General features: G+C 37.4%; 11 protein-coding genes and 3 long non-coding RNA genes across 20 annotated transcripts; 10 read left to right on the top strand and 4 right to left on the bottom strand.

Annotated features, from left to right (window-relative positions):
* Positions 1-15,616: 15,616 nt before the first annotated feature.
* Positions 15,617-22,679, top strand: LOC129749509 (uncharacterized). The gene is made up of 3 exons (XM_055744483.1): positions 15,617-15,754; positions 15,845-16,219; positions 22,138-22,679. The coding sequence occupies exons 1-3, from the start codon at positions 15,709-15,711 to the stop codon at positions 22,326-22,328; spliced, it is 612 nt and encodes a 203-aa protein (XP_055600458.1). The 5' UTR covers positions 15,617-15,708; the 3' UTR covers positions 22,329-22,679.
* Positions 22,680-35,940: 13,261 nt separating this feature from the next.
* LOC129748611 (mucin-2-like) lies at positions 35,941-61,492 on the top strand. Its single transcript, XM_055743272.1, has 4 exons — positions 35,941-36,034; positions 36,094-36,828; positions 44,582-45,328; positions 61,117-61,492. The coding sequence occupies exons 1-4, from the start codon at positions 35,986-35,988 to the stop codon at positions 61,248-61,250; spliced, it is 1,665 nt and encodes a 554-aa protein (XP_055599247.1). The 5' UTR covers positions 35,941-35,985; the 3' UTR covers positions 61,251-61,492.
* Positions 61,493-75,985: 14,493 nt separating this feature from the next.
* On the top strand, positions 75,986-77,400 carry LOC129749591 (uncharacterized). Its single transcript, XM_055744613.1, has 3 exons — positions 75,986-76,127; positions 76,431-76,901; positions 76,977-77,400. The coding sequence occupies exons 1-3, from the start codon at positions 76,079-76,081 to the stop codon at positions 77,105-77,107; spliced, it is 651 nt and encodes a 216-aa protein (XP_055600588.1). The 5' UTR covers positions 75,986-76,078; the 3' UTR covers positions 77,108-77,400.
* A 14,128-nt stretch (positions 77,401-91,528) lies between these two features.
* LOC129740901 (protein diaphanous homolog 1-like) lies at positions 91,529-92,588 on the top strand. Its single transcript, XM_055732549.1, has 3 exons — positions 91,529-91,641; positions 91,702-92,280; positions 92,346-92,588. The coding sequence occupies exons 1-3, from the start codon at positions 91,596-91,598 to the stop codon at positions 92,480-92,482; spliced, it is 762 nt and encodes a 253-aa protein (XP_055588524.1). The 5' UTR covers positions 91,529-91,595; the 3' UTR covers positions 92,483-92,588.
* A 1,381-nt stretch (positions 92,589-93,969) lies between these two features.
* LOC129744583 (uncharacterized) lies at positions 93,970-94,593 on the top strand. The gene is made up of 3 exons (XR_008736948.1): positions 93,970-94,080; positions 94,145-94,311; positions 94,381-94,593. It is a non-coding gene; the product is annotated as an uncharacterized LOC129744583 (long non-coding RNA).
* Positions 94,594-105,925: 11,332 nt separating this feature from the next.
* On the top strand, positions 105,926-110,939 carry LOC129743645 (uncharacterized). Its single transcript, XM_055735724.1, has 3 exons — positions 105,926-106,062; positions 110,193-110,636; positions 110,710-110,939. Exons 1-3 carry the CDS (start codon positions 106,017-106,019, stop codon positions 110,847-110,849), a joined length of 630 nt encoding a protein of 209 aa, XP_055591699.1. The 5' UTR covers positions 105,926-106,016; the 3' UTR covers positions 110,850-110,939.
* Positions 110,940-117,815: 6,876 nt separating this feature from the next.
* LOC129748203 (uncharacterized) lies at positions 117,816-149,206 on the top strand. The gene is made up of 13 exons (XM_055742717.1): positions 117,816-118,050; positions 118,111-118,305; positions 127,039-127,251; positions 127,323-127,427; positions 127,487-127,585; positions 127,824-128,477; positions 128,547-128,765; positions 141,388-141,603; positions 141,843-142,142; positions 142,203-142,790; positions 145,394-146,818; positions 146,877-147,110; positions 147,511-149,206. The coding sequence occupies exons 1-13, from the start codon at positions 117,897-117,899 to the stop codon at positions 149,160-149,162; spliced, it is 6,054 nt and encodes a 2,017-aa protein (XP_055598692.1). The 5' UTR covers positions 117,816-117,896; the 3' UTR covers positions 149,163-149,206.
* A 2,320-nt stretch (positions 149,207-151,526) lies between these two features.
* LOC129744612 (uncharacterized) lies at positions 151,527-152,218 on the bottom strand. Its single transcript, XR_008736956.1, has 3 exons — positions 151,947-152,218; positions 151,705-151,864; positions 151,527-151,637 (listed from the first exon to the last, which is right to left on the bottom strand). It is a non-coding gene; the product is annotated as an uncharacterized LOC129744612 (long non-coding RNA).
* A 915-nt stretch (positions 152,219-153,133) lies between these two features.
* On the bottom strand, positions 153,134-178,584 carry LOC129742826 (serine/threonine-protein kinase grp). Of its 2 annotated transcripts, none has more exons than XM_055734765.1 (7): positions 178,083-178,584; positions 169,795-170,901; positions 168,038-168,261; positions 166,289-166,466; positions 166,047-166,189; positions 155,028-155,237; positions 153,134-154,117 (listed from the first exon to the last, which is right to left on the bottom strand). In XM_055734765.1, the coding sequence occupies exons 2-7, from the start codon at positions 169,872-169,874 to the stop codon at positions 153,477-153,479; spliced, it is 1,476 nt and encodes a 491-aa protein (XP_055590740.1). In that variant the 5' UTR covers positions 169,875-170,901; positions 178,083-178,584; the 3' UTR covers positions 153,134-153,476. The 2 variants fall into 2 exon arrangements, with proteins under 2 accessions (XP_055590740.1, XP_055590741.1); XM_055734766.1 differs by lacking the exon at positions 178,083-178,584 and adding an exon at positions 176,243-176,815.
* Positions 178,585-179,920: 1,336 nt separating this feature from the next.
* On the bottom strand, positions 179,921-181,034 carry LOC129742021 (uncharacterized). 2 transcript variants are annotated; one of them, XR_008736502.1, is made up of 4 exons: positions 180,559-181,034; positions 180,315-180,486; positions 180,107-180,256; positions 179,921-180,042 (listed from the first exon to the last, which is right to left on the bottom strand). It is a non-coding gene; the product is annotated as an uncharacterized LOC129742021 (long non-coding RNA). The 2 variants fall into 2 exon arrangements; XR_008736503.1 differs by having other exon boundaries at positions 180,337-180,486.
* Positions 181,035-188,311: 7,277 nt separating this feature from the next.
* Positions 188,312-188,949, top strand: LOC129748449 (U6 snRNA-associated Sm-like protein LSm7). The gene is made up of 2 exons (XM_055743080.1): positions 188,312-188,437; positions 188,507-188,949. Exons 1-2 carry the CDS (start codon positions 188,423-188,425, stop codon positions 188,882-188,884), a joined length of 393 nt encoding a protein of 130 aa, XP_055599055.1. The 5' UTR covers positions 188,312-188,422; the 3' UTR covers positions 188,885-188,949.
* A 357-nt stretch (positions 188,950-189,306) lies between these two features.
* Positions 189,307-256,567, bottom strand: LOC129745755 (chitin deacetylase 1). Of its 4 annotated transcripts, none has more exons than XM_055739078.1 (6): positions 256,314-256,567; positions 237,325-237,728; positions 206,672-206,744; positions 206,382-206,554; positions 205,327-206,321; positions 189,307-189,987 (listed from the first exon to the last, which is right to left on the bottom strand). In XM_055739078.1, the coding sequence occupies exons 2-6, from the start codon at positions 237,407-237,409 to the stop codon at positions 189,709-189,711; spliced, it is 1,605 nt and encodes a 534-aa protein (XP_055595053.1). In that variant the 5' UTR covers positions 237,410-237,728; positions 256,314-256,567; the 3' UTR covers positions 189,307-189,708. The 4 variants fall into 4 exon arrangements, with proteins under 4 accessions (XP_055595053.1, XP_055595056.1, XP_055595054.1 ...); XM_055739081.1 differs by having other exon boundaries at positions 237,325-237,718; XM_055739079.1 differs by having other exon boundaries at positions 256,338-256,567.
* Positions 196,541-197,867, top strand: LOC129745756 (uncharacterized). The gene is made up of 2 exons (XM_055739082.1): positions 196,541-197,400; positions 197,492-197,867. Exons 1-2 carry the CDS (start codon positions 196,618-196,620, stop codon positions 197,612-197,614), a joined length of 906 nt encoding a protein of 301 aa, XP_055595057.1. The 5' UTR covers positions 196,541-196,617; the 3' UTR covers positions 197,615-197,867.
* Positions 256,568-257,218: 651 nt separating the features above from the next.
* Positions 257,219-258,037, top strand: LOC129743722 (uncharacterized). Of its 2 annotated transcripts, XR_008736663.1 has the most exons (4): positions 257,219-257,336; positions 257,433-257,651; positions 257,716-257,884; positions 257,924-258,037. XR_008736663.1 is itself a non-coding variant. In XM_055735843.1 (3 exons), the coding sequence occupies exons 1-3, from the start codon at positions 257,249-257,251 to the stop codon at positions 257,817-257,819; spliced, it is 411 nt and encodes a 136-aa protein (XP_055591818.1). In that variant the 5' UTR covers positions 257,219-257,248; the 3' UTR covers positions 257,820-258,024. The 2 variants fall into 2 exon arrangements, 1 of the variants encoding a protein (XP_055591818.1); XM_055735843.1 differs by having other exon boundaries at positions 257,716-258,024.
* Positions 258,038-274,528: the final 16,491 nt, after the last annotated feature.

Genomic DNA, 274,528 nt, shown 5'->3' with positions numbered 1-274,528 from the left:
ACGATCGAGGTACACATCATCAGTACCCAATAAAGAGGAAAAAAAATCAGTGAAAAACAAGTACCAATAAAATGCACTTTTACCAGAAACCAAAAACAAACAGAAGAAAAAAAACCAACCGGTTCAAATATTTACTGATTTTGCTACTGACTTGCTCGAGTCGAGTTATCGAGTTTCGATAGCGTTTATCACAATCCCTGAGTCGTTATCGCGTGGTGATTACCGGGGGCAACTGTTTAGTTTTTTTTCCTCGACTTTGGGACTTCATTAAAATTTTGCGCCAAAGATAAACTTCCAAAATTACAAAGTGTTGCCTGGAAATAGAATGGGGTTTCGAGCATTTGCTTCGCTGATTTTGTACCTTGTACAGCTGTCAATTTGTTTCGATGAGAATACAGGTTGTGAAATTTTATGAGGAACTCGCATTTGAATGATTCATTACTGCTGCTCTAGTAGCCCTTTAAACGTTTTTGTTGATTCATTGTTAAGTTTCCAGGAAACCGAACTGAAAAAGAGCCCCATTAAAAGAATCGATCAAAGTTCATAATGTCTCAATTTTTGCCTGGAGAACCCGATAACTGTAGGGATTAACATTGTGGCTACATACTGTGAAATGCCTGTGAATTTACTGGGGGTACGACATGCCTACTGCGTTAATGCGTTGCGCTGATATGAGCTACCGAACTGATTGATATAATTTGTGAGACGATGTTATCGACGATTTTTTTTCCAGATTCAAAATAGTTCCATGACTCATCCATTCAGAAGTCACAAGTTATATTGTTGTACGAATGCTACTGAGCACAACGTTTTCCTATCAAACAGTAAACAATTTCTTCGTTTGAAAATTTTGGAAGGTTGAAGTAGCTGCAGGAAAAGATACCTAAGTAACCATTAGGCCGTTAAAAATGACCCTAAGTCAGCCTTATAGTCGAATATAGAACTACTTCACAAAGCTTGAAAGCTCTATATTCGACTTAAGGGCTGCCCAGAGGCCACTTTTGGCGTGTATTTCGGCCGATATACGGCCAACATTCGGAAATGTCAAAATATTTCCCAGTGGATACAACCCACTGGTTAAAAAAAAACAAAAAAATACAAATCTGTATGTTTTGTCTTTTTCCCAAGGTTTTTCTGTCTTCCTCATCCCTCTTTTCCCAGATGTTGATTTTTTTTGTCGCTTGGAATACTGCTGCTGTATGTATGTATGTATTTCTACCACCCAGGTAGCAAGGCACAGCCAGTAGCAGCGAGCAACTTTTACTTTGAAACTTGATCAAGATTCATCAACTGGATAAGTTCGAAATGAATGGACTGTTTCAAAGGATAAGAGATGTAAGCAGAGGCACTTACACATCTAATTAGGGATAGGATCGAATTGTCTCCATCGAAAGAACAAATCAAACTTATCGAGCGTCTGAGTCGAGCCATTACAACGCAAAGCGCTCAGCTGGGTGGGGAGACGGACCCGTCCTCAATTCACGATCCCTTGCTGGTGAGGCAGCCCAATGCTCTCCTCAAGAATCGCTTCAATCGGATGCCCGGATGGCCCAACCCAAAACCCCGAACAATGATTATAAACAAGATATGGTAATAAAATTAAAGCTTTTTTATTTCCATTTGAGTTTATTTGTGCTTTTCAATTATCGATGATAACTAAACTTCTTCTATTTTAACTTGAAATATAATTTTAACTTGAGGAAACTTTAATTAATATAGTTTTTTGCATCTTAACTCAAATGAAAAGAAAAGATACAATAAAATAAGGTAGAAAAAAAAAGGGAACATCCTCACCAGATTTGATGTTCCGACGTCGATGGTACCATGATGTGCCTAAATCAGCACTTTACCCCATATTGTATCGCTTTGCGCGATATTTTTTCACCGCTCGCCAACCTACACTCAACACTACCATGTTTCCACTCGTCATCGACACATTTCGGAGATGCTTTACTCTCGTAGATGAGAAATGTAATTAGTTCTCTCTCCCTCCAAATTAACGATAATATCCCGAAATCCTGACCATTCCGACACTTCAAAGCTCTCTCTCTCGCTCACTACTTAACACTAACACATTTGGCTGATAGCCAGAGCTTTTCTTATTTTCAAACGAGATTTTTACATTTCTTCGTCAACCCATTATCGTTAACTCACGCACACACGTACTTCCACTAGCCCAAGCCTTGCTCATACAAGCGCCCAGGATGCCAGAGCAGAATAAAAATTTGATTTTTTCGGGATGGGGAAACCCTGACGATGATATCAATATTTCACATTTTAAAACATTTCCCAAACACTTTCTATACACCGCTTAGAAAAACTTCACGTTATTCTCCTTGAAGACCGCACACGGAGCAAGCACACTTGACAACCCTTCTTGCTTGATTTCAATTTAAGCTAGACGCCATTTTTTCAATCACTTTTTCGTACGGCAATTTTTGAAAATCTCTGCCCAATTTACGATTCACTAATCATTCACACATATTACGCACGTGGCAGATATATTTCCAAATATTTCGGACGTGTTAAAGTCGTAATTTCTATTTTTCGCCCAAACCGATGGACTAAAACGAGGCGCATGAAAACAGCGAACCGTACTACACGGCTACACGCACGCAACTCAACGTCGCTTGGAATACTGCTGCTGAAGCAGGAATCGAACTCTTAACCTACCTTGACTTTCATGGACAGTCGTATTATTTGCAGTGCCCTTGCTCCATGAACTATCACATCCTTGCATCAAGATTGGGAAATAAGGCATATTTAAATTCAAATTTACAACTGAATTGTTAATGTGATACCAATCCATTAATCATTCATGCTTTATCAACGATAAATAAAGATATTAATACAATGCTGATTCAACAGAGGATGAAAAACAAAACTAGAAGTTGTTGTTTGAATTTTTAATTTATTTACATAATTTTTTTTTGCTGGCATAACAAAATTTTCACAAACACGGAATTCACTATTGAGGCAGAAAACAATTATGCATTTGTTGATAATTTTAGGACTATTTCTCTCCAACTTGAATAAGGAGGTCAATCGGTTGGTATCCCACGAAGACAGGTTCCTGCAAGTTATTTTTCCAGCTGATCCTTTTGTGCGATTGCCTCGGTTTGTCTGTTTCCGAATCTTCCACAGCCGAAGATGATTTCCCGGCCAACGGGTTTCTCAGTAGCTTTGATGGACACCCAAATATCGTTCACCGGCTTGGTAATGCAGCTTCTAAAACCACCTGATAATTTTCTTCATACTTTATGAAATGAAATGGCAGCTGGACTTGAGACTGTTATTTTTTGTTGCTATTATCATTTGTTGTTTTTGAACGAAAATGTCAACCACAAAGCCCGTTATAAGCATTGACTTTCCTCTTCTGAGCTCATATAGGGCTTATTTGACGTTCAAGTTCTACAGGGCTTATTGGCTTTTGAAAACATTGTATACGGCTAATAGGCACTGGAATGCTGTTTTAGTGCCCAAATGCGGCTTATAACAGTGCTTAATGGTTTACTGGGTAGTTATTAAAAGGTTATCGGATCAAAAAGTGTAGAGATTTGTCTCATCGTAGCAATCGGTGGGACAAATAACAAATCACACATAATTAATAAACAATTAGATATGTTACGAAAGGGATGATTCTACTAAGGGCAAACATATTATAATCAACATTGGTAACTCTAAGCATGCTTCATATACTTCAGCAAGGACATGTACATCAGCACCACCTCCTGGAGAAAGTTCTTACTAGAAAGAAATTTCAAGCATTGAATAGCTGAGGCAACTCTGAACACTCGGTGGTCGAGTGGTTAGCGTGGTAAGACGATAATCGCTGGTCCACTGATGGCATGGGTTTGATTCCCATCTCGGTACTGGGTGTTAAATGTTAATCTTAAGTTGTCCACGTCATTTATTCAGTCTGTAAAGCCTAAGTCGGCTAAGACGGTGTATGTCTTTTCAAACATTTTTTTCATCAACCGTAGGTTCGCGTCTTAACTACAAAAGTTCGTGTTTGAACTAGCATTTCTATGATCAAGCAGAAAATTTTGTTTATGTTTTATTTTCAACATAGGAATTTCAGCCTACTTCAACTTTTCTCCGTGTTGCAAATTATGTTGCTATGGTTCTCAATTTATGTTGTTTTTTGCCGAAAGGAAAAAAAAGGTCCCGATCAACGGAGTATGCTAAAATGTCTTCAATTTGAGATTCTACATGTTATTTAAATATTCAATTTGGAGCAATCGTTGATGGAAATGTCACTATTTGGACTATTCTGAATATTGCCTAAAAGAAATAAAAAAGGCAACAATTTTTCTAGGTAAATACTTTAAAACGATTGCTCTTAAAATCTACTCTGCAATAAGATTTTCGATTCATTGATTATCACAAAACACAACTCAATTGCTCTGGAGCACGTTGGGTAAATGGAAATCAGCATTTCTCTAGAAAATGAATGAGTTGGTAAAGAAAAAAAATCTTCTCGTAGACTTTGTTTTTCCAATAACTTTCATTTAGATACATCTGATTTTTTAAAACTTTAAAACATGGTGAACCGATAAATCAAAATCATATTTCGAGAGTTCAATTTATTTACGAAGTCAACTAATTTTTCATGAAAATGTGATGAAAAAAATGGTACACTTATGATATGGTTTACTTGTCAGATCGGGACACAAAGTATCGGTCATAATCAGCTTAACAGTTTTCGCCAGAAGCTTTCGGAGAAAAAAAATCTTCTAAGGCAACTTAGGTCTTCCCAATAGCATTTATTCATGTTTGTAAGAAAGAACTTTCCTCTCATAGAGGCGCGTTTCATGTGTCTTTCAAGTTTTTGGAGAGTGAGGAATATTCCTACTATTATTATATTTGCTAAGGGTGTCCACTATGAAATTGCTTTAAATTTTTACCCGTGAGGTAGAATTTATTGAGAATTTGGGTGGATTTAGTTGATAGTGCATTGTTGTGCATCCTGCAAATTTTAAAGTCCTGTGATCAAAACTCCTGGAAATGGAATCGAAAGAACAGCTCGTGCGTGATAAAATCTTGCGCATTCATCACGAGAACAAGGATCTCTCGCATTGTTCCATCGCTAAAACGTTGGGAATCGCGAATTTCACGGTGTCGCGAGTGATTAAGCGGTTCGAGGAACGATTGACCCCCGATCGGAAGCCCAGCAGTGGAGGAAAAAGTATTCTGTACAACACCAAAAATCACAACCATGTAGTTGTGACCTTCAACCGAAACCCGAACGCCTCCGTTCGGAATGTGGCTAAGAAGCTGCACCTAAGCCGAAGCTCTGTCTAGAAGGCCAAAGCTATGGCTGGGCTTTGAACATTCAAGGTACAAAAGGCCCCTAATCGCGACGAGAAGCAAAACAAGTCCGCCAAAACCCGTTGTACCCAACATGCTGACGAAAGTTGAATGCTGCATCATGGACGACGAAACATATGTGAAGGCCGACTTCAAACAGATCCCCGGCAACCTGTTTTTCACGGCCAAGCAGAAGATGTCCAAATTTGCGAATAAATTCCTAGTTTGGCAAGCCATCTGCACCTTTCGTGACCCAGGACATTTGGGCCAGATCGGATCACGGAAAGGGGTCGCTCAACGAGCCTGAAGTTTGTATGGGATTTCGAAACATTTTGTTCGGGAGGAACATGAAAATACAGTTTTTCATGAATAACTTTGGTTTCCTTCGGCCGATTTCTTTTGAAAACGGATTTTCTTGAAATTACTATGACCACTATGACCACTATAACGGATTGGCTCAAAGATATCGCATACAAACTTGTTTCTGGTTTTATCATTCTATACCAACACTGTTGGTGTAAAAATGTTCTTCGGGAAATCCCCAATTCTGCATCACGCGTTTGTCAACATTAAAATTTCATTCATCCAAACATTAATTTTAATGATTTAAAATATTACATTTTTGTAGCATTTTTTTACCCTTAAATGTATGCAGCATCCTTATGTTCAGAAAAATGTTTTTTTAAGTAATGGCCTTTATGGCAACACAAATTTATCAAAAACAACAAATATCAATGCGTTTTAACTAGATTTTTCAATTAAAAAAAACTATTTTGTTGCGAGTTAACCCTTTTTTAAAATAAAGTGAAAATGTTTTTACTGGTAACACCAATAACTTTTCTGATTACGTCAAATTGATGTCTAATGAACCATAAAACTTTTGATGCATAAGGGATAGGATTATCTGTAGATTTAAGTTTTTTAAAAGCCATTGATGTTGAAAAGTGTTGAATGTTGGTTGACTGGACTTTATGCAAAATTATTGTTAGGTTTGCAAGCATTATTAAAAATTGCGTAGGTTTAAACACTCTACATCCTTTTTCCAATACGTAATTAATTTTGAAAAATTAAGCATTGAAAAACTATAGTAGAAAAATCGGCAGTACTCAATTGAGTTGCCATTTCAATTTCAATCTGTGAAGCTCTAAATAAAATTTTCCAACCAATTTAACACGAGTTTTATATTTTGGATTCTAATGCAATTTCAGCATATTATTGTTTAGTTTACCAATCTGAAATTATTTTTGATCATAAAAACACACTCATAGTTTAGCTGCGAATTTCTGTGTTTTGAACGTTTTGTCTCATTTAGAAGAACTATTTGACAAAAGTTTCTATTATTTAATACTTGATATGATAAGAATCAAATGCTTTATACAAAATTGCAAATATTCCGGAAATTTTTTTTCAATATCAAACACATTGCATGAAAACGATTTTTTTTTGTTTTTTAATGATATGAGATTGAAATAAATCATGATTTATATTATGAATTTTGAAATTCTTGCTTTGCCTCTGATTGCAACTTTGTTTTTCAATTTTGAATGAAAAGTGTATTTGTTATCTGTTTCTCAAACCTTGATTTGAAATTATGATTTTGAATTCAGCATGAATTGTGGTTTTGAATAGATCCGATTTTAGGTTTCGAATTTTAATCTTGAATTCTTATACTTGTATCTCAAAGGATTTGAATTTATTTCTACTGTTTTTTTTTTCTAATTTTTAATTTTGAGTTCAAGATCTTAATGTTTTTTTTTCAATTGTCATGATGGAAATGTTTATTCTGCTTTCGATCCTTCTGATCTACTTTTGATGATCTGCAACTTGTCATGAAAAAAAAAATTTTCCAATATCGATCTATGATGTTTTATAAATCGGAGATTTTTGGTTATGATAGAGTAATTAAATAAATTGGAATTAATTTAGCATTTAACCTAACATATACATATACTATTATTATATTTGATTTAACAGCTTTATCGGAGTTTTAAGAAATATTAACTCTTATGCTATATTTGCACGTGATGTATTAATAACTATTGTTTGAAGACACCAGATAATTTTTATTTCATTGCAATATACTAAGATTTCCGTTTGCCACAAAAATAAAAAAAATATAATACTTAACTCAATTCCAGTTTTTTGTCTGGTTTTGTAAGTAATGTGAATAAATCTACCACATTATTACTGCACTTAATTTTGCACTTTCGGATCGAACTAAGAAGCACGGATTGACTGAGAGTAACAATTTATTTATGTCTTCAATGTTTGGTCATTTTATTATTAAACTTAAACAACGGAACTTAAACGTTTTGACTTTAACTTTATTTGCTGGATGGAGCTATGTCCGATTGCTTCTGTGGTTGCTAAAGACTGATCTTTTCGTCAGCTGATTGGCGGTCTACTGTTTCGATGAAGAGCGTGAGAAAATGAGAGCACATTTCAACCGATATCGAAATTGACTGGTTGCTCTTTTTATGCTGCATCATTTTGGGGCTCATTAAGGTGGTTCGGGTTTGTAACTAAACAACCACCATAACTGCAAAGGCTGATGCAATGCTTGGTTACAGTTCATTTCAACGAAGTATAGGGTAAATGTACCCAATCTTGGCCCCTAAGGCATGGTTGACTAGATTTCCCATGATTGTAGTCTTCCTGTAATGAAGTCCTTCGACAAATATGACGCGACTTTTAAATAATATGATTGCTTACTAGCCTGAAAGGCAGTAAAAATATGTCCTTGCTTGAAAGCGGTTGATAATTTGAGATAAACCTGATCAAACTATTGATTGAAATGCTCCTTATATTAGCCCCCACGCCGAATTTTGGCCCTTTATGAGTTCCTTAAATTGGTCGTCTCTAGAAAAAACTTGCCTCACTAATACAACAGCCCCACGAATTCATCGAAAATATCCCGGAAGGAAGCACAACAATGTTCTGTATTGTTTTCAAAAAGTCGGAAGTACGAAATGTCAATCAACATTTAGTTCCAAATTATTGCACTGGATAACATAAATATGTTTTTTAATGAAGCAAACAAATCGTTCGCTTAGTTCTTAACATGCAATCATGATAGATCTGTTTCCATTGAAGTTAACAGGTTAACATAAGATAGTAAAAGTTCATATTTCTTTTTCATTCCACTCCCTTAAAAGGAGGACCGACATTTTTAAAACCATTATGACCGAGGCAAGAAGCAAACTAAAGCTTAAACTAAAGTAAGTGAACGATTATTTGAATCATAAATGTTTAAAATGTCGCCCTTAGGAATTTTCTAGCAATCGTATGCGTAAACTCGGATAGCAGAACAAGACAAACTTTTTCTCCAGCCAGCCTGATAGAAATAGATTGCATCTCACTAGTTCGTTTTTGAACTTTAGGCAATGGAAATGAACAGCAAATTCAAAAGCTGGGTGAAATAAGGGCTGCATCCCACTCGCACTCATGCAAAATCATTACCCGAACTAGGCAGCGCTTCCCTCGCATATTCTATTCCTACAGAGAACAAACGACATCATGCACAGTGATGTATGATAAAAAACAAACTTGGTCAAAACATTATTTTTGATTTCACATGAATTTGAAAACAATAAAAATTCAAGCTCGTTACAGCATAGTATTTCAACATTGCAGTGCAATTATTTTTTTAATAAACATAACATTTAGAGTGTCATAATTTGAACTTTATAACAATTCCTTTCAAAGCGACACGTATGCAGCAAATGTTCATCTTCAAGACAAATCAAATGAAATCAAAATACGTTAAACCTTATTTCCAAATGTTGAATTTTTGGGTATGGATATACAGTGTCGGAAAATAGAAAAGGACCGCTCTAATGCAAAATATTCAAATCACCTTTAAACTGCCAATTCAAATATAATAATATGCGACACCTAGCGGCAAGCACTTATTGTAGTATGCCAACTTTGTATACTGCAGGTTTGTTGCAATCAAAGCAACCCGTTTGTTCTAAAGCTTAGTTCTTTTAGAAATGGGACACTTTCTTTTGCTAATAGCTCGTTTACTAGTAATCGGACATTCAAAATTTTGACAGCATTTTGTTGCCTGTGAAAAGTACTATCGGACCTATTTTTTTCAAAATTTAAAATTTACGCGTTTTTGAGATATTTACGATGCAAGCGAAAAAGGAAAAAATAATTTTGCACAGTTTCATTCAAATCCCAGCATTATCAAATTGATAGCCGAAAAAACTGTTAATTATTCAAAGAACTACTGTGTGTGAGTGGTGGAAAAGTATGGAAATACTGTCAAAAATGTCCACAAAGTTCAAATCAACCATTGGAGTGAAGCATATGATCGGTAACTTCGGCTAAGGGTCATCAGGGAAGTCAAGTCTCATACCAGCATTTTTAATTTTCAATAAGCGAAAAACTAAGGGTAGATCGCTGAAATATATATAAAAAAAATTTCCGATACACTGAAAGTGTTGCCTCTTAATGAGTCATTCAAACCTAACCTCAAACAATTTTTTTTACTAGATCCGCAGCTCGTATGCTGTATATCTGGTTCCGAGGCTATGGGACAGATGATTTCTGATGAACGACAAAACTTATGAAATACCCTATTTTAAACAAATTCCAGCGTTCGAATCCTATACCACGTCTGCTCGTGCGAAGGTCCCGAGTATATTAAAGTATGTATTTGCTTATTATTTTGTATAATATATAATGATTTGCCAAAATTCTGCTCCTGTGAAAAAAAAAACAACAATTCTCAAAACGAAAACTATGGTTTTCACTTTTTTCAAAAGCCTAAAAAGAGTAATCTTTTATGTACCCTTCGCAACCTATGATCTATACTAACCGATTATACTTTAAGTTCAATCTCCTCATGGTTTTACTTCATTATTGCCAGATTTTGCCAGCAGAAATTCCATTAAAAACGCTCAAAAAGTGACTCAAAAATAATCAAATGTGTTAATTTCGAAACAGCTGTATCCACTAAAGTAGCCTCAGTTTCTTTTAAAAGAGAAGTATTGGTCCAAAAAGTATCAGAGATTGAAGGAGGGGGATGTAGCCACCTAAAATACAGATTAGACGAAGTATTAGTTTGAAAAAGTGATCATTATCATGACTGAAAAAAGTGTGCGCTGGCCGATGGGAGGTACCAAGAATAAAGTAGAAGTTATTCTAACAAAAAAACGATAAATATTTTTTTTCAAATTTTTTCATGAATTATCATAAAGTTACCTTCATTTCCTTCATAGAAAGTATTTAGATCAAACGAAAGGTTTTTGAGATACACGCATTCGTAACTGTCCCATTTCTAAAAGAACTAAGCTTTACTCGACCAGAAAGCTGTCAGAGGGTGAAAAAAGTCGCGTTATAAAATAAGACCAGCTCATCGGTTCGGCTGTTTCGGCATTTTCAGCGCTCTAGATTTGAAGAAAAGATGTTGTTTTCGGTGTTGTTTGTCCATTTTCGTGTCTTGGTAAGTATTTCCAAGTATTTCCAAAATTAATCAAGTAAATCATGAAAACAAACAAAAAATAAAGATTTCCTTCCTCCTACTCTGTTTTCAGCGAAAAAGCGATGGGTCTGGCACAGCACTGCACGGAGGTCCAGCGAGCGATCATCCGGAATCTGTACAAGGCTGGCAAAAGAAAACGCGAGATTGTCGACTACTTAGGAAGGTCGAAAACTTTCGTTTTCAACGCGCTTCACAGCACCGGCAAACGGGAACTGACCGGCCGCCCCCGCAAAACGACGCCGAGGGACGATTCGGCAATCAAGCGGGCCTCGCAAAAGAACCCTTTCAAAGCGTCTAAGCAGATCAGAGACGAGCTGAACGTATCTGTGAGTTCCCGGACGGTTCAGCGACGGTTGGCGGAGAAGGAACTAGGAGGAAAAAGTCCCCGGAAGGTGCCGATGCTGACGCCGAAGCACTTGAAGGCGCGGCTGAAGTATGCGAAGGACCACTTCGATTGGGTCGGTCCGGAGAAGGAGAAACTATTGAGAAATATGCTGTGGTCGGATGAGACCAAAGTGAACCTCATCGGCTCGGACGAAAGAGTTGTGTCCATCGCCCACTCGGCTGTGCGTATATGCCCCAGTATACAAATAAAACATTCAAACATGGAGCAGGTAGCATCATGGTGTGGGGGTGCTTTTCTTGGTACGGGGTCGGTCCCTTGTACTGGATCGACCGGATTATGGACCAGCATCTCTACGCCCAGATACTTCGGGAAGTAATGCTGCCACACGCCGAGTGGGAGATGCCCCTAAAGTGGCAGTTCCAGCAGGATAACGACCCCAAACATACCGCTAAAACGGTTAAAAAGTGGTTCCAGGATAATAAGGTAGACGTTATGGAGTGGCCAGCACAGTCCCCTGATCTCAATTCCATAGAGAACCTATGGGAAATAGTTAAACGTAAGGTGTACACCGAAAAATCAAAAAACAAGCAGCAGCTGTGGGAGAGAATCAAGGCGGTGTGGTACGCTATCCCGGTGAGAACGTGCCAAAAGCTGGTGGAGTCGATGCCGAACCGGGTGCGAGAAGTGATGCGTAATAAGGGTTATACCGCCAAGTACTAACCCTGCAAACCGATCACGGTATGAATTTCCTTTTTTTTTTTTTACCATGAATTCTAAAGCGGTCCTATTTTATGTCGCGTTATTTTAGTCAGTAAGTATGCTTAAAACGCATTATTAAATAAAGGACAATTGGGTTAACAACGGATGATTTTAATTCCTTCGAAGAATGGAATTTACAATTTGTAAATGGTTTGATGCACTTAAATGGAATTTTTTTTCCTCAAAGTTTTGTCACTCTCTGTTTTGGATTGAGCTGTGGTCCTATTCTATAGTCCGACACTGTAGTAACAACATTGAGATCCAAGATATCAATTCGGATCCGGAACCGGTAAATTAATTTATTGAAAGGTAAATTTTATTGAGAAGAAAAGTTCTCAAAATCTATATATATAAAAAGCAATTTCTGTGGGTGTGTTTGTTTGTTTGTTTGTTTGTCCTCTATAGACTCAGCCGTCTTGAGAGCTAGAGGTTTGAAATTTGGCATGGATGTTCATTACGACCAGGAATGATGAAAAATGTTTTCAGATTTTCGGATGACCCCTTCTAAAGGGGGTCGTCCATATAAGACAAATATTGTTTTCGCGTTTTTCACGTCATTTTTCGTCGGGTCGTGATGAAAATTTGCACATGGGGGTTTGGAGTGATGGCCAATGGGGTCGTCCATATTAACTTTTCAATATTTTTGTGATCTTGACGTTAGTGTAAATCGGATTGAGATAAAAATTTGTGCTCGGATGGTATTAGAGACTGGAAATCGATTTGAGGTATCAAATTTTGTGTAAGGGGTCAGCCAAAGGGGGCGTCCATATTCACTGTTCGCTATTTTTGTTAGACTGACATTATCATACATCGGACTCAGATGAAAATTGGTACACGAGAGTTTTGAATGATGAGCAATCGATTCCAAGTATCGAATTCAGTGTAAGGGGTCGGCAAAAGGGGTCATCCATATCAACTTTTCAATATTTTTGTGATACTGACGTTATTATTCATCGGATTGAGAAGAAAATTCGAAAAATCGATTGCTGGTATCTAATTTTGTATAAGGGGCAAGTCAAAGGGGTCGTCCATATTAACTGTTCGCTATTTTTGCGATATTGACGTGATTATACATCGGATTTAGATGAAAATAAGTACACGAGAATATTAACTATTGACTGTTTTTTTTGGCGATATTGACTTTATTATGCAATGGATTGGTTTGAAAATTTGCACACGGCAGTTTTTAAGGAAGGGCAATCGATTTCAAAGATCAAAAGTCAGAAAAGAAGCCACTGGTCTGCAACAATCGAGTCGAAATGTTTTACACGGTTTATTAGGGTTGGGACGGTCAATTGATTTCTGATTTCAATATTTGTATCAAACGACAAAAAAGGGGGTCTATTAACTGTCAAATGTGCTTTGCAATAATTACGTAAGTTTGTATCGCATCGAAACGAAAATTCATAAACTGGGATGTTTTGGCACGGTCAATTGATTCCTGATTAAAAATTAAGTAGAATACGACAATACAAAAAGTGAACGTACATACAACGTGTTCAACATTTTTGCAATTATTTTTTTTTAAAAAGCATTCGGAATTGCATCTGGAGAATGCCTGTAAATTGCCATTCATTCAAACTGTTCATGACATATTCTAAATTGAAAGCGAAACGGAGTTCGTATGGGATCAGCTAGTTTACCATAAAAGAGCAGCTTAAATTATAGCATTATAATTCCAACTAAGACGCTTGAGTCGGCTTGAGAGATAAATAAATTGATTATAGTCCAAAATACACGAACGACCGCCGGCTGCCGACTGCCTGTTGATGTCTTTTTCACGCACACATGCATTCTTCTATTTGTGGAATTGCATGACAAGATTAGGCGAAAAAATGTTTAAATTTGTTCAATTCTATATAGAAAATGTACGTTGTTGGAAGTAAGTTATAATTTTATATTTTTTGCCATGTTTTGCTGTAACCAACGGTTATTTTTAGTGATTTTTTCATAATGAAGTGTGTTTCGAAAATCAATCCGAAGATGGCAGATGCACTAGCAAGGTAGGTTCATTTTAGATTTTTTCCGAAGCTCATAGTTTTATTTGCAGTTTGTCCAGCGAAAAAAAAATATTACGCAGTTATTTGGATTCAATAGTGGACAAATGCTATGCAGAATGTTGCCATATGCGATTATCTTTCAGGTTTGATTTTTTTTTTTTTTCATTTTTAGGCGTATGTTTGACATGAAAATCATCAAAATGCATTTTGGCATGCCAAGATAAGGAACATGCCAAGTTAAGGCTCACTTACCCTACACCCACAAAACGCTTTATTGCTCGATTGTCAGAAGCATTCTTGAGTACGCAGCTCCTGTTTGGGCCCTGTACCAATCGACAGTAAGTCAATCCATTGAAGGTGTTCAACGAGCCTTTATCCGCTTCGCTCTTCGGAAACTTAGATGGAATCCTGAAATCGCTACTCTATACGAACATCGCTGCAACCTTATACATTTAGATACGCTTGCCCGGAGAAGAAAATTTTTACAGTATTTATTTACATACGACATATTGAGCGGAAACATCGACAATGACGAACTCTTAACAAAAGGTTAGTTTGTCCGCCTCTACACGGTCACTCCGACATCAGCAGTTCCTCTGGATTCCCGGTCATCGGACTATTTACGGTTTCTACAACTCTTTGGACACGTGCAACCGCTACTTCAATCAACGTGCCAGCATCTTTGATTTTGGAATCTCAAAACAGGTGTACAAAAATAGATCAGGCAACTTTTATTATAATAAGTCTGTGCGAAACATTTGTTCTCGAAAATAATAAATAAATAAAAAATAAAAACCTGGCAAAAACTGGACTGTCTTCTAAGATTTTTGGTTAACCGGACCGGATCGCAACTTTCCTAAATATTTAAATTGAATATTTGAACATGCCCGTATGAAACCGATAATATAATGAACTCGTTTCCAATTCCTTGATATGTTTAAAATATTATGTTTACTGGGACGGCACATGATAAAAAAAAATATAAATAGGGGTTCCCCGGCCCCCCCGATGACTTAATCCGACCCTTAGAATACACCTTTATCACCGTGCCCTTGTTAATTTGCTGCAGTTTTGCCAGTTAATTTGTAGGATAATACTATAAACTTTTATTGTTATTTCTCTAATTTGTTGAAAAAATGTGTATTTTCTAATTCTTGCATAAAATTTTGAATAAACATAATTTTTATCAAAAATTATTATCTCATCTGAGCTTAAAAATGTAAAATTTGAAGTTTTTACGAAAAATTATTAGCCGAAATTTAAAAGTTTTGCTGGTGTATTTGGTTCCCAAATCTTAAAAAAAAAGGAAGTTGTAGATCCCTGACTTTTTTTTCCTGAATTTGGTATTGAAATTGTTTAAAAAAGACACTATAGTTATTTATTTATGTTGTACTGTTAGGTTTCCCGTTTTTTTTTATTAAAATAAGTTCGAAATTGTTCGAAAGTTGTCAATTTCCAGCAATCCTCTACCATTCACCTCAGTGTGAATTTTTACACTCGATTATTCATGAATCATTCTTCGGGTGCAATGGGTAGTGCCAGTGCGTTATCGCAGAACTAAGAACGTAATCACAGTTTTTCGGCAGTGACGATTCTCCAAATCAGTATGCAAAGGTTTTTATCAATGTACTCTGGAGCGGCTTCCAAGAAAAAATAACATATCGAAAATATTTAAAGCCTGGATATCACTATCGGCCCCACATCAGTCGTAATTCGGATACCGAAGAATCAACACCGTCAGCAGTCGAAGATCTAGGGTAAACTAAGTGGATTAAGTGATTTTAGAAAATAAATTTGTGACCATGAAGCTCTGGATTGGGCTTCTTCTAGTGGGGCTGGCCATTGAAGGTGTGTGATTTTGTGAACTGTTGATGGACAAGATCAAACTGTTGATTGACAAAGTGTGATACTAATGTATTTCGTAATTGTTTTGTTAAGGCCGCGCCCAGCTTACCTGCTTCGTGTGCGAGAACTGTCCGGATCCGTTCAATCAGAACCTTTTCCTGCAGGAACAGTGTCCTCCACCAGTGCCAACGATCGTAACGCCCCCCAATGAGGGAACAACGCTTCCACCCGCGCCAACCCCTTCGGATCCAAATGCACCCACCATGATCCCACCGCCGGTGCTTCCGCCGCTAAATCCTGGCCCTGGCCCTGCTCCGGCACCTCCAGGACCTGGCCCGGTACCGCAGCCTCCAGAGGGACCCATCATTACGCCCCCGCCGGTTGGACGCAAACGACGCGATACGGAAGCCGCCGTCGCCGACATCGAGGAGCGCCAGGTTGGCCACCGCTGCTTTGTCCTGACCCACAGTAAGTTTTGGTGATATTTTCCCACAGCTGGAGATTTTGATGATCCATGTTCTTTGAAAAAAGATGACTATCCTTTTCTCTTTGGGATAGCGTTTGAAACTTTTAAGTCAACGATCATGAAATCGAATCTCGGTCCCGGTTTACAAAGTACATCCTCTCTGTGATCATTTTTAACATGCTAGCCATCATATCTTGAAAAAAGTAAATTTTTCTTGAAAATTTTCATAGATGTGTTCTAACAAAGCTATCATTAATATAAAATTATGGTTCTATAGTGCACGGTGATTGGTATTACAAGCATCTGTTTTAGATAATATACTAAATCAAACCGAAAAAATTTAAAAATTCATGAACTTCCAACTTGTACAGAAAATTTACTTACAAGTTGAGAGCTAAAAATCAGCAGTAAATTGACATAAATTATTTTCGATAAAATCTTTTCTTAAAAAGATAACCTTAAAATTAAACTATCAATAAAATATAAAAAGGAACGGGCTCACCAAATTTACAGCAGCAACAAGGGCACTTCCCCTGTGTTACCCATGATCCAGACCAGCAGATGATGTTACTGTTAACAAGACAGTTCGTTCTGCTCTTATTGAATTTTGCATTTGAGGTGATGCGTTATTGACACTTTATTTTTAACTAACACTCAGAATTTCACTAAAAATATAATTTATTTTGCTTCACAACACCACAGCCTGGAGCGCAATTTACAGGAGGATTCCTGATTTTCAGCCTTTTAAACACAATCTAACATATGCTGGTGCCCAGTTGGAACACGCAATTTTTTCAAAACGACCTCCTATACGAACTTCAGACTATGGAACTGCATTTGATTATATGTTACATATAAAATATATAATTTTTTGTCAAAAATTTTTGATAAAATTTTTCAGCCGGAAAAACGCGTGTTGGCGTTTCAACACACGCCTACTTTTCTTTGCCCGGGCTCCTTCACGTTGTTCGCTAAACTTAACCAAAAACTGTATTCAGTTTTGATAAGCTTTGATTTATGTATGGAAAAACGATTTCATTAAAGCTCGTTTTGTAGAAATAAATTTAAAAATGCGTTTGGATAGGACTTAGGATATAGTTCAAGTTCCAAAAAAATGAAATCGGTTGAAGCTGCGCACCCACTTTTGAATTTGGCAAGCTGCCTTTTCTTTCTCGGTTGATATTTTTTCGTGAAATTTTCACACAATCTAGTTCAACTACCCAACCAACGTTCTACAAACCTTGAAGTCTTTACAATGACTGGAAACAAAGATACAGGTTTTCTCGCTAAAATGGGAAATTTGCAATTGCTTCACTAAATTTGCTGTATCTTTGACAATTTTCATTGAAAAATCTTGAAATTTGGTCCAAAGATGTTAAAATGCTTGATTTTACAAAATGAAAATTTACCACAAAGAATGTTTTGAATTTATAAATTAGAACTTCATTCGTGCTTTGTTTGGGAATAGAAAATGTTTCAACAGAGCTCAAATAAGAAAAACAGAGTTTCAGAAATGACCACTAAATATACTGATAAAAAAAATTTGATACACAATTAAAGCGAGTATTATATTTGCTTTTGTGTTTAAATTCCAGTACTGTTTACAATTTTTTGTTCTAAACACAGCACGAATGTATCAATTTGCAAGATTCTTCTTTGTGATGAACTTTGATTTAGTGAAAGAAAAAAACGAGAATACATGGATTACGATTTTTTTCCATACAAACATCCGTCCAAAAAAGAATGAAATCGTCTGCTGAGCGATAATGTAACTTATTTTCTACCCAGCCCCAGTTTTGATTGCGTTAATCGTCGAAATTTGGCCAGCTACTATATCAAACATTTTTACGTCTTAAGACCAAATTTCAAGATTTTTCAATGAAAATTGTCAAAGACACAGCAAATTTAGTGAAGCAATTCCAAATTTCCCTTTTTTACGGGAATAGCTGTATATTCGTTTCCAGTCACTATGAAGACTTCACATTTTGTAGAACGTTAGTTGGATAGTTGAACTAGATTGTGTGGAAATTTCATGAAAAAATATCAACCAAGAAAGTAATGGCAGTTTGTCAAAGTTGGAAGTGGGTGCGCAACTTCACGCGATTTCATTCTTTTTTGAACGCAACTGAACATGGACGAAAAATTTAAGTTTCAAATTATTTTCTCCAACTTAACTTATTTATATTTGAAAAAAAAACTGGGTTTTGATCTAATCTGCCTGGTTTAGTTTTTTAATTAAAAATTTTAAATGAAGCTCCCGGTTTTTGTCAGGTTGTTAAAAAATTGTCTGAAATTACCCGACTACATGCAGGAGAAAATCGGAATGTCTAAGCTGGCACTAATCAGAGAAATTAGAAGATGTTTCAAAAAGAATTTAGAGTTTTCAGACATCAGTAGAAAATTTTACTTCTAAACCGTTAATTCAATCTCTTTGCAGTCTTCGACATACTTATTCAAAGTACAATTTAATTTAACTTTGTCTTGAACGTCGAGTTTTTAAAACATTCTTCAGTTTTTTAGTCATAACTATTTTCTTGCTCTTTATTTTTAATTTTCGAAACTTTCTCTCAAGCTGTATAACAAAACACATATTTTTGTTGAACTTTATAAGCATTTAAAATGGAAGCTCTTAGACCTATATTGAGAAAATGCTTTAAAATATTTCTATTTCAGCCTTTATTTTACGAACGTTTTACAATTTTCGGAAGCTCGAGCTGTATTCAGAAAATTGATGCTCAACTTTATATATTTTCTCTATATAACTCTAAGAGCAAACATTTTACATGCTTATAATGTTCAACAAAAATATGCATTTTGTTTGTTTAAACAACATGAAAAAAAAGTTGTTTTGAACATTAAAAACCACGATGAAAAAGTTATGATTAAAAAACTGATTTTTACGGGTTATTATCATAATTTACCTGGTAACTTGGAAGATTAATGTTTTGAAACTCAACGTTCAACAAAAAGTTTCATTCAATTATATTTTGAAATTACAACTCATTTATAAAAGTGCTCAGTTTTTTTTCTGTCGAAAAGGATTAAAAATGCTGCAAAAATACTGCAGCGAACTTATGATTCCTCACATGGAAAACAACCAGTTTTTCTCAACAGCACAAATTTTTGCAAAACCAACAAAATTATCTGTTCAATTTTTTTAAAATATTCCTGACAACAAAAAGAAAAGAGATCTAAATTAAACGTTATGAATAAATAATCAACTCTCTCGAAGAACGCGATTGAATTTGACTTCTGCGCAAAATGTAATAAGTTTTATTTTTGTTATATTTACCTTTCGATAAAATATAAATTTTTTATTTTTTTTTTCGTTTTTCAGGTTACACAAAATTTCAGCTTTGTCAGTTCCATATGTAATAATCTATGTTTTTTAGAACAAGTTCGATGGTGTAGGGAAAAAGTGGTAGAAATTTTGACATTTTGAAAATTTTACCATGCAAAAATGTTTTCAAGATCTTTGGGCGTTGTATTTTTTTTACAGCACTGTTTCTATTTCAGCCGTATGTGATAGAAATATTGCTATTTTTGCATCACAGCATGCGAAACTACATCACGTGTTGTTAAAAACTTGAATGACACAGATCTTGAATTTTTGCATGGCAAAATTTTCAAAATGTGCAAAAATTTGAATAAATGTTTTCCCAACTTTTTCCTAACACCAGTGAACTTCCTCTTAGATCTCAATTTTTCCGTTTTTTTTCTTTTTTTTAAACTTCGGTATCAAGCTTTTAGCAAAAAATTAAACACGAGATCCTCTTTCACGCGATTTTTAAAAAAACAGTCACCGCCTACTGGGGTGGTGCCATTATTAAAAAAAAAAAGACTAACAACGAAACGTCAAATTGAAGAAAAGAGGCAAATTGAGGCCCGCATACACAATCCTATAACTTGGCAACCTTTGGCAGTTTAGCTGAAAGAACAGCTGGCCATAAAGAGGATAAGAAGAAGAAGAGGAAATTATCCTCTTCCAGATGCATCTTATTTTTTTTCCTATTACATCAGTTTATAAAAATATTTCCGGTTAAAACCACGAGTTTCTTAACTTCTGAAAACAAAGAGAGAAGTATCATTTTTGTTTTCATTTCCCGTTCGGTAAAATGATTGAATTTTAAGGAACACTGAAAACACTGAATACTGAAATGTCCTCCAGTGATGCAAGAAATAATAATAATTTTTTATATTTATAGAATTGTATTATTTTCTAGTGTTATATGTCTTTTACAAGAATATCTAGGGAAAATATGAATCCTGCTTAGATTAAAGATAAAGAAATGATTATAAATTGATTTCTTACAGATCTCACGAAAAATTAAATTTAAGAAAACAAAATTCTTCCAAGATTAGTTATCGAAACATCGCTTCGAAAACAATGTTCTTCTGTGTTGTCTTCGACTAATTACATTATAATTAAAATCAAAAGAAAATTTGATCGAGCTCCTGAATATTCGAAAAAGAATTCCTTCGAATTTCAGGAGAAATGAAGTGGTACAAGAATCGTTCAGCAATCTCCCCGTGCCTCAAGAAAACCTCTTGTTTTTGACAATTCAAGATTCATTATGAGCTTTTTTCCTGTAATTCAGAGGATGATGATCCCGAGCGGGATAATTTCAATCTTTGTGTGTGAATTTGTTCGACTTCAGAACACTCAAAAGAGAATTTCTCTGAATTTCAGGATCAAGTGATAGTCATGAAATTCGGTTTGCTATCTCCCTGACGCCAGGCAAACTTTTGTTTTTGATAATTTAAGTGTCATTTTTAGCTGTTTCCCTATAATTCAGAGGATCGCGGTTTCGAGCAGAATAATTGCTTTGCCGATTTTTTCACATTTTGTAAGGTGGTAAGAAAACCGAATGATCACTAAAATATTCAGATTATCGGCTTAAATTACCGAGCTTTCAGTAAAAATAACAAAACTTTCAGCAGTTAAAACGTTGAATTGTAAACCTTTCTACAGTTTTTTCGGTAAATATTGCGGTACTCCGAATGCAAAGATACAATTTTCAGCGAAGCGGCCTGGTAATGTTTACATGTGTAAATTTATGCGATGGTTTTTAAGATAGCGTCCAATGAAAAAGTTTTTCGACTTTAATTTTTGGGCAGCACGTGCGCCATCTATAAGGTATACTGTAAACCACCCTTTTTCCAAAACTAGGCTATTTTTGATTATTTTTCCAGTTTCTTCAGCTTGACCTTAAGTCGAAATTATGACATATTTAGCCGAGTGTCCTCCTTCGGCACAAAAACAACATAGGTATTTGGCTTTTTTAACACTCCACCACAGTTTTCGCGTAGTGACAATTGTAGATCCAACAAAAACAGAGTATAAACTGAGTCTTCCTTATGTATGTATTTATAAGCCATTCATCGTGTCAATCGATCAGATCCTCAGCCTCCTCAAGTACCATACATCTAGTTTTTTTCATTTTTTGTCCTTGTTTATCTAAGGCGAGACTTTTCAACGAAAAGTTTCAGGCTGGAAACCTGCCAGGTGCCCGCTGAAGAGTTCGTTTTGATGTCCATTACAATTTTTTTCAAAATATATCCCCACTAAATAGTGGTCTAACGATTTTGCGCACGATTTGACCACCGTTTTTTTTTTTTATTTTTTTTTACTGGTGAGCAGCTTTTCTAACTTGTAGAAATGCAGTTAGGCCTGTTTATTAATCAGCTGAACTATCCAGTCAGAAAAATTTATCTGAAATCTGAAATTTTTCGGATTACGCTTGATTCCTCAACTTCATAGAGTCTTTCAACTTCACTTTTTTTTCAAATTTAAGCTCACTGTTAGGTCCTCAAGGACTTATTAAACGATCTACCATAAGAACTTTGGTTGAATAGTTGATTTATTCAATACTATACAGTGAAATTAACAATCTTTTTTTTATTTTTTATTTTCCTTCAGATGGCGTAACACGTCGTGGTTGCACCACCCATGGCAACGATCACCTGCTGACCTGTCGAAACCTGAACGGAGGAATCCAGCCGGCCGAATGCCGGGTTTGCGACTGGGCCGGATGTAACAACGGCAACGGACTGACCGTTTCGATTGCCGCCCTGATGGCAGCACTGCTCGTTGCGTTGAGATTATTCTAAAAAATAGAAATCATTCACCAGAAAAACCAAAATAAATCGTTCACCGATCATCCCAAATCTCCATCACCGTTCATAAAAAAAAAACATTCTCTCTTTGTCAAACTTAAATCGAACTTCATCATGAATGTGTGTGTGCGTGAACTTGCGTGTGCGTAGCTGAGTGATCACCAGCAACCAACATACCGAAATCGAGAATGCTCAACAACAACACTGGTCAGGAGCATCCCGCTCAGGGAGGGATGCTTTCCGAAGAATCGAGACGGCAACACTGGAACGAGAAACGAGGTCGCTGAAAATTTTTAACGAATTGTGTAATTATCGCTAAGCTAGTCATAATAAATCGAAACTCATACACAAATCAATCTTTCATTTCTTCGATTTTTTTTCTGAGTTAACATTAATCAACTTGACAAGTACGCCCCCACCCTATCTAAATCAATTACACCTGTCCGATTTTATCAAACAAAAATAAACACAGATCGCACACCTTTCGTACAAAATTATCACAATTTTTTCTCCCCTTATCGAGTGAGGGTGGTGGCTCCGATGACGGATCGCTAGCTGGCGTGTTTGTTCATTTTCATCGACTTTTATTGACGAATTAGGAAGCATGATAGCCGCGGGCTCCAAGCTAATCAATCACAGTGGAATTTGGAAAAAAAATGATCGACCGGTTGTCAAAAACTGGATTACCAGAGTCTTATCGGGGCGGTGTGCCTTAATTTAACAGGGAAGGTCGCTACGCTTTGACACCCGATTATCTGGAGCTCTGATTTGCAGTAAATCTGCGGGCTTCTTATCGCGAAAAAAGAAGGGGCTTAACTTCTGCGAATGAAACTGAAAATCCGGCATTAGAAATCCTACAAGATAAAAATGAAACAATTTGCGCTTTGGTATGAGAAAAGCTGTGTTCGGCATCGCTAACTGAAAAGTTAGCGGCGCTAATTAGATCGCTATTTCGGTCAAAGTTAGCGATCGCTAATTAAAACCGCTAAATGTTGCGTTAAAGTTATCGATCTATAATAAACCGCTAATCGCTAATCGATAGTAAAAAGTTTTGAAAAAGACAGCAAAACACAAATTTTGCAGTCATCATTAATTATAATATTGACTAGAAAAGTTGTTAAATGATCTCAATAGGGGCCGTTTTCGAAATTATTTTGTAATATTTCTGTTATGGACAGTTGCTAAAAAAAAAAAAAATTAACCAAATTTTTCTAAATATTCACCCGTTATTTTTTTTTTTTCATCAGTCAATGCAAAGATTCTCTTAAGGTAGATGTTTTGTTTGGTCCGAAATAGATTTTCATTGATTTTCAAAATTAATGCTCAAAAGGTTGATGGATTTATTGACTTATTTTGTTCTGGAAATTTTAATTTTTCACAACTTTTTCATCTCTTTTATATTCAAAAAAGGCTTATGCTTAAGACATAAATTCAAGTAAAGACAATTCAAAAAGACGCTTATTCCTATGATTCCAGTCAAAATCGAGATCGAATAGCTTCTGAAATCAATCTTTAACGAAAATTTAAATACCTGATCGGATTAATAATTTTAAATCTAAATGATGCTGATTTTTTTTTATCTATAAGTCTATGGCCAAATTAACACTTCAAAGAGATAGCGTTCTTCAGTTAGCGGAACTAGAAATTAGCGGAACTTTCTAATCCGCTAGCTGAAGAAAAATATAGCGAGAAAATTAATTCGCTAACCGAAAGTTAGCGGACTAGTTAGCGATTAGCGGATTAGCGTTTTTGTGCCGGACACTGGAGAAAAGGTTTTTATGCAATTCAGTGCTACTTTTTGATACTGTTTTCAGAGTCGAAATGTACAGTCCACGACCTTCCTTGATCAGAAATTTCCATTCATTTGGCAAGGTCGTCAACAGGGTGTTCAATAAGTTCGAATAAAAATTAAAATAACGGTAATTCAAAATCAACTGGACAGATTTTTTTACTCAAATGGAAAGGTAATTCAATAATGGTCAATCACACCTTTTGTTTAGGAAATTTTTTACCTTAAATCAATTACATATATGAGCATCAGCGGCTCCTCGAGTCTACTGTACGCGGCACGCTCCTCTATTGTTGAAATTTCGTTCCCCATAAGAATGCTGACGAATTTTATAGAGAGTCAAAACAGGTTTCCTGCATTTGTTTATTCTCGACCACATGTATGATATAATTAACCAATCCAAGAGAGCTATATTTGAAGGGCAAGTCACTTTTCATTTTGAGCCAATATTTTTAAAAACCTGTATTATTCTGCGTAAAATGACCTTTTAAAATAAACACTGCATGCAAAATTAGACAAAAATCCATTAATGATCAATGTAAACTTAATACAAAGTTACACAAGCACATATTTAATGGTTTTCATCTATTTATGATGAGCAGTTATTCTATGTTCCATCACGTTGATAAGCTTTTTGATGAAAATCAGCTAGCACGTAGCTACTTTTTCGACATTTCACACATAATTTGAAGAAAAAAAAAGGATGCTATATGAGACAAAATTAGGATTTCTGTACTTGTTCTATCTTGACATTATCAATGATCATGAGAAACCAAAGAAGGCAGATTAGGTGACCTGTAAACTATTTATTTTGGTCAATAAATTGGATTTTTTGCCTGTACCAGTACTTGTGGTGTGAAAAGGATGATAAAAACCGAACACTTAATGAAAATTAATTCTTCGACACCAGGAATATTTTGTCTGATGATAGCACAAAATTACTCTAAAAAAAATTAGATGTATCTATATGTTACGGCTTTACCACACCTTATGGTTTAAAACTGTATTCGAACTTATTGAACACCCTCCTGTACACGCGATTCATTGTTGAGATATGCTTTTTGTAGGTTAATTAACACATTAAGGACCGTGAAGAAATCTAAGCCGAGAAACATCTATATCAAAGATTCTTTTTCTTGAAAACAAAGGGACCAAATGCCAAATTCTACAAATTTTATTTTTTGGAGTAGCTGAATGTGTTTTACTTAATTTTGTAGAATATAGTTTTATGGTCGGTACCTACAATTTATGCCATTCGAGTTATGCTTCTGAGGGTAGAGCATTCGCGGCATAAAAAAAAACGAGATTTCTCGTATTTGGTCCGCTATATGTTAATATATTTTCAAGGGAATTATTCGAATTTGCTTACAATTGTGTATGTAACTCGTTGCAAAACTCATTTTTAGCACACAACATAATTATCCAACTCGACAAGCCTCATTGAATAAATTTACGACTCGAGTTTTGCAAAGAAAATTTAAAAATCGAGCAAAAAACATACTTTTTTTTTTATTTGTCGATGCCGTCAAAAACTTTACCCAGTATGACGGATTGGCTTAATGATATCACCTAAAAACTTTATATTGGTTTTTTTATCATATACCACCAACTTTTAGCTTAGCTTAGCTTGAAGGACTACTCACATGCACCTTGAATCATTGAACCCGAAATGCTCCTTAAGATTTCTGGATGGAGAATTTAAAAGTATTTATTTATTGCAAATCAACCAAGCACATATTGGTCCAAATGATGACTTAAAATGAATATAAAAAGAGTACTTAGTCTAATTACAGGGTTTTTAATACACTTAAATTTTACTACGGAAATCATCTCCCGAAACGTCGAAGTCGAAGTGCTCAGAAAAACGGTTCAATGTTTTCATAACACCGATGATAGTGCTATTAGCTCCATAATTGTTCAATCGAATGGGATCATACAATCGAAGACCTTTTTTCTAAGTCCACGGGGTCGCACACTTAGAGGAATGGTTTCCAGGAGTGTAGGGCAGTCAATTCAAGATGTCAAGAGATCGGCGACGAAGGAAGCTCATGCTGCGTTTCTGCGAGCTTGAAGAGCATCTATGTTTATGAGACGGCATCGATGTTCATAGCTTGGCAAGTGAAACGGGTCTTGCCAATGCAGGTGTCTTAGGGCGAATCGCAAGAAGCGCATGCTGTATAGCCTCGATCCGTTCGGCCGCATTCTAGTTGTAGGGACACCAATCAGCTGATTCATATTCAATACTGCAATACAAACTTCTCAGGCACAGGCACACATCCTTGAAGTCCTTAGACACTCAAAATAAGAATCCAAGTCTTCTCGAAGCTTTGTCGACAACGTAGTTTGTATGTGTCCTGAATTCCAGCTTCCGGTCTAGAATTACGCCCAGATCATTGATGTGCTCTACGCGTGCAATTGGCTCATCTCCGAGGAAGTACTCAGCGGAAAAGTACTTTTTGAAAAGCTGATGACTGCACATTTACTGTGATTCAAAGGCAGACAGTTTATGTCACACCAGTGTGCGAAGAGGTTAAATTGATTTTGTAGGAAATCAAAATCGTCCTATTCAGGTCGTCAGCATAGCATAGCTTTGGACCGTCGATGAGTGAGAGTGCATCGTTGAAGTAGATTAAGAAGATAATCGGCCCTAAATGGCCTCCCTGAGGCACACTAGAAGAAACAGAGAATTGTCTGGAGAAAGAAAGGTCCAAATAGGTAGCTCTGGAACCAGCCAAGAAGAGTTCCACAGAAACCCAGGCGTTCGAGCTTTCCAATGGCAATATCGGGGTGGAATGCCGCAGACAAATCGGTGTAAATAGCATCGGTTTGAGACCTCGCAGTAAAACTTTCATGCACGTAAGAAGTAAACGTCAGAAGGCTAGTTGACGTGGAGCGCTTGGGCATGAAGCCGCGTTGATCGTCAGACCACCAGTTCAAATAGTTTGGATACTACGCATAATGTCGAGATTCCCCGGAAGTTGTTGACACCTCTCTTGTTACCTTTTTTATACACCGGAAACATGAAAGCCTCCTTCCACAGTTAGGAGAAGGTAGCTCTGTCAAGTGTAGCTTGGAAATTAAGCCTAACAGGAGTCAGCAAAACGTTTAAAAAAAGTAGCAGATATTCCGTCCGGACCCGTAGAGAAAAAATTTTTGAGCTTAGCTGCTGCTTTTGAGATGGCTGCATCCTCAACCACAATGTTGTTTATAGAGAAGCCCAGTGGCGCAATATTCCTGACTGAACCATTCTAATATTCAGGGGATTTTGACGCTGTATTATAGATAGACGCGAATTTTTCGATAAAGAGGTCACAGACTCCACGATCAGAGTTGGTCGTATTGTCATCCAGAAACATTTGGGTTGGCTGACCAGGTTCATCCCGCTGTCTTTTTTTTTTTTTTTTTACAAGATGGAAATTTGACTTCAAACCATAACAGCCGGGTGTTTGCTGCCGTGTGTGGGTTCGTCCCACTAAAACCACCTTGGGCTTCGTGTGCCAGATGTGCCCCTTGGTTTCACCCTATGATACTACATCAAGGGGTAGGCTGTGCTCATGCACTTATACATCTCACCCTTTTCCTCTTTCTCAATTTTTCCTCTATTTCTCTTTGATCCTCGTTCTGCTATATCCTTTTTCTCCTTTTTTCTCCTTCTTCTTCTTCTCTCTCGCCAACTTCAGACTGGTACGGAAGACCCCGAAACGTGTGCCGGTTAGGTAACGCTTTCATAATAACTCACGCCCGTCACAGCATCCACTATCCCGGGGACCTCGAAACGTGTGCCGGTTAGGTAACGCTTTCAAAGTAACTCGCGCCCGTCACAGCAACCACTTCCGCAGGATTTCTAACCACCAAGGCATGGCCGATTGAGAAACTACCAAGCTAGAATCCCGACACGACCACCCCGAATGGTATCTACGCTTCCTTTTGCTGCAGGAAAGATCGTAGCTGAGTACGTGTGACCTTTTAAGTCCCACCACACGTATGAGTCCAGATTAGGGTTATACCGCGCCCTAAGATCGCGTTGCTTTTGAATTGAAGTGTCATACGAGGCCCAAGACCTTTCATTAGCTTGTCAAATTTGGTTGACTATCTAGCTCTCTCCGTTCATCATCTTTCCTGATCCTTATCAGATCACGCATGATTTGCGAGATTTCGTCGACTATAGCACGCCATGACTGTTCGTCGCGACACATTTCACTCACTATGTTTTCAGCGTTCAAATTTTGAAGTTGTTGACGCCTTGAATTGAACCTGGGGCAGACAAAGATAGCATGTTCTGCCGATTCCTCCATCTCTACGCATTCCGGGCAATAAGGCGAGCTGATAAGCTTAAATCGATGAAGGTATTGCTTAAAGCACCCATGACCCGAAAGGAACTGCGTCAGGTAGAAGTTGACCTCTCCATACTTCCGATTTACCCAGTCTGAAAGTCTCGGGATTAGCCTATGCGTCCATCTTGCGTTGTTCGATGCGTCCCATTGCTCCTGCCACTTGAGCATTGACGCTGCTCGTTGAATATTACGCACTCCTCTAACAGCTCTTGCTTTGTAACATTCCATATCCTCCGCCAGAGTTATGTCGATGGGAACCATGCCCGCGATAACAAAAGCTGCATCTGCTGATATGGTCCTGTACGCACAGGAAACTCGCATGGCTATCAACCGATGTGTGCTCCGTAATTTGGATCTTTTGCGCTCTACCTCTATCGCGGAGCTCCAGACCGCTCCTCCGTATCGTAGTTTCGACAGTGCTACGCTCGCAAGGAGACGTCTCTTGCTACTCTTTGGACCATGGCAGTTCGGCATAATCCAGGCCAATGAATCTATGACTTTCGATGCACTTTCGCAACAGTATTTGACATGCGCAGCAAAACTTAAGCGATGGTCGACCATTACTCCAAGGTATTTCAGCTGCTGTTTCGAAGATGTCGTGTGCCCTCCAACAGTAATCTCCATGTGCGGCACAACTCTTTTATTGGTCACGAGCAGAACTTCAGTTTTATGGTGAGCTATCTGAAGCTTAACTCCCTCCATCCAGATGCCAACCCTTTCTACGGACACCGTTGCAAGGTCTTCTACCTCCTCGATAGTTTCGCCGGTAATCATGAGCACGATATCGTCAGCAAATCCGACTATCTGCACGCCTGCTGGCAGTTTCAGCGTTAACACCTCATTATACATGGCATTCCAAAGCACAGGTCCGAGTATGGAACCCTGTGGAACACCCGCTGTTAGGGCAGTAGATCGTATCCCAGTTTCGGTTTCGTACGTCAGGATTCGATTTTCGAAGAAGCTTCCTATTATCCTGCAGAGAGTATTGGGAACAAGCATCCTGTGAAGCGCTTTGGCAATCGCTTCCCAGCTGGCATTGTTGAAGGCATTCTTAACGTCGATCGTCACAATGGCGCAGAGACGAACACCTGTCCGCTTCATTTTATATGCGCGCTTCGCGTACTCTGTCACCATACGGATGGCGTCCACCGTAGATCTCCCTTTCCGAAAACCGAACTGTCTGTCCGACAGTCCACTTCCGCCTTCTGTGTAGATAATAAGTCTGTTTAATATTATCCTCTCCAGTAGCTTACCAAGGGTGTCCAGCAGACAAATGGGTCTATATGATGATGGATGCCCAGGGGGTTTCCCAGGTTTCGGTAGTAGCACCAACTTCGCCGTTTTCCACGAATTGGGAAAAGATCCCTCGTCGAGACACTTTTGTAGCACCACTCTGAAGGTATCCGGAATGGTCTGTACCGCCACCTTCAGCACTGCATTTGGGATTCCGTCCGGACCAGGGGCCTTATTCACCGCAAGTTTCTTAGCGATAGCCACGAGTTCTTCGTTCGTTACTGGCTCGATGTCGTGGGCACCCGCGTCGTACGGGGTAAGTGGCCACTGCGTCGGGCCATGCTGCGGGAAAAGATGTGCAACGATCTCTCTCAGTTTTTCCGGACACTTTTCGGTCGGCGACCTTGGGCCACCTAATCTCGCCAGTGCAACTCTATAGGCTTGGCCCCATGGGTTATCATCTACGCTCTGGCATAACGCTCTGTAGCAGTTTTCTTTGCTTGTTTTAATAGCTCGCTTAAGTGCCACCCTGGCTGCTCGGTAAACGGCACCTCTCGTTTCTCTGTCGGCTTCATTTCTCGCCCGTTGAGCTCGTCGTCTCGCTTTTAGACAGCTAGTACGAAGCTCAGCTATTTCTGAAGTCCACCAGTAAGCCGGTCGTCGCCACCACTTCGGTGTATTTCTTCTGGGCATGGTCATATCGCACACCGCTACCATCATTTTCGTCAGCTGCTCAGCATTATGGACCTGGGATGAGTCCTGCATGTATACAGCTTCGGTGCACACTTCTTTGTCGAAAACTTTAGTCTTCCATCTCCGCTCGTGCACTGGCAGCTGCCTTACCGCCACCGGATTTGGGTTTCCTACGCTATAGCGTATCGCCTGGTGATCGCTGTGTGTATAATCGTCACACACTCTCCAATTCATATCGGCTTTTAATGATGGACTCGCAAAGGTGATATCGATCACTGACGTTCTATCTGGTATTCCATGCTTGCGATAGGTGCTGATGGATCCAGTGTTGCACAACTCAACTTCCAGTCTTGCGAAAGACTCTAGTAGACTGTGGCCCCTAGGGTTGTTGCACCTACTACCCCAGTTTACCGCCCAGGCGTTGAAGTCTCCTCCTATTACAACAGGGACCTTTCCTGTCAGTTCGTGAGTGAGTTCGTCTAACATTGTGTTGAATTCCACGATCGTCCATCTTGGTGGAGCGTAGCAGCTACAGAAAAAGATGCCGTTAATTTTGGCAATCACGAATCCGTCCCGAGAATCTACCACTATCTCCTGGATAGGAAAACGTCCCGTGGCGTAGACAGCAGCTGAGCCAGACCTGTCCGCTGCCCAATTACCGTTTCCAGACGGGATTCTGTATGGTTCTGATAAAAGAGCCACGTCGCACTTTCTTTCGCCTACCGTTTGCTCCAACAGAAGCTGTGCGACCTCGCTATGGTTGAGGTTTAGCTGGATTACATCCAATTTTACTGGCTTGCCTTTGCCTTTTTGTATGCCTGGCAGTCTAAGCCACCAGTTTCGTGAGCATTGTCATCCGCCTGCTTGACCGGAAACTCTGAAGACGCTGGCGGGAAACAGCGCGACTGAGTCGAAGGGCAAAAGGGTCTCCGTTAGACTTGATACGTTGCATCCCGGTGCTTGAGGCCTTGTACAAGTTGCTACATTTTCGAGGTTCGGAAAAGAGCGTGCCGAAGAACTAGTGAGTGTAACACGTTGATAGGCTCGCAGTGCACTGGAAATGGAGATTCCATCACGAAGAGGAAGGCCAACATAAAATGGATACTTGACTGTAGTTGCAGGCTGGAGAACCCCGTCGCCAAAATCGAACTCAGGGCCGGGACGACTGATGACGCAGGCGAGAATCAGCGCGACTGAGTCGATGGACTCAAAGGTCTCATAAGTGTCTTGGTCGTTGCGTCCCGATGAAAAAGCCCATGAAGAAGCTGTAGTACGAGCGTACTTGAAGGCAGGTAGCAGGTGATTCAGGTCAGAGAATGCCATGTCTGAGCAGCAGGAAACTAAAATTTCGTCACGCAATGGGAAGGTTCTTGAACAACGTTTGTACTTACTTGCCTGAGGATGCAGGCAGGAGAGCCTCATTACAACAATCGAACTCAGGGCCGGGACGACTGATGATACCATTGAAGAACCATTGTCGGTGCAAGGAAGAGCAGATGTAGGGTCATTGTCATCGTGTCGAAGCGGGGTTGAGTAAACTAACGTCCATCGCGAACAGAAGCTGGGGTTAGAACCCCGGAGTACCGGTTCCCACAGTAGGAGTAAATCGACACTGGGTGCAGCTGTCGGTGTAGCTTGGCTTGTGGGAACCTTTTTGTAAATGGCGGACTTGGAAAGATTGCCTGAACAGGTTTTTTGAGTCAGAATCCTCGAATTCTCGGAATAGCACTCCAGCAGGCCATCTGCTAGCGTCTAATACCACGGGTTTTAGGCTTAATTCAACACCGACTTTAGAAGTGACTGACTTGAGTTGGGATAATTCGGAGTCTTTTTTTACCAAAAGGTGTGCCTCAGCAGCATCGCAGGATAGGCATTTCTTGACAAGGTCCTCGATATCAGCTTCCGTCACGGAATTTTGAACTTTCTCTAAGTCGATCCAAAACTTTTTTTTCCGGAGGTGCAACAGTCGCGATGCTTTTGGACGTTGTTACCCTTGTACTTACTGCTGGAGTCATAATTGGCTCGTAAGGGTTTTTAGAGGGTAATCAATGCGACGGCGTTTAATCGATTGGCTATCAAGCTACAGCCATGGGCTAACTTTGGTCGAAGAAATTCTAAATCATATTTTTGTTAGAATTTCAAAATGTATAAATTGTGTAAAAGTTCAATTTTTTTAAAGAAAAAAATTAGAAATAATCAGAACATCTAAATTTCCATTTCAGTGGAAAAAAGTTAAGGTAATTCCAATCCCCAAAAAAGTCAATAATCATAGTATTTCAAACTTAAGACCAATAAGCTTACTGAGTTCGGTTTCAAAAGTATTTGCAAAATTAATAAAGTAAAAAATTTCGAACTTCATTAATCAACATAACCTTCTTAGTAATAATCAATCCGGCTTTAGAACTTACCATAGTACCGAAACTACCTTAAGGGGGGGGTAGGGTCTAACGGGTATAAAAAAAACACCATTTTCACGATTTTTTTCTAGAGCTATCGTTCAAACAAATGTATTCATATTTTTTGCATTATACAAAGCATTGTTAAAAGAACATTTAGTAATTTTTTCGAAGAAAAATATTGAAAAATGAGTCGGTGACAAAGCATTTTCGAGGATGCCTTTTAGAAAACAGGATTTGCGGTGGACACTGTATCTCAGCACAGAATCATCTGAAGTCAAAAAATCAGAGCAAAATATTTTTAATAGATGTTTTTCTGGACCCCAACGTTTTTATTTAACTTAAAAATATTTTTATGAAATTTTTGTGGCTGTTGGAAGTAAAAACTACGATTTTTCACTTAAAAATCCGCCATTTTTCACCTGTAAAATCTCCCCAAAGTAAAAAAAAAACAAAAAAGAAAAACGTTGGGGTCTGGCATTTTATATGTAGAAAATATGTTCCAAGTTTGAAAAGAATCGGATAAGTAGTTTTCAAATGACGATGTCCACGGACTTTAAAAATGTGCTTTCGAGAAAAACGCGTTTGAAGTTTCTGCTCTTGCTTTCTTGCAGTATAAGATAGGAGGAGATAAAGGCCTATAACTTCTACAGTTTTGCTTCAATTGACTTGAAAATTTGACACAACATTCTTGAAATGTTTTACAATAAGAAAATAAAAAAATAAAAAAATCGATTTTTTGAAAGTGTTAGACCCTACCCCCCCCTTAATGAAAGTCCACAATGACATCGCCATAACTCTTGATAAAAAAGGACGTGCCATTCATTTGCTCATAGACTTTGCTAAAGCCTTTGATAGGGTGTCCCACAAAAAGCTAGTTCAAAAATTAATATCTCACTTTTCTTTTTCTGGACCTGCTGCTGAAATGATAAAATCATATCTCCTAGGACGTTCCCAGGCAGTTTTTACAGATGGATGCTTTTTGGAACTAACGCCTATTGAATCAGGAGTACCTCAAGGCTCAATTTTAGGCGCTATTCTATTTTCCATATTTATAAACGACTTACCATCAGTTTTAAAATACTGTAGCGTTCAGATGTTTGCAGACGATGTACAAGTTTATTTCTGCTCTGATAATTTGATGCCAATGAATGTTGTGGGGGAAATGGACACTCTACTAAAAACTTCAAATCAAAATCAAATTTTGATAATCCGTTTCCCACAAAAGATGGTCAAAATGCTTATCTAAAATCTTGCCAAACATATTTTTGGCCATTGAAACCCTGAAAAGATATATCTAACGAAAAAACTGTTTTTTGTAAAATTCAAATCTTACGGAAACAAATTGCCATAAAACTTTTATTTCAAGAGATAGATGTTTTATGTCTTCGACAAAGTTTCATGAATTACTAGGTGCTTCAATATTGTAGAGTTATGTATCATAGTAAGAAAATAATTTCCATATCTCAGAAACTTCATGAACCACCCAAAAATTATTTTATACAAAATGACTGTTGTTGTAAAAATTTGTAATGAGTAATGCATCAAACTTAAGGGAAAGACAAAAATAATTGTTTCCCACTAAATTTCCTTTCTGGACCACTGTGCATTGAAGTTGAAGAGTGTTGCATGTTACTCCAGTTGACGGTACCTGTGATGTTATTTGCCAATAAAATAAGAGTTGGGGTCGCTTACCAACAATTGCTGTTTGAATTTGAACAGAACGTTGTTTATTCAATCTAACGACTCTCTGGAGCCACCACATGTGTCGGTGTGCCGATCAGCTTTTTACTTACTTTGTTAACTTCAAAGACAATTAAGGATTACTAAGTAACGTTATTATCAGAATTACCGTATTGGTTTACAATTCTATATTAATAAAAATTGCTGAGAAAAATTTCCCATTCTAATTTATTGAGGCTTTCATGAATTAACATGAAATCGTAATTTTTTTCCACATGAACAGCACGTCAAAACAATGCAGAATTGAATCATCTACAAACGTTGGTTTTCTCAAGTTACACTTGAGCTTACGAAAAATGTTTATCGCAAAGCTTTGCACAACACCCCAAAGTTTATAACAAATGGAAAGCTGACAGGAAAGTTCGAATCATGCATGGCTCCATCTGTTTGTGAAAAACAACACTGATAAGTTCAGCAAACATCACATAGGTATACCTACCTGAATTTTTCTTTGGGAGGAGCTAACACTTTCGTTATCAGTTCAAGCTGGCCAAAGGTGATTTATCAAATCGTCAACGGAAGCACTGAAGCGTAAAACGCTCTATCACAACTGTACAGTACCCTTCTTAATTACCGGATGATTCATAGCCCAATAATAATTTACTAATACGTATTTATGCAGCATAAATCAACTGTCTAATCAAATAAAAATCGAATCTATCATAGAACACTGATTGTGGGAGGTTGATCAAAGCTGTTGTTAATCAACTTGAAACGTACAATTGAACTTGTGTTCTGAATCTATGCCAAACAAATTTATCAATTAGAGTTAAGGAATTTTCTCAATTATACCAGTTTTGTTATTGGTAAATCTAAGAAAAATTTGTATTCCAGGCCCACATTTTTTTTCCTTTCAGCACCTTTCAACTCATCACACGACAAATTACCATTTCGCTCAAAATAGATAATCAGTCACAGGAAGGAAGGTCGTACCTGAACTTTTTTTTATCTCTGCAAAAAAAAAATCGACCACTCAAAACGATTGACAGTTTTGGAAGCAGCAGTGCTTATCAGTGCCGAGTTCAATGAAGAAGGTGAATGCCTCGTTCGTTGAGAATTATCTGTTGTTTGTTTGAAAAGAAGGTGCTCGTTTTTCTCAGAATTATTACTGGTACCTTCCATGGTGTTGTTCGAATTTTATGACTTAAAACTTATTTTTGATGGTAAGGATATCATTAAAAAATACTTTAAAATTTATTCCGAAAACAACCGGTGTAAGTCACGTTTTCGTACGTGATGAGTCAAAACGACACTTCTTTCAACTGATAACGCTCTCATTTGAATAGGGATTGACCCATCAATGTTCCGTATCGTATCTTTTGGCAATTTGATAACAAGTGATGCTGGTGTTCAAAACTCATCGCACTAAATATAAAACCGATACGCAATTCACTGGACGGGTTATTTGCTCAAAAACAAGTGAACGCGTTTCTCGAACCTATGAAGAGTAGAGTGCAATCAAAATGTGGAACAGCATCACGTTACTGTTTTTTGTTTTAGGGATCCAGTTCGGTAAATTGAAGTATGTTTGTATCTGAAAGAACTTTTTTTTGTGATTCTTGGATTTTCAGGAACCTCACAGCTGGTGTGTTATCAGTGCACGGATTGTGAACTCAATCCTACAACTGTTGTGATTTGTGAAGATGTTGTTACAGAACAGCCCACTCTACCGACAACTGCTGGAACAACTCCAAGTTTGTCAACTAGTCCTGACCCGCCTTGCCCCACGTGTTCTCCAGAAAATACCATTACACTACCAACGAGTCCACCAACAACTACAAGCTCAACTTGTCCAACGTGTGCTCCAGAAACATCTCCAGAACCTACACCTACTTTGCCAACTAGCCCTCCTCCGACGTGTCCAACGTGTGCTCCAGAAACTACACCCCAGCCAACGCCAACCTTACCCACTAGCCCAGAACCTACGTGTCCTACATGTGCTCCAGAAACTTCTCCAGAACCAACACCAACTTTACCGACGAGCCCGCAACCAACTTGTCCAACATGCGCTCCAGAAACATCCCCAGAACCTACTCCTATTCTGCCGACAAGTCCACCTCCAACCTGCCCCACATGCGCTCCAGAAACATCGACACAACCAACGCCTACTCTACCGACTAGCCCGGCTCCAACGTGCCCAACGTGTGCTCCAGAAACATCTCCTGAACCAACGCCTACTTTACCGACAAGTCCTCAGCCAACTTGTCCAACCTGTGCACCAGAAACTTCCCCGGAGCCAACGCCTACTTTGCCAACTTTGCCGACAAGCCCTGCACCCACGTGCGCTACGTGTCCTGCGGCATCAGGTACTGTAAAATTCGCACTTGTAACGTAATTTGATAACATCAAAACTACTTTATTGGTGTACGCATTACGGCCGTTAAGAAGCACGTCGGGTCATCGTGTCACAAGTCACAGAACCTGTTTTTTTGAACCACCCTTCCCCAACTGCAGTAAAAAAGATTAGAATTTACAGCCCATAAACTTAACTGAAAGTTCACGGTTCAGTGTTGAGTGTCGCATTCGTATGCGACCTACTTTCAAGTTCTGCTACGTAAAAGGTGGAGCATACCTCTGAAGCCTCAATCGTATTATCTGATGCACTGTACCCAGATATTTAGTCACCAATGTTGGAGTCTTCATTCAAGGTCTGCTGAAATACAAAATTCTTGAAACGCTCCTACGTTCTCTGATGATCGTAACCGGGTGAACCTGTTGAGTGACGCATGACTACCATTCTTCTGAGTAAAAATGTCCCCACTAGGTAAAGATTAAACATTCAGTACTTTCACCCCTACTAAAATAAGCAAGATTGTTGATTGTTGACTTTTGATTGTTGTCATACGTCTATTACGCCGTGTTCTGCCTGGCAACTCTGCTGGGCCTCTTACAGAACGCTCATGAGACAAATCCAATTGAATTTCAACAATGGCCTAACTTTCCAGTGGGAAATGCCCTCCCGATTCCGTGGTGCGATGATGAATGTGATTGGTAGCTGGATGAAAAGCCTCGAGGTGACCCTGGAATTTGACGATTCGGAGGAACGACGAACGTTGACGATTTTTGAGGCGACGTGCCAATCGATGATGCTAGAACCTAGAACCCCTTCCGAGAAGGATGAGTTTCCCCAGTCCATGGCTGGAGAGCATAATTCTACTGTGATCACTTCCCAGTTCCTGCGAGCATGTCGGAAGCACAGGATTCTTGATCCCGAGCCGGTTATCCGACGCTGACAGACGAATCAATTCGAAAAAATAGCACACTCTAATGGTAGTTGAAAGCAGATTTCAGGGGATGATTCAGTTGAAATACACGAGTGGTTAAGTTGACGTGGGACAGTGGAATTAATTTAATTTTCTTATTCTACGACACGGATTACTTAGATCCTAAATTTATTCAACGCCTTCTACACTCCTCCCTAATCCGTAGCGGCTACGAGTTTACAAAACTGCTGCTGCTCTGAACGGCCAAAGGCATCGTAAAACCATCAGCCGGTTTATCCGTCGTCGGAATATATTTCACCTTCACCGCTCCTTCCTTAAGACTCTCGCGCACGGAGTGGTAACAAATGTTCACGTCCTCGTTTAGGTAGGGGTTGTACGTTTCGTTTCCAGCGATGCTGATTGCTCTCTGGTTGTCGCAATGAATCAGCACTGGTTCCTTCTCAAAAATCTGCAACCGCGAGTTCATCCACCACATGACCTCTTGGATGATTCGAGACAGAGCCATGTACCTCGCCTCACAAGATGACAGGGCGACACTCGGCTGCTTCTTGACGTTCCACGAAATGGCTCTTCTCTGAATCTTGAACACGTAGCCAGTCGTCGACCTTCGGTTGTCCGGATCTCCTCCCCAGTCGGCTTCGCTAAAACAGACCAGCTCAGATTATCCGCGCTTGCTGTACTCCAGCTTCTTCGTTGTAGTACCCTTCAAGAAGCGGGTGCCTGCTTCCCATTGCTGTCGTCCTTGATTCGAACAGAACTGGCTCACCACATTAACCGCATAGGAAATATCTGGACGAGTTACTTGAGCTGCGAACGACAGATATCCCGCCGCTTTATCTTCTTCATTTCAGTTTCTTCTTCCAAACCGTTGGGACCCATGAACTTGCCCAACCTCACGCTCGGATCTGCTGGAATGGACACCGGTTTCGCATCTACCATACCAAACCGCTGGATAATTTCCTCGACATACGCTTGTTTATCGAGCCCGATCTTTCCTTTTTCTCGATCCCTCGTGATTCGGACACCTAGACAGTACTTGGCCTCACCGAGATCCTTTATCTTAAACTGCTCGCACAAGTACGCCTTCAACTTCTGCTTCAACTTCCGGTCGTTGGTGAAACTCAAGAGATCGTCAACGTAGATAGTGACGAACATCAAGTTTTCCTCACTCACCATCCAGTACAGGCAAGGATCAACTGAAAAATGGTTCAGTCCGAAGCTCTGCAGTACATCATCCAGCTGAGCATTCCAAACGTGACTTGACTGCTTCACCTTACCGCTCCGGTTCTCCACACCCTGCGGCTGCACCATGTATATTTCCTCGTCCTTCAGCTCACCCTATACGTCACGGCGTCTATCTGATCGATGTCTAGATCATAACGCACCGCCAGCTCCATGAGGTATCGGACCGTCGCGTACCGCACGACGGGGGAATACACCTCATCGTAATCCAGACCTGGCCTCTGGGAACAGCCCAGACTGGGAACAACTCCATCGGGTCCACGCTTTGTTGGAATACCCACTTGTTCCGTATAGCTTTCCGCTCCTCGGGCAGATCGGTCAGCACCCACGTCTTGTTTCATCTCAACGACTGCAGCTCTTTTTTCATGGCTCGAACTCAATGCTCTCTGTCAGACCGACACAGAACCTCGTCGTAGTAGTTGGTAGTCGAATTTAAGTTCGAAGAATTCAACAGGTTTCACATCACATGCTGCGCGTGCGTTCGCCTTTCCCTTAGCCAAAACCACAACAGCCGAGATGATCTGGAACTCGTTGCGCTCGGGGTCATACACATCTTCGAAATAACCAACAAAAATGCCGTTCTTTCCCTTGGGATCAAACTTCTTGCGCTTCGCTTTTGGGATGTGTGTCGTCACTCTTGAACCAAACACTTTCAAGTGACAAAGATTCGGTTCCTTGCCAGACCACGCCTCTCCCGGCGTTTCGTTGTCCAAACACCTTGTCGGACATCGGTTGACGAGATAAGTGGCCGTCGCGACTGCTTCTGCCCAATACTCCTTACCAAGCTTTGCATCGTTCAGCATGCACCGTTCTTTCTCCACCAGTGTACGGTTCATCCTCTCCGCGACGCCGTTTTGCTGCGGCGTGTATGGACAAGTCGTTTGATGCCCAATACCCTCTCGTTTCAGAACCTTTCGGAAGCTTCGGTTTGCGTACTCCGTCCTGTTGTCGGTACGCAGGATCTTCAACTTCTTGCCACTTCGCCGCTCAGCATTGGCCTTGAACTTATTGAAAGCCTCAAGCACCTGGTCCTTGTGCTCGAGAAAATAGACGACGACCGTCTTGCTCGCATCGTCGACAAAATAACAGCTGCCTCCAAACGATGACACCTCGATGGGCCCACAGAGATAAGAGTGTATCAACTCCAACAGCTCAGTGGCTCTTGATTCGCTGCTCGGAAACGAAAATCGTGCCTGCTTTCCTTTGAGACACGATTCACAATCGACAATCGCTTCGTTTTGGAAGTCTATACCGTTGGCCATTCACTTCAGTTTCTTCAAGCTGCTCTCATTCAAATGGTCTAGACGTCGCATTGTTCGACCTTCTTGGCCATGAAAATCACTTTGTTACCGGTCACCGATAACAAGTTGGTTGCTAGGTCAGGAATCTTCAACACGTTGGCAACGTCAACTCGTCCTTCACCAGTTTCCATGTGAACCGTTGTTCCCTTAGCGACAGCTTTCATGTTACCGTTGTTTGCTGTACCAACATCGTGCTCCATGGTAACCGCATCAACAAATGGTTGATCCGCGCGAGTCATGGTAATGGTGGCTCCGGAATCCAGATACCATTCATCCGCTTTGACGTCTCCGATGGCAAAAATGCTGCAGAATCCCTTGGGCTTGCTTTCTTTCGTCCCCTTGAGTGGACACTTTACGGCAAAATGTCCCGGCTACTCGCAATTGTTGCTAAGTTTCTAGTGTTTGCCACCCTCGTTCGATTCACTTGATTTCTTCCGGTTCATTCTGCTGTACAGAGCAAAGTCCGTGCTGCTGCCAACCGGACCACGTTCCAGCTTCACGTCTTGGAGGATTGTCGTCTTTACTGCATCCGGTGTCAACGCCGTTCCGGAAGCTTCGAGCCCCATTATCATAGGCTCGTATTGATCGGGAAAGCCCATCAGCATAATCGCCGCTAGCCAGGAATCGTTCACCTCGAATCCCACGTTTTTGAGCTTGTGACTGGTATTCATCACCTCGTCCACGTATGCCTCAACGTTGGATCAATTGACGAGCCGCACCAACGTAAATTTTCTCAGCAATCCTATTTTCCAAGGCAGTTTTCAATTTCGCCCACGCGTCCTCGGCACTAACCGCATCCTGCACCAAGCTGTAGTTGTAGCTTTCTATGCACAGGTTGATGGTGGCCAAAGCTTGCAGCTTCAAATCTTCCGACACACTATCATCACCTTCTTCCACAGCAGACCAGCTATCCTCGCGGATCAAAATCATCCGCATCGCAAACGCTCACGACATGTAATTGTCCCTTCCACGCGGCTTCTGAGGGGTCAACGCAACGAAACTCCTGCCGACTCGAACGCTTCCTGCTCTGATCGTACCGCTTCCGCCAGGTGCTTCATTTCTTGAAGACTGCTGATGAGGACCGTTTCCTTGGACTTGATTTGTCCTTCCCGCTTGCCGTGTTCGAGTGACCATGTATTGATGTAACCAAAGAAAATTACTGACTTCCGGTTTGGCTATCTGGGTACATAACCAATTGAAATACACGTGTGGTTACGTTAACGTGTGACAGTGGAATAAATTTTATTTTCTTATTTTACGACACGGATTACTTAGATCCTAAATTATTTCAACGCCTTCTATAGATTCCTCGGGACGAACGACCGTCTTACCCGACTCTTAAATCGCCCGCACAATAGCCCGTCGGACGTCGCGTCGCGTCAGCGTCGCGTTGACATTTAATTTTGGGGAATACCGTTTTCCGTTTGAGCCACCACAATGGAGCGTCGCCTCAGTGACAGCATTGTACTAAAACGCTAAACTTGTTCTAAATAAACATCAGCGTTCTCCAGCGTCGACGTTTTTGTTTTGAAATGAATCAAAATTCCAGCGCGTCAGTAGGGTTTTGAGTATTCCTTTTTTATGCTTTTTTGTCAAAGTTGGACACAAATATACACAAAATTAAAATTACCGTAATTTTTCTGTGTTTCGTGATGTTTGGCACCCCGAGTTTTGTCCCAAAAATTCCAGAAAGCCTTGTCAGTGGACGCTGTATTGTGCTGCAAAAAATTTCCAGTGCGTCGCGTCAGCGTTTTAGAACTCAACGTTAACAGCTGACGCGACGCGACGTCCGACGTCCTATTGTACGGGCGCCTTTACGAAGTAGTAATCACGGAAGTCGTGCGGAACAGAAAATTCGTGGTCAGTAACGGCTAATTTTGCATGAAGCCCTGCTTACAATTTCTCGACCCCTGCTGAAACTGCTTGTATCCGCCGTGTTTTTAACCGGAATCGATGTTGGCCCGGCAATAGGGCTTTTCCTCAGCCTTACCTGAATCAATTTGCCTTTTATGTTCTTGGGCAAGAGCTTGGTCCTGGACACGAACTGCTTCCCCGGTAGCAAACTGACTTCTAACTTTTCCTTTTTTCGAAAACGCAATTTGACAACGACACTGATGCCAATTTTCTTGATTATTTTTGTAATCAAACATCAGTCCAATTTTGTGCTGAAGTGAGCAGATGACTGGCTGAAAAATCTTGGCGAGATTTTCGATTTTCAAAGTTCACTCTGTTCCGAATTTCCGTTTGTTGATGTTTTAAAAGAGGTTTTTTTTCGTTTTTTTTTCAGCACGCTAAATACTTATTTTGAAGGATGGGTAAAAATTATTTGGTTGCTTAAAGTTTTATACCGTTTTGAAAAATATGAACAAAAATATTCAAATGTAAAAAACTTTATCAGTCATTTCTATAACAGAACAGTAGAGAAACAACTTCTTCAAGATCCCTTTTTCATGTTTTATGCTACGTCTAAAGACCACCTTTGACGACTTTCCATCAAAGAACGTGCTACTAAATGTGGCATTAATCCATTCTTGTGATAGTTCGGTATTGATTTTTAGTACCTAAGATAGCCAAATTCACATTAGACCTTCCCTAATGTTCCAGTGAACCTTATTTTCTTGAGTTCATTGGACCGCTACCCCTATCGTTAATAACCTTGCTACTTCCATCAGGATGTTCCTCGACTGGCTTATCCCTCATCGAGCCAAATCTCATCGAAAATTACCATAATGGTACTTACAGACAACAAGAAAGCTAACGAAGCACTCTTTTTTCAATTTTTAACTGATAAATATGTTTTACAAATTGGCTCAGCTTACTTATTATAGATACTCTTAATCCATGTATTTACTTAGATTTTTTTTCATTATTAGTTGGTTACCCAGGTGGTGAATCCACATTAATGAATTGCGTTCCAAGGCAAGGTGGGCCACCGCGTCTCCCCAGTTTACTACTTTGAATCCAAGGGCGCTATGCTCCTTCTCCATAAACTCCAACCGGGGCCTTTGACCTTGGTTCTCACCTCGAACTGTCATTAAACTACTCTTTAACGGTGAGAGATAGTATTCGCGCTAGTTATCAAATCTCGACTCAAGACCTCGCCTCGCCTTTGTCGACTTCAAGTCCGACCTCAGGTCGACACCCTGCCTGCACTTTCATCCTCTGTCGACACCAAGACACTTAAAGGTTCTACGGTCGAACTTCCTTATCAATTATATCAATGGAGGTAGTTCGGCACATCACCCATTCCCGAACTAATTCACCCATTTTGAAGAATATTATAGGCGTTCACTGGCAGCTGTACAAGTGTCACTTGTTTGTGCAGACCGACTCTAAGTCGACTAATGACTTCATTACTACGGGTTCCATATTGGAATACTAACGCAGATCTTTCTCATCAAGATAGTTGACTTTCCTGCCCAGTATATCCGACCAGGCTTCACCATCTTTGGATACTGGGTTCGCCGTACAGTCGCGCGAGCTCGTGGTTCATCCTTCGCCTCCACACTCCGTTCTCCTGCAGGCCGACAAAGGTGGTTCTTAACGCACTACTCGAGCAATATACACATCTCATTCCCGTAGAGGACGAACGGTCTGATGAGCGTCTTGTACAAGTTACACTTCCTGCGAGGGCAAAGTCTTCTCGACCGCAGTTACACATGCTCGATGACGCTCTCGACAACGCTGTTGATGGCCTTCTTGATGATATCCCAACCCAACAGTCCTTCGTCAATTTCGATCTTTGCTGGCAGCGCTGCTTCGAGCGATTGCGCGTAGTCTGCTGCTAACTCATGTTGGTTCAGTCGTGTGAAATTTAACCGAGTTAGGTGTCAGTTTACGGAGAGTTTTTGGCGCCTCTTCACCATCATCAGATGATGTCCGAAAAGTACCGGCTGTCTATCAAAACGTTGTCAATCTGAGATTGCCTTCGGTATTTAAGTGGTAGTGATCTCATCAAATCAACTCCTTTTCGAGATTTCGATTTCTCCAATTGCTCTGCTATTTTTTGGTTTGAATAACTTGTGCAATAAGGATCCCAACTCAAGGGAAAGATCCTGCATCGGTAGGTGTGATCGTCTTTATGGTCCCAAAGTTATTCCTTTCGGAACCTGGGACAAAGTTGGCTTACGAGGCCCAGGCTCAAAAACAGGTCAGCTTAATTCGGAAGATGCATCCGATACCCACGCCGATGATCCACCCTCTTAACTACTGACTGATTCAGCAAGATTACACTTAAAAAATCAATAGTGATTTGAGTAGATGTTGTAATAAAATAAACATTTCCTTTGTAGAAACCAGCTACGGTCCCACATCGCCCCACTTCACAACGTATTGGCCTACGGATCCTCCAACTCTGACACCAAGTATCGGACCAACCTCTCCTCCGTTCACAACCTTTTGGCCTACACCATCGCTGACAACGGCTTCGATTGGGCCAACTACACCACAATTCACAACCCAATGGCCTACGATTTCCCCCTCCACCCAACCTACAACGCCATCGCTGACTACGGTCCCTCCCTCTGCAACGACACCCCCATTTACGACCATTTGGCCATCCCCACCGTTAACGACAGGCTCAGTTGGACCAACTACGCCACAGTTTACTACCCAATGGCCAACGATACCCACCACCAGCCAACCAACGACACCAACGCTAACCACGGTTCCTCCATCGGCAACGACACCCCCGTTCACTACAGTCTGGCCAACATGGCCCTGGGACACCTGGCCAACTCCATCGCTCACTACCGGCACCCCAATTTGGTCAACCCCGTCACTTACGACCGCTAACCCATCGTTCCCAACAACTCCACTTACGACAGCCTATCCTACCTGGGTAACGCCACCCCTGACCACCGTTCTGCCCACCTGGACATCGATAGAGTTGACCACAGCAGCCCCAACATGGCCCACAGTGGTTCTCACGACTGCCGGATCCGGAACGCTTTGGCCACCGCTGATTACACCAATCAGGCCACAGGCTAGGAAGCACCTGCCTACACCGGTCAACATTTGCTACACCACCGAGCGAATTGGTGAGTGTTTGTATCACTTTCTTAGTTTAATTCAGAGCCTATATTTATACTTCTTGTATTCACATTCCTTGAAAAAGTCTTGAGACTATGTCGAAACGTCGGATGTAGAAAATAACCATCAGGGTGACAAGGGATCCAAACAGGGCATAATTACCAAAAATGACAAAAATGACAAAAATGACAAAAATGACAAAAATGACAAAAATGACAAAAATGACAAAAATGACAAAAATGACAACAAAAATGACAAAAATGACAAAAATGACAAAAATGACAAAAATGACAAAAATGACAAAAATGACAAAAATGACAAAAATGACAAAAATGACAAAAATGACAAAAATGACAAAAATGGCAAAAATGACAAAAATGACAAAAATGACAAAAATGACAAAAATGACAAAAATGACAAAAATGACAAAAATGACAAAAATGACAAAAATGACAAAAATGACAAAAATGACAAAAATGACAAAAATGACAAAAATGACAAAAATGACAAAAATGACAAAAATGACAAAAATGACAAAAATGACAAAAATGACAAAAATGACAAAAATGACAAAAATGACAAAAATGACAAAAATGACAAAAATGGCAAAAATGACAAAAATGACAAAAATGACAAAAATGACAAAAATGACAAAAATGACAAAAATGACAAAAATGACAAAAATGACAAAAATGACAAAAATGACAAAAATGACAGAAATGACAAAAATGACAAAAATGACAAAAATGACAATAATGACAAAAATGACAAAAATGACAAAAATGACAAAAATGACAAAAATGACAAAAATGACAAAAATGACAAAAATGACAAAAATGACAAAAATGACAAAAATGACAAAAATGACAAAAATGACAAAAATGACAAAAATGACAAAAATGACAAAAATGACAAAAATGACAAAAAATGACAAAAATGACAAAAATGACAAAAATGACAAAAATGACAAAAATGACAAAAATGACAAAAATGACAAAAATGACAAAAATGGCAAAAATGACAAAAATGACAAAAATGACAAAAATGACAAAAATGACAAAAATTACAAAAATTACAAAAATGACAAAAATGACAAAAATGACAAAAATGACAAAAATGACAAAAATGACAAAAATGACAAAAATGACAAAAATGACAAAAATGACAAAAATGACAAAAATGACAAAAATGACAAAAATGACAAAAATGACAAAAATGACAAAAATGACAAAAATGACAAAAATGACAAAAATGACAAAAATGACAAAAATGACAAAAATGACAAAAATGACAAAAATGACAAAAATGACAAAAATGATAAAAATGACAAAAATGACAAAAATAACAAAAATGACAAAAATGACAAAAATGACAAAAATGACAAAAATGACAAAAATGACAAAAATGACAAAAATGACAAAAATGACAAAAATGACAAAAATGACAAAAATGACAAAAATGACAAAAATGACAAAAATGACAAAAATGACAAAAATGACAAAAATGACAAAAATGACAAAAATGACAAAAATGACAAAAATGACAAAAATGACAAAAATGACAAAAATGACAAAAATGACAAAAATGACAAAAATGACAAAAATGACAAAAATGACAAAAATGACAAAAATGACAAAAATGACAAAAATGACAAAAATGACAAAAATGACAAAAATGACAAAAATGACAAAAATGACAAAAATGACAAAAATGACAAAAATGACAAAAATGACAAAAATGACAGAAATGACAAAAATGACAAAAATGACAAAAATGACAAAAATGACAAAAATGACAAAAATGACAAAAATGACAAAAATGACAAAAATGACAAAAATGACAAAAATGACAAAAATGACAAAAATGACAAAAATGGCAAAAATGACAAAAATGACAAAAATGACAGAAATGACAAAAATGACAAAAATGACAAAAATGACAGAAATGACAAAAATGACAAAAATGACAAAAATGACAATAATGACAAAAATGACAAAAATGACAAAAATGACAAAAATGACAAAAATGACAAAAATGACAAAAATGACAAAAATGACAAAAATGACAAAAATGACAAAAATGACAAAAATGACAAAAATGACAAAAATGACAAAAATGACAAAAATGACAAAAATGACAAAAATGACAAAAATGACAAAAATGACAAAAATGACAAAAATGACAAAAAATGACAAAAATGACAAAAATGACAAAAATGACAAAAATGACAAAAATGACAAAAATGACAAAAATGACAAAAATGACAAAAATGACAAAAATGGCAAAAATGACAAAAATGACAAAAATGACAAAAATGACAAAAATGACAAAAATGACAAAAATGACAAAAATGACAAAAATGACAAAAATGACAATAATGACAAAAATGACAAAAATGACAAAAATGACAAAAATGACAAAAATGACAAAAATGACAAAAATGACAAAAATGACAAAAATGACAAAAATGACAAAAATGACAAAAATGACAAAAATGACAATAATGACAAAAATGACAAAAATGACAAAAATGACAAAAATGACAAAAATGACAAAAATGACAAAAATGACAAAAATGACAAAAATGACAAAAATGACAAAAATGACAAAAATGACAAAAATGAAAAAAATGACATAATAGACGAAAATGATAGAATTGACAAAAAATATAGCTTAATTTTTTATTTTATGTTTAGGTTTGGTTTTATATGTGACCATTTTCGCTACTTCCTAAGTAAATATCGTGTTAAGAGAAGACACTTATTTAAAATGGAAAAAAGTTGTTGTAGTAATTTCTCAAAATTGCTCTTATTGATTTGTAAGCCTGATAGCTCAAGAATCACCCCCTCGTGTCATGCGTAGATATGGGCTGATTAGGTATATTCACTAGGCCATGACAGACTATCGAGGACCGAGGACAGCTGAATGCAAATTGAAATCGGAACCAGAAAAAAAGACCCACAGATAACGCACCACACTGTCTTTCCTACGGATTTTGGCACTGGGTAATGGCGCCGGCAGCTTATATTGAACACTGATAATGGAAGACAGAGGGGGAAAAATCAAAAATCAAGCTAGAAGTGAGCAAATTTGTCATGTGCTGGTTTCGTATGTTTTGAAGTAAAAATACTGGACCGAAAAAAGTCAAACCAAGCCAGCTTTTGACGTCTGTAGGTTCCCTACACTTCAAATGCGTCTGGTAGAGCTACATAATTTTACCTTGTCATAAATAAAGGCTCGCTTGCTGAAACCAATCGCGATAAGAAGCTTTTTCTGGAGAAGGGTGATTATCATTGATTGTGCTCTGATTCATTGTGGGTTGTAAATCATAATTCGTAGATTAAAATGCGTTTGAGCGATCAAAAATACAAACAAAAATACTGCAACTCAGTTCGTCATACTTTAGGTTTCAGGTTCTGAAAATGTGTGGAATAGACAGACTTTCAAAATAACGACCATCACCTGTACCTCTGGCTTCAAGTGGCTTCAAGTGCAAAGTACTTACATATCTTACGATTAAAAAAACCCTCGTTTACGTCTGAGACGGTACCGTAGATTATACAGGATTTAGAACCACTAACTGGTTAAGCGCCATAAAGATACTATAGTTATTATTTTAATCGCAAGAATATCGTAAATGGTTGTTATTGTTTTGATTTGAAGAAACTGACAGAACTTGATTTGAAGCTGGATATTTTGGAATTTTATCTTATGTTCTACTTTGTTTCAATATCATGATTGTTTATATTTTTCGTTCTATCCTCTGACATCCGAGAATTATGAACTTGGAACCAGTTACATTAGATTCATTAGTTCTTTCAAGCGAAATAGTCAAAAGCTCGTATACAGTTTTTAAATGAGGTCTCACGTTTCAAATAGTTGTTGAAATGCCAACGGTTTTCTCATGTCATTATAATCACATTAAACATATGACACGTGAGGCCTTTTTTCATTCCTTCTTACAATTTAAAAAGTTTATCATTGATAATCTTTTACAGATTGTGTCACATACTCTTACATTGATGACTCAATACTAAAAACAACGGTCGCCTTATGTTTAAACAGTTTTTTTTTATAAATTCATGACTTGAAACATTGTTTTCCTTGCATGTATAGTTTTTGTGCGAAATTAAGACTTTTTAACTTTTAAAATTAAAATATTTTCATTAGAATATCACAACAGTTATTTTGAATCTTATACACTCGAAACAATGGAAATTTCAACACAAATATATTTTTTAAATTTAATTTTATGGTCAATCACAATCAAATTCATTAAGCTTACCTCACTTGTATTCAAGTTCCAGAGGTGTTTTCTCGAATGTTTACCGTTATCATGATCCATTCCCAGTTTGACTTGACGAATCAATTTGCAATGAATTTGTTCTTAAATTTTATTTTCTAACCCTCTTGAATTAAATCGATGAGATCTTGACTCGACTGTCGGCTGTCCTCTCGACTCAGAATTTAAAACAATCAATCCAACTAGTTCTCTCGATTTCGTCACTGTTTAATCTCATCAAACTATCCGCTACATTGGTCATCGATTTTTTTTTAAACTGAAGCTGTTCTCTTAACTATGTTTTAATGATATTCTCTTAACGGTTTTCATTTGATTTGCTTTTCTTCAAATACAGCCCTTGATGCATTTGAATTTGAAGACAGTTTGTTCAAGCTATCCTATCGTGCTCACTCGCTTTATTGTACTCTCTTATATCCAACTTTCTCTCAAATTAATTAGAAGAGCTGCTTTCTCAAAACGCTTTAAAATTCCAAGTTGTCTTTTGACTCACTTGAATTATGAACAATTCATTCACACTCTCCTCTCGCAATGACCCAAAGAATGTTCTTTTATCAAGCTGTTCTTTCAATCCGTTTAATTTCCAATTTGATTAGTAACCTAGGCTATCCTCTGAACTCGTCTTTAAATTTCAAGCTATTCTTTCAATTTGCTTGGAATACTTATCAGTAACTTAGGCTGTCTCCTCTGAATTCAATTTTCGATTTCAAGCTGTCCTCTTGACTCGTATGTTTTATCATCAATAATTCAGGCTGTCCTCTCAACTCGCCTTTCGATTTCAAGCTGTCTACACTACTCGCTTGAATTCTTATTAATTACTCAGGCTGTCCTCTCAACTCGCCTTTCGATGTCAAGCTGTCCTCTCAACTCGCTTGTTTTTTTCATCATCAACTCAGGCTGTCCTCTCAACTTGCCTTCAAATTTAATGCTGTCCTCCCAACTCGCATAATTGTTTCTAAAACGTTCAGGCTGTCCTCTCAAATCGCCTTCCAATTTCAAGCTGTCCTCTCAACTCGAATCCTGTTATTTATCACATATGGCACTACATTTTTACTTCAACTACTTCTCGCTTAAGGAGTATTTGAATTACTCATTTTACTATGATTTTCGCTTAATGGGTAATTAATGAAGTGTTTGATTTTTAAGTAACTTTGATTATAATTTTCTCAACGTGAACCAGGGTTTGTTTTCCTTTTTCGGTTCGATTTTTCTTTATAATTTCTCTTTTAACTAAGATAACGAGAAATAACCTGCCACGGTCGCCAAATGTGCAGACCTGTCCAGAGTTCCGAAGCTAAGACGCAAAACTGGTGAACCGCTGGATTACGAACTACCAGGAGAACACACACTGATTGACTCACTCGCTTGATCGCCGACTGACTCATGATGAATCTAGATATGGTGGTCTCACTTTGGCAAAAAGTAGACGAGGGTTGGATGCGGAGGAGAGGGCGAAACGCAGCCGAAATTTGACAGCTGGCTGTTTGGCTGGCTGATGGCTGGCTGGGATGCCAGATGCTTTGGTTTTTTGTAAAACACGAAGTTTTGCCAATCCAAATATTGTCAATCCAAATATTGCTAAGACAAAGATTTCGCCTTGATTTTTGCAAATATAATTCATAAAATCGAAAAAAAATCTTCCGGCTGAGCTCCGGGCTGGTAAGCAAAGCTGGAAGACGTTGGACCTATAAACGACGGTGCCAGCATTATCGATAGCGGCGAGTAACATTAATTATGCGTTACTTATGACAAATTTATGATTATTCAACACTTTTTTCATCCAAGAGCTGTCTAGAAGCAGCAGAAAGTCATCGAATCGGATGGAAACATGGCGAGGCATTACATTCCATCGTCCGAGAAGCGGCTGGCCCTCCTGCAGGAACATCCGATCTTCATCGACATGAAGAAGCTGCTTCAGGAAGACCCCTGTATGTTGCCATCGCTGCTCCAGAAGATCCAATCGAGTAATCTGGATCTGATGGGTATCATTTGGAAAAACCAGATGAAGTTTTTGGTACTTTTGAACGAGGGAACCGATGAGCTAAAGGGTGATGGAAGGGGCGGCGTCAGCGGTGGCAGTGACGTAGCGCATGATGTAGCCTCGATTGCCGCTTCGATGGTGAACACCCTGAGTCCGACCTTGATGTCAAGGATCGGACAAGCAACATCCGGTTCAGGATTTTGGTTGTTTGGTCCACCCATAAACACCTGGCATTCCTGGACCCCCTTTTTCGTAAACACTTCAGCCAGCTGTCAAAACTTTTTTCAATATGGCTGAACGTGTAATTGGGCATGTGAGACCACCATACTAGGTTCATCATGGACTGACTGACTCCCTGCACGCTGAAGACGATTGCCGCGATGTCGGTTCTAACCCAAGCAACCAAATGTCTCATAAAACAGGTACAAAAAAGCTTACACAGCCCCATCATTGATATGAAGTACGTTCTATGCAGCTCAAAATTTAAGTTCTTATTGATACTTTCAAGTTCCAAAACAAGTTTTATGATCTTCTATTCAGCTTTCAGCGGCCTCTTAATTCAGCTTCCAAAAAAATCGCAAAATGAGCAAAAAAATTTCTCTCTTTCTCAACTGAACCGTTGGCTTCGGTTGGTTCATATCACCTTCTCTTGATTATTTACTGTGTTCTGTACCGGTGCCGCCATGATGCCACGCACCGGATTTCAAACTCGACAAATTGCTCAATTGCTTTTTTCCTACATTTCCTACATATATCGCATCAGAATGGTCACTCACGTACAAAATTACTTATTGAAAAAAAACTTGCCCGGCTTGGGGATCGAACCCCGACCTTCGTGGTGAGAATCGAACACGCTACCACGAGACCACGCCTAGATGTTGTTCTAACTGAAACTAAAACTCGAAGAGGTGATTGGATTTTGAAAGCACATCAATGCACTTTTTGTGACTTATCAAATCCCGTTTGAGCACTTTTGTGCCCTTTATGTGAATGATCAAATCCCGTATTGGGCACTTTTGTGCCCTTTATGTGACTTAAGTCCCGTACAACGTACGTATAGATCACTTTTGCAGCTTTCAAGTTCGTTAATGAGCACATATAGTTCACTAATGGGAATTGGGCAAAACGAGTCACATACAACGTACATATTAATCACTTTTGCAACTTTCAAGTTCATTAATGAGTACATAAAGTTCACTAAAGGGAATTGGGCAGTTGATTCACTTTGTCAGCCAGTATGTAACTTTCAATGTCTTCATTCAAGTAAATATGTGACTTTTGGTTGCTTGGGAATCCATCCACACATATTCCATCGTATATTTCTTACCTTTAGGCAATGTTGTTCCTTAGGCCTCGTTTTCACAGAATTTCTAATTGATGCGTGCATAAATAAAATGTTGCGCATATTATAACAGTCGAAAAATCGAGCAGTTCGAGCTTTTGTCTGCCTATGTCTCCCTTGCCTAAATTCACATATGGTGGAAAGAAAAGCATATTGTTTGCCAGATTTGACAGCTCATTTGAAAGCTCCAGCAGAGCCTTCCACTGTTATACAGACATCAAAAGTCTACATGTAGGGGTTTTTTTCTATTGATGAGTGCAAGAATTGCACTTAAATTACTTTTTAAAAACCATTGAATATAGTGTTTTAAAACTTCTATGCAAAAACAAGTTAACATCAGTTTAAAAAAAATATTCTGATATTTTGAAACTCAAAAGAACTTCAAAAGTTTGTATATTACGTATAAAATTTTAAAGATGAATGCATCAATTACGTATACATGAATAACGAGTTTTGTGAAATCGCCGCCTTACGCTCGTTCCTGCTGGCTACGGCTCTGCGATGCGAACGAATTACGGGCTTCTTATTGCTGGTGGAAGAATTGCGAAAATGCAATGAGATTTATTAAGCAAACACTAGCAACAGTCCTCCATAGAAAAGTTTAGATTAGTTAGGAAGCTTTCGGAGAGTTTTTGAAAACGGCCATACATTTGTCCTAACTAAAAACGTCAAACATTTACCCAATGTTCCTAAAATCAATCACTGAGCCACGCTTGACTACATTCTGAGCCAAAAAATCAAAGCAGTCAATTTTTCCTTCTTCAACCAAGTCATATAAACAATCAAGCATGACATCGACGCTTCTGAATTTGAAACACATTTGCGAAACATGATGTGATAAAGAGGGACGCAGCTATCAGCTATCGAACCTCTCAATGGTAATTTCCTCCTTGCTGACTTTCAACCTTTTAGGATCACAACTGATATGTATCAGTTTTGAACAATCTATGTAGGTTATCAGATTTTTTTTTATTTTTCGCTTTGCGTAGAAGGACAAGGTCATGACTAGGTAACCGCAATTAACTGTCCAGCATGTGCTAAGGCGTTTTCAAACATCTGGTCCTGGTATTTCTTCAGATTTTTCCTTCTGAAACATTCATGATCGTCTATCAATAACGATCATTATAAACAATGATGCGACGATAGACGTTCGGGAATGATTGAGGGAGTGACGTTCAAAATGTATCACCAAGTATGTCGATCTCCGTCGATAAGCCACGTGACGAATAGCAAAGGTAGCCCCCGATGAGGCATGGTATATTTTCTTGTATCAAGTTAGTGTTGATTTTCGACATATACCCAACGGGTTATTTTACCACGTGCTTATCACAGCACTCGGAAGTATCAGTATTCTAGCTTGAAACGATTCCTGATTGCTTTTCTTGAGCGATTTTCTGAACATTGCATTTACCTGGCATCGCGGATGGCGAACAAAATCACTCAATACATTTTCGACGAAGCTGTTTTGTTTTCACTTTTTCTTGTTTACATTTTTGTCCCGCGTGTGCGTTTGACATTTACACTGTAAACTATTTAAGAAGAGAAATCACCGTGATTTTGTTTTTATGAAATTAATTTGCGGCTTTATACTTACTTACTACTTACTTAATGATCCCGCGCCGATCCTCCGGTGCATAGGGCCGTGGTAAAAGACCTCCACTGTTGACGATCCGGAGCCAGCGTCTTCACCTGGTCCCAGTCAAGATTCTCGTCGACAGTTCGGATTTCAGCGGCTAGGCTTCGCCGCCACGAATTTCTGGGTCTGCCTCTTCTTCGATGACCTTCTGGATTCCAATCTAGCGCCTCTCTGCAAATCTCGTTTTCATCTCTTCGCAGCGTGTGCCCAATCCATCTCCACTTACGTTCCCGAATCTCGATTTCTAGCGCCTTTTGATGACACCGGCGATGTAGTTCCTCATTCGAGATCCAGTTGCCAGGCCACCAAGCGCGGATGATATTCCGCAGGCAGCGGTTTACAAATACTTGCAGTTTTCGCGTCGTTACCGCATATGTGCACCAAGTTTCGCACCCGTACAGCAATACGGATTTGACGTTTGAGTTGAAGATTCGGATTTTTGTTCGTAGAGAGATATGGCGTGACCGCCAGATATTTCGGAGACTCGCAAACGCAAATCGGGCCTTTCTGATCCGTGTTTCGATGTCTTTTCTGGTACCAATATCAGGCGTAATCTGGCTACCAAGATACTGGAAGCACTCCACTTTCTCAACTTGTTGCCCAGCTACCATGAAACTGGAGGGATTTCCTGTGTTGATCTCCATCGACTTGGTCTTTCCGACATTGACTTTGAGACCTGCTGCCTTGGAACTTTCGGTGAGGTCGTCGAGTTTGCTCTGCATATCTGGTTGTGTTTGGGCGAGCAAAACAATATCGTCAGCCAGGTCAAGGTCGTTCAGTTGCTCTATTGTTGAAGGATTCCACGGCAATCCTCGGTTCGGTGCACAGTCAATCGATCCAATCAGAATCTCATCCATTACGATTAGAAAAAGTAGCGGTGATAGAATACATCCTTGTCTCACTCCAGCAGTTACCGGGATTGGTTCGGACAAGACACCGTCGTGCAAGACCTTGCACGAAAATGCCTCATACTGTGCTTCGATGAGATGGACTAGTTTCTCTGGGACCCCTCGTCGCCTTAGAGCCGCCCAGATGTTTTCATGGTTAAGTCGGTCGAATGCTTTTTCGAAATCAACGAACACCAGCAGAAGAGAGTCCTGGAATTCGTTGATTTGTTCCAGTATGATTCGTAGCGTTGTGATGTGGTCCACACATGATCGTCGAGATCGGAATCCAGCTTGTTGCCGTCGGAGTGTAGCGTCTATTTTCTCCTGCACAGCAAAAAAAAATGTAACGTAGGCCGATGTAATTTCAGTTGATGTTAGCCAAACAAAGCATTATTCATGTTGTTTGATGTAATAATACACATCTTTCAACTTTAAGGCATTTACGTAAGAAATTAAAAATATTACATATGTTGGATACATTTTATTACATCCAAACGATGTAAGGAATCTGAACACGCCGTCTTGTGTAATATAATATCATCCGTTGTAATATTACAGCGTAGTAGTCCGCGGTTGTCGAAAATTTAATTTGTTTTTCTCCGCGCTTCAAAACAAGAACTTAGGATTTTGCGGCCAAGAAGGATTTGTTCGGCGGGTAAGTTACATAAAAATTAACAGAATCCCTGAGCAAATCTTCAACTGGAAGGTTGATTTGAGTTTTTTTTTATTTTTAGGGAATTTACCGAGAATCAAATCATTCTATTTGATTTCCTTCGGAATAAGATTCGTCCGAAGCTGAAGGTAAGTTATTTTCTGTATTTCCTTTACAAAATTTGGAAAAAAATGTTTAAAAAAAACAGTTTAACAAAGCGTTTTTTCACAAAACTTTCCGGTTGTTTATCAAAATTTTAGACTTTTTTCGATTCATATCGAATTTTGGCTTTTCCCGCAGATTAACGATTAACGTTGATGATAAAAATCTTATGGTTGGTGATGGAAGTGGCAGTCTGGCTGAGAAATTTAAAAACCACGCGACATACCTTCGGCGACCGCAAAGTTCTGGCCAGCATGTGTGGAAACCTTTGCTAAATGGTGATAAGGTGACCCTGAGTATTTGGAGGCCATGTCTCGAAACGAATGAATGGCCCAACAAGCAGTTATTTAGGCAACGGCAGGCTACATTCGATTTAAAGTCCACAAATTGCATATACAATATCTTCTGAATGAATTTTCTGTAGTCAGACAAAAATTTTTGCTCGATCATCATTTTCAAGAATCTACAGGAGTTAGTTCCGGAACTTTTGAATAATATTTCAACATCAACAAACAACGAATAGTTCAAACAAAATCCAGTGATTGTGAGAATAGGTTTTAAATCAAATTATTTGTTTTGTGTTTCAAAATTACTAATATTTTTTTCTCTTTTTTAGATTGCGTTTTTCAACAAAAATACTACGTTTTTGCTAAAGGCTGTTTTTTAACCGAACGTTGTGATACCATTTCTGTGGCGTTTGAGAACTATTTTCAAACTTTTTTCTTCTACTTTTTCAAATATCCGATGTGCGCATCCAAAACTCTGGAATTTCTTCAAAAATTAATATTGAAAATCAAACCCGATACAGGAACTCGTTCGCAACAATTGTGGGTAGCGCACAACGACTAGTATGATCCCTTATTATATGAATTTGTAAATAATTGATTAATAATCTTGATTTTTTGACAGATTAAGTTTTAAGTTTAGAAAAAGTAAAAATAAATATTAAAAAAATCATTAGAAGTTTCGTTGTTTGATTTCATAAGAAACGACCTTCGTTGGGGAAAGATATGAAAAGCTCTTTAGGGGTTTTAGAAGACTCTTTACCAACTACTTCAAACCAAACTAGGTTAGTGGAGCGAAGCTTTTTGAGTCGAGTTCTTCTTTGAAAGCGTTCAATTTTTTGCAATTCAAGCATATGTTTCTGATTTTTATATTTTTCTTAATCTGGTTACATGAGCATAGTTATACAGAAGATAAAAAAAATCGAATTTCAATTTTAGTTTTATCAAATTTGTTCACATGCGGTTCAAAATTTTAAGTAAATTGACATGTGGAAATTTCGACCAAACCATAAATTGTTTTAAAAAATCCGATTGAACAAAAAAAAAAACATAAAAACAAAGCTACATTCTATATTATCTCAATAAAATATCGACCAACTTGAATCACAACCATTTCATCAAAAAATTGAACCAATGCTTATAAAAAACACAACATAATTTAATATATTTAGTGGCAAATGCTCACGCTCAAAACCAATTCAAAACTTAAATTTTTAAATCAGAACTTGAAAAAAAATTCAGCATCAGGATTCATAACTGAAAATGGTATTCTAAAATGGAGCCAGAGAGCAAGCAATAGGATATTTCACTATCAGGATTCGATTGCACGTGCTAATTCCACTTATACGATATATAAAATTGAATTTACATATTCATATTTCATATCTTTATTATTTTTAAATTAATAATGAACTGGAAATGACTGAAAATGTTAGGAGCTTCGCACATTCTTAATGTTTGACGTTTTATACTTTGATACATACATTTACTGATCTTTTTACATCCGTTCTACGTACTAGATTGTACAAAAAAAAGATGTAATATTAGGTCGCCTTTACAACTCAAGTTATGTGCACGTTTTCGATGTAATATCGCAACACTTTTTTTGCTGTGTGGATCCTGTTCAGAATCACTTTGCAGAGTACTTTGAGGGTTGTACAGATCAAAGTTATGCCTCGCCAGTTATCGCACTCTGCCAGGTCTCCTTTCTTCGGGACCTTTACGAGGATACCCTGCATCCAGTCGGCCGGGAATGTTGCAGTATCCCAGATGTCAGCGAAAAGGCGGTGCAACATTTGTGCTGACAGGGCAGGGTCGGCTTTCAGCATTTCAGCAGGGATGCAATCGATCCCAGGTGCTTTGTTGGATTTCATGTTTTTGATTGCCGCTTCTATTTCAGCCAGCGAAGGCGCTTCCGAGTTGACGCCATTTATGCGACTTACTGTTGGCGCTTCGAGCTGCAGATTCTGTTGGCCATCGCTATTCGTGACTCGGAAGAGTTGTTCGAAGTGCGCAGTCCATCGTTTGAGCTGATCTGTTCGATCGGTCAATAACTGACCTGCTCGGTCTTTTAGCGGCATTCTTGCATTAGTCCTTGCACCACTGAGTCGGCGAGAAATGTCATAAAGTAATCGGATATCTCCATTGGCGGCGGCTCTTTCTCCCTCTTCGGCTAGGGAGTTTGTCCAGGCTCTCTTGTCTCGTCTACAAGCTCGTTTAACTGCCTTTTCCAGCTCCGCATATCGTAAGCGGGCGGCTGCTTTGGCTGACCCGGTACATGCCTGCTCAATTCCGACTTTCGCCTTTCTCCGATCATCGACCATCCTCCAAGTTTCATCCGACATCCATTCACTCCTTCTTCCACAAACTTTACCGAGAGTACCATGACTCGTCGTGATAAAGGCATTCTTGATTCCACACCACTGTTCTTCGACTGTTCCGTCTGTAGGCAGCTCCGAGGCTCGGGATTCTAGCTGTTCAACGTATGCCCTTTTCACCTCTGGATTCTCCAACCGGCGGACGTCGTATCGACACCCGACTTTCTCCTCGCGCCGTTGGACACGTGCAACTCTCAGTCGTATCTCGCCAAGGACGAGGTGATGGTCAGATGCAATGTCTGCGCTTCGCTTGTTGCGGACATCAAGAAGGCTCCTTCTCCATTTTCGGCTGATGCAGATGTGGTCAATTTGATTTTCTGTTCGGCCATCTCGGGATACCCAAGTGACCTTATGTGCTGGTCGATGGGGGAAGAGCGATCCACCGATCACCATGTTGTTGTTGCCACAAAATTCTACAAACAGCTCTCCGTTTTCGCTCATCTGTCCTAGCCCATGGCGCCCCATGATGCGCTCAAGGTCCTGATTGTCGGAGCCAATCTTTGCGTTGAAGTCGCCCAAATGGATTTGAATGTCACCCTTCGCAATTCTCTCAACCACGCTGTTCAGTTGACTGTAAAACTGCTCTTTCTCCTGCAAGTCGGCAACGTTAGTTGGCGCATAACACTGGACCATTGTAAGGTTTCTAACCCGTGTTCTAAACCTGGCTACGATTATTCGGTTCCCATCTAATGAGGGCCGCGTAGGCCTGCGGGCTTAACAGGAAACCAACTCCTCGTTCCCGAGTAGCATGTTCTCCTCGTATGCCAGAGTAAAGCAGGACTTGCCCGGATTGTGTCTTGTGTTCTCCAGTATTAGGCCAACGGACTTCGCTCAGTCCCAGAATTTCAAGCTTGAGGCGGCTAGCCTCTCTAGCAAGTTGTTCCATTTTGCCTTGTTGGGCAAGGGTTAAAACATTCCAAGTTCCAATTCGTGTCCGTGTTTTCATGCTAAAAGTCGTCGCCAAAGTTCCAGGTCGGTCATTTCTTTCGGATTCCGTAACAATTTCAAATCGGGAGCAGTAGGTTGTTAGCCTAAAGTCCCTATCCCGCGATGGGGCTGCCATCTTGGACTTAGCTGGCGGGAGCCGCATTTCATATATTCAGCCGCCCCTGACCTGCGGAACAGACGCGTGCGGCCACCTTCTCAGTCTGCATGCGACCAAAGCATCCACCGGGGTTGGGTACCCGATCTCCGCTTAGGTTACTCGCACCCCAGCCGGCACCGCGGGGAGGTAGAGATAGGAGTTGTGAATAAGAGGTGATATGATCACTATGGGGTCTCGTGTTGCACATTATCCACCGTTTACCAGCCTTATTGGTGAGGGTTAAAGAGTTGAAATGAAAGACGGATAGAATATCAGAAAAATACTAAATAACACATACTAAATTCTTTGTCCCGCACCAATTAACTGTATTGAAGAAGTCGTACCTAATAGAGGAGGCACTACATTTTTCGATACAATTAATTATGGACGGTTCGACCGCCATGTGAGTGCACATGTGCCGAACGGACAAAAAATTTTAGCTTGTGGTTGCTCTCTGTTAAGTCTTCTATTGTGCGAATATCGTTCGATCGATGGCTAGGTAGATTTCTTATTTTCGGTTTTGTGCGCAAGTTCCAACTGGATTGAGTTGTCTACGGTCAACGGTCCGAAATCTTGGCCTAACTATTTTCGATTATTTTTGAACGATGTTTTGTAATTGATTTTTTATAGCCAAATTATTTTTGAGTATGTGGTCAAGATTCTATTCCAAATGCGCTTCGCTCTTTTCACCACCTTAGAATTTTCTTCTGATCTTCTATCCGTCTTTCATTTCAACTCTTTGACCCTCTACGATAAAGCCGCAGATTAATTTCATACAAACTGTATACTATTATCACTCGTTCTTTGTTTAACTGTTTACTCTAATGGTAGCACACGCTCAGAACAAAATAGCTACACGAACATAATTATAAATCTGCCTGATCTATAAAGAACCTCATATTTATTATGACCCTCATGAATCTTTCGATTGCTTTGAATCAGTAGAATTATTCATCCAAGTAGGCTCACAACACATGTTAGAATGACCATAGTGAGAATCATTATCATGTTCAAATCATTAAATCAAATCTTTTTTCTAAATAAATTCAAGTCGACTACATTACTAAAAGATTTTTTTTCTTCGTTTTAGTGAATCAACGAGTTGTCACGGATCGAGGATGCCAAAAACGCTCCCAATCGGTGGAGGAAACATGCGCATTTATCACCAACAACCAAAGCTATCAACGGTGTTCCCTTTGCTCCTGGAGTTTGTGCAACCGATAAATTGTCGATTTAATTACTAATCTTAACTAATTGAGCATCGAATCAGCCATTTTAGTGTGATAGTTTTGTACTCGTACCTTCACTGAATAAGTTTCAACTCAGATCTTTACTAGATAGTCAGAGAAATTCTTGATATCCTAATGTTGTTTAGAATATTTAAGAGATTATTAAATTTCTCAACATACTCAATGGAAAATTACAAGTTTCTATCACAAGATAGAAAACACTGATAAGACATAACATGCAGAACAAATTTTCAAGGAATTATTTCATAAGAAATAAATAAACCGAATCATCTACGGGCAAAATCTGCAATCGATTAGCAGATAACACACAAAAAATCAAATATTACATGCTGAACATTGTACAGTGCTTTAGTCAGAATCAATTACATACAAGCTGGATTTCTGTTTGCGGCGATAAGTCGTAATTGTCAATGTCGAACATATTATTGTATAGATAAGAATACGACACGGATTGGATACGACCAGGAACCACAAAAATGCCAAATCGTCAAATAATCGCTGACCTTTGTACCTAGTTTTTTGGCAACCGTATCGATGACATTTATTTCCGTGGAACGATTAGCGTAGTCGATCCCATTTTTATTCATGTGGATACCCTACCAAGTGAATCAGACTGCATTCCACTTTTTGAGGTGTGTCTCTAGTGCAACTTTGAATTGAAAATAGAAACGGATTCATTGATGACTCTTCATAAAGGAGATTTTGAGAAAATGACAGTAAGAGCAATACTTTGTATCTTTTTCACATGCGTTATTTCTTATGATTAAAAAGGTCCCATATCTCTCTTATCCCCGAGTAACCAAAAGTCCCATAAAACAGGTACAAAAACGCTTACTCAGCCCCATCATTGATATGAAGTACGTTCTTACAGCACAAAATTTAAATTCTTATTGATACTTCCAAGTTCCAAAACAAGTCTTATTGATTCTATTCAGCTTCCAGAGGCCTTTTAATTCAGCTTCCGAAAAATCGTAAAATGAGCCAAAAATTTCTCTCGATATCAACTGCACCCTTAGAATCGGTTCATATCATCTTCTCTTGATTATTTATTATGTTCTATACATGGTGCCGCCATGATGCCACGCGCCGGATTCCAATTCGACAAATTGCTCAATTGATTCTTTCCAACATTTCCTACTTATATCGGATCAGAATGGTCTCTCAATTACCAAATTACTTTTTGAAAAAAAAACTTGCTCGGCTTGGGGATCGAACCCTGACATTCGTGGTGAGAATCGAACACGCTACCACTAGACCACACCTAGATGTTGTTCTAACTGAAACTAAAACTGGATGTGGTATTTTGAAAGCACCTCAATGCACTTTTTGTGAATTGCCAAATCCCGTTTTGAGCACTTTTGTACCCTTTATGCGACTTAAGTCCCGTATCACGTACGTAAAAATCACTTTTACAGCTTTCAAGTTCGTTAATGAGTACATGTAGTTCACACATGGGATTTCGGCAAAACAAGTCACCTACAACGCATATATTAATCACTTTTGTAACTTTCAAATTCATCAATGAGTTCATAAAGTTCACTAAAGGGAATTGTGCAGTTGATTCTCTTTGGCACCAAATATGTAACTTTCAATGCCAGTAAATATGTGACTTTTGGTTGCTTGGGGCAAGTTTACTCGTGTTGGAAAAAAGTGGTAGAAATTTTGACACTTGTAGCACATTTCTAGATCTGCGGCCGTCAAGATGCTTAAAACACTTGTTCTATTTTCGTATGCTGTGATGCAAGAATAGTGGGATTTCAATCACATACTGCTGAAATATAAACAGTGTTGTTAAAAAAAATCGACGGTCAACACCGAGAAAAAAGATGAATGATGTGCCAATTATTTCAGCTAGTTATACCAATCATCAAAGTGTAGTTGATTTTCTCACATTCATCTATAGTTATAATAGATTCGACTACAAACTGCTGATTGATCTCACCCAATAAACTATGAATACAATAGATTCAACTATAAATATGATAGGTTCAACTACTATTGTATGATTGATTTTATGCATTCAACTATAAATATAATAGATTCAATTACTAACTGCTGATTGATCTCAGGCGATCAACTATGAATATCATAGATTCGACAGTAGTGGTGTAATTAATTCAACTGTAAATATGATGGATTCATCTACAATTGTATGATTGATATTAGGCATTTAACAAAAATATGATAGATTCAACTATCGTTCACAATTAACTATGAATATGATAGATTGAACAACAAATTTCTGCTTGTATTCAAAGAGAAGGTTTGAAGAAACTGATAGCTGAATGAAACTTTGATTTCAAAGAAGTCGTTGATTCCTTTGCATTCAGCCATAGCATTGAAAAACCCAAATACTTGTATTTCACTAGCTACTTGCTAGAAAAGCTCAGTGGATTATTGACTTAGTCGACCAGACTAGTTTGAAATCATATTTATAAAATTATGTTTGTTCCAACTATTAATATAATTCATTCGACTACACTTGCATGATAGAATGTAGGCATTGAACTATAAATATAGTTAATTCCAATGTCCCTGCAGCGATCGTTGTGTTGTTTTTGGGGCTCAGCCGGCATTTCCTGAAAACGGTAAAATTGTAGTTCAGACGCACAATTTTCTGGGGAGAGGGAGATTTGTTGCATCGAGATGTTAAAAAAAAGAACAATAGTGTAGAAATTAGGACGTGGATATCGGGATATCCGGTCAGCTTTTCTAGCATCGTGGCGGCTAAAAAGAACTAGAGGCGAAATGCTGAAATAATAAATTAAAAGAAAATTAAGCGTAAGAGTGCTAAATTTTTCTGAAATTTTTTTTTTAAGGTATAATAAATTCCAATAGAAACAGAATTTAAATTTACAATATTTATAGTTGACCTCATTGAGTCAATCACTGAATTAAATTTGAATATATTAAATTCATAATTAAATCAGTCGTATATTTATAGTTCAATCTACCATATATAAAATCAAATCAATCACATTATTACAGTTGAATCCACTACATTATTTTATTTACATAGTATTCCGTCTTACGACATAACTTCACGAACATAATTCCTAAAATTCACTCGGTCCATGGCAACCGTTCTCCAATTTCTCGGGCACCCCACGTTCGCCAGATCACGCTCCACTTGGTCTAACCACCTCGCTCGTTGCGCCCCCGCTCGTCTTGTTCCTACCGGATTCGTGGCGAACACTTGTTTTGCAGAACAGTCATCCGGCATTCTCGCAACATGTCCCGCCCAGCGTATCCGGCCAGCCTTCACCACCTTCTGGATACTGGGTTCGCCGTAGAGTCGCGCGAGCTCGTGGTTCATCCTTCGCCTCTACATTCCGTTCTCCTGTACGCCGCCAGAGATGGTTCTTAACACTCGTCGCTCGAATACTCCGAGTGTACGCAGGTCCTCCTCGAGCAATATCCATGTCTCGTGCTCGTAGAGGACAACCGGTCTAATAAGCGTCGTATACAGGTTACACTTCGTGCGAGGGCAAAGTCTTCTCGACCGCAGTTGCTTGTGGAGTCCATAGTAGGCACGACTTCCGCTGATAATTCGCCTCCGGATCTCACGGCTGGTGTCATTGTCTGCGGTCACCAGTGAGCCGGGATAGACAAAGTCTTCGACTATCTCCAGCTCGTCGCCCTCGATCGTGACCTTGTTATTACTGGACAAGCGGGTTCGGTCGGTCTCGGATCCGCAGGCCAGCATGTACTTCGTCTTGGACGTATTAATCATCAACCCAATCCTTCCTGCTTCGCGTTTCAGTTTGCGGTAGATCTCCTCCACCGCCGCAGATGATCTGCCGACTATATCAATCCACTACAATTATTGTTGAATGTATGACACTAATCGTACATTATAGTTGAATCTATCATATTTATTATTGAATGCACAAAATAGAATTCCACACTTTTTTCTCCGTGAAGATTCTTGAAAATATTTTCGATTGGCAAAATTTTCAAAATGTGCTACAGGTGTCAAAATGTTTACCACTTTTTCCCAACACGAGTAAACGCTCTAAGTTAATGATTTTTTTTACAAAATTTGTAGCAGCCAATTGACAATCGAAGATAACATCTTCCCCTATGTTTATTGACCAGAATAGCAATGACTTGAAACTTAGATTTACAAACCGAGTTTACAAACAAACATGAACTCAACTTTTCAAAAATTCAACTGTAATCAAAATATGTATGGAAACGGCTTCTTGATTCAGTTAAGAATCTCAAACACCAGCAAGGAGTTTTTCGGGTTCTTGAACATTGGATATATTTTGGACCACGTTTATTGTAGGTACAAGTCAATCAACTTATTTTTTTATCTTAATTTAACCCGAGAAACGTTAAAATCTAGGTTAATAGAAATCCTCTTGTCGTATCATCCGGATTACCTATATTATTGCACGCTTTTCGATTTGGTTACATGCTTATCTATAATCCATTAAGTAGCAGTAAGTAAAGTAAGTTCAGAAGTCATACGGGTAAACTACCTAAAGCCATATGAAAACATTTTCGACTATCCAAATCCGTGAATCACAAGTCTCATATCGTCAACGCGAAGGGGGCTTTTCATGGATTTCCGTGGCTCAGTGAATCATCGGCCCGGTAGGTAGCATCTATTTCGAGTGTTATGGATGTGTTTGATTCTGAATGAATGAAAGAATTAAAACCAGCACCTTGCAATTACAATGTGATGAATAACATATTATGACACTCTGCCAATAGGTTGATAAGACAGCTTCTCTACAAGGAGATTATAGAGACAAAATTGTAGTTTTTTTTCGTTTCGAAATAAGAAACATTTTGTTTAAAGCTTAAATACATTTAGAATTGGAACAAACTTTTGCTCATATTGTAGCGCTCCTGATGGATGGATTTGGAAGTTTTTGGCACTCACGTGTCGGGAATTTTGTGTACTTTGTTTTGTGTATTTTTTACAATCCGCAAATCGACTACTTTGCAAACAATCAACATGGAAACCGAAAGAATGGGGAAAAATTCTGCACAGCTTTTTTTTTGGAAAATCCATTGTGGTCTACATCTAGGCTATGCTAACCAGCTGAAAATGCTCAAAAATACCGTATGGCCCAGAAATAGAGAACATCATCCAAAAAACCCTTGATTTGGAAAAGGGAAGGTTCATAATGCAAAAATGGAGCACGTGTCGCTCTAAAATAAAAGTGATGCTCTTCTTCGTTAGACCCTATCTCAAAAACCACCACCAGTCACCAAACTTTGCACATGTAAACATTACGTTGCTTTTTCATTTCATCAATTTTCATCCATGCATTCAAAAGTTATTCACAAAACAATGTGTTGCATTTTTTCAAATACACTCCTTAATTTAGTATTCGTAGGATGTTAAAATATCTCAAATTATATTTAAAAAAAACATGCAATAGAGCTAAATTATATCACCCTTTTATAGCTTCATAACAAGATCACATCAATCAGATAGGATGAGATGAGATATTTGATAATCAATTTTTTCTTATCATGCGATATAATTTAGTACTCGTAGAAAGTTAGAATATCTTAAATTATATCAAAAAGTTCATGCAAGAATTTTTAAATTAGATATTTAGTTAAGCATTATAACAAGATCATATCTATATCAAAGAAGATATTGACAATGAAAAAACAAAAACAAACTTTCATGCAATGTTTACCTTATACTCAGAACACCTGCAACGGTTCAGGTCTAAATATTGGTTTTAGGTATACCAGTTTTAGCAAAATTTTAAAGGTTGGAATCGGCTAAAACACGCGCTCCCCACCGGTGTGATAGCAAATTTAAAACGGGTGCACTTTTATTGCAGACACTCAATAATTGAGAAGAAAAAACTCATTTTAATTGAAAAATTGCTAAGTTTTGAGTTTTACACCGTCATTTTTCTACCAGGATTTCATTATCTTAAAGTCTTTTTAATGAAGTTTGTTCGAAACAAGTAGAAATGGATTGACGATTGAATACCATTTCTTTTTCCAATTGACTTCGACCGATTCTTCCAAGCCGTAACGAAACCCCCTGTCGAGCTGGATCGGTTTTGACTATTTCAAGGCCGGATTAAAGGGGGGGCAAAAGGGGCAATTGCCCCGGGCCCCCCGGCTCAGGGGGGCCCCCCGAGGGAAAAAAAAGTTTTAACATTACTTTAATCATACTACCACAAATCCATTAAAAGGTATCAAAACTAGAAAATCGGAATGAAAACTTGAAATATAAAAACTAAAGGGCCCACGTGAAAAAATATCTAGATTAGCTTTTGTCTTAAAAAGTTAAGGGGCCCCCTAGAGTAAGCAGTGAAGGAGCTCTCCCACATTTTGCGAGCTGATCAAATTCTTCTGAACAAAACTGAATTCGAAAAAAAAATTAAGACGAATATGAGGCAAAACCCCTCAAATTTTCATTTTTTTTATCGAAACATATCAGTTACGATATTCTGTACAGAACCGGTAAAATTTTACACATTTTCATTACATTCAAACGTCTTACACAAAAATAATGTTTGTTGTTACGTTAAATAAAAAAAAAAAAAAAGTGATGCTCTTCTTCGTTAGACCCTATCTCAAAAACCACCACCAGTCACCAAACTTTGCACATGTAAACATTACGTTGCTTTTTCATTTCATCAATTTTCATCCATGCATTCAAAAGTTATTCACAAAACAATGTGTTGCATTTTTTCAAATACACTCCTTAATTTAGTATTCGTAGGATGTTAAAATATCTCAAATTATATTTAAAAAAAACATGCAATAGAGCTAAATTATATCACCCTTTTATAGCTTCATAACAAGATCACATCAATCAGATAGGATGAGATGAGATATTTGATAATCAATTTTTTCTTATCATGCGATATAATTTAGTACTCGTAAAAAGTTAGAATATCTTAAATTATATCAAAAAGTTCATGCAAGAATTTTTAAATTAGATATTTAGTTAAGCATTATAACAAGATCATATCTATATCAAAGAAGATATTGACAATGAAAAAACAAAAACAAACTTTCATGCAATGTTTACCTTATACTCAGAACACCTGCAACGGTTCAGGTCTAAATATTGGTTTTAGGTATACCAGTTTTAGCAAAATTTTAAAGGTTGGAATCGGCTAAAACACGCGCTCCCCACCGGTGTGATAGCAAATTTAAAACGGGTGCACTTTTATTGCAGACACTCAATAATTGAGAAGAAAAAACTCATTTTAATTGAAAAATTGCTAAGTTTTGAGTTTTACACCGTCATTTTTCTACCAGGATTTCATTATCTTAAAGTCTTTTTAATGAAGTTTGTTCGAAACAAGTAGAAATGGATTGACGATTGAATACCATTTCTTTTTCCAATTGACTTCGACCGATTCTTCCAAGCCGTAACGAAACCCCCTGTCGAGCTGGATCGGTTTTGACTATTTCAAGGCCGGATTAAAGGGGGGGCAAAAGGGGCAATTGCCCCGGGCCCCCCGGCTCAGGGGGGCCCCCCGAGGGAAAAAAAAGTTTTAACATTACTTTAATCATACTACCACAAATCCATTAAAAGGTATCAAAACTAGAAAATCGGAATGAAAACTTGAAATATAAAAACTAAAGGGCCCACGTGAAAAAATATCTAGATTAGCTTTTGTCTTAAAAAGTTAAGGGGCCCCCTAGAGTAAGCAGTGAAGGAGCTCTCCCACATTTTGCGAGCTGATCAAATTCTTCTGAACAAAACTGAATTCGAAAAAAAAATTAAGACGAATATGAGGCAAAACCCCTCAAATTTTCATTTTTTTTATCGAAACATATCAGTTACGATATTCTGTACAGAACCGGTAAAATTTTACACATTTTCATTACATTCAAACGTCTTACACAAAAATAATGTTTGTTGTTACGTTAAGCTCATTTTGCTTTATGATAAACTTTTCAGAATTTTACCCGGGCAGTATCCAGGTTAATATCGCGTATTATAATAACTTAAACTTCCACCTTTCAATCATTATTATTGAAATTTTCATTGGTTTATAAATTCTTAACCCTTTTCCTTCCCTATTTTTGAAAGTAAAATCTTTTTAAATCTTTGTAGTTGCTTAATTTGGCCCAATCGACAGTACAGGGTTTCTTTATTGAATTTTCATATCAGTTTCTGTCTTAGACTTGAAATTTGTACTGGAACATTTTCAACTGATTTAACCGAAATTTTATCATCTATTGAAGTGAATATCCCGAATTCAGCAGATCATTTTTCAAATTATCATTCTCAAATTGTTTTTTTCATCAGCAATTTCTAAATCGTATTTAAGCTTTCAAAAAAAAACTTTTCATTATTAATTTTATAAAATATGCTCAAAAAATTCCGTTTGGGTTGATTGATTGACAACACAACATAATACGATTTTCTCTGTTTGCTTTGGCAAATAATGTGAATGAAATCCGGACAATCGGGCGGGACCGGACTTTTGTAAAAATTTTTGTTAAATTTCCGGGCAAACCCGAAAAATACCGGGCATTCTGGCAACCTAAGTTTAGCGTACTAAACTCATTTGGATTCCGTATCTGATTTTTTTTTTCAATATTAACTGATTGTGTGTTTTAAACATTTAATCTTTATTCTCATTTTTTTTTTTCAACCGATCATTTTTGCACTAATACCCATTTGGCTTTGAGGGCATCGAATGAAACTTTCGTCACATTTAGAATAACCATTTGATAAAAAAAATTATCTGATGAGAATCATATCAAAAAACATATCATGAAAAGATTTTTTTTTGTGTTTCAAAGACATAAAATTGAAATTCAAATTTGGAGCAATTTCTGATTTTGCTCTGATAGTAACTTAGTATCTCTTTTTTTTTTTTAATTTAATTCATATTTTGTTTCTTAAAACTTGATTTGAAATTATGATTTAGATTCGGGACACTGTATTTGGTTCTGAATATAACGTGATTTTAAGTTTTGAATTCCCAAACTCTTATATCTGTCTCTCGATGGAATATGGATTTAATTATTTTGTTTATTTTTTTTTTAAATTTTATTTTCTATTTTTCAAATCTTCAAGATTCTTCCTTATTGAAACTAGGTGAATATTTCTCGAATTAGCACAAACCAAACGATCAATGATTATATGAAAATCATTTAAAATATCTATCCGGTCATTTTTTTAAATTAGAGAATTTTAGTTAATGATAAGGATTAAAAAAGAAGAATTAAATTTAGCATTTTGCAGCTAAAATTATAGTTTTCATCTCTAAGAAATTTCTGAACTCTTCCGCAATGTTTGCACGTGATTGATTAACAATTTTTATTTGAAGGTACTAGAAGCTATTTTCTACGCAGACAACATGGCTATTTGAAGATAGTATACTGAACTCATCTCCAGTTTTTTAACACGTTTAAAAGCTTTTGTATTTTCTGGGTAGCATTTGAAAAAAAATCGAATTATAGGGGCCCCCCGAGATAAATTGCCCCGGGCCCCCCGATGGCTTAATCCGGCCCTGGACTATTTTAATTAGTTTCAACTTGCTTCATTGACAACGACCTGACTAGTTTCGCCGCTGTTTCGAAGCTGCGCTGCTGCCCTCTGGGATAGTACGATGTTGCGTGAGCAACATTCCGGGTGAACGATAAATTATAGACGACTTTACATTGCTTCGAGTTAAGTTTTCATAAATCCAAATGATTATGAAAAAAACTCTCCTTTGAAAAATTGGAGTTTGTTTTCAATTAAATTTGAATAAATTAGCCTGGTAGGAGAGTCAATTCGATCTGATAGTTTCATTTTAAAATAGTCAGTCGGTCAGAGAAAACTAAAATGGGGCCGTTCAGATACCACCTTGACAACTTAGGGGGGAGGAGGGGTTATGGAAATGTCCACGGAGAGGGGGGTAGGGGTTTGGGTAATGTCCACGGGGACATACTTACTTTCAAAATATTTTCTAATGGTGAATAAATATTAAAATGTTTCAATCAAAATCTTAAAATTTCAAAGCTTTCCAGTTTAAGTTCAAGCAGCTAGTAGCCACTTGAACGCAAGCTATAAATATGATAATTTAGAAATTAATAATAATTATAATTATTACAAATTAGATTTAGCAAAAAAAAATTCAAATCTGTCCACGTGGACATCCGGGGAGGGAGGTAGGTGTTTGCCAAATGTCCACGCTTGGCCACGAAAGGGGAGGAGGGGGTCAAAAATCTCATTATTCTGTCCACGTGGTATCTGAACGGCCCCCATGTGAATCAATCTTTTCGTCCATTTTCTTAGCTTTTTATTTTTTTCCAATAATCTATATTTTTTTATCATATCTTTATATTAAACTTTATGCGCTTCTCGTTGGTCTGTCTAAAAGAAGGATTTTCTCGTTGTTACTTTAAACTATAACTATTGGATTTGGTTTAGTTGTTACATTTAATAAAAACGTTATATAAAAATTCAAATAGTTTCAGCCTAAGACAGTATAAAATGTTAAGTTTTAATTTAAAATTTTCTACGGCTAGTGGTTGTATAAATATAACTTTCAATAAAATTTCCCAAAAAAATGAGATCATGAGGTCCGATAAAAATACAAAACATGTTATAACCATTGAACGATGGCAATTGAAAAGCATTTAATAAACTTGAATTGTGTAGTAATCCAAGGATTTAATTTTTTTTTTCATTTCAACCACCATCAAATATCCAAATCCGCCTTCCAGCTTTAAAATTATTACGCCTGATTGTATGCAGCTGCAGAAGGAAACCTAATAGAAAATAACAAAAATTTAAGTTTTTTCGAATAAAAAATTCTAGCTTACCAATTGTTGGGTCTTTCCCAAATTTTAAAGAAACGTCAATTGACTACTCTTTTAACAAACTGCAATTGAAAATATGCATTTGGCTCGAGTTTTCATTCAAAAATATGTGAAATACTCAGAATAGTTTTTGGAGTAGTAAAAAATTTACCTTTTTTGTTGTCGATTTGCGATGCTTCACGGCACATACACATTTTTTCCTATATCTCACAATAATCTCTGAACCTTCTACTTCAAATTTGTATCCTTCATTTTCTGAAAATCCTAATCAAATCAAAGAAAATAATGATTTATTAGAAGCTAGTATTTGCAACCGTTTGTTTACATTCACTTGCACACACACGACCTGTCAAAAATTAGCTGAAGTAACTTAATTAAATAGTAGCCTGATATGGTGTTAGAAATATGGTAATTTAATCAGAAAAGGTAAACCAATGATAGGCATCTTAAGCTTTTGCCTTGTAGTGAGGAGAAGCTCGCCTAAACTTTGCATTTGTATTGTGGTCTGTTTTTTTCGGCTTGTAAAATTGGAATTGCACATGAACGACATCGTTGATTGGTTATTTTTCGACTATATTAGATATAAGATAAAAAACGAAATTGGGATAATTTGAAAAAAATGCGATTTTTCTATGACCGGACACCAAATTGTTGTCTATGACCGATAGATTATAGATAATTTCAACTTGAAACTGTAATTTTTTCATCTCTATAACACCCTCAAATGGTTAGCAGAAGATAAGGACTCAATAATGAAACTTTTTATGGTCCTCTGAGAAACTTTAAATTTTGCTGTCCGGTCATAGACAATTTTTCTCTTGTTTTTTCGAAAGAAATGTTTCATTCTGGTTTAAAAAAAAAAAACTTTTAAGACTGGCTTCATAGAACGTTCAGTATTGGAAAACACATACTCACAAGTCCTGTGCAAAAGATTTCTGTAATTTTGCTACGTTTTTGTGCCATTGGTGACAACTTTCGTGAAGTAAAACTAACATGAAATGATTTCTCTTACCACATGAAGGGGAACTGGGGGGAAGACGCCCACGTTAAGACGAATCTTTCATTACTCGTAAATGAAGAATGCAATCCATTAAATTCGACAATAGTTTTGAAAAGGGGACTGTTCTTCACCAGAAATATACAAACAGGAACACCTATACCAATTATTTACGTCTTAAATGTTGAAATTTTGAAAGGCTTTCTAAAGTATGATTTCCATTTCGTTTGGGACAAAGTGCTCATATGTGTGTAGAGGAACATGCCCTATTATGCGCCACCTAAGCGAATCGATGTTTTTCTATGCATTCCACGTACAAATTGTGTTGAAAATGGGTGAAATCGTTGAAGAAAATTGTTTTCTACAAATGCCTATGATTTTTTATTACTCAAATTGCTATAGTTGCTTCAAAAACTTGATTTTTACAAACCATATTCAAAGCCACAAAACAAAGCTGTGTTGCAAATACGCGCCGCTGTGTATTCAATACGCGCCTAGCAGCCGAACACACCCGAAAGCAGCCGAAGACCGAAAACACACCAATACCTACAGACACTTTGAATGAAAAGATAATCAAAATGGACTCACAAAATTAAAAAAAAAATTAAAAGAAGATTTTTTGGGCTGAATTCACGCTCCAAATTTTGTTTTAGACTTTTTGTGCATTTTCGAAGAAAATTGGCCTTTTTGAAAAATTAATGCTATTTCTTGCCTATTACGATTGGCGCGTTATAACGAGCGCATGGGCCATGATAGAACATACCCATAAAAAGCATACCTTAGCGAGTTCGATATGATTTCATAGCATTAAATCATAGTTGAGATTCTCCTCTATCAATGTGTCAGAAAATATTGTCTTATTCGTTTTTCTCTGCTTGGTGACACCTTATTGAAAGTGTTTTAAAATTTAGATCGAAATTAAGAAAAACCTAAATTGTAAAATTATTACGACACAGGGGCATTTTAAGGAAAAAATCAAACTTGCCATGACGAATCACAGCATTCAAAACAAATTGGTAATATTTTGCAAGCTTAAAATGTTACAGATTCTTCAAAACAAGGGTGGCGCGTATTAGCCACATGGGGCGTTATATGAACTTTTCCCCTACCCAAACGCGCCGTTTAACGATTAATAAGTGTTTATTAATTCAAAGGCCACCGAAAGTTTTTGCCAGGCAAAAACATTTCTTTTCTACTTCACAGCTCCTAAAAAATATTGTTTTCGTTTTTCGTCAAATTTACGCAATATAGAAAACTCAGAAGGTCCACAAGTGTTTATAAACGCATAAAAGTGTAAATAGAACAAACTGGCATTTTCAAAAATGTTGAACAATGTTTGTTTAGTGAAATACTGCTGGTGGCGCATCTTGTCTCGACTGCGCATTCTACACCCAGTTCCCCAATATGTTGTAAATTAATTTTTTTCTAATATAGTTAAGTGATCATATTATTGATACTCTTCAAATCAGTAGCAGAACCAATATTTAAAAAAATCTATTTTTAAAGTTATTGCTTAAAAACCTTAAGTATCCGGTAGTAGACAACTTCTCCCTACAGCTTTCTTTTTTTTTTAAATTTTTACAAAGAAAACTCTTGGATTTTAGTTATGGGTTTAAAAACGAGAATTTATTCAAACTAATTTGAAAATTTTTGTTTGCAGAATGAACGTTCATTTTTCAGAGCTCGGCTGCCTAGAATAATCAGGCAGTATAGAGTATTGAGATCGCTTTATAGAAGCAAATTTTATATTTTTAGAGGAAAGGCTCATTGAAATTTCACGGTGTACTCCAAATAGACAAAAAAAAAAATAAACAAACAAAATCACAGGAGCTCCATAGAATCGTGCCTATGGATGTTTTAGACTATGCAGCACAAATGAAATTAGGGCAGCTTGATAAACGAATGCTTCAAAAATAATCAAAAAATTTCTAAGGCACCTGCAAAGCGACTGAATTGCAGAATGTTTTCAAAGCCCATTACATAGAAAAGCTACAATAATTTGTTGATGCGAATCTGAATAGAAATCAGTTCATCGAGTGGTAAGAAAATAAGAGGATTTTCCTTAGAATAATTTAATGATATTTGCATTATTTATCCGAAAGATAATATTATAAGTATCAAGTGGATTCGATACTGATATCGAATTTTTATTATCAGAAAGCTTCACAGGTAGGTGATTGAATTAGCTAAAAATTACTTTTTTAAACTCTAGTCATATTTTATTGTTCTTATTCCAACACATTCAAACATATGACTGACTATAAACATCAAAAACACTTTTGGACAACTTTTTGTTCTATATACTCCTCTGTGCATCGCTCAACAATTATTTAGAAAACCTTACCGTAATTGTTGTCAACTGTTCAAATTCTAATTCCAAATAATGGTGAGCTGTTAAATTTTGGTGGCTCGTTGCCATAAAATTCCCATACTTATTGACAGCTCGTTTTTCGAGGTGATTCTTCAAACTGGTATCTAAAATGGGGGAGCGACCCGCGTCGTAATTAACTGGTTCCAGAATTTACAGTTCTGTATTTTCAAAACCCAAACTAATGATGACTGATTCAATCACACAGCTGGTAAAACTGAACAGATAAATCAGCACGAGTTTGATGATTTTATCCATTAGCGCCGAGTTTCTTTTTTCTTCGCGATTATTAAAAAAAATTAATTTTAATCAGAGAAAAACTTAACAAGATGCTACACTTTTCACGTTAACTAAAAAGATCATTTTATGTTTCCCAGTTTTTTCTTCATATCACAATCGTTGGACGCTCATGGCTATTTCTATCCTCGACGTTCTGGAATTGGATGAATCTGGTACTGGTGGGCTGACTGGTTCCAAAATTTTATCGCTATACCGATAAGCGCGATTATCTGATCGATCCCAGAAAGTGTACAAAAGCGCATCGAGACCAGCTCGTGCCATGTAGTATTAACAGATAAATCCCACCAGAAACATCGAGTCCTTACCGGCCGTTATTAGAGTGCAAATACCGAAATCGAAATTTGAAGATAGTTTTACGAGGACATTAACCATGAAGTCAGGTCAAGTCGTTTGGATCGGAGTGCTGCTGTTTGCAGCAAGTGAGTGATAGTTTGTACTTGATCATGCCGTGAAATTTCTTATGACATTGTTATTGGCGTTATTTTAAGAAGTTTGTGAACCAAATTTGAGATTCAAATTTTTATTACTAACTTAAAAGAGAAATTGAGAGCACTGTTATGTGGAAACTCGTATTTTTGTGCTTATTTTGTCAACAGTGCACAAAAATTTGTGAAGATATTAAAATGCGTTCTTTTAAGTTCCATATTAGCTGAATAAGGGTTTCCTAGTCAAATTTCTCGAATCACCACTGAAACAAGCGCTTAATTTCTTTCCAATTTCAGCTGCCAATGCTCAGCTGCTGTGCTATCATTGTGAGGATTGTGGCATGGGAACTGCACCTGTGGTAATGCCCTGTGGGATGGAAAACGTTCCACCAGCAGCGCCAACTCCGCAACCTCCCGTTACGCCTCCAACGTTGCCAACAGAAGGGCCAACTGCGGCACCACCTCAACCGGGACCGGAACCTACACCTCAGCCCACCATTCCACCGGAAATCACACCTCCTCAACCTACCTCTCAACCGGAACCTCAGCCTTCCCCGCAACCGGAACCAACTGGAGATCCGATTCTGACTCCTCCACCATTGCCCACCACAATCGCTCCTACCATGGCTCCTCCCCCACCCCAGGGAAATCCCGGGGATCTGGTCACCCCGCCCATCACGCCGATGCCGGGTTTCGACTCCCGATTGATCATCCCCTTGGATCCCGCTCCTCAACAGCCATTTGTCTGCACCACCGTCCGGACCAATAGTACGTTTCAAATAACTAAATAAACCCAAAACTCTAAGTTCTAAATGCAAAACCTCTTCATCAAAATAATTTCAGACGGTATGCGGGACATCGTCCGGCGTGGTTGCGCTCGCCTTGGCCAGAATCATGATCACACCTGTAGCAGCCTTTCCGGAGGTCAACACCAGCAGTGCTCCGTTTGCATGACCCATCTGTGTAACGTTTAGTTTTAGTACTTACACGAGCATAGCAGATGAATTTACTCATGATTACATGTGATTTCGAATCGAATCCTAACTACTAGTTGTTATTTGCCGCCAAGGCACAGTTATGAACCGGTTAGTTGCGCTAATCGGATATCTATGAATATTTATTTAGACTTTTAAGGAAAGTAATCGATAAGCGTAGTGAAATTATTTTTTACCTGATGTTTCGGAGCAATTATCGTTACAATATATGAAAAAATTAAAAACCAAAGGAAATCCCAATAAACATTACAATTGTACTCACAATTCATCAACACATTCGGAGTATCAAGAGGGAATGCGCTGACCATTCCTGCAAACGTCATGATTCGAAAGCCCTAGTCTAGTCCATAGATCATTGAAAGTGAGGTTACCCTAACACTAAAAAGTTGCACCTATTGAGGTTTCGTTTCAGTTTTTTTAAGTCACTTCCACGTGTTGAAAAACTAGGTTAACTGTTCGTAAATCACAGGCTAAAATTTAAGCGATGACATTGGAATGTTAGTACTGTATGCAATGGTGATGATGAACTTGTAATCATGTTCAGTAGTTCAAAACGATTCTGAAGGGTGCTCGGACCAAAAAGTGGTCAGCTAAAACTTCGCCCAATCGAAAAATATTAGGAGATAGTTAAGCAGATCCAAAAACTATTAGCAGCGAGAAGCAGTTCAATCAAAGTTCAATCGTCTTTTACACATATTTAATTTCAAATTGAAAGATACTTTGATTTTTTTTAATCAACACGCAAATTAGTTTGACCACATTTCAATCCGAACAGCCTTTAGTTACCCTGTGCTTCTCTCTAGTGGACCTTATCATTACCATCAACCTTATTTATTACACATAGATGTCACTAGTTGTGGATAATTCCAATCAGCATCGACTAAGGCAGATGAGACACTCGATTCCAGTTTTTGTCATTTTTGCCATTTTAGTCATTTTTGTCATTTTTGTCATTTTTGTATTTATGTCATTTTTGTAATTTCTATAATTTTTGTAATTTTTGTAATTTTTGTCATTTTTTGTCATTTTTGTCATTTTTGTCATTTTTGTCATTTTTGTCATTTTTGTCATTTTTGTCATTTTTGTCATTTTTGTCATTTTTGTCATTTTTGTCATTTTTGTCATTTTTGTCATTTTTGTCATTTTTGTCATTTTTGTCATTTTTGTCATTTTTGCCATTTTTGTCATTTTTGTCATTTTTGTCATTTTTGTCATTTTTGTCATTTTTGTCATTTTTGTCATTTTTGTCATTTTTGTCATTTTTGTCATTTTTGCCATTTTTGTCATTTTTGTCATTTTTGTCATTTTTGTCATTTTTGTCATTTTTGTCATTTTTGTCATTTTTGTCATTTTTGTCATTTTTGTCATTTTTGTCATTTTTGTCATTTTTGTCATTTTTGTCATTTTTGTCATTTTTGTCATTTTTGTCATTTTTGTCATTTTTGTCATTTTTGTCATTTTTGTCATTTTTGTCATTTTTGTCATTTTTGTCATTTTTGTCATTTTTGTCATTTTTGTCATTTTTGTCATTTTTGTCATTTTTGTCATTTTTGTCATTTTTGTCATTTTTGTCATTTTTGTCATTTTTGTCATTTTTGTCATTTTTGTCATTTTTGTCATTTTTGTCATTTTTGTCATTTTTGTCATTTTTGTCATTTTTGTCATTTTTGTCATTTTTGTCATTTTTGTCATTTTTGTCATTTTTGTCATTTTTGTCATTTTTGTCATTTTTGTCATTTTTGTCATTTTTGTCATTTTTGTCATTTTTGTCATTTTTGTCATTTTTGTCATTTTTGTCATTTTTGTCATTTTTGTCATTTTTGTCATTTTTGTCATTTTTGTCATTTTTGTCATTTTTGTCATTTTTGTCATTTTTGTCATTTTTGTCATTTTTGTCATTTTTGTCATTTTTGTCATTTTTGTCATTTTTGTCATTTTTGTCATTTTTGTCATTTTTGTCATTTTTGTCATTTTTGTCATTTTTGTCATTTTTGTCATTTTTGTCATTTTTATCATTTTTGTCATTTTTGTCATTTTTGTCATTTTTGTCATTTTTGTCATTTTTGTCATTTTTGTCATTTTTGTCATTTTTGTCATTTTTGTCATTTTTGTCATTTTTGTCATTTTTGTCATTTTTGTCATTTTTTTTTTTTTTTTTTAACAGAGCAGGGAAAAGCCCCCGGGAGTTGGTCACCATTCAAGACCATTCTCCCGAAGGCATAAAACCTCCTCACTTTTTTATTCATTTGTTTTTTCAATATTTTTCGTACAATTTTTGTGATTACACAGAATTTTTGTTTTATAAACGCTTCAATTATTCGGGCTCATTGTTTGAGAGCTGTATTTTCTTCAAATTGTGACTGTTGTAGGTGGCGGTGGTGGGTGGCGTTGGTGGGCGGTGGTGGGCGGTGGCGGTGGCTGGCGGAGAGGGATAAAAACAAAATTTTATGGAGGCAATTAGTGGCAGGCAGATATGTTTGAAGTGAGGAACTGGACTTCTTTCAAGTCTCCAGTGAGATTACTCTCTGTTAAGGAGACTTTGAAAAAACTGGTTTACGGCAGGTTCAACGATCTAGTTTGTTTTACTGTTGTTTCATACTAAGAAGTTCTCCAAGTGGTTTTTTATATGAACTTTGAGTTGACGTTTGAAACTGGCTTTGTTCCTTATGATTTTTAAGTGCGCTGGTAGACTGTTATACTTCATTTTACTGAAGTATTCAAGGGATCTTTTCATCTTTTCTGTGTTTGGTCTTCTTTGTATTAGGTTTTCTCTCGATCTTGTGGGGAATCTATGACTCTGTTGCTGGACATGTTGATTGTGGTGACAGAGTGGATTATACAGTACGTTGTGAATCCGCACAATACTCTGTAGTTCTCTTAGTGCATTTTTGTCATTTTTGTCATTTTTGTCATTTTTGTCATTTTTGTCATTTTTGTCATTTTTGTCATTTTTGTCATTTTTGTCATTTTTGCCATTTTTGTCATTTTTGTCATTTTTGCCATTTTTGTCATTTTTGTCATTTTTGTCATTTATGTCATTTTTGCCATTTTTGTCATTTTTGTCATTTTTTGTCATTTTTGTCATTTTTGTCATTTTTGTCATTTTTGTCATTTTTGTCATTTTTGTCATTTTTGTCATTTTTGTCATTTTTGTCATTTTTGTCATTTTTGTCATTTTTGTCATTTTTGTCATTTTTGTCATTTTTGTCATTTTTGTCATTTTTGTCATTTTTGTCATTTTTGTCATTTTTGTCATTTTTGTCATTTTTGTCATTTTTGTCATTTTTGTCATTTTTGTCATTTTTGTCATTTTTGTCATTTTTGTCATTTTTGTCATTTTTGTCATTTTTGTCATTTTTGTCATTTTTGTCATTTTTTTCATTTTTGTCATTTTTTTCATTTTTGTCATTTTTGTCATTTTTGTCATTTTTGTCATTTTTGTCATTTTTGTCATTTTTGTCATTTTTGTCATTTTTGTCATTTTTGTCATTTTTGTCATTTTTGTCATTTTTGTCATTTTTGTCATTTTTGTCATTTTTGTCATTTTTGTCATTTTTGTCATTTTTGTCATTTTTGTCATTTTTGTCATTTTTGTCATTTTTGTCATTTTTGTCATTTTTGTCATTTTTGTCATTTTTGTCATTTTTGTCATTTTTGTCATTTTTGTCATTTTTGTCATTTTTGTCATTTTTGTCATTTTTGTCATTTTTGTCATTTTTGTCATTTTTGTCATTTTTGTCATTTTTGTCATTTTTGTCACTTTTGTCATTTTTGTCATTTTTGTCATTTTTGTCATTTTTGTCATTTTTGTCATTTTTGTCATTTTTGTCATTTTTGTAATTTTTGTCATTTTTGTCATTTTTGTCATTTTTGTCATTTTTGTCATTTTTGTCATTTTTGTCATTTTTGTCATTTTTGCCATTTTTGTCATTTTTGTCATTTTTGTCATTTTTGTCATTTTTGTCATTTTTGTCATTTTTGCCATTTTTGCCATTTTTGTCATTTTTGTCATTTTTGTCATTTTTGTCATTTTTGTCATTTTTGTCATTTTTGTCATTTTTGTCATTTTTGTCATTTTTGTCATTTTTGTCATTTTTGTCATTTTTGTCATTTTTGTCATTTTTGTCATTTTTGTCATTTTTGTCATTTTTGTCATTTTTGTCATTTTTGTCATTTTTGTCATTTTTGTCATTTTTGTCATTTTTGTCATTTTTGTCATTTTTGTCATTTTTGTCATTTTTGTCATTTTTGTCATTTTTGTCATTTTTGTCATTTTTGTCATTTTTGTCATTTTTGTCATTTTTGTCATTTTTGTCATTTTTGTCATTTTTGTCATTTTTGTCATTTTTGTCATTTTTGTCATTTTTGTCATTTTTGTCATTTTTGTCATTTTTGTCATTTTTGTCATTTTTGTCATTTTTGTCATTTTTGTCATTTTTGTCATTTTTGTCATTTTTGTCATTTTTGTCATTTTTGTCATTTTTGTCATTTTTGTCATTTTTGTCATTTTTGTCATTTTTGTCATTTTTGTCATTTTTTTTCATTTTTGTCATTTTTGTCATTTTTGTCATTTTTGTCATTTTTGTCATTTTTGTCATTTTTGTCATTTTTGTCATTTTTGTCATTTTTGTCATTTTTGTCATTTTTGTCATTTTTGTCATTTTTGTCATTTTTGTCATTTTTGTCATTTTTGTCATTTTTGTCATTTTTGTCATTTTTGTCATTTTTGTCATTTTTGTCATTTTTGTCATTTTTGTCATTTTTGTCATTTTTGTCATTTTTGTCATTTTTGTCATTTTTGTCATTTTTGTCATTTTTGTCATTTTTGTCATTTTTGTCATTTTTGTCATTTTTGTCATTTTTGTCATTTTTGTCATTTTTGTCATTTTTGTCATTTTTGCCATTTTTGTCATTTTTGTCATTTTTGTCATTTTTGTCATTTTTGCCATTTTTGTCATTTTTGTCATTTTTGCCATTTTTGTCATTTTTGTCATTTTTGTCATTTTTGCCATTTTTGTCATTTTTGTCATTTTTGTCATTTTTGTCATTTTTGTCATTTTTGTCATTTTTTTCATTTTTGTCATTTTTGTCATTTTTGTCATTTTTGTCATTTTTGTCATTTTTGTCATTTTTGTCATTTTTGTCATTTTTGTCATTTTTGTCATTTTTGTCATTTTTGTCATTTTTGTCATTTTTGTCATTTTTGTCATTTTTGTCATTTTTGTCATTTTTGTCATTTTTGTCATTTTTGTCATTTTTGTCATTTTTGTCATTTTTGTCGTTTTTGTCAAATTTTCAAAGCCTTCCAGTGTTCGATAACTTGATTGGCTCAGAAGCCCACAATATAGATTTACGACCAAATGCAAACCCGAGTCCTACTTTCTTGAGCGTCATACATTGCCGCAAAAATTTATTAAATAAAAAAATATCTTGATACCGCGTGTTTGTAATCACAACACCTTCAGCCCGAATTTCTAACAGATAGATAGCGAAAGAATGTTAAGTGGTTGCAAGTTGCAGCTTCCAGTTCTTGAGGGATTTCCCAGCCACATTCCACTGCTATCAGATATCTCTTCCAGACAACATTCCACTGTCAAGACGGTTTGACAGGTGATGAAATTGGAATCAGTTCATTATTTTTTTCTTGAGGAAAACTCTATGGACTTCATACAGCTATCTTCAAATTATAATTATCCAAATCAAGGACTTGCAAAAAAAAAAAATTCAATAGAAACTTTTCTCGGGCCCGGGTTAACTAACATCCGATAAGGATGTTTTTGCGATTTTATATTGCAAATTAAATCTATTTAAAAAAATTATTCAAGTTGTTATCTTAGATTCCCTTTGGTTAAAAATTCTTACAACTTCGTCAAAAATATTTTCAGATTATCCATTTTTAAGGAACACAAACACTGTTGGCGATATTCGGAATAATATTAATATGAATTTTTTGAAGAGCGGGAAATCGATTTCAGGTTTCTAATTTTGTTTCCTGGGTCAGCAAAATGGGTCCTCCATATTTAATTCCAAAAAAATCGAAAGCGTGTAGGCTGCCGTCGGATTTGACTGGAGATATCCAAATCTAGTATGAATTGCCCATCAATACCCAGAAAAAAACAATTCGTGAAAACAAACCTAACCGAACTTTTACGAAACCGAACTTCGTGAAACTGAATTGGACCAAAAAATTTTCAGCAAAAATGTTCTTAAGAAACATAACAGTGTGATGCGAAAGTTTCAAGAAGATTAATGAGATGTTACATTATATTAATAATCCCACTTTCACATACAGTAAGGTGTGTTCCCCTTTTTTCGAATTCCAAAACACCTGTTGTCAAAAACAGTTCAAATACAAATTGAAATCTTTCGAAACGTTTTGATGAAAAAAAATCAAATTCAAATTCAAATTTTTGTTGAGTAATTTCTGAGGTTTTTTTTTATAAAATTGACCGGATTTCTCCACTGAAAAAAAAACTGGCAACATTATTCTAGCAACACTCAGTCCCATTTTCAAAAAAATTAATTTAAGTTATTGTTTCAACAGTCTTGAAATGTTCCAATTAAAGGAGGAAAAAGAAGGAAATTTTCTTCAAAATATTACACAATGTCGCCGTTGTCAAGCTTTTTGTCACGGCACTAAAAATTGTAGAATGAATGCCAAATGCATGCTTTGCGGCTCATTCGATCATGAAAAATCTAAATGCCTTTTCGGTAATGATAAACCACAAACAGAATTCTTCAAGTGTGCGAATTGCGCAGGTAATCATTCCTCCAATTCCATAGACTGTCCCGTTAAGGCAAGAATTATTGCTTCATTAATATTTTTTTAGTACGTAGTTAACTATAGGGCTCTGAGCAGTTCATTATGGAGCTGAACATCTAATTGAATCTAATGATGTAACATAAATGTAATGATGAATTGGTATAAATAGAGACCCTAAAAAATCATAGCTGACTTTTTTCAAAAAAACTCCTAAACGACTCTGTATACATCCCGAGCAGACTTTTATAGCAAAATTATAGCAAATTCGTGCCTATTCGTGCCTGCCCCTATTCTTTTTTTTTTTTTGTTTCGATTATAATCGTTTTACCATCATTATGGCATTCGCGACTTTATCAACGTTGCAGTTGGCGGATCGTTATTGAAAAACTTATCCGGTACAACTGTGTTCAAGCCGATGGGCTTGAATAATCTCTGTCAATTTCCAGCGTAATAAAACTTATAAGAAAGATCTAGAAGGTTCTCAAATATACGTTATAATTTTATTACATTTTACTTGGAAGGTTCTAGAAATTTCTGCCGTTTTATCCATGCACACGCACGGAAGATTCCACAACTATCCCGGCGCGCGAAGCATCGTCTATATGGAGATGTTCCAGAATATTCTATTGGATTTAAATAGAAGCGCGCGTCGTGATGTGAGTTAGTTGTTATTCTGATCCGCGTGTTTTTACGTCGTCCTTCGTGAAGTAACCTACCAACAAGTGAACCTTACAAGTGAATGTCAGAGAAAGGGTTGAGAATAATAAAGAGTAATATTGTAGTGCTAAATAAACGAGTATTTTCATTAGTTTGCCAAAAATACAGTCCACTGCCAAGACAAACTGTGTTCGATGTTTTCTCTCGGGCTCGAACTCGCGGACATCTGCTCAGGAGGCAACAGACTTGCCAACTGAGCTATATCGCAAGCCCACCTATTCGTATAGCAGTCCTATATTGTAAGCGTTTCCAATCCATATGGGACTGTTATGCGAGTAATGGCAGTAAATGTACTGTAAGCAAATGAACAAAATCTTTTATTGATAAACAGCGAATGAATAAAAACTTCTCTTAAATTTCATAACATTTATAATAGAAGAAATGTAGCTAGGGCATATAGTCTAAGTCACTGGCCCTTACACCCCCTGGACTGCAGCCCAAACAGCCACAGGCCAGAAGTAGAAAGAAGAAGAAGAAGAAGAAGAAGAAGAAGAAGAAGAAGATGATGATGATGATGATGATGATGATGATGATGATGATGATGATGATGATGATGATGATGAAGAAGAAGAAGAAGAAGAAGAAGAAGAAGAAGAAGAAGAAGAAGATTTTCACCGTAGTAACAAAAAACTATTTGATCTTAAAATGTATTTGGAAATAAGTGTTAATAAGCAAGTCAGAAATTTTTCTTTCGGTCTTAAAACACCTTTGGCTTGATACATTTCAATCTACGAGACTTTTCGACGTTCACGAATTGAAACCAACATTGATTCTAAATTTCAATTCGCAATTTAATTAATCTTTTTATTGGAACTCAAAACTTGACATTAAAAAACCCAACCTCGTATTCAGAACGTGACTAAATAAGAACAGAGTTTGAAACGAACATTTTTTTTTATTGAAAAAATCGTATATGTCATTATAAATGTTATGCTGATATGCAATATTCTTCAAGAAACCAATTTCAGACTCAATTTTATTTGAGATTTTTTGTTTTTCTAAATGATCAACAAAAAAGGATTTATTAATTTTCACAAGGCTACAAAATTTACATTTTTCTGAGGTGACATGCATTTGAAAGGTAATTTCGACTAATTGGGATACCCTGAATCTAAATATGCAATATATCTATCAGCTTTTGTTATTGAAATGACTTTTGAAAATAAATAAAAAGCATTAGAGAAATTACTGCACTTTTATTTATAAATTAGAAACATATTATTTAAAAATAAAAGTTTTAAATAAATTATCAACTTTCCTCAAGACTTCAAGTAATTTTGAGTTCTGCGAAAAAGGTGATAGAGGTTCTATGCTTTTTTACTTGTTCTCATCTATCAAGTTTTTTAGAAACTGAATTATATATATTTTATGCAAAAATGTTATCTTTTCTCAGGTTTTTACAAATATGTTTACTTAAATCAAGTTTTATTAAACTTTCTGCAGTTATGTCAAAAAATTATTTGTAATATCCTTTTTTTTTCAACTGTCGAATTTAACTTTTTTAGATCATGCATCATTTGTATCATGACATTATTCCTTAATTGGATGGAGTATAATAAACAGAATCGTAATCATATTTTTCAAAAATGAAGGTTTTTTAGTAATCAGTTATCAATGATTGATTTCACTTAAAACTGAAACATTTTAAATTTCTTTATCTCCAAAACTAAATGTGTGCGACCAAATTTGACTACAGATTCGAGTTCAGGACGCATAAATCTGCCAAATCAATCATTAAAAAATAAGCACCAAAATGCTGTTGTCTTAAGTTATCAGTTAAATTCTGTAAATGTTATGATGAAACGTGTTTATTAAAAAAAACCTTCTTAAACGTTTTAAAAAACTTATATTGTTCATGTTTTTATTTTGTTTTTATTTTTAAATAAATTTACCGAAGTTAAAGTGCAGTTTTTTCAATTTTCCAAAAAATTTGCCGAATTTCATAGTCAAACTATTCAAATTTTAGAAATATTTTTAACAAATCTGCCTTTGTTTTTAATTCTGAATTTTTGTGTTCTTGACACATAAGCACTCAAATCTAAATTTTTAATAAGAAAAACATAGTTTAAAACTATTGTTTTTCTATGACCCAATATTTCGATCGAAAGTGGCAAATTACTCAAAGCTTGTAGTTTTAAACTTTGGAACCTGCGATTGAAAATTAAAAAACTTTTCATTATTTTTCTTTTATATAAAATCATGGTTTATGAATCGACTAATCATTATAAGTTTTGCACCTGATTGGACATTTATTTTGGAATTCAAATTTGTTTGAAACTCTGTATTTTGTAAATGTTAATTTCATAATTGCTCGGAAAATTTTTGAAACAAGTTTCTAGTTCAGAATAATCAATAATTCAGAACATCATTTTGAACAAAATTATCAATGACTTACCATAAATTTAAAGCTTTCAGTGTGATATGTTGTGAAAATTGAGGTTTTTTTCTATCAGTCAAATTTTTTTTTTCGTTTGTGGGGTAATCATGAGTGAGAAACGGTGCTAGAAACCCCTATCTTTTTTTTATTGTTTTTTTTTACTATTTTAAGCTGAATTTTAATTTCGAACCCCCCCCCCCCCCCCCCTTTTGGTCCTTCTCTGGCCTGAACATAGAAGCATCTACTCATGCGCAAACGACGCAATTTTCATAGTAAAAACAACGAAATTCTGCAGGGATAGTCAAAAAAAAGTTTGAAAAAAGGTTTTTTGAAAGTTTATCTACATATAATAACTAATGAATCTTAAATATTTTCAATGAAAATATTGTAACTTTTGTTATGTTTTGCCATATTTTCAACAGTGTCAGTTTTAATCCAGTTTCTCTCCAGCTGCTGGCGGTAAATTTAATTTTGAATTAAATCATGATTTTTTAGGCAAAATGAACTCGAAATCCTTGAATTTTGCACTTATAGGCCACTTGACTACCAACTTAATTATTTATACAAACCATTTATCAACAATTTTTATATTCTAAAAAATTTTGAATACTTTAAAAGTTGACTTTAGAAAAATTTGAATCAGAGAAGCTTACCTTTGCAATCGAATGCTTTAAAATATGGTTCGAAAATGCAGGAGGCAGTTAACAAGTTAGATAACTAATTAAATTCAATTCAATTATCTAAACTTAAAAAGTTTATCCCAACTATGCGTTTGAAAAACTTAACTACTTTAGTTGTAAATGTAAGTATTATTTTACACATTGCTGTATGTAACGTTAATGCAATACTTTCCGTTGTTCGTACTATTTCCTTTCCTTAGGTAACCAAAATGTAGAGAAATATTTCTGATACCGCACACTGTAACGCCTTAATGTATGTCATCATGTAAACCGAGATTTTTAACGGATAAATAATATTACATCAAGTACAAAGATTTTTATTCTTCAAGAATTACTTTAAATCAAATACACAAAAAAACTAGATTAAACCAAATCTAAAAACTTCACATAGTTTCATTTAGTCTTCAAATAAATTACCGTATAGAAATTATCAAAGATTGAAATGTTTAGTTACTTGCCACTTATAAAAAAACAAGAGAAAATCGAAATGCCATCTGGTTTTCGTTAATGGGATTATTATTAATTCACCTTAAGTCCAATCCAAATTGGACAATGTGTACACAATGTTGATTGTTACGAGTCGCAGTTCTCCCAGAGAGAGTTTCTCCCGAGAAACTTAAAGCATATATCGAGGCTTTCGAACGATGTGATAGACTTGTGACTCGCAACGGGCCAATATTCTGAATTGAAAGGTTCATATTAGAAAGTGTTATTTTCCGGCTGATGATTTGTTTATTTGAAAAAAACATATAATTTTTATCACATAGAAGAAAATCAGTAAAAGTTGAACATGTTGATAATAGTATAGTAATTAAATTAAAAATAGTTTTTTTAAATTTTAAATTATTAAAAAAAAAAGTTTGTAATTTTTGTAAAACACATTCATTTTTTTTATCTAGATTTTACATTTTCAATGCCAAATATAAGTGCTGGGATATGTCGCCAAAATAGAAATGGGTCTGTAATTTTTTTTTTCAAAAATCACAAAAAAAGCTAGCTGAATGTGCTGTGACTTTTTATTATTAATTTACTTCATAGTTTTTCCATAATTTCAAATTCTTTTATTTTTGCACTATAAACATTTCGTTGGGTATTTGAATTTAAATATAAGAATAAAGGTTTTTAGCATTATTATTCATAACACTTTTTGAATTAATTGTAGAAAACGATACATTTATGATGCCTAAATTCGTTGTTTATTTTCAGTTCGATTTGAGTTTAAATACATTGTTATCTAATCATGCTATCATTTTGATCTTCTTTTTTTTGCTCTATGGAAACAAATAAAAACTAATTGATGCCATATTTAGCTTTCGTAGATAAATCAACACCTTACAGTGCTTTCATTTAGCTATCAATTCTATACTTTGGAGTTGTTTTGCCACCATCTCACTATTTACTTTTATGAAACCTAGTTTTGCCATTAGGAAAAATACGACACTAATAAATGCTATAATTTTGGCATTGATATCACCCGCGGGGTGCGCCCTCTGCTGTTTTATGGTTCTGAAATCACCGTGTCTAATCAAGTTAAATATTTGGGTGTCATTCTTGACTCCAAATTAAACTGGTCTGATCACATCGAATTCAGAATCAAAAAAGCATGCATGGCCTTCGGACAATGCCGACGTGCAATCGGGAAAAACTGGGGACTCAAACCCAAACATATTCACTGGATTTACTCCACAATAGTAAGACCAATTTTGGCCTATGGTTGTCTAGTGTGGTGGCAGAAAGGAGAAGTTGCAAAAGTTCGGACAAAACTAAATCACCTTCAAAGAATGTGTCTTTTGGGGATGTCCGGATCGTTCACAACAACTCCTACTGCAGCACTAGAAGCTCTGTTTTCTATCAAACCTCTACACTTGTTCCTAAAACAGGAAGCCTTTTCATGTGCTTTTCGTCTACAGGCAGTTGGTCTCTGGCTGTCAGGAAATATCGAAAGATCATCGAGTCACACAAATGTGTGGCCTGAATTAGTTAGATTAAACAAGTTTAATTTAGCGCCAAACGATTTAACACTCTCGAGTAGTTTTCCCTATATGGGGTTTAAAGTCAAATTTCCTTCTCCTCAAGAATGGTTATCAGGTTTCGTAGAGGACCAAATGTCCTCTCATATTGTATTCTATACTGACGGTTCATTATCAAACGGCCGTGCAGGTGCAGGAATTTACTGTCACGAGTTGAACATAGAACATGCTCAACCTCTAGGTAAATATTGTACAGTCTTTCAGGCTGAGCTATATGCTATTATGTATGGAGTGCAAATTGCACTTCAAAAGAAAATTATGTTCAGAACAATTTATTTCTGTTCAGATAGCCAAGCAGCTATCAAATCACTTAGTGCTTCCAGTTCTAGATCAAAACTGGTAATCGCATGCCGGAAAGCAATCGAAGAACTTGCTGAAGGCAATGGATTAAATCTTCTATGGGTACCCGGACATAAGGGAATTTTTGGAAACGAATGCGCCGACGAACTCGCTAGAGCTGGGTCGGAAAAGGAATTTTACGGACCAGAGCCGGCTGTCCCAATATCGCCATGTTGGTTCAGAAACCAAATTCAAACTTGGTCCTCTAACCAGCATAAACGTTACTGGGAAGAGTTGGACACTTGCCGCCAAACTAAATTATTTTTAGAAAAACCATCTCCAATCATATCGAGTTACTTGTTAACTTTAAGTAAATCTCATTGCAGCATCCTGACCAGAGCACTCTCCGGTCATTGTAAACTCAACTATCACATGCACAACATTCAGCGTGCTGAATCTCCAGTATGTGGTAGTTGTGAATCAGATGTGGAAGATCCCTTCCATCTTATATGTAACTGTCCCTCATTTGCCAGACTACGTTTTCGTACTCTGGGATCTTACGCTTTAAGCGAATCTGAGTTTAAGAAATTAAACTTAAAAAACATTCTATCATTCCTTACCGAATGTAGAAAAGAGCTTTAATGCTAATAATCCCTAGTGGAAAGGCTTTATGCCATCTTAAATAGATTGAATTTATTTCTTCCTTTTATAGGTTTTTCAGGTTTCTCAGGTAAATGATGAAATCTTGGATAAAAAAAGGCTAGGCACAATTTTCCCGTATGTTTGGATAACGTGCCGCTATTAAGCCTACCCCCATTCTGATACCTGATACCTGATAGCTTTCGTAGATAAATCAACACCTTACAGTGCTTTCATTTAGCTATCAATTCTATACTTTGGAGTTGTTTTGCCACCATCTCACTATTTACTTTTATGAAACCTAGTTTTGCCATTAGGAAAAATACGACACTAATAAATGCTATAATTTTGGCATTGATGGCTCATTTTCGTGCTATCGATTTGGGCACCAAAGAGTAGGCCTTAATCATGGCTAGTTTTGCTGTCAAATTTAATTCTACTCCAAATTTCGCTCACTGTTGGCTATTAATACCTAAATGTGGTCTCAGCTTGCTGTCAAATAAAAAATTATGATTCCTATATTATGCCTAATTTTGCTCTAGTACAAAAATTAACAGCAAAAAATGCTATCAGTTTGCTGTTGACAGCAAATTATGATATTATTGTGCTATCAATTTGGGCATCAAATTCTGCTCGGGATTACACTTAATTTTTCGATTAACTGATTGCATTAGATTAGAAATCAGTGTGACTTTCTCTTGAGCAGATTAGTTCAATTATTCGAGACAAAAATCATGTTGAAAGGTCGTGCCCTTTAGCAATTCTCCGGCTGATGAGCTGGCGGCAGTGGTCATAGATAATTTGAATACCAGAATCCTCCTGACAGTGATGATAAGAAATATGCCGATAAGTTTACATCTCGAGAGCTATAAAACGGAGCCTTTCTATGATTTTGGGCATAGTATAAATAGGCAAATGTTTACGAATTGAATCATCAGTTCTCATTGAGTTCCCTTGTAACGGAAGATATTCCAGAATAAAAATGAAACTAAAAAGTGTGTGTTTCTTTTTAACCTTTTTAGTGGCTGGTAAGATTATCGAATGTGAATTCTAAACACAAATTTAAAAAAAGTGTTTTTCATCAACAGCATCCGCACAGCAGCTGGTGTGCTACACGTGTGAAGACTGCAACAACCAAATTCCACTTCTTCAACCATGTGGTGGATCTTTTCCGGCCCTGGAACCCATCGTGGGTCAGAGTCCGGTCATGAGTATGGACGATCCCCTACTGACTCCTCCTCCACTGCCGGGTGGCGGTAACTCGGGTGGCAACCCAATTAATCCCGGGGACCCCATTTTGACACCACCTCCAGTCGTGGGAGGCGGAAGTGGTGGCACCAATGTTGGCAATGGTGGTGGTAATCCTTGGGATCCGATCCTCACTCCGCCTCCTCTTCCGGGAAATGGAGGAGTAACCAGTAATCCTTGGGATCCCATCATCACACCTGCTCCAGGTCAGATTGGCGGCGATAACGTAAACCAGGGACTCCCCGGAAATCCAGTTCTAACTCCACCGACATTCCCACCAGCCATGAACAATAACAACAACGGTGGGTTGCCGGGAATTTTCACGCCCCCTCCATTGATCCCGGCTTGGCCAGCTCAGAAAGCCATGAAGGCCCAGACTATCGGCCGTCAGTTCGGATGTGTCGTGGTTAGGACGCAAGGTGAGTGACATTTTTCAATTTTTTTAAACGTAGTAAAACAAAAAAAAAACAATTATGATTCACAGTAAACAATCGGGAAGTAGTTCGGCGAGGCTGTGCGGTTCTGGAGTCGACCCAGGCCGAATCTTGTCAGCGAGTGACCGGGGGGCGTTATCTCCAGTGCACTGTCTGCAGCACTTCGTTGTGTAATGGACAGTTCTAATCTTGCCCATCCATCATCCTCCAACCAAGTGGCATCAGTTGTAGTGGCACCAGAGTGGCAACCGAGTTATCTTTTCGTTATGCTAAGTAAGGTATAAGCTTTAAGGTTATAGTTAAATTTTATCTGCTCAAGTGGCTTCACTTATGTATGCTAAATGTGATATAAAATAAATTTAATTGAAATCAATACTTTTTTCCATCTTTTGAGAAAGATTCATCCCTTCACAATGCTAAATATTTGAATGTTTCTATGGTATGTAGAGTAGGGTGGTCCACTTGGCCTGCCGGAAGGTCTCATTCAAAATTTAAGCTCATTTGGTTAATTTTAAGTGGTTGCTCAACGACCCTCAAGTTTGAATGGAAATTCGACATCGTTTGTTTCATACCGAAACTGCAATTTCCACCTGTTTTGATTCTACCTTCCAGGCCCATGCAACGGTTGCTATACAAAGTCAGTATTTTTAATCTAGAAGTTATTTCACACGTTATTTTTGAAATCCATCAGTCAAGGCCGTTCGAACGGGGGAGGGGTTTAAGGGTTTAACATCCCCCTCCCATGATGATTTTTTTTCAAGTAGAATTTTATGTCCAAGAAATGAATTTACCTTAGTGAAAAAAATTACTTGATACCAAAAAGTGTATAAAAATAAGTGTTCATTACCATGTTGAAAATTTAGTTCGCCTCTGGCAGAATTTTATCCTCAATCACTCAAGGCCAAGAACATTTCATTTGAAGACACTATATGACGTTTCTACGTTGATACTTATTGGATCGATGGAAAAAGCTAATTTTCCGAGTGGAGTCGCTACTAGTGCTCAGAGCTGTCAAACATCATGATCTAAGTAGCATAGAAAACACAGAAATATCAACAAAACATGACACTGTGTTGCACTATGAGAGATCACGTGAACAAAAATCGAAAAAAAAATCATCTAGATATTTCATGAAAGTAGATACTTTGTTGAGGAAAAGCCCAAATTTCAGAACTTTCCCATTCTTAATATATTGAAAAATGAAGGAAAACTTCACTATGTTAACAAAAAAAGGACTAAATAGCAAATTTTGATCACCGATAACAAAGATCTTCTGCGAATGCGGACTTAAATTATCTCGCCTGAAAACTTTCTGATTTCCTCATTTTCTCACGCTTTCCCTTCTTATTAGTGACTCTGAAGCCACTTTATAGAGATTAACATTTACAACAAATTTATCTCTATAAAGTGGCTTCAGAGTCACTAATAAGGAGGTAAAGCGTGAGAAAATGAGGAAATTAGAAAGTTTTCAGACGAGATCATTTAAGTCCGACTGATTTTTCTCAAGTTTTGCGTGGATATTCTAACAAGTTCTAAAGAGTTCAGTTACGATCTGAAGATTTGGAGCTTTTTGAGAATTTCACCGTTGTCAGTTTTTGAACCTAGACTCTATTGGCGATTTGCAGCTAAAAACGACACTCAGAGGGCCTTGCGATCAAAATGATGATGTTGTGGACGCAAGTGTCAAAACGCGTAGTAGTTTTCCAAAACACAAGACAGTTTTGAAAATTTCGCAGTTTAGCAAAGTATTTAGTCAGTTTGGATTGAATAATATGATAAGAAAAAGTGAATTCTTGAATCGCCTATACTTTTTGAAACGTGTTCATCAGTTTATCTTCATTATTTTTAGTTCTCCGGAAAAACATGAAAAGTGCTTGGAGCTGCTTAGAAGGCCTACACGCAGAAAGAATGTTTAATGTGCCGTTTTTTTAAGCAAAGGTCGATAAAGGGCGATATGTCAAAAAACGTCTTGGAAGGATTTTTTATTTGCAGCATCTTTGAGACGAAGATTTCTTTGTTCGTAATATTTTTATTTATTTTTAACAAGTTCTTTTTCATAAAATATTTCTCAAAAATTTCTTTTAGATACGTTTTATGTTTTGAAAAAGAAACCAGTTCAGGATGAAAAAATAACTTGAACCTCTTTCGGATAACAAGTGCCAAAGAACGTTACGGAACTGATTAGGAACTGCCTTGGCAAGGGATGATTTGTTTTTCTACGGTACCTAAATATTTAAAAAAAATATTCGCATCGGCCTGACGAAACCACACACCAATGACAGAATTTTGCGAACCGCTTGCGACCCAGCATGAACATTTTTTAATCTAAATAATTATGCATAGCAATAAAAATAGGCAGTGTAGTTTTGAGTCATTTAGAATTTAACAGTTATCACTTGTATTTTGATTAAAAATAAGTTAATAAACGAACAAATATACCGTTCATTGTTCTTTACTGTTACATCGGTTCAATTTTCAAGGCAATTATCAGGACGTATCTTTTTTGCTGGTTTGTGTCTGCGATCCTTTAAATTAGAAAAAGTATTTACGAAGCCCGGACATCGCTCAACTCTTATTGAGCAACCCATTCACCCCTTAAGTTTAACATGTGCTTTTTGTGGATTGAATTTGAAAATTCAAAATTGAATTTGACGGAAAATTCATGCGAAATTATATTTACTCATGAAAAAAGCATTGAAACCAGTAAAATAATGATTTTCTTACAAGATTGAACCATTATAATGGTTTGAAACTTGATAGTTTCCACAAAAAACTTAGTTTTAAAATCAATTTGTATTCGTTGCCATGTTGAAAAACTGCTATCATCACCCTTTCGTTAATTCTATTAACGACAACCAGTTGGCGTTGCATGTGAAATAGCTTTGCTGCAAATCGCCAATAAAAAGTAATTATAAAACGAACTGATCAGTTTTTCAGGTCACCCGTCTTTGACTTTGAAATTTGGGACCTTAATGGGTTATCTTTATTGTCCTAACTATTCAAACATGTTTTTTTTTCACAAATCAGATCTGGCTAGGAGTGTTTATGAAATAAAAAGGCAGCAACCGAAAGGATAGTGATCTGAGTTCTGCACAAATACTTGCAAGATTTTTACCCTTTTTAATAAACATATAGGACACATTCAAATTGATATTTGAAATGTTAACTTATAACAAAAAAACGACAGTCAAATTGTTGCAAATATTTTGAATATATTTTTGTCCGCTTGCTTGTATGACAATCTCTCATGGTGCGTTACCACAGTTACCATAGTTACCGCAAGATTTGTTTTATTTTCATAATAAACAAGAATGAACGCAAAGGATAAGCATGAAGTAAACATGAAAAGATAGGATGGCAGATTTTATAAAGTTTTAATTTATGTTGAAGTTCGTTTTTTTCTCAACAAATTAAAAATAACTATATGATCGAGCGATTCTATGTGCGTGCTCGTCTGAGTGGATTGGGTGTAAGCGGAGCAAAAAACGATGGAATTCTAGTCAGTCTAGTCTAGTCATTTTTTTAAACCGGGGAAAACCGTGCATTCCATCTCAAAAATCGACCCGGACAAATCTGAGCAAAGTAATCCAATATTTAAACAAGATAATAAAAATAGGAATAATTCTCGTGAACCTTTACTTTATCTTCGAAGCACATCAAATTGTGTTGAATTAATTCTAATTTTTTTTTATTATTTTTGATGAACATAATTATAAAAAATCGTTTTTGGATCCAAATTCAAACCTTATCTTTACTCAATTTGATTTTTTTTTTTTTTGGTAAATTTAGCAAATTTTGTGAATACATCCGTACTTTTTTTTTAATGAACCGGGCATCCGGGCGGATTCGGACTCGCCTCGGTATTTTCCTTGAATATCTGGATACGCCCGGATAAAACCGGGAAATCTGGAATGCTTGTTCTATAAGTTCTAAGAATCGTTGACGCTATTGAAAAAAAAACTAATCTTATTCATTCCATTGAAGTAATTCAAACGTTCTTTTTATTCAACAGTCGTGGAATAAAATTTTCAGGCCATTTATTAGTTGATTATTTTATTAAAAATCTAAATGATTCCATGTCACCCTAACCTGATTTTGCCTTAGCACCGCCATCTGTTAAAAATAAAAAGGTTTTATATTAAAATGATAGATGGCAGATTTTATCTCTCTAGCGGAAAACTACGCAGAAGGCGCTTAAATCGATCCATTATCAATTTCTAATTGCAATTCAATGAACCTTTTGTAATGAAACTTATATCATGATACCTTAACTTTAGAATGGGTTTTTATTAAGAAGTGTAACTAATCAAATTCAGAATTTGAAGCCAACGATTAGGTACAACAAATTATAAATTTTCATTACAAATTTTCTGCTTGTATGACATATTATTCAAAAAACGACTAGATTTAAAAAAAAAAACAATAAAATAAAGGTTTTGAATTAATTATCAACTTTTCTGAAACCTTAATTATCAACTACCTAATTACAAAGACTGCAGTAAATTATAACTTCTGCGAAAAAAAAAGAAATTTTATGTTTTTCAATTTCTTTCGTTCTAAATTCGTGGAATTTCAAGGATTTTTAAATACGTTTCAAATTTCGATATTTTTGAAAGCAATTCGAATCATTTCACAGGCTGCGACAAATGCATTAAATGGAATAAATCCTTTTTAAAACTTTCTTCAGTAATGCCAGATATACTTTTTATGATATCTTAATAATTTTTACAAACTGTGTGATTAAACTTTTTCAAAACATTCATCATCATGATAAAAAAAAGTCTTATTCAACGAAGTATAATAAACAAATTCAGAATCAGGCTTTTTTTTTCATGTAGATTAGTTAATTCATCAGTTATTAATGATTGATTTATAGGTACGAAAATGCTTTTTTCTTGACTTATCAGTTTAAATCATTAAATAAGTTTTTATTAATTTTTTTTTTAATAATGAAAAACTTAATTTGTTTAACTTAATTTTTTGTTTGTATCTATATCTTTATACATAAAAAGCTATTTCTGTATGTTTGCTTGTTGTTTGTCATCTTAAGCCAACTTAAGAGCTAGAGGTCTGAAATTTGGCATGGATGCTCATTAGGACCAGGAATGATGAAAAATGTTTTTAGATTTTTATTATGACGTTTCATGCAAGACAAATATTGTTTTCGGGATGTTGTCGTTACTTGTCATCGGATTGTGATAAAAATTTGCACATGAGTGTTTTGAAAGACAAGCAATCGCTTTCAGATGTCAAATTTTGTTTAAGGGATTAGCCAAAGGGGTCGTCCATATTAACTGTTCGCTTTTTTTGTCATATTGACGTTATTATACATCATATTCAGATGAAAATTGGTACACGAGAGTTTTGAAGAGCGGGCAATCGATTTCAGATATCAAGATTCAAACAGACATTGAAAGAGGTTTCACTTTTTGGCAATAATAACGTTGTTATGCAACGATCGAGTCAAAACTTATATACGGGGATTTTTTGGCCCGGTAAATTGATTCCTGGTTTCAAATTTAGTAGTAGACGACAAAAAAGTGATCGTTCAAAATTTTTGCAATTATTAAATAACCATGAACTCGGAAGTGCATCTGGAAAATGCTTCGAAATTGAATTTCATGATAACTGTTCATGACATATTCAAAATTGATAGCGAAACGGAGTTCGTATGGTATCAACTAGTTTGTTCATAAATTCAACTAGTTCTATTGTAAAGTTTTTGAAATTTTTTCAAATAAATCAAATGTTTGTTGTATATCTATTTTTTTAAATTATTCGTTTCTTCTACCCAAAGCGCTCTAGCTTTGACCTTTTCACCTATCAATTTTCATTTCGGTCTTAATTGCTCTCTAAACTAGATTTTCAATTTGCCGATATGCCATAAACTTAGATAAGAATAGACAAATCCTGTAACGTTGCCGCCCCCTGAGTCGACGCCGAAACAACGCAAAGCCAAAACCAAAGCCGAAGCAGTTGACGGTGCCCACTGATTACCATGAGACAGGCCCGTGCGAAGGACTCGTCCATGGGGGGGTTTTTCGAAATTCAAATTTAGCTAGAAATAATAACAATACCAAAAATGCACAATATACAAGGAAATTGACTTCCAGAACCATTTTCTTAATCATGAGTCTCATGACCATCTCACAACCTCGTAAAAATAATCAGTTTAACTAATTAGATACAAAATCAGAATTTGAAACTTTTTTGAAATCAATTCTTATTTCCGGTATATAATCAATCAATTATTCAAAGTGATGATCCATGCATTGAACAAGAAATTCTAAGTTAATATTTTCAAAACACCAAAACTAATGCGAATTAGAAATTCAAATAATACAAGAATTTAAAGCTTTGGATATCAGTGCACAGAAGTATTGAATACACAAAATATAACACCAGATTAAAAAAATCTAAATTCAATTACCCATGGTTAAAAATTGTTGAGCAAATTATTAACAAGAATTAATAATAAATATCATTAATTTACATTTCTGTCCTTCATTTTCAATCGAACATTGATTGAAAAATTCCTCTGTAATATCTTCAATTTTATATTATACTTAATAACGATTTGAAATGCGAATTTAAGATAAGCAAAACAATATCCATTTGAAGTAACGAAAATTCAATTAAAAGTGGACGATTGAATTTTATTTGATAAAAAAAAATTGTTTTCAAAAGTGCCAGTAATCAAAGTCAAAGAAAAAAAAATCTCTCTGACTTTGATTGGCGCTCCTAAACAAATGAAATATTAGTTGAAGATTTAATCTTTTTTAATAATCAAGTTCTTCCAGATTTCACAATAAAAGACTTAAAAAGTTTATGTTTGATTGGATTTTACAAAATATTTTCGGAATTTTAATTAAAACATGTAAATAAATCACCACTGACAAAAACAGGTTGGAATATGGGTGGTTTCTTGAATGACCAAAATGCGAAACTAATAATAATAAAAATAAGGATACTTTCTAATTGCTACATCGAATAATTTTTCGAAGTTTTTATAGATTATAAGTTTCAAAAAAAATGTAATCCTATAAAATTATTTCATATAATAAAATAAGTGAATCATTTATAAATTTTCATGCGCAGTTATAACCTGAAATTTTTAGCTCTGAATATTTTGTCGTCATCAATTGAAATATTGGATTTTGAAATGGACAAAAGCAGAAAAACTAAGGTTTTCTTATGTAAACTATAAAAATCTTCTAGGAAGATATTGTTTTCAGAAAATAAATTTTTTTAAATTAAAAAAATAAGATTATGAAAATGAAAATGAGGAACAAATTGAAAACTTTTTTATAAAATTATTCTAACTTTCTAGCCATCTAAAGTTTTCATAATCCTGAAAAGTTATTGCTAAGGAACATAGCTTTAACAGATAAGCTTTTAGCTTTCACCGATTTAGATGTTAAAAAATCTAAATTAAAAGGTTTTACCATTTGAAAATTACCAATAGAATTTAATGGATAATTCAAATGACAGAATTTTGATGCCTATATGTTTAATGATTGATTTGATAGATCTTGGCGTCTTGAGCTTGAATCATTTGCCAGACTTTGTCTATCATCTCTAGTTTTGGGAATATGGTGTTTATAAGTCACTAGCTGACTCGGTGTGCTTTGCTACACCCCCAAAAATTATTGAAATTTGTGTTAACTTGTTATTTAAATTTTCTTTTATTTGCAAAAATATTTTAATTCAATTTTAGAATCATTCAAATGTTTTTTCCAAAATAAAATTGCAACCTTTTTTTTATTTTGAAATCATAATTATTTTTTTTAAAATCCGTGTTCGAATCTTTTTTATGACTCTGGGTTTCTTTGCTTCAAAAGTTTATAACTTATGCCAACATATTTTTCATATATGGAATCTTCATTGTCCCGTCACGGGACACCTATTTGACTTATTCGGCCTCGAATTAATATACAAATTGTGAGAGTGACTCCCTTCCCCATTCCTTTATCTTTAATGGAAAGAAAGGGGGGTCTTGTAACATCAAAACGTACCCTCTCATGACACTACCTTCATGAGTTGTTCGTTTGCTTCATTAGTTGTCGAGTTATGCTATAAAACTTGTATCGGAGTCCCACTTCCTATCTATCTTCTACCTGGAAGGAGGGGATCAAGATCAAACATTCCGTGTATTTGAATACACTCCCAAGCCAAATTCTGTTCCATTTGATCGATTGTATGATTGTTTCCATGTCATATTTGGTTTTATTTGTTAGATAAGTTCTTGGTTTATGCAAAACAATCGTATGTGAGTTCTCTTCTTACCGAACTGTATCCCCAATTGAAGGAGAAAAAAGCCTACAATAAGCATATAACCATTTTATGTAACCAAATGCTTTCCCATGTTAAAGTTGTTTCTATTTGCTCGATTAGTTCTCGAGTTATGCGAAAAATTGTAAAGGAGCTCTCCTCTCTCCTTCCTATCACCCAACTGGAAGGAGGCAGTAGTACCAAATATTCACAGAAATATAACTTGAGCTTAAATACTCTCCCAAGCCAAATTTCGTTGCATCTGCTGGGTAAGTGATGTAAGTGATGAAAGAAATTGTATGGGTGCACTCTCCTCCCTTAAGATTTTCCTACTTAAAGAACGGAGGGTTCTAAAAATATTATAGAAACATTTTTCGTAATCAAATACCTTCCCACGCCAAATATGATTCCATTTGCTTGATTATTTGCCCAATAATGCTGAAAATTGGAAAGAACCCCGCTCCCCACTTTCTATCTTCTCACTGGAAGTAAAGAGGGGTACCAAATATTCATAGAACTATTTGTCGTACCTAAATACCTTTACTAGCCGAATTTGATGCCATTTGCTCGAAAAGTTTTCAAGTTATGCAGTGATAAAGAGGTTAAAGCCCCCCCCCCCTTTTTCTGTATCTCCATTGGATGGAGAAAGGGGTCCGAAATAATCATAGAACCATTCCTCGTATTCCACTACCCTCCCATGCCAAATTTGGTTCCATTAGCTTGATTAGTTTTCCAGTTATGTTAAAAATTATAAGGTTGGGCCCCTCCCTCCTTCGTATCTTACCAGTGGAAAGAGGGAGGGGTACCAACTATTCATAGAAACATTCTCCGTACCCAAGTACCCACCCATGCCAAGTTTGGTATGATTTGCTTGATCGGTTCTCGAGTTATGAAGACTTATTACTTTTATATGAGAGACCCCCTCCCCCCTTCCAGAAAGAGGGAGGGATCCCACACTATTATAGAAACCTTCCCCGGCATCCAATACCCTCATATGCCAAGTTTCATGTAAATCTGTTCAGTAGTTTTCGAGTCTATAGGGAACAGACAGACAGACAGAAATTCATTTTTATATACATACTAGCTGATCCTGTACGAACTTCGTTTCGCTTTAAATCATTGGTACGTCAAAATGAATTTAGAAAATGAATTCGAAACATTCTTTCGACAATTTTGGGGAAAAAATTCAACAGTGTTTAAAGTCGCTACTATTACTATTACTTGAAATTCAAATTAAACAGTTGATTAGGTTTTATTAAAATTTATGTGAGAGTGTTTTCTTCTCGATCGGTTGCAAAATCTAGACATTATGGCAGAAACATGTACTATTTGTTTGTGAGCACGACTCTTTTGCTTGACCTTCACACTTAAATTGGTATCAATTAACTGCCTCCAACAAAATTATTGCACAAAACACTGAACATTCAATGAAACCCTCTTTTTCTGTCCCATGGCCCGAAATTCGATAATTGAAACCAATTTTACGTTCCTTACTCCCTTGTGCCATTTTTTCTTTTCAAATTATATGTAAAATAACGTCAGGAACTTGAAAACAGTGAACAGTGAATATAGACGCCCCTTTCGCCGACCCTTGACACGGAACATGCTACCTGGAGTCAATTGCTCATAGTTTATAACCCTCATCTGAACATTTTCATCTCAATCCGATGCATGATCACGACAATATCGCAAAAACAGTGAGTAACTAACATGGACGGCCTTTTTTTGACCACGATTCAAAACTTGACACCTGAAATCAATTATCTTTTCTGTTGAACTCCCATGTGCCAATTTTCATTACAATTCTATGCTCAATCAAGAGAATATCGTAAAAACAGTGAACAGATAATAACCCCTTTTGCCGACCCCTGAGTCAAGATTTGAAACCTGAAAGCAAAAGAGCGTCCCTCAAAACTCCTATGCGGAAATTTTCATCTCAATCCAATGTAGAATAACGTCAAAATCGCCAAAACATTAAAGTTGGATACGGACGACTCCTTTAGCCGACTTCTGATCAGCAATTCGAAACTTGAAATCGATTGTTCGTCTTTCAAAACACTCATGTGCAAATTTTCATCACAATCCGGTGTATAATAACACCAATATCGCATAAACATTAATCAGTGAATATGGACGACCCCTTTGGCCAACCCCTGCCCCTAAATTTGATAACTGTAATCGATTGCTCGTCTTTCAAAACACTCATGTGCAAATTTTCATCACAATCCGACGGAAAATAACGTCAATAACGTGAAAACAATATTTGTCTTGTATGGACGACCCCCTTCAGAAGGGGTCGTCCAAAAATCTAAAAACATTTTTCATCATTCCTGGTCCTAGTGAGCATCCATGCCAAATTTCAGATCTCTAGCTCTTAAGACGGCTGAGTCTATAGAGGACAAACAAACAAACAAACAAACAAACAAACATACAGATAATTGCTTTTTATATATATAGATATAGATATATAGATATAAAATTTATCAGTTGAGTAAAATCAATCATTGATAACTGATGAACTAAAAAATCTTGATTAAAAAATGAAGATATATATGTTTATTTTACTTTCTTCAATTAAGGAATAATATTTTGATGATAATGATGAATGATCTTAACCAATTGAATTCTACACTTTTTAAAAATTGGTATAGAAATATTTTTCTACTATTACTATTACTGAGGTAAGTTAAAAAAAATGTTTCAATCTCCTGAAAGAATTCATTGAAGTCTGCAAAACTATTTGATTTTAGCATTAAAACATAACTTGAATTAATAATGATTCTTTTAAAAATCGTTAAAAATCTTTTGTTTCACTGAATTATTAAAGGAAACTCTTTGGAAAGTTTAATGAAAAATGGAGAAAAAAATAGTGGATGAAAACCTTTATTTTAGTCAGAAAAGTGAAGAAATTTCTAAATTAATTTATACCTGGTTTCTAAAATCATAGGGCACCAAAGTTAATCAAAATAAGCTTTAAAATTCTTTAATATTAATTATGCGGTCTTGTGTAATTTATCTAAACCCTTTTTAATGCAAAGGTAAGCATTAAGACGGTCAAGAAACTCTAAATAAAATAGAAATTGAAAATGGTTTCTTTAAAACGGGTTTTATTTAATTATATAACGATTTTTTTATAACTGAATTTATCAGTAATAAAGAGAAGGATGAACTTGTTTGGATGTACTTTTTAATAAAAATGCAATTTTAAAGACGAGATTGGGTTTTTGTGTGTCAATATTTGAGTTTCAAAACAAAAAGAGAGCGTCATATAGTGTACTCGTAAAATAAAATGTCTTTAGCCTTGAGTGATGTAGATTCAAATACCGTCGGAGGCGACATGCTTGTTTACACTTATTTTTAAACAGCTTTTTGGATCAAGTGAATTTACTTCTTCAAATGAAAATTTTTCTTGAGAAAAATCTCCATGGGGGGGTTAAAACCCTAGAAACCCCCCATATGGTTAAAGCTTATTTCGAATGAGGGTTTGTTTTCTCAATTTTGAAATAGTAAAGCATATTCAATTCTGCTTCAAACTCCTCCGAGATTTCATCCATGGCACAAAGACTGGACAGAAAGGTGTACAAATGTTCCTTTCGCTTCGATGGATCTGCTGAATGCCATTGCTCAAAACATAGGGCATTTTCAACAGTAAAAACATCATCAAGAAAAACGTAAATATCAGTAAAACGGGCAATTTCGGGCAGCTGAAACCACTTTGAGCTTTTAAAGGATACTATAAACGATAACTGGAGAAAAAATCAGAGAGGTATTTTGATATATTTTTGTAATGTCCAATTAAAGTTTGAATGTCATTTTTTTTTTAATATAAAGGACGCTTATCAATAACACCTTCATATTTGTATATATGGAAATAAATCACAGAGATAACCCCTCAAATGTCTTCTACTTACTTGCTTCTTCAGTTTCCATTGCGGTTAACACATTAAAAGTCACCAACAAATTAGTGAAAAATTAGTAAAATTGAGTATTAATTTCTGAAAAATACTGTGCACGTGTTGCGTGGAAACTATCTGACAATATAAGCCTAATACAGGCATATAAGTGCTCCCACGTGATTACTTATACACACGCAGCACGCTTCAAATATATATATATATATATATATATATATATATATATATATATATATATATATATATATATATATATATATATATATATATATATATATATATATATATATATATATATATATATATATATATATATATATATATATATATATATATATATATATATATATATATATATATATATATATATATATATATATATATATATATATATATATATATATATATATATATATATATATATATATATATATATATATATATATATATATATATATATATATATATATATATATATATATATATATATATATATATATATATATATATATATATATATATATATGAAAAGCACCGCCTTCTTGGTTTGGTGAAATAAAAATTTCGATTTTTTTATTTTTGTCTATGGGACGCTGCACTGTGCGGCACGGCCCTATGCACCGGAGGATCGGCGCGGGAACATTAAGTTAGTAAGTTTGTCAGCATCTCCGAGGTTTGAGATTTAAACCACAGAGAATTTAAACTCTTGCTGTACACAAATTACAAATATAACAAAAAAAAATATTCTTATTATTTGGCTAAATAATAATAATTGACAAGTAACAAGACAAACATATAAATACTTATGCCAAATTTTTAGAACACGAAAATTACAAACATTAAAAAACCAAAAACTAAAATGACAGAAATTCCAAAAATGTTAAAAATTACCGATTTGAAGAGCTCAAGCAGGTTGTTGAAATACTTAAGCCGGGTTCTTTTACATTTCCACTTTTGCGCCTTACTGTGATTTAAAATCAAATATGTCTGGATTTCAAGGTCTTGAAATTGGTTTGGTTTCTTACCTCGTTGTTTGATTTAGGATATGAGTTAATTTCTTAATGGTTCTTTATGGTGGAACGCATTAACTTATGACTCATATGTTTGTAATGTTGATGCGTAATCTTTGGTATTCACCCCAAGCTTTTGTTTCCAGAAAGTCTTAACTTATTTTACAAACAAAGTCCTGTTTCGATTAGAAAAGAGACATCATTGTGGCGATTATGTTGATCGAATGGAATTGAGATATGTTTATTTTTTTTCTAGTGACAAAGCTCGACTGTAGTAGCAAGAAAATAGTTGGAACGTTCAAGCCATTTCGAAAGTTTGTCACCAATCGAATGGAATTCCAAAACCAACAGATAACCGACGGAGATTGATTAGATGTCGCCGTCTTGGGTAACCATATTAAATTAGCGGTATGCAAATTACGATTTTCAGTTGCAAATTTACCTTTGAAAGAAAAGCCCGGTTATAAACTCAACCAGTGATCGTTAAGTTAAGCTTGTACAAATTACCTGAATAAGTGTTCCAAAAATGGTCAAACAAGTGGCATCCGTCTTTTTGGCAATCCTTGCTGCAAGTAAGAAAGAAACCATGCTTTGAAATCAATCTTGAAGACGGTGGTTTTACTTGGAAAGATAGTGAAATCTAGTGTTGTTGAAGAAAACAAATTAGAAGAACATCTATGAAGACGAATGAATAAATCTATTTTCGGATTGCTCAAAGCAACAGAAAGTAACGAATGAAATGTTGAAACCGTGTGCATATCTTCTGAATACATAATGAGAATAAAACTAACTGGATTGAGAATCCAGAAATCTGTGATATGAAGTTTGGATTCGACAATCCAAATGTTAAATTTAGAGCTCTAAATTCAGAATTCTTTACCCGTACGAAACTCAAAATTGGATCATCGGATAAGAATAACAATTATGTTTCATGTAGATCAATCTTAATTTTGGAATTTTGTTTAAAAGCAGTTCAGTTTTTTTTTATGAAAATTTCTATCAAACTGGTGGCAAACTCAAGTCCTAATTTCTATTTTTTTGATCATAATATCAATATCGCCTGTAATTTTTTGATAAATTCAATATGACACATGAGTTATGGTAAAACTCCCTTTATTTTTTTATGCCAAAACCAGGGGAAATCAATTAGTTTAAAGTCTGCAAATGTTGTCCGAATGTTAAAAATTTTGTGATCAAAAGTTAAATCTTCGAGTTTTTGAATATGACAAATTCTGTCAGTAATTGTTAGATTTAAAATCTCTTTATATAAAAGAGATAATTCCCTTTTTTATATCTGTGCCATCCAGTTTTTTACTAACAGTTTTCATCAAGCAAGTTAAAAAAAAAGTCTAGCTAAAATAGTGAACCTATTGCAATTTCTGTCTTTTTAGACGTCAAACAAAGCAAAGTATTTCGTCCTATTTTGTTTAATTTTTTCTACTTTTGTGTTGTCCACTATGGAAAGGAGGAATCTGGAAAAATACAATCATGTTTGCTTTTTTTAAAGGTTTTATTAATGACACTTTACCATCCTTGTGGCATTCGTGTCTTAATCATGTTTACGATAATACTAGTAGAAACTGAGACATCTTCTGGGATAAACCTAAATAGAATTTTTAACCTGATGAAAAAGTACCCCGTATCTGTTATCTTCAAGCCAAAAAAAAACTTAGCGCCCTTAAGTCAGTTCACGAATCTAAAATATATTTGGCGATTAAATCAATCCCAAAAGCAATAAAATGAACTAACAACGAACGATTAGTAGGTTTTTCACGGACTACACCAAAAAATCAAAACCGAAAAAGGGGCAAAGCCGTATCAGAAATCAAAATATTTTAAGTTTCAACTTCAACGCGAATAATTTGAATAAGATTTCACAATCAAATTTTCAAGTAAAGACATAGAATTTTCTCATGATTTGAAGTAAAATATTTAAAAAAAAAACAAAAATCCAAAGAAGGAAAGTTGATATTGAAAATCCAAAACATTTTTCAGTAATAATAGGGAAAAAATATACACACAGGTTTTCAATTTAATAACTATTGACAAATTTAGTACTTCCCATCAATATTGCAAATGTTATTAAATCAATTTAATTTTATCATTTTTTTTATTTTCTAGATTTTATGAAATTTTGTCAATTTTCTCAATTTTGTCAATTTTGTCAATTTTGTCAATTTTGTCAATTTTGTCAATTTTGTCAATTTTGTCAATGTTGTCAATTTTGTCAATTTTGTCAATTTTGTCCATTTTGTCAATTTTGTCAATTTTGTCAATTTTGTCAATTTTGTCAATTTTGTCAATTTTGTCAATTTTGTCAATTTTGTCAATTTTGTCAATTTGTCAATTTTGTCAATTTTGTCATTTTTGTCAATTTTGTCAATTTTGTCAATTTTGTCAACTTTGTCAATTTTGTCAGCTTTGTCAATTTTGTCAATTTTGTCAATTTTGTCAATTTTGTCAATTTTGTCAATTTTGTCAATTTTGTCAATTTTGTCAATTTTGTCAATTTTGTCGATTTTGTCAATTTTGTCAATTATGTCAATTATGTCAATTTTGTCAATTTTTGTCAATTTTGTCAATTTTGTCAATTTTGTCAATTTTGTCAATTTTGTCAATTTTGTCAATTTTGTCAATTTTGTCAATTTTGTCAATTTTGTCAATTTTGTCAATTTGGCATTTTTTTTTATTTTATTTCAATTTTGTCAATTTTGTCAATTTTGTCAATTTTGTCAATTTTGTCAATTTTGTCAATTTTGTCAATTTTGTCAATTTTGTCAATTTAATCAATTTTGTCAATTTTGTCAATTTTGTCTATTTTGTCAATTTTGTCAATTTTGTCAATTTTTTCGATTTTGTCAATTTTGTCCATTTTGTCAATTTTGTCCATTTTGTCAATTTTGTCCATTATGTCAATTTTGTCAATTTTTTCGATTTTGTCAATTTTGTCCATTTTGTCAATTTTGTCCATTTTGTCAATTTTGTCCATTATGTCAATTTTGTCCATTTGGTCAATTTTGTCAATTTTGTCAATTTTGTCAATTTTGTCAATTTTGTCAATTTTGTCAATTTTGTCAATTTTGTCAATTTTTAAAATTTTCTCAATTTTGTAAATTTTGTAAGCTTTTAAATTTTGTCAATTTTGTCAATTTTGTCAATTTAGTCAATTTTGTCAATTTTGTCAATTTTGTCAATGCAAAAAAGACCAATTTTTCGAACAACGCAACTAAACAGCTTTGAAACCATTATTTTGAACTTTTGAGAATTGTTTGAGACAGTGATGAAAAATAATTTTTGAAATTGTTAATTTATTTAGATATGATTTTGCAAATTTCTTCCAAACATTGTTTATCAGGTCAATTAGGTGCAGAAAGATGTTTTTGATTGATTGAAATTTCAACAATGTGAGAATTTCCAAATTTAAAGAAATAACAGCGATTTTTCAGAAACTACTTTTTTCCTAAAAATAAATAAATTTGATTTTTGCAATTTTTCTGCATGCTTTCTTTGATATCTCTCGTAAACATCAAAATATCGTAATACAGATTTCATGAGCTAAATTTTTTTATTCTCAAAATAGTTTTTTTTAATAAAAAAACTCAAAAATTTTATGCGTCTCCGAGATTTTTGGGTTTTAATTAGTGTGTGGGTGGAAAACGGAAAAAAAACAAAATTGATCTGATTAAATCACCGACCAGTGAGCAGGTATCGAATTTTGTTCCATTAAAATGATCATTCTTAAAACATTTTTTAAGTCGTTGAGAGAGTTTTGCATTGGTTAAGTTTTCAAGTTGAAACAATAGCTTTGTTGATTTTTTTTGGTTCCGGCACGAATTTTTATCATAAACGATTACAAATCTTTTCCAAAAGCGCTCATTTTTCTGTAGAAAAGTAAAAAAAAAAGCTACAAAAATGCTGCAGCGAATTTCGATTTGCCTGACCTAGCTATGCATTAAATTAAAGGGTTAAAACTTTTGATGTCCAAGGGATACGATTAAATATCTATGGACGTAAGTTTTTAGAAACCATTGAAGTTGAAAAGTGTTGCATGTTGCCCCAGTTGACGGTATGGATATTTATTAAGACATTTTAGTTGCAATCGGAATTGCACCATAACAATAACCATAGCTATAACTATATTTTGTCACCGATTTTAGATTTTTTATAACTAGCCTAAATCTTTAATTCTTTAGCTATTTTTTTTTTTTGGTTTCGAAGTTTTTTGTTCACTTCTAGATAATGTTGAAATTTTAAATGATCAATTTCAGCTTTACTTTATCAAGAAATTAATGATTTTCGTCGGTTTATTTAATTTTGCTATATTTGTTCTGAGTTTTGCATATTGTTATATTCCTAATTTTGCATATGGTCATCGGCTCGAAAATAGAAGATTCCATTCGAAACAGAATTTGACAGAAAACTAAATTTGGAAGAAATAATCAAAGATGTTCTTTTTATTGTTCATGGCAATTTTTGGGTGATTTCTTGAAAAAAAAAATGGATAAAAACCCTTCTTATTTACAATATCACTTCATTGAAACTATCGTCCGAAAAATTTAAAAAAAAATCGGATCAAAAATTTCTTCTAATTAGTTTGAAGAACTTTTCATTACTGACTTCTAATGGTATTTACGCTTCAAAAAATCTTTCGAACATTTCTCATATCTAGTTTTTATTTGAAAAACTTTTCCTTTTTCCATAGCCAACGCCCAACTTTACTGCTATTACTGCAACGATTGCACCACCCAGCAACCAATAGTAGCGGCCTGTCAAACGACATCGGTCAACAATCCGATCCTGACGCCACCCCCGGTGGTCACAAGCAATCCTTGGAATCCGATCAACCCCTGGGATCCGATCATAACACCGCCCGGAAGTGGTGGCATCATCGGAGGCAACCCTTGGGATCCTATCATCACGCCCACCCCTCCCGGATCGGGTGTTATCGGAGGCGGAGGAATAGGACCCACCAGTCCCCCGTTTACTACTTGGTATCCATGGCCGTTGGTTAGAGCTAATCTAGTTGAGGCTGAACCATCCGAAGATGATCACGAGCCGGAAGCTCAGGCCAGTCAGCTTGACGTGAACGAACAGGAGAGACCATCCGCGCGAAACACTTTTGCCTGTCTAGCTGTCAGATCTTACGGTAACTTTCGGAACTATTTTTTTTTATTTTAAATATAAATTTATAAATATAAATTTTATATTTTAATTTCCAGCTACCGGTCGGGAAGTAGTTCGTCGAGGTTGCGTCCAAATGCTTACCAGTGACACCGATCTTTGCTATCGGGCTGCTGGAGGGGTCTATGCGAGCTGTTCCATCTGTACCAACTATCTTTGCAACGCGGGAATCCTTTAATCGGTACCCACCATCATAATGTTATTCCCTTAAGGTCATCTGTTACGACAAGTCTGATTACACTGTTTGGCTCTTCAACTCACTACTTATTGCTGGAATTTTTCAATTTTATTTATAAAATAAACAAAATTCTTCTATTCAAATAGTTTATTTATTCCTGTTTTGATGACTACGTACATATGAATGAAGCATAGTTTTCTAAATCCTGATACAAGTTCCTAAAAGCATCGAAAAGAACCATGCATTGTTTCAAAATCCACAAATTAGGGCTCTATAAAAACTATATTTGAATAGTTTTACCAGACATCCCACGTACTCTCCAACAAATTGAAGAGCCGAAATTTTGACAGCGTAACGCTGCAGGTGGTATGCTGGAAGAGCTCCACGGTACGTGCATTCCGAGATGGTCATACTATCTACCAGAGATGCGACAACACACACGAGCTTGAAACAACTTTAATAGTGATGGGCGGGGGAGATGCAGAAATGCGTGATCTGGTGGCGGCCGATCGACCCGCGAATGTGCCGATTGCGAATCAAGGGTCGGTTCTTCAACATCAGCATCATCAACGTGCACAGCCCTTACCTTGGAAGTAACGGGGACGACAAATTCTATGCGCAGCTGAACCGTGAACACGACCGCTGCCCAAAATATGACATCAAGATCGTCATCTGGGATTTCAACGCTGTAACCTATGAATTGAGTCTCTCGCCAGCACAGCTCGAGACTTTATCCCCAGACAGTTGTAAAAGGAACCTTCTACCTCAGTCGTCTGCTTCCCAGTCCTCTCTCCCTGCACACACCTCCTCTTTGCGTGGTACCGAGAATCCCGTAACTCCTGCGTATTGAGACTACTATGCGGTTTTGGTGGATTCGAACGCCTCCGTAGCACGTAGCGCGTTGTCATTGCCTCACGACTCCGAAGTACAGGGTGCCACCTGCTGTACCGGATGGTCTCGTTGGATGGTAAGAGGCCCTCACACTTCCACAGGCTTTGACGGTAGTTGAAGACGCCCTTGGTTCCAGTCTCGTCGCGGGTTGGAGACAGGATCGACGCTCAGGAAAGATGCTTTGGTCACTCTTACCGGACTACAAAAGGGTCAAATAGGGGGATAGAGGGAATAAAATGGGTCTAAGGTCACCGTAACTCCGCCGGTTTTTTTTTAAAGGAACATGGCCTTTGGAACAAAGTATACTTTGGCGCTTTACTTGCCGTAGTATTTGCTCAGAGTTGCGACGAAAAATTACCTTATTATTTAAGGTCCTTGACTCCCGTACCGAACCATTTACCTTTCATGCCCCTCTATCTCTTCTTCCGGTTTCCCCTAAGCAACTCAGCGTCCATTTTCTACTGCCATATCCAGCCTTGAACTCAGAAACTTATCAGGTACTGCCATCTGTTGAAGCGTTCCAACATCTCCAGATGTTTATATTGGTTGGGTGCGTCCGAGGTTTTCTTTCGGGGTTCTAAGGCAGGTCCGATTCACTCTACACTTAATCACCAGCACTTCCTTGACATTTATAGGGTGACAAAAAAGTCCGGTCACACTTTTTTGGGGTCGCCTGTAGCCTATACGTTGCATCTCTCTGGTGCCATCTATATGTCAAATGAAAGGGCTAACTTTGCTGCCCACAGTGGCAGAGTTTCGTTTCTGTGCAGTTTGTGTACATTCCGTTGTGATTGGCAGAGTTGAGAGCAGCTGTTATCGCTGAATATGTGAGAAGGTACAAACCCGGACACATATTCAACATATTCAAACACCTAAAACCGCTCGTAATCAACCGGAAATTCGTGTACCAGACCATAAATCGATACCTAGAGACCAAAGGCACCGAGGACAAGACACGATCTGAACGACCAAGGTCTGTGAGAACTCCAAGGTTGAAAAAGATTATACGAGACCGGACGTGCGCGCCGCTTGCGACGACTTTCCGAGACGTCTGAGGCTGGTTCGATCAGAGAAAGATGGTGTAATTCCGAAATATCGTCTGTGAAGTATCTTGATGAGTTACTGAATAAAGCTATGAAATTCAGATTCTGATTTTCTTCTTATTCTTTGAAATATTGAGATTTTTCTGTGTGACCGGACTTTTTTGTCACCCTGTAAGTCGTAGATGTTTTAACCCTTATTCGCATTAGATTTCATTACTCTAATCTGCACTAGAAGTGTCAATTTGACACTACAAGCTAAAATCGTTATAACTTTTGACGTGATCAACTGATTTGAACAAAACTTATATCAATAGAAACCTTGTAATGTAAGTAGAATATGTTTAGAACATTATATATAGCTAAAGTTACTAGTTTTCTCGTTATTCAGCATGAAAGAAAAAAAAAATCCGAAAAAACATGCCTCACGAAAACTGCTGTAGTTCATATATTACACGTCCAAAAAAATATTTGTCTTATGCATATGACAGCTGAAGTTAATGCCTACATCATGAAGACCAGAAATATTTTTTTAAATTTTTTTTAATAAATGTCACAAAAAGTTAAAAAAAAGTGGCCTAAAAAACCAACTTTTCATTCGATTGCTAGTAAATACTGTTTGAACGATGGTAGGTTTTTAGAAAAAATATGACTACAAACTTTATCAAAATTCTAACATTTTGCTGTCTTCAGATTTTTGATGCAACAAAAATTGAAATTACTGAATTGTTCACTACTTTGCGCAATTTTTTTACAAATTGAAATTTCATCTCTTTTTGTGGTCCACCGTCAGGTTGTACCCGGATTTTCAGTGCTTTCACTTTGTTTGAACCAATCTATTGAATTTGTTGGTTCTTCAGTAACAAGGAAAAATTTATTTCCAATTTCGTAAACGCTCCTTTATTCGTACGAAGTTGATGGACACGTTTTAAAATTCTACAAAAACAATAAATTGTAATAGAAAAACTATAAGGTTTGTTTGTTTTGCTTACGTTTAGTAGCTTTTTCCTATATGGTTGCCTTCTGTCTGAATTTCAGCTATTTGCCTCCGTTAGCCACCTTTAATATTTATTATGCTAGGTTAAATGTGAATTCAGCTATTTCTCAATTAATTTCTCACCTATACTCGACAAAGCTCTCGGATGACGTGATAGTTTGGGAACTACGTACTTCTGTAGTGTTTCCGTATAGCCTAGATTCAGAAGTTACGAGTTATTCAAACCACTTAAACATTACACGTACGCCTACCTGCACTCGAGCGATTACACCTTTTCCACCTTCGTGCCACTAGTTTAAGTAAGAACTTTAACACTATTTAGCCCTGAGCTCAAAGATTAGATACAAATAAGGAGCTTTGCTGATGCAACCTTTACACTAAGCGCGAATTACTTCTTGTTGTTTTGTTTTCTTGTTTATCTTTTCATTCCCTTCCTTTCCGCTTAATTAGCCAAATTCACTTCTCACGTACGTGTGAACTCATCTTCTCATTGTAGAACTGTCAATTGAGATTGGGTGCGTTCAATAACGTTTTCGGTATCGAACGTCAGTTCAGTGACACAATCAAAAGTATATTCATTGGAAAGCAAATTTAATCTACATTCTAGTGAGGTGCAACAAATCACGCTGTGAGATTTCACAAAAATATGAAAATTATAACGTAAAATCATTCCTGAATTTCTAGAACTACAAGCAGCGCGTCCAGCAAAATGTGTTTGTTTGCTCTGATTGCTGTGATTCGGGCAGAGAGCGAAGCCGACAGACGAAATAATGATGCGTGTCGTGTATTTCTTGGTTGTAAATATTCTATTGATAGTAGTTTGCATTTGCTAGTCACGACACGCATCATCATTTCGTCTGTCGGCTTCGCTCTCTGCCCAAATCACCACCCATCACTTTTTTGAACTTTTTGTGACCATTTCATTAAAAAAAATTTAAAAAATATTTCTTGTCTTCATGATGTAGGCATTAACTTCAGCTTTCATATGCATAAGGCAAGTATTTTTTTGGACGTGTTATATATGAACTATAGCAGTTTTAGTGAGGCATGTTTTTTCGGATTTTTTTTTCTTTCATGCTGAATAACGAGAAAAACTAGTAACTTTAGCTATATATAATGTTCTAAACATATTTTACTGACATTACAAGGTTTCTATTGATATAAGTTTTATATGAAGTTCATAATAATTCAAACGACTTAAATAAATTTTACTTTTGGAGTTTCAAAATATATAAAGTAAAGATAAAGTAAAGATGCAATATTGAAGAACTTTTGAATTCATTTAGGGTCCCCGAAGAAATTTTTGTATTTTGAAGCTCCTGAAAAAAGTTACAAGCCTTCAAACTTGCAATTGTGTATGAGGGTTAAAGTAACCGACTCTTTTCGATATCTATTCAAATTCATTCAAATAATAATTTAGTGCATCATTGAAAATATGATATACATACATACATATCATATGATGATTTGCTTTAGTGTTTCTCGGCTACACTGACGATTATGCAACCTATCAGCAGAGCTGCCAAATTACGGTTGTCAAATTTTGGGTCTAACTACCGTTGCGTAAATCCAATTTTTCTCTGAATACGCAATAATAAGGTAACGATCGACAGCGACGAGCTGGAGCAAGGTGGGTATATATTCAGGAGGTGTTCCCGAATAACGAATTCCCGATTCAGCCATTTTGGCTATGTAGGCTATGCAACTATGCGGAAGTCATAAAGTTTGTTTACCAACAAACCACAGAAAAGCTGTGCAAAAAATAAACAAACTCATTGAGAGCCCCGCTCACTCCTCGCCTACTTACTGTGAAAGTCGGAGAACCTAGTGTATCTAAGAACCTTGAGCTGGAGATCCGCGGTGCCAGGTAAATGTTTGACGTTTTGTAGTTAGGGAAAAAGGTAAACAAAAAGGAGTAAATTTTCGATGAAACTCATTTTAACGATGGCTTTTTACTTCAGAGATCTCTTAAAAAGTAAATAGAATCAACTTTTAGGTCTTCTTCTAGTGTTTTAAATATTTATTGAAAAAATATTGATAGTTACTAAGCGATAAAATGAGTTTCAAAAAACTGGTGTTTTTCTTGCGATTGAAAATACACCTGAGTATTTTAAAAGTTTTTGAATAAAAAAGTGATATTTTCACAAAAATATTCATTCAAAATTTTTTTTGGAGATATTTATAAGCTAAATTTACGAAATTTTTCATTTTTGAAGGGCATTCTAACATGGAAAAACCCTGGTTGAAAAAAACTGGAATTTTAACCCTTTTTTCTATTAACAAAAGTAACAAATGTGATGTTTTTTTTCTAGAATTAACGGAGTGTTTGAGTTGTTTTTTTGTACTGGAAGAAGATTCAAAATGATTAAGATTTTTTATAGGCAATTATGGGTCATCAATCGACCAGCGATGGCGGAGCGAACAATAGGCCGAAACGAGACGAACTTTCGGTAGCAGAAAAAACACGACCGTTGCGCGCGATTAGGTTTTCAAAGTGATCTTTATTGAAGTATAAATAAATACATGTCACTTAAATTCTAGCGCGTTTGAGTTCACGTATCACTTTCTCGTCAGATGTTTCTCACTTCTTATATCTATGTATGAGTGTGCTGTGTTGGAAATTCATTTAATGTGTTTTGTGTTGTGTTCTGTCGTGTGAAATTATGTTGGGTGAAATTTATGATTGTGTATGCTATTTACAGATCATTTCTTCCCTTATGATTATTTCACTTTACATTCGTAATTAAATATTTTTTCATTCGATTTGTATTTCATTGATGTTTCTTCGTTTTCGATCGTGATTCGTTGCTCGTTGTGACTGCGTCGGAACAAGTTGTATTTCAATTATGAAAATTGCACTTCTGAAATGTCTGCTCTTATGTGAGAGCTGTTGCACATTTTCCGAAATTTTTTGTTAAAAAAATGAAATGTATTTCTATCGGCGTGTCTTGCAAGTACCTTCTCATGACAAAATTTTGCCCAATAATTATTAAAAAATAACATTATAAGCTAATTTCCCTTTTAATTATATGGCTGTTCCTTAAAAGCTCCCAAATTTCTCTAAACTCTTGTTTGGAGCACTTTGTGGCGCTACTGTTTGGTTAATATCTCCCATAATTGAAGACTTTGGCTATCTTGGCTCACTGGTTACCGCAGACAATGACACCCTGTCGTGAGATCCGGCAGCGAATGATTAGCGGAAGTCGTGTCTACTATGGACTCCACAAGCAACTGCAGTCGAGAAGATTTAGCCCAAAGTGTAACCTGTATATGACGCTCATTAGACCGGTTGTTCTCTACGGGGCACGAGACATGGATATTGCTCGAGGAGGACCTGCGCACACTCTGAGTATTTGAGAGACAAGTTTTAAGAACCATCTTTGGCGATGTGTAGGAGAACGGAGTGTGGAGGCGAAGGATGAACCACAAGCTCGCGCGGCTCTATGGCGAACCCAATATCCAGAAGATGGCGAAGCCAGGATGTCGGATGTCGGACAACTGTCCTATAAAACACGTGTCGTGACACGTAAAACCATGTGAATAAAATAAATAAATAAATAGGTGAATTATGTATTTTTTCAGAACCAAAAAACAAATACTGGTTCAAAATGATCGTTGGAATTTTTACACAAGTTTCATGGTCTAGTTTGTTCGTCTATTCTCTGTGGAAAAAGTTCAAACCAACGGACGGGAATCCGGAACTGCAAGCTCTGCTTAAAAGAATGGTCGATCATCTTTAGCCTTTGTTTCAGTATCAAGCAAACCACTTTCCGATTCTACAATCAAAACAGACCAAAGCGGATTCGATTTGACAAACAATCTTTCGGAATATTTGAGCAGAAATACCTACACATCCCTCCCGTAGGCTTATCTTCTTATCGTACCCATATTAGCTCCAGTTTCCGTTAAGCCACGGGCTATTCATTCATCATAAAAACTTACTTGTTGATAAAGAGCAATTCGGCGATATTTCGATAAGCAATTCGAGCTAGAGGAGATTAAAAATTCAATATAAAGCTACACCTGTGGAGATTCGCATGTTTCAGTTCTTTTAAGCCGTGAAAAATCAAAAAGTGCGGAGCATCCGGGTCGGGCTAATGTGAAAATCGAAGTGCTAAAATGTTTTTAAAACTTAAATTAAGCTGCCTGGTGGCGCTCTTCATAGTTGGCGGTGCCAACTGTCTCCAGTGTTTGCAGTGTGAAAATTGTTTCGATATAGGAAATGCAAATCCCAGCTTGGAGAATTGTGGTGATAAATGTGGAATATGGAAATGTAATTCATTTAAAAACCATTGAAAGGTATACGGAAAAAATAAGTTTTCTTCGTTTTTAGTGGAACAAGAGAAAAGTGTAAACCGTGGCTGCTTGCCGGAAACGATCGACCCAAGTGATATTCTGAAGCAATGCGATGATGCTGATGGTTGCAACAACGATAAAGCCCTCATGTGCCAGAAGTGTGAGCCCGGAGCTGAATCGTGCGTGGAACAAATTTGCGACTTAGGAGATGTTTGTTTCGCTGATATAACAGGTAAGAAGGAATATGAAAAACTGGGAAACTAGTATTTCAGGGAAAAAAGTCCTTCTTCACTTTTTCAGTTCAGTAATATTTTGCACAGAAAACAAGTCACTAATTATTAGACAGTCGAAATGTTAACACTTTATACATCGTGGAAGATTTGAAATGGTGAAATGGCAAGCCCAAGATCAGGATCAGATACGGATGTTGATCAGGATCGTAATCGGGATCTGAATATGGATCTCGATCGAGGGAAAGCCCATCATTGATATGAAATCCTTTCTATGCAGCTCAAAATTTAAGTTCTTATGGATACTTGCAAGTTCCAAAATAAGTCTTAATGATCTTCAGCTTCCAAAAAATCGTAAAATGAGCAAAAAATCTCTCTCTTTTTCAACTGCACCCTTGGCATCGGTTCATATCACCTTCTCTCGATTATTTACTATGTTCTATACATGGTGCCACGCACCGGATTCCAAACTCGACAAATTGCTCAATTGCTTCTTTCCTACATTTCCTACATATATCGCATCAGAATGGTCAGGTATCAGAAAAGGAGAAACTTGCCCGGCTTGAGGATCGAACCCCGACCTTCGTGGTGAGAATCGAGCACGCTACCACAAGACCACGCCTAGATGTTGTTCAAACTGAAACTAAAACTCAATGTGGTGATTTTGATTTTGAATACACCTCAATGCACTTTTTGTGACTTAGTGAATCCCGCTTTGAGCACTTTTGTGCCCTTTATGTGACTTAGGGAATCCCGTTTTAAGCACTTAAGTCCCATACAACGTACATATAAATCACTTTTGCAGCTTTCAAATTCATTAATGAGTACATATATTTCACTCATGGGGATTGGGCAAAATAAGTCACATACAACGTACATATTAATCACTATTGTAGCTTTCAAGTTCATTAATGAGTACATAAAGTTCACTTAAGCGAATTGGGCAGTTGATTCTCTTTGTCAGTAGGCTTACCAGACGTCCTACTTTGGTAGGACATGTCCTACTTTTTCGACCCTTGTCCTACCGTCCTACTTTGGACCCAAAATGTCCTACTTTTGTTTAGTTAGGATCATTATCTTGTTTATCGAGCTTTTTACTTTGTGTTTTTTTATTATTTCGATCCATTTTTCACGAAATCCTCATTGGCGTGTGATTTTGTGGATGTACATTATCAACCACTGCTAAGCCATTCAAAAATCTTGTACGTCTTTTGGAAAATCATCTTCGCAAACGGTTTCTGCCAATGAAAGTTAAGGCCTTTCTGGAAAAAATTAATAACCCATAGGAAACGGAAAAAGTGATAGAAGAGTTCTGCCAAGTCTACAAGTATTTCTCGGATTACATTCGCAAGTGGTTTGGCACATTGAGTGATTTTGAGCCCTGGTGCCCTTGGTTGCCCTTTTAGCGAACAAAGGTATTGAAATCAACGATGTCAAACTGTATGACCAATTTTGTCACCTAAATTCGTTCATCGAGCAGAAACAAGATAGTTTCAAGATCAAACTAACTCATGGAAAATGGAAATTATTTTTCCAATCAAATCTATTACCCAATCATCACTCCGAACTCCGAGCTGCTGACGATTGCTGAATATTTCTTCGCAATATCGGCGCACAACGCCAATGTAGAGAGGATTTTTTCTATCATCAATACCCAGTGGACACGGAAAACTCTTATTGACGCAGTGAGAGCGATTATCTTACTGCAATACAACAACAGGCAAATTCCATTTTCAGAGTTCCATACCTATTTGTTAAAAAAAGAAGAGTTACTATCAAAAATCGGCTCTTCAGAGAAGTATGCTCCAGAACAAAAATAACTTCCTTTTTAAAAAAATCAATACTAACTCTAAACTATTGAATTTAAAAAAAAAAGAATTAGGCATAAAAATGTGAAAAAATGTTTTTGATCTTAATTTGTTGTAATATCATCTTATCTTATTAAAAAATTGTGTGAAAACTTTTTTTCTAATAAAAATCATAAAATAAAGCGTCCTACTTTTCGTCCTACTTCAAATCGAAAAACGTCTTACTTTTCCATAGTATATTGAGCTAAATGGCATACTTCCCGAATTTTTATTCTGGTAAGCCTATTTGTCAGCCAATATGTAACTTTCAAAACCTTCATTCAATTAAATATGTAACTTTTGGTTGCTTGGGGTTGCTTTAAAATTCTACAAAAGAACATGGGAGTTCAAAACAAACCCGAAGTTTTTGAGACCCCAAAGTTTGAGAAATTCAAGAATGCCCGACTCAGTCTGATGCGGCATTCCAAATTTGGCCAAAAGAAAGATTAAAGGACAAAAACAGGCTGCGCCTAGGGAAAGATTACGATAACGTTCAAATCTACAACTGTTCCGCTTAAGATAGGAATAACTTTCTCAACACACATAGGCCTCAACAGGCTTATCAAAGTTTGAAATTGACCCAATGGTAAGCTAATCAGTTACAATAGAACGCCAGAAATAGCCGTCTGTACGCATTAACGTGCGATTAAGCCGATCAAAGCTCACTTTCGAGCTCAGCACGTGGCAATCCATCAAATCGATCGGTCAGAATCTTGAGACAGATTGCTAAAGCAACACTCAAGATAAGCACTTTTTAGCATTTCACATTTTTGTGCGCGCTCGATGTTAGTTTGCAGAAAACAGGTGCGTAAATGAGCTGCAATTAAATCTTTTAAAATGCAGCTTGCTTTATGTCAGTTTTATCGTTTGAAACACTTGTTTCGTTATTTACTTTCTGTATGGAGCTCCACCATTTTAATAGGGGAAGGTGGGGATACTTGATCCCCTTTTCTTATTTTCACCATATTTTTTTGGAAAAATTTAGCAACTCGCACCCTTATACGTTTTCTGACAGCGTGTAACTTCAAGTCTCCAAAAATTAGAACGATAGGGGAGAATGAGGATACTTGATCCCTGGGGATACTTGATTCCTTTGCTATATCTCGAAACTGGAATGTCTTACAAAGATCAAATAATCTAGAAAAATGTGCCAAAATGAGCAAAATAACAATGCTTGTAGTTTAAAAATTTTTAACAAAATAATTGTTTGAGTAATTGAACTTTGTTTGAAAATTTTTACAAAATGTAACTTGAAGATCTTTTTTCATCACTTTAGAATGTTCCGTACATGGGAAAATTATGAAAAAAATATTTGTTCCAATGTATCAATCGTTCGAGCGTAAAATGACCTTCATAATGCCATATTTTCAAAGCAATGGAAAACTCTCAACTTTTTTCAGAAAAAGTTTTCTAAAATGTTGATTATGGGTACAATTGATCCCCTAGAGTTGGGTACAATTGATCCCCCTTTCCAAACGGCACATTCTTCTTCTGAATTGATCGTTATGATTGCTGATTACGAAATTACTAATATTTATCCAAAAACTAATATTTATCAAACAATTGTCTGAAGAAAAGAGCAAAAATAATTCATTTTCTCTTAATTATAAAAAATAGCGCCTTTAAGTATGCAATGTTATTAGCGTTGAGACAAAGTTTTAGAATTTTCTTCTTATGTCTGCTATAAATTGTAAAATGAGAACAAACATGACCAAAATGGTCAATTAACATTCTATCTTGGGGTTTTGTTTGATATTCATACAAGGATTAGGGCTTCCTGAATAAAAGATCAAGTCTCCTTCAATAGGGGATCAAGTCTCCCCTAACTTCAGAAAAGTCGCAATTTTTTTACTCCCACGAAAATGCTTCTAGTTCATCAACGGGTTCAAGTATCGTTCTAATTTTTGGAGCATAGAAACTTGAAGTTACAAGCTGTCAGAAATTGTCAAAGACGGCGAGTTGCTAAATTGTTCCAAAAAGATATGGTGAAAATAAGAAAAGGGGATCAAGTATCCCCACTCTCCCCTACTAGAACCCGTAGATGAACTAGAAGCATTTGCGTGGGAGTAAAAAAATTGCGATATTTTTGAAGTTAAGGGAGACTTGATCCTCTACTGAAGGATACTTCATCCTTTATTCAGGAAGCCCTAATCCTTGGGAAAAAATCAAACAAAACCCCAAGATAGAATATCAAGTGACTATTTTGGTCATGTTTGTTCACATTTCACAATTCATAACTGACAGAACAAGAAAATTCTAAAACAATGCCTCAACGCTAATGACATTGCATACTTAAAGGCGCTATTTTCTATAATGGCCCAAGCAACCAAAATTCTCATATCTACTTAAACTCGTGCCTCCAAAGTTCGAATTTCGCTGAACAAAGGTTCCAAAGGGAATTGGTACCGAATTACCCGAATGTGAGCATGAAAGTTCCAAAAAGTTCCTCAAATAGCTTTTTTTGTGACATCCCAAGCAACCAAAAGTCATATATTTACTTGAATGAAAGCATTGAAAGTTACATATTGGCTGACAAAGAGAATCAACTGTCCCATTCCCTTTAGTGAACTTTATGTACTCATTTATGAACTTGAAAGTTGCAAAAGTCATTAATATGTACGTTGTATGTGACTTGTTTTGCCCAATTCCTAGAGTGAACTATATGTACTCATTAATGAACTTTAAAGTTGCAAAAGTAATTTATACGTACGTTTTACGGGACTTAAGTCACATAAAGGGAACAAAAGTGCTCAAAACGGGATTGGGCAAGTCACATAAAGGGCACAAAAGTGCTCAGAACGGGATTCACTAAATCACAAAAAGTGCATGTATGTGCTTTCAAAATCAAATCACCACTTCGAGTTTTAGTTTCAGTTGAATATTTGAACTATTACTTCCATTTCATGTAACTAGGGCCTGAGAATGCAAATCATCAGAATGGATCGATGGAAAAAGCTAATTTTCCGAGTGGAGTCGCCACCAGCGCTCAGAGCTGTCAAACCTCATGATCAAAGTAGCAGAGAAAACACAGAAAAAACAACAAAACATGGCACTGTGTTGTACTAATAGAACTCATGTGGACAAAAATCGGAAAAAAATTCAGTTAAATTTTTATTAGGAAGAAGACACTATGTTTAAAAAAATCTCGTATTTCAGAACTCTCCCGTTCTTAAGATATTGAAAAATGAGGAAAAATTTCAAAGATATATATATATATATATATATATATATATATATATATATATATATATATATATATATATATATATATATATATATATATATATATATATATATATATATATATATATATATATATATATATATATATATATATATGTGTGTGATAAAAAGGTAACAAGACAAATTTATGATCACTGATTGCTTGTCTTAATGAATCAAGTGCGAGTGGTGCGAAAAACAATGGAATTTTATGTTATGCTTTCCAGAATTTTTCAGCATGTTTTCGACCCTGGCAAATTTTTTTTTTCAAAAACGGGTGAAAAACCATGCATTCCATTTGAAATTTTCAAATACAAATCCGGGTATTATCCGGTCGAATCAGAGCAAAATTTTTCCATTATTCAAACAAAATCAGGAAAAGATAGAAGAAACTTGTACCTTTATTTTTTCGTCGAAGCACATCAAATGTGTTCAATGCTTCAAAAAATTTCTTATTAATTTTGATGAAAATAATTATGAAATATCCGATTTCGGATCAGAAATTAAAACAAATCATTACAGAATTTAATTATATTTTTGGTAAATTCAACAAATTATGTGAATACATGCGTACACAAACCGGACCATTGTTAAAAAATCTGGGAATCCAGGCTGATACGGACACGCCTCGACATTTTCCTTGAATATTTTGGCACGCCCTGATAAAACCGGGAAATCTAAAATGCTACACGTTCTATACTGTAAACTTTCTACGCTACGCTATACGCTGTCAGTTGGAACATCTGCAAAGTTTTTAATATTATTAAAAATAATCTTTTTCATTCCATTGAAGTAATTCAAAGGTTTTTGGCAGTTTTCAACAGTTGAAGAATGAAAATGTTATGGCTAGTCATTTGATCAATTTACAAGCATTCAATTTACAGTTGAATTTATCTTAAATCCAAATGATTTCATGTCACCCTAACCTGATTCGCTTCAGTACCGTCATCTGATTAAAATAAAAAGGTTTTTAAAAAATACGACAGATGGCAGATTTGTATCTCACTAGCGGATAATTACGCAGGAGGTGCTTAAAAAGACCCATTTAGAGAAAATTATTTATATTAGCTCTTTTCTTCAGACAATTGTTGGATAAATATTAGTTATTAGATAAATATTACACGGAAAATAATAAAAAGGTAAAATTTACCGAGTTAGCAAAGGTGAACGCTCGTGAAAGCCAAAAAGGTAACTTCTACCTCTTCGAGGTGAAACTCACCTCACATTGAGGTAAAATTTACCTGAATCGAGGTTGGAAAAAAGGTACAATTCACTGAGAAAAAAAGGTGAATCCAAAAAAGCTAAATCTTACCTCGTAGCGAGGTGAAGTTCACCTGAATTGAGCTCGATAAAAAAAGTATAATTCACCTAGAAAAAAGGTAAATCCAAATAAGGTAAAACTTACCTCGTAGCGAGGTGTAATTGACCTGGATTGAGCTAAACAAAACGGTACAATTCTTCTAAAAAAAAAGTAACTATTCACCGAACCCGTTCATTGAGGTTAAGCTGTTTTGTCATTCTAGGAACATGTTTTGTTTTGTGCCTAACATGTGAAAATCGGAATAGAAAGGTAAGTGTTCTTAAATATCATTTAGTTGTGCTGGTTCTCGTCATAATACTATTGATTTTGTTTCAGATCGGCCCAGAGAGCTTTGAGGTGTATTCCACGTCATCCTCCAGCCGGAAAAGCCGAACCTGACCGGATTAGTCGAACGGAGGAGGCCATGAATGTACGCAACGCAGGTGGATTCAACGGCCATAGCGGCTCAGAAGCACGCGAAGCCGATTTACCAGTCTCTATTTATCTCCAATAAATATCATTTTTGAAAGAATTTTGTATTTTTTTAATTCTTATTGAAGAAAACAATCAAACCAACCAGCATTTACCTTTTAAATCAGTAAATGGGAAAACGGTATTATTTACTATTTTGCTAGGTGAATGCGAAAAAGGTAAAATTTACCTTTTTGCTAGGTAAATTGAAAAAAGGTAAAATTTACCTTTTTGCTAGGTGAATGAAAACAAGGTAAAATTTACCTCGAAAGAGGGGTGGAAAAAATTCACCTCGCAAAAAGGTAAATTTTACCTTTTTTTTATTTTCCGTGTTAGCAATCTCGTAATCAGCCATGATCACGATCAATTCAGAAGAAGTAGGGGAGATGGGGGCATAACGAGCACCCAGGGCATAATGAACACTACGCTTTTCTACGAAAGTACGTATTTTCTTAAATAAATTTTCATGAGGATTTGTTTCGTACTTCCTATAGTATTAATTTTTCACAAAAAAAGGAATCTTCTTATTATCTTTACAGAGATATTTAAAAAAAAAACTAGCTTGGTTCTCAAGTTACGAAAATATTATAATTTTTGAGCACCACGAAATAAGCTCTTATGATCTTAAAATAACCTTGATCTATAATGTACGCACTGCAACATGATGTACACATTGTTCCTCAATTTTTAGCATCATAAAATTTTTGATTTTTCACTTTTAGGAATTTTAAAACACGTTTTTACTTAAATTTTTTGACTAGGGGCATATAGAGCACCATATTATCGAGGCATAATGAGCATTTTCTGCCGTAGAATCTAGCAGCGAATTAAAATTGATTTATAGCGCCATACCTTGACTAGTTTTCATCCGACGATTTAGCCTATTGGTAAGGTGTCGGAGAGGTAATCAAAAGACTAGAGTTACATTTCTGTTCGAGGTGATTTGTTTCCATTCACAATTCATGATCGATTTTTTTATTGTTACATTATACGGCTAGTAGCATCATCCTCCGAACAAAGCACTTAATGTATGAGCGTGCGTGAATTGTTTGTATTCTACAAACAGATCTAGATTATTTTGTTATTGCTTTGTTTGATGAATCTACGACTCACCTGACTTCATCGAATTGAATTCGCTGCTAGATTCCCCGGCAAAAACGCACATCTTGCTCTGATTAATGGTGCTCATACTGCCTCAGGGGGGGTTCTCATTATGCCTCCACAGTGGCTGGTTTTCAGCTTTTGGCAAAATTTTTTAAAATGCATTTTTTAACGTTTTCATCTAGTTTTTCACGTTTCAGCCCGTTAGGGAATAGGCTTTTCAAGTGTCTGAACATGAAACAATAATGTAACCTCCATATTATAGCTATTTTCTATGGTTAAATAACCGTTTTCCTTAAGGTGACCATTATGCCTCCATCTCCCCTATATACCGTTTTTAACTCTAGGGATCAATTGAACCCATAATCAACATTTTAGAAAACTTTTTCGGAAAAAATGTTGAAAGTTTTCCATTGCTTTGAAAATATGGTATTATGAAGTTCATATTACGCTCGAACGATTGATAGGTACATATATTGGAACAAATATTTTGGTTATAATTTTTCCATGTAAGGAACAGATTGAAGTGATGAAAAAAGATCTTGAAATCACATTTCGTGAAATTTTTCAAACAAAGTTCAATTATTCAAACAATTATTTTGTTAAAATTTTTTGAGCTTTAAGCATTGTTGTTTTGCTCCATTTGGCACATTTTTCTAGAACATTTGATCTTTCCAGTTTCGATATATGGCTAAGGAATCAAGTATCCTCAGGGATCAAGTATCCTCATTCTCCCTTAAAGACAGAAAAATTTGGTCAATAATTTGATCATGAATTTATGCCGTATTTCACAGACGACACCAGAGGTTGCATCACCAGTGACACAACAGACGATAATCGACCCACCTGCGATAATGTCAACGAATGTAACGCAATTCCGCAATGTGCCAAGTGCGATCCAACGGCGGCCGGAAGCAACTGTCCCGATGATTCTAAGATAGAAAAATGCTTCAACCATGGAATCCAGCCAGACCAGCAGAACTGTTACCGCATTGAAGATGATGAAAGTGCGTGCTTTTTTAAATTATGAGCATTTACGTGAGTAGTGGTGATTTTTTATTTTATTTTCAAATTCCAGAGAAGCTTTTTCAAATGGGATGTACTAGCGACTCCGGTTTTGAATTGTCAGACTGTAAAGGCTTCATCTGTAAAACATGCAATGGAGATTCTTGTAACGCGCAAGGTATTGTATCCTACGGTTTTGATTAATAAACTGAATTAAACGATTTACCATTGCTTTAGAGTTTCAAAGATGCAACATATGTGTGGATACGGAGTGTACCGAAGTAGCTTCAGAAGTGTGTAAATTGTATGATTCGAAATGTTACTCCAGCTATGATTGTAAGTGCATTTTAGTTTAATCAATTCAATGTTTAGTTTTCCATGTTTTCTTCACATATTAACCATTAAATGTACTGTCCCAGCATAGAAAAACCCAAACCGTTTGTTTTGTGAACCATGTATATTGTTGATATTTTTGTCCTTTTATGAAACTTATTTGGCCTTAAGAAGCATTTGTTCCTCAGCTGTTGTATGTTAAAATCAATTCCGCGGGTTTTTTTCATTCTTTTTTTTTCAGATTCCACAGACCAAAGGGACCTTGGATGTTTAGAGGACTTGGACAACACTGAAGAGGTTTATGATATCGTGAAAATATGTCCAGAAAATTTGTGTAACGAATTGCCTTTCCTCACACACCTCAAATGTGCGCAATGCGATCGCGTCTGCCAAGAACCTGTAGCAGGACGAGTTTGTAGGGATCAGAAAGCTGAAGCTTGTTACATTGCACAAATAGGAGATAAAGAGGTTCGGGGCTGCACCTCGGATTCGAGAAATTTTGATGAATGTATTGAATTTGAAAATTGTTACGTATGCAAAGGTGATAATTGCAATTCCGAAAAACAAACAACTCTCAGTTGCGTAAAGTGTGACGGAACCGAGGAATGCGGACTCAAAACGCGGGGAGAACAATGTTTTGGAACGGTTAATTTCTACAGCGGATGTTACGCGTTCCAAAACGGAGATAATTTTGAGAAAGGATGTTTGAGCGAGTATGACGATAGTACAAAGTGTATTGCGGATGACGAAAATTGTAACAAATGTTTTGGTTCAGACTGTAACATCAGACATTGTATGAGCTGCACTTCACAGGAAGATAGCCGATGTGTAGAAGGAACCATGCCTAGATATGATCTCTGTTCACCGGACGATGAATGTCAGGTTTTTGTGAATGGTAAACTATGATAACAGTAAAGTAAATTTGTTTTTAGTACTTCCTAAAATGTTGCTCTTTTTCGAACAGGTGAAGGATACACTGTCCGTGGTTGTGCCAAGAAGTTCCCGGATTACGACTGCACGGAGGAGAATAATTGCAAATCTTCTCCTGATCCAAATCCGGATCCATATCCTGAGAATGCCCTAAAATGCTTCACGTGCAATGGCAAAGACGATTGTGAAACTGAACGGGAACCGGTTTACTGCAACCGAAACAATGGACAAGGTTGTTATGTCATAATGGAAGGTTCGTATGTTTAAACACCTTAACAACATTTTAGCCTTCAATTTAATGAAGGTACACGAATCAAAATATATTTTTAGAAATAACAAAAAAACGTGATCGCTTCAAAACAATTCGGATTGAAAATAAAAGGTTTTAGATATCGAATTTAAGATTCAGATCTAACATTTCTATATACTAAACATTTGGCTGAAATCTTCTAGCTACCCGATCAGAAGATGATAACAAAAGTATATCAAGATGAGATATTTTGATATTAAATTTTTCCAATCAAAATGAGATATAATTTGGTACTCGTAGGATGTTATAACAAATTATAACAAAAAGTTCATGCAAGCCTAATCCGCTGACCATACTGACTGGACACTCGATTTCGTTTTCTGGATAATTTTTCCAGAAAAAAAAACAAAAAAAAATCATTTTTCCAACAGTACGCAATGACGATTCCAGAGTGCGCATCGATCGATTTGAAGAAATGCTATCCCAGTTAGGAAATGCCCAACTTTAAAAATAAAACACGCAATTTCTACGATAAAATCGGGCTAAACAGGACCATTTTTCCTACAGGGCATTTTTTGTCAAATTTTTCAGGTTCGCCACCTGCCGTCGGTATTGCGAACCTGCAAAAGCTGACAACAAAAAATTAGACAGAAAATGGTTGAATTTTTGTTCTAAGAGTCAAGTCAGTGTGGTCAGTGCCTAATCTATCACCCCTAGGTAGCATTGTATCGCAGACACCAAATACCTAGACTGACCACTGAAGGCTGATTTTGGCGCTTGTTGCGCAGCGCTATCTACGGGTTATCGTGAAACTAACGACCACATACACAAAAGGAAAAATCTCGATATATCACACACACATTTGCTGTTTTTTTTTTACATCTAGCGATGAACACGGTCGTTTTTGATTACCTACTTTTGATAGGAAAAAAATAACACGATATATTTCGAAAACCACTAAAAAACCATTTTTGAATTGGAGCGCATTAACCATATGTGGCTAGAATTCAACCTTAAAGCGTATAAAAAAATACATCGACATCGACAGAAATGAAAATTGAATGAAAACTTGGGGTTTTATGCTTATTGCGTTGTGGTTGAAAAATAACCATTTTATGACATCTTTGGCTTCATTTGTGAGGATCACTGTCAACTGCAAGATTTCGTTAATCCCGTCAAGGGTAAGTTCAAGTTTGCCGAGTAGAAAAATATCGTGACGACACTATTATTTGTAAAACGATCTAGGACTTGTTGAGAAAACGACAAATGAAATCGTACAAATATTCCACTGATTTTATATTGCAAAACTACAGTATATATGAATGTGTGAATCAGCTGAATGGACGAGATTCTTACAAAAAAATTTTTTTTAACAATCTGTTTAAGCTAAAGTTTCTCAAAACCCTTCACCTATTCGAATTTATAGAGGTTTACAAAAACTGAATAAAACAAAAGTAGAAGTGATATTTACAAAATCTGTAAAGCAATGTTTTGTTAACAGAAGAAACTAACAAAAATCGCAACAACGAAATATACCATAAAGTTCCCATCTACAACAAAAAACCGGTGGCAGATTTTTATTCACTTTTTTCTCCAATAAATCCTAAAACTTCCCTTTCTATGAATAATTTAGTCACATTCGAGAAATGTCTTCTTTTCAAAATATCTAACTTAACTTGGATATCAAACTAGCCCTTTTACCGCCCACTGGAAGAGGCAGTTGTAGAAACAATATTTTGAGCTTCGAGATGATGCATTTTCCCGCAAATTTCTAACAAAGTGCGTTGGTTGACATAATGATGATTCTTGACAAACAATCTCAATCATCCGAGTCTGTTTAGTAAGAATAGCTTAGCTTTTCCTGTTCTGTTGTTAAGTTATTTTTTCATTTTTTTAATTTAATTTCGAACCATTTTTTGAATATCGCACGTGTAATTGATTTTGTCCATGGGTAAAATAAAACAAACGTGAATTCGTCACATCAAAATCAAAACATTAAATGAATTCACTCACACAGACATACGATATTTGACATTCCATGCAACGGCAAAAAAATAAAATTGACCTTCGTTTGCATCAAGATGGAACTGTTCTTTTACCATTCCAAATTCGTTTTGATGGTGTGGAAAAGCATTGAAATCGATATATAAGTTTAGTTACAACGAAATTATTACTTATTTTCTGGGCAGCGGTTAAGGAACATTATAAAATGACCCTTATTCAAAATTATAGTTTTTTGAAGAATGGATTCATTTTGTAAACTGATTACTTCCGAAATATGGTTTTAACAAAACTTTGAATCAAAGAAATTAGTTGAATGTCAAAGGTGAAAAAAAATCGGAAGCAAAGAGAAATGGATTCGAAAAATACATTTTGAAATATTCCAAATTCAGTGCAGTTTTTCAAAAAAAATTTTTTTTTGAATAAAAGATTTTTAAGTGAACATTTCTCACGCGCACTTGCTCTCGTGTACGGATTAAGATGGGGAAAAAAGTCTTAAAAAGTGGCCGCTTTTAAGGTTAATTTTCTAGTCCAGTCCAGAATTATGCCAAAATGGTCATTAAAGTTGTTTTTTGACATTTCTCACGCACATTTGAGCAGGGAAAAATAACCGGTCGACAAACAAAGTCGTTTCTGAGGTTATTTTCAAATTATTCATTTTTTTTTATATTGTCCGAACATGTTCCAATCAACCCAACGAGAATTTCAATAACTTATTTCACTCCTTACCTATCTAGGTAAGAGCCAAGAAACAGTTAAGATAAATAAGAATTCAGTTTTCCAGGGAGTTATATTCTCTGTGGTTCTATGTAGTTTGTCTTTTTGGTCGCAGTCAACAATTCAGATTAAGACAAACAATTCCGAACTCAATGAATTATTTATAACAGACAATATAATTTTCATAGTGTCACTCAGCCGGATAAATTACTTTTGAAATCAAAACTGAATCTTAAAATTAATTGGCTCCGAACTAAGGACAGCTACAGTTAGCGAAATAAGAATAGCACCATTGTCGCTATTTCACAAACGCTTGACGCCATCGACTGGAATTCTGAACTCGAATCTTGCGATCCAAACGCCGCTGCTATGAAGTTCTCCCATATCATCAACTACATTATCGATCGTCACGTACCAAAACGCTCAGCAGCCCCCGACCTACGTGCTCCCTGGGTCACGAAAGAGTTGCGACAGATGAAAGCACTCAAGAACAAAGCCCTCCGCTACTACTTGAGGCACAAGTCTCTCCACGCCAAAAACCAATATCGCAAACTTAACGCAGCTTATAAAAAAGTATGCACGCGTTGTTACCAGGGCTACCTTATCCGGATTCAGAGTGGTTTTAAAACTAGACCTAAATCGTTTTGGCAGTACATTAAGGACCAACGGAAAGAATCGGGCTTACCGTCCTGCATGTTTTTGGAAGACAAGTCGGCGACCTCGGACCTTGATATTTGTAACCTCTTCGCTGACAAATTCCGTAGTACCTTCGATTCTGGTTCAATATCTACGGACCAGTTGACTGTGGCGGCTAATAACGTCCCACGTCAGAGCACTTCATTCCATCACATCGTAATCGATGATGATACCATCTTGAAGGCAACTGCTAAGCTGAAATCCAGTGTTTCTGCAGGTCCGGATGGCATTCCAGCGACTTTTCTAAAACGCTATATATCACATATGCTGACTCCTATAAAACGAATCTTCCAATTATCGCTCACGGAATCCACGTTCCCTTTAATTTGGAAAGAGGCTTACATGTTTCCGGTCTACAAAAAAGGTGACAGGAGGAACGTTAACAATTATCGCGGTATTTCTGCCCTATGTGCGATCGCCAAACTGTTTGAGCTGGTTGTATTAGATCCATTTTTCTCGTATTGCAATTTTTACTTCTCTAACGAACAACATGGATTCATGCCTAAACGTTCTACGACTACGTTGACGTTTACATCTTTCGTGCAAGACAGTTTTGCCAAGGGATCTCAAACCGACGTAATCTACACCGACCTGACCGCAGCTTTCGACAAGGTAAACCACAAAATAGCCATAGCCAAACTAGATCGTATCGGTATTTGCGGCTCCTTACTGGAATGGTTCCATAGCTACCTGGTAGGACGGAAACTTATTGTACGATCAGGTGAATCATTTTCCAATCAATTCCCTGCCTCTTCTGGAGTACCTCAAGGGAGCCACCTAGGACCCATCATATTCCTGATCTACTTCAACGACGTGCTGCTGCTTCTCGATGGACCAAAACTGGCGTACGCCGACGACTTGAAATTGTTTCAATCTATCAACAGCCCCGAAGATGTCAACGTCTTGCAGAGCCAGTTTAACATCTTCACCGCCTGGTGTGATGTTAATTGCCTTCCCTTGAACCGCAACAAATGTTCGGTAATTTCGTTTTCACGCAAGCGGCTACCGCTATCGGCTGATTATTTTCTGGGAAATGACGCAGTTGCACGAGTTGAGCATGTGAAAGACCTTGGTGTGATCCTGGACAAACGACTGGATTTCAAGATCCACACAAACTACATCGTCGATAAAGCTTCCAGATGCCTGGGTCTTTTATTCCGCATGACAAAAGACTTTAAGGACATTTATTGTCTTAAAAGTCTCTACTGCAGCTTGGTTCGATCGACCCTCGAATATGCCTCGGCTGTATGGTGCCCCTACTACCAAAATGGCTCGGAGCGTATCGAGGCCATCCAGAGGCGTTTTTTGCGCTTTGCTCTCCGGAACCTGAACTGGCAAGACCCGTTCCGACTTCCCAGCTACGAAAGCCGCTGCCGCCTTATCGACATCGACACGCTGCAGGCCCGCCGGACCGCAACACGGGCCTCTATTGTTGCCGATCTGCTTTCGTCGAGAACCGACTGCCCTGCACTGCTAGAAACACTCCAACTCAGCGTACGATCCCGAGGCTTGAGGAATCGTAATCTTCAGCTCTTTGCTCCTCTCCGACAGAATAATTACGGAGCTAATACAGCGGTAATTGGTGCAATAAGGACGTTTAACCGCTTCTCCGATCATTTTGATTTTGACGTTTCGAGGGAATTATTCCGAAGAAGAATCCTCAGTGCTTTAAGAATAGTATAGGGTAAATTCCGTGTAATTGTAGTTTGTCTTTAATTTTTAACCTATCATTTGGATCAATATGTGATCTGTTGATGAAAATAAATAAACAATAAACAATAAACAATAAAACCACTATGTGTTTTGCTTGTTAAAATATGAATTCTTGAAAAATACGAAAATTTTCTTCCACAGTTTTTTTCTGAATTGTTTAACGGATAAATCAAGCATAAGTTTACTTTTTTTGGACGTAGCAATTGGCGTTGAGGACCAAAAATGTGAAAAAGGGGTGCGAAATAAGAATAGCACCAGTTGAGTTTTTCAACAAAAACAAGATTATTTTTAAAATTTACTGTGTTAAAGTGAATAATAATGCTTCTACGAATTATTTGAAAAATGAATTTGAATAACTGCATTTTAAGAAGTTTTTTAGAATCCCAAAGGATTTCAACTGTTTTAAAAGGAGGTTTTAAGAGATGCTCCTCTAGCGTTAAGGAATTTGATATTTGAGCTATAAAACTTTATCAAACTGCTTGATTTCTTCATTAACATTCAAAAGTATGATGCAAAATGATGAAACATAGATTTGAGGCTGAGTTTGAATCCAAAAAGCAGGTTGGAATTCAAAAATACTAATATTTGTTTAATAGTCAAACACTATTTCTCTAGTTTTAAGTCATAGATGGCAGCACTATCTTGCCATTTAACCAACTCCAGGCCCATTTTTGAATATCCGGGATTAATTAGGGAGTGCTGGATTATTTTGGTCAAGAAATTAGGGTAAGTGAGCCCTATTTTGGCATGGTCCTTTTCTTGGCATGCCAATATGTCTTTTCATGTTTTCCAGGTCCAAATTGAGCTTAAAAAATTTTGAATATATTTTCATTGCGAAGAGACTAATTTGTTTCAAATCTCTGCATACCGAATTTTTTAATTGTTTGTACTTTAATAAAAAAAAGTTAATTTTTTTCGATCTGCATCCGAGGAAATTATGTTGGAAATCACCGTATGAAAATCAGATGAACTAACCTTTCTAGTGCAACTGTTAAATTCACATGCGATTTCAAACGCGGACATTCATTTGAAAAATTTGCAATAAATACTCATGCTTACAGTTAAACTCGGCAAAAATTAAAAAAATACTAGAAAGACTAAAGAGAGAATATTTATTTAGGTTTTGAATAAAAATTTAAAACTAATTTTGTTCCTTTTCTTGGCATGCAACTTCAATCGAAATACACCACCAGTGTTGGAAGTTGGAAAAAATACATGTTCATTAAAGAGGTATTTTTGGGCTGATGTTTTCCCTAAAACTTCATTTAAAACTACGCACAAATGTTTTCATACTAATTGGGTTGTATGATAAGATCGTTTCTATCAACTTTAGTTTCGAAATAAGTTGGAGAACATAAGTGAACGACTAACTTAAAGTCATATCCGAGCATTGAAAATGCAAAAATCGCTATTTGGGAACCATGAATCGAAGATACATTGGTATGCGTGCGAACAGCATTTGCATTGCAGTTTGCCGAGCAAAACCACGTGGTCTCCTACAGAACACAGTGGTTCGAAATATTTAAAAAAAAACTAAATTAAATTAAGCAAAACTAAATTAAATCAGCATCTCAAAAATTGTTAGATCGATGGCAATTTATGACTTTAGTATATAAAATTCATAATTAATTGAGTTTTGGAATCGTTTTCTATTGCTTGGGACCATATACCTACTCAGATTTAATTTTTTGGATTTTTGTTCTAATTTTGTTCATGGAAACAGAAGTTGGAAGTTCAGGAAAATTTCGTTTGGTTTCCAATTATTCCTTAAAATATTTTATGTGAGTCGAATTAAAAAAAATGTTTTAGCAAGGTTTACATTCTAACATCTATTTGGCGTGTCAAACCACTGCGCAACGCCCCGGCATTCGAGATGGCTCTTGCTAGAAGCTCATAATCTCAGCTATCAAATTCAAAAGGGCAAATTTTTAAAATACCATTCAAGGAATTTCTCAATTTCTTACTTTATGAAGCCAAACTCCACAATATGAAGACAGTTGTTTGGTAGTGAAAATAACCCTATGTGTCGCAATCAAGTTGCAGAATTTCTGGACTTCCGACTTTTTGAAATGAAAGCTTATTTTGTGCTTCCCTTTCAACCAAATTTCATCAATGTTTCCAAATGCTTTTTTGTTGTATGAGTGGCGCCCGGTGTTCCATCGTCGCATAGAACTTTACGCTCAGCTGACGTCATTCTGTCAGTGGCCTTATATTCAGAATAGCCAACGATTCTGTTAACTGTCAATTGAGCATTGTTGGTAAAGATCTATTGCACTTTGCTGGAGGCCAAGAATCGGATCATCGAAACGGCAAACAATTGGTACGGCGGCCAAGTAATTGGAGCACCGCAGTGAGTACTTTGCATGCATTTTACTCACATTTATGAAAGTTCCATGGAGAAAACATATTTTTGTTGAACTCTAAGCAAGTTAGCAAGTAAATTCTTCAAAGGATGTTATATGGTGCACTCAACAGGAAGGTTGGAATGTTGAAAAAAAGGGTAAACCATGCCTTAGGTGCCAAGGTCGGGTACATTTACCCTAATACATGTACCGTGTGAACGCTTTGGAAATTCAAAGATCACTAAATCAAAAAAAAAATTAGAATTGCATCAAGGTCACTAAAAGTGAATTTTTTGGACCGATTATCAGAATAAAGATATACTTTGCGATGGAGCTTGATGGAGCAGACGGCTAGCAGTATTATTGGTATGCTTGCAATTGAATCGGAAGTTGAGATGAGCAGGAATTTTATCGGTTGTACATTTTTGTGCTGGTGATTCTTTTACAAATCCGGAAAAGCTTTCTACAGTGTGAACTTCCTCAAAACTGTGATGGAAAAATACCTCAAAATGATGAATATGGGCCTAAATAAACCTGGAAAATCAATATTAAGTCTTAATTTGGTTTTAACTGCAAGATAGTGCTGCCATCTACGACTTGAAACTGGAAAAGTGTTGTTTACTGAACAAAATCAAAGTTTTTGATTTCCAACCTATTTTTTCTGATTCAAAATTAATCCCGAATGTTTGTTTTCTTCATTTCACGTCATTTTTATGAAAAAAAAGTAAGTAGTTTGATAAAGAATTACAGCTCAAATATCAAATTCCTTAACGCTAGAGGAGCATCTCTTAAAACCCCCTTTGAAAACCTTTGGAATTCTGGAAAACTCTTTAAACTGCAGTAATGTATTCAAATCATTCGTAGAAGCATCATTCTTCACTTTTACACAGTAAATTTTGAAAAATAATCTTGCTTTTGTTGAAAAACTCAAGTGGTGCTATTCTTATTTCGCACCCTTTTTTTCACATTTTTGGTCCTCAACGCCAATTGCTACGTCCAAAAAAAGGAAACTTATGCTTGATTTATCCGTTAAGCAATTCAGAACAAACTGTGGAAGAAAATTTTCGCATTTTTCAAGCATTGATATTTTAACAAGCAAAACACATAGTGGTGCTATTCTTATTTCGCTCACTGTATAACGTTGCGTTTGTTTTTTTTTTTCATCTCAATCGATCAACACTCATTGTTTGTATAACATTCATCTCTTATTATGATACAATAAATTAAAGTAAAAAATTAACATTGAAGACAAAAACGAAAATGAAAATGTTTTAGATAGAAGCTCAAATACTAATAGGTGATTCAATCAAGACAGATTTCATTTGGCTTGTTAATTATCAAGTGTAATTTTTTTTCTTGATGAAGCACAGTAGTTTCACGATGCCCCGAAAGATGGCGTATGATTCTGGGCGACTTGTAGCTGTATGGACTCAAGCGCCTCTTATCAGTCTGGGTATCTGGTGCCTGCAATTGTATCAACATTATCTCTCAATCAGAGCGGATTTAGACCCTCAAAAATGCAAAGATATCAGTATTGCATAAAATGCTTGTATTGCATACAAGCTTGTATACAATGTTTGATTTATACACATTGGACTATCTTCTGAATTGTACTCAAACTTGCATGCCTTGTTTCCGACTTGAACGATTCTTGAAAAGTTTGGGTCACAGCCAGGAGATTCGAACCTCGACCTGCAGGTTGAGAGGCGCGCATGCTATCCCAAAACCATGCCTGGTGCATTTGAATGAGAGATTCAAATTTTCAATAAAAGTTTTTGAAGCATTTACTTGCCCTGCAGAAAAATAAACTGATTGCATCAGAAGAGATATAATCATTTTTTTCGAAACGACCAAAGCGAAGGTTTTAACTTATTTATTATTTTATTTATTTACATAGTATTCCGTCTCACGACATAACTTGACGAACATTATTCCTAAAATTAACTCGTTCCATGGCAACCGTTCTCCAATTTCTCGGGCACCCCACGTTCGCCAGATCACGCTCCACTTGGTCTAACCACCTCGCTCGTTGCGCCCCCGCTCGTCTTGCTCCTACCGGATTCGTAGCGAACACCTGTTTTGCAGGACAGTCGTCGGGCATTCTCGCAACATGGCCCGCCCAGCGTATCCGGCCAGCCTTAACCACCTTCTGGATACTGGGTTCGCCGTAAAGTCGCGCGAGCTCGTGGTTCATCCTTCGCCTCCACACTCCGTTCTCCTGTACGCCGCCAAAGATGGTTCTTAACACTCGTCGCTCGAATATCCCGAGTGTACGCAGGTCCTCCTCAAGCAATATCCATGTCTCGTGCCCGTAGAGAACAACCGGTCTAATGAGCGTCATAAACAGGTTACACTTCGTGCGAGGGCTAAGTCTTCTCGACCGCAGTTGCTTGTGGAGTCCATAGTAGGCACGACTTCCGCTGATAATTCGCCTTCGGATCTCACGGTTGGTGTCATTGTCTGCGGTCACCACTGAGCCGAGATAGACAAAGTCTTCGACTATCTCCAGCTCGTCTCCGTCGATCGTGACCTTGTTATTACTGGACAAGCGGGTTCGGTCGGTCTCGGATCCGCAGGCCAGCATGTACTTCGTCTTGGACGTATTAATCATCAACCCAATCCTTCCTGCTTCGCGTTTCAGTTTGCGGTAGATGTCTTCCACCGCCGCAGATGATCTGCCGACTATATCAATGTCATCGGCAATGCAGATAAGTTGACTGGATCTGTTGAAAATCGTGCCCCGCCTTTCGCCACCGCTCGTCGAATAACACCTTCTAGCGCCACGTTGAACATCATGCCATGCGGGATAGACCATCACCTTGTCGAAGCCCTCTGCGCGATTCGAATGAAATCGACAATTCACCCGAAATCCGCACACAGCACTGCGTTCCATCCATCGTCGCCTTGATCAGTCTGGTCAGCTTCCCGGAAAAGCCGTTCTCGTCCATGATTTTCCATAGCTCGTTACGGTCGATCGTGTCGTATACGGCTTTGAAGTCGATGAATAGATGGTGCGTAAGGACTTGGTGTTTGCGGCATTTTTGGAGGATTTGCCGTAATGTGAATATCTGGTCCGTCGTGGACCGTCCCTCCATGAAGCCGGCCTGATGACTTCCCACGAATCTGTTTGCTTGTGGCGTTAGGCGGCGGAGTAGGATTCGGGACAACACTTTGTAGGCGGCATTGAGGACAGTGATCGCTCGGTAGTTCTCACAGTCCAATTTGTCGCCCTTCTTGTAGATGGGGCATATTACCCCCTCCTTCCACTCCTCCGGTAGCTGTTCTATGTCCCAGATCCGGACTATCAACCGGTGCAGGCAATCGGCCAACTTGTCCGGGCCCATTTTGATGAGTTCAGCTGCGATGCCATCCTTCCCAGCCGACTTGTTTCTATTCAGCTGGCGAATGGCTTCCTTAACTTCACTTATCGTTGGGAGTGGCTCCTCTTCGTCGTTGGCTACGCCGGCGATGTACTTTCCCCCACCGTCTTGATCTCCTGCATGTGCGCCGTTCAGGTGTTCATCGAAGTGCTGCTTCCACCTTTTGATCACCTCACGATTGTCCGTCAGGATACCCCCGTCCTTATCCCGGCACATTTCGGCTTGCGGCACGAAGCCTTTGCGGGATGCGTTGAGTTTCTGATAGAACTTTCGTGTTTCTTGGGAACGATGCAGCTGCTCTAGCTCCTCGAGCTCCTCCTCCTCCAGGCGGCGCTTTTTCTCCTGGAAAAGTCGGACTCGCTGCCTCTTCCGCTGTCGGTGATTTTCTACATTTCTACGGGTGCCTCTTTACACTACTTGATGGCTGTCTTGATGGTATCCCAACAGTCTTCGAGAGAAGCTTCGTCAAGCTCGCCCTCTGCCGGCAGCGCTGCTTCGACCGATTGCGCGTAGTCTGCCGCGACCTCAGGTTGCTTCAGTCGTGCGATGTTTAACCGAGGCAGGCGCCGGTTTCGTGTGTTGTTCACTACGGATAGTTTTGGGCGCATCTTCACCATCACCAGATAATGGTCTGACTCGATGTTGGCCCCTCGACATGATCTGACGTCGATGATGTTCGAGAAGCGCCGGCTGTCAATCAAAACGTGGTCGATCTGTGATTGCGTTTGGTACGGTGATCTCCAGGTGTACTTGTGTGGAATGCGGTGAACCTTAAAATTGTCGGTTTGAATTCCTCATCCTGGCCGACCTGAGCATTAAAATCCCCGATTACGATCTTGATATCATGTTTTGGGCAAGGTCGTATTCATGCTCCAGCTGCGCGTAGAATTCGTTCTCGTCGTCACCGGTACTTCCAAGGTGAGGGCTTTGCACGTTGATGATGCTGATGTTGAAGAACCGGCCCTTGATTCTCAACCGGCACATTCGTAAGTTGATGGGCCACCACCCGATAACGCGCTTTTGCATCTTTCCCATCACTATAAAAGCTGTTCCAAGGTCGTGTGTGTTGCCGCAGCTCTGGTAGATGGCACGACCATCTGGGTACGTTCGTACCGTGGAGCCCTTCCAGCATACCTCCTGCAGCGTTACGATGTCGAATTTGCAGCTCTTCAATTCGTTGGAGAGCACGTGGGTACTGCCCACAAAATTTAGAGATCGGCAGTTCCATGTTCCAAGTTTCCAATCGCTAGCCCCTTTTCGTCGCGTGGGTCTTTGCCGATTTCCATCCGAAATTTGTTGTTCGTTGTTCGTTGCTTATGTTTTTTGTAGTCACGAGCTCGCAAGGCCCGCAGCTAACCCCACTATCTCGCAGGAGGACCGTCGTGATGTAGCTGTTTTGGGTCCCGAGCACCACCAGGACGTTGTTGCACTCCGCACGCCGCCCCTGACATGGAGAACAGACGCGTACGAAACCCCCTAACTCAGTCTGCATGCGACCAAAGCATCCACCGCGGTTGGGTACCCGATCTCCGCTTAGGTTGCTTGCACCCCAGCTAGCACCATGGGGAGGTAGAGAATCGGAGTTGCAGACAAGAGGTGATATGACCACTACCCGAAGGTTGGGTGTATGGGGTCTCGAGTTGCACATTGTCTACCGTTCACTAACCCCGTTGCCAACGTATCATGCTTTTTACATAAAAAATATCAATCTGAAAATTTTTCGGTGCAATAATGTAAACAAAACAAACGTCCCTAAAATTTTATTCTTCTCTCTAGGTTCTGACATTATTGAAAGTGGCTGCTTGGCGGATGCCGAACCCGGAAAAAACTGTGCGGAGAATGAGAACTGCTACGAATGCGAAGATTCAAACTGCAAGCCAATTCGCTGCCATTCGTGTTCGTTCTCGGGTGCCGACAACGCAGACTGTGTCGATAATCCGGATGAGAGCAACCAATGTCTGACCAGCGTCGGGTGTGTTGTGAGGAATAAAGGTACCTTCAACTTAGCTTATTACAATAACTCGGGATCGTAATCTCATTTTTAAGCTTTTTAATCTGACAATACGCTTGTATTCGGGTTGCTGTGATGTGCAAACACATAACTCTCTGAGCTTTGCTTCAGTTTGACTCGATCTCCTTAAACTTTCCCAAACTTTTCTTCGCCATTATGAACATACAATATTTACTCCTTAAAAATCTATTAATCTACGTCGAAATTCCTCCTCCCAAAGGCACGAGTATTGTGCGCGGCTGTTATGACAAGATCGAGGAGTGTAAAAATCCAAAGGATTGCCCGGTACCTTGTAAAGAGGACTGGTGCAATAATGACGACGTGTGTTTCCGTCAGACTACGACTACAAGGTTCTCCCAAGTTTGTGAAGGTCATCGCCAAGGGGACAAATGCTTCCGATATCAGAAACAAAATACTTTGGAGCTGGGCTGCAACGATGCAACCACATATGAGGATTCTTTATGCCAAAAAGAGCCGGAATCTTGCAAATTTTGCGACTCCAACTTTTGCAACACAAGAGGTATACAATTGGTAGGCTATGGGTCAAATGATTTTATTTAAATAAACTCTTCTATTACAGCTTTCGCTGAGTGCTACAGTTGTACTGATTGTACAACCGTTGAAGGACTGTCAACTAAGCTTTGCGACGATACAAGGGACAGGTGTTTCACGCACCAAGACATGGCAACTAAGAAAATCACCCGAGGATGTCGAGCAGAAATGCAAGCATCCAGTGAATGTTACGAAGGAGTGAACTGTGCCTTTTGCGGACCACTGGGGGGATGCAACAAAGCTGTTCCGTTGACCAAAAATGAAGCATTTTGGTGTACATCATGCCGAAATTCCTCAGAATGTGCTGAATATAGACCGGCAGAACTCTGCTCCTCCAGTGAGGGTTGGCTGTATGAACGCTGCATCGGTTTTGCGATAGGCGATGAACATTTCTATAAAGGATGTCTTAGCGACGGTTTCCCATTGGCGGGCATCAAAAACGATTGTCTCGGATCCCGAGTGTTCTGCAGTATTTGCGATCAAAACTATTGCAATGCCGACCCGTTGAAGTGCCACGAATGTTCGACCGATAAGGATGGCTTTGGGTGTTTGCTGATGGCGCAGGACAACCCGATGGCTGAATGTGGCATAAATGACCACTGCGTAGCATTGATCGGTGAGTAACTTTTTTTTTAATTTTAGGATTTCATCTTCAAATTTGACTAAGATTTTAAAACCAGATTCCGATTTCTTATTTTAAAAACACATTCTTGATTTAAATGTCAATTGCGAAAAACCATGCTAATTCCGGAGCACTGAAAATTGAGACAATCAGACATGTACAGTAGTCTGAGTCGATTTATGGTCATTTACGAAGTTGTCAAACCCTGAGGCAAAGATAGTATAAAGATATAAAGATACCCAGCTCTTTACATTTTTCATATAAATTCCAACAGACATTCCTTCTACAAACATCAGCACCACCTACTGACGGAAAAGGTCAACATTTCTCACAAATTGTGTTTGATGATCGTAGCGTGCAAATCATGATGCACTCTGATATGTTTTCAATCATTTAAAATTATTCAAAATGCACTCTGGCGTAATTTGAGGAAATTTTGCAGAAACAAATGCTACTGACTCAGTAAAAATAAGCTAACCGCATTCAGATTCATGGATTGTGAAAAAAACTTAAACTAATTATCAGTTAATATAATAATGAAAACATTAACGTTCACAATGTTTTCAATTTGATTATTTATCTCAACAATGAATAAAAAAAAAGAGTATAAAAAGCCAGTCTCAGTTTATAAAATATCTGAAGATTTTATTTTTTGATTCCCTCAATGTGATAACATTTCTACGGTAAAATCAGGGGAATCGAAATTGAAACATCTTAGGAAATTTTAAATTCTGAGACCAGTTCAAAATTCATCTTTCAACTATTTTTAGCTACTGGCTAGAGAAGATTTTTCATTTTCACCTGAGGTGTACCGCGACCTTTATTTACTCTATTAAATTTATACATAGCATTTCGAAACGTTGAACTAAAATTAAGAACTAAATTTAGTTAAATGGCCAAACAAAGTGCTATCAAAACATTCCAGACCCGACCACTAGGAGCGCTGTGGTATTGGTTTGTTATTGGTTCATTTAAAAATAAGAGATTCTCAAAACTGTACAGTAGACTGGCCCAAATTTGTATGGGATGATTTTTACAACATTGTTTTCAACGCGGCACCCCCTAGATTGGTGCCTTTAGGTTAAAAAAAGACTTTCTGAAAGTTTCAGGTCATTTGGCAGAGGCACGAGCTGGAAAGGACTTGAAATTTGTATGGAGATTTTCAGCAAAATGTATGGAAAATCGAAATACCTTCACCCTTTGTTTTCTAAAATATGTTTCCAGTATGCTAGAAAGCTCAGAATTTCAGGAATTGTAGTTCAAATAATGACAAACAAGTTTGTAGAACATTGCGACGCGATACGAGTTGACTGTGATGAGTTATTTGAAAATTAATATGTGATTTTTTTCGCATTTCATCGATATATCGTGGATTATTAGTACTAACTTGGTCGCATTGTCACACAATGAGATAACAGATAGAAAGTTTGTGTCCTCGGCGGCACAATGTCCGGCGGCAATCTTCTACAAACTTGTTTGTCATTATTTGAACTAAAATTCCTGAAATTCTGAGCTTTCTAGCATACTGGGAACATATTTTAGATCACAAAGAGTGAAGGAATGGCGATTTTTCATACATTTTTCCGAAAATCTTCATACAAATTTCAAGTCCTTTGCGCCAGCTCGTGCTTCTGCCAAATGACCTGAAACTTTCAGAAAGTCATTTTTTCACCTAAAGGCACCAACCTAGGGGGTGCCGCGTGGAATATAAGGATTTTTTTTGTTATGGGCCAGTCTACTGTACAGTGATGCTTGAGATGCTTGTTCCCAGCAATCTTTCGTTTGGTTCATAGTGCAATGTTGATTATTTCGAGCCAATCACAGAGTGAAACCATTATGCCATTGTCCAGGAATGGCCGTAGGTAGACCGTAGTTGATAGCAACCTCAAGCTCAAGCTACAGCATGAGACCTGAAACCTGAGACTTGAGACATGAGACCTTAGTTCTAAGATCCGAGGCCTGAAACCTGTCTCATCAGAGTTTTGACATGCGACTTGAGACCTAAGCAAGACCTGAGACATGGGAAATAAAACATGAGACATAAGACATGCAACGTTAAACGAGAGACGTTACGCCTGAAACCTGAGTTCTGAGACATAAGGCACGAGATCTTTAGAGCTGAGACATGAGAAAAGAGATATGAAACAGGACACATGGGACATAAAAAATGGGACCTTTGCCCTGAAATCCATAGGACATGAAACCTAGGAGTCATATAAGTCTCAAGTTGTATGAATTGGGTTTAATGTTTCATGCCTTGTTTCAGATCTCCTCAGGTTTCGTATTTCAGATTAAATGTATTAAGTCAGTCCCATTTTTAATGTCTCATTGTCACCTGTCCCAGGTCTCCAGTCTCATGTCTTAGGTCTTAAGTTTCATTTTATATGATCCATCTCTTACTTAGGTCACGGATCTCAAGTTTCAGGTCTCAAATCTACATAAGTCTCATGACTCAGATCTCAGGTCGAAAACCGTGTGGGAAAATCGTGTTAAAACGACCTGGGGCTGTGTATCTAAATTTACTTTAGTTTATCAATCATAAATCTTATAATAAATTTCCAAATTCCACTGATGGTTAATCATATCTATTGGTTTAGATATGGTCGGTCATCTGACGCGAGGATGTGCCTCCAAACTCAAGATTGGCTGTCCCGGCGAGAGTTGCTGCAATGATCGATTCGGGTGTAACTCCGGCGATCCACGGAAAGACGAGCGTCTCAGTTGCTACCAGTGTGAAGGCGAAAGCTGTTTGTCCGGTGCGTTACAAACTGGTGACCATCTAAAGTCCTGTTTGGTTTACAGCGAAACGGATCAATGTTATACACACGTAGTGGACGAAACAACGGTCAAACGTGGTTGCGTATCGGATGATCCGGAGTTCTGCTCCAAGAATAGCTGTATTACCTGTTCGGGTGAAGCAGGTTGTAACAATCTAGGTCCTTTGGTAGATAATAGCCTTACTTGTATTAAATGCACCAATGTGGGGAGTTGCAGCAGTGTAAATGTTGGTTCAAAGTGTGAAAATGATGTACTTTTGGGAGAGTCAGATTATTGTTATACGTTCATGTTCGAAAACCAAATTACTGTTGGAAAGGGTTGTTTGTCAGATTTAATCAAAGGCGATACTTTCTACACCGAATGCAATTCGGATGATTCACAATGTATTCTTTGCCCTGGAAACAACTGTAACCGTGACCAGTTCCGTTGTTATCGGTGTAGCTCTCGAACCAATGCTGACTGTGCTGATATAAGAAGTAATAATATCGATCGAGTAGATTGTTACGGAGAATGCGTTTTGTTCCTGGATGAAGAGGGGTACATTATCCGAGATTGTCTAGAAAACATCGATGAAGACGAATGCAACGATTCCATTGATTGTGAGACATGCCTGGGTAGCGAATGCAATAAAAACATGCTACCAGAAACACGACTGAGCTGCTATCAATGTGAAGGATCTGAGGAGGATTGCCTTAAAGCCACTGCTGAGATATTCAACAAAGCTTGTTCCAAACATAAAGACGACGACCAATGTTATACGAGATTCGAACGAGAAGACTACGTGACTCGAGGTTGTGTTTCAGATTTACCAGAGGACCAAAAATGTACAGAACCCTGTATAACGTGCGATGGAGACGACTGCAACGAGCAATACGCTCTGCAAGATAATACTCTCCACTGTATCAAATGCGTAGGAGAAAGTTGCGAGGGAAATGTTAAAGGAACGCCGTGTACGAAACAAATACTGTTCGGATCCCGGGACTTCTGCTACGAATACGCTGACAAAGACACTATTCAAAAAGGGTGTCTGAGCGATTTGAGCGAAGATGGAGATGAAACCATCAAAAACGCTTGTGACCAAGGAAACTGCATATTATGTAGCGAAGATAATTGCAATCGAGATATGTTCTATTGCGTAACTTGCGATTCTGAAACCGACTCAAGCTGCGCAGACCCATTGCGAGTAATCGTTGCAGGCAAACGAGAAGTCTGTGAACAGGAACGCTGTTTCTCTTTGATCGACGGTAAGTTAGAGAAAACCCCCTTCCAAGTTTCGTATTTCACCATTTCGTATTATTGCAGGACAAGGTATAACCCGAAAGGGATGTGCCGGAAAGGAATCAATTTGTGAAGATTCGGAAGCACCTTGCAGCCTATGTGAGGGTTCTTCGCTGTGCAACAATGTGCTTTTCCCAGCAGATCGCATCTTGTGTTACCAGTGCGCAGATTGTGATACTGTTTCAACTGAAGATGTAGTGGTTCCCACGGCCTGCCAGAAATATGACGCCGAAGATTACTGTTTCAGTAATCTAGAAGGTAAGTTATTGAGTTATTAATTTGAGTGGTTCTGTTCTATTCTACTTTGTTTATTTTGAAACTATTTTTACCAACTTGGTCATTTGTGCTCTTATTGCATTATCTGCATTATTTTTGCCTTTTCGTAGATATCCTCTACTTTTTTAAAAAAAATTGGCTAAAATTTTGAATATGCCTCGGATTTTGCTCTTGTATCGCGTTATAATATTAAATTTTGAATCTACAACATATAGAATAGATAAGCAAGGCCAGACACGACACTTAACGTTCTTACAAACGGAAAAAGGAACTAAAATTACCTTTTTTGTCGACTGGTTTCGGGCTCGATGTTGCCCTTTTACAGGACGATGTCCGACTATTGTTACCCTGTATATAACAATTTATCTTTCTCTCGCTTCAGAAAACTCCGTGCAACGAGGCTGTGGTACCGAGATTTCCGGTGCACCTTGCTCCGATCCGACTGTTTGTTTCCGGTGCAGCACCAATGGCTGTAACGATCATCCGATAACGTGGAACAGTGCTCTATCGTGCGTCAAGTGTTCGGGACCGGAATGCGCAAATGCAGAAACTTCCGTTCCGTGCGAGGGAAAAGTCACACTAGGATCGATTAAGGATCAATGCTACAGCTTCAGTTTTCTTGGGGAGATTATATTGAAGGGATGCACGGTGGAGGACCCATCGAGATGCGCCCTGGAAGGGTCTTGTGAATTGTGTAGTTGTAATGGCTGCAACAGTTTGGACCAAAACAACTCATTCGAGTGTTTCGAGTGTTCGGGTCCTGAATGCGGAGAGATTGATCCTTCCAAGGCCGAAACATGCAGTGGAATGGCGTGCATAACCTACCTGTCTAAGGACGGTTTTGTTTCACGTGGATGTGTGGCTGATTTCCAAGATGATTGTATGGTGTTTGGTAGTAGTCATGAACTTTGCAACGCTGATCACTGCAATGCGCAAATATATCCAGCAAATCGTCTCAGATGTCACAGATGTGAAAACTGCGCCACTGACGTACCTGATGACCCTGAACTTTGTGATCGGTATGTCGAAGACGACACCTGTTACACGTTATCTCTGGAAGGTGGAAAAAACATTGCGAGAGGCTGTTCATCTGAACTATTTGCATCTTGCGCTGCGCCTGATTGTAAAGAATGTTACACTAGTGGTTGCAATGATGAACCTTTTGAAGGAGGCGTCGATCCAACTGAAGAGCCAACGGAAAATCCTACAGATGAACCAACGGATAGTCCAACTGAGGAACCAACAGAAAGTCCAACTGAGGAACCAACAGAAAGTCCAACTGAGGAACCAACAGAAAGTCCAACTGAGGAACCAACGGATAGTCCAACTGAGGAACCAACGGATAGTCCAACTGAGGAACCAACGGATAGTCCAACTGAGGAACCAACAGAAAGTCCAACCGATGACCCGCCTAATACGACTACAGGAGAAAACACAGAAGAACCTGGTAAAACCACAACAGAAGACAATCCAACGAATCCGGGAGATAACACTTTGAAATGTATTCAATGCGTGGAGACCGTCGAAAATCCATCTTGCGCCTGGGGCCACCGACCGGAATCAGCGAACGATTGTGAAAATCCTAGCGACGGATGTTTCAGTTGCATCGAAAATGGTTTAACAGTGCGTGGTTGTTCTTCGGACCTAACCCAATACTCATGCTCACCGGCAACCATTGACGAATGCGACGACGAAGACGGTTGCAATGCTGAAAACATCAAACGACAAAGCTGTGCCATCTGCAGCACCAATTGCCACTTGGGCAAGCAATATAATCCGGTGGAAGATTGTTCCGGGGTTATCAGCTACGATCAACGGGGTTGCTACACGATGCGAAACGAGCGGAAGCTGGTCGTTGAGCGAGGATGCATTGCTTCATTAACTGACGGCGAACGAGATTATTGTCGCAACCGAGGAGATTTGTGCGAAATTTGCTTTGCAGATGGGTGCAACAACGGTACACTTGCAAGAGTTTTGAACGGATTACTGCTATCTGGTTTCGTGTGGTTTGTCCTCAGATGGATACAGTTTTAAACATATGCATTTATCAAAATATATACAATCAAAAATTGAGCCATTTGTAACAATCATTTCATTGACTCTATTCGCATGACTGTCCCATATGTATTTTCATCATTTTTCAGTTTATCTCAAAAATCGGGACACGTTTTAAATTCCTACGATTTCAACATTGATTAAATATAGGAAAAATCTGTAGTACATTTCTCAATCTTACGTTTAGTAAACTCACTACGTTTCCTCTGTCTCGATTTTCAGTAATAGGCCTCCGCTATTCACCTACGCCTTTGATAATTCTAGATTAGAAATTGACTTAAACGTTTCTCTAAAAATTTCTCACCTCTGCTCCAGTTGGATACTATCGCACTATCACGAATTCAAAACCGCGCACTTGTGTGGTATTGTAGCCTAAATTAAAGTAGTTAAACGTTAGAATATCACTTCCCATTCTAAGCGTAAACCATAGCTGTGCTTGACTTCCTGAGGAGGTTCTCAATTTGCACCTTCCGTGCCTTGAATTAGTTGCAGGTGTCTAGATTTAAGCAAATTTAAGTTAGATTTATTTATTAGTTAGATATTCCAACTAAAGGGTGTCCACGATGAAATTGCAACACACAAAATTGATTCGCAAAATTCGAGTTTTCATCCGATTGCCACCAAATTTTCAGGGATTGAAAAATAGCTATTAAACTTTATTTTAAAAATTTACTCGTATTTTATTCACAGTCCATACGCAAATGCCGGACCTTGGCCTTAATTCCGGCCATACAATTCTGCACAACCTGTGAATCAACCGTTTTTTGCATGTAAACCCATACTTTCTTCAGTTTCTCAGCTGTCTTCACTACCTTAGGTCGTTTAAGATGGTGCTGCTTTATAATCACCCAGTTCAACAAGGCCGAAACTAAGGCTGGGCTTCGAACGTTCAAGGTACAAAAGGCCCCTGATCGCGACGAGAAGCAGAACAAGTCCGCCAAACGAGGAATTTCTTCGCAAATTTGGACAACTTCTGAGGGCGGAACATGCTCCGGAACGCTGATCTTATCCTTGGCCGTGAAAAATAGGTTACCGCTATCTTTTTGAAGTCGGCCTTCATATATCTTTCGTCTCCCATGATGCAGCATTCAACTTTCGTCAGCATATTGAAGTACAACTTCCTGGCACGGGTTTTGGCGGACTTGTTCTGTTTCTCGTCGCGATCTCGTTCGAAGCCCAGCCTTAGTTTTGGCCTTGTTGAACGGACTTTAAAAGAAATGATGAAACTTTGTTTTGATGGGATAATTCAAAGGAGAAGTTAGAATACTTTACTGAAATCTTCAAAACACACATTTCACAGGAAGGAAAAGTATGTATAGGGTAGTAAAGTAGAAGTAAATTTTTGGCAAATTAAATTTATCAATTCGGACTAAGTAGTAGGTACAATTACATAAATAGTACAATGGGCGAAGGAATTTAAAAGTTATTCTTTCTCTCCTGAAGAAAAACTCGTAAGATCTGCCAAAAGTTGGGTGAAATTATGATTTTTTTTTTTACAGATGGATAGAAGGTTAGATGAAATGAAAGATGGTGAAAATTTTTGTTCCTCAAGGGCCTACTACTATGAATTTGATATGTGATGATAATGCTCCTAAATAAATTCTACCCGCTCATTTTCACCATCTTTCATTTTATCTAACCTTCTATCCATCTATAAAAAAAAACATAATCTTAGATGTCCCTACTAAAAAGGACATCACTTTTCACCGCTAAGGCCGATCAATCAAAGTAACAAACATAAATTACGGTGGTTAATCTCTTCATAAAAGTTGGGTGAAATTTTAGCTGCATCCCACTTGCACTAGTGGAAAACCATAACCCAAATTCGGCAACGCTTCTATCGCCTATCAAACTGTCGGCGGAATCCGAATTTATGCGAAAAACTGAAAATATTGTATAAATTTCAATCGCATTTTTGTCGATTGCACGTTTTTTAACATGGGACAATCTTGCTTGGAGTGGCAGTTCAGATAAAGTATACACACAAAAAAAAAGCATAGTAAAATTACTAAATCCGTGGTTTAAACGAACAACACGCAACCATATTTTTGAGTCAATAATGTTTTCTTCTTGATATTACCATGCGCATATTAGTTTTACTTTGTGTTGATTTTGGCTGCGCATAGTAATTTCAACTACGTTCATGGTAAAATTGTAAATGAAATCATGGGTTTGTTTTTCATTGTGCATAGTAAAATTGATACGTTTCATGATAAAGCTATGATATGTTATGCTATAAATGAGTACATGTTGCTTGATATGATAACAAAATTACCATGCACCATGGTATAACTAGAATGAAGTACGATAGAATTAACACTCTTTTTGGTTTTTTCTAGATCCAGAAATAATTTATTTTGAAACGATTAACATTTTTATTTTTCACAACACTTCACTTTATAATTGAAGCACGATACAATAGTCTGCTTCTACTTTGATAATTTATTGTATGCCCTAAAAAAGTAATAAACAAAAAAAAACCATTAATGAGCAGATCAAATTTGATAATTTTTTTACTTACGCTGGAATCGATTTGGATGTGTTGGCATAGTCATCTTGAGGCCAACGATTCAGAAAGGCACAAGGATAACCTTCTGGAAACTTCAATTCCCCCGTCAATTTTCAGTGGCTGGTCAAGAGGGAGCAGGTTCTCACGACCGGGGGATTTCGGGATGCAACAGCTTCAAATTAAATCAAAAGAAAGATCGGAAAAACGGATCGGAGTATGTTTATAAGTAAAAAAAAAAACACAATTTTACTCACCTGAGAGACTGCGTTTTCCGACCCGACAAAAGTGCTGATTCTATTTTTCACTCCCAGTGGGCTGGTCACCTAGTTAGCCGAAACAGCCGCATTCACCTCAGCGAAGTACCCGCCCAACATTTTGGTCCGCATTCCGAATTCGCGACCGACTGACCAGAAAAAAAACAAACACTCAAACGATGCACATTGGTAAAATTACTATGAATTTATATTGAGCATAGTATTTTCGACAACACGAATGACGATGTTTCAACATTACTATGGGCATAGTAATTTCAAGAACACGAATTGTGTAATATAACAATATCATGCGCATGGTAATTTTGACATGAGGTAATTACTATGAGCTGTCAAAGTTCGCATAGTAAAAATACTATGTCGTAGTATTATCGCCTAGATTTTTGGTAGAAAATACTAAATCATGGTCGAAAATACTAAATGATGGATATAGTAAAATTATCATGACTCTGTATTTGAAAAAACCCATGTAACTTTTTCCGTGTACTTGTTGTGTATTGGTGTTTTATTCTAAAGTTTACACTGAAAGATGCCCTTTCCAGCAAAACAAGAGTGAAAATGACTCAAAAGTCACATGCATGGGAACTCTTGCGTAGAACGGCAGTGAGGTTATACAAGAAGCTTAACCGTTGGCGCAGAAGCGAAACTATGTCTAATGAAAATTACAAAGCGTGGTATTCCGTTAAGTAGGTTCTAAGGATCGATAAAATTAAAAATATTCACCTGGTCGAAAAGATTTTTTATGTTACTTCTTCAATCTTCTATGTTTATGACAATTAATGATAAGTGTAGGAATTAACAACTACAAACTTACCCCTCATAGGAACACGCCGCACCTCCTCGATGTCCTCTAGAGTTTGAAACAGGGCTTTTTTCAATTCTTCACGTAATACTTCTGCTATCGAAAGGTCTTCAAAATGTCAAAATGCTGTATAGAGCCTTATCAGAGTTGTCCCGTGGAGCAAGGCATTCGTTCGTAAGGGTTGTTCCTGAGACAGTTTATCTTTGAACCAAATTCTTTTCTGACCACGACGGAGAAGCTACCACTTATATTTAAACTAAGAATCTGAACAAACAAGGATACAATTGAATTGGACAAAAGAAATTGAATGTTACCTATCGAATCTGTAAGGGACGTGATATCTAACACAAGAATACATGCGAAACAGTTTCAATAGAAAATCGATTATCATTTATGGCTAACGTATAATTCATTTCATAAGTCAACATTCTCCGTGAGATTTCTGCTTGATTACAAATTCTAGAAAAGGACTGTGTGCTCTAACGGCAAAATGATTCCCTGAATTTGTCAATTCCTTTCCATAATTAGGTACTGTTGTGAAAAACCGTATACTACTTTTCGAAAATCTAGTTAAGGGTAGAGTGAACACCAAAACGCACTTTAGTTTCTTATCACCCGACGGCAGCTACTAGGTAAAAAGCAAAAACAAGAACACTTCGGAACGGTTTCATAATAAACTCCGCGCGGCTTTTCGAAAAGCGCTATGACGTCTAAGGCACCGAATTGGTTGCAATGGCGATGGGCCACGTTACCGGGCCTTTCATCACAATGTCCCCCAAACTTTGTTTGATCCGAATGAAACGTCGCTTGAACTCCAATCCACAACCCTTGGATAGGCGGAAATCACACAAAATTTTACCATCCATCTCAATTATGTTAGCCTTGAAGATCAGCTGTAGCTTTCGCCGATCGATGGTAGAAATGGTAATGACGCCTTCGTCGTTGGATTTCCAGCTGTACCCCAACTTCTCCAGGGCAGTAGACAACCGTTTGAGAGCTTCGTCACATTTTGCTGCCACGAAAAATCGAGTCATCCGTCTAACTAGCCGCTGGAACGGATTTGACTGGGTGGCCCCCACCGATTGGGTCGGATTCAACTGGGTACACAGAATCAAATCATCGAGCATCGTCGGCTGAGAGAAGCAAAAGCCGTTACGCGCTTCGATTGCCTCCTCCATACCGTGCACCTCCATATGGGTGATTGTAGGCACCGGCTGTGATTGGCAAAGCCGCGATGTGGAATCATCCAGCGGCGTCGATAGGTCCTGGTTCGAGCAGAGACGTTTGGCCCGCGGAGATATCATTCCATCCACCGCGTCCCGTCCATTGCCGCTGGAGTCCGAAATGCCACCTAAAACAGAACAACGAGTCAGATCAGTTGAACATTTGAGGAAAAGATTTTTTTTCTAGGAGAAAAAACACTTTCATTGCAATTGTTCTACAAATAAAAACACACTAAGAAACTTAAGAATAAAAAACAAAAATCACAGCTCATTGGATTTTTGGTAATAAAGCTTTACGCAATCATAGAACGGTCCAGCATACAGCTAAAATCACCAAAGACCCAATAAACGTGTCAAACCAAGCGGGCAAGGCAGCAAGCAGATGGGCGTGCAATTGCATTAATAACAACTGATAATTGAAAACAATAAAAATGCTAAAAACTTAAAAACATAATGCCTCAAAATACTAGAAACTAAACTTTCAGCACAATTGTTTCACCATGTTCACTGCTTTTCGTTGATGAGCCCCAAGCATGTTCCATGCTTTGGTAATCTAGCTTTATGAAATCATTAGCTTCTATCATACAGCTAAAGCGCCAAAGCACGGACCAAAGGGGTGTTGTTGATTGGGGAGGTGGGAAGCCGGAAGCACTAATTAATCCGTGTTTGATCTCAACCGCGTGTGTGGTGGATGAAAGCAACGTTGGCCAAGGTACAAAGTTACTCTCAGGATTTTTTACCATTAGTATGAACGGACGGCTGAGAGTCACTCAGTACCTGAACCAAAACTTGCACCTATGCGATTGATTGCAGTATCCGGCCAAGTTGCACTTTCACTCTTCTTTTTAACACGTTTTGTGTATTATTTATTGAACAGATTAGTTAGCTATCTTTGACCTAACGTACTTAGTATTATTACTCACTCAATCACACAATCTTTATTGATCGACTTTTGCAACGTCGACTAAAAATATTGAGAACTTAACTGAAATAAAACTCGAGTGAAATAAAATCCACTCTCAAAGCAACAGCACTCACCCTGATTTCCATTGAACTGCAAACGGCACCACTTGTGCTCCTGGATTTTGTCCAGGGTGAGCCGCTGGGACGCGCTCGGGACCAGAATCTTCCGCAGCAGCGACAACGTCAGGGTGTCCAGCTTGCACCAGGGAGTCGCGGTGGTGTACTTGTTCTCTTTCCAGCAGAGGTACTCGGCACAGGACGTCGACGGTTGATCCCAGGGCAGTTCTGTGGTGGTGAGGAGTTAATTCCGATGATCAAGACGAGCACGTTCATAGCAGTAGCGCAGAAAATCCCGGATTGCATGGAACAGGCAAAGGGATGAAAAAAAAAAACCGGCAAAAGAAAGAATAAAGATAAAGAAAATGAATGAAAAAAAACATAAATGTTTCCGATATCAGTATCGAACGGAGTACAAGCGCGACGCAGTTTTTTTCGTCACCGGCTTATGGCAGTACACAACTTTTGATTTTGGAAATAGGCATTCTACAAATAGGTTTGTTATCGGGAATCACTCGTCAGTAGAGTGCTTGTTGTACACCGAAGAAAGAGGACGAATGAGTGTTTAATGGCAGCAAGTCGTCGCCCTTTCTAAACGTAACTTAGCATCTACATGGGGAACGATAAATGCATTTTGGATTGTCAGCCATCTTGGGAAAACCCCCCAAGTAAAGAACTGTCCGGAAATTTAGACATTATATTGCACATTTAGGTCCAATTTTCCTAGCCCCAAAAAATACAGAAATCAGGCAAAATTAGACTTCTTTTGAAAAATAAGGAAAGAACTGAGACTTATCTGATCATCGAAAAACCCATCAAACACATATGGCGTATTTTTTTTTTTGATTCCGGATTTGGCTCTGGAACCGTCAGAATAAAAAAGCAAGTTTCGGGTTTCGAGTTATTCCATACGTAGGTGTGCGTGAGAACGAGCGCAAAGTTTACATGCAGCTGTCATTTTGTCCTCCTTTCTGGATTCCTTCATTCGGTTCTTCACATCCGGATTGCAGTTTTTCTTGTCCGGATTGCACTGGACTGCAGATAGTACGATTTTGCTTGGCTGAGAGGTTCAAAATCGCGGCAATAATCATTTGCCCGTTCATTATTTCAACTGTTTTGTTTTCAGCCAAAAACAGCTGTTTAATGTTTTGACAACAACGTTGAGAGTATTGGTGAACTTCTCGCAAAACTGACTTTTTTCTCAGGGCGACTCCGTCCCTTTTTCGAGCGAACCTAGGTTGCCTCTCGAGCAATAAATGAGCACGATGACAGCAGTTAGAGCGAACCTAGGTTGCCTCTAGTTTGCCTCCAGGTGAAAAAAAATACGGTAATAGACAAATCCTGGAAAACCAGGAACATTGGCATCTTTTGTAATGAAATCACACTAAAGACAGGTTGGTTTTAAGGCATAAGCTTCGAAATGTTTGAAGCTGACAAAGTTCCAGTAGGCGTCAAAATTTTCGCTACGTAAAAAAAGTTTTTCAGAAGTACGAAAATAGTATAAAAAGATTAAAAGAACATCGAATCCAGCTGAGTATAACCCGGAAGATGAACATTATTGTGAGGTAAAGGGTGATACGGTCAAAATTTGGTCAATATCAACTTGACGTATTTCTTTCAATTTTGCATTTAAAAAACCTGAACACCCCTCATTTTGAAGGTGTGTGTGTGTAGAATGTTGCTCCTATTTTGATTTTGGAATTCACTCTTCAGTTGTCAAAATGCCGTCCAAGGAAGAAGAGCAGCGTATCAGAATTTTGCTCGCGCATCGCGAAAATCCGAGCTACTCGCACGCAAAGCTGGCAAAATCGCTAAAAGTTGCCAAATCAACCGTTACAAATGTAATTAAAGTGTTTGGGGAACGTTTGTCGACAGCCAGGAAGTCTAGATCGGGGGGAAATCGAAAACCGGAAGCCGCTGAGACGACAGAGAGTTGTCTGTAGTTTCAAGCGAAAGCCTCGCTCTTCGAGATGCCGCAAATAAGCTGGGTGTATCGTCTACAACCGTGCATCAAGCCGAAAAACGAGCCGGTCTATCGACTTACAAGAAGGTAGTGACTCCAAATCGCGATGATAAACAAAATACGACGGCCAAAGCGCGATCCCGGAGTCTGTACACGACGATGCTGACGAAGTTTGACTGCGTGGTAATGGACGACGAAACCTACGTCAAAGCCGACTACAAGCAGCTTCCGGGACAGGAGTTTTATACGGCAAAAGGAAGGGGAAAGGTAGCAGATATTTTCAAGCACATGAAATTGTCAAAGTTCTCGAAGAAATATCTGGTTTGGCAAGCACGCTGTGGATTGATGGGAAAATCACGTGAACATTTCTTACACAAGAAAGATATGAGAAGAGGCTTCAGAAGTTTCGTTTGCCAACGTTGCGAAAGTTTTCAGTACCGAAAACGCATCTGTCCTATACTCCTGCCAACTGAAGACCCACGGATCCGGATCAGTTAAATACAGTGAGGGGCAAAATAAAGTGTCCAAATTGTTTTTTTTTCAATTTCTTTTATTTTTCTGGTTAAAATTCAACTAAAACGCATCGTAATCATTTTTTTAATATTGTTTATTAAGTTCTTTTCAATTTTTGTTAATGTTGCGTTGTTGAAAAAAAAAGTTTTTCTGATAGAAAAAAAAACAGTTAATATTCCAAAAAAAAACAGGGGCAAAATAAAGTATCCAGATCGGTACAGCTTCAAATTGATTCAAACTGAAGGCAAACAAGAACGATTTAATAATGGGAATGGCCTCCTTCGGCCTTCAACACCTCCTACAAGTGCTTCGGTATACTTTCAACAAGGTTGTGCAAGTGTTGTGGGTTGAGTTCCTCCCACGCATGCTCCATGGCATCAAAATAAGTATTTTTAATTTGTCACACCAGTCTTATCAATCAGAGCATCGAGAATGGCCCACAGATTTTCGATGGGGTTCAGATCAAGACTTTGTGGGGGCCATTCAAGGGGTTTGATGCGGCAGAAACGGGAAAATGACTTCATCAGATTGGCCGTATGCTTCGGATCGTTATTCTGCTGTAAAACGAAGCGCTCTTCGAGGCCCGTCTTGATGAGAGATACCTCGAGGTTTTCCCGCAGGATATTGGAATATGACTCAGCTGTCATGATTCCGTCATTTTTTACCAAATTGCCCACCCCACCCCAAGAAAAGCACCCTCACACCATCACGTTACCTCCACCGTGCTTGACTGTTCCTTGGATATGGCGATCTTGGAGCTCCTCACCCGACTTGCTCCACATATGATCCCGCTTCTTCCGGTTGAATAGCTCGAATTTGGATTCATCGGGCCACAACAATGTTTTCCAGTACTCGAGCCGTTTATCGGCGTGTTCCTTGACGAACTTGAACCGTTTAGCCTTGTTCACCTGGCTGATGAAAGGCCTTCTCACTGCGATCTTTCTATGGTACTCCTTTGCATGGATGCGGCGACGGACAGTACAACGCAATACCGAAAATTGGAGATCTTCCTGTATCTGTCGGATCGTTATTATTGCGTTTTTCTTCACTTCAAGAATGATTTTCTTGTCCGTTCTGGCATCTGTCTTGGGCTTCAGTCCTCTTCCTGGACGATCCATCACCGATTCGAACGTTTTCATCTTCTTCATGATTTTTGATACCGCTGTCTGGCTGATTTCGTAGTGCTTGGCCACTTCCCGGTGCGTTTGACCGTTATTCACATCACGAACATTCAGTTTCCGGATGGACAACGGAATGAAACCAGAAATTTAAGCGTTCTCCATATTTTACAATTTATTCGAATGTAGACACCTGTTTGAATACTCCAGAGCCAAGCCAGTTGTTTATGAAACGTCAAAATACACAAAACAAACAAATTCGAGGGACCTTCGATGGAAACTTATTGAAATTATATTGATTTTTGAGTTGGACACTTTATTTTGCCCATGTTTTTTTGGAATGCAAATTGTTTTTTTTTTTCTATCAGAAAAACTTTCTTTTTTTTACCAGCGTAACATAAACAAAAATTAAAAAGAACATAATAAACAATATTTTAAAAATGATTACGATGTGTTTTCGGTGAATTTAACCAGAAAAATAAATGAAATGATAAAAAAATAATTTGGACACTTTATTTTGCCCCTCACTGTATGTATCCTCTCGATGAAAACGTATTTGATGAGATCTAACCTTTTTACAGATTTACAGATTACTTTTACGTTGCATTATTTTTATAACAACTCATATGAAGCGTTTGGCAGGAAAATGCACGCTTCATTACTCCTCTTGTTCCGGTATCTTTTGCGATATTCAGCACATGGTTGGCTCGGTCGTAGTGATCTCTGCAATGCTTAAATGTTTACAGGTAACTTAAGTCACATTGAAAAGAAAAATGAAGAACGCAAGGCTTTCATTTTCCAGGATGCTTACATGTTTTGGCTATGTTGGTACAAGAAGAAGTATAAGCTTCGAAATGTATAACGAAATTCTGTGTCCACTGGAGGCTTAACGAAAACCTCTTTGGCAGAATCGCCGATGTAGAGTATCACTAATGGACCCGTTTGAGGTTCACTATACACCGCTGATTTGATCGATATAGCTTTGTAGATAATGAAGAGGTTGATTGTGCTTCCAGGAGCGCAGTACGAGATGAACCAAATACTCTATGTAATTAAGGTCACAGCTTGTGTACCAGGAAGGTCGATATTGAGTCGTGACAAAGAGAAAGACCAGACAACGGTCGGAGCAGACTGAAACCAACTGTGCAGGGCTGTCTAGTAGTGTACATCCGATCTCACGATTCGTATCTTATGTTCTGGTGTTAAGAAGGTGGACCTCGAGTCATTGAAGGTCTTCAAGAGAGAGGTTTGCGTGTTTAGCCCCGAGGAGAGAACAGGCCTTAAGTCAAAAAGAAGAGGGGTATTAGAGTTAACTTTGAACCGTTACGAGAAAAGGTCATATCTCGAGACGTTAGAGGAGAGTTATGTGTTCATTAACCTCGAGTTATTGTAAGGAGAGGTCGTTAGTTTACCGTTGAGTGTAGTGAGAATCTTAGTTTAAACAACGAAACACACCATCATGATTCAAGGAGGTGCTTTAGGGAGGAACGGAGAATGACCACTCCAAGATACCGAACGCGTAGAGGCACCGTGACCAGGTCAACAGAGCGCTAGTCGACACCAGGTGGAGCTGAAGGACGCGTTATGATGACGGTAACGCTAACGCATCGAAGCGTAACAGGACATGATGGGAGGAATTACTGGACGGACCTAAAATGTCTATGACCGGAGTACGGGGTCAATAGCCTAGCTAAGAAACAGGCTCATTTGGATCCATAAGCTCGAGACGTCGACTTCACCAAACCACACAAAGCCAGTAGGCAACCCAGCAAGTTATCTGGGCCACAGTTTTAACCAGATAACCGCCATTTTGAACCCCGTACCCGGCGTCCGACTAATCCATTTCCGTATCATATCATGTGCCTTAGGACCCCGTAATTTTTGGCTGGAAACCGGTCGATCCACCGAAGATCTACCTCCAGGAAACCAGGAACCAGCTCCACCCAACATTGCGCGTACCGTGAACCAGCCGATACCCAGCGTGCCTCTTCCGAATTCGACATCCAATTCGTCGTTGTTCGACCTTCGCCACCCACCAAGAGATTCTTGGATCCCTGTCAGCAATCGTCGGGAAGCCGCTAGGAGTATTTAGCCAACGCCAACCCGCAACACCGTCACGGCACCGCGCCGCAACACAAGGTAGGACAAAATGGTTTCCTTGGGAATAATTGTCTGGGGAAAAGCGAATTGCCATAACCAACCCCATTTGACCAGTGCCACGATTTTCAGAACGTTTTTTTCGGAAAAACAAAGTGGGAGTTTTCTTGACCGAACTAAAGTGTTTCCTTGAGTCCGCGATTCCCTTTTTTACGAGTGCCGACCCTGAGGCTAGAGGGGGGTGCTTGCTCCACTGAGCAGTAGATTAGCCCGTTGGTTACAAGATCTTTAGTCGATCCATAGATCAGGCATCCAGTTGCCAAGAGGACAGGTTTTTTCGGGAACCTAAAAAACCTTTACGTGGAGATGTTGATTCTCGAGTCGTGAGAGGAGTTTTCAGGCTTTTAGTCGTAATGAGGAGAGTTATTTTTTTGTCAATACCGTGGGAACGACTTTTTGTAAGGTGTGTAATCATTGGGAAGTCGTTGAGCCGGAGAAACTGTGAAAGAACGGCGAGCCGGGAGCCAGATAGAAGATCGTCGCGCCATTATTGACGAGGCGTCGGACCAAACACAGAACGTCGAGCCGAAGCCATAGGGAGGACGTCGAATCGAGACTTTTGAAGGTCATCGAGCCGCAGCAAGGGAGTCGAGAAGAGAAATTAACTGAAGATCTTCAGATCTTAGCAAGGTCGTCGGACCAGGAATCATGGAAGGTCGTTGTTGAGATTTGTTTCATCGTAACAATCGATGGGACAGATAACAAAATACACATAATTAATAAAGTAACCATGGAGATGGTTTTTGTATTAAAGACAGTTGGGTGAGGTGAAATAAAGTATTCCAGTTTCTACCACCAAGAACAGGACAAGTCTCTCCTCTCCACTGCCTAAGTTCTTCCTTCAACAGGTTATGGGACCAGCACTGGTGAAAGGAGGAGAAATGGAATCAAGAGTGGAAAATCATCCAGCCAGGAAGCCGGTGGAACAACAACGAGCCGGAGTCAAGGAAGGTCAACGAGCACGGAACGGTGGAAGGTTGTCGGACCAGAAGCCAACTGGAAGGTCGTCGGACCGGGAAATCAGGTGGAGGTCGACAAGCCAGGCAACACGGGAGGTCGTCGGACAGGTGCTTTGGAAGGTCGTTGAGTCGGATCCATTAGAAGCGGACCAGAATCCATTGGAAGGTCGATGGGCCGGAAGCCATGGAAGGTTGGCGGGCCGGTATCGTGGAAGATCGTCAAGTCAGGAATCAGGAGGTGGTCGTCGGGCAATGAGCCACTGAAAGACTTACGAGCAGGGTACCACGGAAGGCCGGTGCCATGGAAAGTCGTCGGACTGGAAAGCCAAAAGAAGGTCGTCGAGCTGGACCACTAAAAGCGTCAGACCTCAGGAAAGACGTCGAGGCGTAGGGAAAGCTTCGAGCCGCAGGAAGAGCTTCGAGACAAGCGCATGGATCGGATGGTGATCGGATCAGAGCCATTGGGAAGCCATCGGACCGGAAGCCATTGGAAGGTCGTCGGACCCGGTGCCTTGGTAGGTCGTCGAGGATCCCGTCGTCCACCAGGATTTGGGTGGAGGTCGTTGAACTGGTGCCATGAAAGGTCGTAGTTGCAACAGGGACAAGAGCGTCATGCTATGAAGAAGACGAATAAGTTCCGGTGCGTGCGTTCAAGAGGAGCAGCAAACATACAAAAGACAGTTGGGTGAAGTGAAATAAAGCATTCCAAGTTCTACCACCAACTAGACAATTCCTTCCTTTCCACCGGCCACGTGCTACCGCAACAGTCGTCGGACTAGGAGCCAACTGAGAGATATTGGGACCTGGATTCCAATTTACCGGCGCCATGGTAGGTCGTCGAGTCAGATCCCGATGGTGGGCGTCGAACTAGTGCCACTGATCACACTGACATGACACTTAGAACAAAAATTTAACCAATTTCTGTCTAATTTTTTTTGTCAGATTTTGCAGGTACACAATACCGACGGTAGGTGGCGAACCGAAAAAATTTGAAAAAATGCCCTGTAGGAAAAATGTACCTGCTTAGCCCGATTTTATTGTAGAAATTGTCTGTTTTTTTAAAGTTGGTTGGCATTTCCTAACCGGGGTAGCATTTTTTCAAATCGATCGATGCGCACTCTGGAATCGACATTGCGTACTGTTGGAAAAATTATCCAGAAAACAAAATCGAGTGGCTAGTCAGTATGGTCAGTGCTAGTGCCATAGAAGGTCGTCAAGCCGCAGCAAAAGGAGTCGATATCAAAAGTCAACTGAAAGGTAATCGAATCGTAGCTAGATAAAGGTTGAATTACCTGGCATTATGGAAAGTCGTCGAACCATGAGCCAACTGGAAGAACGTCAGACCTTAAAACCAATTAGAGGTCGTCGCGCCAGGAATCTTGTTAAGAATGTCGAGTCGAAAGCGACATGAAAGCTACAATAGAGGCGAGAGCGTGGTGCAAAAATGAAAGCGACAATTGAGGAGCAGTCCTATCTTTGAAGAAGTCAGGAGACTGCACAAGGGCAGTCCCCGAATGGGATGCAGGTCAGTGGCGTCAAAAAGATTCTAGGATGCAGGAGGGAATACTGTGACAGCCGTCTGCTGTTACAGGTACGTGTCTAGGTTAAGCAATCTAGAGTTGCCAGCTCAAGAAACACGCAAAATTGAACCACGTTAAGAGTATACTATGACCATCATGGTACGTTATTGTGTTCAATAGAAATTTGTCTAGAGCAGCTACATGACATCATTCATAATTGACTGCGCGATGGAAGTATTGTCAGCTTCATTGGCTCTACAGTTAACTGGTGGGGGACAAATGTCTGATATGAGATTTTCAATCTTCTTTTCATAATTCATTTTCAATTCAAACATTCCTACTACAAGAATAATTCTCTTCAAGTTGGTAAGCCTTACATCGTGCCCATATCGATTGGGGGTGTAATTTTCGTTCTCTCTGATGTCCGTTCACTCCTGGCCGGGTGTTGCGATGCAATTGATAATAATTGCCATCGCAAGCGAGACTTCGCAGAGCAACACATACGAGGAAAAAAATATCAAATTAAAAAAAAAATCAACCCATTTTGTAGGCTAAGCCTCTATGCAAATGAATTTTGAACCATTGATCACAAAACAAATGCATCGTGCCGTGAGAAACGCGATACAGTGTTCTCATCTCGTAAGCTAGAATTGTGGTGGCCGATAGTGTGTTATAATGGTTTGGCGAATATGTCCTAGAATACCGCTCTGAGCGAACGGCCACACGGGTGTGGGAGAACATGCGCATTGTGGGCCAACAAATAAATACAGTACGGGAAGTAACGTATAGGCATAAATTCTTTAAAACAACGTGTCGCTCCTGCTCCGGGAAGGGAGCGAAAAAAGCTACCGAAAGGACGAGCAAAAACACACATTTCTGTGAATGAGCTGCTGTTGCGAGGATTCTGGGTTACGCAGTCATTTGGGATTTCAATACGGCTTGATTCAATCTTCTGAACTAAAGAAAGTATTCATTGACTCATTATTTTTTATGGGATGAAAATGTTCGTAAAAAAAAGAAGTTTGGTTGTTATAAAAAAAATTGCCTTTTTCAAATCTTAAAATGTCCTCCTTTCAGCCGGACAGTTAGTCTGATGGAATTTATTAATTCATGTTAAAAATGTACGTCTCGGTGATCGAGTGGTTAGCGTGGTAAGACGGTAGTCGCTGGTCTACTGATGGCATGGGTTCCCCAAGTAACACTGATTGATTTATGAGACACTTCAGGCCTCTTATGAAACTTAAACTTGGTCTTGTACCCGGTTATAAAACCTGAAATGTTATTTGTGTTTGATTCCCATCTCGGTACTGGGTGTTAAATGTTAATCTTAACTTGTCCACGTCATTTATTCAGTCTGTAAAGCCTAAATCGGCTAAGGCGGTGTATGTCTTTTACAAAATGTCATAAACTACCTTCTTATCATCCATAAATAACCAATGTAAGATGTGCTCCCAAATAATATTAAAGAAAGAAGAACTCTACCAATACCTAATAATGACAGTCATTACGATGTTTCTTGAATAAAAATAAGTAATTCAGCAATAGTTTATGGTACTGTTTCCCATACTTTTTCTTCCATGGAATATTTCCGAAGGTCATCCTCACAAAAACAACAAGCACATTTCGGATAAGCTTACACTCGAAAAAAAAAACACCTTCATTACACTTCGGATTAGTATCACAGCAATGTCTAGCAACAGCAAGCTTAGCATACGGATTTTATCTTAACTTACATCACACACTCACAAGCTGGTATTTATGAAGAGCAAAACACGCACGAAATAAATAAATAAAAAACAGCGAATTAAAAAAAACATAGAACGATTGTTTTGGCGGTTGGATTTCATCGTTTCTTCAGGCCGAACAACAGCTCATCAAAGCGCGCGCAACTTAAAACCGAAAGAGTAAAACAACCGTACAATACAAGAAAAAAAAATGGCACAGCTTCGATTGCCTTACATAAATACATGAATACAACATATGATCATCACGGGTGATTTTGAGAGCGCTTTGGATTTGTTTTGATTTTTTTTTTGGAGTGATATGGTTGTTAATTGATTGGTTGTGCAGCAAGCAGTTCCCAGTTGGACCTCTGGTACTAAAGCTTTAGAAGATACGTGATGGTGTGGCAACTCAACATTCTACAGCTAGAATACCAAAGATACAGCCGGAAACGGAAATCATACAAACGAAAAAACGAGAACAAGTGTTCAAAGGCATGTCAACTGAAGATGGTTCACAACACTCACAGAAAAATTAAAAACTCAATCACATTACAAAGTGCAGCAGAGCAGTTTTTTGGTTTGGTTTTTGGAGGCAATTAGGTGAATGTTCATTAGTTGCTTTTTCTATTATGTTCTTCTGATCAGCAACGTTCTGTTCTGTCGATGATTGGCATATTTGCACATTTAAGGAGTTTAAAGCCAAGACATTGATACAGCAGCAGCAGCATTTTCTTACACGAACAGCTATGATTTGGAGCAACGAGCAACTTTTTTCCATACTGATAGATAGCGGTGAATTCGTGATTCAGTTCGTCGATTCAATTCGCTTATGGTGCTTATTAGGGAGATTTGTAATGTTTAAGCTTACGCCAGTTGTGTGGGGTATTGGTTTGCAAACAACAAAAGGAAAGTTTTGTTAGAAAGTGCACAAGACAAGGTAAAGAGGCAAGTAGTACTACTTTTTTGGATTCGGGGTAATGAGATGAAAAGTATTACGGCAATACGCATAGCATTCGAAAGCATTAGGATGAGTTAAAAAGATATTCATAAGCTCGTTTTCAAAAAAATCAAAAGTGTACTAACCTCCTGCCAGCATTGTGACTAGAATGATTCCACAAGACCACAGATCGGCGGGTGTTGCGTGGTATGGTTTGACTAGCACTTCCGGCGCCACGTACGGTAGGGTTCCGCATTTTTTGTCCAGCAAACGCTCGCGGCCCTTCATTCTAAAGAGAGACAGAGAGCGAAATAAAACACAATCAAAATAAATAAGGAACAAAGCGTTTTATCCAGCTACAGGAGGATACTTGGTTTGTACCTACTACCTAAACATGGTCGCCATGCCAAAGTCGGAGATTTTCACATTGTCATGCTCGTCCAGAAGCAAATTTTCCGGCTTCAGGTCCCGGTGGGCTACGCCCCGAGTGTGCAGATACTCCACACCGGCCATCAGCTGGTTGAAGTACCGCTGGGCTTCCGGGATCGGCATTCCGACGTCCGGTTCTGAAAGATGTAGGGAAGAAGTTATTAGAAGGTAAGTTGTAAATGGCTATTGCTATTTTATTCTTTGAAAATTTAAAGCCCAGGATAAAAATAAAGTCGTTAAGATTTCGTACCTTGTGTCTAATTTGTTTTTTTCTGGTTCTAACTGTTATAGTCTAATGTATCCTTGAATCGATTGAGTTTGAAAAATCCCTTTGTTGCCCGCACAATTTTCGTCATCAGAACAGGGGTAGGCTTAATTCGGCACGTTATCCAAACATACGGGAAATTTGTGCCTAGTGTGTGACGGTTATTCAGACTGTTAAGCCGACAGGACGTATTGGGTATTAGGCCGAATGGTCATCAGGCCGAAGAGTCGTTAGGCCGAATGACCTGATTTAGGCATATCGGCCTAGTAGGTGCTTTTTTCCCTTAACATTCAACTCTTATGTTATCGTGAGGAGACAGTACGTTGTGACGTCACGATTTGTGAAATACGTGGGGGAAGGGGGCCAAAAAAGTACAATTTTAGCGTAACGTAATTTACGGATACCGCCTTAAAAAAATTGAAATTTTAAAGAAACCTGCTTCTGATACATTTTCCACCGTCAATGAGTACAGTATTAGCAACATTCAGCAGTGTTTTTATTCAAAAAAGCACACTAACATCCTTTGAAATGATGATTTAATTCAAAATATAAAAAATGGGGTTGTCGTAATCCAAATATGCAATTCTCTGACAAATTCTACTTTTCAGATTAAGCAAAATAACAAAAGGAATCTGAGTTGAATGCAAGCTTCTGAAAGCTACAAGTGACGTGAAGAAGCTCATGCTGTAGGTCACTGCAGATCCTCTTTCTTAAGATATGATTTTATCTTTATCTATAAATAATAAATTATTCCTACAAGAGCGAGTTGATATCAAAACAGTATTTAACTCGATAGTATTTAAGATGTTCTAGAAAAAATGACTTTGGTGAGAAACGAAAAGGAAACATTACATTTTCGCTTTACAGTAGGTAGTTTAAAATTTATCTACAAGAATTGGGTATTGGAAGTAAAAGTTGCGTTACTTCGATTCAAATGTCCTTGCAATTGAAGGCTGCAATTTCTGAAATCGGGATCAAACCGATAAGATAATGCATCCCTCTCCTCTCAACTAGGGAAATTCTAAGTTCCTAATTGTTCTACCAGAACGGAAAAAAATTTCATCACGTGTTCCCACTCCCTAACACTACGATGTTAATATCATGGAACCGAATTGATTTCGATTGGATGTTTAAAGGTGGACCTGAACTGACTACTGAGCTGAAATCTTCATTTATGCTGAATTTTCTTCGCCAGACATATCACAGACATTCGATTCGGTGGTAAACTTGGTGGTTTTCCATTTTTCCTCCCACATCAATTTTGGGCTTTCTGAGTCAGTCGAGTGTCGTCGGGTTCCCCCCATCCATTAAGAGAGAAAAGAAAAATTCTCCATCGAAAGTTTTTCGCCTATTCCTGGGGTTGGGTACTTCAAACAACCCTTAATTGCTGATTGCACTATTTTCTCAACGTTCCGGAACTATTTTAACAACAATCTCACTTACCGATTCGATCGAACAGCTCCCCGCCGGAGGCGTATTCCAGAAAGATGTACTCGATGTCGCCCTGGGTGCGTTTGCCGAAAAATTTCAAAATGTTGGGATGCTGCAGGATTTTCTGGATGCAGACCTCCTTTTTGACCGAGCTTTCCGCGTCCGGGTGCTTCTTCAGGTCGACCATCTTCATTGCTACGGCCTCACCCGACTGGCGGTTGATGAGCAGTTTCACTCTGGAATGGTCCCGTCGATTCCGACCGGTTTGTGTTGCGGTGAGATAATAAGAGAGCACACGAGAAACAGCAACACATACAGTTGCGTGAGAACAAGAGAGCACCAGGAGGCCAGGTATGGAATCACGGACATCACATCAGGCAGGATATCGCAGCAGCAGCATCCGTTTCCCACGTGGAGTGCGGGCGCAGGATCGGTTCGTTTCGAGCAAGCCACCGGAGAGACAGAGAGTGAGCAAGTTTATGGAAAGGAGAGAAAATAGGACAAAGGATAAAACACATGGTGATTAATGAATGTTGTTACAATGTACGGAAGCAGAACACTTTGAAAGTTATACATATTTCTGTTAATTTTTTTTAAAGTGATTTGAGAAAAACTATTTTTATTTACTTAATGGTTAAACATGTTTTATATCTAACTGTTTTTTCCTGAATTCGGAAATCAATATTTCATTCTGAAATATATCTGGTTTTTGACTTATGAAAAATTCGGTTAAAAAACATTTTAATAATTCGTATAAATACGATAAAATTTATTCCTTACACTTCAAGTGAATAGTGTAGTTTAGTTGATTTTATTCACTTCATGGCCTTTTAAAATTTATTGGGGACACTTTACCATCCTTCTGCATTGATGCCATCCATAATTGTGATCAATTTTTTTAATAATTTTTCAACCTTGTTTTTTCTACACGACTTCAAGGTTCTACAAGGTTGTCGGCAGTTAACACTGTATTTAAAAGATAACATTTTATAGTCCAGTTTTTAACCACAACTCACAATAGTTTTTGAAGGTGGGAATGAATTTAGCACTAAAGCTTGAGCGATCTAAGACATGTGTAATGACTTGATAACTGATACCTGAGTGAGATCTGAAACCGAGATTTGGGATTCGAGACATGAGACTCGATATTTGAGATTTCAGAACTGAGACATGCGACATAAGCCTTACCTAAGATCTTTGGTCCTGGTCTCATGTCTCGACCTTCAACTCTCAAGTTTAACTTTCAAATTCAAAAGTCTCAAATCCCAAATCTGAATTCTTAAATCTCAAATGCCAAATCTTAAGTCGTCATTCTCGATCTCAATTCTTAGGTTTCAGGTTACAAATCTCATGTCTCAAATTTCTGGTCTCAGTATCAAGTCTCAAATCTTGTGTCTCAGATCTCATCTTTTTAATGCTGAACTTATCCCATCTTCAAAAATTTCTGAATTTTTCGAAAAAAAAAACTGCAGAATATTTTCTTTGAGAAACCGTGTTAATTTGAATTGTAATTTCACTAGACTAGAGCTATCCAAAGCGAAACAAAAATTCGTAAATGCACCTTCACATTATCTTTTCTCTTCTACGAATTTCATCCTTTAAGAACGTCTAAGGATTGTCCGTCCTTTTTTCCTCACTAAATTTTGTAAATTAAATTTCTGTGTATGGGTTGAATTCGCTGCACATTCTAATCAAACTCTACCCCTTAATCCAAACAATATCTTCAAGTGTTCCAAAAGGTAAGAGTTATCGAAAAAAAGCTAGCTTACTCGCCATAGGCACCTTCTCCGAGGGTCTGTGCCAGTGTCCATCCATCGACGAATTCTCGATTCGGCTGTGTCGCAGTCATCGTTGTTAGGCTTTTTTTCACACTCCCTTACAAGCCAATCGAATGTTCCCGCGATATCCACGTTGTCCCAACAGAGACAAACTAGGTAACACAAAACAGTTTTGCAGTTCCAAAGAGTATTAGATCTAGTATCACTCGGTAATTTTCTTCCTTTTTTTGTTCACCGTCTCCGATCTGGCTTTTTAGCTATAACTGAGAGTGGAGGGGCACAACACTGTACTTAGAGATGCCCTAGATTGAATTTTGATTCCAATCCAAATGATATTTGCCGCTACAGAACCTAGTCTGGTTGTGATTCCTTGCACTCTTCATATATGGTAGGTTTTTATGATATTTCACCGCAGCTGCTCCGGGAGTGGAGCGTGAATTTGCTCGAGAGGACACAGGTTGGAAGTCCCTTTTCGTTTGGTAATGTTCCGGACTGCAATGGTTTTCTCGCGTTGTACGTGTGTTTGTTTACTCTAGGTTCCGAAATCGAGGAATCAGATCCCACACGATAACAAAAAATGAATATATATTTCTAACCTAAAAAGGACACACACGTTAGTGTCGTCCCTCAGATAGAGGGTGGTAGCTTGGAGCTATTAATGTTTTTTGGTATTCAGCCAAATTTTTAACACTGCTGGAAGGCGCCCCCTCTTAGAGAAAGGTGCTGCAGGAAGCAGAGGGTGGACGCTTTTGTATCTCTGTGACAAGAGTTATGGATCTGACCACCACGCCGCAGCCAAGCTGGTCGTCGGTCAGCTGCAATGTCGTACGGAATTGATGATGCTGGTTGCAGGACAACTAGGAGTTTGGTTCCACTTGCACTACTACTTTTGTTGCTTCTGCCTCTGCCGCCAACGCCGCCAGGGAGATTGTTCGTGTCCCGTATTGATTGGGACAGTTTTTCCCACTTCGGAGAAGAACTACTGCTGCTGCTGCCGTTGGTCGTTGTCGTCGTTGTTAGTGGCCCCAAAAGTGTTGCCATGTCCTTTCGGAACGCATACCAGAGACAAAAATGTCATAGGAACGATTGCGTTCGAATCTGGAAGTAGAAACCAGAGAATGATGTCAATAATGGTAAAATTGATAAATGATTATTTTGGAATGAATACCAACAGTATGTTAATTTTTTTTTTTCAAAACAATCTTTTATCTACAAATTTTACTGTTGGACTGATTTGGTATTAACTGAGATCAACATGAAATTTCAACTCTACCATCAACAAATTCCTGACTCAATATTTTTAATCTTACGATTCTTTATCCAGCACTTTTAGTGTCCAGAAATCGTATGCACACGACAACGTATCATCCTGTTCCTGTACACCGGGAGAGAAACAGAGCGTATGTGTATGTGTTAGGGTAGAGGTTTTCCAACCTGAGCCTCTACCCGTACCCACTAGTTTCATCTTTCAGGATTCGACTAGGGAGAGCTCATCTCATCCAGTGGTTGGTGATGTTCGGTCGGTTCCCCGAGTATCGATTCTCGACCTGCCCCAGCCCAAACGAGCTATGGGTAAGTTACGCAGCATATTTGCGCTAGAAATTATTGGCCTTATCATGCCCCTGTGCTGGGGAATGAATGTGTTGCGGGAGATCCGTTGGTTGCGGTGAACTAAAAAAAAAACACAACTTTCCATGGATTTTGTAAGGAAATTGTGGCTCGGATAAGCAGGATTCTACTATAAAAACAGCGACAAAAGAATTTTATTTGTAATTCTACCGTAAACCCTTCAACTTATTTTTAATGAAATACTTATCTTCTTCACAGGTCAGCCAACAAAAATGAAGCTTAAAAATAGACAAACACGATTTCAAGCTTATTTGAATTTTCTGGAATTTTCCATACAAATGTTTTTTTTTTGTGGAGTTTGAATAGCTGTGTGAAGCTGATTTTTTTCCATACAAATGTCCATACAAAATTGAAACGGAAATTCAGGAATCAGCCAAACATCTCCAATTTCGCACTTATGCTTGGTGACCAAAAAGGCATCGAAAAAAAAACATATGGGAGCAAAGAGTCAGTTTTTGCAGAGGCCTTAGAAATTTATTCTACGGATTTCTTACCTAAGCTAAGTCATCATTGCCTTTACCGAAACCTGGCTCAACAACCGGACCCTCTCTAAAGGGCGAACACGAAATTATTGCGACACATTCAATAGGGCATAACTTTTTTTGCCATTGCGTAAAAATCAACCAAATCTGCACACTTTCTCATTGATGTGTATTGTTTATATGCTGTCAAACTCGAAGTCGAAAATGGAGGTGAACCAAAGCGAGTCGAGAGAACAAATTCTTTCCAAACACCTGGAACTTCCAGACCTGTCGCTCCGGCAGTTGGGAAAAATGTTGAACATTCACCATTCAACCGTCTCCAGAGTGTTGAAGCGGCTCCAGGAGCGGTTGACGTTCGATCACGATAAAGGAGCTGGAAGAAAACCGGAACCGGAGAACAAAAAGACGTAGGGAAAGGTGAAGCGGATGATTCAAGCAAACCACAAAGTTTCTGTGTAGCCGATTATCGCTTGTGCGATTGCCCACCCCTAACAAACAGCATCGTCGGCTCTCACAGCCTTACTGAAGTGAACTTACAACGCCCAACGCGTAAACACACACTTGTGATATGCGGCAGTACGTTAACGGTCTCCCGTTCAGCCAGCGTAGAACGAAACCTTAAGTTACACAGTTTCAAGCCGTGATTTGGCAGAAAAGATCGGCATGTCGCACAGCTACGTCCAGAATGCAAAAAAGAGAGCTGAACCACATACATACGAGGCACAGAACTTCCCAAATCGCCGGCTAAAACTCGGGCACGGAAGCTCTATGAGAGAATGCTGACAAAATGTGGCTGCTGTGTGATGGACGACGAAACGTACACAAAAGCCGATTCCAAGCCAATTCCGGAGTTGGAGTTTTTTTTTTACTGGCAAAGGCAAGTTCGATGTGGACAACAAATTAAAGAATCATAAAATGTGGAAGTTCGCTTTGTTTCGCAGGCTCTCTGCTCTTGCGGAGGAGTGAGCGTTTCGTGACAAAAAGCACAGTAAATGGCGAGATCTACAAATCTGATTGCCTCGAGAAGCGCCTTTTGTCGTTCTTGCAGCAGCACGACGATGCTCCGCTAATTTGACCAGATTTGGTATCATGCCACTATTCTAAAAGTGTCCTGGAGTGGTGTGAGGCCAATTCTGTCCATTTTGTTCCAAATGACATGAACTCGCCAAACTGTCCGGAGCTGAGTCCGGTGGAGCAGTACTGGACAATAGTGTAGCGAGAAATTCGGAAGAGCAAGAAGACAGTCTAAGGCCAGAAGGACATGTTAAGAAAATGGAAAAAAAAACTTAGAAACTGGTACTGGATGATACTGTAAAGACTTCTAAAATGCGTTTAATTTTACACTCAAGGCTCCATCGATTAACTTTTCTTTTGATTGTTGAAGTAAAGTATAAACATCCTTAATTATATCATCGATCGCCATGTGCCGACACGCAGATCTGCTACCAATCTACGAACCACCTGGGTTACTGAAATCCTACGGCGTCTTAAGACGGCTAAACAGCGCGCACTACGTAACTACAACAAGCACAAGTCCTTCCACACTAGGGACAAATATCGCAAATTGAATGCTGCCTATAAGAAAGCCAGTAAGCGTTGCTACCAGAATTATATTAATTGGCTACAACGGAATTTCAAGAGTAGTCCGAAAGCATTGCGGAAGCACGTGGAAATTCAGCCGAAAAAATCAGGGTTTCCGCCTCGCGTGTTCCTGAACAGCGATACAGTGAATTCTGATCCCGAAACTTGTGATTTATCGAGAAGTTCTCTAGCATTTTTATAACTGGATCCATTTCTCCTGAGCATGAAATTGCTACACACAACATTTATTCGCAAAATTCGAGTTTTCATCCGATTTCCATCAAATTTTCAGAGATTGAAAAATAACTATTAATCTTCATTTTACCATTTTACTCATATTTTATTTACAGTCCCTACGTCCATAAGATTCTGCACAACCTGTGAATCAACCGTTTTTGCACGTAAACCCATACTTTCTTCAGTTCCTCGAATGTCCTCACTACCTTAGGTCGTTTAAGAAGGTGCTGCTTCATAATTGCCCAGTACTGCTCGATGGGGCGGAGTTGTGGAGTGTTGGGTGGTTGAACATTTTCGGCACGAAATTGACCTTATGTCCGCATACCACTTCAGCACGTCCTTGAAGGAGAGGAAGCAGTCGCTTCTGGAGGCACTCTTTCATGTACACCTGTCCGTTCATCGTGTCCTGGGTCACGAAAGGTGCACTCCGCTTCCCGCACGTGCAGATGGCTTGCCAAACCAGGAATTTATTCGCAAATTTGGACATCTTCTGAGTGCGGACATGCTTCGGAACGCTGAACTTATGATTGACCGTGGAAAACCGGTTGCCGGGAATCTGTTTGAAGTCGGCCTTCACATAGGTTTCGTCGTCCATGATGCAGCATTCAACTTTCGTCAGCATGTTGAGGTACAACGAGTTTTGGCGGACTCGTTTTGCTTCTCGTCACGATTGGGGGCCTTTTGTACCTTGAACGTTCGGAGCCCAGCCTTTGTTTTAGCCTTCTAGACAAAACTTCGGCTAAGGTGCAGGCTTCTTAGGGATCGGTGGTCTATCGTTCCTCGAACCGCTTAATTACTCGCGGCATCGTGGAATTCGCGAATCCCAACGTTTTAGCGATGGAACGATGCGAGAGATCCTTGTTCTCGTGATGAATGTGCAAGATTTTATCACGCATGAGCTGTTCTTTCGACTCCATTTCCGCGAGTTTTGATCACAGGACTTTAAAACTTGCAGGATGTAAACAATGCACTATGAACTAAATCCACCCAAATTTTCAATTAATTTTACCCAACAGTCAAAAAGTTAGAGCAATTTCATAGTGTGGCAATTTCATCGTGGACACCCTTTAATTCGTTATTCAAGCTCCAACTTTCCAACGCTCAGCACGGGTTCATGCCTAAACGATCCACGACTACAAACTTACTCACCTTTACATCTATGTGCAAGACAGCTTTGCTATGAAAACCCAAACTGACGCCATTCATACTGTTCGTTCTGCTGCATTCGACAAGTTGAACCACGATATCGCTATCGAAAAGCTCGAACGTTTGGGTTTCTGTGGATCCCTTCTGCACTGGTTCCGTAGTTAGTTAACGGGTCGAAAGTTATCCGTTCGTATTGGTGACTCCTTTTCAAATCAGTTTCTTGCCTCCTCTGGTGTGCCTCAAGGAAGTCAATTAGGACCATTCATTTTCGTGATAAATTTGAATGATGTTTTCTCGCTCCTTGACTCCAATAGCAATTCAATGGTTTTTTTCCAAATGGTGTGACCACGTGTGACTTCAATTGTCTAATAACTTTTTTATCATAAGTCGAATTGAAATGCAGTCTTCGGATGAATATTTGTCATAGTTTAGGCTTTAAGAAAAACCGTTTTCAAAAGAAATCGGCCGAAGGGGACCAAAGTTATTAGAAAAAAAACTAGATTTTCATGTTCCTCTGAAAAAAATGTCTCAAAATCCCTTACAAATTTTAGGCTCGTTGAGCGACCCCTTTCCGTGATCCGATCTGGCACAAATTTGGCATGAGACCTTGTACTGTTGCAATAAAAAATATTGCGAAAAACAAATTAAATGGAATAAATTGCACAGAGGCTTGTATGCAACAAAATTGCATACTATATCGTTGCACAAAACCTATAAACCAAGTTATTTTTTATCGAATAATTCAATCAAAACAAGAAAGCAAAAGGTGAAATAACTCCCATCTTCTCAGATTTGTTTTTTGGAACACTCGGTAATACGAATACCGAATCGTTGAACTTTTCAGTTTATTCGGTAAATATTGGCGGTGTTCTTGTATTTTTTTACCGAGTAACATTCATCAAACGGACCTAATAAAAAATGATCGAACTGATCAACGAACTCCACAAGTCAAAAGTTCGGTAAAAAAAAATCCCGCTTACTGTGTGGGTGATAGTTTTGACTTAGTGCAAGTGGGAAACAGCAAAAAATTACGGGGTTTTTAAGGACAGAAGGAATAACTTATCGCTTCCAATGCCAATATTGTGTCATGTTTCGAAATTGAAAGAATATTTATATGAAAGAAACACGTGCACCAAATCGCAAACCATAATTGAACAAGATGGTATTCAACAAATCGACAAGAATTTTCCGAAACAATTCTTTGAGTATTCTCCAGGATCACTCCCTTGGAGGAAGACAAACGCAACGATTCACTTCTTGAAATGATGAATCGAATTTTTAATCCATTTTCTTCGTAGCCTTTCGAAGGATTTCATTCTAAAAACTTGTAACTGCAGCTTTAAAAAAAGACTTAATCTACCAACCTGGTAGTGTCGACACCAGTTTGGCGTTTTCTGTCCACTCAGCAAATTCCTCGCCGATCAAACATCCGTTCTTTGAACTTGCGACTTATCGCTAGGACTCGTGCAATGCAGCGATTCACATTTTTCACAGCAAACCCATTCACAGCAGCACTTCACTTGTGCTTGGTTTAAAGCTTCTAATGGCGCTCTTTCGCCGGTCAGCCTCGGAACTGACCACCGGGAACCGGTCACCAAAATCAACTGCTGCTGCGACTACCTTCTTTCCTTCATGTCTTTTGTTGCACTTGAGTTTTTTTGTCTGATTTTGTGCTCTTCGCACTGTGTCTGTGTGTGTCCACGCCTCGAGAACAACCACCGATGGTCAGTCCGTTCAATCGGTTCGAGATGGATAGCACACAGCAGCGGCAACAATAATCAATGTGTGAAATCGCCGAAGAAATCTTTACGGAAAACAAAAAAAAAAGATGAAAAGCACCGAGCGGCGAGCAAATCGAAGAATGTTCTGGCAGGAGAACTCGACAGAATGGAATGAGCAAGGACAGTGTAAAAATCTGCGCTCCACGACGGAAGATGATGACTCCTGGACTGGCTGGATGGTATTCTGTCTTCTTTGTAGGCATCTTGTGCCGGGAGAAGGCAACGATATCGCACGCACACAACGATTCGATCTTTTCGATGTATGGTACCGTGGCCTTTGCGCATTCACCGAAAAGGTAACAGCAGAAGCGGCAAGATTGAAGACCTTTGCGACTTTTTTTCCTGTGTCTGCTCTCCGTTTCCATCATATATACCTTTGTCGTCTCTTTCGGGAGGCCAATTCCTCGTGCCCAGAGTTGCCGTTGTCATTATTCTGACTCGATCGTCGTAGGCACAGGGTCGTTTTCATTAAGCTGGCTTTACATGAAGTGCTAAATTGCAAATTTCATTGTCGAATATGATCTTTGCTTTCTAGCAGATCTCTGATTTAATCTTCATTGACTGAATTTAAGGATCACCAAACTTCCGAGTTCATTAGATCCAAAGGCTTTGTAGAATGCTTGTTTCTTTCGGCAGGGGCCATACATTTTTTTTCTCAAGAGCTCGTCCAGCGCGCGTCTTTAAGCCGATTCTAACATCCCGACTTCAGTCACGAAAAATCATCTTGCAAAGTTAGAAAATGATTTTTTCTCCCTTGCGAACCGAACGTCGAACGTGTAAAAGTCAGCCGTGCGATAAAATCCTTTGACTGCACGTGCTGAACAGTTCAAACGATTCTCCGAAGTTAAGATCACTTGCATGCAAGTCCTTGCAAGTTGCTTGCTTCGCGGTGATGCGATGTACATTTGCAAACTTGAATGTTAAGCGGGGCCTAGGGGGCCTAAACTTCACAACACCACATTTGTACAAATGCGATCAAATTCTGTCGCTGTATATACGATTTGCATCGTGCGTGTCACTTCTTGAATGAATGCGCAAACGGTTTGAGTAAAATCGATCGGCATCGAAATTTTTTGTACAAACTTTTGTTTTGTACAAACCTCTGTGGCATGGTGTATGGTGCTGTTTGTACTGTTTGTACAAGTTTGTCGAATTTGCACACGCCATTTGTGTAATGTATGGTCCGCTTAAACCGGCTGTTTGGACCAGGGATGCTATCGCAATTTCAATTCATAAGAGTAATTAAAGTTTAAGGTATTTCATTGAACAATTTGATAAATTCCTCCAAAATTCATTCGAAACAGTTGAAAGATCGAAAGTTAAACCACAGGGAATTTAACTGTTGAAGATGAGAAAAAAATGTATCATGTTGGAAACTTGAGATTTTTACGAATTTTCAATTTAAAATAACAGTCACACTTACCCTTCTGGCAGCACTGATACCGGATCGAAGATTTTGAACCTTTTTCCCGGTCGTCTTCACACTTCGGGAGGGCTCTATCTCACACAAACTAACCAAAAATCGCTTCTCCACGGACGGAGCCTTATTTTTTCGCCTGTTTCAATTTTCGGGAATGAGGGTGCTCTTTGTGGTTCTCCCACGGTCGGTAATCTGACAAGTTTTCTTCTTAGTGAGCTGGTTTCGTTAATTACTTGTGAATCAATGAAGGCAAAAAAAAAATCGTTCCTAGCCAATCCCTGACAAGACCGAAATGGCTACATGGCACAGATAGCACTTTTCGATTAGGCGGATGATTTTGAACAATTTTCGGCAACCAAGAAGCGAACGCACCTCGTGCGCAAGGCACAAAATCACAAAACTTGGTAATTTTTCTACGGTTAAACACCCCGCACTTTCTGGATTTTACGAACAATCCGAAAATTTCTGCACGCGGCGCTGGTTTTCTGCGAACTGACAGACTCGCGTCGCGGCGATGATGAAAAAGGACGGAAATTTTGCCGGCTTTCGCACAGCCGCCGTTATGCGCAACCTCATGCAGCCGCCCGTTGCTGTCAGAAATTAAAGGCATGTGACACGCTTAAGAATATATAGGCGCATCGTATGTTTCAAAACCCAAAAACACGGAGAAAAATACATTGTTTATTCGGTCAAATGTTGAACAAGTTCAACATCGGAAGGATCAAACGTTCCAGTTGGCGAACATTTATTGAGGTTCCAAACACATTCATGTTTCATCATGATGAATGAAATTTTGGTAGACTTTTGATAAGTTTGGTTTTCCATATGCTATTCGGATAAACTAATTTTTCACTCCCCTTTTTCATGATTGGTAAATTTAAAAGACATGTCAAACATTTCTTGTGAGCGTATTTAACGAAAATCATTAAAAAAAATAATTTAAGTAAAATTTGGCAAAATAAACAATGAAAATCGATCTTTTCCATTGCATTGAAATAGTTAGTATTTTCGTGCAATGTTTAGCTGCTGCGCACTTTATGCCGAGGAATTTTACGACAAGCACTGCAATAACGGCGCGTTCGTAAATTGATTTTTTGGAGTCGATCGATCTGTTTGGTAGATGTAAAATCACTTTCCAATGCTTTTGCATACGTTCGTTATAATCTAAGAACGCCAGCATCGATAAAAATACACTTTGGAAAAAAAAATCAATTTACGAACACGTCAAAGGTCATCTCGCTAACTTCCAGCTACTCAGTTCAGAGTGACGGTTACTCAGTTGTCGCCAAAACCGCACCTACTCAGTTCTGACTAAACGGCTTTTACTCAGAACTGACTAACAGCCCTTTTCGCGACAACACGGAGAAAAAAGTATAGTTTTCCCAACTATATTCCGCCTATATTCAATTATATTTCTGATTGCTTCTCGGCTAACTATAAATATGAAATTTTCAACTATATATATAATATATCATCTGATTAATATTTTGCGTTTAACAGTACATATAATAGATCTTACGATAGTTGTATGATTGATTTTACCCATTCAACTATAAACATGATAGATTGAACTGTAATCGTATAATTAATGTTGCGCATTCAACAATAAATATAGTAAGTTCAACTGTACTGGTATAGTTGATTTAACTTTAAATATAATAGATTCAATTATATAACTATGATTAATTTTATGAGATTAACTATAGATATTGTAGATTCAAAAAATGTTTATTTCAGAGGTCATCATGTTTATTGTTGCTTTCTAGTCGGTTCTAGCTTTTATTCCATTTATATGACATTTTGTTATTTATTTGATTTCACAATTATACATTTTTATTTCTGACTCGTTCACCCTCCGAACAGGAAAACAATAACACTTCGATCCATTTATACTGCTGCTGCTGAACACTGCCCAGCCGGAAAACCCACCGATCTCAGCGACAAGAGGTAGGACGAAAGAAAGCTGCCAGGGAAAAAAGTATATTGTATTGTAATAACTTAGAATAAACAAAACTTGTAAATATTACCTGCGCATTTTTTTTTGTTATACGGCGAACGGGCATCTAATGTTTCCTGTTGTTCGGTGGGCAGCGGCTCTTTTCGCAGGGGGACCATATAGGAATCCGCTGTGGTCTGCTGTCAATCGATCCCAGTGGCAAAACTCCGGGTTCCGGCAGCTGAAATTAAAAAAAGAAAAAGTGATTCGATCATCTTTTTTTAAAACCTCTTCCTAACCAGCACAATTGTCGTCACTGACCGCTAACTAGCAACGTTCCTGATGAAATTGTGTAATAGCTACGGAGAACTTGCTTCGATCCGAAAACGGTTCTTCCTGCTCGCAAACTGCTGATATCTGCCTTGCCGGAAAGTCCACCAGTCTCAGCGGCAGAATCAAAAAGCTCATGGCCTAGACATAAAGGGGAAAACTAGATTAAAATTCGCTGAGAACAAACAAAAATTGTAAATTTTCAAAGATTACCCGTTGCCTTTTTTGATGAGTAGGCAAGCAATACTTTCCGATGTTCGACGAGCCGAATTTCGTTTCCTCCGGGTAACAGAAAAAAATCTTGATGATGCCTATTCTTGCTGGGAATGATAAGGAAGGAGGTGGCCTCGGGGTAAGACGGCAGCCCCGAGTAGAACCGACGTTTTCTTTTCCATTGGGGGCACCGGCCGTTTGCTGTGGCCTTTTTTCTTGGATGGTTTCATCTCGATTTTGGGTGAGTGAGTATCGAAACGGCTTTGCGGGCAGCCGGAGAGTGGTAACACACACCGGGATAACGTTCCCCTGGTCGGATTCGCTTATTGACACAGTTGAGACGGCCTCGGATAACTTGTTCCCGCGCGCTGGAATCGCAATTCCCGATCAAGGCTGGTTTTTTAGAAATTTGCGGCGATTTTTTTTGCTGAGGGCGCACTTCTTCTTCTTCTTCAGATCTGCGTGCAGTATTTTCTACACTGTCAGGCTAGAAAACTCAAATGCGTGATAAAATCCACCTAATTCGAAAAAAATCAACTATACAGATATTTAAATTTTTCGTAGTTCCAATTAACTTAAATACACTTTTATAATTGGATTTACCAGCCGAAAAAATTGTTTTAACTTTACGTTTTATTCTCCGTGAACTGAGTCATGCTTACTCAGAATGCGCGAATAATTCTGAAGCGGTTTCTGGCCGCTTTTTTCATGCTAGGACAGTTAAAATCTGTATTATTATTCAGACAAATGATGGATTTGTCGATTTTTTTTTTTTTTTTTTATTTACAACTAGTTTATTAAAGGCCTTTTACTTTTACAAAGTTTAAATGTGCCGAGGGTCTTTGTATCACTGGTTAGTAGGGAGGGGGGCCGTAATAGTCGCGGCGACTCAACAGTTAAAAAAAAAAACAAAATTTTAATAAGGGAAAAGGAAGGGGTTTGTAGGGTTTATTCTTCGATATCAGTGTTCCATTAGGGTCCGGTGGTGGCCTCCTGTAGCTGTGGTTTCGGTAGCTACGGTTTGGTATCGGTTTCCGATCTTCTGGCCAGCCTTCTTCATGAATGTGTCGAACCCGTTGGATGAGAGGTGGTACTAATAAATAAACAAAACAGACATTAAATGGAGAACACACAAGGGGAGAGTTTACGTGGGTAAGCGGACTAAACGACCGAGTCAGACAGCTTGAGATATTTGTAAATTGGGAACAAATATCCAAAATCTAAGTTTGCCAAAATGTCTCGAATTGGAACACCAGGTAATCTACCTCGGGCCCTAAGGGTATCCAGTAGCCAAGCCCTCGTTTGATCATACCTTTCACACGTCCATACAACATGATCGATGTCGTGGTAGCCATCCCCACAAACGCAAACATTGGTTGCAGCGAGATTAATACGAAACAAGTGCGCGTCAAGCCGGCAGTGACTTGACATGAGCCGAGAAATCACGCGAATGAAGTCGCGACTCAAGTTAAAATGCTTGAACCATGCCTTCGTCGGAACCTTAGGGATAATCGTATGGAGCCAACGTCCCTTTGTGCCATTATCCCAGCTAGACTGCCAAGCGTTAATCGCTAAAGTGCGAGGTATTGAAAAATATTCATTGTAAGTTATTATCCTCTCAAAGATTTCACCTCGTAACGCGCCCACCTTAGCCAATGAGTCCGCCTTCTCATTGCCTTGTATAAGACAATGAGACGGGATCCAAGCTAAGGTAATCCTATACGAATTTTCGATCAAAGCGCCCAATATCCCTGAAATTTCCAGCAAAAAATGGGAAGAGCGCTTCATCAGTTTCATCGATCGAATCGCCTCAACGGAGCTGAGACTATCCGAATAGATGAAATAGTGGTCTACGGGCAGTGTGCGAATGTGTTCCAAGGTGCAGTAAATAGCGGCTAGCTCAGCAGTGTAAACGGAGCATGGCTCTCGAAGCTTGAACGAAGCTTCAAAGCCCTCATTGTACACTGCGAAGCCAGTCGCGTTGTCGATTCTAGAACCATCAGTAAAGAACATTTTCATAGGATCAATTTCACGTACTTTTGAAGCAAAGATTGAAGGAATGATGTTGGGTCGGACATGATCTGGTATTCCACGGATGTCAGCGGTCATGGACAGATCGAATTTTATCAAGGAACTGCTAATTGGGTAAAAGTGACTCGTGTCCGAATTTAATAAAGAAGGATTTATTTCTAATTGACTTAAAGTTTTATAATTATTTACATATTTTACTTGCGGATTAATATTCATAAGCCTTTCCAAATTTTCTATCACCAAAGGATTCATAGTTTCACTTCGAATTAGGAAACGTAGCGATAAATCGAAGAACCGATTTTTCAACGGCATTATTCCCGCCAGTACTTCGAGACACATCGTATGTGTCGACTGCATACTACCCATGGCAATACGCAAACAACGATACTGTATTCGTTCTAGTTTAATCAAGTGGGTATCCGCGGCTGACCCAAAGCAAAAGCTTCCGTATTCTATGACCGACAGTATCGTTGTTTGGTATAACCTGATGAGGTCCTGTGGATGAGCACCCCACCAGGTTCCAGTAATCGTTCGAAGAAAATTGATTCTCTTTTGGCATTTTTGTGTCAAGTACCTAATATGTTTTCCCCAGAGGCATTTAGAGTCGAACCAGACACCCAAATATTTAAAACTAAGAGATTGAGTTAGAGTTCTACCCATCATAAGGAGCTCTATTTGAGGAGGGGAATGCTTCCTTGAAAAAACTACTAACTCGGTTTTACTAGGCGAAAACTCGATGCCTAGATTCCTGGCCCAATGTGATAGATTATTTAGAGTTTCTTGTAGCGGAGGTTTTATTTGAGTGTCTGTTTTACCTGTGATATGAACAACACAGTCATCCGCAAGCTGTCTTAGCGTACAATTTTGTGCCATACAAGCATCGATTTCTCGGACATAAAAGTTGTATAGCAGGGGGCTTAAACATGAGCCTTGGGGTAGACCCATGTAACTAATTCGTTTAACGTTGGTTTCTCCATGGCTAAAATGCATGATTTTTTCAGACAACAGGTTATATAGAAAATTGTTCAAAATTGGTGAAAGTCCGCAAGAGTTAAGATTACTAGATAGCACTTCTATGGACACCGAATCGAATGCCCCTTTGATGTCCAGAAATACTGCCCCCATCTGCTCTTTTTGGGCAAACGCCAATTGAATGTCTGATGAAAGTAATGCTAGACAGTCGTTCGTACCCTTGCCTCTACGGAATCCAAATTGTGTACTTGACAACAGATTGTTCGATTCAACCCATTTATCCAGCCGAAAGAGAATCATTTTTTCGAGCAATTTCCGGAGACACGAGAGCATTGCAATCGGCCTATACGAATTGTATTCAGAAGCTGGTTTTCCCGGTTTTTGGACAGCGATGACTTTCACTTGTCTCCAGTCATGCGGGACAATGTTCAGCTCCAAACACTTATTGAATAAATTCAACAAGCGTTTCTTAGCGGTATCTGGCAGATTCTTCAACAAGTTGAATTTGATTCTGTCCAGTCCGGGAGCTGAATTGTTGCAAGACCAGAGCGCAAGTGAAAGTTCGACCATCGAGAATTGATCCTCTGTTTCAGAACTATTCTCTGTATTCCGATAGTGTTTCTGAGCTGGTGCTGCGTCCGGGCAGACCTTTTTCGCGAACTGTGTCAGCCATCGACTCGAGCTTTCCTCATTTTCGTTCGAAGGAGTGTGATTTCGCATGTTTCGTGCCGTTCTCCAAAGCGTGTGCAAAGACGTTTCTCGAGATAGCCCATCCACGAATCGCCGCCAGTACCCCCGTTTCTTGCCCCTGATCAAGTTTTTGAACTTGCGTTCCAAGGCCAAGTAACGTTGAAATTTCTCTGGCAATCCGGTTCTGCGAAACTCAACAAACGCCTTACACTTTTCACCTCGCGCGCGTGAGCAATCTCCATCCCACCACGGAGTGGGAGGCCGTTTCTGTATCGTCGAGCTTTCATTCCGTCTGACCTGTGCTCCGATTGCACAGTCCACAATTGTCCCGGAAATAAAACTGTACTCTGCCTCCGGAGGCAGTTCGTCTGTTGAGTCGATGGCTTCAATGACATCCGATGCGTACTTTTTCCAATCTATATTCCTTGTGAGGTCATAAGGAATATTGATTTCTTCGGGTGGACTACGACCACTGATGATAGAAATATTGATAGGCAAATGATCGCTTCCCTGAGGGTCTTGGATTACCTTCCACGTACAATCCAAGCTCAGAGAGGAAGAAGCTAAAGAAAGGTCTAGAATGCTATGCTGTGATTGGGATCCATTAATTCGAGTCACTTCCCCATTGTTTAAGACAGTCATGTTGAAGTCGTCGCACAGCTCATAAATAATGTTAGCACGATCATCATCACGTGAGCTACCCCAGCCCACGCCATGGGAGTTAAAATCTCCTAGAACTAGCCGGGGTTCTGGGAGAAGTGAAATAATATTCGCCAATTGGTTCCGGCTAACGCTTGAAGATGGCGGAATATAAACCGAGGCTAGACAAAGGTCTTGACCTTTTATTCTAGCTTGGCAACTGACGACTTCAATACCTGGAGATGGTTGTAGTGGAATACGATAGAAAGAGTGGCATTTCTTGATCCCCAAAAGAACGCCACCCCCTCTTTGACCATCGCGATCCAGGCGAATTATGTTGTGGCTATGGAAGGTGAAATCTACGTTTGGAGAGAGCCAAGTTTCGCATAAGGCGAACACATCACAATTCAAATTGTGTACCAATATTTTAAATGGGTCTAATTTTGGTAAAATACTTCTGCAGTTCCATTGCAATACAGAAACAATTTCTCTCCCCTCATTGGATGAATTATCCATCGAAAGAAATTGCTTCTGCGATGAGGGTCATAGTGAGAGCTTTCTTTTTCAAGAACTCTCTCAAAAGGGGAACAAACATATTAATCATTGTCCTCCATCCTGCTGGTACACTGAAAAAGTCTAGGATGAACGCAACAATTTCCGAGAATTTCATCTTACCATCAGCCGAAAAGCTGGGAAAACCATTTGACGATGGATGAGATGCAGTTTCTCTGGGAATTGTTGCATTCCTGTTAGCTACTGATGGGCCTGGATCTTGAAGGAAAGCCTGGGGTTTCGACTTCCCAGAAAGTGGAGGAAAATCCTTCGGGGACGGATTAAAACCCGGAGGACTTTGAATAGGAGGGTTAGAATTACTATTTCCACTCTGAGGACTTCTTTTAGTATTAAGTTTGCTGGCAGCTACTCTGGTTTGTGTTTTAGTGATGCGTTTCCTTTTTGGAGCCTGTGAAACATTATTTTTTGAAAATGGCCCAGTTGATGTTCCTTCACATGGATCCTCCCCTTCGGATTCATAGTCACTTAGAAGGTCAAACTGGTTCTCTGAGACGATTGGCAAAGACTTCAGAACCATGTCTCTATAGGACATTTTAACACGATTTTTCAAAGAAGTCTTGATTTTTTCCCGGCGCGATATGTACTTCGGACACGCCGAGAGAGCATGAGAGGCTTCACCAGTGCAATACAAGCACCTGCTTGCTGCTTGTATTGTACACGAAGCTTCCTCATGCTTCTCCCCGCACTTAGAGCAGCGTGCCTGATTGCAGCAGTAGGCGGCCGTATGATCCAACTGCTTGCAATTCTGGCAGAACATGACCGAAGGCACATAAAGTCTCACAGGTAGACGAACCTTCCCGATCGCAACGTAATCAGGAAGTGCAGTGCCGGAAAAGGTAACCCGAAAAGAGCTCGACAGGGAAAATGTCCGTTCTTCCCCCTCGCCAGATGCTGATTTTAGTTGACGTGCGTCCAACACCTTGACCGTTGGAAGAGCAGGATCCTTGAATCGGCCAACCCCTGATTCCATTAGGTCATCGACGGTCAAGCCCTTTTCGGTTACCACTCCGTCGATTTCCACGTCACGAGCGGGAACGTAAACGCGGTACTCGATCGTAAACCTCTCGTCACAAGCAATGGCGTTTGCTTCCTTCAAGCTACCAACAACAACGCGCATTTTGTTCCGACTCATCGGCTGGTAGCTGACTACGGAAGAGTACGATCGGTCGAGGGTTCGGGAAATTGAAATTGTGTTTAGAGGTTTCGATTTGGACCGGAAGTACACTACCCAGGGTCCCGTCGATTCATTTTGGTAAACCCGACGGCGAGGAGCAGATTTCGGCAACATTGAATCATTTTCTAAGGAGGGATTAGCCTGGTTTGATTTTTGGGAAAGAGTTTCAGACGTTGAGAGGGAATTGCCGAATCTAAAGGGTTGTTGAATTGGATTGGGAGCGGGGGAGGGGGAATCTTCCGTGTCCGATAAGTACATCGGTTGGATGGGGGTATTTTTAGACTCCTCGGAAGGGATTTCTTCCCGATGTGGGCTCTCATCGTCCTCGCCGTCGTCATCCGATAGTCGGTTGCTTTCCGACATACCGGGCTAACGTGGAGAACAATACCTTAATAGTGTTGAATAAAATAGTAAAAAAAACTCAAAGAAGAAAGAAAAAAAAAATATGTATATAGGTATATATGTACAATAAAAAAGAATAATAAAAACTTATGTCTAGATGATAGTCATGGTTTAAAAGTAGCGAAACAGACGGAGGAAGAGAAAAAAAAAAAAATTGTTTTGGAAAAAATAAAACCAAAAAATAATTAAATGGGATACACCCTATACCAAACCGGCGATCCAGCAATGCGGTCGTTTGTGTTGACCTTGCTGTCTGTGAACAAAAGCAGCGTCTCTATTGTCCTTCTGCAGACGATGGTCTATCGGCTGAAATGCCACGCACTCAAAAAAGCACTTTTACGTGAACACTATATGTTACTCTGTAACAGATTACACGTAACAAACCGTCCTTCACGGTGCACAACACCGAATTTGTTGGGCAAATAAAATAGCCTTTCTCACACACTTTTTTTCCACGATTCACTTGCGAGAGAAAAAAAAACGTCCGTCAGTGGCGAGTGATACGATACGAATGTCAATGAGTTTTTAGAAATAGTAAATGCACTTGCTATTGCAGAAGGAATTTCGGAACCAGAACTATTTGCTTCTGCGGTCCATCTCTTCGAAGGTTCTGCTCTCAAAATGATTTGTCGATTTGATTAACAACAAAAGTCGAAATATATGCATAAACCTTTATTTAAAAAAAAATTATATGAATTTTTGGTTTTTGTTTTCGCCCGTCGGGTTTCGTCTCCCGGGCCAACACTTCGGTGGATGTTTTCTTTTGAACTTCGACTAAGTATCCTGAAATATGAAGAAAATTGAATTGTTATCTGAATCTGAAGAGAATTAAAATGAATATTTACCATGTAAATTTTCCTGTTTTTGTTGCATGAAAACAAACGAAGTCCGACCGCCTCGCACAAACTGATCAACATTTACTCAGTTGTCGCCTTCAAGCACTCGAGTTCTCTGAGTGCCGAATTTCCTGTCGTCTGAGTAATCTTTCCGCTGATTTTTGAGTTCATTAAGATCAGCCGTCGGCTGCTTCATACATGTGGCGACGTCTGAGTAAAAGGTAGCCGGGCTCTGAGTATTTCAAATTTAGCGAGATAAAAACGGGCTAATTATGTATATGTATATATATATGTATATATGTATATATTACGTAAGTAACATTTTTTTTGGTGGCTTTGTAGAAGGCGTACTCAAATTCAAGTTTATTTTTTTCATCCGATAAGCAGATGGGTTTTTAAAAACCAAAAAGCTCTTTTCCGCTATTCTTCGTGTGGGCGGCTCGATTTCAAACAAAAGATTGTTTTGTAAACAAAATAGAAACCGGTGCGAAACGTTTGTGTTTTGCGTAGCTTGAATCCGCATTTTTTTCAGATCATAAACAGGCCAATGGCGGATAAAAAAGTAAATCACTCAATTGTTTATATCTCTATTTAAAAAAACTAACAAAACCTCTGTTTTCTTAACGGCCAGTCTGGACCAGGAATCGGAGCCGGAGGTGGCGATCGTGGTGAACGATCCGGTGGAGGAGGTGGTGGTGGCGGCGGTGACAACAAGGAAAAACGCCGAAAGGAATCAATTTTGGACCTCAGCAAATACCTGGAGAAAACTATACGGGTCAAGTTTTCCGGTGGACGAGAGGCGGCTGGCATCCTGAAAGGGTACGATCCTCTGCTTAACCTGGTACTGGACAATACCGTTGAGTTTCAGCGGGATCCGGACGATTACAAACTCGCCGAAGATACCCGGCATCTGGGCCTGGTTGTGTGTCGGGGGACATCGGTTGTACTAATTTGTCCTCAAGAGGGCATGGAATCGATTCAAAATCCATTCATTACGCAGGAGGGTTAACTCGCGGTTTTTGGTTTGCATTTCCTTATTTCTAAGATAAAACAATAAAGCCTATGCTGAAATAATTTCGTCGATTAGTGATTCGAAATAAGGGTGAAATTATCGATTCAGATTTTAATAATGTAAGCGTTTTGAAAGAAGTTTTCATAGTTTAATTCCTTGCAACATCATTAAACATGTTTTCTCTACATAAAGTTAGTTCCAGAAAAGCTTGTTTTCAATTTGTAATTAACTTTAACAGACTGTTACAATCAACTTTAAGTTCATGTTTAGGAAAACTATGGATTTCGGATTTGGCATTTTAAAAACTGACATTACAAAATTAAAAAGCACCTTGAAATATTTTTTATGAGCTGATATTGTTTTTCAAATTTATTTTTGTTCAAAATGCCTTTTGAAATTTTCATGCCATCAAATTAATCTATTGTTTAATTTTGTGTAATTATCACCTTTTGCTATTCAAAATGTTGCCAAAAAAATCTATTTCGTTTGTACAATGGTTTTCACAATTTAAATGATCAATTTCTGTTGCAACAACTACATATGCTAAACTGATCAACTTCTGTATACGCATTCACAGCTTTCTGGGAGGTTCGAAAGATTTTTGGCACCTAAAAATACACATCTAATGAACAGAACTATTCATCTATTCTCCTAAAAAGTATTATAAATTAAATATTGCAACAAGTCATGTCAACAAATTAAGAAGCTTACACGCTATTTAAAACAAAAAAGACAGACAAATAACGAGACTTTTTCCTGTCCAGATTGCTCGCAAAAAAGCGAGAATAATTGGGTAGTATGAGGCACCCTCCCCATCGCTTCTAATCTAAGCCAAACTCGTTCCGGATCCAAGGATACTGTGCCGGACATTCGTTACAGGTGAACAGGTATCGGTCCTGCTGCAGTACCCGACTGTGCAGTTTGCAAGTGCGCGGCAAATTGCACGCCACCTCGTTTGGGTCCAGCTGTTTCGGTTTGCACTTCCAGGGGTCGAAATGAGCGAGCTGATTGAGCGGGGTCGGATTGCGGATCCACTCGATCGCCTGGTGGTTAGTGACGAAGTACACGTCCGGCTGTTTGTGCATGTCGTCCAGAAAGCGCTGAAATGAGGTTAAATTGGTCGTTAGTTAAATTGTTTTAAACGTTTGGCCACGTTGCATTTTATGGCACAATTCAAATTTCAAATAGTGTACTAAAATTTGAAAAATGGTGGGAAATTAGTACTAAACTATGTACTAAATCAAGTTATCAAGAGCTCAGGGCGACTACAGCTACAGGTGTGTCAAAATGACAAAACACGGAATCGACCATCTTGTGACAGATAACCGTAATGGTAGGCATGGTAGGCGAACAACTGGCTGTCAAAAAGTGCTGTCTCCACCCTCTACCACTGAGAAACTTTTGGTACCCCTTGCCCATAGTACATGGAAAATAACAGGTAGGCCATTGCGCTGAACCTCACTCGAAAGCTCCGTGTATGTACACAGCATGCTTGCATACTTCTTCTTCTTCTTCTTCTTCTTCTTCTTCTTCTTCTAACACCAACATGGCCAAAACTTGTATGCATCCTGGAAAATGAAAAACTTGCGTTTCACATTTTTCTTTTCAACATGGTATCTGATACATAGAACATGCATTGCAGATGTATGTACACAGCATGCTTGCATACCAACAAAAACAGTTATGAAAATATGGCAGTTTAATATGAAATATCAATCAAAATTATTAAATTCTCCGTCGATAGCCATTCGATTCTTTTGAAAAGGGCTTCAGATTTAAGATTGATTCTTCAGGCTCATTGGCAACTATTTTTTGCATTGGATTTTCGGATCTGAACCATAAATAATAAGCATTCAAAAGTAATTTTCATCGTCGTCTCTCTTTTTTTGAGAGCAAGCAATGTAATATTTTTTTTCTATCTATGTTAAACTATCTAAAATACTTCGTATTTCTGTGATGGAAAGTCAATTTGTTTGAATTTTTATCCAAATAACAAAAGAAAAAGGCCACACAAGACATAAATATCACCAAATTTTAGCTTTAAATCGAGAAAAAGCCCAATGCATATTTCAATTAGCGGTGTTGAAAAGCTAAATATTCTTTGTTGCATTAAAATGCATCAGTGCATATTTTTCTCATAATTTTATTTCTTGTCAATTTTAAGAAAAATGTGATTTTTTGAAAAATTCCATACATTTGCCAGTTGTTTTCCATAACTAACCGATAAAAACGTTGAAAGAGAGCGGAATGGCCTACCTTATATATTTCAAAGTATCATGCCCCTTGCCTACTTTTTCTCAAACTGCCTTCACACGTAGCTGTATAGTCCCCCTGCCCGAGCTGATTTGTATTGCGAAGAGCTGAAACACGAGGTTTGTTCGCGACATCAAAAAGAGTACATTAAAATTATTTATGCAGCAAGTCAGGAGAAACGATAAACAGTAGAACCCTGCTTATCCGAATTCTAGTGTTTCTGGGCTCCAGAAATATCCCAGCTATCAGGTTGACACGCAAGGTCCATATTTTAATCGAGCTTTGCGCCCGGATGGTATGCAACCGGATGTTCCATAGAAACCCGCGTGAGTGCGATGCGATGCGAACCGGCGAATGCGATTCAATGCGGCGAACCACATTTGATGAAAATGTATTTGAATCGCTTAAACCTGACATACTCAACGCGGCGAAGCAGATGTCAATTTGTTCCGCTGCTCGAGTTCGCATTGGCCGCGTTCGCCTATTCGCATCGCATCGCTCTCACTATGTCATCGGCCTAAGTGAAACGTCGGATTAAACGAAATACATTGACAAACCCTATCCTTTTGCTCTGGTATTGCAGGCGCATAGCTCGGTTTTTATATTGATTTTATTTCTCTATTTAATCGACATTTTTTCGCAAGTTTAGACTTTAAACTTGACAAAAATGTGGATTTAATAACTCAACAATATATCTAGAATGATTCGTCTAGTATTACTTGTGCAACACAGTCGTGTTTTGAAGCGCTCCATGAAAAAAAAAAATAAAACCTGCGTGTATCCTTCGGTCGTTAAATACGGGTTTTGAGTTCCGTGGGGCCGGCTACCCGGCTAGTTCCGGATTTTTGTGCCGTGTTCGGGTAGTGGAAATCGTTTTGACTTTCTTGGTGATAATTCCGAAACCATTTCCAACTCAATCGCTCAAGCTGAACGGTTGTGTTCTCCCAACGTTTCGATCGGAGTGTGTTTTATTATAACTCGCTGCTTTTGTGAAATCGGACAGTGCAGTTAGTCCGAACGTGGTGGTTTGTTTTTCTACCGACCAAATCGTTTGCCGAATTCCAGAGACACGAAATTGAAATTGGCGTGAGTTTTATCTGGCCATCATCATCGGTGCGAGTGTTGTCGCCATCGGGGAAGTGTTAATTGTTCCCCCGACAAACCCGAGTGTGGATAACGTGGGAGCTGTTACCGTTGGTTCCGGTGCTGTTTGCCGTGGGTAGCAGGATACAGGACGTCTCGGTGGATCGGTCGTTTGCGTTCAAGAGCGTCATCAGCAGCAAAGACTCAACTTGGTCGCCATCTTCTTCCAAGGACCACGTGGTTGCTGAACAAAAGAAGATACATGCAATTGAAAAGTGCAAGAACCTTTGTAAGTCTCTTTTTTCATTTTTTCACTATTCTCTCGTCTATTTATTTCCCTGTACATATTTTGAATTTTGGTTGCTTCGGTCATATTTTAAACACGGGCGACATTCGTGTTCCCGTGCAAAAATATGAACGAAGGCGGGGGGTTAAACTCGTCATCGGTGGACGAAAAGGAAGCCATGTACGAGAATGAAGAGCATTTGGAGGATTCAGACGATGCTGGTCCCTCAAGTGCTAATCATTCTCGTACGTCCAATAATTCTTCATCACCCACAGATGACAGTGTAGCTCCTCGACTCCGAACCTACACAGATGGTTCGTCTTTTTCTGGGCCATGGGTGGTTTTCATCCGGCCCAAAGCTAACGGCAAACAGCTAAACGTAGTGCAGATCACTAAAGATCTGGCGAGGTGGCCCTCCGTAACCTGCGTTACTAAGGTGCGACCAAACAAGTTGCGCGTTGTCGTGGACAATCATAAATCCGCTAATGAAATTGTTGCCAGCAAATTCATTAATTTAGAGTACCACGTCTACATTCCGTCTCGAAACGTAGAGATAGAGGGCGTGATCTCAGAAATGAGTCTGGAGGCTGGGTACGTTAAATCCCACGGCGTTGGTAAATTTAAGAGCCTTGATTCGACTTCGGTCGAAATCTTGGATTGCCGCCAACTCAATACTACCACCGTCGTAGAAGGAGTTAAAAAGTACTCGCCTTCAGCTTCATTTCGAGTGACCTTTGCGGGTACCGCCTTCCCTCACTACGTCTTGATTGACGGAGTTTTGAGGCTTCCTGTGCGGCTCTTCGTGCCTCGCCCGATGGAATGCAAAAATTGCATTAAATTGGGGCATACAGCTTCCCATTGTTGTAGCAAGAAGCGTTGCCCCAAATGCGGGGAGGTTCATGGGGATGGAGCATGCTCAGCAATAGAACAGAAATGTATCTATTGCGGGGGCTCACCTCATGACATCTCCTTGTGCGAGGCGTTTAAGAGCCGCTGGGATAGTCAAAGGCGCTCTTTGAAGGAACGGTCAAAACGTTCCTATGCCGCCATAGTAAAGGGCGCGGCGCCTCCGATCCAACCGCAGTCCAGTAACATTTTCACAGTGCTGCCAGTTGACAACGAGGACACAACAGATGAGGAGAACCCGTTTATTTTTGTAGCGAACTCGCGAAAACGTTCAAAACCAACTACTAAGACCCCTAAGATTCCGAATAAAATCCCGACAATCAGCCCTCCAATCAACATCACCAAAAAAGTGATTGCTACAGACAAGAAAAAACAAGTTCCTCCTGGATTCCGCGCGACCTTTTCTCCACAGAATAATTCAACAGCAGCTGGGACTTCAAAAGCTCCCGTTACTAATGCGGATTTGTCAGAATCAACTCATCAACCGGGACTTTTCAAGTTTTCTGACATACTTAATGGAATTTTCACGTTTTTTAACGTTTCTGAATCCATAAGAAGTATTGTTGGTGCAATGCTTCCTATGGTTAAGACATTTTTGAAGCAATTGATGCAAACTTGGCCCCTTCTTTCAGTGTTTATCTCTCTCGATGGCTAATTTACGCCGAGAGGTCGGAGATATCACTGTTTTACAGTGGAATTGTCGTAGTCTCGTCCCTAAACTGGACCCGTTCAAATTTTTACTTCATGAAACTAGTTGCGATATTTTTGCGTTGTCCGAAACTTGGCTTTCTTCACAATCTAACATCTCATTCCACGATTTTAATGTCATACGTCTAGACCGCGACGATTCTTATGGAGGGGTGCTTTTGGGGATCAATAAGCACCACTCCTTCTATAGAATCCACCTCCCTTTATCAGGAGGAATTGAAGCTGTTGCATGTCATACAACTATAAGAGGTAAGGACTTATGCGTTGTCAGTTTGTACTGGCCTCATAGAGTTGCAGTGGATCGACGTCACCTAGAGGACCTGTGCTCAGTGCTCCCTGAGCCAAGGTTGATCCTGGGTGACTTTAATTCGCATGGAACTGTCTGGGGAGAACAAATTGACGATAGTCGTTCTACTCTTATTTATGACATTTGCGACAGTTTCAATTTAACAATTTTGAACACGGGTGAAAAAACACGAGTACCTAAACCTCCTGCAAGACAAAGTGCAATTGACCTCTCACTCTGCTCAAACTCACTATCATTGGATTGCCAGTGGAAGGTAATCCCTGATCTCAATGGTAGTGATCACTTGCCAATCAAAATTACAATCGCCAATGGGGTTAGCTCTTCAAACACAATAAATATGACATATGACCTTACAAGACACATCGACTGGAAAAAATACTCGGACGAAATAACATCAGCAATCGGTTCTACGAATGTTTTACCTCCTGCAGAGGAGTACCACTTTCTTTCACGTTTAATACATGAAAGTGCACTTTGCGCTCAAACAAAACCCATCCCAGATTCATCAGTTCCCCGAAGGCCTCCAAACCCGTGGTGGGACCAGCAGTGTTCCAAGCTTTATAAGGACAAATCAAAAGCATTCAAAGATTTTCGGAAATATGGAACTCTCGCCCTTTTTGAAGTATATGTTTCCCTTGAAAATCAGTTTAAAAAATTGGTCAAGGGGAAGAAAAAGGCGTATTGGAGGAATTTTGTGGGTGGCTTATCAAGAGAAACATCCTTGAGTACCTTGTGGAGAGTGGCACGAAGCATGCGTAATAGATCATCTACGAATGAAAGTGAGGAATATTCACATAGATGGATATTTAACTTCGCACGGAAAGTCTGTCCAGATTCTACGCCTGTACAAAAAATAATCCGGGATGTGCTTCCTGAAAGGTGTGGTCTGGATTCCAGTTTTTCGATGGTCGAATTCTCACTTGCCCTCCTCTCTTGCAACAATTCAGCTCCGGGTATTGATAAAATTAGATTTAACTTGTTGAAAAACCTTCCGGACGCCGCCAAATTTCGCTTGTTAAATTTATTTAATCAATTCATGGAGCATAACATTGTTCCCCAAGAGTGGAGACAAGTGAGAGTTATCGCTATCCAAAAGCCCGGGAAACCAGCGTCCGATGCGAATTCGTACCGTCCAATAGCGATGTTGTCTTGTATACGTAAATTGATGGAGAAAATGATTTTGTTTCGTTTGGATAAATGGGTAGAAACAAATGGTCTCCTTTCAGATACTCAATTTGGGTTTCGAAGGGGCAAAGGAACAAACGATTGTCTTGCTTTGCTGTCTTCAGAGATACAAATGGCGTACGCAAAACGTGAGCAAATGGCTTCAGTGTTTCTAGACATAAAGGGAGCTTTTGATGCAGTCTCAATAGAGGTGTTGTCAGACAAGTTGCACTCCCGGGGTCTGCCTCCACTATTGAACAACATCTTATACAGCTTGCTTTGTGAGAAACATCTGAACTTTGCTCACGGAGATATTGCAATTAGAAGAACCTCCTACATGGGCCTCCCACAGGGTTCATGTTTAAGTCCACTTTTGTACAACTTTTACGTAAGTGACATCGATAGTTGTCTCTCTGAAGGCTGCACTCTAAGACAACTTGCAGATGACGGCGTGGTGTCTGTCACAGGATCTTCCGAGTCTCATCTGCACAGACCTTTACAAGATACTTTAGACAGATTGTCTTCCTGGGCGTTGGGGCTTGGGATTGAGTTTTCCCCTCAGAAAACGGAGATGGTTGTTTTCTCTAAGAAACATAGACCTGCTCAACCGAAGCTTCAACTCCTAGGCAGAACGATCACTCAATCGAGGTGTTTTAAGTATCTTGGGGTTTGGTTTGACTCCAAGTGTACCTGGAGAGCCCACATTGAGTATCTGAAAGGAAAATGCCAACAAAGAATAAATTTTCTCCGATCAATCACAGGCACCTGGTGGGGAGCCCACCCAGAAGATCTTTTAAAATTGTATCGAACAACCATTCTTTCAGTGATGGAATATGGTAGCTTCTGTTTCCAGTCAGCTGCCAAATCTCACCTCATCAAACTCGAGCGTATCCAATACCGTTGTCTCCGCATCGCAATGGGCTCTCAACGCACAACATGAGTCTTGAAGTTTTGGCAGGAATACTCCCTTTGAAAGATCGATACAATCTACTATCACTTCGGTTCCTCATCAGGTGTGAGGTCATGAACCCATTGGTGATCGTTAATTTTGAAAGGTTACTTGAGCAAAATTTTCGAACAAGATTTATGTCTGTATACTATGTCCTCATGTCAATGCAGGTAAACCCTTCTTCGTATTCTCCAACTCGTGTTTTCAGCCCACACTACGATAATTCTTCTGCCCAGTTTGATTTGTCTATGCAGCAGGAAATTCGTGGAATCCCGGATTCGCATCGCCCACTTCTGATTCCAAGAATTTTCGAAGCTAAATATAGACACGTCGATGCTGACAAAATGTACTTTACCGATGGGTCTCTAATTGAGGAATCAACGGGATTCGGAGTGTTCAACGAAACAACTAGCGCCTCTTATAACCTCCAGTCTCCATGCTCTGTGTATATAGCAGAGTTAGCAGCTATTCACTGGGCCTTGGACAGCATCGCCTCACGGCCTGTTGGGCACTACTACATTGTAACGGATAGTCTAAGCTCAGTTGACGCAATACGATCAATACGACCGGGAAAGCACTCGCCGTTCTTCCTAGAGAAGATACGGGATACTTTGAGTGCTTTAACAAGACGTCGCTTTCCCATTACCTTTGTTTGGGTTCCCTCTCATTGCTCGATAGTGGGCAATGAGAAGGCAGACTCTCTGGCAAAGGTGGGGGCGACGGAAGGCGACACGTATCCACGTGAAATCGTCTTCAACGAATTCTACTTCTTGGTACGAGGGAACTCTCTTGTCAACTGGCAGCGCAAATGGGACGAGGATGAGGATGGTCGGTGGCTCCACTCGATTATCCCAAAGGTAAGCCTTAAACCATGGTTCAATAGATTGAACTTGAGTCGGGATTTTATTCGTATATTTTCCCGTCTCATGTCCAATCATTGTTCCTTAGACGCGGTACTCTATCGTTTTGACATTGCTGGCAGCAATTTGTGTAGTTGCGGCCAAGGTTACCATGACATCGAGCATATTGTTTGGTCGTGTGAGGTCCATCTTGTCGCCAGAACGAATTTAATAGACTCCCTTAGGGCCCGAGGAAAACCACCTAATGTTCCAGTTAGAGATGTACTAGCTGTGCTAGATTTGGACTACATGTTCGAAATCTACCTTTTTCTAAAAGCTATCGATCTTCGTCTATAATTTCTTTTTTATTTTCATATTTCCCTTTCTATCTTCCTTTCTCCTCTCACAAAGTGTTAAGTTAAGAAAACAATTGTAAACAACAAAATCGATTTTGGCTCCTTAAAGCCTAAAGGTATGAGCCGTTTCAAATAAAGAATTGTTAAAAAAAAAAAAAAAAAAAATTCCGAAACGTTAAAGTCACTAAGTTGCTGATCGTTCCGAAGACCTGGGTTGAGGCGAGTGCTGTACGGTAATCACCATCATCAGTTCTATCGAGTGCGTGCTAAGAACAAAAGCGCTCACACGTTCATCATTGTTACCCAGCTATGGAGAGGAAGAGGCCAGTGCTGTTGTGTGGTTTTCTGCTGTCGGGAACAAAGAAAAACGACAGTGCGTTGGAATCGCTACGGACCACACAGTGGGTTGAAATTGGTTTTTTAAAGAATAAAATCAAGAATTATTGTACATTTTCATTTCGTTTTTTTCCATTTTTCTACTAATAATTTTTATATTCTTTCTCTATCTATCTTGTTTAAATCCTATTTTTGTTGTTATTTATATTTGGCAGTTTTTTTAAATTTTGAACTATTGTTGAACTGGCATCCCTTCTTGTCAACAACTACCAACTTAACAACAACGAAACTCCATCATTAAAGTTTTTCCGCTCACGTGAACAATACTCGTGTTTTTTATCGTTCAATAAAAGTTAACTTAAACCCGGAAGTTTTGCGTTCTTTTATTCTTATATCAGCCCAAGAGGTTATGGGCCCAGCATAGCGATAGTGCGGGTTGATCAATTTCGCGGAAAATTCGAACAAGTGTCGTGATTTGATTTTTTCTTGTAACGGACAAGTTTGCAAGCTGTTGGGAGATTTGTTGATTAATCTCTGCTTGTGTTTGAAAAAGCAAATGGCCGACATGAATTTCTCGTTGGAAAAGTTGAACAATTTCAACTACGAGGTGTGGAAGTTCCGCATAGAACTTCTGATGATTGATAAAGGGCTGAATAGTGTAGTGTTTGAGGAAAGGCCAAAACAGCCGACAGCTGAGTGGCTTTCTCAAGATGGAAAGGCTAGAGCATTGATTGGATTATCTATCGAGGATAATCAAACATGCTATGTTCTTCACACCACATCTGCTCGTGATATGTGGTTGGCGTTGCAGCATCAACATGCTCGTTCTAGCCTTGGAACGAAGATTCATATTCTCCGTAAGCTCCTGCGGATGCATCTACCGGAATCAGGAAACATGGGTGATCATTTGGCAGAAATCACTATGTTGGTGAATCGTCTACGATCCATTGGTGATGCCTTGCAGGAATACTGGGTGGTTGCCATTATTTTGTCTAGTTTGGATGAATCTTATGATGGCCTAGTAACGGCTTTGGAAAGTCGTCCGGAAGAAGATTTGAGTTTGGAGTTTATCAAATCCAAATTGATGGATGAATGGCGAAAACGCGTCGAGAAGTCCAGCAGTGCGTTGGCTGGTGAAAAGGCGTTTAGAATTGGAAGTAGTGGATACAATAACAAAGAAAGTGATAGATTGAAAAAGAAAGAAATAGTGTGTCATAAATGTGGACAAATTGGGCATATTCGGCGATATTGTCCCCAGTTGGAAGGAGAAAGAAAAGTGAGAGAAAAATGTGAGTGCAAACACAATGCTAATTTAGCAGTGTTAAATGATGCTGAGGAGGTGTGTCTGTATGCGGGAAAAGAAGAAGACACTTGTACAGCAGTATGGTTTTTGGATTCGGGAGCGACTTCGCATATGACTTGTGACTCATCGCTCCTCAGTGGTGTGGAAGTTACAACAACAACGATAGGATTGGCAGACGGCAAAAGGATTACTGCGACAGGAGTAGGATTTAGCAAGTTTCGTTCGGCGAATGGCGTGGGGAATGCGGTAACCGTAAGTCTGAAACAAGTGCTCCATGTCCCTGCCTTGGCAGCAAACCTGTTATCGGTGAGTAGAATCTGTGATGATGGATTTACTGTTTTGTTCGATAAGGCCGGCTGTAAAATTTCCAAAGATGAAAAAGTCGTAATCACCGGTCAGCGATTTGGAAATCTCTATAGTTTATCTCCTGATCCTGTTCAGAGTTCTCTGTTAACCATGGGAGGCCATGATTCAGGTTGTATCCATCTATGGCATCGTCGTTTGGGTCATCGCGATCCACAAGCCGTGATGAAAATTGTGAAACATAATTTGGGAACCGGCCTGAGTCTGCAAGAATGTAACCGCAATTCTATCTGTGGAGTGTGCTGCGAGGGAAAGATGACCAGGTCCCCATTTCCTAAGGTTTCTGATTCTAAGTCTACAGCGGTAGGTGACCTGATCCATTCAGACCTGTGTGGACCCATGGAGGTTGCCACTCCAAGAGGAAACCGATATTTCATGATTATGGTAGACGATTATAGCCGGTATTGCGTTTTATATTTGTTGAAGAAAAAGTCTGAGGCCGTATACAAAATCATCGAATATTGCCGTTTGATTCAAAATCAATTCGGAATATTTCCGAGAATTTTACGCTCTGATGGTGGAGGCGAGTACTGTAACGAAAAATTGAAAACGTTCCTAGCCGAAAATGGTATCCTTCACCAGACGTCAGCTCCATACAGTCCACAGCAAAACGGAACAGCAGAGCGCAAGAATCGAACCTTGGGAAAAATGATGCGATGTTTGCTTTCTGATGCACAGCTTGATAAACGATTCTGGGGAGAGGCAGTGTCGACTGCAAATTTCCTGCAAAATATGTTACCGTCTTCTTCTATCGAAACTACTCCCTATGAACTGTGGTTCCGCAAGAAACCGAATTATTCCAATTTACGTGTATTTGGTTCTGAGGCTTACGTGAAAGTTCCTGATGAAAAACGACGAAAGCTGTGCAGCAAAGCTAAAAGACTTGTATTTGTGGGATACAGCGAAGGTAGAGATGCTTGTCGTTTTGTGGATCCGTCTACCAATCTGATAACTATTAGTCGAGATCTTAAAATTCTTGAGTTGCCATGCGATTTTAAATCAGAACCCAGAGAATTCGATACCGATAACTACGAAAATAATGTAGTTGAAACACCAGCTAGCGAATCTAACATCATGGAAGAAGTGCCGTCTGAAGTTTCCTAGATGATGCAAGAATTGATAGCATTTCAGATGTAAGTTCGGAATTCGCTGGGTTTCCCGAGGAAGAATACTGTCGTCGTTCTAAACGTGTTACCAAAGGCATTCCCCCGTCAAGATACATGGATCAAGTTAATATTGCCCGCACTGATGTTGTGGAACCACAAACTTACTTGGAAGCTGTCAGTGGACCACATCAGGCTGATTGGATAGTTGCCATGGAGGAGGAGCTGAAGTCCCATAGCTCGAATGGGACATGGGAGCTGACCGAAATTTCTGCAGGACGAAAACCAGTCGGATGCAAATGGATTTATAAGGTGAAGCGTGATGCAGCTGGTGAGATAATCAAATACAAGGCGCGGCTTGTTGCTCAAGGTTTCTCACAACAGTTTGGAGAAGATTATGATGAAATATTCGCCCCTGTGACCAAACAGACGACTCTGCGTACTTTTTTGGCAGTTGCCTCCCGTCAAAAGTTGCATTTGAGACATTTGGATGTACGAACTGCTTACTTGTATGGCGAATTATCCGAAGAACTGTACATGAAACAGCCACCTGGTTTCATAAAGAAAGGAGAAGAAGGACTAGTATGCAAATTACGACGTAGTATCTATGGGCTGAAACAGTCGGCAAGATGCTGGAACCAAAAATTGCATCAGGAAATGGACGGAATAAGCGTATATCTACTTGTTTATGTAGACGACATATTGTTGGGCTGCAAGGAACCTATAGAGTTAGATCGGATAACTAAAATGTTCCAGGATACTTTTGAAATCACAGTCTTCGGAGAACCAAGTTACTTTCTCGGTCTGGAAATATGCAAGCAGGATGGCAACTACAGTTTGTCACTCGAGGGCTACATCGAGAAAGTTGCAACACGTTTCGGTTTGCAAGACGCGAAGGGAGTCAAGACCCCAATGGAAGTTGGATTTACGTTTACGAAGAATAAAGATGAGCCGTTTGTAGACAGCACAGCTTACCGCAGCTTGGTTGGTGTGTTACTTTATATTGCTGTATGTGCTCGTCCCGATGTGGCAGTCAGTGCCTCTATTCTTGGCCGAAAAGTAAGCGCCCCAATGTCAGTTGATTGGATTGCAGCCAAAAGAGTATTACGTTTCCTGAAAAGTTCCAAGTCAGCCAAGCTCCGATTTAACGGTGACATGATGGAGCTTGTTGGCTATTCCGATGCAGATTGGGCTGGAGACTCGGAAACCAGACGTTCAACAACAGGATATGTTTTCATGTATGGTGGTGCGGCAATATCCTGGTGCAGTCGTCTTCAACGTTGTGTTACACTGTCATCAATGGAGTCGGAATACATCGCACTTGGAGAGGCCTGTCAGGAGATTGTGTGGCTTCGAAGACTGTTGGCTGATTTTGAACAACGCGTCGCTCTAAGCATATTGAAACGAAAGAGTGCTACGTAAGGGAGTTGTGTGAAAAACGTGTTATACAGTTATCGTATTGTTCTACTGAACATATGGTAGCTGACATCCTAACAAAGCCCCTTGGAACAACGAAATTCAATAAATTTTCAAGTGAGATGGGACTGTCAGTGTTGCCATAAGGAATGAGGAGGAGTGTTGAACTGGCATCCCTTCTTGTCAACAACTACCAACTTAACAACAACGAAACTCCATCATTAAAGCTTTTCCGCTCACGTGAACAATACTCGTGTTTTTTATCGTTCAATAAAAGTTAACTTAAACCCGGAAGTTTTGCGTTCTTTTATTCTTATATCAGCCCAAGAACTATGACTGGAGATGGGGAACCCCCCCTACCGGAAGCGATGAATGCTGAAGAAGAAGAACCAGAAAACAGTCAGTTAAAACAATGAAAAATACTACTTAATGGATTTTGGGACTCCTGAGAATTCGGTAAAAATAATAACCGAGCACCCCCATTTCCTGTTAAAACCGGCTCGAAGGACCAACATGTGCCTGATTGGCAAAATATCGACCATAACCGGACCTTTGCGCTAATTATCGAACATTTTTAAATCAATTGGGGTAAGGAAGCAATATTTTAAGATTTACCTGACAACACTCGTCAGATTGGTACCAAAAAATGTTTCAAAGTGACAGTGCTTATCCCGAAATCCATCTTTTTTCTGAGAACTCTATTGTACATTTGTGTTCAACATTGTGTGGGTTATACAGAACACTACTAATACCCTGTGCATATATGAGCACCCTTTCCTCTAACTCGCTATTCGTGGTTATGCATCACTATTACAACAGACCTCATTTGTGGCCACCCGGTCAGCAGTCAGCTGAATATCACCTTGGCATTATGTGGTTTCCACAATGGCGATCCTTCCAGGAGCCAAATTTTTGGGCCAACTATTGAGTTTAAAAAAATTGTTTGTAATCAATGATTATCCAAATTCAATCCTTATGCATAATTTAATGTTACAAAATTGTATACGAAGCGAAACTATTTGGTTGCATGTAAAGCGAACTCAAATACTTGCGCATGAAGCGAGCCTTATTGGCTGCGCATGTAGCGAGTATAAGTAGCTGCGCGTTTAGCGAACCTCATTGGTTGCGCATGGAGCGAGCCTAATTGGCTGCGCATGAAGCGAGCCTGAATGGCTGCGTTCTAAGCGAGTCTGAATGGCTGCGCATGGAGCGAGCCTTAATGGCTGCGCATGTAGCGAGCATAAGTAGCTGCGCGTTTAGCGAACCTCAGTGGTTGCGCATGAAGCGAGCCTGAATGGCTGCGTTCTAAGCAAGTCTGAATGGTTGCGCATGTAGCGAGCTTGAGTAGCTGCGCGTTAAGCGAACTCGAGTGGTTGCGCAATGAGCGAGCACAAGTAGCTGCGCGTTGAGCGAAAACCTCATTGGTTGCGCATAAAGCGAGCCAGAATAGCTGCGCATGTAGCGAGCTTGACCAGCAGACTAGCTTGACTAGCATGAAGCGAACCCGAGTTGTTTCGCATTAAGTGAGCTTGAGTAGCCGTGCGTTAAGCGAACCCCAGCGGCTGCGCTGCGCATGAAGCAAGCCTGAATGGCTGCGCATGTGGCGAGCTGCAGTAGTTGCGCGTTGAGCAAACCCAAGTTGTTGGGCATTTAGCACGCTTGAATGGTTTATCAAGCCCGAGCGGTTGTGCATTGACCGAGCCTGAGAGGTCGTGGAGTGCCGAGAGTGTTTGTGCGTTAAGTGATCAGTGGCGATTTAGCTTAAATTGATAAGCGCGTTGAAGTGGCTGTGCAACAAATGAGCGAAGTAGAGATAGAGATGCTGCGTAGCAAGCTAGCTTGAATGACTGCGCTAGACCGAAATTGAGCTACGTGATGCTGCGTTTTTGCACAATAAGCGAGTCTTGAAAAAAGGAAGTGACACGAATCTGAACGTCAAAATCTGCAATATAAAAGAACTGCAACTGGTTGTTCAACATGCTAATACCAAATACTCGGTTGAATGTGGCCGAAACTGAACAAACATCCGTTGGTTAATAATTGAGTAATTTATAATAAAGGTTTCATGCCGAGCATGATAGGATACTTTGTTCGGCCCATTCAAACTTAAACGTGCATGGTTTGTGATGGTCGCTCGATCATTTGTCCTATGTGTTCCTCAAAGTAATGATCTTCCGAAGACGAAATAGGTTGTTCGTTAAATGAAGCTATCGTCAATGTTGCCAGCGTCGAGCTCATGCCGGCAAGAAAGCGCTATGCAGAAATGCCAGAATCCAGAATGAAAGTTCACGACTGTGGATCGTTAGCTGGCACTGTTCTATTCCAGTTGTTCCGACTAAGGACTGCGTTATTTAAGTAATTCCTGAAGCCCATTGACGATCCATTCGATAATTCACATTGATTATAGCAGCACATCATGATCACCATGGCAAGCAATCATGGTTTGTTATTCCCTTTGCTCCGTAGGGTAAAGGAGAAACAACCAGTGCAGTGGTCGAAGCTTGGATGGACACCTTCGACATTGGTGAACTTCTCCTTGTATTGCAACCACCACTACAACAACCCAAAGGTACTGTTTTTTCAGTTTTATTTTTGTTTTTGGGAGAGGAAGGTGAATGTGTGGGTTATACAGAACACTACTAATACCCTGTGCATATATGAGCACCCTTTCCTCTAACTCGCTATTCGTGGTTATGCATCACTATTACAACAGACCTCATTTGTGGCCACCCGGTCAGCAGTCAGCTGAATATCACCTTGGCATTATGTGGTTTCCACAAACATAACGTCTGTTCAATGAAGTCTAGTCGAAACGGGTCGAAACAAGTAGAAATGGATTTACAGTTTATCACCTGTCTCTTTCCAATTGACTTCGACCGATTTCTACCAGGTCGAAACGAATCCTGCTGCCGAGCTGGATTGGTTTCGAATAGTTTCTACATGCTCCATTGAACAACGACCTGACAAGTTTCGACCAAAACTTTGGCTCGTGGAACATCTGCCAGTTTACAGAAAATAGTTGAAAACGAATTTTACCAACCGTTGAACGAAGCTATAATTCACTTACCAAAAATGCTTCTAAGTACTCCTGCTTCCGGAACCAGGTCGAGTGGAAATACAAACCCAAGGGCGCCCGATTCGTGTGGTAATGCCTTTTGAAGTTGTGCACAAACATTCGGTACACATCTTCGCCGCTCATGTTCGGCGGACAGGTATCTACCATCCCGCAGGTGTACTCTCCGGCCTCCAGCTGGTTCATGACCATTTCCCAAATTCCCGGATAACTTCGCGAAGGGCAGAACTGATTGTTACCGTTGCAGGCGTGAGGCATTTTGTAATCCAAGGTGTACGGCCAGAGGGGTGGGTTCGAGAATGGTGCCACCATCGACGAGTCGTACACGAATCCGAACTCCTTCATCATCAGGAACTGCCGATTCCAGCCAACCCTCAGGAACGGTACCCGCATTCCTCGGAGTTCTTCCATTCGGACGTTGGAAAATTTGTTAATAATGTTCGCTTGACCAACCATTTCATCGAACCAATCCTCGATTGTGGCATTTCGGGACCACCATTCCTCGGGACCTCGGTGGGTTATCGAGTGTATCGCTATCTCGTGGCCATCGTTCCACATTTTCTGAACTTGTTGATAGTTGGTGTACTGATGCGAGATAAAGAACGTTGCCTTAATCGGGCAGCCATTGGGATTTTTCCGGTTCGACAAGAAGATTTTCTGGGTATACAGTTCCCAATTCTCGAAATTAATGGCGTCGTCAAAAGTGAGCACTATCATTTGAGGGGTTTGCGCACGGTCCATCCTTGCCGGTATAATCGTTCCATCCTTTGAACAGAAACAATCCGGCAGCTCACATACCGACAAGTCACAGGGATCCGCAGCATTAGGATCGTTCTCGACATCGCACCACCCTTCATCGGATCCATCCGGACAATCGATGGACCCATCACAGAAGTATTCATTCGGCAGACAAGTGCCATCACCACAGCCTAGCTGAGAACGTTCCTCACACTCGGCGGCACTTAACAGCGGCTTTGGAACCCGAGCCTCTATGAATAAAAAAAAAAATTTAAAAATAATTCTTGAATTTAAAATTTTCATATACCTACCTGCCGTTACTTCGCAATTCTCGACATTCTGCTTGAAGTCGCAGATTTGGCGGGTCACGTCGAAGAGCAGCCCGACCGAACATTTGAACTCGAACACTTCACCATCCAGGCAGAGATAGTACTTGGCACATTCGGTGTTGGTCCACATTTTCTGGACTGGACGGTCGGGATTCCTAAGAACAGAAACTTATCATTAGATTTCATGGCTCAAAAGTCTGAGCAAAAGCCTTGTTGGCATTGTTTAAACATAAATAAAAATTCCATTAGAAGAGACTCCAACGCTAACCCACCTATAAAACCTCCCATCTTCTAAGCAGGGCACTGTATTTTTTAAACTGCGTTTCACAAGGTTTCCGCCATTCACTGAAAAGAAAAGATATTTTAGAATATTAGTTGATGTGAAAAAAAAATCTTACACCTAACGTTACAACCATCATGGATTTTTCATTTGAATTTCTGATGAACTGCTATATGTAAAAGGTAACCATACATTTTGCTGAACACATTTTCAAAGTACTAGGGCTTGTGATATAGCTCAGTTGGCAAGTCTGTTGTCTCCTGAGCAGAGATGTTAAAATCGCGAGTCTACATACTCGCACTTTACCCTTCTTTGCAGAACGATTTTATTTCGTTAAACTCAATCTGCAATGATGCTATCTAAAGTTCAACTCGGAAAGCATCAGGAAGTAAGCTTCGGGTAAACTCGGCAGGAGTAAACAGCAATCGGGGGAAACATCAGCGAAGCAAACGAACAGTTCTGCGAATTAAAAAAAAATCGTTTTCGTTCGGCAGCCGAACACATCAATCGGACAACGCATGGGGGCGTGGCTTAAATTGATAGATACAAGGGAACGGGAAACGAGCGAGAGAAGGGTGCGAGGAATGTTAACTCGGTCCGTCGGGCAACGATCGCTCGTGAGCATTCGTGTACGGTAAGCTTCGTTCTGTTGTTTCGTTGGTGTGATTTTATTCCTGCGAGGCATTGAAAACATCAATTCGGAACTGTTCTCTTCGTTTTGTGTGCAATCGCGTCATGATTGGAACGAAGATAAAATCAATCTGCACACAACAAGTTAAACTCGGAAAAAATCAGCCGAATGATTCTTTCCGAAGCGAGTCTACACACCGCTGCTCCTGAGCCGATGTCCGCGAGTTCGAGCCCAACAGTAAATATCGAACACAGTTGTACCGGATAAGTTTTTCAATAGCGATCCGCCAACTGCAACGTTGACAAAGTCGCGAATACCATAAAGATGGTAAAACGACTATAATCGAAACAAAAAAAAATTTTTTTTTCAAAGTACTAACAACTAATTACATAGTTCAGCAAACATGATGCAGGTTTTCGGGAAAAACGTTGGAATTTCACTGCTTCATTATGAGAAACAGGGAATTTCAGCACATCACCCAGAAAAGTTTTGGGATTTTACAAATATAAAATTGGTTTTCGCTAAATCTTTATGATTTAGTCACAGCTGACTCAATGCTTTGCTAACCCATCCATTAAAAAAAATATGTTTTTTTGGGATCTCCCCCCCTTCTTCCCCTTCATTTTTTCCGAAAATCCAGAAGGGGGAAATAAATAAAGTTGAAGGTGCTTTATTGGAAAATTTGATACAATTTTTTTTTTAAATTCAAACAGTTGAAAGAGCGGAAGTAAAATTGTAGAGGATGGGAATTGTATCACCTTTTTTTAAGGAATTTTTTTTAACATTTTCGTTCTAAACTAATAAGAATTTTTTATTTTGTGCAATGTAGATTGTATACAAGTTTGTTGCATGTAAGCTTTATGTACCCCCCCCCCCCCCCCCTTTGCCACAACACCAAGTGACAAAAGAAGGATTTCAAATTTGTTCCGGCCTAAATAATCAAACTTTTTTTAATACCCTTTTTTAAAGCTGCTGGAGTCCGATAGCGATTTTTCCACTTAACCAAAAGTATGCCAAACTTCGAGAAAAACACTTACAGATTCCTATACAGGAGTTCCTTCTCAGCCTCGAACGAGACCGATCGCCTTTTTTTGTGTTCGGTCCTCGCTAGACAAAGGCTATTGTTTTCTGAACTGAAAAGTTGTAAAGTGATAGAGGCGCGATGAGTCCATCGCCGGGTGTACCCCCGGATAGGACAATACCGACATGGATGGATCCACAGAACCTGCATGGACGATTGTACTATTTGACACTGAAAGCAGCAGATGGGCATAAACTTCCTCAAAATCGATTTTTGATTGGGAGATCCGTCGAACAGAAAGCGGGAGGAAAAATTGATGGCGCGTTCTTCGAGAAGAAACACGAATGGTACGTTCTAAAGTGTAGAAGTAAAGATCAAGTCAGGGAACTTGCAAAGCTAACTTGTCTGACCGATGGTACACCTATTGTTATCGGACGCCATCCAAGTCTTAATATACGAAAGTGTGTCGTTACTTGCCACGAAGCCGAAGGGATGGAAGAAAAAGAGTTATTGGATGAATTGTCTCCGCAAAAAGTAATAGATGTGCGAAGAATTACCAAGAAAACTCCCGCTGGTATTGTTGGTACATCCACGCTGATACTTACTATCAGCAGTACCGTAATACCGGAGTTTATCCACTTTGGATTTCTTCGAGTGCGAGCTCGCCTTTATTATCCGCTGCCGCTACTGTGTAGGAATTGCTTGAAATATGGACATACGAAGAAGAAATGTACCAGCCCCCTTTCGTGCAGTAAGTGCAACTCAATAGAACATAACAGTGAGAACTGCAAAAATCACCCGTACTGTGGAAACTGCGAAATGGAAGGACACTCACCCATCAATCGATCATGCCCAACCTGGTTAACTGAAACAGCAGCAATCAAAATAAGCACCGAGCAATACATCCCGATTGCAGTCGCCCGAAAAATGATCAAGCCAACCAACAGTAAACAACCAACATTCGCCAACGTAGTGAAAACGACGGACGAGCACCAACCGAAAACAATAGACAATGCAAAAGCCGAGCCGAAAACGAACGACGACAAAAAACAACAGCAGCCAACTCAACAGAAGCGAACAAATCAACAAACTGCAAACCTCAAACCCAGTGATGCCACATTTTTATCGGTATTTTGCAACCCAAAAAAATCTTTTATCGGTATGGAAATCCAAAAAATCGGTATGAATATCGGTATTTGAGGCGGATATTCAAAAATGCTTACATTTCCAACTTCCTAACCTTTTTTTTCTTTAACTGGAAGCTTGTAATAAAAGCAAGTTTAAGAACTCTAGGAATGTTCATTTTTAGTTTTAAACTAACTGACTAAGTGTGTTTTAGCATATATTATTCCATTTTTTCCGTAACTTGGTTCTAGGTACATAAAAAAAGACGGTTTTGAAATTTTAACAGAACTTTATGTTTGTTACGACTTACACATTTTTTTTTTATTTTAACCTATCTGCTTTTGCTGACGAAAAGCAAAAATCACAAATGTAAAGCAGCAGAGATTCCGAATTTAGTATTTCTTTCCAGTACTCATAATTTAATCTAAATTTAGTTTAAAAGTTACCTTTGGCCAAGAAAAATAAGGGCATGGCGAGCACCTTCAGGTTACACGTGGCAAAGATACCGTCACTTCAAGATAAAGAAGTGGGCTTTGCCGCGAACATTAATTCTTCTATACGGACTTTCGATGTTCGCAACGCCACCTTAAGAGTTGGGGCAACAAGATTCATGCATCTAGCCATGGTAACCAATGTGTGTCTTGGTAAAATAAATATGCTTTAAAAGTATATCTGTTGGAAGTGAGTACTTCAGAGCCATCTATAATGCTTTAAATGGTGAAAATATATTTTGGTTGACCTTTTGGACGAATTATTAATCATATATTGCCATTCGGAAAAAAATTGATTTGAATTGGAATTAAACCGAAACTCTGCTTTTCTAATTTTACTCTGTTCGAGAAGAAAATCATCTATTGAATGCTCAATTGGGAATCTTTTTGTTCATAAAAACAAGTATGTTGAAATTGATACCAACAGTGCGAATACGAACAACGGTTGCTTTGATAATTTTGTATGTTATTTGACGTTGAAGTTGTTGAATACTCAAACCATTGACTCCCATGGAGGGTGTACAAGCTATTTTAGTCGCCTGTTATGATACCCCTTCTCAGAAGAGAGCAGCACTGAGAATATAGTATAGAGTATAGAAAGAATTTTCGATAAGTTACATGGGTCTGACGTGGTTTAGGCATTGAATTAAGTAAAAACTAGATACTTTAATTGTGTTACCACAGGAGGCATCGACTTATGCTACCGTGGATACCAAATCAACAAGTGAAAATTGGTCATACTTCGTCGACCCACGTGCTATCAACACGTTACTGAACTGTTCTCTCCAAAGTAATAAATAAGTAATTAGTTATCTACAAATCCAAGTATTGTCTCAATTAATAAAGAAATACTTCAAATTGATGTTTAGCTATTTGATAAATTCGAACCAGGTCAACCTAAAGGATATTTTAATTTAGTAAGCACTTACAAATCCAATGGTTTTTTTGACGTTCGAGGTAAATATGGGCCCAAGTTGATGTTCTTCGTTTGGTTGATGGTTTTTCTGCCAAACTGGCCATTTCAGCTTTCAAAGCTTTTAATATTTTTTAATTTAATATGAGTTCTAGCGATTAAAAAAAGAAATGATTGCAGAAAGTTGAGAGAGTTGTTGCTTAAATTTTTTTTCAGCCAATGGAAAACTAATTTTATTTTTAGAAAAATCACGCAATAGTCATATGAAAACTCAAGTAGTATATACGCGAAAATAAATGAGAAACGTGTTCTACAAGAAGGTGTTCCTCCAAAAAAGATTTTAAAACACATATTTTTTCTAAAACTGAAAATACCCTTTTGTCTGGCGTGGCCTGGAGATCTCTGCATACATGTGATATCATTTATTTGGCTAACAAAATGGAGAAGGATTGAAGATTATAGCGATGATATGACAAACCGTGTATCTGATTGCACATCAAATCTTGACATACCACATCTGGCGACAAGTTGAACAAGGATTATATTCAAACGGTGTATATTTTCCCATGAAGATTTAGCATCTCAGGAGACAAGAGCATTGTCATTTGAGATTGATCTTTAGAAACTTCTACCACTTCTACTGGCAGTTGCAGAAGGTCAAATATCAGCTTTGAGCTAAGTCCATTGGCTTTGAGGTTGAGCACCATAATAGTGCATCATTTAACAGAACATAGGAACAAAACAGCGCGAACAACTTAACGAATTCTAGACTCGAATGAACACAACATAAGTGTTAAAAAAGTCAGAAATAAAATTAATAATAATAATAACTGAACGAATCATGAGAGTCAGCAGTGGAGATCTTTGCAGGATACTTTCAAAGTTGTACAGATCAAATTACGCCACGACAGCTACCGCACTTTGTCTCCTTTCTACAGGACCTTTACGAGGTCAGCTTGAATTAAGTGGGAATGTGGAAGTGAAATGATGTGTTTGAGTTAAAATCTTAAAAATCGGTATGAAATCGGTATGTTTTGCCAAAAATCGGTAATCGGTATATACCGATTCTTGGTCAAAATTTTGCTCAAAAATCGGTATAAATACCGGAAAATCGGTATGTGTGGCATCGCTGCTCAAACCAGCATCTCCCCCTCGGAAAAAATTACCCCTCAACCCTCACCAGCGCAATCGTCGGATGAGGCAGATGATCGCAGCAAAACCAATGGATCTCCCAGTTCCCGATCGAGGGAACAATTGATTTTAAAATCTCCAATTCCTACCACTCGCCCTCTTCCCTCTCCTTACCCCTTCCAACCACCCCCTAGTCTTAAGAAAACCACTGACCCTCGGCCTACTAAAACTTTGTCTAAAAAGTAAATGGCCTAATAAACATTATTTGAATAAAAAAAAAAAAAAAAAAAGATTCCTATACAATTTAATGCAAAAAAGTCAACTTTTCGACACTGGTTTTTGCTTGCAAATGTACATTCCAAGGCCTACTTGATTTGAAATTTTCAGTCATTGGCATCATGTATCAGGAACTTTTATCAAAACTCGATTTTCCAGCACTCGACGTAATTATTACACTTGGCAAGCCACTTTTTATAAATGTACCACTCGTGCTGAAAAAATCTAAATCTTGCAACTTGTTATATGAATAACTATTTGTTGATAATATTTTCGTTACATTTATTGAACATCATTTGGTTGATTTTCTCCGCTTTGCTCGAGTTTAAATTAAGGTTCAAATCGAAATCAAAAGTTTCTCATTTATTGCTGTTTATTGAATATTGCAATTTATGCAAATCTGGCACGAAACCTGGCTATTTTGTATACTGTAAAATACTTTATTTATTTATTGATGCGAAAAATGCAAGATAAACTGCTTAACTTAATGAATCAAGGATACGATTGATTTTGAAAGGATTAGAATATGCATAGATTTTTATGTTATTCGACTAAATCTAAGATTTTTTTCTTCTTTTTTGTCCTGAGGGACGTATGTTCCTATTGTTTAACCCATATCTTTAAAAAAAAGTTACCATTGGAGCATTTGGATGTTCTGATTTAAAAAAAATCTGAACATTGATCAGCGTTCCAATTTAAAATTAAGTTATATATTTCAAGATTTAAACTTAATGATTTTATCTGTTAAATAACATTTGATTGGAAAACAGATTTAAAAAAGAGTAAGAGATTGAAAAGTAATAATCTGTTCAGGCCGAGACGGGTTTACGCATTTATTGCATTTTATGGATTTTTTCATGTAAACATCACTCAAAACCTAAAAAAAAATAGTTTCTACTTTTTAATGTCAATCTTAAATCTCAATCCAAGCAACCAATAGTTCCCTAAAACAGGTACAAAAACGCTTACTCAGCCCCAGCATTGATAAGAAGTACGTTCTATGCAGTTCAAAATTTAAGTTGTTATTGATACTTTCAAGTTCCAAAACAAGTCTTAATGATCTTCTACTCAGCTTCCAGCGGCCGTATAGTTCAGCTTCCAAAAAATCGCAAAATAAGCAAAAAATCCCTCTCTATCTCAACTGCACCCTTGGCTTCTGTTCATATCACCTTCTCTTGATTATCATGGTGTACATGGTGCCGCCATGATGCTCAATTGCTTCTATTCTACATTTCCTACATATATCGCATCAGAATGGTCACTCAATTATCAAATTATTTATTGAAAAAAAACTTCCCGGCTTGGGGATCGAACCCAGACCTTCGTGGTGAGAATCGAACACGCTACCACAAGACCACGCCTAGATGTTGTTCTAACTGATACTAAAACTCGATGTGGTGATTTGATTTTGAAAGCACATCAATGCACTTTTTGTGACTTACCAAATCTCGTTTTGAGCACTTTTGTGCCCTTTATGTGACTTAAGTCCCGTATAACGTACGTATAAATCACTTTTGCAGCTTTCAAGTTCGTTAATGAGCACATATAGTTCACTCATGGGAATTGGACAAAACAAGTCACATACAACGTACATATTGATCACTTTTGCAACTTTCAAGTTCATTAATGAGTACATAAAGTTCACTAAAGGGAATTGGGCAGTTGATTCTCTTTGTCAGCCAATATGTAACTTTCAATGCCTTCATTCAAGTAAATATGGAAATTAAGATACATCGAGGCAGGTGCAGACGGATTTTACCATAGCTCAACTTTCATATGCCTTAGAAAAATATGAAAAATTTCGAAAAAAGTCATTTATCGTTCGTTGCATCACTAAGTTAGTTCTCAGCGTTTTCAGTTCTCTTTTTAAATTAAAATATTCAAAAATGTTGATTTCTAAGTTTACATATGTCCCGTTTTTTTAACTGATATCTTTCAATTACGTTTGAAAAAATCGAGAAGTTCCCTGTACACGGCTTTCAATCACGTCAGTCCTATCTAATCTATTTTTAAAGGAAAGCTCTTGTTCAGTTCATGTGTCTGTTCTTTTCCATCGGATTTTTTGTTTTTCTTAAAATACATCTTCAGTTAAGTACATTTGTACCAACAGAATGTTTTCGACCTATCTCGGTCGAAAACATGAATCAAAATTAACTACCTAAGCAGGCGTGATGAATAAAAAAAAATTGATGTTAAGTGTCCCAGTTTCTATTTTTAAACGTCATCTAAGTGTCATACCCTAATTTCATGTGCATCAGACCCAAATTCATATTTTTAAGACAACAAATGCTACTTACATTAAACGATCTAAAAATGGTATAATTTTCGAAAATTGTTCAAATGATTTTGATTAGTTCAGTAAAATATCAATCTGGTTTATGTGAACACTATCAATGAATGCGTTATTGAAACTTTCTTTTTAATAATTGGAAAGAAAATTCAGAATTTAACTCCCCAACATTAGTTAGTGGTTCTACAGTAGTTTTTCGATTTTATCATGGTCAAATAAAAATTCACCGTGTATGTGGCGAAACCGTGAATTTGGCGAAACTAAAAATTAAAGTGAAAAAAGTATCTTATTGTCTTTAATCAATAATTTATAATGTTTTCTGTAATGGAATCGTTTTGTATCAATCAGTTTTGATCATAAGATGTAATTCTCAAAGTTTACTGAACACAAAGGATCGATTTCAGTTCAAATTATTCTTCTCTATAGCAATTTTAAGATTTTTTCTTAAAATAAAACCATGTAGAATATTTGATAGTCTACATCTAATTAAATTGAATTATTCAGTTTTTAAGGAAATTCAACAGTCGTTTTCTCTTATGTCGATTTTGAAAAAGAACTTAAAGAAAACTGCATCAACAAATTTCTTCTGCAAATTTCTAATTTCAATATTTTAATCTTCAAACCAAAATAAAAAAATTATTTAAAAAAATTCAATTTCATTTTGATCATCCAAAGTTATCCATTCAGGCAATACTAAAAGCTAAACAATCAGAATTGCTCCCTGCACCCTTTCAAATAAACAAATTAAAAACAGAAATCAGAGACACTTATCTCTTCTCAAAAATGCTTAAATTCACCCAAATCTTTTATATTTAAAATTACTTTTCTAGAGGCTAACCAAGCACAAATAACAACACTAGCATTAGCCTGACGTTACAATACTTTTGTCGGTTATTACAAATGTTTTAAAAATCCAAATGACGATTTTAAACACTATGCAGCTAAAGTAAGCAGTTCAATGGCATTTTCATATTATTGAATACCTATACACCATAGCATGAACCAAAAAAAAAATATCATGAACAAATACGCTCTACGCTTTTGAAAGAAAATTAAGGTCCTGGAAATGGTTTCTGAATGATTTCTTAAAAAGCGTGATTAAATCGAAACAATAACCGTGATAAAATCGAGCGTGAATTTGGCGAGTACAGTATTGTTCCGATTTTGTCAGCTCCCGGTTTTGTCTACCCCCGATTTTGTCTATCCCCGATTTTGTCAGCATTTTATCCCGATTTTGTCAGCCTTTAAATTTAGTTGAAATTTTCTGCTTTTAAACTGAAATTCCCAGTCATTTAACATTGTATGTTTTTTTGGGGGTTGTCCTGGCCCACGTAGAGGAGCACCCATGACCCACTTGGAATTTTAAGTGTTGGTATTTTAAGGGTTGGGGGTGATTGAAGGTTCATAAGAGTTTTCATTGACAACGAATGGAAGGAGGTTGAAACTTGTATGTATAATAGGGTGTCCCAAAATTGCATAGTTTCTGGGAATCTGAGGGCTCACCCTCCAAATGGTAGATAAAGATGTGGAGAAAAAACTTTTGTATGGGGCCGACTAAAAGAAAACATGTTTAGAGGTTTCGCAAGAGCGATCTTTGAAAAAAGTAAATTTTTTAAATATTTGATTTCAAATAAATTCTGGATCCAAAAATTTTTACAAAATTTTTGAATTTTAATGTTTTTTAATTTTCTTTGGATTGAATACTACACGTCAAAAATGAAAAATGAACCAAATTGGTATCAAAATTGAAAATAAGCAAGCTATTTTTAAGAAAAAAAAAATTTTTAGTCCAAAAATTTTGTATTCAACTGACCAAAATATGAACCTGGCGTGAAATATTTCTGATACTAATGCCATCAAAAGATGCGGATTTTTGTGCACTTAAGCTTTGCTGAACAAAGCATGATAATTGTATCATCGTGTGAAGAGCTATTCATAGTTTAATCCTTAAAAAATCACAATTTAGGATATTTATCCAATTCGTCTAAATAAATACCTAATTTAAAATCAAAACACTTGCAAAAAATGACTTGGATGGATTACAAGAATCATCAGAAGGCTATATGCCAAATTTAGCTGATTCTGACAACGGAAAAGGGTTGCACTGGATCTCAAGTGTGAAAGGGATTCTGAGACATTGTGTTCTGAAGAAGCATAAAAACTGGTTCATCATCGATTTTTTTTTTCTTTACCAATCGATTGCTTAGTTATGTTGGTTTTATTAAAATTTCAATTAAGACTAACATTTTACCTGAAGACTGCAACTCGATTGGATTTAAAGCAAAAAAGTTATGGCTCTTCAAAGATTGTATTTTGGTGGCAAATTGTCCTGTAAAACGCAATGAGTATTCATTGTGTGTTTAAAAAATATCCTAAATTGTGATTTTTTAAGGCTTGAACCATGAATAGCTCTTTACACGATGATACAATTATCATGCTTTGTTCAGCAAAGCTTAAGCGCACAAAAATCCGCATCTTTTGATGGCATTAGTATCAAAAATATTTCACGTCAGGTACACATTTTGGTCAGTTGAATACAAAATTTTTGGACCAAAATTTTTTTTTTCTTAAAAATAGCTTGCTTATTTTCAATTTTGATACCAATTTGGTTCATTTTTCATTTTTGACGTGTAGTATTGAATCCAAACAAAATTGAAAAAATATAAAATTTATAAATTTTGTAAAAATTTTTGGATCCAGAATTTATTTGAAATGAAATATTTAAAAAATGGATTTTTTTAAAAGAATGCCCTTGCGGAACCTCTGAACATGATTTTCTTTAGTCAGCCCCATACAAAAGTTTGTTTTCCACATCCTTATCTACCATTTGGAGTGTGAGCCCCCAGATTCCCAGAAACTATGCAATTTTTGGACACCCTAATGTTTACCCTTCTTTTTAAGAATTTTAGCTGAAGCCCTTCTTTTTAAGAAGGGTAAAAAATAAAGAAAAGGGTCAATGTCACCCCTTCTCACGGTATTGACAAAAAATATCTAAATAACAAGTAAACGAACAATGATCAAATCAAAATTGAAATTATTTTCAAGAAAATTTTTTTCCCGATTTTGTCAGGTACCCTGTTTTGTCAGCCCTAAATTCAAGATGGGGCTGACAAAATCGGAACATTACTGTATTGATAAAATCGAACAGTGATAAAATCGAAAACTACTACTGTTTATTATATCGAAAAGTAAACACGAATAGTTTTCGTGCAATCTGAGAATTTTGAACTCCGTGAGACAATTAAAAAATGTCAAAATTAGAAAAGTTCTTAAAAAAATCGGTACAAATAAAAAAAACTTAAAAATGAACAAAAATGACTTTTTTGTTTCATTTTTTAGATTTTTAAATTTTTTTTTCATTTCAGTCATTTTTATCATTGTTTGCAGTGAGCTCATTTTTTCAATTGAGTCATTTTTGCATTTTCGACATTTAAAGATTTTTGTCATTTTTATATTTTTGGCCAATTTTGTAATTTTGGTCATTCCAGCAATTTTTGTTATCTTTTCCGTTTTTGTTTTTTTATCGTTTTCAATTTTTTTGTCAATTTAGTCATTTTTGTAAATTTCGTCAATTTTGTCATCTCTATTATTTTTCATATTTTTGTGCTTGCATTTGCGACTTCAGTATGTTTTTGTTATTTTTGTCAGTTATTATTTGTTATATTCTGTTCATTTATTCATTCAGGTAAATTTTGTTTTTTATTTAAATATATTTTTGAAATTTTTGTCAATGTTATTATTTTTTAACATTTTGGACATTTGTATCATTTTTTTTTGCATTTTGGCCATTTTTGTCATATTTGTGATTTCTGTCATTTTTATTAGTTTTGTCATTTTTGTGTATTTTATTTTGCATTTGCGTATCCTACATATTTTTTATCATTTTGGACATTTTTGTGATTTTTTTTAGTTTTTGGTTACCTATGTTTATTTCTCGGAGTAATTTTGTCATTATTATCGATTTTTCTTGCTTTTTTATTTTTTTTTAAATGTGATCAATTTGTAATTTATTTTACAAGCCAATTCAATATAAAGCCGCCGATTTTCCGAAAAAATACCCAGATCTAAAATACCCCCGAAAAAATCTCAAGATCTCGACGATTAAATGCTTTTGTTAGTTATTTGGTATCATTATTAAAATTTCTATTTTGTCGATTTCCTTGGGTCTTCCATAAGATTTTTGGGGATCAAATATCGTAGCTTTGAGTCTTTTGGGGCACTCTTTAATCAAGTTCGAATGAGCTGGAATTTTTGGACAAGTCAGTTTTGCCGGCCAATCTACAAAATGTAAAAGATCCGTTTTCGAAATTTCACATGACCCTTTTTGCTGCGCCACTCTTGATATACACCTACATTTTGTTGGTTATCCTCAAACGTTCGAAGTTTCGATTTCTTGACCCTCAATCGGGAAAATCATTTTTTTTTCGATGCCCAAAAATGCATAAAAACAACATGATTGTTTTCATGGAATACCCATTTTGGTAGGGAATCCACCTTCTGAAACTTAGTCGTTTTTTTCGTAAATTCGGCGGGATTATATCGTTCAATACTCATAAGCTAAGTGGATTTATTTTTAATTTATTTCCAGTTTTACGATTGATAGATATTTAATTTATAAAAATATGTAATTTAGATTATTTTCTCCATTAATATTATGCACCTGTCTTGGAATATTTCAGATCGTTAAGCTTCACATCCGACTGATCCAACCTTTTCATGAATCTCGTATACAAGTTAACCCAAGAAAAGGCATATGGAGAAAGTTACTTTTTTTTTAGCTTTGAGTGTTGCTGGAAAGGCTACGTATTCTTTCATCAATTTTATGAGCATTTATGTTGAAATAACCAAATAACTGAAACCATATTTTTCTCGCCCTCTAATTCGACAAGTAAGGTTTTTTTTTTTTTTTTTTTTTTTTTTTTTTTTTTTTTTTTTTTTTTTTTTTTTTTTTTTTTTTTTTTTTTTTTTTTTTTTTTTTAAAGTTGTTAAGCGTCAATGTATGATGGATAGTGAACTGATTCAATTTTTATCACATGAAATGATCTCAAATTATGATGAGTGCAATGTAGTAGTACAATGTAGTATTGGGAAGCTTCGGAGATTGCAAAAAATGGGTTGTAGCCAGTCATCTCAATTCATTTTATTCAAAGTTACTCAGGATAATAGGTCGAGATTGATTGGAAATGCTAATTTTATCAAATTATTCACAATTTCAAGCGTTTCTAGTTGAATTAGAGATTTGTGAATTGTGAGATTTAAATTAAATTATAATTATGAAATTTTTTACCATTTACAAAATCGAGATGAATGATACCGCAGCAATCGAAATGATTCCATCTTCAGCAAATTATCTTTTGTTAAATATAAAACAATAATGCATTGGTACAAGGAAAGTAAAAAATTGTTTCATGATTGATGAAGTTAAAACAAAGTATTGATTATATTAGCCTGTAAAGGTTTTTTTGAACTTCTTTGAAAAAATCTATCATAAATAGGAAACATCAGATTGATTTATTGGTAAATGTTATGCATTATGATTTATAAAAAAAAATTATTATTGATTTAAAATATTTTCGTGTTTTGTAAAAAAATAATTTAAAATATAAAAAATCATTTGAAAACAAATGTAATAAAAAAGAAAGAATTGATTTAATAATGTAAACAAATAAGGATTTCAAGCAGGGAAAGATGATGTTCAGTACAATTTTTTTTTTGGTTATTTGTTGAAAATAACCTGAAACACAATTCATTTCCATTATAAATATTTAAGTTTAGAATAAAAATTACATTTTATTTAGATCTTTACACTAGTCAAAAGTGTTTCCTGCTCATATCCTTTCATCCCTTCCCAGAAAAATTATTTGCTAGGATGCAGAGGTGACCTCGGTCATAAAGCGCGAAATTATATCTTTCATCCCTTTCTAAATTTTTCCCAACTATCTATTGAATACTAGGACGTGGCCGGCGCCGTTATTGATGTTCAAAGAGAGAGCATCAGTTTTGTACAATGAGAATGAACTACTAATCCCAAGTACCATTGTTTTGACCTTTGTACAAAACTGATGGCCTCGGTCAATCACGGAGTAGCAACCATTGGCGATGTGGAATCATTTCTGCTGAGCCACGCCTGCGATCATGGTGTTCGAAATGCTTTAATAAAAATGATATTAATCAAGATATATTCGTAAAATACATTCAATTTAAAAAGTCAGCAACATGTACAGAACCAGGATTAAAATTTTTTTTCAAATCTAATGGTGAGGCATTTCGGATTCAATGATTAAAGGTGGATGTGAGTAGTCAATCAAGCTAAACTAAGCTAATTCGGCGGGATTATATCGTACACACAAAATTTTCGAGGCCGAAAATCAGCAAAATTTTGCTCAAATTTGACCAGCTAGAAAGTTAGCAATCAATTTAGCAATTTTTTTCTACTAAAATTTTAGCAAAATCGCAAAATGTGTCCTGACTGAATGTTTACTAATTTTCAAGCAAACAAAAACCTTTGTTTGCTAACATTTTAGCAAAATTTATTTTTCTAACGTTTGCTAGAATTTGAGTAAAATCCAAAATTAAATTATTTTCAATGGAAAGGTTTTCAAATATTAAAAAGTGAGATTTGATTTTTTATCTTCTCTTTTATTTTTGTTCGCATCACTCCGCGAGTTTCGAAAAGTGTATTCCATCATCGCGTTCTTGAAGCTTTTACTATACATCTCCACCAATGAAATCTGAAAAACAGAAATAATTTAGTTAAGTGCATTTCATATTAGGATCTTATAGAATAGAAATAAAACTATAATAGGTAGACAGTCTATTTTTTTTTTTGCTAGCTGATAGTAAGAAACACTGACCACCAACAGGTAAACCACACCACCCGGCGGAACCACTACTGCTACTTCCGGGTTCGGTTTTGCGCTTCACACTTTTCTCCTCCTTTCTGGTTATCGTGTACCGGTATGTGCAGCGTTAGGATTCCGCGATTTTCCACTGATTACCGAACCGGTAACCGTTCCGCTGGAGGAAGAATGCGGCTACTTCTGCAGCATTCCCTAACACGAGCTGCTGTTGATCCTGGAAAAGTTCGGAAACCTGGTTAGTCGATGCCGATTTGAGGATTGGAAAGCTTAATATTTCTTTTTTTTACCTTTTAACCACTATTTTATGTATTACTTACCAAATTCAAATTCAAATTAAACGACGAAAAACCGAGGAGCGGAACAAAAATCTTTTTACCCGCGCGCGTTGCAAAACAAAAACAAGAATAATCTGACAGGTTCCCGCCTGTGTCGCCTTTCTAAAATTTGAGCACATAAAGAACGTGGTTTGAGCACAGGCTAAAAGTTTGAGTCCATGCTACTTCAAATGCCTAAATTGGTAGTAAATTGGTTATTTTTACTCAAATTGAGCAAAAGTCATGACAATTTGGGAAAGTGCTAACTCAACAGTAAAAAAAAATTTTGCTAACGGAAAGTAACAGCTCATTTTTGCTAAGTGGAGCCTCGAAAGTTTTGTGTGTACATTTAAGAATTCACTCGAAACCTTTGCACAACAATGACAATAGCTATTCAAATCACGAAAAAGAATGAAATGACAAAAATTTCAATGATACAAAGCAATGTTCCGAAAATCAATCAAAATAAACACTCAGGATGCGTTTCCTGTTGGATACATTCTGATTGTATCATGGGAAAGCGCCTCTCGCAACTGCTTCGCCCGACTGGTATGCAATCTCGATCAGCGCTCTACTCAGCAATGCCAACCGAGTCCCATCATTCAGAATCATCGGGTTTGCAAACATCGCATATCGGAGATGAGTGATCCATTCTGAATGTCACTCACTCAGTATCCGCCTGGCTGATTAGAAATTGAAAAGACGGCGGAAGTGACCATCTTTCCATCACAAACACAACTACAGTTTGATTTTATTCTTACTGTAGTAAAAAAAGCTGTAAAATCAAATAAATTTATTAATTGGCTATGTTTAAAATCAAACAACATTTGCTAATGATCGGTTACATATGTATCACTCGCTCACTGCCTGAACCATTCACTCCTGATCCTAGCCCAACATGATTTGCCGTATGCATCGCTCAATGGTGAGATTCCAATTTGATGATAGTGCTGCACTGTTTTGACAGCAAACATCGTGCGAGGTGATCTGTATTTTAGCGATGAATAGAACGATCGATGATCGGATAAGTCCAGTAGCAATCAATAACAAAACCCGATCGCTGTACGTTCAGTTGCGAAGTGCAATCAGGAACATTCATTGAAAATGAATGATTTTCGGAACACTGATACAAAGAATAGTCCTGTTATAATTTAGTCATTTTTGCAATTTCAATTCGTTTTTGTCATTTGTCATTGTCGAACTTGGATTTATTTTAGTTAATTTCCACTCTTATGCATCTCATGCGCTTAGAAAGGCAAAATTTGTTTCCTGAGAGCTTTCTAGTGATCAATGTTTTTCATCGTCTATTAGAATACACCTGGGCATCTGAAGAATAACTAAATTATTTAAAAATTAATAATGCTCATTTTCACACTTCACGTATCAAAGTTACAAAATCGAATAGCTGCACCAGTGAGTGACAATAGCCCAGTTGCCCGGTGACATACTGCTCCATAATCTGCAGACGGACGACTGAGTGTTTATTACTTGCGGAATGCTGCTGAATATTAAATTTCATCAGCAAAACCAAAATAACATAGATGAAAAAACACCACCGGCGGCATCGACATCGTAACCATAATCCAGATTGGTCGTTTGACCGGCTTATGGTCTCGCGCGAAATGTTGTGTGGTGTGTAGTTGGCACTCGAAAATCAAACAAAAAATTAACTCGCGACTCCGCGAGTGCAAATGAATGGGTGTAAAAAAACAGCATAACCAGTTATTGTCTCCCCGAGACAACTCGGACATTCCGAACGTTTGCAGACATTTCGGCTTTTTTTTTCTCTATCACGCGTCAATATTTTGACTAAATAATCTAAGTTAGATCGCGACTGGTTTTGTTTCGCATTTCCCCCTATCGGAGAGCAGCATCGTTGCATAATGTTTGCATCAGTATTTTGAGGTTTTTTGGGAGCTTAAAACTAGAATGAACGTAATCAGTCGAAATGACTGGTTTGACTCTTTGGGTATTGAAAATTTTGTGCATTTAACATTTCAAAAATACAACTTTTTGGAAGTTAAACAACTGAAAAATTTGTGTAAATAAAACCCCACCCTTGTAACTCAAACAAAATCACCAAAATGACAAAAATGTCAAAAATGTCAAAAAAAGAAAAATATGACAAAAATGACAAAAATTAAAAAAAAACATTTGAAAAATTGACAGAAATTACAAAAATTAATAAAAATAAAAAAAAAATACAAAAATGACAAAAATGACAAAATTGACAAAAATTACAAAAATTACAAAAATGACAAAAATGACAAAAATGACAAAAATGACAAAAATGACAAAAATGACAAAAATGACAAAAATGACAAAAATGACAAAAATGACAAAAATGACAAAAATGACAAAAATGACAAAAATGACAAAAATGACAAAAATGACAAAAATTACAAAAATTACAAATATTACAAAAATAACAAAAATTACGAAAATTACAAAAATTACAAAAATGACAAAAATTACAAAAATTACAAAAATTACAAAAATTACAAAAATGACAAAAATTACAAAAATTACAAAAGTTACAAAAATTACAAAAATTACCAAAATTACAAAAATTACAAAAATAACAAAAATTACAAAAATTAAAAAAATTACAAAAATTACAAAAATTACAAAATTACAAAAATTACAAAATTTAAAAAAATTACAAAAATTACAAAAATTACAAAAATGACAAAAATTACAAAAATTACAAAAATTACAAAAATTACAAAAATTACAAAAATTACAAAAATTACAAAAATTACAAAAATTACAAAAATTACAAAAATTACAAAAATTACAAAAATTACAAAAATTACAGAAATTACAAAAATTACAAAAATAACAAAAATAACAAAAAAATACAAAAATTACAAAAATGACAAAAATTTCAAAAAGTACAAACATGACAAAAATAACAAAAATTACAAAAATTACAAAAATGACAAAAATGACAAAAATGACAAAAATGACAAAAATGACAAAAATGACAAAAATGACAAAAATGACAAAAATGACAAAAATGACAAAAATGACAAAAATGACAAAAATGACAAAAATGACAAAAATGACAAAAATGACAAAAATGACAAAAATGACAAAAATGACAAAAATGACAAAAATGACAAAAATGACAAAAATGACAAAAATGACAAAAATGACAAAAATGACAAAAATGACAAAAATGACAAAAATGACAAAAATGACAAAAATGACAAAAATGACAAAAATGACAAAAATGACAAAAATGACAAAAATGACAAAAATGACAAAAATGACAAAAATGACAAAAATGACAAAAATGACAAAAATGACAAAAATGACAAAAATGACAAAAATGACAAAAATGACAAAAATCACAAACATGACAAAAATGACAAAAATGACAAAAATGACAAAAATGACAAAAATGACAAAAATGACAAAAATGACAAAAATGACAAAAATGACAAAAATGACAAAAATGACAAAAAATGACAAAAATGACAAAAATGACAAAAATGACAAAAATGACAAAAATGACAAAAATGACAAAAATGACAAAAATGACAAAAATGACAAAAATGACAAAAATGACAAAAATGACAAAAATGACAAAAATGACAAAAATGACAAAAATGACAAAAATGACAAAAATGACAAAAATGACAAAAATGACAAAAATGACAAAAATGACAAAAATGACAAAAATGACAAAAAATGACAAAAATGACAAAAATGACAAAAATGACAAAAATGACAAAAATGACAAAAATGACAAAAATGACAAAAAATGACAAAAATGACAAAAATGACAAAAATGACAAAAATGACAAAAATGACAAAAATGACAAAAATGACAAAAATGACAAAAATGACAAAAATGACAAAAATGACAAAAATGACAAAAATGACAAAAATGACAAAAATGACAAAAATGACAAAAATGACAAAAATGACAAAAATGACAAAAATGACAAAAATGACAAAAATGACAAAAATGACAAAAATGACAAAAATGACAAAAATGACAAAAATGACAAAAATGACAAAAATGACAAAAATGACAAAAATGACAAAAATGACAAAAATGACAAAAATGACAAAAATGACAAAAATGACAAAAATGACAAAAATGACAAAAATGACAAAAATGACAAAAATTACAAAAATTACAAAAATTACAAAAATTACAAAAATGACAAAAATGACAAAAATGACAAAAATGACAAAAATGACAAAAATGACAAAAATGACAAAAATGACAAAAATGACAAAAATGATAAAAATGACAAAAATGACAAAAATGACAAAAATGACAAAAATGACAAAAATGACAAAAATGACAAAAATGACAAAAATGACAAAAATGACAAAAATGACAAAAATGACAAAAATGACAAAAATGACAAAAATGACAAAAATAACAAAAATGACAAAAATGACAAAAATGACAAAAATGACAAAAATGACAAAAATGACAAAAGTGACATAAATGACAAAAATGACAAAAAATGACAAAAATGACAAAAATGACAAAAATGACAAAAATGACAAAAATGACAAAAATGACAAAAATGACAAAAATGACAAAAATGACAAAAATGACAAAAATGACAAAAATGACAAAAATGACAAAAATGACAAAAATGACAAAAATGACAAAAATGACAAAAATGACAAAAATGACAAAAATGACAAAAATGACAAAAATGACAAAAATGACAAAAATGACAAAAATGACAAAAATGACAAAAATGACAAAAATGACAAAAATGACAAAAATGTCAAAAATGACAAAAATGACAAAAATGACAAAAATGACAAAAATGACAAAAATGACAAAAATGACAAAAAATGACAAAAATGACAAAAATGACAAAAATGACAAAAATGACAAAAATGACAAAAATGACAAAAATGACAAAAATGACAAAAATGACAAAAATGACAAAAATGACAAAAATGACAAAAATGACAAAAATGACAAAAATGACAAAAATGACAAAAATGACAAAAATGACAAAAATGACAAAAATGACAAAAATGACAAAAATGACAAAAATGACAAAAATGACAAAAATGACAAAAATGACAAAAATGACAAAAATGACAAAAATGACAAAAATGACAAAAATGACAAAAATGACAAAAATGACAAAAATGACAATGTTTTTAATTCTTTAGTTAATTTTAAAATTTCATTTTTGCAAAGTGTCCAAACGCATTGTGAAACAAATAACTTATCTAATACTCATGCCTTATTCAGAGACATAATTGTAATGAATACGACCTATGTGATTATCTTAAGTCCATCTCGACCCCAATTGGAAGATAAGTGGCGTTCCACTGCTATTCAAATTTTACGACATCTTAAGTGATTGTTTATTTTTGCACTCCTTCTCAAACATTTCCATTTGTTCCAAACACTAGTGACAGCCACAGTTCTTGAAATAATACCAAGTCTAAAAATAATAAAAACAAGATTCAATTTCCAGAAAAAAAATACTCATATGAAATTTTGAGATACATAGTCATTACCGCTTTTTTTTACTCAAAAATATTGAATCTGACAACTTTTTTTGACAATTCATCTTTGATGTATTTTTATTTGTGACGATATTTCAAGTAGCTACTGGAACTGAGTGCTGCGGTAAAATCAATCCGCTCCGCCGTAAGTTTAGCTGCTCCGAGCGAAGAACATGAATGAATGGTGCGAAGTTGAAAAACAGTTTCGCTTTCACGCTTCCATCATGAATGGGAATAAACAATAATAACCCGGGGGTAGCGTGCCTCGGCGTTGAAACAATCAGTTGCCTTTCTTCTAATGGTTGCACTGTTTTTTTTTTCGTTTTTCATTCATTCATTTGTTGTTTCCACCTTGTTGTCGACTGTTGTTGCATGTTGCATCACCTCCAGCATCAGCATCACCATAAGTAAGCGGTCGCACGCCGTAATTAAAACAGCGAAGAATTATGTTTGACGTCTTCGCGAAAAGCCTCCCGCCCCGTATCAGATCAGCTTTTGAGATTCGTTTTCATCGAAGAGGATAATTGAGGCTGCAATTTGCGTACAGGTGGATTGAAAATTATTTAACCATTGTTTTCCCATGTTCATATTGCCAAAACTCACTTTCTTTGTGTTACAGTTTTAAAAAGTAAAAAGCCTTTATGAATTGTAGTAAATTGGTAAAGTAACGAGCAACAAGCATTACCGAAAGAACGATCGAAATTTAAATTGAAAAACACATATTTTCAATACTTTGATCTTATTGAACTTCAGTGTGATGTGAAATCACAAAACCGAGTTCAAAGAAAAAATCATGGAACCACACTCAAAATTTTACTTCGGAGAAAATGAGATGACAAAAGTTTATAATATTGTATTGTTAATTATGTTGGTGTCAAAAGTTTATCTCAAATGGAGATTAGTCGAAAAAAAAAATCAAAGATCGTCTTCAAGTGCTATTTCAAGTGCAAACATAAAAAAAACAGTGGACAGGGGTGAGAGGGGTTATCCAAATGTCCACCCTTGTCCACGGAGTGGAGGAAGGGGTAAAAAATCTCACTTTTTTGTACACGTGGTAACTCAACGGCGGCCCCAGTTAAAACCTAGGTTCATCAACTTGTACACCTACAATTCAGACTCTACTCCGATAATGAACTTCCTTGGAGGTGAAATTATCGGTAAAATATTCTATGCCAGACCGAGATTAACAAGCATTCTAATGACTGGCATTGTCCTCCAAATGCAACACTAGGTTTGCGGATGAACATTTTTGTTTAAATTAAATTTTTCCAACCAGAAAATGATCAAGTTTTAGGCATGATTCAAGGCAAAACAACCAACTTCCTTACTGGATCTGAGTCATTTATCCAATTTCGATCGTGTTTTCCACAATCGAAACAAAAAAAACTAGTGACATCTGAGTGATCAGTCTGAAAAAAGTGACAAAGCTACTAAAAAGTGACCAACTTCTAGCTCACCAAAGCTGTTAGTTAATTTGACTGTCGTAGTTGTGCAAAAATAAAGAATGTGAAATTTAGCCCAGTTAAAAATAACTCTGATTGCATTTACCTAGCAATAAATTGAAGTCGCTCATTTTACTCAGACATTGGATTGATTTTTTGTGAGTTCATAAACAATTACGCCTTTTCGAAAACTGGGCACTTGAAAGATGATTTGTAATTTTTGAACGGCGCAATAGATGGCACTGTTTTAAGTCAATTTATGACGTTTTTTTTTGTGGTGAAAGCAATACATAGCTAGCTTATACATTTATTCTTATCGAATAAAAAAAAAGCGTTTATTGTGCTTTTATTCGAACCCTATATGAGAATTTTGCGATTAACGATGTGGACTGATTTGCGGTTCTTTTGAAATTTGAATGCCGATACAACAAAAATGTTTTATTTCTCAGATGAATTTTGCTGTGTTAATTTATATCATTTTGAGAGCCCGTTTTTCAAAATTTTGAGTGGTAATCCTTTCAAAACAGGTTGTTTGTTTGTTTGTTTCGATTATAGTCGTTTTACCATCTTTATGGCATTCGCGACTTAAAAAAAAAAAAAAAGCTGAAACACCTAAACCTCAAGCCGATCAAAGTGTTCCCCATGAAACGTGCTGAAACAAAAAATCATCGAGACCTGCTGTATTTGGCCCATCTTGAGAAAGGTTCCATTAGAATGAGCGACCTCCGCAAAGTGCGAGCTCTCTTCAACATTATTGTTGAGTGGGAGTCTTACCACCCTAAGAAACGCGACGTCACGCAATGTATAAAATGCCTTTCCTTCGGTCACGGGACGCGGAGTTTTGGGAAGAATGACAGCTTGCTGTTAAATTCCTTAAAAAAAAAAAAAAAAAAAAAAAAAAAAAAAACACGGGACGCGGAACTGCCACATGAATCCTCGCTGCGGCAGATGTGCCGGTGCGCATGAAACATCGAGCTGCGAACAAATGATCGAAACATCAGAACCGAAGTGCGCCAACTGTGGGGCTAATCACGAAGGATTCAACCGGGCCTGTCCCAAAAGAGCTGAATTTATTGAAATCAGGAGAAAAGCGTCCACCAGGAATCAGAATAGTCACAATCGTCGTCAAAATTCTCCCCCGCCAAACACAGAGGAAAATTTCCCTCCTCTTCGGTACAACGTTCCGAATCTACCACCCCTCCAGCTGAACCAATCTAGAAAAAACCTACAATCAACCTTCTCCGCACAACATCGAATTACCAACGCTGCCGCAGAACCATCAGCGCCTCACGTTCCCCCGTCAACCTGGGGAAACTCAGGCTCCTTGACCTTTTCCTCTGCTGATGACACTCTTTTTTCTCCAGACCAGATGATGGAATTTGTCCAAGCAATGTACAAAGGACTCAGCCAATGCCGATCTAAGGAACAGCAAATCCAAGCCGCAACTAGAGAGTTGCTAAACTTTATGAGTCAATATGGGCCCTGAAGAAAGCATCAACATCCTCAATTGGAATGCTTGTTCAATCAAGAACAAAACCCTAGAGCTCGCCGATTTCCTTGAAAACCAAAAAATAGACATCGCTGCCATCACAGAAACTCACCTCAAACCTGATGTGAATCTCTACATCCCTGGTTTCCGCATTGCCAGGATGGATCGCAACCAATCGGGGGGCGGAGGTGTTGCCATCATTTTGCGGTGCAACATTAACTGTCGGCTGTTGCCCTGTTTTGGGCTTGGAATCATCGAAGCGATAGGAGTTGAAATCGACACTGCGGTCGGTCCAATCACCATCATCGCAGCTTATTGCCCCAAGCAATCAACCATTCACGACGGATCGGCTGCAGCATTTCGCCAAGACATCATGAAACTAACTCGACGACGTGGGCAATACATTATTGCTGGTGACCTCAACGCAAAGCACCAATCCTGGGGCAATACTCGGCGGAATAGTAACGGAACCATCGTCCAACAAGTTCTTGAGGAAGGTCATAACATAATCCTGAGTCCTGATTCTCCCACCCGATTGAGTCGCTCCGGAATCCACTCAACCATCGACATCTTCATCACCAACATGGGGAACATTTTCAATCCTATGACCATCCAAGACCTAAGCTCTGACCACTACCCAGTGGTGGCGAGAGTGGGCTCCCTCGTGAACCGACATCAAATCCTGCGACGGAATTATCATCGTACTGATTGGGTCCAATTTCAACTGTGCGTTGACTCCTACATAAACTACCACACCCAGCCGCAATCATCTGAAGACATCGACCAGTGCCTACAAGAAATCGACGAAGCGATATCTGCAGCCCGGAATCAACATGTGCCAGCCTCCAGATTGGTGAGTAACTCTTTAAATTTAGACAGGTCTACTAAATATCTTATCCGGCTCCGTAATATCTATCGTCGTCAATATCAACGTTCTGGTCTCCCTCATCTGAAGACTAGCATGAACCGTCTCAAAAAAATTATTCAAGTCAGAATCATGAATCAACGAAATCGAGATTTTGCAAACCACCTTCGCTCTCTCCCAGATTACAGCAAACCATTTTGGAAGATGACTAAGATTTTATAAAACAAACCTAGACCTATTCCTCCTCTTTCCTCTCCCAATCAAAACCCTACGATTTTACTAACCCCTGTCGAAAAAGCCAACGCTCTTGGCCAACATTTCGTAGCTTCCCACAATTTAGGCCGTGCCATAATCAGTCCGCACGAGTCTGCCGTTCAAATGGTAATGTCTAGCATCGCTGATACCCCCGTAGAAATCCCTGTAGAATCAAGAGTAACTGCTGATGAGGTGATAGCTTCAATCAAAGTAACAAAAAATATGAAAGCCCCTGGTTTTGATGGTGTTTTCAACCTAGAGTTGAAAAATTTGAGTACGACATTCTTTGCTCACCTAAGTATGGTCTTCAACAAATGCCTTGAGCTTGGTTATTTCCCATATCGTTGGAAGCTAGCAAAAATTATACCAATCCATAAGCCCGGCAAACACCCCACAAGCGCTAAAAGCTATCGACCCATCAGTTTACTGTCCTCCATCTCGAAGTTATTTGAAAAGCTGATTCTTAACCGTATACTTGAGTTCTCAAACCAGAATAACATATTTCTCCCAGAACAGTTCGGATTTAGAAGAGGTTATTCCACAGTCCATCAATTGCTTAGGGTTACTAACATCTTAAGGCGGAACAAGTCCGTTTCAAAAACATCTGCCATGGCCTTTCTGGATATCGAAAAGGCGTTCGATAATGTTTGGCATGATGGTCTTGTATATAAGCTGCATCGATCCAACTTCCCCATCTACATCGTGAAAATAATTAAAAACTAACTTGCGGATAGAAAGTTTCAGGTCTTCTTGAGCGGCTCTCAATCTGAAACATTCATCGTAGATGCTGGAGTTCCACAAGGAAGCCTCCTAGGGCCTATCCTCTTTAATATCTACACCTCAGACGTTCCTCCCCTTCCGGGTGATGGCATAATATCTATTACCGTATTTGTTTATGCCGAGTGTTGCACTAGTGTTGCACTGGTGCACCACTAGGTGCTGTCAAACTGTTTGTTTATTCGGACGGTGTTGCACTGGTTTTGACCTGTCGGAGTTCTGCTTACGGACGGTGGCCCACCGATAATTTTGCCAGTGTTGCGAGAGAGCGTGTGAGTGAGCGAGGTAGCAATACACTGGCGAGGATTTGTGTTTGTTTTTATCGGGTACGGTGGAACACTCCACGAGTGGAGAAAACAAATACAGTATATGTTTGCAGATGATACAGCCATCATCTATACGGGTCGAGTGATTCGAGCTCTGACACGAAAACTACAAAAAGGCCTAGATTTTCTATCCGAATACTATAACAGCTGGAAGATTTGTATCAACGCGGCCAAAACGCAAACTATCCTATTTGCACACTCAAAATCACCTCGGCTTGTTCCACCTGGTAATCTAAAATTTCATCTTGCGAACACTCCCATTGAATGGTCGAGTGAAGTAGTTTACCTTAGTCTAACCCTTGACAGCAAATTGCTATTCAGATCCCATATAGATAAAATATCTACAAAATGCACAATTATGAAACGATCTCTTTATCCCCTTATTAACAGAAAATCTTCCCTTACCCTTAAAAACAGACATGCGCTAATACCCACCATTCTAGGCTACAAATCATCCAGAATAACTTCCTTCGAATGATTCTAAACAGTCCCCCAAGAACTAGAAACTCTGAAATCCACCAACTAGCTAGTCTTCAGATGTTGGGAGAACGGAAATCAATAGTCCTGTCTAGATTTAGAGAGTCATGCGCCAGATCCAGTCATCAGATCATAAATGATCTGCTAGTTTAGTCTTAAGAATTCATAGTAGTAGTTAGGTAGGTTATCAAATTAATTAAATTGAAACTATAATACTCTTCGAGAGAGAAATTTTAAATTTGTTTTGACAACCAAAAATAAAACTAATACAAATGTTTAGTATTTCTCGATAAAATAAAGCTGACGTTCCTTTCTGGCTTACCACTTAACATGTAAAATTAGCAGATAAAACTGAAAATACTGGAAATAAAAAAAACATTAAACTGGTCGCGCAAGTTTAGTTAATTTTCAACCGCCAACAGGAGAGCATCCCGAGAGAGAGCAGCGAGAGAGAACCAGCCAGAGAGGAAAAGCAGCAAAGAGGAATAAGCTGCTCGCATCATCGTCGTCGTGCTCGGACGGAGCCGATTGCGTCGCGAGAGCGAAACGGTGATCGCTTATCCAGAGTGTTCGAGAAAGTTCCGGAGTGTAAATAAATAAAGTAAGAGAAAGTGAACAGAGAAAAATAAATCAATATGAAGTGCTAAGTGAAAGTGTTTCTTTCGTGCTGCTGCTCCAGTTCCTTGCTTCCGGTTCTCTGTTGCCACACCCCAAATCGGCTCTTACCAGAGCCTATCCGAAAGAGTTTAGCTACTGTGGCAACCACCGATTTGTTTGGAATTCCAGGCAGCCTGTCCACCGACCTGCCTCCACTGGTTTGGCAACCACAGGGGTTGTCAAGTCAAGACCCAATCCCACAAGGGGAGAGGGCAGCCAGTGGTTGTTTTTCATGCCACCCACCGTGATACAGTCCACCCTCTCCAATACTGATAAACTTACAAACATTTTTTTTAATGTCAGCATCCGGCGGAAGAAAACTTGTTCTTTGGAGCAAGTGTGCGGCTTTTTATATGAGCAGTCAACGGTCCGAACATTGTGCCAGGCAGAGGCATCCCATAATCCATTTGCCGAAAGATCGATTGGTAGTCGGATGGCTAGGACTGACCGCTTCCGATTTAGCCTGCTGCACAACCAGAACATCCCCCAACCACCGCTTTTCATTATGTCTTGCCCAGGCTAGCGTAAATCAACCTAAAAGAGGGAACTAATTACAGTTGAATCAAATCTACCATTACAGTTGAATTTGTATTTGTAGTTTAAGGCGTAAGGTCAATAAACAGTTTGTCGTTGAATCTATCATATTTATAGTTGAATGATTAAAATCAATCATACAATAGAAGTTAAATCGATCATATTTACAGTTGAATCAATTATACCAATACAGTTGAATCTATTATGTTTGTAGTTGATTGCCTAAGGTCAATCAGCAGTTTGTAGTTGAATCTATTATATTTATAGTTAATTGCAAAAATATCAACTACACTTTGATGATTGGTATATCTAGCTGAAATAATTGAAACAACAGTCACATCCACTGTTCCAATAAAACAATTTTGTAACTTGGCTTGAACGCTAGTTTCAAAAGCGCATTTAGTACTCCATTAAAACAGATTCAAAGCCCTAATAAAAACAGGAAAGTATGTGTTTTATAGAAGTTTTAGCATTACTTTTGCAACTTCTTTACAACACTCTTAAGATAGCGTTTTATTCAAGTTTCAGCAAAATTTTCTAGACTCTTTTAAAATACACGATTAATTGTTACAATAAAACCGTTTTAAAAATTGGATGCCATGGTAAAGTTTTCATACAACCATAATAAAACTAAAAAAAAAACAATTAGCTTAATCTGTGTTACTTGGGATGTCCCACAGAGAACAGACGTACAAGCTCAAACAAAAAAATTAAAAAAAAAGTGTGATAAATTTCAAATGCTGACATCTAAAAATACGTTGAAACTTGACTTGGAACAGTGCCATCTATTGCGCCGTTCAAAAATCATAAATCTAATTTTCAAGTGCTCAATTTTCGAAAAGGCGTAATTGTATATGAACTAAGACGGGTTCAATTTATTGCTAGATAAATGCAATAACAGTTACTTTTGACTGGACAGAATTTCACTTCCTTTATTTTGTACGATTTATACTTATACAATACACTTTTTTCGGTGAGTGAAACATTTTTTTTAAATTTACGTAACGTTCCGGGTTATTTTCATCCATCTTCAGATGTCTCCCAGAGTAACCCGAAAAGATACGTAAATTTAAAAATAAAATAAAAATTTACACTAATCGATAAAATAAATAAGTAAAGTAATTCATTCGTTTATTTTTGCACTGCTGTTCCGCATAACTAACAGTTTGCCGCATAACTAACAGTTTAACAATAAATGTTTGCACTTCTTGAATCGGCTATATTCAGTCAATTAGGAACATTATTATGGATCAGTCTTATCCATAAGAACTGATTCTAGACATCTCAAAGCGGGTTACTTTCAAGTATCTAGCTTGAAGGAACTATCGATTAACTTTTAAGATTTCATTTCATTATGCAACCGAGCGAAAGTGTTACGAAAAATTAACAGCAATTACCTTGAAACATGACAAACAGTTCATCCGACCTGTTCAAAACTGACCAAAATTTTGTTTTTTTTCTGGTTTTGACAGTTCTCTTTGGTATGTTTGGAGACATCTGGAAGCCCAGTCAAAAATCCAAAATTGGCTCAAAACGATCGTTGGAAATTTTACACAAGTTTCGTGGGCTAGCTTGTACGTCTGTTCTCTGTGGATGTCCATGCTTTGAAAACATTTACCCACAAAATGTGTATCAGAGCAATTGAGTGGATGTGAGTACCTCCTTGATCAAGCTAAGCTAAGCTAAAATGTGTGTCAGGGCAATTGTTTTTGATTAATTTGTAAAAATGTTTTATTGTTGATCACTATATATCCAGTTGTTTTGAAGATTTTGCTGGCAACGATATCTCATTTTCGAATCAAATGATTTTGAATTCAATAGCTGTCATTTTAAGTTGCTTTCTGCCTTCAACCATTAAAGCCCTTTCGCAAACTCTTTGCTTCAACAGGGATCACGTTTAGGAAAAAGAGCTAGTTTATCAAAGAAGAGACTCGGATCTTATTGATTTGCCTTCAATATTTTACTCGATCCATTTTTATGAGACGTTTATGAAATGCCTCATAGAATTAGGAGTTTCCTTAGGAAATGTCTAGGAGCATAGGAGGTGTAGGAAACTCATGATCGCACCATTTACCAAAATGGATCCTGATCTCTACCTTCCACCAACTAACACAACCCCTTCCTTGGATACTTGAATATGGATTCGCAGACGTATAGACGGTTTCCATAGTTTGTGATACTAGCTTATGTCTGGCTCTGACAATTTCAAATTTTTTTTTGGAGTGCAAGAGCGAGAGGTTGCTAGTTAAACTTAAATAGTATCTTACTAACAATCCTTCCTTTTTCCCCATTGACTACTAGGACGTGGCCGGCGCCGTTATTAATCATATAAATCATATAAAAAAGAGAGAGCATCAGTTTTGTGCAATGAGAATGGCTGCTAATCCCAAGCACCATTCTTTTGGACTTTGTGCAAAATTGATGGCCTCGATTAATCACGGAGTAGCAACCATTGGCGACGTGGAACTTAATCTGCTTAGCCACGCCAGCGATCATGGAATTCGAAATGTATAGTTTGAAAATAATGTAAAAAATACGAAGTTCCTCTAGAATCGATTTAAAAAAACCTGTAATTGAAGCATTTCAAGTTCAATGATTTAAGGTGGATATGAGTAGTCAACCAAGCTAAGCTAAGCTAAATGATTTTGAAATCAATAGCCTCAGATAAAAAAAAACTACTGAGTAACTGCTAATAACGTTCTATAATTCGAAGCATAGAAATTTGAAATTACATGCTTTAATAATATTCAAACGACGGCGAGTTAATAAATTTTCTAAAAAAGATAGGACGAAAATAAGAAAAAATATCCCCATTCTCCTCCATAGATGCGTTTTCTTAATAATCTCATAATATGGTAAAGGTTGGTTTTGCCTAATACTGTTATACTCATAACCTAATTTCTTAATGTATCCTTGTTTGGATAGCCAGAGGATCGATCTGAAGACATTTGCATAGCTGACAGCCAGTCAAACATATAACGTTTCCTGATTAAGTTGCATAATAATTTTCCAAAGGGTAGGTTCAGGTACCCACTAGTCGTGCAGCATTGTCAAGTTAAACGGCAAAAGAAGTAAAATCCAGTCAGCGTTGAACCGAACTGGTCTATCTAAAAAATAAAACCCAAGTCGTTGTCCAGCCCGGGTTCAGCAGGAAAAAAAGGGTTCACTGATCAGCAACTGATCGGTTTTCTTAATACATACAAGTTTTTTTTTAGTAATCAGAGTTGTAAAGGTAACAAGAAATACTCAGTCTGTGTTATGCGTACCAGTTCCAGTGAAAGTAAACAGTGCCACCGCAAAAAGTATAAATAGATCCATTCCGGCTGCTGCCGTCGTCGATCGCCGTTGCATTTCGGTTTGGTTTGGCTGTTGATCGTTCGTTGATTTGCCGCCCCCACAACGCCACGATCTCTCTCTGCGATCCGCTCCAATCCGGGGTCACTAGCAGTTTTTCATTCAGTGTTCCACCCCCGCCGACAGAGACATGTAAGATGCCGTTTGAATTTTTCTTCTTCGGATAATAATTTTTCACCGCAGACACTTTCAGTAGATTTGGTTTTCTTAACTTCCAATATTTCACTTCTAGGTTTTTCTTTTACACTTTTCCACCTGCCCCTTGCTCAATCTCACGTTTTTATTTCTCTCGGTTTGACTAAACGCCTTTCACCCACTCACAGAAAGTGAAAAATGAAACAATTTTTGATATCGCTCTCGGTGGTTTCGGAAAATTAAATGGAGAAAAATAAAAACCAACAGCGGAGGTGACTCGTTGAATGGTCTCTTCATCGAAACAGCACCCAGCCCATTGAAAGGGGGGGAAACTTTTATTTTCGCTTATCGCTTTTCCATTTCCAAAACGTTTCACATTCACCACTTTTTTCGGTTCGGAAGCCCGCTTTGGGCAGTTCAATCCAATTCCGACGACGGATAAGAGACCCGTGATTAGCGCAGGCTTTCCATTCTTCGGGGCACACCTCACTATCTATCGAGCTCCTCCCCCTCACCGAGAGAAGGTCACCAACCTCACTTTGCTAAACTAACTGAAGACGTAAGATTTTCCGGTTAGGGTTAGCTGTTATCGTAGCACGCAAAGCTTTCATCTAACAAACAACCTCTTTGAGACCCCGCGTAGGTATACGCCTCAAGCGCGCACGATAAGACTGTCAATAGTGCGGCGCGCAAACTTGATCTTGTCACTTGTGTGTTTGCGAACCTGGCTGGAACTGAACGATTAGCTAGTTGTTGGCGCGCCAAAGCAACACGTCAATTTTAGTTAGCCGCGTGTCGCTTGCTAGTTTGACACTTCGATCGACGTGCGCGCATGGCGGCCTAGTCCAGCTAGTTCACGACGCCAACGATTGAGACCACGACGGCGCGTCAACGATGAAAATTGTTATGCAGTGCACTCGGTTTTGGTCACGCGACCGAACGAACGTTTTCCGGTTTAGAAATGGACCGTGTCTTGCCTAAGTTATTGGTCCTGATGGCAGATCTAATTCTGCATTGTAGCTCATGAAGGATCGAGATCCAGAATCGGAATTCAGAAACACATTTGCGAATTAAATTCACGATTATCATCAAAGACTTTTATTTATTTTTTTTTGTTTTTGTAATGACAAATTCACCAAAACTTTTATTCGTCCATAACCCTTAAATCTATTGATTCGTAGCAAAGTAGTTAGTTCTACTTTCAGTCGTACACAAACCGGCAAATTTGCTGTTTACCATATCTAATGTGCAATCGGTTCCAAGATCTAAGAGACGCAGTCCAGGACGCATGGCTATCCGTCGCTACATCATCTGAACATTGCTTTACTTAGCCATAGTTTGCATATTTAGCCAGCAGTAATGTTAATCATAAACCGGTGCGATTGCACAATCATAGCACTCGCAACGTCCGGAGAATTTTTTGTCTTCTGAAATTTTCGAGTGAGATCAAAGCTGAGATGAATATTCGAATGATTTACATCTTATTTTGTTTCCGCAACTTGAAGATGTTCCAAAAAAAAAATTTCAGCAATTAAAAGCATAAAAAATTACAGAAACGATACAAATGACATAAATTACAAAGTAATAACTAAATATGATAAATATAACAAAAATGATTTAAGTGGTATCGCAAATCACAAATTGATTGAATAAAATATTGAAATATAATTTTTCATAATGAAAAACAGAATCGTTCACTTTTTTTTTGTTTTTATTAGTTCAAAATGTAATTTAAATTTTGGACAAAAATTTTAAGCCTCATTTCACAGTGATTGATTGAATGAAAGTCGTCAGATTTAATTAGCTAGTGTATTACATTTAAAACTAGCAAAAATAGGTGAAGGGATTTTTTTATTCCGATTTAAGAAAAAAAACTAGGGGAGATAAGGGCATAATGGCCACCTTAAGATGAACGCTCATTTGACCATAGAAAACAGCTATTATACGCAGTAAACGAAAACTACCGAGTTCGGTAATTTTTTTTACCGAAATCCTAACATGTGTAAATCGTTAAACTGTTCGGTAATTTTTTCGGTAAAAAAATAAACGAACATCGGTAAATGATGATTCGATTTACCGATGTTCGTTTATTTTTTACCGAAAAAATTACCGAACAGTTTAACGATTTACACATGTTAGGATTTCGGTAAAAAAATTACCGAACTCGGTAATTTTCGTTTACTGTGTATGTCAATAATACCATTGTTTCGTGTTCAGACACTAAAAAAGTTTACTTCCTAATTGGCTTAAACTCAAAAAAGTAGATAAAAACGTTTAAAAATGCCTTTTATTTTTTTTTGCCGAAATCAGTCACTGTAAGGGAATAATGAGAACCCCCCCTGGGGCAGTATAAGCACCATTAATCGGGGCACAATGAGCGTTTTTTGCCGTAAAATCTAGTAGCGAATTCAACTCGATGAAGTCAACTGTATTATATAGAGCTACAGCTTGACTATTTTCATCTGAAGATTTGGCCTATTGGTAGGGTGTCGGAGAAATAATCAGTGGACCCGAGTTCTATTCCTGGTCGAGGTGAGTCGAAGATCCGTCAAACAAAGCAATAACAAAATAATATATGTCTGTTTGTAGAATACAAACAATTCACACACACTGACAAATTATGTTTCTGGTGCTTTGTATGGCGGGTGATGCTACTTACTAGCCGTATGATGCAACAATCAGAATCGAACTCGAGTCTTCTGATTATCTCTCCAACACCTTACCAATAGGCTTAGGGCTGTCCCAACGGTAGGTGCAAAACACGGTTTTCGACCACGCTAAAACATTTCGGCTGGCACCGGTGTCGTAAATTGCTGTTTTAGCACAGTTATCGATTTCAAAATTCCCAACAGTTATACGCCTTTGTTCCAAATTCAAGCAAATTTGGAACAGGATTTCAAAATATACGACAGACCGATTTAGACGTTTGGAGCTCACGGTGAGAAAATTTTAGCCAATGAAGATTATTTTCACACATGTTTGGGTAGCATTGGGTGTAATAATTGTTTCTTTTTGAGAAGTTATTTGAATGTTTTTTCTCGCCAAAATCGGTCAATACGTAACACAAATTGAGAAAACATGTTAACAAAAACCATGTATCATGTATAAATAATTTATGTCAAACTATTCTTGACTTCATATTTCAATAAATAGCTTTTAGCCTCAACGAATTAGTGAGCCCAGTCAGCGTTTCTCGAGTTCAAACGTTATATGAACTTTCATTTTCAATAACAGAAACATTCTAATGAAATTAATGCAAAACAACAATAAACTTTAAAAAAAATTAAAAAATTTGAATATCCGTGTAATGACCGGTTTTTGTCAAAAGTTGTTAACAATATTTATAATCCATAATATTTCACCATTTTAATATAAAAACCATGAAATATGATATATTGTTCGATAACATTGACTAAACTGACATGATTCTTAGAAAAAATTCCTTTCAATTTCTGGCTAAAAAGCCGTCTGCTACATTACAAACTACTGATAATTATGAAAATTCTACTTAAGAATACATAAAAGGAGCATGTTTGTCAATCTGTTTAGTTTGCCCAAACAAAAGCACAAATATGTTTAATGAATTTTTACCTATAAAAAAGAACTGGTAAACTAAATTAATATTTGGAATCAACACCCCAAAATGAGTCAATTTTTAAAAGAAAAAGGTTTTTTTTTTGTTTCAATTAAGCTTTTTTTCTCGCTGCGTATAGGCATTTTGGCTTTTTAAGCTTCGTTCAATCATAGATAAAAATCGGTTTCAACTGGTTTCTGCCAACTGGTAGTTGTTCAATGAGCCAAAGTTTTGGTCGAAACTAGTCAGGTCGTTGTCAATGAAGCAAGCTGAAACTAGTCAAAATAGTCAAAATAGACAAAGCTCGACATGGGGGTTCGTTACGGCCTGGAAGAAATCGGTCGAAGTCAATTGGAAAAAGAAAGGTATTCAATCGTCAATCCATTTCTACTTGTTCCAAACAAACTTTATTAAAAAGACTTTAAGTTAATGAAACCCTGATACAATTAAGACGGTGTGAAACTCAAAACTTAGCAATTTTTCAATTAAAATGAGTTTTTTCTTTTCAATTATTGAGTGTCTGCAATAAAAGTGTACCTGTTTTAAATTTGCTATCACACCGGTGGGGAGCGCGTGTTTAAGCCGATTCCAAAATTTAAAATTTTGCTAAAACTGGTATACCTAAAACCAATATTTAGACCTGAACCGTTGCAGGTGCTCTTAATCGTCAGATGTAGAATAGTCAAGCTGTGGGAGTTGCGCGAGAGAGCTCTGCCAGATCGGTTCACTTTTCTCAACCCTGCCGCGCGTTTCGGGAACCTACGAAGAAGCGAGAAATGTGTTTGGTTTTTTTTTTTAAAGCGGTATCTGTGGATTTTGAAAACAAGGGAAACATTTTGTGATGGAGGGTGTGATTTGATATTTTTAAACGAAATCGTAATCATTTATTTGCTGCTGATAGAAACCAGAATAAGGGAAGGTTTTCGTGATTAGTAGCTGGATTGAGCGGCCCGGTCTCAACTTTTAACTTGGTTGAACATTGTTCGAAAATGGATCCGAATTTAATGTGGAAAAGTGCATGAATCTACAAGCGAAGACGTGGAATTATGATGAAAGTGAGGAAAAAGGTTGCACAAAAATGGCGTCTGTGATTTGCCGATTTATTTTTGTCGCGTGTGCGCCAAACCAAGTATGCGGATGTAGGTGTGTGTGCAGGCGAAGAATGGCAAAAAAGAGATAGTGATAATCTGTGAACGTGATCCAAAAAAGGGTTCATTATGTTTCGAGCTCGAAAATTCTCGCGCAAATTAATGCTGGCACATGTGTACATGCCCGTCCCAGTCTAAAAGAAAGGGCTTGAAAAATATGTTGGAGATGGAGCAAATTGATTAAACTTTTGGATGAGAAGAAGTGAATTGAAAATTCTAGTTTGAGCTCAATGTTTCAAACGGAAATGATGAAGTGAAAAAAGTGTTGCAAGCTCGAGACGAACATCGGCGTTTTGACTGAAACGCGCTCAAACTAAATTTGATGTGCCTGGCAAATGAAGCAGCGAATTGGGTGAGGACTTTCCAAATATGTATTACTATCTCTCTATTTCTCTGTTCTTTACATCACATATACATACTACAGCTTTTCTTTATACACGTAACACACTGAACCTCGAAAATACCCAAACTTGAGAACTTTCCCCGCCAACCCGAATGAAATTCCCTCCCTACAAGTTTGGCTTATGGTGACTTAGCCCAAAGTTAAGCTCTTAAAGGAGAACTCATCCCCCAAAATCTGATACCGCAATAAAATGAAAATCAAAATAAAAAAAGATTACTGCAGGTACAGGAATCAGACCCATACCTGCAATGGCACTAGGATTACCATCACAGGATGCTAACCACTCGACCACCGAAGATTTGTTGAGAGAGGCAGCTACATCATCGTATATGCGAGACTTTCTGCGAACGAAGCGGGAATAAAAGTTATCCCCAAAAAGAAACAGTTCGCCGCTTTGAACTTACCCCCCAAACCTAAATCTGCCACGATGGAGGTAATAGAATCAGATTCGCTTACAACAAAAAACCCCCCAAAAAAACAGTTCTCCGCTTGAAGGACAAGTTTGGCGTATTGGCAAGCTGTGATTTTTTCACAAACCTGAGTTGTGAATTTCGAACTCAGGTTTGGGGGGTGGCAGTTCTCAAGTTTGGGTATTTTTGATTTTCAGTGCAGCTAAAAAAATTTCAATGATGCAAAATACCGGGAGATGGAATAACAAGATATTTTTGTTCATACCATTCACCCGAATTTGATTTTCGAAAATTAGTTTAATCCTTGGTCAATAAATGTAGTTTTTAGATCATTTCATTTGGTATTGAAAATTCATTTCATTTTGAAAACTTATTTTTTTATAAAATTTTAGATAAAAATTATTTGCAGAATTTCTGAGGGAATTTAAACAAGATGATGTTTGTTGATTTTGAATATCTGTTACAAATTGCTTCAAACTTTTCTTGTTTCAGTTTCCTTATATTATTTTCATTAAAATTTGTCTGATTTCACGGATATATGCATAGTATTCTAGATGCCATCAAATACCTTAGTATGAAATTCATTGTTTTCACTGAACGTTGTGCGTTTATTTAAATTAAATGAATTTGATAAACGAATTTATTATTTCAACATAATTATATAGCAAAAAATTTATTTTCATGATTTTTCTCATATAATGTAGCTTGTCCCTGTGGAGAGGAAGGTCTGCAAGAAAATCTTTTGCTGTTTATTCTAACCGTATGTTTCATTTTTTTTTAAGTATTATAGATAAAAGCTAAACTCAACGTTTATTTATTTTTTTTTTTTTTTGAATCAGCCGTTTTTTGTTGAATAAATATTTTTATCATCCGGTATATCCAAAACTGCCATTTAGTCCATCATCACATTCGATTCATTCTGGCTTAATAAGCATTGTCGATACAAAAAAGTTTATAACAAATTAATTTCTTAATTTAGCTGTATTACCCATAGTAATATAAATTAATATTACAAGATTCTATCGGATTCAAGTCGCTTCATGTTTTTTTTTAATAATGGCAACTAATTTATCTGAGGTTTGTAGAAATATATTACACCATATAAAGCGTTTCCTTATAATGTCGTAGTTACTATATCAAATTTCAGTTTATTCTTATAAAGTCAGTGTATAAATTATTACTTCACATGAAAAGTAAAAAGTACATCAGTGCGATTCGTTTTACTTAAAAATGATTTGGATATAACATTTAAGCTTTAATCCACTTTTAATTAAAATGAATCCAAAAACCTGGCAAAACATTTTTTACTTGTTTAAATGAAACCAGTCGGAATTCTTACTATAAAAATATTTTTGATGCAAGTATTTTAGAGTATTTTTTTTTCAGTTCCCGTTATTCTTAGTTTAGGTTCAAATAAGAGAGTTAGAAAAGTGCCAACAAATGAATTGAGTTATTTAAATGGTTTGATTTTTACAGCTTCTTAGACGCCAATCATAAATATAATAATCACATGTATTATTCTACATATCTAGCGTAACATTTCATAAGGGTGAAACTAACAGTTAGAACGCGTTTGAAATCTCGGAACATCTTATCAAATCCTATTTAAAAAATCGACTACTTTTTGTTCATTAAAATCAAAAATATGTATTATATTCACTTATTGTTCGTTGCTTACAAAGAACTTTTACTATTTTCACTAAATTTCAGAAATTTTCGAGTTTCACCTTTTTTTTGTTTTTGTTTGAAGTTTCGCTCTTTAATCAATACTAATAAGGCCGTTTTGTCACACATGGTCAACTCAGCTACGCCTATTGGCCCTACATGAATAGAAAAATTACACAATTTTTTTTTTATATAGGCGTAACTTCACGTTCCAACGAAAATGCATCAACAAGAAGGTTCGCTCAATTAAATTTTATCAATTTTTTGAAATTTGTATGTGATTTTAGGATGAAACCGCGTTTTTAAGGTAAAGTGCAACCGCGAACATCCGGAATGACCGTTAACTCGATTATTTTAAATTTGGCAGTATCACCCTTTTGAAATGTTACGCTGGATATATTTTCATTCATCTTTTAAACTTATTTGCCAATACTGAAAATTATTTTTATAACAGAAGCATCAAAGGATGATTGATGTCACACACGTTGAACTAAATGTTTGGTTAATATCTATCTATCTTATAGGTTACCGGTCTGCATCTATGATAAATTTTAATAGCATTTATCTTGGTTTTGTTTAATTTAATTAATTATCATGTTTACTTACAGCATCATGAAATTCGCAATAACGACTGATTTTTCGTAAATTCTATAGGTTGATGTTCTTCATTCCGGAAATGGTATTATAGTTTTTTTTAATTTTGTTTTTTAATCATCTAGCTCATTGCAATTTTTTTATCCAAGGTGGAAACATAAAAAACATATGAACGTAGATGCAATATAGTTTTTTTTATATATATATTTAATTATATTGTATCATACTATATCGCATTTTATTGTATGGTATTAGATCATATTGCCTTATATTTTATTATACTATATAATTTTATATTACATACTATATAACCGATTTATTATATTGTTGTATAACATATTTTTTATTATTATATTTTATTTATATCATATTATATTCAAACATCAAGGGCAGGGGCATCTGGGTATCCTCGTTTTACAAGAAGAGCGGGTTACCGTGTATGCTAGTACCGTTTTGAATACTGGACGTTCCTCAATTTATGTCAATGGAATTTGGCATGGTTGAGAAAAAGATAGTGTTTGATTACTTTTTGTAAAATAAGGACGCACTCTTTTTTCGGAAGCCTTGGCGGCGGGATTATAATTTGCATGCTATCTTGATTAGACAACAACGTGGTTATAGCTTCTCGAGACTTTTCCCCTTTTTCACCCTGGATACCGTTAGTGACGCTGCTTACGATTCCATTCCCTTAGAAGTCTCATTGAGGAGTTATAATTGTGTTGCGTGGTAACCAAGATGGACGTGTGGGTTATTTTTTTTGCCACAACCACGGCGCTGCCGTAAACCCAAGGTGGATACAATACATACATACATACATACAAAGAATTTATTGCAGTGGCTTAAAATGCTTCAAATATTTTTTCGAGATATATGTGCCCAGATTATGCACATACTCGAGGTGTTGCATTGCACAAAGTATGAATTGAGTAACAAAATTTTCAAGTAAAGCAGGTGCCATTTTTTTATAAGGCCAGAACAAATTTGAAATCCTCCTTTTGTCACTTGGAGTTGAAACATCACGATAATAAATAATGGGGATAATAAAAATCAATTCAAATTTTCAATAAGTTGGAAAAAAAAATTGGACGAAAACTTGGAGTAAGCCATGACTTTTGGACATCGCACGCGTTTTTGTTTTCGTCCTTAATTTTTTTTAATCAGTTACAAAAAAACTAGAAATTTTAAAATTGAACAGTGGAAAATGATAGATTAAGTGGCTGGTGGTTGTTCCCGGAGTGGTTCGCACTTTGTTCCGGCATGCTGAATCCTGATTGAGAGAGTTCGGAAGGAATTTTAAAGTCAGTTGCTCCGGACTAGAGGAAAAGTTTTCTAGTCGAAAACTTCCGAGACTTATTTGGTGAGATCAAACCTTTTCCATTATATAAACGTTATTTTCCTAATACAAATTGTCATTAGATTAGTGTAGCTATTTTCAAATTATGCTGTAGGTATTTAAGTAATCCATATGAAGCGTTTGGTAGGGAACTCCACGCTTTATTCCTCCCCTTGCTCCAGAATCTTTTGCGGTAATTACCACATGGTTGGCCTGGCCGTAGTTATCTCTGCAATGCATGTTTTATGTAACAGAGATAACGTTGAAAAGAAAAATGAAGGATGCAACTCTTTCCATTTTCCAGGATGCTTACACGTTTGGGCTATGTTGGTAAAAGAAGAAGAAGAAGAAGAAGAAGATGTAGAATAGTCAAGCTGTGGCTCTATAATTCAGTTGATTTCATCGAATTGAATTCGCTGCTAGATTCTACGGCAGAAAATGTTCATCGTGCTCCGATCAATAGCGCTTTATACGCCCCGAGTCACAAATTAAGGTAAAAACGCGTTTTTAAATTGATTAACATGATGAAAAAACATAAATTTGATTATGGTGAAAATTGAGGAACAATGTGTTCATCATGTTGCAGTGCGTACATTATAGATCTAGATGATTTAACGATCATAAGAGCTATTTATCCGGTGCTAAAAAATAATAATATTTTCGTCACTTCAGAACCTATGTGGTTTTTTTTAAAATATTTCTTTAAATATGATAAGGAGATTTCTTTTTTGCTGAAAAATTAATACTATACGAAGTACGAAACTAATCCTTATATAAATTTTGTTCTCAAAAATAAGTATTTTAGCAGAAAAAAAGTGCTTACTATGCCCCGGGTGCTCTTTATGCCCTTATCTCCCCTACACCCATAGAAGAGGTTGCAGCATAAATACAAAGCCTATTGAGTAATTCTCTGTGCCGCATAAAGACTCGAGCTTCCAAGCAAAATGATACATGACCACTACATTCAAGAAAACAAAAAAAAAACATTTTAAAGAATTTTCTGCCTATTGGAAAATAGGCCCAAAAAATGAGAATCGAGCTCACTCAAACATCTCATCTCGACTTGCCAGTTCGATATTTTACCAAGTGCTCCATCTGAGTCAGTTAGCATACCAAAGTTTATTGTCATAGTCAGGGCCGTAGGAAGCACTACCTCATGAGGGGGGTTTCATTTTATACTCTAACGGTTGACATATTTAAATGAATATATTTGTTACCCTTTTTTCATGTGAGAAACATTTTAAATTGATGTTAAAAGATCTTCAAGTAACATCTAATGAAATTTTTCAAACTAAGTGAAATAACTTACAAAGTATACTTGTTCAATTTTTTTGAGCTTAAAGCACAGTTGTTTTGCTCCATTTGGTACATTTTTCTAGAACATTTGATCTTTGTAAAACATTCTAGTTTCGAGGAATAGCAAAGGAATCAAGTATCCCCAGGGATCAAGTATCCTCATTCTCCCCTAATGTTAAACAACAAACTAATAAAATATATTTCTTGCTGAATTTTCCTGAATCTTTCAGTACTATTTAATCAATAACCGGACCGGTAAGTAAGCTCGCTTGCTTGACGGTCGTGTATCTCTTGCGCTTCTTTCCCGGATTAAATTTGCCGTGTATTCGATTAATTCTCGACAACGAACCACTGAACATTACTGTTCCATCGTCGAAGTTTAAAATTCACGTTAAGTTCGATCGATCGCAATCATAAGTCGACGTTATTTTTGATTGAAAATTGTACAATTTGCTCTTGAAAATTGATAGTTTCAACCAGCCGTATGAAATGATCATCGAATCCCAGCGAAAAATCATTGGGATTGTGCGCTGAAATTCACCAGATGTGCAGAAAAATTCATCAGATGTGCGGCAGAATTCATCAAGTGTGCACAAAATTCACCAAGTGTGCGGCAAAATTCATCAAGTGTGCACAAAATTCACCAAGTGTGCGGTAAAATTCATCAAGTGTGCAGAAAATTCACCAGATGTGCGATTCCATCTTTTTGACATGGGATTCGATGATCATTTCATACGGCTGGTTTCAACGCCATAACAGAGGATCTCATCGCACTAAGACAAGCAGCGCTTTGTGTTATTCACTGCTATCACCATGTCCCGCAACCGCATCAAACGACAACTCAACAACGGTTCCAGTGAAGAAACTGTCTCACCGGGGACTAACCAAAATCACCAATCCAAGCATCAAAAAATTGCCAGCCAAGTTGCAAACACTCAACACCGTGAGGAAGAAACGACTGATCCCGTGAGCCAACCTATCATCTCACTAGCTGACTTGCACAGGATGATAAAGAACGACATACAAGCCGCTTGTAGCCAAACAAATGCCCGCATCGATGAAGTAGCTCACACTATCAACCAAGCCGTTGCTAATCTCCGGACTGAAGTGGACGAAGTTAAAGTTTCCCAGCAGTATCTTTCAAACGAATTTGAGGAAATGAAATCAACGCTATCGAATCAGCAAACCGATATTGGTCATCTAACCAAGGAATTTCTGCAGGTGAAACATGATCATTTGGAATGCCGCCAATTAAATGAGGATGTCATGTGCGAGCTTAACGAACTGAAGCAAGCAAGTATGATGAACCATTTATTAATTTCCAACGTTGTCCGAATCGCTGCTGATGAGAACCTTATTGTTCTCTTTCGAACGATAATGAACGGGTTGAAGATTGAATACCGAGACGATGAAATACAAACCATTACTCGTTGAAATCAGCCGTATGAAATGATCATCGAATCCCAGCGAAAAATCATTGGGATTGTGCGCTGAAATTCACCAGATGTGCAGAAAAATTCATCAGATGTGCGGCAGAATTCATCAAGTGTGCACAAAATTCACCAAGTGTGCGGTAAAATTCATCAAGTGTGCAGAAAATTCACCAGATGTGCGATTCCATCTTTTTGACATGGGATTCGATGATCATTTCATACGGCTGGTTTAAATTCAACTAATTCGAAAGGTATCCAACCGATTTTAGTTTGCCTTACGAATTCCAGATTGAAGGAAAAGATTTTGAAAACTTCCCGCATACGGCCGATCAACTGCAACACTCTTGGGTTGGGATGCAACCAGCCTGTATATTTTCATCATCGCTTAACTGCGGCCAACCAACAACTCTTGGGAGCTGCACGGAAATACCAGAAGGAAAACACCTTTAAATACGCTTGGTACGCGAACGGAATGGTTTTACTACGCAAAAGTGATACCTCTAAAATTATTCGTGTGAAAGATGTGCGCGATTTCCCTTGCTAAAATGATTTTTTACACCGCCTATTTTTTCACCAAAAAACGTTTATTAATTGAATTGAATATTGTATACCCTAGAATACACCCCAAATCGAATTATTATTTATGATTAGGATATAGTAATGCTTACACACTTTATAATTCCACTTTTAGAGTAGTTGGCAACAGTTTGTAAGACTTTTTCAGCTGCAAATAAATAAATAAAGCAAAAATAATAATAATAAAAAATATATATATATTTAATTTTTTTTAGAACGCAATCTTGAAAATGAATTCAGATCTTTTTCTAGAATAGTGATTTTCACCGGTTTTGTGTTTTGGGGATTTTTTTTTTGAAATCGATATCTGAATTGAAATTTCCAACAAACATTCCAAATGCCAAAAAGGGCATTTTAAAGCAAAATTTTTAACGAGAAATCTCTTATTTGATTTTTTTATCTATGATTTTCTATATAAATTCTATCATCAATTATTTATTTGTTATCTCAAGGAGGCATGTGATAAAATGATCTAAAAACCGACATGTGATTGCAACTGCTTTGTAACGCTCTCCGAGACTGGTACAACATTATTTTTAAAGATCAAGCTGAAGCCTAGTAAGTTAGAATTTTTACTCTACAGTAGCGTTCATAATTGTATAGAAAAGCTAAGCACGCGCACTGTCCCTTCGACTTTAAACTTTTTACACTGGTGATGTAAGATAGATAGATAGATCAACCACAGGTTCAACTATCACACTATAATTTCACAGAATTGTGTGGCCTGTCATTAAGTTATTCTACAAAATCGAATTTTTGAACTTTTGCCATTCAAACTACAAATCTCAGAAATTTCATCTTTTATTGAAATTTTGCAGAGTGATAGTTGGAATATAATGCTAGCATGTCTGAAATTTTTAAAAAGCTCTCTGGATCGTATTACACGAATATTGTTTACATTTTTACTCCAGGCCATCCATCGCATGCTTCAAGCCACCTAGGGATAGGTCAAGCAAATAACAATTTGCTGCAGCATTTTTGCAGGATTTTATTAACTTTTCGTCAGAAAATGGAGCACTTTTTGAAAAAAAGTTGTAATCATTTATGATAAAAACTCGTGCCGGAACCAAACAAAATTAACATAACTATTGTTAAAAAATCTACAAAAACATACGATTTTCACAGAACTTAGTAAAAAGGGCAAGTTGCAACAAACTTTGTTTTTAATGAAAAATCAAACGAAAACGTTTGAAAATTGAAAGTTTTTGATATGTTAAGACATAAAGCACCAATTGCAGTAATTTTTGGTTTGTTCGAATTGAATTTTACGTTTTTTTTCTGTCAAAAATGTTTTAAAGAAAAAGCTTAAGAGGGCTGCATACATTTAGGGGTTAAAATACTACAAAAAAAACGGGCTTGTGATATAGCTCAGTTGGCAAGTCTGTTGTCTCCTGAGCCGATGTCCGCGAGTTCGAGCCCAAGAGTAAACATCGAGCACAGTTGTACCGGATAAGTTTTTCAATAACGATCCGCCAACTGCAACGTTGATAAAGTCGCGAATGCCATAAAGATGGTAAAACGACTATAATCGAAACAAAAAAAAAAATACTACAAAAAATTCTACTAGCTGAAATCATGAAAATTAATTTTTGGGTGAATTAAATTTCGAAGTTGACAAACGCGTGATGCAAAACAATCATATTCCAGCATATGGAAACGAGATTTGAAAGGTGAATCTTAGATTTGCATTTTGGTGCATTTTAGCCCAGACTGGTAACTGAATTATAAAAATATTTATTCAAAAAAATTTGATGACTGTTCGAAAAATATTTTTCACCAACAGTGTTGGTATATGATAATGAAAGCAATATAAAGTTTGTAGGTGATAAGATTAAGTCAATCCGTCATACTGGGTAAAGTTTTTCACGGTATTGAAAAATTTAAAAAATTGTACATCTATTGCCTTTTTTTTAATTAATTTTCTATGAGAATCAAAAACTATAAAAATCAATCCTGAAAAACGAATAACTGGCGTTCCTCATTTTTCTTTTCAATAAAGTATTTGATACATAGAACATGCTTTGCCGATACAACTAAGATACAGATTCAAAAGATACAGAAATAAAGGAGGAATGAGGCGTTGAGTTTCCTGCCAAACGCTTCATATGATTCAAAGAATTTGATTATAAAGTAATAGATATATTTAATTTGTAAAGATGAAAACTTGAAAAAAATATAATAAAAAATTGGATTGATCTCACCCGAGACATCCACAGTTTGACGCTCATTCCAAAGAACACAAGCTTTGCCACAGTTGACCTTTTCAAAATATTCTCAGTTAATGTTTCAAGACTTTCACTAAACCTCAAAAAGAGCTCTTTTAACATTAAACTGTGATTTTTTATGATAATGTTGAAAATTTTCGGCAACGGCTGTCAAATACGTCTTCAAACGAACAATGCTTACTTGGATCTCCTTCCACAACCAGTAAATATATTTCAGACATGCTATTTAGCTTCATATTTCAATAATCACTCTGCAAAATTGCGTGGTTTCTTAAATATAGCATTTTGAATGGCAAAAGTCCAAAAAGTTCGAATTTCGTAGAATTACTGTATGACAGGCCACACAAACTTTAGAAATCTCGAGTTTTTTTTTCTAAATAATACTTTGATAGTTGATCTATTCGCAGAAAATTTGATAAAAAAAACATATCATTAGTGTTAAATAGGGGAATAAAAACCTGGTTCTTCTTGCGAGCTAGAATCTTTGTTTTCATCCTATCCATTTATGGTTTATAATGTTTTCCTCTCAAAGCAGTACAGGGTTGAAAAAGTCAAAATTTCAACCAATGAGAAACCAGAATGACATTTCTCTGACATTTGACATTTAATTCGGGTCCTTAACAGCCAAATGTCAACTTTGTTTGGGGCCCAAAAACTGTTGGGTCCCAAACATTGATGGTAGGCAAATTCAATTAAAAAGGATAGGGATCCCAATAAACATTTTGGCTGCTTAAGAACGGCAATTCGCTGAACAAAAGCTGAGCTAAAGCGTAATTGCTGCTTCAGCTTAATGGTTGTATAAAGACAAACTATAACCTTGTTTCAGCGTTTAAAGAAGTCTCAGTGCAGCCAACGGAAGGAGTTGAAGAGTTGCTTCCATAACACTTTTTCAGCCTTTGTTCAACCTTTCGCTACCATTGGAATTTGACAGACTGTGAACTGTGGTAAAATTGCCCTGCATGATGGCGGCATGATTGGAATGAGAGGGGAATTTTTGTTTTCCTTATGCAATGAATTTTTTTTTATGATTTCTCATTTATCAATTTTGAAATAAAGAGTAAATTTTCTCACAAATTTTACTTTTGGTGCCCAAAACTGAAAAAAAAGATCATTTCTCTCACATTTATTTAAAAAATATATCTTCGGTTGAGAGGCATGTTAGTCGCTTAAGATCGACAAATTTCCATCGCGCCGCAGACTGCATGATTGGTTCTGCGTACTGCGGCATGCGACCAACAAGCCGGAGGTTTGAAAGTCGGGGCAGTAGAAACGAAAAAAAAACAACACAGAGGGGAAAAAGTGGGTGCCAAATATCGGATAGACACTGTTTTTTTTTTCTTTTTTTTTTGGTTGATCCGTCAATTGACGTTTGATGACGTTTGCTGAATAACTTCTCCAGATCAAGATGATTAAAGGCTGAAGACACGTGAGTTAGTGAATTTTTGAGGCCTTCTTTCAGCCAGATTGCTGATTAAAAATTGAACCACGATATTTTTGCAGCGTTTATTCAGCAAAAAGTGTTTGTTGGGATGACATCCCCCTGGTGTTAAAAGTATTCCATACAATTATGAACGGTACTGTATATCTATACACACAAAGAAACAACAATTTGTTTCCGGAAATTTAACACAGAGACCATTCTTCCTAATAAAAAACATCAAGAGGTTCGCATGGTCTTGGAACATAATCGGAGCTGCTGTTATTTTGATGGTTTTCGAGGCCATTGGGCAATACCACTGAAGTCAATTCAATTTGCATATGTAAGTTTCTGCATATTGAAAAGACGTTTTAAAGATCTAAGCATTAAATACTAGCATTCGAGATATTGTGCGTAATGTATGCATGGCACGCAAATAGTGAATTGACGCCACAGCTAAGTGGAAAGCTATGCAATAAGTACAGATCAACGTTCAAGTCATATTGAACTATGAGACAAACAATGGAACTGGAAGACATCGCAGGCCCTAACGAGACAAACATCGCTCAATTTATTAAAATTCCGAAAATGTTGAGAACTGTAAACTATTTCCAGTGAAACCTGGGATATCAATCTTTAATATAAAAATCAATATAAGTTATCTAATCGAGCAATATATCTCTCTTGTTTTTCAACCGATTTTTACGAAATTTATAGTTTTGGAAACCTCGTAACGTAACTCAAATATGTTTCTCGGACATTATTCACAAATAACACTTCAGTTTTCCGTTGTTTAAAATCTAAGAAAAATAAAAGAAGAAGAAAAGAAATGATGTGCGATCGAAATATTGTAAATTATGAAAAGAAGTAACAAAAAAAATAATAAATAGTGAGGAGGTTTTATGCCTTCGGGAGCATGATCTTCCATTTTTTAAATAAGATCAACTCCCGGGGGCTTTTCCCTGCTCTTAAAAAAAAAAAAAAAAAAAAAAATCGGAAAAACATGCTTCGGAAAAAAGATTGTAGATCAGCTATGGATTGCTCAATAAAAACTTCACATTGTGTCGAAGAAAGCTGAAGTTAAATAGAAGCTATAAATATGTCACACATTAGGATATATATATTTTTTTGAATTTGTTTAAAGATCATGGCCACAAAAAAAAATGTAAAAACCGTACTTTTGAATCAATGAACCGTCAAAATTGTTTAAGTCACACCAGATACATTTTTGAAAAAAGGATTGAAAAGTTGACGTAATAAGGCACATTTTTACAATTTTGGATTTTCAAAATACGAAACCCAGATTTTTTTCGTTTTTTTTTAATTTTCGAACTTTTTGTCAATTTGCAATTCCTCATATTTTCTTGCACTTAAATTCGACTTTGCACTGAATTTTGGGTAAATTCACACAACATTTCCGCAATAAATTTATCTTCACCTGAATGCCAATTTCAAACTGATTGTAATTACATAAACGGTGCGATACTTTAAAAAATATGAATACGTTGGTTTCAAAAACTATAAATTTTGTAAAAATCGGTTGAGAAACAAGAGAAATGTAGCGGTTTTAGACGAGGAGTGTCAAATTGACACTCAAGATCTGTTCAAGGAGATATTTTTCTAGGATTTCAGATTTCAATAATTCATTGGAGGTCCCCGTAAACATTTTATTATTTGGATGCACCCGAATAAAGTTACGCCAAACTTCCAATAACATAATAATATAATCATATCATATCATAATAATATATCATATAAATAATATTGTCATATTGACACTCAATAGCGGATTAGTGCGAATTTGAAATGAATTATATTTTCACCAAAGGTATAAATTAAATTAAAAAAAAGGATTGTAATGTAAAAGAATCCTTTTTTTAAAGTTAGTTTTGAGTTGAGTTGGAAGTTTTATTTTTGATTTAAATTGAACTTAGCATCCGGAATTTTTTTCCAATTAATGTAGGAGAATGAATCATTCAGCATCTATCGATATAAACTTTACCGTTGAATTTTGCAGTCCAGTTCAACATCAGCTTTCAAAATACAATTGTCATCAAAGTGGAACACGATTTATCTTAACCGGAAATAAACTAATCAATATTTCACATTTGGAAAACCATGCCGCATGCAACAACTCTCTCTCCGGGCTACGGGATTTAGCAGAAGAAGTAGGTACCTAGTAGAAAAAACAGCATCAACCACACTAAACGAGCAATAGTACAAACAAAACCCGTCATCGTAATTGGAGTGCAAAGAGATATAGTAATTTGTGCACTTTTCTCCACTTTGCCATCGCGCACGAAATCCAATCCCTAGCCTAGCAGCCAGCAGCAGCGTTCATTTGCCTGACGTTTCGAGTGGGCGCGCGCGCGCGTCGAGTTTGAGCTCAAAATCTATGTCGCGCTTCAACCGAATCAGAAAGTATTAATAGTTGAGGTGAGGGCGAGGGGGAGGTTTTAACTCGCGGAATCACAAAACCGCCAAAGGCTTGCCGAATCATCCCAATCATCCACGGTACAGAGGTATGGAATCGAGACGCTAAGCTTAGCTTAGCTTCATCCTCGCAGCCAGTTTTAATAACGCACCGTACACATTGGAACAGATATGATCTGGACCCGGCTCGTTCAGCCTCTTTCCTATTTAGTTCGTTTTATAATAGCTACGGCTAATGGGCTTCTTAAGACTAGTTCACCGTTTGATTTGTTCAGGTAGGTACTTAATATCTGCGATGCGCGCAAGTGCCACTCACTTCCAGGAATGAAACCTGCGATACACAACCGTCCACGCGCACTTTTTTGCCGACTTTGCCGATAACTGCGTGATCCAAACTCCACGAACGCCGCCGTGTAACTAACCTATCCACATCAACCAAGGTGAAGTTGGGTGGTTTTTCTGCGCTTTGTTTTTCATTTCCTCCCCAAACTGTTGGTTGGACTTGGTACGACTATGGATGGAGTCTCCAATTCAGCATAGTGGAGACTCTCAGTCTCGTTCGGTTTCGTTGCGCCTCGTTACTGTGCGAGCGAAAGTGAGGTGGTAAGGTTTTCCGATGCTTTGGTTAAAAAATTGCACACGGGTGCCGTTCAGAAATTCCGAGAAAAGTTTCTTACTCGGCTATAGTAGATTCCCATGGGTGGAATTCGGACATTAGTAAGTCCTATTACCATAGACAAAACCCGATTGTTATCGATTGTCTTGGACTTAAGATGACTGGCTAAAGATTCAAATTTTTCATATCTACACCTAAAATGCAGCCTTAACTCCAATCATGAGTTCTCAATATTGTAACCATGTGGAATGGACCACCCTTTCAAACTCAAACATCAAAATAAATTGACCTGATACTACACGCAGAAAAAGGATGGGGGGTTGAATCAACAAAATCGTTTTGTTATTTTATTTAGTCTTCTCTATGCATATTTTGCAATTGGTTTTATGAAAAAATCGATTGAAAATAAAAACAAAATTTTGTTATTTTTGCACTCTCATTTTTTATCACTGGAAATCAAAATTTGGTTTTTTTTTCAAACGGAAAATGAGCTTATTCCAACAATCGTGTATCTTGTTGAGACATAAAAAAAAAACAAAAAACAAAACAGTAAAAAATCGCCTCTTGAAAAAAAAAACATGTTTGATCCGCGAGTGCGAAAATACCCTGGGATGGACAGAGCGGAGCCGGTTTCTGTGATTTCCCTTCGATCACTATGCCTTCATGGTAAGTTACTTACATATGTTTACCCAAGCGTTTGCCTAGATATTGTATTTTGGTTTCAACAGTTCCAACATCTTTTTTCTCTCCCCTCTATTCCAGCTGCCGCTTCCCAACAGACGGCTCCAGTCAAATTCTGGTTCCAATCATTTGGGGGTGTCAAGGCTAAGATGGAATATCAGAGCAATGCACGCACAAATTCCAGAGCGATTGTCCTGGTGCACATGATGACGGGCAACACCGAAAGCAGCCAGGGATCGATGAGGGACGATAATCTTACCATCAACAAGCGGGTGAAAAGCAGATCAATTGCTACGGAAGGTAAGATATTATAGCTATTTTAAGGTATTTGTAGATTTTTACAAAATATTTTGTTTTCACGAAGATGAACGGCCGGTGGACCCAAAAGTTTGGTTCTGCCTTTTCCACCAATTCTGGAAGTCCCCACCAAGTCCCACAGGTTATTACGGTTACTGTGAACCGTTGTGACGGCAAAGATGACATTTCTCAGCAGGAAAAACAAAATTAAATGGAATCAAAATTCCAGGTAAATGGTTTGTAGTTTTTGTAAACGATTTTCTTTGCGCCCCCAGGTTTGTCATTGCCGCCAAACCTCACCGGCACAAAAAAGGACGGAAGCGTACCGTTGCTGGCCGCAGTTCCTGCTTCCGGCTAAAGTAGATGCGCTGGACAACACCACAGACTATATAATAGCCACTCTACGGCGCCGAATTGTTTGCATGCAGTAACCAGCACTGCCAGAAAGAATTAGTGAAAAATAAATGAATAAATTAAGTTACAAAGTGTTTTATTTAATGTATTTTATAAATTCTTAAAATCCTTTGAACAATTTAAAATGCATTTGGAACCAAAATAATCTGCTTTTAATTAAAATTTAAAAAATAAGCCATTTCAAACCTTAAAGCTGTTATTTTTTTTTTGAACCGGTGTTTTATTCTCTTGATCCCAGGAATTTTTTTTCGTTTTTCCAAAAATAAAATTATTTCGATAGAAATTTTGATTCATTTTTAAAAAGGGTGTATTTTATTTTCATTCAAACGATAAGTTTAAACCAAATCGATATTTTTAATCAGTGTGACCAGAAATATATTTGTGCTTTTTCCCAACCAAAATTTTTATCATTTTTGGCCGAAATCTTATTATTTTTAAAATATATTTTTCTGCGTGTAACTACGCGGTGCGACTCTGAGGAAGCAATGTAGAGTGCTAATCGGGTTTTCTAAGCCAGAAAAACCATCCCTCAAGCTGTGAAAAGACAAATTAAACGCGCAGCGAATGTAATATTAGGTCGCATCGTGGACAAAAAAGTTGAATGTGCTTGCGAAACCGACCAGGTAACGTAACAACTTAGCTGAATCCTGTAAACATACCCGAGCTAACGCTGTTTTGGTTTCCTCTATCATGCACCAGGACCGCGAAGTTTTGATCTGGATCTCCGTCGCTGAGATCGTTCGTATCTCCTACGAAGGCCTGTCACCAGTGCCTCCGAGGAACCCTTATATCTCACCGCAAGTTTAATGTTTATTGATAGGAGCAAGGTTGCTGATCTTCGCTCAGAATGGTTTTCCACCCCGACCTTAGTCACCAACGATTTTACTCCTCAACATGGAAAGTCAGTTTTCTTTAGAAACGACGCTTTTTAGCATAGAGCGACGCAAACCTATAGATATAGTTTGTTTTTCTTCCCCTCTTTAGTGATCCGTTATTTTCTGAGTTACTATCAGTAACCATCAAACAATCCATTCGCTTCTAATGAAAACATTGCGCGTAGACGGCGTCGAATTCTTCGACATCTACTCGACTCGCAGTCGCTAGTCTTTATCCCAGGAATTGATCCCTAGTAGCTTTCTTCCTCAAAGCTCTGATTCTGGGCATGAATCAACAGCATCGTCATCAACTCGCGCCCCCGAATCAACTCGCAAACGAATTCATTCAGTAGCGAAGCAAATGATTGCTGGAGTAAACAATGACTGAAAATTGGGAGGAGAAAATCAACAATGAACGCTAGGCAACACAAACAGAACGAAAATTCATAGTACTTGGATCACTAAGACGACGTTCTTATGCTGTATGTTCTGATTCGTTCGCGAGTCAATGCTCAACAGCGTCGTAACTGAGGTTGCGTCGGTAACGATTGGAAATTTTGAAGCAAACGAAGCGAATATCAGTAGTGGATGCAGTTCCAGATGCACCTTCGAATTCATTGTTTAGTAATAAATGCGAAAATATTGAAATTGGAATCAAGAATCAATTTACCGTGCCAAAAAAACCCGTGTATACATTGCGACTCGATCGTTGCATAACAACGCATTTATTGCCAAAAAGTTAAACCTCTTTTATACAATCTTTGATATCTGAAATTGATTGCCCTTCCTTCAAAACTCCTGTGTTGAAATTTTAAAAGCAATCCATTGCATAATAGCGTCAATATTGCTAAAAACAGTGAAAAATTAATTAATATGGACAACCCCTTTCGTCGACCCCTGGCGAAATATTTGGCATCTGAAATCGATTGCCCGTCCCCGAAAACTACCTTGTGCAAATTTTCATCCTAATCCGATGTCAAATAACGACGATATTGTAAAAATATTGAAAGGTTATTATGGACGAACCCCTTTGCCGGCCCTTTACACTAAATTTAATACCTGAAATCGATTGACCGTCCCCCAAAACTATCATGTACCAATTTTCATCTGAATGCGATGTATAAAAACGACAATATCGCATTTACAGTGAAGCATGCGCGGTCCTATGGGGGGGGTGATCGGGGTGATCACCCCCCCAAGCGGCAAAAAACCGTTACGAAGCACTCGCAAACGCTGGATTTTATATAAAAACTAAGAACTTTTCCTAGTAGGGGAAAGGTTTCCTAAATGGGCCTATCGGGTTAAATGACCCTACGGCTGTTTGGCGAATTGACTAGACAGCTTGTCTGACCAATGCATTTTGAGGGTGATACGCTTAGAGCATAAGGCAAGAAAGAATTTTATGAATTTATAAACTCAAAAAAATTTAAAAAATCATACAAGATTTTGATACAATTTGATGTAATATTTCGACTTTTAAAAATTATACGTAAAGAAGTTTAAAACAAAAACTAGGATGATTTTTGTTTCTTACTCAAATGAACTTAAGAAATTAAACATATTTCAGCTTTTGTGGGCGTTTAATAATGATTATTTAGTGGAATAAAAGAGTGTTTTTATATGCCCCCATAATGTTTGTAAAATGCCTCCATCCTAAATTAACAGGTTAAATAGAATAAATAAATGATTTTTATCACTGAACCTTCAAATCTAAGCTCTGAATGACATCTTAAGAATGAATTGAAGATCTAAAGACAGATTTGATAAAGTTTTTCTCATGGATGAACTGCCTCCATAGTATGGCAACCCTAACTTTTGTTTTATTCCACAAAATTATAATATACATAGATTTTTATAAAACTTCAGCTTTGTCGTACGGAAATTATTACTTTCTAGCAGTTTCAATGAAATTATACGGAAATATTGCCCAAAAAACAGAAATTTTGTTCAAAACATAATTAGGCGCATTTAGCCCGCACGGTTTGAGGTTCGGCATTTTAGACAACACTTACAATAAAATCGTTTTCTTGGAAACAGAAGAAAATTTTAACATAAAAATTACTCCATTGTATAGAAAACAGATGCCTGCACACGTGTATATAGTTTTTGTACACATATTCGACGTGATATTTGATTAAATCAGTGTTCTGCTTAATAGGCGCATATAGCCCGCTCCTCCCCTAGGTGTACTTTCGAATTCTCAAATTTTTCCACTCCGTGGGGGGTTTGGTCAATAAAAAAATTTATTAATCACTAAATAGATTAAAATTAAAAAAAAGTCGGTTCGTCGAACTAAAAAAGCTGTAACTTGCAATTCCCTGGACCGAATTTCACCAAATAGCTGTTTTTGAGGTACTTACACCGTTTAATTCCGATTTGCTGACCATACACGCTGCCGGCTATAAGTTTGGGATCACCCCCTCAAAAAAGCTAATTTGTTTGGCCATATCTCAGTCGTCTTATGACATATTGCATTTCTTTTGATTTCATTTTAAAGTCGATGAGCAAAACCTTCTTCGTATGTTATTAGCATAATGTATATGTTAACTTAATATGACTTAAACTTGGCTTAAAGTTGGAAAATTTCCAAATAATCGCATTTTATATTTAAACCTGATCAGTTCAGGGTTGCGTAGACCGATTTTAAAAATTTGAATTGCATTTGAATCTTTTTTCATTTTAAATTTTGTGCTAAAAACTTCCATAGTGCTTTAAATAGAGAAAATAGCTACTCAAGTATCGATCAAAAATTTGGGCTCACCCCTTAGTATGGTGTATCGGCATAAAGTTTGGGATTATGCGAAACATGCAATTTAATTTCGTGCGTATTTCTGTTACTAAACAACGTCTCACTAATCTGATAAGTTATCATGAGTAGTCATGAGGTTTTTTATTCGTTTTTTAGATATTTAGTGCAAATGTTTTTTTCAGACTTCGTTAAAACTTTAGCTATAGTCAGATCATTTTTTGATAATGTTCACCAAATACTCGGTATGTTCAATAAATACCTGCAAACTTATTTCGACCATAACTGAGAGAGATTTTTACCACCTTCTACCGCTCCGTGCACAAGTGTGGATATTTGGCAACCCCTACTTCCTTCCCTCAGATGTCCACCTGAACAGATTCGATTTTTGTTGCCTATATCCAATACTACATTTCGATTTCTTGGTATATTTTTCATTGCAAGCTCCGATTTTTACAGAATGCATCTCCAAAGCCCATATTTTTTTTTCTGAATTAAAGATATTAAAGATACCGAAACTGACTAGACAATTTAAATTAAAAAGATACATTTAAATTTCAGAATTTTTATTTAAAAATAATTTCTTATTTTGGAACGTTTTTGAAAAAAATAGCTTTGAATGTATTTGCCTCGACATAGCAAAAATGATCGATTTTGATTTATTGATATAAAACGATTCTTCATGATTTGGTAATTTTTCAGATTTTTAGAATTTTAATTAAGTTTGGAAAAGAAATACAAATTTTAGATAAATATATGGAAAATGGCCAAACACATCTAATTTAAAATGTGTTTTCTCGAAATAAGTTTTTTTTTAGATTAATCATTTATTTTTCTTTCGAAGTCTCGTTTACTGTGATATTTTACGTCATTAGCTTTTATGCATTTACACGCCTTTGGCTCGTAAAGCGCCATACATTTTGAGCCGTTATCACAATTAAACAATTTTAACAATGATCAATAGTTTTTGTTAAAAAAAACATTCTTAAGTTTTAAACTTTCAGAATTTGGGTAATTAAGTAAGAAATGGTTACGATGAAGTTGTTCTGAGACCAATTAATTTTTCTTAAAATACTGAAAATACTACTTCTGAAACTAGAGGTGATGGATAAAATCTGATAAAAAATTGAATTCAGAAATTTATTTGAAAATTATTTTTTTTTAAGCATAGGCTCTAAACACTTAGCCATGTTTTAATTTTTCCCAGGTGAGATAAAACTATTCCGTCATCTCCGACTATTTTCTCGGAAACAAGGCATTCGCTCAAGTTGAACATTCGGAAGACATTTTTCTAATTTTTACCAACACGGCCGGATTTCAGGATTCACACCAATTATATCGTCGATACTGTTTTAGCTTATCTTCACAATAATATTTAAAATTTTGAGTAGAAATTTAGCCTAATAATTAAGGTTAAAAAATCCAATCTGAATCTGAAAGTTTGGCTATTTCAATTGCAACTGATTATGACTTTTCACTGAAATATTGAAATAGGATTAACTTTCAGAAATCAACTCTATATTCAATATTCGTTTATTTCATTCAAACATTGTAAAAAAGTTTGGAAATATTGAGAGCATGAAGAAAAAATACTACTTTTCACTTTTTTCATAAATTATTCGTTGCAAATTAGTTCCTATTTCTTTGGATTCAGTTACAATAAAATAAAAAATCTAGTATGATAGCTTGAAATTCACGAAAAAACAAATAAAAATTAAGTTGCAAAAGCCTCATATCCAAGAATATGATTTTAATGATGTTATATAGAATCAAACCTTCATTCAAAAATTGAACAATTGGAACAAGAATTATTAATAATTTGACACCTTCGAACAACGATTCAGCAATATACCTCAGAAAAACAATTATATTCAGTTTTTAATTCAGAGCAATTATTAACGAACACTTTTCTCAAATAATTGTTTTGGAATTGTTGCAAATGAGAATCATCAAAATTTTGGTGAGGTTTTATAAAAGGACTAGCTGACCCGGTGTGCTTTGCTACACCTTCCAAAAATAAATGTTATTTGTAAAAATTTAGATTTTTGAAAGCATTTTTTTTAAATCAAACCTTATCATAGGTCAGAACCAAATACTTTGAAATGAGAGCTGCAGCTGGAGTTCTGAATTGCGATTCAAAGATGGTATATATTATTTACTGAGACTTGATCTCTAAATTTGTTTTTCAAGATCTAAAATTTGTACTCAGTTTTTAAAGCTTCATAATGACTTAAATAATGTCAAAATTTATGGATTTTCCACCATTTTTCCCAAAGTGGGAAGTTACGAACTTTCATAAAAACATTTGTCACATCTATTTTTGAGTTATGCCAAATATCCGTACGCAAAAAAGATCTTCATCTTAAACTTACATGGGAGCTCCCTTATCTTTTCCAATTTTGTCCTCCACTGCTTGAAGAAGGTAGGCTGATCTACCCGGTTCGAGTTTACATAAATTTCTAATTGAAAGAAAAAGATTTGCATATTGGAATTTATTGCATATCGACTTTATGGAGATAGAATTTTGAAAACCGACCAATAGCGTGAATCAGGACAGTTTTTTGAGTATATTCCTAATTTTCTGCACTATAAGCACTTCCAGCTCCTGATTAGCTTTAGAATTTAGATGGTGTATTTTTTGGAGTTGAAAAAATAAGTTATAGAAATTTGAAAAAAAAAAACGATGAAAAGGATTTTTAATAACCGTTTTCAAACAGCCTTTTTCATCATCCTCGCCCTTCGAAGCAGTTTGAATATCTATCCTTTTCGCACCAAAATTATGTTGAAAAATGGCGAAACCGCCATATGCCAAACTCGTGGACATGAGACATTACAGCTTTAAGTTTTCCCAAACACTTATCGTGATATGAAAATAATCGATTTTATACAGTGTAAATTTCTTTTTTTTAAATAAATTTATTAAACGAAAAACTATAAATATTTAAAAAATATCACTGAATAAAGTGGTTTTAACACTTCAAGGGGATACTAAAAATTTCTCATAAAAGTTTTGCTTCCAGATGAATATCTGTTCAAAAGTCTCACTTTTCAAAAAAAGAAGCGGATCAAAAGTCTCTTTTATGCAGCCATGTAACACAAAAACACTTTTCATGTTGAGTACGTACTTAATTTGGTATGTAAGTTAAAAGTACGATGATTTTTTTCAGAATTTTTTAATATAAAAACCTTCCATTTTCATTCCTCAATTCGTTTCAGTTGTGTATTTGGGCCGAAGTAACAATTTATAGAAGAACATGCTCTAGTGTTCCTTGAATGAAAATTCTTTCGGAAAATGAATTCCCTCACTTTTGGTCAATAAAAATCATTTATTTCACTGATACCTTTCACTTATGCACACGTCAGTCCTATCTTATCTAATTTAAAGAAAAGGCTCTTGATGTTTTAAACAATAAACAATCAGTTCATGTGTCGGATCGGATTTTTTTATCTTTTTAAATTTTAATAGCGCCTCATAAAACTTCAGTTAAGTACATTTTTACATGTTCAACTAAATGTTTCCGATCTACCTCTGTAGAAAACATCTTATTCATATTTCAGTTATCAATATGATTCAAAAATAACCTTGTAGGCGAAATGGGTTGAAAAATTGTATGTAAATTCTTTACTTTCTGTACCTTTTTTCAGTTGTCCGCGAAGTAACAACAAATTCTAGCTACATTAACACGAACTAAATATGGAAGTATTTTTGCTAATCTTTCAATTGGTTTTGATTCGATCGATAAAATACCAATCCGTGTCACATCTAGGCGTCATTTATTTCCACGTGCTGTGTACAATTAAGCAAGAAAAAACACATCTAGGTTGTATATCAGCCCCATGTGCATAAGAAATATAGGTACTTGGTTGAGACAGGCGCCTGATTGTTAAATGTTTCCAGCGATCAATGAACAGTATGTTTTGATTACTATCCACTTGCGACGACGTTTGCTTGACCATAGAGACGAAAAATAAACCCCTCAAAGAAAAGAAAATCTCTAAAAATGGATGCCATGACTTTTCAATTTCTGATTTTGGCAAAAAAAAATGTAGGTATATGTTTTATTCGATCGGCAAAATGTCAATCTGGGTCACATCTAGGCGTCATTCATAGCCATGTGCTGTACAAATGAGCTAGGAATCAAGTAGGAAAAAAATCACATCAAGGCTTCATATCGCCACCCCTTTCATTGAAAATATGCTTGGTTGAGAAATACGCGCCAAAATATTCCCACTGATCAGTATGCTATGCCATGGTTACTATCCTCTCACGACGTTGGCTCGCGACGCCTCGTCCATAAAGACGAAAAACAAACCGCCCAAAGGAAAAAAAACCTCGAGAAAATGGATGTCATGACTTTAATTTGTTTCGAAAAACTACATGTTTTGTATGGAAGCCCCCTCTCCCTTAAGTCGGAGCGGTTTGTAACTATCATAGAAACCATCCCCGGCATCAAAAACCATTAGATGCCAAGTTTCACGATGATCGGTTCAGTAGTTTCCGAGTCTATAGGTAACAGACAGACAGACAAACATTCATTTTTATATATATAGATATCAAAATAAGTTTATTGAGAAAATTTACTTAAAGTTTTCTCTATTTATCTCTTATTTCAAATTTTTCAAATTACAATCCTTAAAAAACATGTTTTATTTGCAACTGTAAACCCTCCCACCCCCCTCTTCCACTCTGTTTCTCAAAATAAACGTTTTTTCACCAAATTTTTACGATCCATCTTATTGACTGATTTTTGAAAATTTGGAAAATCACCCCCCCCAAGAGCCAACTCTAGGACCGCCCCTGCAGTGAAGAGTTAATATGGACGATCCCTGTGACCGACCCCTTACTTTAATTTGGATAAGTGAAATCAATTGTTTGTCCCTTATAACTCCTATGTGCAAATTTTCAATATCACTAAGATATTGCAAAACGTCAATATCACTAAGATATTGAAAAGTTAATATGAACGACCCCTTTTGCCGGCCCCTTACACAGAATTTGATACCTCAAATCGATTGCACGTCACTCAAAACTATTGTGTACCAATTTTCATCTGAATGTATAATAACGTCAATATCGCAAAAACAGCGAACAGCTAATATGGACGACCCCTTTGGCAGACCCCTTACAGAAAATTTGACACCTACAATCGATTACTCGTCTTTCAAAACACTCATGTGCAAATTTTCAACACAATCCGACGAAAAATAACGTCAATATTGCGAAAACAATATTTGTCTTGAATGGACGACTCCCTTTAGAAGGGGTCATCCGAAAATCTGAAAACATTTTTCATCTTTCCTAGTCCTAATGAGCATCCATGCCAAATTTCAGACTTCTAGCACTTAAGACGGCTGAGGATATAGAGGACAAACAAACAAACAAACAAACAAACAAACAAACATACAGAAATTGCTTTTTATATATAGACTAGCTGATCCCGTACGAACTTCGTTTCGCTTTAAATCATTGGTACGTCAAAATGAGTTTAGAAAATGAATTCGAAATATTCTTTCGACAATTTTGGGGAAAAAATTCAACAGTGTTTAAAGTCGCTACTATTACTATTACATGAAATTCAAATTAAACAGTTGATTAGCTTTTTTTTAAATTTATGTGAGAGTGTTTTCTTCTCGATCGATTGCAAAATTTAGACATTATGGCAAAAACATGTACTATTTGTTTATGTGCACGACTCTTTTGCTTGACCTTCACACTTAAATTGGTATCAATTAACTGCTTCCAACAAAATTATTGCACAAAACACTGAACATTCGATGAAACCCTCTTTTTCTGTCCCATGGCCCGAATTTCGATAATTGAAACCAATTTTACGTTCCTCAAAACTCCCTTGTGCCATTTTTTCTTTTCAAATTATATGTAAAATAACGTCAGGAACTTGAAAACAGTGAACAGTGAATATAGACGCCTCTTTCGCCGAGTCAATTGCTCATAGTTTATAACCCTCATCTGAACATTTTCATCTCAATCCGATGCATGATCACGACAATATCGCGAAAACAGTGAGCAACTAACATGGACGGCCTTTTTTTTTGACCACGATTCAAAACTTGACACCTGAAATCATTTATCTTTTCTGTTAAACTCCCATGTGTCAATTTTCATTACATTTCTATGCTCAATCAAGAGAATATCGTAAAAACAGTGAACAGATAATAACCCCTTTTGCCGACCCCTGAGTCAAGATTTGAAACCTGAAAGCTAAAGAGCGTCCCTAAAAACTCCTATGCGGCAATTTTCATCTCAATCCAATGTAGAATAACGTCAATATCGCAAAAACATTAAAGTTGGGTATGGACGACTCCTTCAGCCGACTTCTGATCAGCAATTCGAAACTTGAAATCGATTGCTGGTCCCTCAAAACACTCTCAAAACTCGCTAATTTTCATCACAATACGATCTATAATAACGCCAATATCGCAAAAATATTAATCAGTAGATATGGACGACCCCTTTGGCCGACCCCTGATCCTAAGTTTGATAACTGTAATCGATTGCTCGTCTCTCAAAACACGCATGTGCAAATTTTCATCACAATCCGGTGTATAATAACGCCAATATCGCAAAAACATTAATCAGTTGATATGGACGACCCCTTTGGCCGACCCCTGATCCTAAGTTTGATAACTGTAATCGATTGCTCGTCTCTCAAAACACTCATGTGCAAATTTTTATCACAATCCAATGTAAAATAAAGCCAATATCGCAAAAACATAAATCAGTGGATATGGACGACCCCTTTGGCCGACCCCTGACCCTGAATTTGATAACTGTATCGATTGCTCGTCTCTTAAAACACTCATGTGCAAATTTTCATCACAATCCGATGTATAATAACGCCAATATCACAAAAACATAAATCAGTGGATATGGACGACCCCTTTGGCCAACCCCTGACCTTAAATTTGATAACTGTAATCGATTGCTCGTCTCTCAAAACACTCATGTGCAAATTTTCATCACAATTCCACGGAAAATAACGTCAATAACGTGAAAATAATATTTGTCTTGTATGGACGACCCCCTTCAGAAGGGGTCGTCCAAAAATCTAAAAACATTTTTCATTATTCCTGGTCCTAATGAGCATCCATGCCAAATTTCAGATCTCTAGCTCTTAAGACGGCTGAGTCTATAGAGGACAAACAAACAAACAAACAAACAAACAAACAAACATACAGATAATTGCTTTTTATATATATAGATTTTCGTGTTCCTGAGATGAATTACACAATAGGGGGAAATCCCATGAAATGTTTTTCTTGTTTCGCTTGAATGAAGTGGTTATGCATCGTTTTACACGGGAGCTCGAGTCTTTGTGCCAGTAGTGCTTTTCCAATAATATGATTTTTAGTTCAATGCATGTTTCAGCGCAGTTTTGGCATAGAGTTAGCGCCGAGCGGTATTGAATTTTTGCAACCTCTTCTTTGGGTGTAATAATGACAACCACTTCACCTCTGCCTTTGGCCTTATTTAAGGTTTAAACCATGGATCAGACACTAACCTACATGAAATCTTAAAAGTAACCGTCGACAAACTCGTACATTAGACTGAGTCGATTTGGGGTCATTTTTGAATTTCGCAAACCCTGGGGTCTTAAAAGCTTCGTCTTGGTCCAAAACTCATCCATGATTTTTTGCAGAATTTTTAAGTAACGTTTACATGAGTAAATTTGAACTTTTAGGTTTGTATGGGAAAATTGAATATTTTGTACTGAAAAATCAACATCGTTTTTGTTTCTTCTGTGGAACCGAGCCAGCTGACGGTTTTTGTGCCAACTTATAAAATTCCTTAAGGAAATTTTCCGCTGAACAACTTTGTCGAAGACAGTAACTTCGTATTTTATTTGGCAAAAAAGTTATTAGCATTTTAATAGGGGTATGTCTTTTCGCATTGATAAACAGTAAATTCAATTGACATCACTGCTGGAGCCTCGCGAAGTATTGCATGAAAAGTAGTCATGCAATACCGCGATAGCCACCCTGCAGTGATGTCAATTGAATTTACTGTTTATCATTACGAAAAGACATACCCCTATAAAGCTGCTAATAACTTTTTTGCCTAATAAGATACGAAGTTACGGTCTTCGACAAAGTTGTTCAGCGGAGAATTTCCCTAAGGAATTTTATAAATTGGCACAACAAACATCAGCCGGCTCAGATCCACAGAAGAAACAAAAAGGATGTTGATTTTTCAGTATAAAATATTCAATTTTCCCATACAAACCTAAAAGTTCAAATTTACTCATGTAAACGTTACTTAAAAATTCTACAAAAAATCATGGATGAGTTTTGGACCAAGACGAAGCCTTTTAAGACCCCAGGGTTTGGGAAATTCAAAAATGACCCCTAATCGACTCAGTCTACTCGTACATGAGTGCAACTCAAATCGGAATTGTAATTGTGGACGCTTTAAATTGCACAATTCATCGTAGAAGATAATCATGAAATACGATTTAGTTACGATTGTTGGATAACCCCGTAAAGCCTTTTACTAGTTTTTTCTGTGGTCAGCAGACTATGACGAAGGAAAATCCTATTCTGCGCTGTGATTGTTGGAAAAGCCGACAGGCCTCGACAATGGAGGTCGCACAACTAGCGGCTCTTCTCGAGTACTGCTACTTGCAGAGGACCGTTGCGCAAGGCGAGAGGCGATCTGCTTGAAAGTGGATGGCATGGTCTTCTCGGTTTCGGTGGACCTGTCAACTTATTAAGGACACCTGACTCACACGTTAGCACCATCTGTGGGACAGGTCAGATTCATCTTACGATGACCATCCTAGACATCTATGAGTAGATGGATAGAAAAAAAGTAAAGTGGGAAATACACAGAACATTCTACTAGTAGATCAAGGATGTCTTATGAAGACCACGCGGTTTGACACGTCACTTCGCCTGATGTAATATGAAGCTCTCCTCATATGTGTTTATGAGGATAGCTTTATATTACATCAGGCGTAATCAATTTTCGGTGGTTTGGAGAATATGTGTCATCGGAAAATATGTCAGAGATCCATGAGGCAGGGCAATTCGGTGTATTTCTTACTTGATTAGCCCCGAACATGGCTATATTCAAATGATGTAGATATAGTAAAGCTCGTAACTCCACTGTTCTGAATACTAAACATTTATGACTTTTTTCATTTATAACAAATCCTGAACAGGTGTATTTTTATTAATTTAAATATTTCTCAATTAATATTATCATGATCTATGGAACCACCCTTAATCGACAATCTGCATTTTCCGACTTACAAATCCTGGTGAAAGTAAACGCTCTCGATCATTCTAAATATCTCTCTCCTATACAAAACAACAATGCTCTCTCGTGAGTTGCAATCTCAAAAACGAATCTCTAATCAGCGTTACCACATATACAGATTTTTCTGTAAGTATACAGATTTTTTTGAAATTTTCAAACACAGAATCTGTATATACAGATTACAGATAATTGGAAATTCATACAGATTTCATACAGATTTTCCGAATTTCAGAGATTTTCCAACATATTTTGATTATAATTCGAGTCAATAAATAATCATCTACTTTGATAACTCAATCATCCATCAATTGACACTCTTGCAAATAAGGAAAAACTTCCAGGTTAGAGTTAGGAATCGTTACAATGCAATACAACAAGCAAAGGGTTGAAGAAAGTTTTGAAACCTGTGTTTAAGCATCATATACCGAAATTGGTCATTGCATTATAGGAAAATGTAACTTTTAAAGGATAAAGACTTTCGACACAATGTTCAAGTCTAAACTGATTGTAACCCAGAAGGGCACTGATCGTTATATTTAACGGAATATATCGACGTAAAACTTTGCGTGACCTTATTTTTCAAACACGTCTCGGACATGTATTTTGCCCGTTACAATTAATCGGACAAAGTTAAACCACAGAGAACAGACGTACAAGCTCGACAAAAAATCTTCAAAAAAGTGTGTAAAATTTCAAATGCTGACACCGTAAAAATACGTTGAAAAGTGACTTGAAACAGTGCCATCTGTTGCGCCGTTCAAAAGTTACAGATCAAATTCCCAAGAACTCATTTTTCGAGAAAGCGTAATCGTATATGAACTCAATAATAAATAAAATAATGCCTCTCTAAAATAGACGGGTTAAATTTATTGCTAGTCAAATGCAATAAGAGTTGCTTTTGACTGGATAGAATTTCACTTCCTTTATTTTTGCACTACTGAGGCAGTCAAAATAACGATCAGTTATGGAATAAGTTTATGTACTTCTCGAACGGTCAGAAGATGAATCGGTTATATCCAATCTATTAGGAACATTCTTGACGATCAGTCTCACCCATCAGAGCTGATTCTAGACATCACGAAGCGGATTATTTCCAACTTTTGCATCAGATTGTTCATAATTCAGTACTTCTAGCTTGAAGGGAATAGCGATTAACTTTTAAGATATTTTTCTATTATGCAACGTGACGAAAGTGTTGCGAAACTTCAACAGACATTTTCTTGAAACATGCCAAACAATTCATACGACCTGTTCAAAACTGACCAAAATTTTGAATATTTTTCTCAGTTTTGTTTTGACAGTTCTCTTTGGCGTGTTTAGAGACATCTGGTGGCCCAGCCAAAAAACAAAGATTGGTTCCAAATGGTCGTAGGAAATTTTACACAAGTTTCGTGGACTATCTTGTACGTCTGTTCTCTGTGGTTAAACCAAAAACGGTTCGCGTATACAAAATGTCAGGATAAACACTGGTTTGACATGTCGCACAAATAGTCGCCTGCAGTAATGAGCAGCTTAGTCCAAATGAGTGCGCTACGCATTATAAAAAGGTCACCGTTGTTCAGCGTAAGTATCTGGAATGAAAATTTTTGATACAGATTTCAATACAGATTTTTGAGATTTTATGCAGATTAAAAAGATTTTTTGGCTCAAAAATACAGATTCAAATGTGGCAACGCTGTCTCTAATGCTGGCCTGCATTTTCGCTCACTTCGCGCTGATGCTACCCAACGTCACGGTCCGTTGAATCTAGTGCAAAAGGCGCGATCACTTTCAACGAGAAGCAGTAGCAACAGTTGGCCGTACCTCCTATTTAGTGGTCCACCACCGATACTTAGCTACTCCGGCCGGAGTCCGGACTCAATTTTATGAGATAACGCTGGGCGGAAAAAGTGGTGGTACCTTGCTGGAAGTGTTTATGAGATCATCGAGTTTTTGAACTCATAATTGCGGGCGACATGATCGCGGTGAGCTAGGGCCATGGGCGATCAACACTGCCAGGCTGGGAATATATGAAAACGAAGGGGAGGTCCGGAAGAGATGTTGGGCTGGGTTTTTTTTGCTTACCTTTTCCTCTTTTCGTTTCGTGTTTGGCCAGTCGCAGTCGCTACCGTGTAGGGTTTGGTTGGAACGGTTGCGTTTTGCGAATTGAATCGTGTTTTTCCTGTTTACAGACAGCTGCGCAAATTGAATGGTGATGATCAAATTGAGTGGCTGCTGTTTTCTGACCGATTAATTAAAAATTATGTGATTGTGTTGATGACTCGTTTCGCTAATATTTTCAAATGGATACTTTCCTGTGGTTCAGTTTACGGTATTTCAAGGTGATGAACATTATTTGCTGGGTTCATGCCAGTAGCAATGTAGAAGATGGCTGATGTTTATTTTCACCTACTTTAAGTTACAAATTTCAAATTGAATCTGAATCCGAAATCTGAATCTGAAATCTGAATCTGAAATCTGAATCTGAAATCTGAATCTGAAATCTGAATCTGAAATCTGAATCTGAAATCTGAATCTGAAATCTGAATCTGAAATCTGAAATCTGAAATCTGAATCTGAAATCTGAATCTGAAATCTGAATCTGAAATCTGAATCTGAAATCTGAATCTGAAATCTGAATCTGAAATCTGAATCTGAAATCTGAATCTGAAATCTGAATCTGAAATCTGAATCTGAAATCTGAATCTGAAATCTGAATCTGAAATCTGAAATCTGAATCTGAAATCTGAATCTGAAATCTGAATCTGAAATCTGAATCTGAAATCTGAATCTGAAATCTGAATCTGAAATTTGAATCTGAAATCTGAATCTGAAATCTGAATCTGAAATCTGAATCTGAAATCTGAATCTGAAATCTGAATCTGAAATCTGAAATCTGAATCTGAAATCTTAATCTGAAATCTGAATCTGAAATCTGAATCTGAAATCTGAATCTGAAATCTGAATCTGAAATCTGAATCTGAAATCTGAATCTGAAATCTGAATCTGAAATCTGAATCTGAATCTGAAATCTGAATCTGAAATCTGAATCTGAAATCTGAATCTGAAATCTGAATCTGAAATCTGAATCTGAAATCTGAATCTGAAATCTGAATCTGAAATCTGAATCTGAAATCTGAATCTGAAATCTGAATCTGAAATTTGAATCTGAAATCTGAATCTGAAATCTGAATCTGAAATCTGAATCTGAAATCTGAATCTGAAATCTGAATCTGAAATCTGAATCTGAAATCTGAATCTGAAATCTGAATCTGAAATCTGAATCTGAAATCTGAATCTGAAATCTGAATCTGAAATCTGAATCTGAAATCTGAATCTGAAATCTGAATCTGAAATCTGAATCTGAAATCTGAATCTGAAATCTGAATCTGAAATCTGAATCTGAAATCTGAATCTGAAATCTGAATCTGAAATCTGAATCTGAAATCTGAATCTGAAATCTGAATCTGAAATCTGAATCTGAAATCTGAAATCTGAATCTGAAATCTGAATCTGAAATCTGAATCTGAAATCTGAATCTGAAATCTGAATCTGAAATCTGAATCTGAAATTTGAATCTGAAATCTGA

The sequence above is a fragment of the Uranotaenia lowii genome, chromosome 2 (assembly GCF_029784155.1).
Source record: "Uranotaenia lowii strain MFRU-FL chromosome 2, ASM2978415v1, whole genome shotgun sequence".
Taxonomy (NCBI): Eukaryota; Metazoa; Arthropoda; class Insecta; order Diptera; family Culicidae; genus Uranotaenia; species Uranotaenia lowii.
This window is presented reverse-complemented; position numbering and strand designations above follow the sequence as displayed.

Bases quoted from the DNA above. Each gene is read 5' to 3' on its own strand.
- LOC129749509 (XM_055744483.1), top strand. From the start codon at position 15,709: ATGAAGCTCTGGATTGGGCTTCTTCTAGTGGGGCTGGCCATTGAAG. The intron at 15,755-15,844 runs GTGTGTGATTTT...TGTTTTGTTAAG, and splicing joins AGTGGGGCTGGCCATTGAAG to GCCGCGCCCAGCTTACCTGC. The intron at 16,220-22,137 runs GTAAGTTTTGGT...ATTTTCCTTCAG, and splicing joins CTGCTTTGTCCTGACCCACA to ATGGCGTAACACGTCGTGGT.
- LOC129748611 (XM_055743272.1), top strand. From the start codon at position 35,986: ATGTGGAACAGCATCACGTTACTGTTTTTTGTTTTAGGGATCCAGTTC. The intron at 36,829-44,581 runs GTACTGTAAAAT...TTTCCTTTGTAG, and splicing joins TACGTGTCCTGCGGCATCAG to AAACCAGCTACGGTCCCACA. The intron at 45,329-61,116 runs GTGAGTGTTTGT...TCTTCGTTTTAG, and splicing joins CTACACCACCGAGCGAATTG to TGAATCAACGAGTTGTCACG.
- LOC129749591 (XM_055744613.1), top strand. From the start codon at position 76,079: ATGAAGTCAGGTCAAGTCGTTTGGATCGGAGTGCTGCTGTTTGCAGCA. The intron at 76,128-76,430 runs GTGAGTGATAGT...TTCCAATTTCAG, and splicing joins AGTGCTGCTGTTTGCAGCAA to CTGCCAATGCTCAGCTGCTG. The intron at 76,902-76,976 runs GTACGTTTCAAA...AAATAATTTCAG, and splicing joins CACCACCGTCCGGACCAATA to ACGGTATGCGGGACATCGTC.
- LOC129740901 (XM_055732549.1), top strand. From the start codon at position 91,596: ATGAAACTAAAAAGTGTGTGTTTCTTTTTAACCTTTTTAGTGGCTG. The intron at 91,642-91,701 runs GTAAGATTATCG...TTTCATCAACAG, and splicing joins TTTAACCTTTTTAGTGGCTG to CATCCGCACAGCAGCTGGTG. The intron at 92,281-92,345 runs GTGAGTGACATT...TATGATTCACAG, and splicing joins TGTCGTGGTTAGGACGCAAG to TAAACAATCGGGAAGTAGTT.
- LOC129743645 (XM_055735724.1), top strand. From the start codon at position 106,017: ATGGTCAAACAAGTGGCATCCGTCTTTTTGGCAATCCTTGCTGCAA. The intron at 106,063-110,192 runs GTAAGAAAGAAA...CTTTTTCCATAG, and splicing joins TTTGGCAATCCTTGCTGCAA to CCAACGCCCAACTTTACTGC. The intron at 110,637-110,709 runs GTAACTTTCGGA...TTTAATTTCCAG, and splicing joins TCTAGCTGTCAGATCTTACG to CTACCGGTCGGGAAGTAGTT.
- LOC129748203 (XM_055742717.1), top strand. From the start codon at position 117,897: ATGTTTTTAAAACTTAAATTAAGCTGCCTGGTGGCGCTCTTCATAGTT. The intron at 127,428-127,486 runs GTATTGTATCCT...CCATTGCTTTAG, and splicing joins AGATTCTTGTAACGCGCAAG to AGTTTCAAAGATGCAACATA. The intron at 146,819-146,876 runs GTAAGTTAGAGA...GTATTATTGCAG, and splicing joins CTGTTTCTCTTTGATCGACG to GACAAGGTATAACCCGAAAG.
- LOC129742826 (XM_055734765.1), bottom strand. From the start codon at position 169,874: ATGACTGCGACACAGCCGAATCGAGAATTCGTCGATGGATGGACACTG. The intron at 168,262-169,794 runs GTAAGCTAGCTT...GGACCATTCCAG, and splicing joins GGAGAAGGTGCCTATGGCGA to AGTGAAACTGCTCATCAACC. The intron at 155,238-166,046 runs GTTAGTACACTT...TCACCACCACAG, and splicing joins AGTCACAATGCTGGCAGGAG to AACTGCCCTGGGATCAACCG.
- LOC129745756 (XM_055739082.1), top strand. From the start codon at position 196,618: ATGAACCCATTGGTGATCGTTAATTTTGAAAGGTTACTTGAGCAAAAT. The intron at 197,401-197,491 runs GTAAGCCTTAAA...ATTGTTCCTTAG, and splicing joins TCCACTCGATTATCCCAAAG to ACGCGGTACTCTATCGTTTT.
- LOC129745755 (XM_055739078.1), bottom strand. From the start codon at position 237,409: ATGCAACGGCGATCGACGACGGCAGCAGCCGGAATGGATCTATTTATA. The intron at 206,745-237,324 runs GTACGCATAACA...TTTTCTTTTCAG, and splicing joins GTTTACTTTCACTGGAACTG to TGAATGGCGGAAACCTTGTG. The intron at 189,988-205,326 runs GTAAGTGAATTA...ACCTCATTTCAG, and splicing joins AGTACTTAGAAGCATTTTTG to CGCTTTCTGGACGACATGCA.
- LOC129743722 (XM_055735843.1), top strand. From the start codon at position 257,249: ATGTTTGATCCGCGAGTGCGAAAATACCCTGGGATGGACAGAGCGGAG. The intron at 257,337-257,432 runs GTAAGTTACTTA...CCTCTATTCCAG, and splicing joins TCGATCACTATGCCTTCATG to CTGCCGCTTCCCAACAGACG. The intron at 257,652-257,715 runs GTAAGATATTAT...GTTTTCACGAAG, and splicing joins CAGATCAATTGCTACGGAAG to ATGAACGGCCGGTGGACCCA.